The sequence below is a fragment of the Cetorhinus maximus genome, chromosome 13 (genome assembly GCF_964194155.1).
Source record: "Cetorhinus maximus chromosome 13, sCetMax3.hap1.1, whole genome shotgun sequence".
NCBI classification, from domain to species: domain Eukaryota; kingdom Metazoa; phylum Chordata; class Chondrichthyes; order Lamniformes; family Cetorhinidae; genus Cetorhinus; species Cetorhinus maximus.
In genome coordinates this window covers 115242130-115523969 of record NC_135891.1, presented here as the reverse complement: position 1 = coordinate 115523969, position 281840 = coordinate 115242130, and the positions used below count along the sequence as shown (strand labels likewise).

Genomic DNA, 281840 nt, shown 5'->3' with positions numbered 1-281840 from the left:
TCTCTCTCTCTCCTTCTCTCTCTCTCTCTCTCCTTCTCTCTCTCTCTCTCTCCTTCTCTCTCTCTCTCTCTCCTTCTCTCTCTCTCTCTCTCCTTCTCTCTCTCTCTCTCTCCTTCTCTCTCTCTCTCTCTCCTTCTCTCTCTCTCTCTCTCCTCTCTCTCTCTCTCTCCTTCTCTCTCTCTCTCTCTCCTTCTCTCTCTCTCTCTCTCTCTCCTTCTCTCTCTCTCTCTCTCTCTCCTTCTCTCTCTCTCTCTCTCTCTCCTTCTCTCTCTCTCTCTCTCTCCTTCTCTCTCTCTCTCTCTCTCTCCTTCTCTCTCTCTCTCTCTCCTTCTCTCTCTCTCTCTCTCTCCTTCTCTCTCTCTCTCTCTCTCCTTCTCTCTCTCTCTCTCTCTCCTTCTCTCTCTCTCTCCTTCTCCTTCTCTCTCTCTCTCCTTCTCTCTCTCTCTCTCTCTCCTTCTCTCTCTCTCTCTCTCTCCTTCTCTCTCTCTCTCTCTCTCCTTCTCTCTCTCTCTCTCTCTCCTTCTCTCTCTCTCTCTCTCTCCTCTCTCTCTCTCTCTCTCCTTCTCTCTCTCTCTTTCTCTCCTTCTCTCTCTCTCTCTCCTTCTCTCTCTCTCTCTCTCTCCTCTCTCTCTCTCTCTCTCTCCTTCTCTCTCTCTCTCTCTCTCCTTCTCTCTCTCTCTCTCTCCCTCTCTCTCCTTCTCTCTCTCTCTCTCTCCTTCTCTCTCTCTCTCTCTCCTTCTCTCTCTCTCTCTCTCCTTCTCTCTCTCTCTCTCTCCTTCTCTCTCTCTCTCTCCCTCTGATATGTAATTATATATAATTTCAGCTGAATGCAGGAAATGAGTCTGAACCACTCACTGTTTCTCATTCCCATTGACTTCAATCCTACACACATGAAAAGGCATCTTTAAATCTTCAAAAGGATTAGTACTTCCCCACAAGGCCCTGGATAAAGGGATTCAGCTACTTTGAAGACAAGAATTCCTTGCATGTTTCTTTAGTTCCCCCAGTCCAAGAGAACAGTCTTCTCAATGTTCCCCTCCTCCACTCCCCCCAGCAAATGTCTTCCCACTTGCCTTGTGCTTTGTAGAATGATTCAGTGTCTGGTTTAGCTGCTGGCTTTGATTATTTTGCCTTGAATACTGTCAGCTTGGCTCAGTGGGTAGCTCCCTTGCCTCCTGAATCAGAAGGCTGTGGATTCAAGCTCCACTTCAGAGACTTGAGCCCATAATCTAGGCTTGTGCTACAGTGCAGCACTGAAGGTGTACAGCATTAACAACTTTCATTTACATCGAGTCTTTAAAACAGTAAGAATCTCGTTGCTTCACAGGAGCATTATCAGACAACAATTGGCACTGAGTCATGTAGGGAGACATGAGGACAGGTGACCAAAGGATTGGTCATAGGTAGGTTTTAAGAAGTGTCTTAAAAGTGGAGAGGTTTAGGAAGGAATCCCAGAGCTTTGGGCTTGGGCAGCTGAAGGCGTGGCTGCCAGAAGTGGAGCGATTTAAAATAGGGGATGTGCAAGAGGCCAGAATTACAGGAGCACAGGGATCTGGAAAGGTTGAAGAGCTGACGGAGGTTAGCGAGATAGAAACTTTGATCAGAATGTGACATTGAACTGATGCCTTGATGGTTCATTCTGGTGAACATAAGATCCTGTTGCACTAACCCCATGGACGTTTTATACTATGTTAAAGGAGCTATATAAATGCAGGTTCTTGTTTTGAAGAAGAACAGGAGAGTTCTTCTGTGGACGTGACCAGCATTCCCTCGAAAGGTGCCAACAGAAACAGATTGCCTAGCCATTAATATGGGATCTTGCTGTGTGCAAATTCCCTAGCATGTTTGCTGATCTAACAACATTGACCACATCAAAAGGAACTTTGAGAAGTGCTTTGGGATGCTCCAAGGGTGTAATTATATATTTTTTTCCTCTTGAATGCAACTCCAGTTGGGATGCCAGATTTGCTTGAACAATCCAAGTACTGTGGGGCAAGGGGGGAACGAAATCAGCCAGGGTTCATGTTCCAGTTTGTCCAGCAAACTCCTGCTGGGACTGCGGACCTTGAAACAGATCTGGTCAAATGGTGCTGTCTTGTCAGACTGTGTCATGAACAAGGGCCTGCCCCCTCCAGTTAGGAGAAAAGATTCTTAAGGATGAAAGAAAATTGCCAGGAGTTGTACGTGCTGAATTCTGCAGCTTTCTAGAGTGGAGAATGAGGCGTGAAATCCAGTTTGCTTGGATGTGGTTTGTCATTGGCCAAAAGCAATTAATGCTTAGCTCTCTGGCCTCTGATTTTTATGGGGAGAAAAGCTATTCCTTCCTCTTGGATTAGCTCTGAACAGCTAGAAACTTCATCCCATGTTCTCCCTGTTGACTGGGTGTGAGCTGTTATTACAGGGTTTTGTTGAAATGATCACTGTCTGCTTCACATAGCGCTCAGCTCCATTCCTCTGGAATGTTAAGTGTATGGTTTTGTGGGCCATACCCACACCATCCGCAATGTAACCTTTTAATCTGCCAGCTTGTTCTATCTGCTCTTACACTCTAGTGAGTGTACTGCAGATACCGCTCTTCAAACGATCGTCTCTTCCCACGCCCTGCCTCTCGACCTTCCTTTTTCCGATCACCGTGGGTTAGTCTTGGTCTGAACTTTGCCCGTCCAGCAACCCTGCAATTTTCGAATTCTTGCCCCTCTCTATCTCTCGTCCTACAAGAACTTGGCTCCCTCCTAACTCCAGCCTCCTGTGCATCCCTTAACTCATTCACAGTTACACAGGCACAGTTTTAAAAATAAGGGGTCTCCCACAGATGAGAATTTTTTGAGGGTTGACTCTTTGGAGCGCTCCTTCCCCAGAGAGTGCTGGAGGCAGGATCCTTGAATATTTGTAAGGCTGAATTCAGTAGATTCGAGGGAGTCAAAGGGTATAGGGGTGTAGGAAGGAAGATGGAGTTAAGGCCACAGTCGGGGTCAGCCATGATCTTACTGAATGGCGGCATAGGCTTGAGGGGCCATTTGACCCACTCCTGCTCCTAATTCATATGTTCATTCACCTCCCTGCTGGTGGCTGTGCCTTCAGCTGCCTAGAGCTTTGAAATCTCCTCCTTTGGCTCGGTGTCAGTATTTGCATGTAAAGCACCTTGTGAATTTTTTGCTACTTTTTTTGGTTTTCTAAAGGCACTATATAAATGTAAGTTTCCACTCCAAATTCCCCATTTTCCATCCCTATGTCTTCGCTATGTTGAAACTAACATCTCACATTGTCTCCTGGTGGATTTTAGGGGGCTCCTCACCACAAGCCCACAAAACTTAGTACTGGCAAAACACAAGAATCACAGAATGGTTATAGCACAGAAGGAGGCCATTCGGCCCTGTGTGCCCCTGCCAGCTCTCTGCAGACACAATCCAGCATGCCCCTCGCATTCTCCCCATTGCCCTACAATTTTTTTCTCTTCAGGTAATTATCCAATTCCCAATTGAATCTACCTTCCAACTCACTCTCAGGCTGCACATTCCAGACCCTAACCACTTGCCATGCATATAAATAAATAAAAATTGTTTTTCCTCATGTCGCCGTTGGTTCTTTTGCCATTTACCTTTAAATCTGTGTCCTCTTGACAGAACAGTCAAGAGGCAATGGGAAAACAATCCTAGCTTCTCCAATCCATCTGTGTAACTGAATTCTCTCACCCCTGGAACCATCTCCTCTGTTCCCCCTCTAAGACCTTCTAAAGTGCGTTGCCAGAATTGGATACCCTACTCCAGTTGAGGCCTAACCAGTGTTTTATAAACGTTCATCATCACTTCCTTATTTCTGAACACTACACCCCTTTTTAAAGGCCAGGAACATGTAACATTTTTTAATCGATCTGTCCTTCCACCTTCAAGGATTTGTGCACAGCTCCCCTGTGTTCTAGCACCCCTTATAGAACTGTATCCTATAGTTTCTATTGCCTCTTCCCATTCTTCCTACCAAACTGAATCACACATAGTTATCACTCAGTTAAATCTCATCTGCTACACATTCATATGAATGAAATTCAGTTGCAGGATCTATGGGAACCCTGTAGAAATTTACAACTCAGGAGGCCATTCAGCCCATGTTATAGGCTGAAAAGGGCTATCCAACCTAATCCACTTTCCAGCTCTTGGTCTCTAGGTTGCGACACCTCAAATGCAATTGGCCTCAATGTAGCTTAGTCTCACATCAAATTGATTTTTTTTCTTTTGCTTTCATTATCCCACCAGCAACCCCACTCCTGCTCTTGCTCATTCTGTGCCTAAATGTGACTAGGACCCACCAACGCGGTTGACCCTTCACTCTGAGGCAGCCAAATCACTCAGTTGTATCAAATCTCTACATTCGGTGGATCAAAAACAAGGTACATCACCACCTCCTTGGGCAACTAGGGATGGGCAATAAATGCCAGCAATACCAAATCCTGAGAATGAATATAAAAGTATTTACATATTGGGTGCACTTAAATTTGACCCCCTATCCCCAGACAAAACGTTAATGACTGAATGTAGATCCCACCCTGAGCTGAAATGAAGTATTTATGTTTAAATATTGTCCTCTCTCAATTGCTTTTTTTTCCCTTTCACGACTGAAAAGCCCACATTTTTGTAAATAATCGAGGAAATCACAAGCACACTGGTGCGTCTGTGATCTGTGTTTGTGTCAAGTGGGACTCCGCAGTGGAAAGTTTACTTGCTGAAAATTGGCCTTTTTACTGTTCTTGAAAACTTCTCGCATTTCCCAGCAAAAGCACCTTTTAAAGCGAATGACCTTTCCTCACTGATTTTAATGGGATGTGTAAACAGAACGCTCGCTCGATGTATTTTTCATTTGCTCTCAGGATGTGAGTGCCACTGGCTGGGCCAAAATATATTCTCTCCCTATTTGCCCTTGAGAAGGTGGTGGTGAGCTGGCCTGCCTTGAACTGCTGCAGTCCAGGTGGTGTGGGTACACCCACAGTGCTGTTAGGGAGGCAGTTCCTGGATTTTGATCCAACCACAATGAAGGAACGGCGATATATTTCCAAGTCAGGATGGTGTGTGGCTTGGATGGGAACTTCCAGATGATGTTCTCATGCATCAGTTGCCCTTGCTGACCTCCATGGTGGTAGAGGTCATGGGTTTGGAAGGTGCTGTTGAATGATCCTTGGTGAGTTTCTGCAGTGCACCTTGTGTATATAGTACATCCTGCTCCCACCATGCATTGGTGGTGGTGGTGGGAGTGAATGTTTAAGGTAGTGGTGCCAATCAACCGGGCTGCTTTGTTCTAGATGGTGTGGAGCTTTTTGAGTGTTGTTGGAGTTGCACTCATCCAGGCAAGTGAGGAATATTCTATCACACTCCTGACTTGTGCCTTGTAGATGGTGGACAGACTTTGGAAAGTCAGGAGGTGAGTTATTCTAGGATTCCTAGCCTCTGACCTGCTCTTGTATATGGCTAGTTCAGTTCCATTAATGCTAACCCCTAGGATGTTGATGGTGGGAGATTCGTTAATGGCAATGATATAGAATTTCACATGGAGATGGTTAGATTCTCTCTTGTTGATTTATTCTCCATTCTGTATGAGTTTTCTCAAAGTTCACATTTTATGTCTCAACAGCTCTTCACCCAAGATGTCTGTCACCGTTCATGAAAATCGGAAATCGCGCTCCAGCTCTGGGTCGATGAACATCCAGCTGTTCCACAAGCCGTCACATGCCGACAGTCTGCTAACTCACCTTAATCTCCTCCGCAAGCGCCACCTCTTCACAGATGTGACCCTCCACGCGGGAAACCGATCCTTTCACTGCCACCGGGTTGTGCTGGCCTCCTGCAGCCGTTACTTCGAGGCCATGTTTGCCGGTGGGATGAAAGAGAGCCGGGACAGTGAAGTGAACTTCCACAACTCTCTCCACCCCGAGGTCCTGGAGCTGCTCCTCGACTATGCGTACTCCGCCCGCGTACTCATCAACGAGGAAAACGCCGAGTCTCTCTTGGAGGCCAGTGACATGCTGCAGTTCCACGATATCCGGGACGCATCTGCAGAATTCCTGGAGAAAAACCTGCATCCCATGAACTGCCTTGGGATGATGCTCCTCTCCGATGCCCACCAGTGCGAACAGCTCTACGAGCTCTCTTGGCAAACCTGCCTTGCCTACTTTGCGGTGCTGTACAGGACCGAGGACTTCCTGAACCTGCCCAAAGACAAGCTGGTTGAGCTGATCTTGAGCGAAGAGCTGGAGGTTGAGGATGAGAGTCTGGTCTATGAGGCCGTCATGGGTTGGGTGAAGCACGACCTGCGGAGACGCCGGGATGACCTGCCGGAGTTGCTGCGGTGCGTGCGGTTGGCCCTGTTGCCGGAGTCGTACTTGTACAAAAGCGTGCTGGGGGAGGAGCTGGTGGCCAACCACAAGATGGGCAAAGGAGTCGTCGAAGAAGCCATTTGCTGCAAGATGAGGATCCTGCAGAATGATGGGGTGGTGACCCTCCTGTGTGCCAGGCCTCGCAAAGTGAACCATGATGTCCTGCTGCTGGGCGGCCAGACTTTCATGTGTGATAAAGTCTACGCAATCGACCAGAAGGCAAAGACCGTGATCCCCAAGACTGACATCCCCAGCCCGCGTAAGGAGTGCAGTGCTTGTGCGATTGGGTGCAAGGTGTACGTTACTGGTGGCAGGGGTTCTGAAAATGGGGTCTCCAAAGATGTCTGGGTGTACGACACACTCCATGACGAGTGGACGAAGGCTGCCCCGATGTTGCTGGCGAGATATGGGCATGGGTCAGCAGAGCTTGAGCAGAGCCTGTATGCCATTGGCGGGCACACAGCCGTGAGTGTGTCTTTCCCAGCATCTCCCTCGGTGTCCCTGAAGCAGGTTGAACACTATGACCCCCAGTTGAACAAGTGGACCCTCGTCGCCCCGCTCCGTGAAGGGGTCAGCAATGCCGCAGTGGTTGGCACCAAACTGAAACTCTTCGTCTTTGGTGGCACCAGTGTCAATCGGGAGAAGCTGCCCAAGGTCCAGTGCTTTGACCCAAGGGAGAATCGGTGGACGGTGCCCGCAAACTGCCCGCAGCCATGGCGATACACCTCAGCGTCTGTGGTCGGTGACCACATCATCGTCATCGGTGGGGACACGGAATTCTCAGCCAGCTCTGCTTACCGCTTCAACAGCGAGACGTACCAATGGTCAAAGTTTGGCGACATGACGGCAAGGAGGGTCAGCTGCCATTCGGTGGCATCTGGTAACAGGCTCTACGTGGTTGGAGGATACTTTGGTGCCCAGCGATGTAAGACTCTAGACTGTTACGATTCATCAACGGGCACCTGGAGTAACATCACCACCGTCCCATATTCGCTCATTCCAACCGCCTTTGTCAGCACGTGGAAATATCTCTCGGTCTAGCTCCTTGGAAGCCTTGAACGCTACAATCGGAGGTAATTTTTTTTGTGTGTTAATGTAATTGAGGAATAGTTTGTTTTCGTCCCTTGGAAAGTGTTGACACAATGCTTGCCTTTCCAAATCTATCTATCTGTCTGTCTCTTTTTCCCCACCCCACCAACCCAAGATCTTGTCGAGCCAGTTACATAATGGCAATGGCCGATGCTAAGTTCTTCCTGATGGATGACCTCAGTTGGACAGAAGGATCTTCTTGACTTATACTTGACTCATAACCCTCTGCAGACTCTGCTGGTGCCCACAGGGCCTCCCTTCTGGTGGTCATTTCCACATGGGTGAGACCAGTCCAGACAGGAGGAATGATTGCTGCTGACCTCAACCCTGACCTGGCGAAAATCCTTTTTGAGTAGTAGTCAGTTGCTTTTGTGGCCATTAAGAGTCAATTTCTGAGTCGCCAGTAGGCCCAGAGTGGGTAAAGATGATGGGTTCCCTTCCCTGCAGCACATTAATGAAGCGGGCTATTTAATCTAACTGTTTTCAGGATCACTCTCCTCTGCGATCGTCATGGTGGGGCTTGAACCCATGACATCTGTGTGGCTCACCCAGTGACATCATCAATAGGCTACTGTGCCTGTAAACTGAGCGCTCCAGGGTCAGGTTGTGGTGTAGGTTAGGTTTGGAGAAGAGGTCACTCACTGCTGCCCTCCCAAATGTGGTTGTAAAGTCATCTGATATTATATGTTGAGTCATCATTCCCAGACAGGCAGGCGACATTAGGTGGACTTTCCCTAATTCCTGGTTATGTCTCGATGGTGGGTGGTCCCTGTGATCCCAGATTAAATGAAGGGTTACTGTCCTGTGATATCGCTCACTGTGTCTTTGCTTTGTCGTCTCCTGGGAGGGTCAGGGCTCTGATTAGGAGCTGATAAATCACCGCCACAGACACTGGTACTGATAAGTGTCTCTACAACTGTATCTTAAAGCTGCCCAGACAGCTGAGACTTTCAGATTGTGCATTCTTTTACTCTCTCTCTGCAGCTTTGGGCGTGTCTGGTTTGAGAATTCAACAGCAACTATGCTTTCCAACTCACTCCCCTTAACTCGATCCTGTCTCTGCCTGAATTCTGGTGGGTAGCGATGAAGAATAAAAAGTATGTTTGAGATTTCCACTGGGACCGACTGTAATGTTCCCTCTTCCCATTGGAGATCCAAACCTAGTTCCCTGGGGTGTGTCACTCGTGTATAAACTGTCCTGGGTGGGTGAGAGTGAAAGTTAGTCATTTTAACTTTGTTTGGAGGTTGTATGGAGCACACCGAATGAAGTGAGAAGTTGATACGGTTATACCCATGGCTTAGATTCTCCCCCTCGGAATGGGCTTAGGCCAGTGGGGGAACCTCATTATTTTTGTGACGGCCATCAGCTGAACGCCTCTGAGCGATCTGGGCCAAATGGCCTCCTCCTCTGCTGTAATGACTCTGACTCCAGGCTGGTGCAATTACAGGTGATCCAGCCTGAAAGGAGATGCACCTGGAGGGGAGACCCGATCTCTGCAGCAGCCCATGTTGGCTTTGCGAAGTCTAAAGGAACACTCTCTCCCTGCTCCCAGCCCCAAAGAAACAAGGCGGTTCTCCAGCTTTTAGTGATCATCAGCTCTGTCCTGGGACACCAATTGGCATTTTGAGTAGGCCCTCCCATAGCCACTGTTTAGTGGGGCAAGCAATGACTTGGGGACATGGTAACTTACACCCCACCTTTTATGGGGAACTAATACCACCTCTTTCAGGTGTCTCGGGTGAGGGTGCAAAGCTTTTAATGCTTTGACTTATCTCCCTTTAGTAAGGAGATTTACAGTGGGACTAGACTTGAGGCAGATCACCTAGCAGTGAATGGATTCAACCATTCCTATTCTGTGATCAGATGTCAAACCATCTATTAGCTATTCTCTTGTGTATCAGCTCTCACTGGAATTTAAAAATGAGTGTATTATTTTGGTCGTTGCTGTGGAAATCAGAAACCCTCTGGCCTAGTTACCGAATTTAGACCGGGCCCAGTAGAGCATTAAGGAAGACTTCTGAAAACGCATTTAAACCGAACTCTGGGAGAACCAGTGTGCCAAAGACACACAATTCTGCTGTCAGCACATCGTTGGGGTCAAAGATCAAAAGAACGGTGTCCAATTACAAGCATAAACAGCTGTTAATAGCAACAGAGGTCCCGGAAGCAATTGAGCAGGGAATGAAAACAGAAAATGCTGGAAATACTTGGGCAGGCCTGCCGGTACGTGTGGAGAGAGGGAGGGAGGGAGACTGAGTTAATACTTCAGGTCGATGTCCTTTCATCAGAAGCAGAAAAGGTTGGGAGGCAGGGACACAAGGGAGGGGAAGGAAGAGGAGGTTAAATGACAAAACGGAAGATAGTGGAAAGTGAAGTGGACAAATAAACAAAGATGTGTCTAGAGGTGACAATTACCAGAATCTGCTGTCTGGAACAATACTGACAAGAGTTTATAGCCTGCAATTGTTGAGTTCAGATGCTAAGTCTGGAAGGCTGTAACTGTGAAGGGGAAGCTGTTTTGAGTGGTGTCAAATTGACAACGCTGCTTAAAAAGTGCTTTGGCATGTTTTACCAGTTGCTATGTAAATGCATATTGTAACTCTTTTGTTACAAAACAAACTAAATTAACAGTAAATGTGCGTTGTAGTTACAATAGTGACATTTAATGCAAATTGTTGACAGCTGGTGACCTCTCAAACCAGTGAGCCACACATCTAGCCAGGCCAGCATGTTCCCATGACAATAGGCCTTCACAGCTATACCTTGTGTAGCAGTCCAGGACACGAGCTGATTTTAATCTGCCTGCAGTTGTCAACCAGAGAGAAAAGCCAACTGGGCTGGGAGTTGCCCGATTGTTTTAAAATCCCAGCTGCTTCACTAATGCCCTTTAAAAGGACAGTAGGTTTCTTTCCCTACCTGGTTGGGACCTCTGACTCCAGTTCCACACACGGCCCAGCGACTTTTTTAACTACCCTTTATGAAGAGGCTGAGTGAGCCACTCCATTGTATCATTGTTATACTGCAGAGGTTCAAGAGGGTGGCCCACCACCATGCCCAGGGATGGGTAACAAATGGTGGCCTTGCCAACGATGCCCACATTCCAAGACCACCTGACCCATCAGCTACTGCAAACGCTTCACTGGTCCTCCTCCAATGAGAGATTGCCGTACCTGAACAGAATCCCTCCCCCCACTACCCATCCATACAATGTTTTTTCTCTACTCTGTTCAAAATCAGCATTCGAATTATCCAATGATTTGAATATTAACACTTGTTGCAAGTTTGTCGTGCCATTGCTTAATTCAAATTACACCCCGTGCAGCACTCCCTCAGTACTGCACTAGTCTTTCAGCTGAGACATTAAACAAATCTGCCTGCTTGGGTGGATGTAGAAGATCCCATGAAACTATTTTGAAGAGCAGGTGTCCTGACCAATATTTGTCCCTCAATCGACATCGCAAAAAAGCAAATCTAGGCATCATCACATTGCTGTTTGTGGTGTCCTACATTAAAGTATTTCTTTGGCTTGTAAGCACTTTGAGATGTCTAGTGGTCATGAAAGGTGCTATATAAATGCAAGACTTCTATTGGATAATTCCATTTCTTTAATGCAGAAACTAGCTTTGAATTGACAGGAATAGGAGTAGACTGCATTCACAAAGAGCTGGATCTTCAGTCCTTCAGAATCTTCGGGAGTGAGATAATAGTGATCCAGTCAAAAATCTAAGGCCAAATTATTGCCTTTTTTTATTATTTACCGCTTTGTGCATTTTGTTTCTGGCCTCTCTTGGGTCGCCTTGGAAAACTGACAAATTGGGAGGTGGTGGCATAGTAATATTGTTGCTGAACTTGTAATCCGGACACCCAGGGTAATGCTCTGGTGACCTGAATTCAAATCCCATCACTGCAGATGGTGAAATTTGAATTCAATATAAATCTGGAATTAAAAGTTTAATGACCACAAAACCATTGCCGGTTGTCATAAGAACCCGTCTGGTTCACTAATGTCCTTTTTTTAGGGAAGGAAATCTGCCACCCTTACCTGGTCTGGCCTACATGTGATTCCAGCCCCACAACAATTAAAATGTCTTCTGAACAAGGGCACCTGGGGATGGCCAATAAATGCTGACCTAGCCAGCGACACCCCTATTCCCACCCCCTGCTCAGTCAGAGGGATGTAAACGCACACCAAGAACAGTCTACCCTCTAATTTTCCATTTAGCCCTGGATGTGCACAGTGTTATGCGGGAATTCAATTATGCAGAGGTATGGGTCTAAGGAAATAGGAGTGGTGATTGGACAAATCAATCAATCATTTTTAGAGTATTCTTTCATGGGATGTGGGCATCACTGACGAGGTCAGCATTTGTTGCACATCCCTAATTACCCCTGAACTCAGTGGCTTGCTAGGCCATTTGGGAAGGCAATTAAGAGCCAACCACATTGCTGCAGATCTGGAAAGTCACATATAGGCCAGACCAGGTGAAGATGGCAGATTTTCCTTCCCTAAAGGAATTAGTGAATCAGATGAGTTTTTAATGACAGTTTCATGGTGCCATTACTGACACCAGTTTATTTTTTAATTAATCAAATGAATTCAAATTCCGCCAGCCACCATGGTGGGATTTGAACCCATGTCTCCACGGTATTAGTCTGGGCCTCAAGCCAAGCTGATGCAAAATCTTTCTTTTTTTTTCATTTGTGGGTCATGGCCAGCATTCATTGACCTTTTAATTGAGAAGGTGACAATTAGCCACCTTTTTTTTTTGTATATAGCTGGATGGCTTGCTAGGCCATTTCAGTCAACCACATTACTGTGGGTCTGGAGTCACATGTAGGCCAGACCAGATGAGGATGGCAGATTTCTTTCCCTAAAGAACATTAGTGAACCAGGTGGGTTTTTAACAATGATCTGGTGGTTTCACCATTATTGTTTCCCCCCACCCCTCTTAATTAAATTTAAATTCCCCAGCGTGGTGGCATTTGAGCTGATGTCTCCTCCAGGATCATTAATCCAGGCCTCTGGATTATGAGTCAAATAATGTAACCACTATTCTACCATACTTCATAGAATTTCTATCTGCCCACTTAGCTAAATCCAGAAAGCCTAGGAGCAAGTTGGAAGGGTCTGGACTTTGAGTTTGTGCAAGAGGTTATCTGTTGAACTTTAACCAGCTAATACTACCAGTCTACCAATAGAGTTGAACTTCCAGCAGTATCTCTAGTTATTAGTGCCTCACCTGTTTGGGAATCGAAGTGAAGTGGCAGCAATCTCCTCCCAGTTTGTCCCCCTCATTATTGAGCTAACCTGGTTGGTCAGTTTTTTGATGGTGCCCTGATGTACTGTAGACCTGTCAGCTTTGATTACTGAACCTCCATGGAGAGGTGACTTTGTGGCCAATATCCATTCACAGGTGTGTCACCTTGGAAACACCTGACGTCAAGAGGGGCCCCAACTCCCCTCCAACCCAAGAAGAATAGTCACTAGTTAACCATGTAGAAAACTAGTTAGTGTAACTTTGAGCCTTTACCAGGTACTCTAGGGGTTTCTCACCAGTCACTGCTGCCTATAAACCTGTGAGCAGATTGCCATTGAATAGCTGGAGAGGCAGAGTTTCAGCACCAAGCCCTGGATGTGTGAGACTATGTAATATTCAACAAAGGAAAAATGAGAAAATGGGATCTGAGTGGGTAGCCCCTGTATAACTTTCTGCTGTGCTGAAATTCCTATCTGATAAATATACATTATCATACTTTTGTTTTTTGACCTAGGGTTGAAGAATTGCCCGCCACTGTTGAAGGATGGAGAATATTGTGAAGAGCTTCAGATGGCAGTGCCATGTTCACCACCCTTTGTCCTGACGCTGGAAGCTATTGAGCCAGAGAGGATTGAGCGAGCTTTCCACAAGAGGTTGGTGCATGAGGCCAGCACGATTGCTGCCCTTCCAGCAAACCATACAATACGTTTTTGGTTCATAACAGACCCCTTGAGAATTTTAGACTTTGCCTCTATCTCATGTTTATCATTTTTGCCTGTTCCAAAAAAGACACTTGTTATGGTAACTGGTTAAGGATCTGAGTTTCAGTGGCTGATGCCACTATGTCCAGCATACCGGTGTTGGGTTCACTGCAGTAACAGGCGGCAACATCTCCCAAGCCTGTGACCACCGAGGAGGGCAAGGGCAGCAGGCGCCATCAACCCCAAGTCTCTCACTATCATGACTTGCAAATATGTCAGCAGTTGCTTCATGGTGGCTGGGTCACGATTCTGGAACATCCTACCTGGCTGCTTTGTGAGAGTCCGTTCGTTACACAGACTGCATCAGTTCAAGAAGGCCCACCACTTTCTTAACTGGAAACGGACAATTAACCTTGGCCATGCCAGTGCCCACATGCCACGGATTAATATTTTTAAAACTGTAACTAACTCCTTCTTTGTCAGGACCTCTGAACTGTGCGATTCCTTAACTCTTTAGAAGGTTAAGATAATCTACGCTGTCTTCAAACCAAACCCAAGTTTGAGGGGTCACCCAACTGGATGCTAACTCTTGCTTCAATCCTACGCTACGCACTTTGGTCCAGCCACCATCCTCTACAGATTGAGAAGCGCTGGTGCTGGTGAAGACGAACTGGTTGGGTTTCATTTTGTTCACGGTGATTCTGTTGACCCAGATGGGGGAAGGTTTAGTTTCCCCAATCTCTCCATAACCATGTAGATTTGCACCTTGTATTGTAATTAGGTGGTGTGCTTTGTGTATTTATTTTTGTTGGGAGGTTTTCTGCTCAAGTTTTCAAAGGAAATTGAATTGCTCGAGGGAACACCCAGCTTCTTGTTTAGTTTTCTTGCCTGCTATCTAGTTTCTGTTCTGTGACAAACAGCCTGGCTTTCCTCTTGCAACCAAATTGGGGTTTTTTTTAAAAAAAAAAAGAAAAGCCTCTGGTTTTGGTTGACAATTAACCAATTTGTTGATGAGTGCCCTGGCCACCCTCACGGGCCATCTCCAGCTCCCCCAGCGTAATCTTAGAAACCAGCATTTCCGGGGTAAGCGATGCACCCACCGAACTTGCACCGGAAAAGACTCCACGAAATTCACCCCCTTAATTTTCCCAATGGCTCATGGATCTCGAGGCTGTGCATATAATCAAAGTGTGGAACCCTGGGGGCGGGGGGAGGGGTGCGCAAGAGGAAGACACTAAGTTCCCTCCTTCTGTCTGTTCTGGATGTGGCGGGTATGGCACTGACATTGGCTTTCATTGCCTTTTTGGATGGGACTAAGCCAGAATTCCTGTTATCCTACTTTTAAAAAGGAACACATGGGTGTTGGGAAACAACAAGGTCAAGTTTGGTTGGTTGTGATGGCCACTGCAATGCATTAGCTGGCTGTCTACACTCCAGTTCAGTTGTGAAAAATCTGACTTTATGAAGGCTACCTGGCCTCCCTAGTGAACTGTACCCTGTCAAGAGGACAGAGAGTAAAATTGGATGGAACAAAATAGCCGAAAAGCCCATAGAGTGCATTGACTCTGAGTGAACATGACCACCGCTCCGCTTGTTTTTCTGTTGCTTGTGTCTGAGTTTGGATCATCACTGAGGTGATGCGTTTTAACATTTTTTAGTTGAAAACTCTAAACATTCCCTGCATACACTTGACAATTTGCTTTGGTGACAGCTGCCAATGCCCTCAGCTCTGGAATTCCCTCCCTAAATCTCTATACCTCCCCGCCTCTCCCATTCCCGCTTTAAGACGTTACTTTAAAGCCTACCTCTTTGACCAAGCTTTCGGTCGACTGTCCTAATATCCCCTGTGTGGTTCAGTGTCTAATTATATCTGGCACTCATGAAACACTTTGGGGCACTTTACTTCATCAAAAAGTGCTACATAAATGCAAGTTGCTGTTACTTGCCATTGGAAGATGGTTTTGCTATGTCTTTATCTACATTTCTCCCTGGCCCCACCCATTCCCCATTGTGATTAGGGGGCCACGTTCCACTCTACTTCGGCCCCCCTAATTTTGCATGTCCTGTACTAAAATGGGTCTGTATGTTAAGCCCTGGCAGAAGTGAGGTTGTTCCTTTTGCCTTACTGCTCCCGAGCAAATAAAATGGCCGAATGTTAGTGAGGTTTTTCTGATCAGATTCTGCCACTTCTCACTGGTTGCAGTGCGGCAATATTAGGACGCCTGCATAACGAGATCATGTCATTAAAATCCCCACCTTTTTGAATTCAGTGTCTCCTGCCGAAGCAATATAGCTGTCTGCAAATGCACAGTGGTTCATGCAGATGTCACTCTGCACCCAAAACATGGGTTTTGTAGGCAGGAAATGTATGCAGGTCCTAATGTCTTTTAAGTTTTTAAAATATTTTATAACTGCAGATGAATGGCAGAAAAATAATTAAATAATTACACTTCCACTAACAATGTTCAAATAGTACAGGCACCGAACAATAGCTGCACTCTTAATATTTGAATTATATTGAAAAATTGTAAAAGAGGCAAGAAAAATATTGCTGATGTTTCAACTCAAACAGAAAACTCTCTGGAGGCATTCAGCTGCCTGAGTGTTTCCCAAGATTTTCTGTTCATTAGTTTGCTGCTTTAAATTACCGCTTTACTTCTGTATTAAAATGGAGCAAAAGTTTATTTTTTTCCATTTTTGACACTGAATTTCAATCTAGCAGTGTCAGATCTATGAAATCCTGCTCTGCTACCAGCCTGAGATGATGTGCTCATGGCTGTGTGTGTCTGTGAAACAGTGAACATGGCAGAGAAGCAGTAGAACTGCGTGTGTGCGGCATTGGTAGCAAACGCAGCCTTCGGAATTAATCACTTGTGGTCATTTTTGTCACCAAGAATAGGCCCACAATACCAACGGCCGACTCCTGCCCGCCTGCACTGGACCCATTGTCACAACTTGCTGCCTACGAGAGTTGTGGAGCAGAGGCTATCAATGATTTCAAAAAGAAATTGGATGGGTTCTTGGGGAAATAAGCTTGCAGGTCTCTGGAGGATAGAGCAGGGGAGTGGGATTGACTCGATTGCTCTACAGAGACCCAGGATGGACTTGATGGGCTGAATGGCCTCCTATGTCATTATGCCTCTAAGCCCCTGCCGCCATTGCAAACAGTGCAAGAATGTTTGAACTCTTCATGCAGGAGTATTTATATTTTTTTGGTTCTAATCTAAAGACTGTCTGCACCTCTCGTTAGAATGTTTTTGAACTTTAGATGAAGGAAGCAATCCGAAATGTTTTTACTGTGTATGTATAAAAAAAAAAAAATTGCGACTCTATTCTGGGTAGGTTGTTTTGTTTTTATTACAATGAAAGGAAGTCAAGAATGAAGTATTTTCGTCTGCTTCCACCTCTCCCCATTTGATCTGCACAGTTGGAAGCCTCTCTTGTTTTCTGTCTTTGACTGTATTTCTGTGTCCTGTAACTTGTGAATGTTTGATTTTAATTTATAATGTCCTGTCACTTTAATTATGTTGAAGATTTGTTTTTGACAGCCTGGTGCTGGTTGGAAAATTTCAATAAAGAGTCACCAGAATAAAAATCCAGGCTTGTCATTCAATCTGTGCTGTCTCCCTCACTTTCTGTTTGAAGCTACAAGGAAGAGCAGTATTCAAGTTAGATGATTAAATGCTTGCTGAACGCACCACCTCATGCTGTAGACCCTATAGAATCTATCCCCATTAGGATGAGCAACTGATGTATTTTCACTCTCTGTGGGAAAGAAAGTCTAATGTGAAATATAGGAATAGAAAGGGTTTGACTACTGTAAACACAAGTCACTTGTCCTGCTTATCTTGGATGCGACTGCACTTGTTTAATGCCCAACGATGAAGTCCTATGTGAGTGCCCTATTCACTCTGAACTGAAAAGTTATACCTATCAACAAAGATTGAACAAGCTGGGGCTCTTTTCTCTTGAAAAGAAAAGGCTGAGCAGTGACCTGCTAGTGGGTGAGACCAGAACTAGGGGCTGCAAATATAATATAGTCACTAATAAATCCAATAGGGACTTTAGGAGAAACTTCTTTACCTGGAGATTGGAGCTCGCTGCCATGGGGAATGGCTGAGGTGAATAGCATGGATGTATTTAAGGAGAAGTTACATAAGCATCTCTCAAGGCTCCCTTAAATTATTGGGGAAGGAGGTGTAGTGGTGATGTCACTGGGTGAGTAATCCAGGGGGCCAAGCTATTGTTCTGGGGACATGGGTTTGAATCCCACCATGGCTGCTGGTGGAATTTAAGTTCGATTAATAAATCTGGAATTATAAAGTTAGTCTCAGTAATATGAACATAGGAGCAGAAGTAGGCTATTTGGGCCTGCACTGCCATTCAATAAGATCATGGCTGATCTGCTTGTGTTTCAAGTTCCATATTCCCATCTATCCCCGATAACCTTAAGATTCTTGTTAGGCTAAGGGAATCAATTTACCTCTGCTTTAAAAATATTCAGCAACCCCCACCTCCACCGCCTTTGGAGACAGAGAGTTCCAAAGTCGCACAACCCTCTGAGAGAAAACACTACTCTCATCTCTGTCCTATAAAGACGGTCTCTAATTTTAAAACAGTGCCCTCCAGTTCTGACCTCCCCCCACAATAGCAAACACCCTTTCCACATTCAACTTGTCAAGATCAGCATCTTATATACTTTTCAATCAAATCACCCCTCATGTTTCTAAACTTCAGTGGAAACGAGCTCAGCCTGTCCAACCTTTCCTCATAAGACAACCCATTCATTCCAGGTATCAATCTAATAAACCTCCTCTGAACCTCCAATGCATTTACATCCTTCCCTAAATAAGGAGACCAAAACTGCGCATGGTATTTGAGATGCGCTCTCACTAATGCCCTGTATAACTGAAGCATAACATCCTTACTTTTATGTTCAATTCCTCTTGTAATAAAGGATAGCATTCCATTAGCCTTATTGATTACATGCTGTACCTGCATACTAACTTTTTATGACTCATGTACAAGACCACCTAGATCCCTCTGCACCTCAGAATGTTGTTGTCGTTCTTCATTTAAGTAATACTCTGCCCCAGAGTGAACAACTTCACATTTTCCCGCATTATACTCCATCTGCCAGATTTTTGCCCACTCATTCAACTTATCTATATCCGTCTGCAAACTCCTTATGTCTTCTTCACAACATACTTTCCTACCTATACAAAAGCAAAATACTGCGGATGCTGTAAATCTGAAATCAAAACAGAAAATGCTGGAAAAACTCAGCAGGTCTGACAGCATCTGTGGAGAGAGAAACAACGGTTAACGTTTCGAGTCCGTATAACCCCCATTTTCTGCTTTTATTATACTTCCTTACTTTGTGTTGACTGCAAATTTAGCTACCATGCCTTCACTCCCCTCATCTAAGTCATTGATGTAAATTGTAAGAAGTTGAGGCCCCAGCACAGACCCCTGCGAGACTCCACTCATCACATCCTGCCAATCATATAAAGACCCATTTATGCATATTTTCTGTCTTCTGCCAGCCAGCAAATCTTTTGTCCAGGCTAATATGTTACCCCCTACACTGGGAAGCACTGTTCTAGTGGATCAAGCTTTGAAATAAGCATTGATGCTAACCTTCTGCAGCACTGGGGAAACAGGACATTGGATAAAACCAGAAGGTGAATGTGCTGTGAATGATCAGGAGGTTCACTGTTACTATATCTGATCTTGGGCAGGTTATCTGGGAATTGATATACTGAGAGAGGGACAGACTGCCTAGACAGGAGTTTGCTTGTTACTATATCAGACCTTAGACAGTTTCTCTGGGCTATTGTGAATTGATGTACCTTTCAATCAGCATCATATCTGATCATTAGCTGAGTTTCCACCCCATATCCTCTCGATGACCAACAGCACATCCTACCACCTTCATAATATTTCACATTTCCACCACATCTTTAGCTGAACTGCTGTTGATAAATTCATCAATGCCTTAATACCTGTACAATCTACTATTCCATTGCTGACTTCTTGTGTCTCCTACTTTTCCTTCTCTGTAAACTTGAGCTCATTCAGAAATCTGGTTTCCTTCTTCTAACTCACACCTTGTTCTGTTCACATATCAGATGCTTTAAAATAATAAAACATGCTGTAAATACTCAAATCAGTAGGCAACAGTGAGCAACATCCTGGGGATAACATTGACCAGAAACTGAACTGGACATGCCATATAAATGTGGCTACAAAAACAGGCCAGATGCTGGGAATCCTGTGGTGAGTAACCCACCTTCTGGCTCCCCAAAGCCTGTCTGTCGTCTACAGGGCACAAGTCCAGAAGTGTGATGGAATACTCTCCACTTGCCTGAATAAGTGCAGCTCCTACAACACTCAAGAGGCTTGACATCATCCAGGACAAAGCAGCCCACTTGATTGACACCCCATCCATCACCTGAAACATCCTCTCCCTCCACCACCGACACACAGTAGCAGCCGTGTGTACCATCTACAAGATGCACTGCTGCAACTCGCCAAGGCTTCTTCAACAGCACCTTCCACACCTGTGAACCCTATCACCTAGAAGGACAAGGGCAACAGATACGCAGGAACACCACCGCCTCCAAGTTCCCCTCCAAGTCACTCACCATCCTGACTTGGAAATATATCACCGTTCCTCCACTGTCGCTGGGTCAAAACCCTGGAACTCCCTCCCTAACAGCACTGTGGGTGTTCCTGCATCACATGGACAGCAACAGTCCAAGAAGGCGGCTCACCACTATCTTTGGGCAATAAATCCTGGCCAACCAGTGATGAAGATCTCCTGGGAAAGAATTTTTTTTTTAAATTTGCGAAGAGAGAAGGACTGTTTATGTTTCAGATCGATTCCACTTCATCACTTCAGTTCTAATGCAGTCATCAAACCGAAAATGTTTCTCTCTTCACAGATGCTACCTGACCTTGAGTGTTTCCAGTACCTTTTTTTTTACTTCGGGTGTGCTCGCCAATTTCTAACAACTCAGTCTGACAATCTATTGATTACAAATATTCTCACTCTTGTTTTCAGATGCTTCCAATGACCTCACCTCTCCCTATCTCTGTAGCCTCCAGTAGACCTAAAAAACTCAAGAGATCTCTGCATTCGTCCAAACTGACCTCTGTGCATCTCCAAATTTCACTGTTCCACCATTATCCGTCAATTCTTCAGCTTCCCGGGCCCTAAGGTTTGTAAATCCCACCCTGAACCTTTCCAACTCTCAATCCAAGTTCCAAGATTATTGATTTGGGACCCAGGCAAGCTATCTGGGGTACTGTGTGAACTGAGAGAGGGAACAGACTGTGAATAGACAGGAATTAAATTGTTGTTGTTTCAGAACCCAGGCTGGTTATCTGGGATATTACCTGCAGGCTTATAGTCACCTGATCACAGGTAAAGATTACTTTCATTCTGAAGGTGCAGAGGGGCATCAGAGAGATGATTTAAGATAAATACTGTAAATACACAGGCAGCATCTGTGAAGAGAGAAACTGAGTCAATGTTTCAGGCCAATGACACTTCGCCACATCAGGTCTAATATAGAGTCATCGAACTGGAATGTTCTCTCTTCTCTCTTCCTAGACCTTGGCAGACCTGCTGAGTGTTTCCAGCATTTTTTGTTTCTGTTTCAGAGTTTCGACATCCACAGCATTTTGCTCTTATTTCAGTCAATGAATTAAGGTAATACAAGTTGAGATTGAGGGAAGGCTGAAGGGCTTTTATGGATTTTGTTTGGTCAAGAGACTTCAGTATTGAAATGTTTTACTAGAATTCACAACCTTAGAGGTATTTCCTAAATTCACTCCTGAAATGTCTGGCTCGAATCTTTAGACTATACAGCCTAATCCAAACTCCACAACCAGAGGAAATAGTTTCTCTCAATCTACCCTGTCACATTCCTTTAATACCTTGGAAATTTTGATCAAATCGCCTTCATCTTCTAATTTCCAGGGAATGCAAACCTGGTCTGAGGAATCTCCCCTCATAATTAAACCTTAATTAAACATTTTCTTCTGTCTGTTAATTCCCTCTTGGCAACATTCCTGAAAGAGTTCTGGTGAAGAGTCATACTCGACTTGAGACATTAACTCTCTTACTCTCTCCACATATGCTACCAGAGTTCAGGTTCATTCTAGTAAATCTACGCTGTACTCACTCCAAGCCCAATATATCCTTCCTCAAGTGTGCTGTCTGCATGTGGAGCTGCTTGTCCTACTCCAGGGGCCATCTAACCAGGGTTTTGTACAACTGAAGCATAATTTCTACCCCATTGTATTCTGATCCTCTGCGTAAAAGGGTCAGCATTCTATTAAACATTTTGATTATTTTCTGTTCATGACATTTATGTACCTGGATCCCCAAGTATCTTTGGGCCTCCACTGTTTCTAGAGTTTCATCATTCAGAAAGTACCCTGTCCAAGCCTTTTTATAACTGCCCCTGTCAGATCAGCAATAACTCGAGTATTAGACCTCTTGCCCACTTCACCACGTAGTGTCCTGTTAGGGGAGAAAACATTTAAAGTGCATTCCAACTGATCGACCAATAACTGTACCCGCTAATTTCATTTTGGTCTGAGTTTCCTGTAATGCAGGTTTGGGAAAACCTAATTATATTTCAGTTTGTCATTGCGTTTAATAAAAATAAATTAAAAGGGCTATTCTTCGAGTAGAATATGGTTCTGTCTCTCACTGAAATTAGGAAGCTAGTCAATAACTTCCCAGTTACCCTGAACATTGGCCGGGATTTTCCGTGAAATTGGCAAAGTCCGTTAGCGGGCGTGAAAATTGGCGTTTGACCTACCAGCTCTTTCTGCCGCATCGTATGTCCCCAGCTCCAGCAGTTTCTGATCCACAGGTTTCATGCTGTATCGCTGGCTGGGCAGCCTCTGATTCGCCCACCCAGCCATGACCTCAGAGCTCCTCCACTCTGGGTGCCATATTTAAAGGGAGACCATGCACAGTGCTCGCACTCTCTCAGCTTAGGAAAGCTGCAGGAAACCAATGTCTTCCAAATGGAGAAAACATGCCACCCTTGAATTTAGTGACGCCTCTCTGGAGCGCCTGCTAAGTGCAGTGGAGGCCTGCCGTGAAGACCCAAACTCCGCCGTGGCTGACAAGCCTCAAAAGGTGACCAGTCCAGCTTGGGAGGCAGTGGCAGCAGAAGTGAGCACCAGCGACCTGCAAAAGAGGTCAGCCACCCAGGGCAGGAAGAGGATGAATGATCTCCTCGTTCTGCCAGGGTTAGTCACCCTTCTCATCACTCCCAACTCCCTCACTCACTAGCCCGTCACACACTCACAAGGATCTCACTCACTGCCAGATCAAGAGACATCACCACTCACCCTCTCACACATGCCTTCACCTCCTCTGCAAATCACGTCTTCATCCTGTCCATGGCACCACTCACCACCCACACATGCCAGGCAGCCTTCTCATCTGGCCTTGCAAGGGTCTTGCTTATACTCTCTCCATCTGTCTTCATGCAGGACAACCTGGCACAGAATAAAAGGCAGAGGTTGCAGACTGAATGGCGGAACTCAAGGTGCTGAGTGATTTTGAGAATCGCACGATCACACTGGCAGGCGAGGATGTGGACCATGCCTACCCTGACAGGGAGGCCGACGGCGCTCAATCAAGTGAGGATCCTGCACTACAAAATTCATCAGCCAACCATACTGTGAGTGATGTCTCCTGTTTCACAGTCCCCTGCCATGCACTAATTATCTCTCCTTTCTTTCACAGGCACATCTGGGAAGCAGCTGAAGGCAGGCCATTGACTCCAGCCCCAAGGAGACCTCAGATGAAGAACCTGAGGGGACCCATATTGAAGATCCATCACAGCGCTCACCCACACCCTCCACCAGCGCAGGGGCACACATCTTATTGGGGCCTAGTTCTAGAGTAGCCTCGGGGTCACAAAATGGTGAACACAGCACACTATCTCTTCTGCAGCAGGCGGAGGCAGGGACATCCCAGGTTGCCAGCACTTGCAGGACTGCTGGATGCTAGGAATCTGCTGAGTCCGAGTCAGGTTATCAGCCTCTGGACTCGATCCTATCTCAGTCACTGGAGCTGCAAAGGCAAGCTCGGGAACATCAGGAAGGGATGTCCGCTGTACTCCTCAGATTGCAAGGCACCATGGAGGAATCTGTGCACCTTCACTCTGAGGTGATAGCGCAGATATGCCAAAGCATCGAGGCCAACACTGGTAGTATGGCAGCCGCCATTGAGACCTTGGTCCAGGACATCGGTCCTGCACTGCTGCATGAGCTGCGCTCCATTGCTGAGGCCCTTGATGACATCCATCAGGGTCATCATGAGAAGGGGGCAGGGCACCTCAATCTCTCCTCAGCTGCCCTTCTCCTCAAGGAGTCAGCCAGTGGCCCTCAGGCACCCATAGGAAGGAGGGTCAGAAGCTCGACACCACAGGGCCATCCCCCTCGGGTGACTCTGGGAGTGTCTGGCTGACCTGAATCCCCTCCTCGTGTGACCCCATCAGCTCCAGTTCCACTGGTTGAGGAGGGTGCAACTGCCCTACAGCAGGACCCTGAAAGCAGGCTGGGGCCTTCCAGGTCTCGGCCCTCCAGAAGGTGCCCACCAAGGTCTTCACAGACAACAGGGTACAGCAATCAGCAGGTCACTGCCACCTCCACTGTGGATGTCAGGGATGCACCAAGACGTAGTGGAGGGTAAGGAAAGTTAACAAGATATAGTTGCACAACATTGGGCACGGGTGTTAAAGGCTTGTACATAATTTTCACAATTGTAAATACACTCCCAATCATTTCATGCCTCCTTGTCTATGGTTACTTGTTATGATGAGTAGTGTTCATGTCAATCAGGCATGAATCCTTGGTTCGTGCAGAAACTAAAGACAATTGTCAGTGCCCTGGGCCTCTCTTCTGTGCAGTGTGTTACCTCCTGACCACAGTGTGTCCAGTCTCAAAGTCACTCTCCAGATCAGTGATGCCTGCAACTTGATGCAAAGTGTATTTGCTGCAAGAATCTCATACCCAAGTTTTGCAGGTTTTAGTGATGTTCTGTGTGGTCTCAGCACTACTGAGGTGGGGTTGCCCCGCTATCTCAACTGCATTCTTGACAGGAGAAGGTGTGATGGTGAAGGGAATAGGTGATGATGCCTGCAGAAGGATCAAGTACTCTTAAGCTCCATGTGCCTGCTGTTTCTCAACAGGGTTTCCATGATATGAGCCTCTTCAGAGTGTATGTGTGCTGCCCTCAGCCACACAGGTGACAGACCTTCCCAGATGCAATATGATGATCTCAGGAGTGCCCCCACTGCATCCCGTCATCCTCCTCAAGGAACCTTGTGGCAGTGAGGGTCTCACGAGCACATCTGCCTTGTCTGGACAGCGCAATGGCCTCTTCGTCTGCATCTTCACCTTCCAGGACCTCATCACCCTCAGCCCCTTTAATTTCCTCCTCATTGGAGGAGACGTGTAGCTCTTCAATCACCTCATCATCCAGGACCTCCAGCTGTTGCATCACCAGGTTTTGTAGCACACAGCAAGCCGCAATGATGCATGACACCCACTGAGAAGCGTACTGGAGTGCTGCTCCAGATCTGTCAGGGCACGAGAAGCTCATTTTCAGGGTCTCTGTGGTGTTTTCCACCAAAGCCCGGGCTACAGCACGAGCCTCGTTATACCTTCCCTCAGCAGGAGTCTGAGCCGCCACACAAATGTCACCAGCCGTGTCCTTTGTAGGTAGACCTTGTCCACGAGGTGCCAACCCTGCATCGCATGTGGTCCCTGCAAATGTGTCAGGGATCTGAGACCTACTGAGGACGTAGGAATTGTGGATGCTTCCGGGGAATCTTGCACAAACCTGTATGATACGTTTGGTATTGTCTCAGACCAGCTGAACAGTGAGCGAATGGGAGCCTTTGCGGTTGACATACTGGGGCTTCTTGTTGCCAGGGAGATTTTAAAGCCACGTGGGGTGCAGTCGATCGCACCTGTGGGAATCCAGAAATTTCAGCAAATACCAGTGCTCTTGCCCGATCTCTGTCGCAGTTGACAAAACCGCGCCTGATGAACTGATGCTAAACTGTCTCAGCTGTGGCAGCTTCCTCATTTTCCATTTGGGTGGCCTCTTACTTCCCCAACACCCCCTCCCACCACCCCCCAAAACCCACCCCCACCCAATGACGTGTTTGTGTTCAACCTCCCCAGTTCTTCGCTCAGAGTAGTGCCCTTGCCCCGAAGCCCCTTTCCTTTACTCAGTGCTGCCTTGCCCCTCTCAGAATGGAGCCCTTGCCCCGCAGCACAGTAAAAGCCAGCCACAAAGTAACCCCGGTCTGGTCGATGTGGAGACTTGCCTCAGAGATGCCCCTGGTTCCACGGTGCGCGTCCTTCAAATCCTAGCTCTGATCCTCGTGGGGGGGCTGCGCTAAGTTGTGTGAACTCACCTCAGGTCTCCCATCAAAGTGTAGGCCGCCAACAGCAAGTCGTTTAAATGCTACTGTAAAACGCGTCATTCTCCATTCACGCTGACTCGGGATTTAAATTTGACAAACGGGGATGATTCCACCAGGTATGAGATCAGATTGAGGTGCAAATACACACTCATAATGTTCACAACATTCAGCGGTGGGAAATGCGGCCCACTATTGACAGGGGGTGCATACAACTGCCCCTCCCGCATCCACATCGCCAAGAAATGCACCCAGAGCCCTCCCACGAGGCCCTGCGATCTCGTCCGCAATTATGCCTGCCCCGATCAGGATTGGAAAATCCAACCCATTGTCTTTTCCTTAAATTTCATCGTGGATTAATGTTCTATTGTTAAACACATTCTCAGGTGGAATCAAACATTTCCTGAGATCTCATTTTGTGCTGTGGAAGGACAACATTTTAATTTTTCTAATTACTCCAACTCTTCCCCCTACAGTTTAAGGCAGGGCAGAATACTAGGAAAGCAGTTAATCCTTCATATCTGGCTCAAAGATCTGCATTTTCCTTGCGATTACAGAGTGACTATGCCACACATATGTTTGTAATAAGATTCAAGGTCCATCGGGATCCTTTTTTTAACTCATTCATGGGATGTAGGCCTTGTCCTAATTGCCCCTGTGTAATTGCTGGCAAGATCGCAAAATCACGCCAGAAGGCCCTAGGTGCACCACCCCCACCCCCACCACCCCTCCCCAAACGGTGCAAAAGCAGGAAGCAACTGCGCACTCCCCCCGCCAATGGCGGGCCACATCTCCCGTTGCCAAATGCAGCGGGCTGCCTTCTTGAACCATGTGGTGTAGGTACACCCACAGTGCTGTTAGGGAGGGAGTTCCAGGATTTTGACCAAGTGACAGTGAAGGAACGACGATATATTTCCAAGTCAGGATGGTGCGTCACTTGGAGGGGAACTTCTAGGTGTTGGTTTTCCCATCCATCTGCTGCCCTTGTCCTGGTAGCGGTCATGGGTTTGGAAGGTGCTGTCTAAGGAGCCTTGGTGAGTTCCTGCAGTGCATCTTGTAGATGGCACATGTAGCTGCCACTGTATGTTGGTGGTGGAGGGAGTAAATGTTTGTGGATGTGGTGTCAATCAAGTGAGCTGCTTCGTCCTGGATGTTGTCAAGCTTCTTGATTGTTGATGGAGCTGCACTCATCCAGGCAAGCGGAGAGTATTCCATCACACTCCTGACTTGTGCTGATAGGTGTATATGGGGTTTCACAATACATCAAAGTCCTGACAGGTGTGTAACTTCACAAGTGATAGCGATCTGTATGTTTACAGGAAACATCAGAAATCCTACGAGTTGCAATGTTCCAGTGAAGAGCTGTGATGACGTATCCATGTAGCCTTCAATCCAGCTTTCCCAGCCTTCGAAGTTCTAATTCCCAGATTCCGACAATCTCTAAACAAATGGCTACAGTCAAACATCCTGATTCTCACAAATGAAATAAATGGCTTGAAATCTCCATTTCATCATTAACCTTTCAGGTGACTGGGTACTTTGGATGTGTCTTGAGTGATGGTCATATAACCAAATGCGTCAGAGCCAAGTTTCTGGTGACCATGTGACTATCATCGATGGTTGTAAAAACCCATCTGGTTCACTAATGTACTTTTAGGGAAGGAAATCTGCCGTCCTTACCTGGTCTGGCCTACATGTGACTCCAAACCCACAGCAATGTGGTTGACAATTAAACACCCTCTGACATTGCCTAGCAAGCCTCTCCATTCAAGGGCAATTGGAGATGGGTAACAAATGCTGGCTTTGCCAATGACGCCCACATCCCATGAAAGAATAAAAAAAAACTAAAGATCCATTTCGAATATGTTCAACAACTTCCTCCTGCCCTAGAGTTTCCTTTTTTTATTTATTCGTTCATGGGATATGGGCGTTGCTGGCTAGGCCATCATTTAATGTCCATCCCTAATTGCCCTTGTTCAGAGGGCATATAAGAGTCAACCACATTGCTGTGGGTCTGGAGTCACATGTAGGCCAGATCAGGTAAAGACGGGTGATTTCCTTCCCTAAAGGGCATTAGTGAACCAGGTGGGTTTTTTACAACAATTGACAATGGTTTTGTGGTCATCAGATTCCAGATTTTTATTGAATTCAAATTTCACCAGCTGCCGTGGTGAGATTGGAACCCCAGTCTCCAGAGCATTTACTCAAAGGAGATTTATTTTGTTATTTGAGTGGCAAAAATGTTGAAGCAAATTTTATATGTATTTTTAACTAGTGAAGGAAGGACGAAGGCATGATAGGGACTGGCCCTTGGCCCCTTATCCTCCAAGCCTGAACGCCCAGTTTTTCCCTGATGCTGGTACATGTTAGAATATGATGCCTGGGCTGCTGAAGAATGCAGACACTCACCTAATGTGCTTCCTTCCTATTTAAGTCTAGACAACGAGTATTGACTGGCTTATTCAATCTCAAGAGCCTGGAGTAATCCTGCACTCACCACACAAGTCCACACATTGCAATCCTGTAACCCACACTGAACAATCAGCACCAGTGACACGAGCTAACTTTTCCACTCCATGCAGCCCCTGTGGTTGCACTACCAGGGATCAGGAGACCTGCCACAGGCTGGTGACCAGAATTGCTCTCAATGGCCAGTGCGGCACACTGCATTCACAAACTGAAGTATGAAGGTGTTCAAGGAGCACTTTTATACACTATTAAACACCCTCTGAAATTGCCTAGCAAGCCTCTCCGTTCAAGGGCAATTGGGGATGGGTAACAAATGCTGGCTTTGCCAATGATGCCCACAAGGTATGATTTTGAAATATACTTACCTGAATGTGCAGCAGGAGTAATCCTTCCAACTTCAACTCAAAGAGGGTCCCCACATCCAGCCAATGCTACCCCCTGGCCCAATCCCATGTCCTTCCCTGGTTATTGCATCACCCATTACCTGATGGCCGAATTGACTTAAAATAAAGTTGCAATTTCCACGCAATTTCCCATATACATTCAGCCACGTGTCACATGTTCACAGACCACCTGTGGATTTGTGTGAAGTTTGTAAATTCTGCGTGTTGACTATCCTCAATTTCTTAATGTTCATTCTCTGGATGTGAGCATTAAGGCCAGCATTTATTGCCCATCCCTAATTGCCCTTGAGAAACTGGTGATGAGCCATCTTCTTGAATGCAACAGGGTGACTTGCTCGGCCATTTCAGAGGCCAGTTAAGAGTCAACCACATTGCTGTGGGTCTGGAGTCACATATAGTTCAGGTCAGGTAAAAATGGCAGATTTCCTTCCCTAAAGGGCATAACAAACTAGATGGGTTTTTACAACAATTCAATAGTTTCAATGGTCACCATTACTGATAAAAGCTTTTTATTCCAGATTTATTGAATTAACTGATTTAAGATCCACCGCCCCCCACCCCCCACCCCCTATTTTGGTGGGATTTGAAGTCTCATCTCCAGATCATGAGTTCAAGCTCCTGGATTACCAATCCAGTTAGATAACTTCTGGCATGCCTAAATTCATTACTGAAACTCTTTTGTAGATTGGTCTTTGTATCAATGGAAGAAAGACTTGAATTTATATAGCACCTCTTAAAATGTTAGGATGTTCCAAAGTGCTTTACAGCCAATGAAGTACTTTTTGAAGTGTGGAAATCAGTATGTACAAAGCAAGATCCCACAAACAGCTATGTGATATAATGACCATGTCACCTGCTTTAGATGTTGGTTGAGGGTCAAATGCTGGCCAGGAGACCTCCTCTGCTCTTTCTTCAAATGGTCAGGTTGCTGTGGCTTATGATCATCTGATGATTTATCGCTTTGCTGTTTGTGGGAGCTTGCTGTGCATCATTTGGTGCCGCGTTTCCAACATTACAATAGTAATTATTTTTCAAAAGCACTTCATTGGCTGCAGAGTATCTTGGGATGTTCTGAGGTCATGAAAGGTGCTGTATAAATGGAAGATCTTTATAGAATGCATGATATCCTATCAGGCAGAGCAGGCTGGAGGGGCCGAATGGCCTAGTCCTCCTAATTCATATGTATATATTTATATTTAAAAGCTAAATTCTAACATTGTTATGAAATAGGAACAGGAGGAGGCCATTTAGCCACTCAAGCCTATTCCACCATTCACTAAGATCATGGCTGATCTGTGACCTAATATACCTGCCTTCACTCCAATCCTTTAACACAATTGGTTAACAAAAATCTATCAATCTCAGATTTAAAATTAACAATTGAACTGCCATCAATTGCTATTCGCGGAAGGGAGTTCCAAACTTCTAGCACCCTTTTCGTGTGGAAGTGTTTCTTTACTTCACTCCTGTAAGATCTGGCTCTAATTTTTGGCTTTTACCCCCTAATCCTAGACTCCCCAACCAGTGGCAATAGATTTCCTCTATTTACCTTATCTGTTTCCGTTACCATCTTGTAAATCCCGATCCAATCACTCTTAATCTTCTAAATTCCTTACATTTAACCCTTATTAAAAGAGCTTCTCGTGCAACTGTGGATCGGACCTGGTCAGCTGAATCCTGACTTACTCCAGGTCTCAGTGTTGTACAGAAACCCCCCAGCACAATGATTCATTCATTGCTCAGGATTTCAGCCTTCTAACAGGTTTCAAAGAAATTGCCCATCTTGCGTTGGCTACTTCGTCGTCCGCCCACTTCCAATTAGCACCCGTGTGGCAGGAAGCCTGAGGAACATTCCTTTCTGCAGAGGCGATAGCACTTCATCAAAAAGGAATGCACCCACACCGAAGGAGTTCATGAACGAGCCGGGTCACAGACAGCAGGCTCGGGCACCACATTGAGGGCTGAGCAATTGAGGTGGTGAGTCACCGAGGAGACATTTCTCCCCCAGACCTGGGCGAACCTCGCCCTTCACCTGGCAGCCTCGGTGCAAGACAAAAAAACTCCTTTTCGACGAATATCCGATGTACTTTTGGTAAACAGACCGTACTTTTTGGACCGAGGGCCAAGGCGGCATCAAAGAGAGGCAGTTTAGTCAAATCCAGAACCAAAGGCGAGGTGAACTCGGTTTTAAATGCCTGGCATGTCCCAAGGAAAGAGGAGAAACAAACAAAGTAAGGTGTCCCGCAGGCGTGAGATCCCGGAAAAGAAGGGCTTGGAGTAGTAGATAGTGTGAGGATTTTTGACAGAATTGAGATATTAAAGTGGTGTTTGTTTAAAGTATTTCTCCAGCAAGAGAAAACGTAGAGGACCATTTCTATTGCGTTCTGAGAGACATTCTCCCCTTTCTAACGAAGCTGAGGTGCAGCCTCACAGCGAGGTGTGCACCCCAGCCATTCACATTTTAAACGTAAAATCAGAGAACGGTTACAGCACAGGAAGAGGCCATTCGGCCCATTGAGTCTGTGCCGGCTCTCTGCGAAAGCAAACCAGTTAGTCCCACTCCACCACTCTTTTCCCCATCAATCCACAGATTATTTCCTGTTAAGTACTTATCCAATTCCCTTTCGAAAGCCATGGCTGAATCTGCCTCCACCACGCTCCTGGACATTCTGGACCCTCACTACTCGCTGTGTAAAAAGGTTTTACATCGTCTTTGGTGCTTTTGCCAATCACCTTAAATCGGTGTCCTCTGTCACTGACATGAAAGGAAATACCTGCCTTTGTATGCTGTATGAATCCCCCCCAATTGCAATAGCCCTCTCTAACTCACTGGGCGGAACTTTACAGTCCTTCCCGCCAGCGGGATCTCCCGCCGCAGTCAATGGACTTCTGAACAGCTCACCGCATTTCCCGGCCCCGCCCCCACCACGACAAGGCCGTAAAATTCCACCGACCGTCTGAATTGGGACATGAAGGATGACATCTGGGTGAACTACCGTTAGGGATCTGAGAGGAGAGAAGATAATGAGATGCCACAGTGATTCTGTGACCAGTAATCCAAAGGACAAATTCCGCCATGGGAATTTGAATTCGTTTTTATTAAAATCTGTGAATAAAGAGCCGGCAACACTAAACGAGATCATGAGGATAAAACGAAAGCAAAATACTGTGGATGCTAGAGAATGAAAGCAGGAAATGTTGGAAATACTCAGCAGGTCAGCCAGCATCTGTGGAGAGAGAAACAGAGTTAACGTTTCGAGTTCGATACAACTCTTCTTTGGAACAGCCAGACCGTCTTGAGTTTTTCCGGCACTTTCTGTTTTTATTTAAGATCACGAAGCTGTTGGGTGGTCATAAAAACTCAACTCATTCTGAAGAAGAGTCTTACGGACTCGAAACATGTTTCTCTCTCCGCAGATGCTGCCAGACCTGCCGAGCTTTTCCAGCATTTTCTGTTTTTATTTCACTCTGAATGTCCTTTAGAGAAGGAAACCTGTCGTCCTGACCCAGCCTGGCCTACATCTGTGTCAAGCCTCAGTCCTTTGTGATTGACTCCATTGCCCATTGAAGTGGCCTCACAAGCCCCTCAGCGGATGAAAGCCACAATGGACTTTTGGCTGGGTGGGGCTGGAAAATCCCGGCGGATGGCTTTGTGGTGCTTCGAATTCGGCCTGTGGTTCAAGTTGAGGCCCGCACATCTTCAAAATTTACCTCTTCCCCCCGAAAATCTTCTCATTTTTCTCACTGTTTGCGACTCCGCCCCTCGCAGAGTGACAGACAAAAATAAAATCTGAGATGCCGTTTCTGTTCGAATGAATGGGCCGAAGAAATAGTCAGAATGTCACAGTGTGCGGAGACAGCAGATGGTTTATCCAGAAGGGCAGCACTTTAGGGATCCTGAGTGACAGCTGACCAGGAGGCTGAGATCCTTCACATAATCACAGCTCCTCCTGGAAAGGACATAGGCTCCACTTTGTTGCTGAAACTAAAACACAAGTCATAACTGTTGCAAAAATATTCTGCAATTCTCCCCTGATTGTTTAACTGCTCTAAGTAGCTGGTGTAACACAGAGCCACACACCAACCATGGTGACAGAGTTGGGCGTGTGCTCCCCTGCATGAGTTTCCCCTGCCTAGCCCATGACTGCAGATGAACTCAGCACCACTGGATGAGGAGGGGGACAAAGCAAGTTTGAGCTGATGCCCCGATGGTTAAGCAGTGTTGAAGAGTGCATGCACCATGGATGTCAGATGTGTCCAGGATCAGATTAAACTCGGAACCCTCCACAGTCAGAATGAGTGCCAAAACTCTGGCTCACACATGAAGAATGGCCAAACAGGCAACTGCCTGATGATTGTCTGAGCCAGCACAAGTCATGAAGGGTGATTAACCTCTTGTACATAGATGAAAGTGCACACAAAGTACAGAATGGAATCCAGAGCATATCTAGCAGTGGTGTGTTACAGTTTACTCAAGGATTGTGAGTTGCTATGGTAACATGCACTTTAACATGCTATGGGTAGTGATGGTAGAGGCTCCAATTTCTTTCCATTACATATCTGACCAGGAATCTCTCCCACTCTTACCACCAGCCATTAGGATATGTTGGAAGGATTTACAGGCTGATACTCAACCTCTTTGGCCACGTTACGAATGCCATCAAGTCCTGGAGTGGGACTTGAACCTGTAGCTTTTGGCTCAGGGATAGGGACACTACCCACTGTACCGCAAGGCTACCACTAAAGTAGAACCAGAGGATGTTTTTTGCAGAATATACCACGCCCTCTTTGTCCTTGAATAGACTTACTTTCATGTTAAACTTTGATCACACATCAAAGTAAAACAATCCAGCTTCTGAAACATTCAGTCTGCTGGAGTCCCTGGGATGATTGTTTTAATACTGGAGTCAGAACGATTCTACTCCACTGTTTCTCAAACGTTTCCTGCATAAGGGACCTTCTTCCAGTACCCAGAAAATGGCCAGACTGTGGATCTTGTTACCCCAATGGGTGGGTGAGCAAATAACAGAGGTGCATTTAAGAAAAAGCTTGAAAAACACAGGGGAGAAAGGAAGGATATAGTGAAGAGAGACGAGATCATTAATACCAGCATTGGGCCTGTTTGGGACAAAGGGTTTGTTTCTGTGCTGTGAAGCACTTAGTAATGACATGAGTGGGGACCTCCTCAAATTATTCACACTCTCATAGACCACCCAAAATTCTCCATACACTCTCAAAGATGCCCTGAAAGTATTCGCCCATTCTGAAAGACACCACAAATTAATTTAGTCACGGCCAGGGAGCATCATATACACTGACACCCTCTGACAGACCCCCTTTCCTAATTGGGTTGCCAACCCTCCCGGAATTGCCAGGAGTCTACCAGAATCGGCATCAGTCTCCCTGTGGCAAAAGGAAGCAATCCGGGAGACTTTAGAACAATATTTTAAACAAACCAGTCCCATAATTTGACATCAGCGACCACCAAGAAGGGGAAAAGAAACTACGACTGCCATCATTATGAGGCATTGCCATGCGGTGACATAACATCCAGTGCAGCACCATCCAATCAGAAGCGAGATCTCGGAGGAACCTGGTCCCTGTAGGGGTGAACAATATGTCCCTCCTTCCCTGGAGGAGCTAACCTGGAGACATAGGGGTTCTCCTAGAGCCCATGGTTGGCGATTGAGATCAGCGGTCTGAAGCAGTTGATAACGCCCGTTTCCCCCAAAGTTCACAAGTCCATCTCCAGCCCGGAGTCGCGCACTGTCAGGAAACGGCTGGCAGCCAGTGACTTGTCTTGCTTTCCCAGGCGAAAGGCCAGCTAAGTGCGGGTGGCGGAGGGGTCTTCCCCTCCCGGAGGCTGCATTGCTCCAGGTGAGTCTGCAGGCTCTGAGTAATCTGGCAGAGAACAAGGCCTCCAGCCTGCGCTCGGAAGCTCAAAGAGCGGGCTGAGGAGTTGCTGCTGATCAAATACCCCAGAGGTTTGTCCCCCAGACCAAACTGCCAGACTGTCCCAGGGTGGGGGACACCACATGCCCTTGCATTTGGGAAAAATACAACAGGCAGAGCAAACATCCTCCAGGAAGCATCCTAACACTTTATTTTTTATGTTCACACACAATGAAATAACAACGAATTAAAAATATCAACCGATGAAGAAAATGGTTCATTGTTTGCATTAGGCCCTTATTCACCATTAAACAATTTCCCCTGCATATTGCCCAGAGATGTCACCCGTAGAAGCTGCTCGCCAACAGCTTTCCGTGACGTCACTTCTGCTGAGGTCTCCCGGAATCAGTCCAGCCAGAGTTGGCAACCCAAGATGCTAACCTCTGAAAGAAACAGTTGTTGCATTGTCTAAAGAGTCTTGCATCGGTCAGTGTGCAGCCACAGAACGAACGAGACAGCAAGTCAACAATACCGAAAATTGAGCAACTTCACCACACCCCAGGTCACCCTTTGCCTTCCTCTAGGGCCTATGAGCCCCAGTTCCAGCAACGAACACTGAGGCTCCTTAGGTTGAAGAAATTCTCAGTGAAGTAGAAAGCAGTTCAGCAGCGTCATTAGCTCTATTGTTAGGGCACAGCAGCAGAGCTGATTAATCAGAGGCTCTGTTTCATTATGTCTGGGACTCTGAATGGTAATCAGAGAGTGTTGGCTTCAGTTAACCTGACCCTCTAACCTCATATACATACAGCATGTGCGTGAGGTTCAGCATTAAACAGCTGTTCCTTTCTACGCAAAAAACCAGAAGTAATTTGATCAGGTTTAAACAAGAGGCCCCTCTGTGCTGTCTGCAATAACCCTCTGACTTCTGCTGTATTCTTCTTCTCATTTTTATCACTAAAGATATTGAATATCACTTCCCCAGGGCCTATTCTGTTTTTCTCTGTGTCTCTCTCATTTTCTCTTTTCCACTGACCGACGTGGTCTAGTTGGATGGCTTTTTATAATTCATTCATGGGTTGTGGGTGTGGCTGCAGGCCAGCATTTATTGCCCAACTCTAACTGTCCGTGAGAAGATGATGGTGAGCTGCCTTGAACCGCTGCAGTCCATGTGGTGTAGGTACACCCACAGTGCTGTTAGGGAGGGAGATCCAGGATTTTGAGGCAGTGAAGGAACGGCGATGTAGTTTCCAGTGGGATTGCGACTGAGAGGAGAACTTGCAGGTGACAGTATTCCCATGTGTCTGCTACCCTTAATTGTTCTAGGTGGTTGAGGTCACGGGTTTGGAAGCTGCTATCGAAGGAGCCTTGGTGAGTAGCTGCAGTGCATCGTGTAGATGGCACACACACTGCTGCTACTGTGCACCAGGGATGAATGTTTAAGATGGTGGATGGGGTGCTGATCAAACAGGCTGCTTTGTCCTGGATGATGTCGAGATTCTTGAGTGTTGTTGGAACTGCACTCATCCAGGCAAGTGGGGAGTATCCCATCACACTCTTGACTTGTGCCTTGTAGATGATGGAGAGACTTTAGGGAGTCAGGAGGTGAGTTACTCACTGCAGCCTCTGACCTGCCCTCTTGTAGAAACAGTATTTATATGGCGGATTCAGTTTAGTTTCTGGTTTGTATCTGTGCTGTAGATACTACATAATTCAACTGTTGCATAAAGACCTGTTTCTATACTGCAGATAGATTGATGATGTTGCCATCTCTCCAAATCCACCCATAATATATGAGGTTTCAGCCCTGGCCAAGTGGGTAACTCTCTTATGACTGAGTCAGAGGTTGTGGGTTCAAGTCCCAAGGCTTGAGTGCAAAGTCTAGGCTGACATGTCCGTGCAATACTGAATGAGTGCTGCAATTTTGGAGGTTGAGCATTGCTGAAAAGAGACATGTCGAAGCTTTTCATCTGGCACTCATCAGGACACTTTGCAAGAATACCAACATAAGGGGAAAAACAACAATTGATATTGTATGTAAAGACAGTGCTGATTGGTTGGCAAGTGGACTCTGATTGGTAGAGGCATTACCATGAGAATGCACCAATTGATGGTAACTGACAGTTAACTGCCAAGCATTATTTGCCATTTAAACCAGACTGATTGGTCAAGGTATTCTCTACGGAATGAGTCAGGGAATGGCTGTCACTTATTCTGTTTAGCTGAAACAGGCGCAATGTGTGTACACGTTATTTCTGTCTACAAAGAATAGGGTCCTGTGTATTAATATATGTAGCTTCCAGTACATGTAAATTCGCCACATTGAAAGCCCAACTGACAATCTTAAATTGGCTGTCAGCCTAATTCTGAGCACACTGAGCATTATTTAGCAAATGTTGTCCAATCTCAGAATCACATCTAATGTTGGAGACTGTGTGTTGAGTTTTGCAAGCATGGGCTGGTTGGGTACGGTCTGTACCTTGCGAGTTGCAAATAGCAGAAGAGACATGCTGCTTGATATGATCCGCCAGTCTTAGGGATGTTCAGCCTAAATGCCTAGCATCACACTAGCACTGAGATTCATATCCCACATACCTCATGTACCTTGACTACAGCTCCTCACACCCTACTTCCTGTGAGGACTCCATTACACTCTCTCAGTTCCTTCGAACTGTTGCATCTATTCCGATGATGCCACTTTCCAAAATGGCGCTTCAGGCATGTCTTCCTTCTTCCTTAACTGAGGTTTCCCCCCAGTGTGGTAGACAGGGCCCTCAGCCGTGTCCGACCCATCTCCCACGTCCCTGCCCACACACCTTCCCCTCCCTCCCAGAACCATGATAGGGTCCCCCTTGTCCTCACTTTTCACCCCACCAGCCTCCACATTCAAAGGATTATCCTCCGTCATTTCCGCCAACTCCAGCATGATGCCACCACCAAACACATCTTCCCCTCACCACCCACCCACCACCCCCGTCAGCATTCCATAGGGACTGTTCCTTCTGGGACACCTGATCCACTCTTCCATCAACCCTAACATCTCATCCTCCTCCCACGACACCTTCCCATGCAACTGCAGAAGGTGCAACACCTGCCCCTTTACCTCCTCCCTCCTCACCATCCAAGGGTTCAAACACTCCTTTCAGGTGAAGCCGTGCTTCACTTGTACTTCCTTCAATTTGGTCTAAAGCATCCGCTGCTCCCAATGCAGTCTCCTCTACATTGGAGAGACCAAACGCAGACTGGGTGACCGCTTTGCGGAACACCTTCGGTCTGTCCGCAAGCATGACCCAGACCTTCCTGTCGCTTGCCATTTCAACACTCCACCCTGCTCTCATGCCCACATGTCCGTCCTTGGCCTGCTGCAATGTTCCAGTGAAGCTCAACGCAAACTGGAGGAACAGCACCTCATCTTCCAATTAGGCACCTTACAGCCTTCCGGATTGAATATTGAGTTCAACAACTTCAGACCATGAACTCTCTCCTCCAGCCCCACCCCCTTTTTAATCCCTTTCCTTCTACATTAATTTTTATTTTTATCCACTTGTTTTATTTTTATTTTTATTCATTTACCCGTAGTTTTATCCCCTTTTTTATTTCATTTTCTATCCTTTTATCCCCCCTCACCCCATCTGTCACTTGTTCCACGTTATTCTTTCACACAATGCTACCCTTGTTCTGCTATTATCACATTCTGCTTTCTTACCTTTACGCCACTATTAGCACCTTTTTTTAGCACTAGCCACTACCATTAACACTCCCTTCGTTCTTTAGTTCATGACATCTTTCTCAATCCCTCCTTCACCCCCACCTATCGCTGGCCTTCTATCCAGCTCCACCTGCCCCACCCCACCTTAAACAGTATAAATTTCATCACACTTCCACTTCTCTTCAGCTCTGAAGAAGGGTCACATGGACTCGAAACGTTAACTTTGTTTTTCTCTCTCCGCAGATGCTGTCAGACCAGATGAGCTTTTCCAACATTTTCTGTTTTGTTTCATATCCCACATTACTCATTTGTGTGATAGGAAGAACATCTTTTTGGCTAGACAGCAGCATCCTGTTAGTGGCGAATACCACCCGTGTTGCTACTGCATAGCGGCAGCGTGAAACAGCGAGCTTCACCTGTTGCTTTGGAGGTGCTGTTTGTCAGGTGAGATGTTAAGCTGTGGATCTTTCAGGTGGATGTAAAAGATTGTGTGTTCAAAGCAAAGGTCGATAGATTTCTAGATGCCAATGACAACAAGGGATACGGGGATAGTGCGGGAAGATGATATTGAGGTAAGAGATCGGCCATGATCCAGTTAAATGGCGGAGCAAGTTCGAGGGGCCGAACGTCCTACTCCTGCTCCTATGCTCCTATCTCATGGCACTATTTTGAAGAAGAGCTGGGGATTCCTCCCCAATATTTATCCCTCAACAAACATCTGAAGCAATTTTTTAAAGGGTTGTCGAATCTTGCAGGCCGGACCAGGCCGAAGATGGACTGAATCGGTGATGTTGAAGGGAGAGGTTGAGGTGTGCATGTGGCGGCGCATGGTGTTGAGTGCAAATCTCAAGTACGGCGAGAACACTGATTCAAGAAACATTGAATATTCATGAAGATATCCATAATCGTGGGTGGATCTGAATGCAAAGGGTGGAATTTTATTTGGAATCCACATGGAATAATTCGGAACCAGAGCCAGTTGCTGAAGAAGGAGATGTGGCTGTGAAAGTGCAGTTTTGATTGATACCTGATGAAACATGAAAAAGCAATGAAGGTGAACAAGGTAAAGAGACAAACGAAAACCCCATGAGAGAGAAGAACAGATTGACTCAAGGTGTGCATTCCTGGAAAAGTGTGCTGGTGAATCAAACATTGTTGCACATTCTAATGAAGGACGATCGACATGAAACATTTGCGCTGTTTCTCTCTCCACAGATCCTGCCTGACCTGCTGAATATTTTGAACATTTCCAGCATCCTCATTATTTTGCTTTAGCAAATTAAACAAATTCAGTATCAACATCAATTTGCTATTTGTGGGAGCTTGCTGTGCACAATTTGGCTGCCCAGCCACCGCCACCTTCCCAGGGGCAATTAGGGATGGGCAACTAATGCATCCCATGAATGAATAAAAAAAGTTCCTACACCAGTGACTAAATGCTTTAAACAAAAGTTCATCATTGGCGTAAAATACTTTGAGATGTCTAAGTTTGTGAAATACACAATCAACATTCTTTCTTCCCAGGAAGGAAAGACAAAACAACAACAGTCTCGCTGGAATACTACTGCTACAAAGTGGAAAAGAGAGATGATAGACATACTGTAACAAAATCCCTTGCCTCAAGAGGACTGTGGTGTTGTAACAAAGATTAAAAGGCCACATGCCAATACTTTCATGGTCTAATTGGTTAGGTTGATCCCATTGAGGCTTGGTGTGAAAAGCTTGAGGTGAAAATAAGACCATAAGAATCTTAAGCATGAGATGTGCTCATTTGAGGCTTCACACCGGCTGGAGGGGCACTGCTGTTTGCCCCACCCATCATTATCCGCCATCTCCTTACCATTTTTAACCTCCACCAATTATCTCTTCTCTTCAAGGCATTGACTTCTATTCTCAGGTATGGATAAGACACATTAATAACCCAAGCTTATTACTGTATGATAACAAAGCAGCTCCTCGGAAGTCAACCACATCATTTGAGGTGGGAGCTACATGTAAACCAGGGCAGGGTAAGAGAAATAGACAACCTTTCTAACCCAGCAAACAAGTTACCAGATTCATTGAATTCAATTTCACACCTTAGTACGATGGGATTTGAACTCCAAACATCTTGGGGTACTAGTTCAGTATTGTATTCACTATACTACCCTCCCTAACTCGGTACCATTGTAAAAATACTACTCCCTATTCCCTCACTAAAACAGCTATAAGTTATTTATAACCAAAAATCAATCATAGAATAATACTGCACAGCACAGAAGGAAGCCATCGTGCCTGTGTCAACTTTATAATATTCAAACCAATTAGTCCTACTCTTCCCCATTGAAATTGTTTGAAATTGTTCCTTGTTTACCTCCAATTTCCTTTTGAAAGTTGCTATTTAATCTTTAACATGTTTCGGATGAACCTCCATTTAAAAGAGTAAATTCAACCCTATCTTAAAGCATCAACCCGGAAAACATTGACACCGTTACCAGATTGCAAAAGTTGTTCAGCAGAAATTCATACCCTGTCACGTAGGAATGTAAACGGGAAATGGTCAACACTCAAGCAAATAACTTGGGCAGTTTCATTGAAACACAGTCTGTTGCAATGTTGCAATTTATGAAGAAACCCTGTCCCTGTGGGATAAAGTAGAAATTCAACTTGCCAATGTTAAACAGTTAAAAGTACAGAACTTGACCAGCGCTGAAAAGAGAGGCATGTTGCCAAAGCTTTTCATCTTGCTCTCATCAGGACAAATGCAAGACTGTCAAAAATCTCATGGCGGCATTAAGAACCAATATAAAGATAATCAGTCAAGCTCGTAATGTGGTTCACTTATTCTTGCTAGAAGTGACGTACATTTATATGCGTGGACCCATTCTCTGCAAACAAAAGGAATATGTTCAAGAGATGGGCAATAAATGCTGACCTTGCCAGTGACACTCACATCCCATGCAAGAATTTTTTTTAAATGGACGCAGGTGAGGTAATCATCACTCGAATAGTATGTCCAACCTCCAATCCTTGCTACAGTTGGTGAGACAGAGTACCGTGTACAAATTTAATCTCCTTATTTAAGAAAGGATATAAATGCATTAGAAGCAGTCCGGAGAAGGTTTACTTGACTGATTCCTAGAATGGAGGGTTTATCCTACAAGGAAAGATCGGACAGGCTGGGCCTGTATCCATTGGAGTTTTGAAGATTGAGAGGTGATCTTATTGAGACATATACGATCCTGAGGGGACATGACAGGGTGTATGCTGAAAGGGTGTTTCCCCTTGTGGGAGAGACTAGAACTAGGAGACATTTTATTAAAAATAAGGAGTCTCCCATTTAAGATGCAGTTGAGAAGAATTTTTTTCCCTCAGAGGGTCGTGAATCTTTGGAATTCTCTTCCCCAGAGAGTGGTGGAAGAAGGGTTGATAAATAATTTAAAGGCAGTGGTAGATAGATTCTTGGCTAACAAGGGAGTCAAAGATTATCGGGGTAAGTGGAATGTGGAGCTGAGGCCACAATCAGATCAGCCATTATCTTATTGAATGGTGGAGCAGGCTCGAGGGGCTGAATGGCCCACACTTGCTCCTAATTCTTGTGTTCATATATTCTCTCAGAGTGCTGAATTTTCCTAAATTTAAATTAGCGGTCAGGCTAAGAGGGTGCACATGGTATATTCCTGATAGCCAATTGGTGAAGGAAGGAAGCAAAGCCAGCTTTTACTTGGGGTAGATTTACTCATAGGCCAGGATTTTCCCCTTGGCGATTTGGGGGTGGGGCCCGCTCGCTGAGGGGAAAATGACGCGGGATGACGTTGGGAGGAATCCCCGACGTCATCCCGGTCCCTTTAAATTTTTAGGAAGGCGGGCGGACAGCAAAATCAGCTGTCCACCCGCCGACCTGTCAATGGCCAATTAAGGCCATTATCAGAATAATTAACATTATTAAATACCCTGCCTGGCCAAGCTTAAGGCTGGCGGGCAGGCCAGGAGCCCCAGTGGGCTCCAGATTATTAATGAAACTTCATCCACTGGCGGGATGAAGTTTCATGTCCGTTTTTTAAACATTTAATAAATTTTATGTGTTTATTATTAACATGTCCCATCTTGTGTGACATTGTTACATGAGGGGGAACATGTTAATAATTTTAATATCTATTTATTTTTAGAGTTTACTTACCTCTCACGATCTCCCTGAGACAGCACTTAGTCTCAGTGCGCGCACTTTGACAGATGGGGATTCCCTCCCCCCGCCAACCCACAGGAAGTGCATAGCGCTTCCTGTCAGGCAGGCTGCTGGGCGGGCCTTAATTGGCCCGCCCACTCAAAATGGCGGCAGGCCCTGTTTCAGCGGCGGGGTTCATCTGCCCGCCCGCCCATCGAGGTAATAATTCTGCCCATAGAGTGCAATATTACAGTTATATATCTCCTGACACCACTCAACTCTTGTGTCAGTAAGTGTCTCTTTATACGTGCTCAACTAACCATCCAATCAATGTCCTCCACCTGCATGTGCTTAACCTCAATTGATACAATTAACAACACATTCAGAACAAAGTACAGTCCTCATTACCCACACTTACGGAGGACAACTGTCCACAAGAACAGCAGTCACCATTCACACATTCAAACCATTCCACCATCCATGTTAATCATGCCTGATTAATTTTCTGTACCTGCCTTGGTTCTATAGCCATCATAGAAGCCAATTACAAAGGCGATATTTACAACATGTTTAACCTGCGGGTATTTGGGGCACTGTCATGAGCTTTTTCCATTGTTGATATAGTGCGATTGGCTTAATTGCTTAATCCTCTCTGCTTACCACTGTAAAAGCTCCATTGATCTGAGATAAATTGAAGGGTTTAGTAAATGCCTTGGACAGTTAACTATTCACCTGGTGTTAGGAGCTGAGTGCGTGAGTGCTGAATTGCATTGCCTTTTTTGATACCTGGGGAGTATGGCGAAATAGTGACTGAGTGGATTACATGCATTTACTCACTCTAGAGACTGACTGTCCTATTTAGGATGTTGGTGACTCCTGCACGAGCAGGTAGAGCTTGATAACGGTGCCATGGTACACTTTTGGGCCAAATACCAGAACGTGACTGACACTGTCTTTATTTTGCACCTCTCGGTTTATTACCAAGGAAATCACGTTAGCACCAAACGCATTGGCAACTCACGGTGAAGGAACACCCTTCCCCGATCCAGTATCTCAGTTTAGGGTGAGGTGGTGGCGTAATGGTAATGTCACTGGGCTAGTAACCCAAGGGCCCAGACTAATATCCCAGGAAACAAGAGTTCAAATCCCACCATGCTAGCTGGTGAAATTTAGATTCAATTATAAATGGAATTAAAAGTTAGTTGCAGTGTGAAACCATTATTAACACTAAAGTAAGAGCAAAATACTGTGGATGCTGGAGATCTAAATAAAATCAGAATCGGAAAAACTCAGCAGGTCTGACAACATCTGTGGAGAGAGAAACAGAGTTAACGTTTCGTGTCCATATGAACCTTCTTCAGAGCTCTGAGCTTTACTCAAAACGTTAACTCTGTTTCTCTCTCCACAGATGCTGCTAGACCTGCTGAGCTTTTCCAGCATCTTCTGCTTTTGACCAGACAAGTTGGCTGCTCTGTGTATGGGGATTAAAGACTTTGTATACCAGACGCGGCGTTCAGAAACCCAAAACCCTGCCTTATGAACAGTTTGAGTGACAGGATTAAGCTCAATATTTTCTTCTTCTGTGAAGCTTTCTGCTCATCGGTGACTCAGTGTCAGCATCCAGCAACCCTGAATCAGGCTGCTGAGTAAACCCTGTCCAATCTGACCCCAGTAATGAAGAGATCACCCTACCACACGTGTGACATTCCTATTTCCTTCCCAGTCATTGTTATGACATCCGAGAGCGCCTATTAAAATCCTTCCAAATTAGGGGCAGTTTGGAGTCAATCCTACAGAGAACTGGATTGTTCAGAACTCTCTCCGCCCCACAATTGATAGGAGCTCTCTTCTGACCAATTGTGAAATGATTCTGTACTCGCAATTTAGTTCCTAATGACCAGTTGTGAGCCAGTGCGACCCTAATAAAATAACATTACCCATTAAGCAATACTACCTGAATGAAGCAGTGTTACCCGAATGAAGCTAACATTAATAAAGTAATGTTATCCTAATGAGGGGATATAACCTTAGCATGGCTTGTTTCTGTGCTGCAAATTCTATGTAATGAGATAACATTACTGTAATGCAGTGTCATTGTTATCTGTTTCCCTAGACTACTTCTGATAAGCAATTTCTGAAGAAACATGTTTACCATTTCAATATGTTAGTCATTTTCATGGAACTCAGCCATGCTGATCTGGTTTGATCCAAGTACACACTGAGTTCTCTTCCATCGTCTCCAAGTCTGTGTCTATTCCACCGAGTTTCTATATCGTGGAAGTTTGATGGGGTGAAGAGCGAAAGGGTATATCCTCTGGTTGGGGGGACTCAGTGAAAAGGAGCCACCAACTTGTCAGTGAGTGAGAGGAGAGGGGCAAGGAGAAACTTCTTTTGTCGGAGTGTTGTTTGGAAGAAGCCGTTGAGGCAGAGACAAGCATCTTTCATGGAAACATTGGATAAATATTTGAAGCAACAGCAACTTTTGTAATATGCCTTTAAGGGATAGCAGCATGCCATGACCAGAAGGGAAGTGTGTCATGTGACCCAGTCTTAGTTTCACTTTGGCCTGTGAACAGAACACAGCGCACACAGCCCTGCTGCTGATGTCTCCAAGCTTTCTATCCATGCATATGTGCTCTCATGTGCCTGGTTTAAATAAGTGAACCCACAACGTGTTTACACAATCCCTTATGAGTGATTGGTGGCTTTATATTATTATAAAAACATGACATCAACAATTTGTACTTATATAACACCTAAATATAGTAAAATATGCTGAGGCACCTCATAGGAGCATTTTAGTTTCCTTATTTAAGGAAGGATATAAATACATTAAAAGCAGTTCAGAGAAGGTTCACACGACCGATTCCTGGGATGGGGGTGGGGTTATCTTATGAGGAAGGGTTGGACATGTTGGGCCTGTATCCATTAGAATTTTGAAGATTGAGAGGTGACATTATTGAAACATAAAAGATCCTGAGAGGACTTGACGAGGTGGATGCTGAAAGGATCCTTGTGGGAAAGGCTAGATCTAGATGGCACAGTTTAAAAATAAGGGGTCCCCCCATTTAAGACTGAGATGAGGAGACTTTTTTTCTCTCAGAGGGTCATGAATCTTTGGAATTCACTTCCTCAGTGAGCGGTAGAGACAGGGTATTATATATTGCTGTATTATCTGGAAATATCTAGGAACTAGTGCTTAATGTGTAACTGTTCCAAGAGGCCACATTTCACAGTTGCACTAGAGACTGAAATGATGTGTGCATAACCAGTTCAATCTGGTTTTTCTTTTGAACCAGACAGCATGGCAAAATTAAACATAAAGAGTTTCTGATTTTTACAAACATGATTATTAACAACATCTGGGAACCAAAAGATAACAAACACACATAACACAGGGTCGTTGAATAATATTAAGGCAGAGGGAGATAGATTCTTGACTAACAAAGGAGTCAAAGGTTTACCAATAGTCGTTTGGTAGTACAGAACTTGAGTATTGCTGAAAAAAGAGATATGTCAAAGCTTTTCATCTTGCACTTATCAGGACATGTTGCAGGAATACCAATATAAGGGAAACAACAATTTATACTGTATGAGAAGAGAGTACTGATTGGTTGGCAAGTGGACTCTGATTGGTAGAGGCATTACCATGAGAATGCACCAATTGATGGTAACTGACAGTTAACTGCCAGGCATTATTTGCCATTTAAACCAGGCAACTTGACCCTGATTGTTCAAGTCATTGCCCTGAGGAATGAGTCAGCGAATGCCTGACACTTATTTTGTTTAGCTGAAACAGGCACAATGTGTGTATATGTTCTTTCTGTCTGCAAAGAACAGGGCCCTGTGTATTAACATATGTAGCTTCCAGTACATGTAAATGCACCACACTGTAAGCCCGGCTGACAATCCTAAATTGGTTGTATGTGTAATTCTTAGCACATTGAGGATTATTTAGCAAATGTTGTCCAATCGCAGAATCACTTCTAAGATTGGACACTGTGTTTTGAGTTATGAACATACGAACAAAGAAAATAGGAGCAGAAGTAGGCCATTTGGCCCCTCGGCACTGCTCTGCTATTCAATAAGATCATGGCTGATCTGTTTGTGTTTTGAGTTCGACATTTCCATCTACCCCCAATACCCATTGATTCCCTTACCTAACAAGAATCTATCTACCTCTGCCTTATAAATATTTAGTGACCCCGCCTCCACCACCTTCTGAGGCAGAGAGTTCCAAAGTCAAACTACCCCCTGAGAGAAAAAATTTCTCTGCATCTCTGTCCTAAAAGGGCAACCCCTAATTTTAAAACAGTGCCCCCTGATTCTGGACTCACCCACAAGAGGAAACATCCTTTCCACATCCATCTTGTCAAGACCATTCAGGATCTTATATACTTCAATCAAATCACCCCTCACTCTTCTAAACTCCAGTGGAAACAAATCCAGTCTGTCCAACCTTTCCTCATAAGACAACCCGCTCATTCCAGGTATCAATCTAGTAAACCTCCTTTGAACTGCCTCTAATGCATTTACATCCTTCCTTAAATAGGGAGACCAAAACTGCACACAGTATTCGAGGTGTGGTCTCACCAATGCCCTGTATAACTGAAGCATAACATCCTTACTTTTATGTTCAATCCCCCTCATAATAAAGGATTGCATTCCATTTGCCTTCTTGATTACTTGCTGTACCTGTGAACTCACTTTTTGTGACTCATGCACGAGAACACCCAGATCCCTCTGCACCTTGGAATTTTGTAGTCGTTCTCTGTTTAAGTAATGCTCTGCTTTTTTAAGTTTTGCAAGCATAGGCTGTACCTTGCCCATTCTTTTTTCAGCAATACTCGAGTCAAAGGTTATTGGTGGGGGGGGATAGGCAGGAATGTGGCGTTGAGGCCACAGTCAGATCAACCATGATCTTATTGAATGGCAGATCAGGCTCAAGGGGCCCACTGATTCTCCACAAGGCAATCTTCTTCTTGAGTTGTCTGTACAAGGCAGGTCTGACCCACAGTGCCACAACCTCCACTGTGGGCAGGGTAAAGAGGCAAGCCCCAAATCCACCCCAGCCAGAATGGGGATAAAACCCCTTTGCCCTGTGCTGTTGGCACAAACCTGATACACACCAGCCGTCTAGCCAACCAAACCCTCGAGGAGTCCGAGCTGCTGTGACAGCCTACACTTTTACACGTATGTTGCAGCCCGGAGATACAGATAGTGATGGTCGGACTCTAATTTCTTTCTATCACATGGCACACGAGGACTTTCCTCACCTACCATTGGTGTGGGTTGGAAGGATTTGATACTCAACCTGTTTGGCTCTATTAGGAACACATCTTTCTTTGACCATCAAGTCCTGGAGTGGGACTTGAACCTAGACCTTCAGGCTCAAAGGTAGCGACATTACCCACTCCACCACAAGAGGATATTAGGGCACAATGTCATTATGATGCTATAGAAATATATATTGTTGTTATGGGGAAAGGGCAGGAGGATGGGACTAAATGGCCAGCTCATTCAAACAACTGCCACAGGCTTTTTCTAAGCTGTAAATTTCTACCATTATTAAAACATTTTCACCCAATTTAAATACATTTAATTACATTCTTCTTTGGCCCAAATTCCAGAAGTGAGAAATGAAAAATTGCATTAAAATAGGCAAAGTATGGCACAGGCAAGGAATCCTGATTCTCAACAAAATGATGCAGAGTGTCCCTGAGTAAGGGGACAAATGAAGCAGTTCACAGTTTGGCAGAGCTTCCTATAACCCTCTGAAGAATTCTACATCTAATTACATCGCAGAGCCTTTTAAAGGGATGTGCCAAGCCTTTAAGTATCAATTTACTGCCCTCCGAACCTTTCAGCTGTTTTGGCAACACTGACTGCCTCACCACTGCATTGTGTAAGAACAAGTGTCACCATTTTCAGGCTCAATTGTCAACTTTTCTCGGCAGGGCTTTTGTCGTTTGGCTTGTAGCTCCTGCTGCGGTAAAAGTTTGGATGTAAAATGGGTGCACTGATTCCTTTGTTTAGACAAACAGCCTGTGGCAGCAAAGCAAGTGCCAGCAATTTGTGCCAAATATGCTTTTTTTGAAATGCCTCTTCATGGGATGTCAACATCACTGGCTAGGCCAGCATTTACAAAGCAACCACATTGCTGTGGGTCTGGAGTTACATGTAGGCCAGGTAAGGGGACTAGATGGGCTTTTATTGCCAACAATTGGCAATAGCTTCACAGTCAGATTCCCGATTTGTATTGAATTCAAGTTTCACCATCTGCCATGATGGGATTTGAAACCAGGTCCCCAGAGCATTACCCTGAGTCTTTGGAATACCACTATGCCACTACCTCCTCCTGAGACATTAGGACAGATTTCCACTAACCCTTGGGCCTCTTGTTCAGGCACACTGGTCAAGTGTGGGCATGAGAACAGGCCCAGATCAAAATCTACCACAGGGTCTGTTGGCTAACAAGGACATTTGGATAGTTGCCTATTTGTACTCTTGCACTTTAATGATTAGACATTCTCCTTTGTATATGCTCTCTGTTATTTTCTACCAATTGCACTTCAGCTGTGAAAATTCCCCTTGAAGAATATTTCCATTGTGACAACATTTTTCTCAAGTTAAATCTTCATTTTTTTTTTCAATGACCTCATGCAAAGAGATGTAAGAAGTTAAGAAGAGAGTCACTCTTTGTCATCTTATATGGAATCACACGGCCATTCAGCCCACCATGCCTGTGCTGGCTCTTTGAACAAATCCAGCACAGGTTGACTAACCATTTAGTTTCCTTTCCCACAAAAGAGAAAAAAATGCCTCATCTCCATCCTGTGCACCCAGAGTGAAGTTCCCCCTCTTCTATCTTAGTCCCAACCTCAGATGAATGCGCACTACTGGCCATTGGGTAGTATTATACTCTGAGCTTTTCCTGGCTAAGGGCTGGGTTGAGACAAAAAATCATATCACATATAACTAATTTCAATCCCACTTCCTAAAATCTGGACTTGATTATTTATTTAATTTGAGAGGGCCTTTCACCTTTTCTCAATCTTTATTTGCTGTAGTGCTGTATTGGGGTTTACTAAGAGAAGAATATCCTCAACGTGCATCTCAAAGGAATCGAGAAGGAAATAATAAACTTGCATTTATATATCACCTTTCACTACTTCAATGCCCCAAAGCACTTTGCAGCCAATTAAGTACTTTATTTGAAAAGTGAAGTCACTTATAATGTAGGAAACTTAGTGACCAATTTACAACAAGATTCCACAGACAGTAGTGAAATAAAATGACCAGACAATTTGCTTTTGTGATGTTGGTTGAATGGTAAATGTTGCCCAGGACATTGGATGGAACACACCTGCTCATCTTAGTGCCACTTGATCTTTACGTAGACCAGACGAGGGCCTTGGTATAATGGCTCATTTGAAAGATGGCACCTCAGACAATGCAGCACTCCTTTAGAACTGCACTGAAGTGTCAGCTTAGATCCAGCCCATACGGTCAAAATCCTTTCCTGGGGAGGGTAATGTCAATCCTCACTTCTTCTCTAATTAAATATCCAATTGTTACCGACCACAATGTCTACTTTTCTGCGATATAAGTTGTGAAACTCAGCTGAAACGTTTTGCAGTCTGGTGATTGGGGAATGACGATGTGGCCAATCCCACAGAGAAACCCAACGATTCATAGCAAGGTAAGGTGCACAGGAGAGTTCTGAGCCCTGTAGATGATAGTCAGAAGGAAAGATGAGCCACGCATGATCTTATAGATATGTCAACAGTATGGAAAATATAAATGTGAAACATTAGCTCAAACTAAACCACAACAGCAAACCAACAGGATAACAATTCAAAGGCAAGTTTTGGATTGTGCAGGGAAATTCTCCGCACACTGAGGGAGAAATATAAGGAAACACAGAGATAAATGTCTAGGGTTCAATCTGTGAGACAGTCATCCTCATTATAGCTGAAATTGATTACAGCTTCCCAAGTGCTTTGGAAAGTTTTATTACGTTAAAGGTTCTACATAAATCTAAGTTGTTGCATTACTGAGAGACTTGATAGGATAGATGATATTCATACAATTGCTTTGATTTTAATAAAAATATAGTTTTGGCATTCTAAATAACATAGACACACCTACTATTGAAATGGAAGAAAACCATCAAAATACAAAATGGGTCATTTATTAAGTTAAATACAATGTTATTTATAAACCTTTATTTGCCTTAAGCCAATTCAATTCTCAGAATTCGCATCATGTATTAAAAATGATTCACCACATACATTATGTGTTTTATCTAAACTCTGAGGTAAGCTAAGTCCAATTCAGTGAGTCAAACCTGGAGCTGGCCAGTTCACACACCCTCTTGCTGTGTGGAGAGTGCACTCTGCTGAGTGGCTGACAAAGGATCAATGCTGAGGGACACATACGGCCTCAACCGTAGCTTGATGTCACCTTACTGATGCCAGCCCTTTGGCTACTGTTCTGCTAACCGATCTGACCCCAGAGGTTTGTCATCCTAGCAAAGTCTCACTACGGCCATCACCAGTCGAGTTCCTGCCTTCCTCCTCTCATGTTGACACCGATTTGGTGTTTGCCAGTTCCAAAGAAACAAAAGCAGATCAATTTTTCCGGGACCTCAAATCTGTTATCTCTGTAATCCAAGTCTTCTCCCCCTCCAACAAGCTGCGGGCTTTTTAAAAGCAAGCCTGGTATTACTGTCTTGATTCTTCATGTCTTCTTCTCCCTTATTCTTCTTGTCCGCTGATGGTGGCACTATGCCCACGACAACTTTGTGGGGAAAAAGATGCACATTTTTAAAGCACCTTTTGGGACTTCAGGACTTCTTTGAAGGGTAATCCCTGTTGTAATGTAGGCAACATGGCAACCAATTTGTGCACAGCAAGCTCCCACAAACAGCAATGTGACAATGACCAGATTATCTGTTTTAGTGATGTTGGTTGAGAGATGAAGATTGCCCAGGACACTGGGGAGAACTCCCCCCTGCTCTTCTTTAAAATTGTGTCCTAGGGTTTTTTTTTAACATCTACATGACAGGGTCTTGGTCTCATCCGAAAGATGTCTCAGTGAAGAAAAGGTGGACAAACCCCTTCAGCAGCTAACAATGTGGGAAGGTGACCCACACGGACCAAATACAGGTCCCAAGTGAGATCAGTCAACTCAATTCAATCAGTTAACTAATCTTTGCCAGGCCAGCTTCCTCACCCAGCCCTGACACCTTTAAAAATTAGACTGTGGCCAGAAATAAGCTCACTCCCCTGCTTGCGGGTTACTGGTGGTCTACGTGAGTGGCCCTCTTATGAGGACAGGATTGTACACCAGCTGCCGGCACTTTCTGTCTGGGCTCACACATTAGAAGCAGCCAGTTGGTGAGGTAATGGAAAACAGCCAGTGCCCAGGGAACCACAGCCCAGAAAGGATCAGCGCCTTCCGAAGATGGGGAGGGACTGGGAGGGGGAAGGATTGAGGAAAGAATGTATAAAGTTATACCACACAATAATCAGGAAACAGTGGATTTAAACCTTGAGTAATTCATGTTGCAAAGGATTTTACGCAGCCTCTCCAGAAGGGAATGGGTTAAACCAGTAACATTTAAAGGTTCAATATAGGGTCAGTGACCAAGGACACCAGTCTTACTGAGGCTGTCGGAAGAAACAAGGTCATTCACCAATTAGTCCAACTGCAATTTACCATCTGCTAAACACTGGCAACCTGCCAATCCACTCTCCTAATATCTACTTAACGGCAATAAGGAATAGATTCCCAAGACAAATGGGGGGTTTTATTGGACATTTCACAGCAATCTGAGGCCCATTCTTTCTATGTGTCCTCAGGAACCAAACATAATGGCGTTGTTAATTTCCTCCCTGCCCCACCTCTCGCCATCCATTTTACAGGCCTCCTCCAGCCTCTCCCATGATGGAACTGGCTCTCTTTGACTGCAGATACAGCTCTGGCAAAGGATGTGAATGATTCTGGGAACTCAGTTTGAATCCAGTTAAGATTATAACTTCTCTCTCTGTATGGGCCCTAGCTGAAGTGAGTTTGGCTCCACGTGCAGATGGCTTCTTGTAGGCCCAGATCAAGGGCAACAAAACTAATGAGGGCATCACACTTTATTGGCCCTGGAAGGAGTGAAGCACAGATTCACCAGAATGTTACCAGGGCTTCAAGGGTTAGACTATGTGGAGAGATTACATAAACTAGGATTTTATTCCCTGCAATACAGTGAACAGGTGATTTTGTTCAGTCCTTTTAGGATTTTGAAAGGAATTGGTATGGTAGATATCGAGAAACCTTTCCCCCTGGCTGGGGAGCCTAGGACAAGGAGCCATAAGCTAACAAGCAGAGCAGGCCATTCAGGAAAGACGCTTGGAAACACTTCTTCACATGAAGGGCGTTGGAAGTGTAGAACCTTCCACAAAAAACAGTCGATGTTAGTCAAATTAATATTCAAGATTGAGATTGATAGATTTTTATTAGGCAAGGGTGTTAAAGGATATAGCAGACGAATGAAGTGATGCAGGTCAGCCGTGATCTTATTGAATGGTGGGACAGACTCAAAGGGCCGAATGGCCTACTCCCACTTCTATTCCTTGTCTGCTTATGAAATGTATTTTGTGTTGGAATTTGGTGCAGTGATGAGTGCTGTTCACAGCTTGGGGGAAACTTCACTGTGTATCTCACGATGGCCCGTCCAAACCCTCAGTTAATGAGCTCGTGGCCACATTTGAAGAACATGCTGGAGATTTCTCCCCCTGTGTCCCAGCCAATATTTACCCCTCAATCAACATCACCAAAACAGCTTAACTGCTCAACCATGATCACATTGCTGTTTGTGTGACCTTGCTACATGCAAACTTCCTACAAAACAACGGTGACTATGTTTCAGTAAGTATGTGAATGGCTGTAAGGCACTATGGATATGTCCTAACACTGTGAAAGACATAATGCATGCCTTCTTCTCTTTAACATGGAAAAGGTTGACAGTGAAGCTGAGAATGGGTTAAATGGTTTTCTGCGTTCAGAGAGATACCACGCTCTGTCTCTGGAAATGTGCTTATGCCTCTGGATAAACGTTACCATTTGCGATACACCCAGGAATGCAGGAGGAATGTACAGAGGAAGAGAAACATTAATCACTTGGCTGAGTTTGATCAGAAGGAACGCTGAGTTAATTTTATCTGATCCTGCTCTGTACAATATTTACACAACACAAAAATTGGACAAGCATTTCCTTGAAGCAGAAACATTAAATTTATCAAAGGATGTTTGTGTTCTGTCAGCTCTATGCAAAAGCACACCAGTGATGGGAAAATTACAGGAACAATGGTGCCTTCAAACTGAAATGACTGCCCTGGAGTCTGCAAGGTCATGAATCCAAACCCCAAAATTTCCTTACATCAGGACAAGTTTTCGTGGAGCCTGGGTCATAAAAGATTAAATCAAGGTTCGCGTTAATCTTCACATTTTTCTTAAATAAAAGAATGCCAAAGGTTGTGGGGAGTGAGCAGGAGAGTGGGATTAGACAGGGGGGGGGATATTAAAGGATATGGGGAGTGAGGAGAGTGGGATTAGACTGGGGTGATATTAAAGGATATGGGGAGTGAGGAGAGTTGGATTAGACAGGGGGGTGATATTAAAGGATATGGGGAGTGAGGAGAGTTGGATTAGACAGGGGGGATATTAAAGGATATGGGGAGTGAGGAGAGTTGGATTAGACAGGGTGGGATATTAAAGAGTGTGGAGAGTGACCAAGAGCCAGGCTCTTGCTTATCCATAAACGTGGCTCACTCACCAGCACTCTGTACTTGTGCATGATGTACACAGAGGCAAGGGTACACATATGACTCTGTGTTATTACTGAAGCTTGATTGCAATATATAAAATAGGAAGAAGCCAGGATGATGTGAAACAGAGAGAGACAGAGAGAGAGAGAGTGAGAGTGAGAGGGAGAAACAGAGCTAATATTTCAGATCAAAGACCTGTCATCAGGGCTGAGGTGGAAAGTTGTGTGTTCCAGTGTCTAGAAGTTCCCTGAGCCTGGGGAGCCTATAGTTCCCCATTGCTTTCTCAATGGCAACGCCTCAGCCAATCACAATCAATTTGCCTACCAATCAGTACCCTTTCCTCCTGTAGTATAAATTGTTGTGATCATTTGAAATTGGGCATTCTTGCGTTTGTCCTGATGAGTACAAGATGAAAAGCTTTGACAACATGTCTCTCTTTTCAGTAATATTCGAGTTCTGTACTAGCAAGCAATTGTTTGTTTTATAAAGGTTCATCATGACTTCCCTGTTTTTATACTTTATGCCACCATTTATAAAGTCCTTGAGTCCATATGCTTTATTAACTACTTTCTCAACCTACCCTGCCATCCGCAACGATTTGTTTACATATACCCCCAGGTCTCTCTGATCCTGCATCCCCTTTAGAGTTGTACCCTTTATTTTGTTTTACCTCTCCACGTTCTTCCTACCAAAATGAATCACTTCACACTTCCCTGTATTAAATTTATCTGCCACCTGTCTGTCCATTCCACCAGCCTATCTGCGTCCTCTTGAAATTTATCACTCACGGTTCACAATATTTCCAAGTTTTGTGTCATTCACAAGTCTTGAAATTGTGCCCTGTACCCCCAAGTCTTCATAATTAATACATATCAAGAAAAGCAGGGGTCCTAATACTGATCCCCGCAGAACCCCACTGTATACCTTCCTCCGGTCTGAAAAACAACCATTCGCAACTACTTTCTGTATCCACGCTGCTACTGTCCCTTTAATTCCAGAGGCTCTAACCTTCAACAAAGGTGAAGTACCATATAAATATAACCCTTTGAAATACGCAGCTGCTGTCCTAAAAAATAGATAGACTTGCATCTATTCCACAAACATTCACTCCCTCTGCCACCGATGAACAGTAGCAGCAGTGTGTGTACCATCTACAAGATGCACTGCAGGAACTCAGCAAGGCTCCTTAGACAGCATCTTCCAAACCCACGACCACTACCATCTAGAAGGACAAGGGCAACAGACACATGGGAACACCACCACCTGGAAGTTCCCCTCCAAGCCGCTCACCAGCATGATTTGGAAATATATCGCCGTTCCTTCAAAATCCTGGAACTCCCTCCCTAACAGCACTGTGGGTGTACCTACACCACATGGACCGCAGCAATTCAAAAAGGCAGCTCACCATCACCTTCTCAAGGGCAATTAGGGATGGGCAATAAATGCTGGCCTAGCCAGTGACACTCACATCCCATGAATGTATATAAAAAATTATATAGCGCCATTCCTGACCTCAGGATGACCCAAAGCACTTTACAACCAATGAAGTACTTTGAAGTATTATAGAAAATGCAGCAGCCAATTTGTGCACAGCAAGCTCCCATAAACAGCAATGTGATAATGACCAGATAATCTGTTTTTATGATGTTGATTGTGGGATAAATATTGGCCACGCCACCGGGGATAATTCCCATGTTCTTTGGAATAGTGCCATGGTATTTTTTGTATCCACCCAAGAGAGCAGATAGGGTCTCAGTTTAATGACTCATCTGAGAGGCAGCACCTCAGACAATGCAGATTGTCTCAGTACTTTGAGTTCATTTGAGTTCAAGTCTCTGGAGTGGGAATTGAACCCACAATCTTTTGACTCAGGAGTGAGAGTCCTGAAAATCTGACAATACCGAGCGTTATTAATTTTGGCAACCCTTCGTCTCCAACCAAAACGTTAACTGATGTATATCAGGATTTCAGGAAATGCAGATAATTATCTTTTTCTGATCTGCTACCCAATAGCTTGCCCAGCCCAGTGACAAACCATTTCCTTGTCTGTATGTTAACAGTCAGATAGCTTCCTTGGCTTTATATATAGTCGCATTGAGTACTGTACAAAAGCAAGGAAGTCATAGTAAACCTTAACTCACTAGTTAGACCTCAACTAGAGTATTGTGCCCAATTCTGGGCTCCACACTTTAGGGGAAGGATATCAAGGTCTTGGGGAAGGTGCAGAATAAATTTTCTAGAATGGTACCAGGGCTGGGTGGGAGGGGCTTCAGTTAATGTGGAGAGATGAGAAAAGCTGGGATTGTTCTTAGGGCACAGAAGGTAAAGAGGCAATTTAATAAAGGCGTCCCAAAGTTATGAGACATTTTTAAAGAGTAAATAAGAAGAAAGGGTTTCCATTGGCAGGATGGTCGGTAACCAGAGGACATGGATCTAAAATAATTGGTTAAAAGGACCAAGGGGAAATGAGAATTTATTTTATACTTGTTGTGACCTGGAATGCATTGCCTGAAAGGGTGGTGGGAGCTGATTCAATGGCAACTTTCAAACTCTTTCGAGTTATCAACAGTCACAGATTGCAACTCTTTCGAGTTATCAACAGTCACAGATTGCAACTCTTTTGAGTACAATCACAGTTCTTGGTTTCCAGGAGTGGGACATGAACCCACAACCCTCTGATTCAAAGGCGAGGGTGCTATGAACTGAGCCACAGCTGACACCTCCAATGGCAACTTTCAACTCATCAACAGTCACAGATTGTAACTCTTTCGAGTACATTCACAGTTCTTGGTTTCCGGGAGTGGGACATGAACCCACAACCTTCTGATTCAAAGGCGAGGGTGCTATGGATTGAGCCACAGCTGACACCTCCAATGGCAACTTTCAAATTGGACATTTACTCGAAAGGTAATAATTGCAGGGCTATGGGGAAAGAGCAGGGGGAATGGGACTAATTAAATAATGCTTTCAAAGAGTCAGCACAGACATGGTGGGCTGAATGGCTCCTTCTGTGTTGTATAATTCCATTGATTGGTGATTTATTTAAGAAACGACAATTAAGCTGAAGGAGAAACATGTGTAATAGGGCTTAGAGCTTCACATAAGTGTAAAAAGTGATTTGAAATACTTCACAGCTGCTGGTGAGGATTTATAACCCGTCCAACCTGTTTAGAATCTATTACAGTTCTGCTGACAGGAAAGAACATTGGAGTAAATTATATCTTTATAATGACTTCAATTAAAACTTGTTATAAACTTGGCCTAGTCAGCAATATAGGATTGGTTGCCAATTAACCATTTCACTGCTGCAATGAACTGAGGCTCAAAGAAGCAATTTGTTTTATTGTCTACAATCCTTAAATGTGCTAACTCTAGGCAGACCATAGGCGCCAAGCGGTATCAGCCTGTGAAACTACTCAGTGAACCTTGCTGGGCTACTGGAAAACAGGGTGCCTCAAAACCAAGCCTGGTCCTGTCCTCCACCCAACTCTGCATGGACCACTTGAGACCTCAACAGCAATCTGAAGCAGGGACCTTGCTTGATTTCCCCTCTGGCTCAGTTGGTAGCACTCTCACCTCGGAGTCAGAAGGTTGTGGGTCCAAGTCCCACTCCTGAGACATGGACACATGATGTAGACTGATTTTGGAGGTTCACACTGAGAGAGTGCTGCACTGTTTTAGAAAGATGAAACATTGCATCAAGGTGGAGGTAGAAGATTCTATAATGCTATTTGAAGAAAATCAGTGAAGCTCTCCCTGGCATCTTATCCAATATCTATTTTTCACACAACAGCAAAAACATATTAACTGGTCATTCGTTAACTCGCTGCTTGTGGGATCTTACTGTGCATAATTTGCCTGTCACATTTGCCTGCACAGTGACAATGCATTAAAAGTAACTAGCAGGCTGAGGATGTGGAAGGTCCTATATAAACGCAAGCTCTTCTTCCGAGGTTCAAATTGCACATCACGGACCCCCACCCAACCCCTAAACACTGGTACAAACCCTGAAATCCCATGCACTTTATAGAATATGCGACTTATTCAGTTACCAGAAACCAGTGGAGTTTTGAATATAAAGACCAATTGTTTGAAATTAGTGGAATTATTTTGTTTCAATACAGAACAAGCCCAAACCAATGTTCATGGGAACAACGCTGTACAAGACCTGTCAATAAGATTTATAATTGTGCTCATCCCAGCCACACCAACACAAATTTACATTGTCACTTGTTCCAACTTTGGCCTGACATGCTCCTTTAATGTCTGATTGGCTAATTTTACGGCCCTCCTTTATTTCTGATTGGTTAAAGTACCATGGCAACATTGTTGGTATTGGTGAACATCTTCCGATGCAGCTTCATTGCTGGATTATCTTGCTCAGCGATTAACTGCAGTGCTCACTGTTGCTGCCCAGTCTCTTAAAAGGCACAATACCTAACTGATTCAATGTTGGTCCAACTATTATTTTTGCCTTGTGATATGTGTGTGAGTCATAGTTTCATGCTAGATATCAATCCACAGTAGTTTCGTGGTTACTCTGCATTCAATCCCTGTGGCTGTAGCCACTGACATTGCAGTGGGCTGGGGGGAATTTTAATCCCTAAGAAGACCAGTTGAGGGGGGGTTGAAAATAGATGAAATAGCAAATTTACCTCTTCAGTTTTAACGGAAGGTGGTTGGGCCTCAAGAAGCAGCTCCATCCTTAAAATATTTTATTCAGGTTGCTTGCCTCAATTCTAATTTACTTTGCATTTACCTCCCACAGGCATTCCAGACCTCAGGAACCGCAGCAGCTGAAGGGAGGTGGGGCAGATTAATGTCTTTACAGCATTGGTTGCAGGCCAGGAAGAGCAGGGGTGCTTCAGCATCCTGGACCCCTAACTACCTTGTAAACCATCCTGCAATTCAAACCCCTTGATTAACCAACCTTCACGCCCATATCAGACCCCAGATGTTTGCGCCCGCCCCCCCCGCCCCCCCTCCAATATCTATCTCTCTATTCCCCCAATGCCTAATGTCCAAAATCCGTTCACCACCTACCACCCTGCCACCACCCCCCACCCCCCTCCACCACCCCCAGCACCACCTCCACTTGTCAATCTGCACAACCTCTCAATTGAGCTGGTTCCAGTCAGGCAACCAAAATCAAAAAACTCACATCTAGCTCCTGCCCATATTTCTGGTTCTCCCTGTTGTTACATTCCCCTGCCCACCTCCCTGTTATTATTGGGTCTGACCTCACAGATGGCCTGTGGAGGTAGAAGATTCTATAATACTAAGCTCTCCCTGGCGTCTTATCCAATATCTATTTTTCACGCAACAACAAAAACATATTAACTGGTCATTCATTAACTTGCTGCCCGTGGAATCTTACTGAGCATAATTTGCCTGTCATATTTGCCTACACAACCACAGTGACCTTGCATTAGAAGGCATCCAGGGCAACTTGACCTTAAACAGCACCACCAAGAAGAGCACAGCTTCCAAACAGCAAAAAAGCAGCTGATTTTTCAGCTTCTACAGAAAACTGCTCTCCCTCTCATAAAACCATCCCATAGGCTACCCTCTCAGTGCCTGGCAGGCTGCAAAGGTTGCTGAAGGATGTTCTATACCAGGCCCAAACATTCAACCTTCTCAGGTGGGCTCAACTTCCAACACCGATGCCATATACACGTAAAACTACTAGTGCTGCGATACTGGATGATGCATATAAACCAACATGCTGATGTTAGCTGGGCTAACAATGACCCTTTGGTGTTACCATTAATAAGTATTAATCACCAAATTGCACAGGACTATTTTAATGGAAAATAGGGAGGTGAAGATATATACTTATCATGAAATTAATATTTGATTGAAGATCAATATTTCAACACTGATTGAAAGGGAATTTAACTTCCCAAACATGAACCAATACCATAGATAAAAGCAAAAAACTGCGGATGCTGGAAATCCAAAACAAAAATAAAAATAAAAATACCTGGAAAAACTCAGCAGGCCTGGCACCATCTGCGGAGAGGGACACAGTTAACGTTTCGAGTCCGTATGACTCTAGAAGAGTCATACGGACTCGAAACGTTAACTGTGTTCCTCTCCGCAGATGGTGCCAGGCCTGCTGAGTTTTTCCAGGTATTTTTATTTTTATTTTTGTTATGAACCAATACCATGTCACTAAACCACAATTAAAATTATGTGAAGGCTACAGAACTGTGCAATATAAAGAAAGAAATATGTGCATTTAAATAGCATCTTTCACAATGTCCCAAAACGTTTCAAGGCCAATTAAATACTTTTTGAAATGTAGCCACCTTTATAATGTAGAGAATGCAGCGGCCAATTTGCACACAGCAAACTGCCACAAACAGCAATATGAAAGTGACCAGATAATCTGTTTTTGTGATGTTGATTTAGGCATAACAACTGACCAGGACACCAGGGATAACTCCCCTGCTCTTCTTTGACGGAGTGCCCTGTGGACTTTTTACACCGGCCTGAGATGGCCCCTCGATTTGACATCTCACCAAAAGGCAGCAATTCTGACGGTGCGCGGTGCTCCTTCAGCATTGCACTAGAGTGTCAGCTTAGAGTTTTGTGCTTATGTCTCTGAAGTAGGACTAGTCTAAACCCACAGCCTTCTGGCTCTGAAGCAAGAATGCTACCCACTGTGCTACAGCTGGAACAACTTAGATTCATCAACTATTGGAACTGACTCTTGCCTGTAAATCACAAAGCTTGTCAAACATTTGTCATTGTCATTTTGTTGGCAAACATATAAATGATAGAAACCTCTAGGCTTTTGGCAAGGGCAGAGCTCAGATCATAAAGAAGCCAAGTGGATTAACAGATAAGGTTCAACATGATCTTCTGGACTGATTCTGTTCACCTGAGGGGGGTCAGAGTGGAATTTTCCAGAGCTACCCCCTGCCCCCACCCCCCCACCACTTTTTGGCCTGAATTTTATTCTAGTTTTTTTGTTGTCCCTCCCAGAATAGCATAGCTCCGAGAGGGGGCTGGAGAGTCGGATGGGGTCAGCGGAACAGGGTTGGGTGGGGGGCAGTGTGGTTAGGAAATGTTCAGTCATGACGCTCAAACTATTCTGAGTGGGGAACAGTTTCCCTGAACCAGCAGATCATTTGCTGCCCACCATTTCCATCTGTTTTTATTTTAAAAACGGCGGGTTTTTTACTCTGGCAGCTGTGAAATAGTGAAAACCTGTCGGCTTAGTGAGGGGAGAGGGAGGACACTGGAGTCGTGTTGGCAGTCTAAGGGTTAAAACTAATGTCTTAGCTCAATCTCCTCTTATGCAGAACCTCGGGATCGAGGACAAATTGCCTTCACTCCGGTTGGATGGGTTCTGAGATGGCCGGTAAATCCAATGCGCAATCTGCAGGCTCTGCCACATGTGGGGCAGGTGGTGCTTGAAGTGTTGGGTAAGCAGGTCGTTTGGAAGTTTGTTTGCTTGCTCCGATGCCTTTGTTCAATAAGTAACTGTACCCTGGTAACTTCGCTCTAGTCAGAGATTCTAGCACTGGACAATAGATGGATGTTTGGATAACTGAAGCTGGGGCACATATTTCCACCTTCCCATTTGTAACATTTGGGACTGATATTAACTCATGCTGAGGTATAGTTTCAGATTTCATGCTTGTGAATTACTGCGATATCCTGAAAGCATGCTACTTGACACCTCAGGTATAAGCCATTGCTACCTAGAAGGAAAAAGACAGTAAAACTTGGGAAATGATCAGTACTGGTCTTGTATACCTTAAAATGGAACTCCAGTTCGGACCAGTGCCAATCATTTCCGAGTTTTACTGGCTTTTCCCTCTGGGGGCCATTCTGGGCTTTAAGAAAAGATCAAGGGGGAGAGAGAACCTGGAGGTTTTTGACTGGAATGGTCCCAGTGTTTCAGGAAATGGCCAGGCTATGGAATAGGGCTCTGTCTCTTTGCACCACAAGTGGATTGGACCATGGCTCAGCCCCGCCTCATGAGCAGAGAGGCACAAACATGTTTGTGCCAGCGATCGTTCCGACAAAGGTTTTCCATTTCATTGTCCAGTATCAGCAAGGACACAACAATCACAAAGAGGAAGCTTTGAACCACTTGTAACTACATTTTCCTGACCTTTGTGAGAGTGTTTATTGATTGTAAAATGCTAAGTTTCGGTGAGTCATGCCGGTGAGTAAGGTTATTTATGGTTTCTATGGGGTGGACTTCCATTCCCTTTCTTGACCGAGTGGATTTGGTTATCGTAAAATCCATCATTATCACCCGTGATGAATGGGCCGCTGATTGTAAACGCCAGCTGGTTGTGTAACTGGCTTGCTGTTATGGAGCCCTTGCATCCAATTAAATTAGATGTCCGGATAATATTATCATTTAATCTCAATCATGAGCTCTGGAGGAACCTTTCAATAAGCTACATGCAACCAATTGTATTATATCTCCAATTAAAACAAACATTAATAGTTCCCTCACAATGCACCCTCAATACTTTAAATTAATTTATTAAACCCTTCCAGGACCCCTTTGAGAAATATTATGTTTTAGCCATTTCATTCATGTTTTCAGCATACAAGTCACCTGTCCCAATGTTTTGTGCAGATAAGATTGTAAATTCTGGGAGATTGTTGTGTGTTTGCAATACCCATACATCCTTGGCTTGATAAAGGATTTGTATTGCACCTTTCACAGCCTCGGGGCTTCTCAAAGCGCTTTACAGCCAATGAAGTAACTTAATGCAGTGTAGTCACTGTTGTAATGTAGGAAAAGCGGCAACCAATTTATGCACAGCAAGATCCCACAAACAATAATGTCTGATCATCTGATAATCTGTGATGGGGGAGTTTGGGAATAAATATTCATCAGAGGAATGGATTGGAAATCTAAAAGGGAATTAGAGGGGATTGGAAATCTAAAAAGGGAGTTAGATGGGAAAAGAGAGAATATGAGAATTTTTTATTTATTTAGTGAATGCACCTCCCCAAAGCCAAGTGATAACCTCTTCATTTACTGAGTTTAAGATGATTAATCCGCCACTTAGCCTGTAGAGGAGACACTCCTCGGTAATGTTCAGCATTGTTTGTGTCTCTCCACAAGTGCATAAGGTCCCAGCAGCAGAGGTTGGCTGCACAATGGCAAGGACCTCCCTTGCAGTGGTAGTTCCAAGGCTGATGGGGTTTGTCACAAGGAACTTTTTTTTTATTCATTCATGGGATGTTGGCATCGCTGGGCCAGCATTTATTGCCCTTCCCTAACTTCCCCTGTTCAGAGGGCAGTTAAGAGTCAACTACATTCCTGTGGGTCTGGAGTCACATGTAGGGCAGACGAGGTAAGGACAGCAGATTTCCTTCCCTAAAGGGCATTAGTGAACCAGATGGGTTTTTATGCCAATCGACAATGGTTTCATGGCCATCAGTAGTCTTTTAATTCCAGATTTTTATTGAACTCAAATTTCAACATCTGCCATGGTGGGATTTGAACCCGGGTCCCCAGGGCATTACCCTGGGTCTCTGGATTACTAGTCCAGTGACAATACCACCATGCCCCTTGCTAGTGACTTCCCGTGTTTCCCATTCCTTGATCCAGCGGACGCTTGCTATGCTTTAAGATGCATGAGAATTGATTTGTGGTTAAAGTAAATGGGAACCTAAAACTATTTAAAAAGCACATACATAAAGGATAGTCAAAGGAGGGGTGGGGCCAACTAAGGGGCAGGAAGGAGATCTCCCCGGAGGGAGAGGCATGGCTGAGGTACTGAGATATCGCATAGGATTTAAATAGATAAAGAGGAGGTAATTAAAAGGATGGCAGCTGGTGTGGACAGGATAGGATGGGATGTGTTCTAAATTACTGAGTGACTAAGGATGGAAATTGAGAAGAATGGGTTTCATATATGGGTTTCAGGAGGCCATCAGTGGACTGATGAAATGGCTGATACAACATGGCAGATGAAATTTAATACAGAGAAATGTGAAGGAAGAATGAGGAGAGGCAATACGAACAAAATGGTACAATTTTCATGGGTATGCAGGAACAGAGAGATCCAGGGGGGTGTGTACCTAAATCTTTGAAGTTGGCAAGTCAAGGTATGAGAAGGCTGTTACAAAGCAAGTAGGATCCTTGGTAGAAGGATACAGGACAAAAGTAAGGAAGTTGTGCTAAATCTTTATAAAACACTGGTTGGGCCTCAGCTGGAGTATTGCGTATAATCCTGGACATCACACTTCAGGGGAAGGAGGCCAAGACCTTGGAGAGGAGCAGAGGAGATTTATTAGAATGGTCACAGGGATCAGGGACTGCACTTGTGTGAAGAAGCTGGGATTGTTCTCCTTAGAGCAGAGAAGTTTAATAGGAGATTAGATAGAGGTGTCCAAAATCATGAATGGTTATGATAGAATAAATAAGGAGAATTTGCTTCCAATGGTTGAAGCATCGCTAACCAGAAGACACAGATTTCAGGTGATTAGCAAAACGGTGACATGAAGAAACATTTTTTTTACAGAGCAAGTTATTGTGATCTGGAATGCGCTGAATGAAAGGGCAGTGGAAGCAGGTTCAATAGTAACTTTCAAAAGGAAAAACAATTACAGGGATATATGGGAAACAAGCAGGGGAGTGGGACTGGATAACTCTTTCTAAAAGAGACAGCACAGGCATAAAGGGCTGAATAGCCTCCTTCTGTGCTGTATCAATCCATGACTCTACAGCACTGAGGAGGACTCCACTGATTTACTTTGGAATCATGTTGTCAGATCTTTTCTATCTGGTAGAAACAGCAGACTGTCTCATCACACGAGACACCTCATGCGAATGACAGCACCTCTGACAATGCTACCCTCCCTCAGTACTGCACTGGTCTTTGGCATGGGATTTAAACTCACAAGCTTCTGACTCAGAGACAAGATGCCACCAACCAAGCCACAGTTGATGTCTAGTAGCAAGCTCATTACTCCTCTTCTCCCAGGTCACCCCAATGGTTGTGGGTTCAAATCCTGTTTCAGTGACTTGCTCTCAGTGCAGTACTGAGGGAGTGCTGCACTGTCAGAAGTGCTGTCCTTTTGGATAAGACGTTAAACCGAAACCCATCTGCTCTCTCAAGTGGGCATAAAAGTTCCCATTGCCACTATTTCAAAAGAGGGGAAGGAGAAGTGTTCTGGCCAATATCTACCTCTCAATCAACATCACAAAAACCTGTTAATTACCACATTAACTTTTGATATCACAGGCAAATGATTTTCAGGTTTGACATTCGAGACAGGAGTGCTTGATGTTGCTTTCCAAGTTAATGGAGGTTGAGAAAGGAAACTGAAATGGTTAAAACAGGACTTTTGCGAAGGACTTTTGTGATCATGTTTTGAAAATATGCGTTGGCTATTGACATTCTTCGAGCTTCCACTTGATTGGTCCAATCTGTCGGTAGTGTTGCTTTAAATTCTAGTTCCCTCAGTTGTCCTTGACCGTTTCCTTCTCAGACGATGTCTGATACTGGTAGCACCCGTTGATAATTGGTGTTTTATAGCTGTCTGGCAATGACTTGCTAATTTAAACAGCTATTTACTTCAGCAATAAGGCTTGTTTATATTTATACCTTCAGCTGGGGTCGCTCCACTCACACACTGCCGCTGAATGGACTTCAGACTCCAGACACACAGGCGCCTGGGAGAGAAGACACTGGCAATGCCTTTCAGCAAAGCTGGCATCTCTCATCTTCCCCAGAGATAAGCAGTGAAGATCAAAGGTAATCCCTGGTCTTCTTAAGCTTTCTGTTGAAACTTTGCTGATCTGTAAACCACTCCTTAGAAAGACCAAATGAGCCCTCAGATTAAAGGAGGCAAGGCCCCCATCCAGTTTCCCGAAATTGCAGGGTCCTGAGTCATAGCCAGGCTGTTCAAGGCATACGCAGAACAGAGAGGCTAGGAACATTCCTTCAACTGCGTCACAGACACTCCCAGTACAGTACTGAGGGAGTGCTGCACTGTCAGAAGTGCTGCTCTGTGGGTGGGACGTCAAACTGAGGCCCTATCCACTCTCATGGCCACTATTTCAAAAGAGGGGAAGTGTCCTAGCCAATATTTATCTCTCAATCAACATCACAAATACATTGTAATTACCACATTCAGTTTTGTTGGAGTTTGCTGTGTGCAAATTGGCTGCCATGTTTCTTACATTGCAACAGTGACTGTAGTTCAAAAATACTTCGTTGATAAAACTCGTTGCGATGCCGTCTAGCTGTGAAAGGTGCTATATAAATGCAAATCTTTCAGGTAAGGTATATCAGATGACAGGACAGACACTCTAAACTGTTCTCAAACATCTCACCGCAGCTGATCTGATCCCTCGTATGGATCATGATGATCCTAGGGTTTGATCCCTATCAGTGCTGAGCTAGCCAATCACAGCTGAGCAACTGCAGTGGGCAATTCCCCCAGTCCCAGTATCCATGGTTCAGGGAGTGGGTTAAGTCAGTCAGATCATCGGCTCCTGGTATGTGCCAGCGTTGGGTTGTGAGGTGAAGTCTGGATTTATTTCGGGAAATGATGCCTCCTGTAGTCAAACAGCCCACCCACACTCACCATCCGTGCTCAGACTGAAAAAAGTAGCCACTTGGGTTCACACCAGAGCTACAAGATGTTTGAGAAAACTCCAGAGTTTGCCATGTCCTCTCATATTTCTTACCTTCCCTGAAAGTCTTACATTTATATAGCACCTTTCACAGCCCCAAGACAGCCAATGAAGTGCTTTTGAAGTTACAATTGCAATGTAGGGAAAGTGGCAGCCAATTTGCATACAGCAAGATCCCACAAACAGTAATGTGATACTGACCAAATAATCTGTTTCAGTGATGCTGCTTGTAAGGATATCTGCCCTTCCTATCTCTTGAAATAAACTTAATATACGAAACCTGTATCAAACAGTGGTTAGACCACACTTAGAGTACCGCGTGCAGCCCTGGTCGCCATATTCTAAAAGGGATATAGAGATACTGGAGAGGATGCAGAGCAGATTTACAAGGATGATACCCGAAAAGCGTGGATATACAGATCGGGAAAGGATTGACAGGCTGGGTCTCTTTTCTCTTCAAACAAGAAGGCAGAAGGTAGAGGTGATGACCTAATCGAGGTCTTTGAAATTATGAAAGGTTTTGATAGAGTGGATACCGAGAGAATGTTTCCTCTTGTGGGGAAGAGCATAACTAGAGGCCATCAATATACGATAATCAGCAAGAAATCCAATAGGGAATTCAGAAGAAACTTCTTTACCCAAAATGCGGGGAAAATGCGGGACTGACTACCACAGGGAGTGGTTGAAGCAAATAGTATAGATACATTTAAGGGTGTTACATCCCGGATGATGTTACTGCTAGACAAATCAGATCCCAGAGTGAAAGTTGGCTTGATAGATCCTAATTTTTATTTTTTTTAGAAACCGTGACGGGAAGTGACTGAGTAAATTCACAGGAGTCTGCTGATGAACTTCTAACACAAAGGCCAGAATCTTACGATGATCGGGGCGGACGCGCGCCCGACACGAAAGCACGTGAAATTGCGCAAAATGATGTCAGGCGTGCACCCCGACGTCATCGCGCACGCGAACGATATTGATGTTGGCGGACGTGCACGGGAGTCGGAGCTCTGCACGCTGTCAATTAAAGGGCCAATTAAAGCCATTAAAAACCCTATTGTCCACGAGCTTACGTTGCCCATGTGATTTTGCGCTCGTCGCACGGGCAAAACGGACAGGTGGGTAGGCCGTTTTTAACAGAACCTCATCCAAGGGCGGGATGAAATGTCTGGGGTGAAATATAATAAAAAATGATATCCGGGGACTGATGCTTTTTTTGAGTTCTGCTGTCAGGTGCTTGAATGTGCTGCATAGGCACAGTCTGCTGCATTTTTTTCCTTCTCATTTAAGTTTTACAGGTCTGCAGCTTCCTGAGGCAGCTCCGCAACAGCTGTCTGCCTTCAGGGAGCTCGTTAGGAGTGCCCCTCCCACACCCTCACTTCTGTTGGCACCCGCCCTCCTCCCGCCCTCTCCTTGACAGTGCTGAGGCTCCCTCAGCACACATTTCACACTGGCTGCCCGTTAATTGGCCAGCCGGCGTGAAATTGCGTTCGGGGGGGCCGATCGCAGGCGCAAGCGCATTTCACGTCTGCTTCTGGGCCCACCGAATTGACGCACACGGCAAGGGTGAAATTCAGGCCAAAGAATAAGACGTTTATTCAACAAGGAAAATGAACTATAATATGATCTCAATGCAAACACAATGATATGATTCAAATATTCACGATTCCCTCACCCCAGCTATATCTTTACAGACACATGCAAATTTGGAAAGTTAAAACAAATTACCCTATCTGTTTATACTCTAACAGTATACAGTAAGTATACAGTATACATGAACCAACTGGCAAATTGTGATCAGACACACCACTCTCCAAAGTAAATGACAGATGCGATCAAAGCAGATTCCATGGATTTGTCAACAACCCGCCCAGACACTTGTCACACCCGTGAGCCAACCGGTCTCACTGAAACTCTGTCTTTCTCACGAGGGTTTCCAAGCTCCACATTTGAAGAACTTTCATAGAATTCTCTTCAAACGTCAGTCCCACTCAGGCTGCTTCAACCAGGATTCACCTCCAAAGTTTCAATCTCGCCTTCTGAGATTCCTTCCCTCTGGATCTCCGCGTAGACTCAAGCTTCACCTTCCAAGCACATTTTCAGGTCTTTGGCCATGCCAAGCAGAACACCACTGCTCCAAGAGGGTGCTTTTGCCCTTACAGCCCGCAGCACAGAGTCATGAAACCTTTGGCTGACCTCTTGGATCTTCTGGGATTCTCTTGAGCTCATTTCACTTCAAGTCTGCTCCCCGCAGCTCTCTCTGTCTAATTCGGAGCCTATTGCTCTGCTCAACTTTACTTAACAGGACCTGTTTCTGATCTCTGCCTTACCTGGGACTGTCTTCTGAGACCCTTTTCTGTCCTGCTCCCTTGTTTGAGACCTTCCTCTTGGTTTGGGACCTTCTCCCTGTGCCCCTCCCATGTCCTGCTCCCTGGGACACCTTCTCTTGAATGGCGCACCTCTTCGGGTCACCTGACCTGCAGTTTCGCGCTGTTTCACTTTTCCTCTTCTTCTTCCTCTGTGAATGTGAGCAGGGCCGATTCCCGGCCTGAAGACCTGAAAATGGACGTGGCCCTTTCCCGGCCAGTGCCTGTGCCGAAATCCCGAGGCCTGAGAAGAACTGTAGTTCCTGAGCTCCAAACTCTCCAGCCTCCAGCTTTGATTCAAAATTAAGGTAAGTATCTGGAGTTTGTTACAAGGGGATACTAGACAAGCATATGAGGGCAATGGGAATAGAGGGTTACGATGGTAGATTTAGATGGGAAAAGATGGGAGGAGGCTCAAATGAAGCATAAACACCAGCATGGACTGGTTGGGCTGAATGGCCTGTTTCTGTGCCATGCATTCTATATAATCTAATGTAATAGTGCAATAGGATCTCTTAAATCCACTATCAGAGAGCAAATGGGGCCTCGGTTTAACATTTAACACTTCCTGTAGAAGTGAGGGAGTCAACAATATTGGGTAAAAAGGAGATGGGTGAGTAAATAGTTATCACATTGCTCAGGAGGACTGTTAGGGGCTAAGGTTGTCACTGGCTGGGGAGCAAAGGATACAGTAAAAGGGAGGGATCAAACGAGCTCAAAGATAGGGGCTATATTTCCCGAACAGAAACAATATACTTTGAAACACTTGTCCAACCTCCATCCAAATGAAGCACTAAACCAGCAGTCTCTGCTGTAGCAGGTATGGTTTCTCTACACTTGGAGCTGTGTTAACATCAATCATTAATCTAGAGAGTCTACTGATTTTGCTGTTTAAACTGTGTGCCTTGGTTAACCACCGGGCAGCAGAACACCTCCACATCTGTTCTCCCACGGTGATCTCTGTTTATACAGTAATAAATCAGCAATCCAAACTGACAAGAGACAAAGGGGAGATTAAAGAAAAGGTTACTCTGAGCAGAAACAAGAAACAAAGAACTTAACCTCCTGCACATTAGTCTCTGCAACACATTCTGATTAAAAGATCTCCTACATGTTTACAGATGATTACCTCACAAGGATTGCACTGTACCCTCAGAGGATCGGCAATGGTTCAGCTTGGACGGAGGCCATTGCCGATTCTCAGCTGTTCTCCGTGTTGGAGCCTGTCAGTGAGGCTCGGCACTGTTCCATAACCCTAACTTTCATTCTCATGACATAGGCGTTGCTGGAAAGGTCAGCATTTGTTGCCCTGATTTTGATACATCCAAGTGGCTTGCTAGGCCACTCCAGGAGCTTCTTAAGACTCAAACAATACCGTTAGGGACAACTTCAATGGTCACTCTGCCCCTGTGACATCGGGAGCCAGCAGAGGAGCTGGGGAGCCGTGTGGATCATTTCACAGAATCACACAGCACAGAAGGAGGCCATTCAGCCCATCGTGCCTGTGTTGGCTCTTTGAAAGAGCTATCAATAACCCCCACTCCCCACTACTCTTTCCCATAGCCCTGCACTATTTTTTTTTTACTTTTTTGATGTTTATCCAATTCCCTTTTGAAATTAATGAATTTGCTTCCAATGCCCTTTCAGGCAGCGCATTCCAGATCACAACAACTCGCTGTAAATAAATATCTCCATCTGGTTCTTTTGCCAATTATTATAAACATGTGTCCCCTGGGCACTGACTCTCCTTCCTGTGAAAACAATATCTCCTTACTTACTCTATCAAAACCCCTCATAACTTTGAACACGTTCATTAAATTTCCCCTTAACCTTCTCTCCTCTAGGGCAAACAATCCCGGCTTCTCCAGCACAGGAGTCCCTCACCCTGGTACCATTTTAGTAAACCTCCTCCGCACCCTCTCTAAGCTTTTCTAAGTATCATGGGGCCTGCCCATCGATCTTTCATCACATTTGACTCCAGGCTGGGCCCTGTGAAAGGTTTCTTCTCTCCATTGGTGGCGGTAATAGTGATCTGTCCAAGGGCAGGTCCCTCTGCTCATTTCTCCATGCCCCAGGGTCCAGCACTTGTCTCTTCAGTTGCCTTCCATTCTCAATTCCAATGAGCAGCCAAGGACAGTTCAAGGGTGTTAGGCACCCAAGGTGAGCATGCATCCTTGTGCCCCACCCCCCACCCCCACGGCCACTTTCAAAAATGAATATTCTGCTTTGGAATGAATACATTTCTGTGTTTATAATTACAGATCTATTTTACATGAAGAAGGAGAATATTATGATACTGACTGCACTACAGTTTTCACAGTATATGTTCTGTTGAAGGGTCATGAGGACTCAAAACGTCAACTGTAATCTTCTCTGCCGATGCTGCCAGACCTGCTGAGTTTTTCCAGGTATTTCTGTTTCGGTTTTTGTTATGTATTAGAAGAAATGCACTTTATAATGCGCAATATAGCTCACGTGACGCAATGCTTTGTGTTCCTGGAATGATTACTAGATGATTCCATGTGCAACTTACACAATCAATAATTATTCTGATAGTATGGGCTAGATTAAATTAAGTTCTTTGATATTATTTAGTGGTTTGCAGTTTTGGAATAGTCATGCAGAAACACAAATTTGAAACACTGCGGTTTAAACAAAATGAGGAATATCATATGAAATTCTGGGAAAGATTGCAATGTAAATACATGGAAATCTATATGTGTGTCAGTATATGTGGATGTATTTCAGTAGATCTGGATCTTTCATTCCCACAGCTGAAGTCTGTTTGTTTACATATGTAGTTTCATTAATAGGTTATTCAGTTTTTGCGCCACGCCCCCACCAAATTTTTCCGTTCTAGATGATCGCCTAGTTTGACTAGTGGTTGCAGCTGCGAGCAATATGACTCAGGAAAAGCATTCATGAGGTGGTTACCGGTTACCTTCAGCAGGTGTACTTAAAGGAAACAGAAGTCCTCTTCCCAAAGGATCCCCCCCTCTGCCTGTGAACGGCCGTTGTCCCTCAAAGTTCCAGCACTTCCGCCATCACCACTGAAGGTTTATTCTTTCCACCATTGGCCTTGGCTCATAACCCTGAGCATGGGATCCTTACCTGGGCCTGCGCCTATGTGCTAAAGGGCGGGGCTGACCCCTCCCCATGAGGTCTTAAATCACAGAATCACAGAATCTCACAGTGCAGGAGGCCCTTTGGCCCACCGAGTCTGCACCGACACCTGCCCTACCTACCTAATCCCATTTACCAGCACTTGGCCCATAGCCTTGAATGTTATGACGAGCCAAGTGCTCATTCAGGTACTTTTTAAAGGATGTGAGGCAACCCGCCTCCACCACCCTCCCAGGCAGTGCATTCCAGACCGGCACCACCCTCTGGGTAAAAAAGTTTTTCTTCACATCCCCCTAAACCTCCTGCCCCTCACCTTGAACTCGTGACTGACCCTTCAGCTAGGGGGACCGCTGCTCCCTATCCACCCTGTCCATACCCCTCATAATCTTGTACACCTCGATCAGGTTGCCCCTCAGTCTTCTCTGCTCCAAATGATCCTGCTACCCTACCCACTGGTTCAAAGGACCCAATTGAAAATGAGTTTTCCTGTTTTCAGCCTATTTCTGACTTGATGAGGACCCACAACAGAAGGTAACCACAATTTAGTCCACTTTGGCAATCAGAGAGGCTACAAGGTGGCTGGTGGTCACCTTGGGTCACTTGGAGTCAGCCTTTTGAGTTTGGTGAGTGTAAAATGCTGACACTGAGGGAAACCATTTTATTCCCCAATCAGACATCATGTCCTTCAATATGTTTGTAGAAATCATCTCCAAAACGTTCTAAGATGCAACACCTCCTCCTGCTACCATGCCCCAAGGGGCCATTGGTGACCATAGGCTTCCATTGGATTGAACCATGATTATGCTTGGCAAAGTACTGCAGTGGTTTGCCATTGCCCCCAGCAGTATGGCTGGCCAGGAAACTCTCCCGCTCTTCCCGCCTGCCATCGGGCGTACTGGAAGGATTTACGGGCTGATAATCAAACTGTTTGGCCACATTATCAACACACTTTCCAGGACCATCAAATCCTGAAGTGGGACTTGAACCCAGAGCTTCTAGCCCAGAGGACACTACCACTGCAGCACAAGACCGCCAAGACATGATGAGGCTAGTTAAATTTGTACTAAGTGATATAATCTGAGCTGGTGTCAAACCCCCATATCATCAACAGGGAGAATCTGGGAAGGTGAAGTTGAGATAGAAGATCAAACATGATCGTTCTGAATGGCAGAGCAGGCTTGAGGGGCCGAATGGCCAACTCCAGCTCATATTTCTTAAGTTCTTATCAATGGTTTACCTTCCCAAAGTCACTGCTGGATGATGCCTGGCTTTTATCCATACGATCCTTAAGCATTAACCTAGATGATGATGGGTCTAAGGTCACAGATCGTACCCTGCTCGTCCAGTTCTGACTGAGACACCCCTCGTTATCCCCACCTAAGAGGAAGCCCCCCTACAGGTCGAGCACACTTGACCTTGAGGACAGCAGCAAATAGAGCTGATCGCTCATTGAGACTAGTGAAGAGAGAGGTCAGGGAGGAAGGAATTATCTGCAGTGAGTGTATTAGAGACTATGTAAAAGAGTAATTTAATCCCAGTGGCCAGGGGAAGCTTTTTAGTAGTCAACACGATGGTGCAGGGTACGCAATCAGCAGGGCGCTAGTAAGGAAGTTCTTGGTTAGTGGGCAAAGCGTATATTACTTAGGAGCGTCTGTGTAAACTGTGCAGTAAAAGAATACAGCGCCCATCACAACCTCAGGACATCCCACAGCAGCTTACAGCCTCTGGCCAAGTATAGCCATTGTTGTAATACAGGAAAATCCGCAACCAAATAGTGCACAGCAAGATCCCACAAACAACATCATGATAATAACAAAAGCAACACTTATATACTACCTTTAAAGCAGTAAAACATCCTAAGGCAGTTCACAGGAGGGGTAGTGAACAAAATTTGACACTGAGCCACATAAGGAGATAATAGGACAGGCTAACTAAAAACTTGGTAGGCTTTGAGGAATGTCTCAAGGGAGGAAAGAGAGCAATATAGAGAGGTAGAAAGGTTTAGGTAGGGAATTCTAGAGCTTAGGGCCTCCGCACCTGAAGACACAGCCACCCCAGTTGTGGACCGTTTAAACTTGGGGATGCACAAGAGGCCAGAATGAGAGGAGCGCAGATATCTCGGAGGGTTGTAGGGCTGGAGAAGATCACAGATGGGTAGGGCGATGCCATGGATGGATTTGAAAATAAGGATAAGAATTTTAGAGTTGAGGCGTTGTTAGACCAGGAGCCTGTATAAGTTAGCGAGCCCAGGTGTGTTGGGTAGAAAGGACTGAAAATGCAGGCAACAGAGTTTTGGGTAACTTAAAGTTTGTTTCCTTTTTATTCTTTCATGTACGTGGACATCACTGGCAAGGCCAGCATTTGTTGCCCATCCCTAATTGCCCTTGAACTAAGTGGCTTGCTTCTACTTCAAAGGGCAGTTAAGAGTCAACCACATTACTCTGGGTTGTAGGCCAGACCAGGTAAGGACAGCAGATTTCCTTCCTAAAGGACATTAAGTGAACCTGACAGGTTTTTACAACAATGATAGTTGTCAACTAGCTTTATAATTCCAGATGTATTACTTGAATGTAAATTCAATGACATGGTGGAATTTGAACCATGTCCCCAGAGCATTTGCCAGGCCCTCTGGATTACTAGCCCAGTGACATTACCATTATGCCACCATTGCCTCTGGTTATGGAAGTAACCAGATCATAGCTTTTTAATAGTGATGTTGATTGAAGGATAAATATTGCCCAAGACTCCAGGAAAACTCCTCTCCTTTTCTTCAAAATAGTGGCTGTGGGATCCTTCATGTCCACCTGAGACAGCAAATTGGGCCTTTGTTTAATGTCTCATTTGAAAGATGGCATTTCAGCTTTGCCGAACATCACATTCTTCATGTATGCGTTTGAACAATGAGCATCAGGGTAAATCCTAAGATCCCCAGCCCTTTCCTGACGTGATATTCCCATTTTTTGATGAAGCATCACTGAAAAGTCACCAGATCTGTGAAATGTGAAAAAGAAACTTGCATTTATATAGCACCTTTCATAACCACAGAACCTCCCAAAGTAATTTCAGCCAATAAAGTACTTTCTGAAGTTTGGCCAATGTTGTATGTATGAAATGCGGCAGCCAATTCATGCACAGCAAGCTCCCATAAACAACAAGGTGATCATGATCAGATATCTGTTTTTTATTGATATTGATTGAGGGATAAATATTGGCCCAGGACACTGGGGAGAACTTCCCTGTCCTTTGAAGTAGTACCATGGGATCTTTTGCATCCACATTAGATTCAGAATGAGGGGTGGTCTGCCTATCAGCTGACCAATGAGGAGAGCTACCCCAACCTGAATTTAGGATCCTTGTTAGATTGTGTTACCTCTTTGTCTGTCTCATTATTGGCAACATGTCACACAGCAGGAGAAAGGGATGCATTGAGCTAATTTCAATTTTAAACATATCCAAATTATGTTGCTGGGGTGGAAATATAATCTGAGATAACAGGTACTCAGGACTTTTTAAACACCTGTACAGCACTGACTGACATCAAACACCCAATGTTCTGTTTCTTTAAAGGTGATTGTTTTAGTGTAAACCTTTGGTTCTGTTCCTTTTATCTCAGGTTGATCAACAGCATTTTCTTAGGTGTAGATCCAATCAGCTGGAGTCGGCTGCTACGGAGGCATGATTCATTTTTGATCTGCCGTTTGATTTGATTCGATTGCCATCAAGAATGGAGCATGCCAGGAGCTGGGAAGTAATTGAAGTAACTTCTTCCATCTTACTCAATTTGTATCGTTCTTAATGAAGTCAATCGCATCTAATCAAATAGCATCTCAAAAACGAAATGTGTCTCCCTGGCAAATGAACCCAGCCCACCAGGTTCCGCGTCTGAGTAAATACTTACTCCTTGGCCAACACAGAAAAAAAACAGATTTCGCTGCTTGTGGCAGCTTGCTGTGCAGGAATTGGCTGTGGTATTTTCTACCTTTCCAGTAGGGAGTACCGCACTGTCAGAGATGCCATCTTTTGGTTGGGACGTTAAACTGAGGCCCCATTTGCCCTCTCAGGAAGAAGGGCAGGGGAGTTCACCCCTGCTTGGTGTCCTGGTCACTACTTAATCCCATCTAATTCTACACTGGATTATCTGGTCGTTATCACAAGGCTATTTGTGGGAGTTTGCTGTGTGCAAATTGGCTGCTGCATTTCCTACATTATAGCCAAAGTGAGGAGCAGTCACTGTTGTAAAGTGCTTTGGGAAGTCCTGAGACCACGAAAGGTGCTATATGGATGCAAGTCATTCTTTTCCTCCTTTATTTTCTTTGGGAAAGTGCTTGTCCCCCTCAGCAACTATTCCCAGTGTAAGGATTAGGGTCGCCAACTGTGATTAAATGTATCCCTGGAGGCTTCATCACGTGACTTGCCCCCACACTCCAGCCATTAGTTGGCCAACACATCAATCCTTATGACGTACTGTCTTCCTATGTCAATTGGAAAGCAAAAAAACTCATTACCCAATTGGATGATGCTTGAATGTCAAACAAACAGCCTTTCCCCACCCCCCACCCCCCCTTTTCAAGTTTTCCATCTAATAAAGAGAAATGTTCAAAGAAAATGAAGGAAAAAGCTAACTTTTTTAATGTCCCAATGGTTTTTCTCCAAGATTGCACACAGCAGTGTGACCGATCTTCAAATCCTGGTGACTCCAGGCCCATCCTGGAGGGTTGGCACCCCTAGTTAGGATTCAAGTCTGGACGCTGACAGTGTGCAGAATTACAGGCACAGGCCCACATCGCACTCCTTGAAGCATTAGCCCTCGAGCAAAACACTGACTGCGATTGTACCTACAGCTGAACACTGGCCTCGGAGGTAAGCAAACCTCAATAATGAAACCATTCAAAGCAAACAGTCTCCTTCTCATGGTCCAGATTTAATCTGAAAGAGATGAGGGATGTTTTGGGGAAATTGTGTAAACAGTTTTGATTGACTGCATTACCGTTTTTAAAAAATGCTCTGTTCAATTCCTGGGAACAAATGTATGACATAATCAGCATTAACTTCTGCTCCCACGGTCCAGCTTCTCTTTATCTGAACTCCCACCACTCAGCTTGGGTTTAATTGCATCAGGTAAGATTTGGAACTGGTTGATCGAGAGTTTAATCCAAATATTTTTTTTTTAGCCTGGAGCATGAAACACCTGACACATTAGCTATTCTATACCTTTGTGTCTCTTGTGAAATCCTTCCACTAAAAGACTGAGAACAAGACTGTGCAAGCAGCCAAGTCACAGCCACAACCTATCTTTAGAAACAGAGGGGCTGTAAACTTTATTCCAAGGGGGTGTTTCTAGACTGAACAAAACACTGTTGAAAGTGCTGGGCAATGCAACACGTACACATTTGGGAACCTGTTTGGCATCAGGCACTCCCCAGGCCAGGTCTAGCGTGGTCAGGTGCGGAGTAAAGCTCCTCCCATTGTGCCTAACAATACGTCACAATCCAACGCCTTTCCCACCTGCAATTGTATCAATCTGACATTGTGTAACCCCTCTGACTTACATTATCAATTTAGTGCCAAATTAGAACTATGTGCCCATGTCCATTAGGAGTTGGACTAACCAAACTCATTTCATATGGGACTCCCAGAGTAGGCAGATAAAGGAGTGCTTCAGGGAGCTCCGGTTGGGGCTAAAACTGAGTCAAAGGCCAGAGTATAACCCATCTCATCACCCAGTCTTCTACTACTCCTTCATCAAAGCTATCACATTGCAGGTGGAATGATTGTAGGGTTAACAATTCTGATTGAACATATTCCTGGAGGTTTGATTACACGGTACTTGACCACAGCTTGCAATAAGGTAAATGTTATCACATCTACCTTATAAAGGGGTCTCCTGTAATTGAGTATCTCTGCTCGTGGTTTCACACTCGCCACATGAGGAGTTAGGAGAGTGAGGAGGCAAGGAAAGTAGCCAGCCACGACTATGGCTGCCAAATGACAGAGATTCACCTTCCATTCTGGGACACACTGTGCTCCCACTGTCCTGGCCAACAGCGATGGGATGGACAATAAAATGTTGACCTTGCCAGTAATGCTCACAATCCCACGAATGAATAAAAGACAAAAATTGATTCAAGAAAAGCTTCCATTTACACAGCTTTTTCGAGACCTCAGGACGTCCCAAAGCGATTTAGTCACACACTTAGTTTTGAAAAGTAGTCACACTTGTAAAGTAGGAAACCTGGTGGCCAATTTGTGCACAGCAAGATCCCACAAACAGCAATAAGCTCATGACCAATCTCTACATGATTTCACAGTGCCCAGGGAGTGCCAATGCTGCCAACTCCTTTCTGGGTTGATTTTGGAAGGTGCTCGGTAAGACACTAGATGCTCCCCCACCTCCCAACGCCACAAGGTTGAAGGCAGAAATCAGAGGTGGAATGACTTCTAGAGGTGGTCTCCCCCACCTTAGACAGAAGCTTGGAAGCCGGAAGTGCTCCCCCTCTACCTGTTCCCAAATACAAATGTCAGCCATGTCTCAGAGTCAGGAGTTGTAACCACACTGAACAGCAACTAAAATATCCTGAGGTGTTTCACATGGAAATTCTAATTGTTTTATCAAAATAACTCTCGAAACAATATTCAAAGTAGACACACCTTCCCTTAGAGTGACCCAAAATAAAAAAAATGACAAAACCTCAAATAATGTAAACAAATATTTGAAACAATATGCTGGGTAAGTTTCTCATCATGTAACCTGGCCTCGCACTTTTTGCTATGGATACAAGAGTCCAAATCAGACAAGCCAGTTCACAGGACTCTTGTGTTGTTTGGTTGCCTTGAATCCTGTGGCAAATTTTCATTCAGAACGTGGTGAACAGTGAGATCCGGGTGACCACAGTCACATGCTGGGCTGTCCTTGAAAGCCCATTTGCAGAGAAGGTGCGACATCCTTGCACGGAGGCTGCAGATCACGTTGACTGTTTGCAAGAGGTCGAACCCCGTCAGAGGCTCTACTGTCCGATGACTCCCCAGATCTTTGTTAGCGATATTGGTTTCAGCCCAGAGGTTGCACCGTTTATCCTTTTTGTCAAAATCAGCATTACTCAAAACATTCGCAGAGCTCCAGAAAGATTTGTGAGATCTGAGTTGCACATTCAGTTGGTTCGTCATGGACCAGCAGTTCTGGGTCAGCTTCAAAACCATCAAACTATTTCGGCGCTTTTGCCTTCTAGTTCGCATCAGGAGGTGGGATGTTAGACAGGACTGGGAGCCAGGGTACAGCTGTCAACGTGTGGCTTTCCTGCTTGGTTAGCTGTTACAGAGTTGTGGCATGTATTTATTTATTTAACTTATCCATATAACACCCCAACTAGCTCTTGCAGAGTCCAGCGTGCTGAGTTTATTTTTTTTAAATTTGGATATATTAAACGCTGCTTGAGGGCACTCTTCAAAATAAGTTTTTGTCCTTTGCCCACCTTCTCCTCCTTTTCCAAAAGCAGCTGAGGTTTTGGACTGCCGACCACATCAGCTGCAACTTCATCTATCGATGTTCTCAGTCTCACTTCCTTCAATGGATTCAAAAACATCATCCATTTTTCCTCCGTTGCTAAAACAGGCCCAAGAAATCAGTTTATACTTGCAAATCAAAAACTTCCCCCTCAGCAGTTCTTGACTCTGCAAACCCAATTTTTCCACAGACTCCAATACAAGTCTTGGATCATTCTTATACATCAATGGATGGGGTTCATTCCTACACACAAACATCTCTTTCAACCTCTATTTTCCTTGTCCTTAATTTATTATGGTCAACACTACTCTGATCTTTGACTTCCAAATAACTCCCCAACATGATCTTTCACTCCAACTTTTTGTTTTGGTAAAAAAGACTAAATGAATTGTCTCTTACTTTAACACATTCTTTCCCAGGTGCTCAAGATGTTGAAACTCTACCTCAGTCTTTCTACCATCGACTGGCTGCTCAGCCCCAAAGTTTAGAGACACTTACTGAACTATCTTAGTCTTTTAGTTTTGGTGCTGTCCAACATAAATTGGCCTTGAAGCATAGAATCTGAAAGGGCTTGATGAGTTCGATGCTGAAAGGCAGTTTCCCCTGGCTGGAGAGCCTAGGACTGGGGGTGGGGAGGGTGGACACAGGGAAGTCATAGGCTCAGGATAAGGTGTCAGGCGTATAGGACTGAGATAAGGAGAAATTGCTTCACTCAGTGGACTGTGAATCTTTGGAATTCTCAACCCAGGGGCTATGGATGGTCACATTGAGCATGTTCACGATTGAGATAGATTTTCTTTTAGATTCTCTGGGAACCAAGCAGGAAAGGAGTTAAGGTTGAATTTCACCGATAATCTGATTGAATGGTGGAGCAGGTTTGAGGAGCATAATGGCCTACTCTTGCTCCTATTTTTCATGTTCCTACACATGAAACAGCATGAGCGCACACTCCCAGCTCCAACCCACTCACAATGAGCTTACACAGGCAGCACTGAATATAAACAAGGGTTTTTTTATTGCTGGAATCAGATTCGCTCTAGGCAGCTCTTTATTTTGCCATGACACTTAATTAGAATAATAATCCATCATAAAAACAAATTGTTCGACATGCTACAATCTTGTTTACAGTTCATTAAAGACAACTGAGGTGCACAATTCTGACAGAATATCAACAATTCCTTTCCCCTTTAAATTTTACAACATGTAACAAAATTAACTACAAGAACCTGTCAACACCATTAATGGCAGTCAGTGACAGGATAGTTCTTAACTATATACAATCTATACAGTCTAACATGATATATGATCAATAATACTTCCCCCCCCACCCCTTTTCATTAAATGCCATGGTCTAAACAAATGATCAGGTGACTTTACATTATAAACAGCAGTCTGGGACCTGAGTCTTTAATTGTGTTAACTGGGGCAGCAATGCAGGATTAGCAGGGACATCTCAGACTCCACTGCATTGACAGGGGCCCACACTCTCTGTTAATGTTCTCCAAACATCTCCTGAAGACACTAGCACAGCTTGACACTCAACCTTCCCCCAGCCGCCTCATCCCCAAGTGGCCTTTCTTCATGCATGAGCTCAAGACAAGAGAGCTTTAATGGGATAGTCATCCAATGGCCTGTCCACGTGTGCATATTTCAGTAGGGGCTGCTGAACAGTGATCAGCAAGGGAAGTGCTGGCTGCTTCTGCCCCTCCGTAGCCTAGGAACATAGGGTCCAATTATAGCATCCCTATCATGCGAGCAGTGATCAGTGAACACAGGGGGATTGGAGTTACACTGACTGAACTCCAGTAATACTGCTGCCTTGCCATCCTGTGAGATTTAGCATACTAGATAGGTTGAAGTGGTGACAGAATGCATTCGATTTCCTTCATCATGGGTTAGTTCAGTTGAAAGCCTGAGTAGAATTTCTATGTTGGAAGTACTGTAGTGATATAAGGTGTCTCACTCGCTCACTCTCTGCAGTCCTCTTGCACTATAGCTGCAGCTACTCCAAGTTTCATTCTGCAGCCTTTTACACTACATATAGAATCTTGTGATTTTTCTCTCCTCCTACCCTGATTCCTGGTGGAATACAGTTCCATGGGAACAGGTAGCACCCTAGTACCACACCTGAGGGGAGACTAAACAAGTACTGGCTGGGTATTGGAGCCCCCGCCTGTCCCTGGTCGTTTCAGTGGGAGTTATCCGTTGGTCAGGAGTAACAACCCTAGTTCATTTTTCCCCCCCACAGCTAGGGACCACTAAAGCAATTTGTATATTGTAATGCTACTCAGGTGGAGGTCAGCACACAGCACAGACCAGATAACAAGTAGAAAATCTGCTCTGGGTATTGTTTCTGATGATGTCCTAAGTTTTGGGGTAGAAAGTGAAAAGAGGGATGAACTGGATTTCACACTGGCAGCTTTAATGGGTTAATCATGAGAGCGGGTTTTTACTTCAACTGCTGAACTACTTTAAAGGAATCAGTACTCTTGCTGCCTTTGGTAAATTTACACCATTTCTTTTAAAGAAAAGGGAAAAAATACTGGAATATTTACAAGGGGGGGGGCCAGGTTTGAATCCCATCATTACCGAAAATGCCTATTTGAGCTTCTCCCTGGAGAAGATATTGACTAAGCTGTGAGACAGACGGAGGGGGACTTGGCTGGAGAGAGAGTACTTTACTCCAGGTAAGCCGATCTCCTGCTTAACCAGTGTCCAGAAATTAGTAAAATGCAAACTAGACATCCTAAACGTGATTTTAAAAATAGAAAGCCAATTCTATTCACTCCATGGTGTCCTGATGTGTAGCAAATAATGATTAAAGTCCTTAAAAGGATTTTAATCAACAGATTATTGGAACTCAACCTGTAATCCCACCCCTTCCCCTACACCCCCTCTCCCTACTTGTACAAAGTTGTTGAGACGTAGGCACCTTAGCTCAGAGTTCCACACACCACCTGCCAGAGTGACCAACGGAACGTTATCATTGGAGTCTGTGGGGAACCATGATCTGTAAGGACAGTCAGGGGACAGAAGTGCTGGAAATTCTGTTTAGCATGAAATGTCCCCAAGCATTTCCCTCCCACCCACCTTGTCTTTTCCCTTGTCCCTTATGTGAATAAGGAATGAAATCTCTTGCATGGTCCAATAGGCACTGATTTGCTGTTAATATTGGAGACTCAGGTCCCGGGTGGCGCAAAATGTAACAATGAATAGGGCTAAAACCTCACCCTGGAGGAAATGAAGAGTATTGCAAAGATCCAATAACGCAGAGATATGCTTCAGTAATGAAGAACCCTATCACATGACCAAGAGATCATGTGACCAGGCATTAGTCACATGACTGCACCCATTGGTGGAATGTTTCTGGATGCGTTCTTTTGCTTTTTTCATGATTTCCACTTTTCCTCTATCCTAAGACCCAAAGTACAGTAACAATTTATACAGAGTGCAATAAAGTGCTCCATGACTTAAAAAAAAATAACCACTACAAATTCAGGGAGAATAACCAGCTATAAACAAATAGGGAAAAGAAAATTGTGCTTAAGTGCAAATCGATAGAACCCGCTCAAAAAATACAAGTTTAAGATATTTCTAGTGGTTAAATCTAAAATTTAATATCTTAATTTTTTTAACCTGCCTAAAGTAACTTTCTGGAATTAGAATAGGTTGGAATAACCCAAACCATTCAGGGCATGAGGTGGGTATTCTTGTGATCTACAACTCTCCCCAAATTAAGTGTGTTAGTTTATTGACATAATTGGGCTTATTGAGAGGTTTTAAAATGGCAGTGGGAGGGGGTGAAAAATAGAGAAAGAGACGGGTCAAATGTGGTTTCACCTATACTCTTGAGATCCTATCTGTCCCTCTGGTCTACTGTCAGTAATATTCAAAGCCACCACACTCCCTCCTGGCAGAAGTTGGAGATGTTCTCCTGCTCTAGCTACTTTGCCCTTAATCTCCAAAACCTCAACCATGCATTCTGCATGAGAACTTTTTAAATAAATCAGCACCAAGTTCATATCAAACAGAGACTAGTTCATCCTCCACTCTGGAGACCAGCTCAAAAGGTCATCTCTGCTCTCCCCTGACTGTGGAGATTATAAACCACCCTAATAGGATCAAGATCACAACCCATCTACAGCCCTTCTTTGGCTTCCTTAACATCAATCATCGAAAGAAAGCGAATCCCCTAAGCCCAACGAGAATAAACTGATAAAGTGCACTTAGATAGTACATTTCCCGCTTCCTGGAGTAAAAATCAACATGGTGTCCATTTATGTTTAAACATATTAAAGACATCTGTACAAATACATGTACAATCAAGAAGTTAACTTCATTAAGTTTGGATTTTGTCCTTTTTTGATTTACATTCATTGACACCTCGTGAATGGAACACAAGATGGTCTTCACCATCAAACAACACCCTTTCCTACTCTCTCCTGAATAAATCTCAGCCGGGGGGACCTACTGTGTTATGTAGACTGCTCAATGATTGGCCAAGAGAGGGATTTGCAACATTTAATCGCCAGCTGTGCAACAAGGCTGAGTCAGGTGAGTTGTAAGGGTGCGACAACTGGCCTTAGTTCTCCCTATGGAGGGTATAAAAAAAAAAGCTTTACCCATCCTAATCTCCATCTAGTGACCACTGTTGGCCAGTGTGAGGGCTGAAGACAGGATCGTGAAGTCCTCCACAATGGAATGGTCTCTACTGACGCACGCAATCTGGGCTTACACAAGGAGAACGGTCACTTTAGTAAGATGCTGGAAGGGTAACTGGTGGGACCATAACCACAGGAACAGTCAAGAGCTTCTGGACAGGAAGGTGGAACAGGCATGGAACAAAAGGAACATGCGAACTACACAGCGCCCAGAATGCATACAGTCCTTAACTATATACGGAAAGTCTTTAGTGGGCCAAACAACCTTTACCGAAACAAATTTAACTATGCTATTCCCAAACAACAATGTGCTTCACACGTGAGAAATGAGCAAGGGGCTTGAATTGGTTTGGGTATCTGAAGCACTATTGAGCCTTTGTTTTTTTCTACCTGCACCCCCCTTGCTTCTGATTTCTGTACTACCTCTGATTATTCTAGCTTTGTGCCTCCATTTTCTTTCCATTGTGCCAGCCCCCAGTTGCCGAAAGACTAGTGTCTGGTTTTAAATATGACAATTTTGGGCAGTTGGAGGGAGTATCAGTAGCCTTCCAGTTTCGCAAAGGAGCGAGCCTGGTCACTGCTCTCTTAGCAACTCTCATTGGCCCAGTAGACAACGACCAAGATTGGACTTACTATGCTTACATGCCTAGGGCTGATCTGGAGTGCCACCAATGTGACAGCCTCATGTGCCCATGCACGAACTTTCATAAACCATCTGGTTTTTTTTCTCCCCATCTAATGAGTCAAAAGAATTTCTTGCTGTTGACACACAGCCACAATCTCACATCAAAACCTTTACACCCTAGGGCTGAACAGGACTTGCTAATTTTGTTGCAGTATCTGATCTATCACAAAGCCTGTAAATGACTCATGCGAATGCCACAACCTCAAAAGGTGGCAAGAGAGAAGCCCAAACAAAATCAATTATTTCTGGAGCTCGGGCATTGTTAGGTAGTTTGACTAAGCTTCAACATGATGACATAAGATTTTAAAACATACGCCACCTAAACCATTACAATTGTGACCTAGAATAATGTCAGCCTTTCCACTCCCCACAGAGGAATGATACCATCGAAAAAGTCACCATTACATTTTCTTTGATCCTTGGCAAAACCTTGACTAATCGCACGAAACTCATCCTCTAACTACAGCACCACATCTTCCTTCTGGCTGCACTGGTCACATGACAAAGTAACTGCTCACTATGCATGCCCCCAAAATGCCATCAACCTATAACGTTTCTCATCACAGAAAAGGCCACAGAGATTTTATTATGACTCTGGTGAAAGGGTTTCCCCCCCGCACCCCCAAAATCCAAACCTCTCACTCTCTTTTGTCCCCTTGCCACCTTACTCACTCACCAAAAACAGAGATATTCTCCAACCTAAATAGCCGTATTGTTTTCCAACTGGGATGCAAATGCCCTAGTGTTACACGTCAGTACTGTGAAACACACTCCACTGTCGGAAGAACTAAAAACACTTCCAAAAATACAAGTCACAGGTTCATTAAAAGAGCATAAGCACCCTGAAGGCATTCTCAATTCCAGGACATGGAATTAAGGTTCCATTCAGCAGCCCCATCAGTGGAAAAGATGCTTGAATTGTGCTTGCAATCTCTGGGTGGGGAGGGGAAGGGTTAGCAATTTACAGCCTCTGCCCAGATGTCCCCCATCACCACACCCCGACCCACCCCCCCCTAACCCTTTCATATCTTGTAGCCCCATGTGTCCAACCATGATTTGCACTGGCAGGGTGCCTTGAATTACTGAATGCGCCTTCAAATACGAGTGGCAGTAACCTCCAGACTATCTCCTGATAACAGGTGAAAAAACATGCACAACATATTCATGTCAATTTCTAAAAAGGACCCTCCCTTTCAAAAACAGTAGAGGTAAATACAAGTTGCTGCTGGTAATGACACTGCCATGCTTTCCGGGCAGTCAGGTTCTGGTCCCACACTGGCAATGTCTCAACTCTGAGCAGGATTTAAACGCGCTTGTCTGGGACATTATCGGCACATTTCGAGCAGTTCCTGTTCCCATCGTCAGTTCTGACACACTTCCACCCACCTCCCTCCCCCCACCCCCATCCTTTACTTTGGGAATTTCTGGGGTTTCCATGTCTACCAATGACTGCGCTGGACGTTCTGCTGCTGCTCGGGTGTTTCAGAAGAAAATGATCTCAGTGCCAGAGTCGTCCTTCACACTGGGTGGCGTTGGCTGCTGAGTCACTGCAACAATGGGCACACCCTGGGGCTGAGGGCTTCCACTCGGCACTGATGTGCTTACTGCATGCTGTAGTTCATGCTGAATGTCCACGGGGATCGAGGATTCTAGGGTGGCAAAACAAAGTTTAATTAAATCGAGTAAATTGCTTATAAAAAGATACATGAAATGGCCCAATTCTTTTTCTCCCCCACCAAGCCCACACTGATTCAAACTGACCCCAAGTCCAGTTATCCAATTTATGAAGCAGTTTGGGAAGTTTAACCCTTTAGTGGCCATTTGTCTTCTGAAAGGCAGGCACAAGAGTCAGGGCAACAGGAGAGACAATAAGAGAAAGTAGAAAACAGAAAGTTCTGGAAGGATTATTGTTTGTCAGTCCAACATCTGCAATTACAGAGTCTCAGCTTTTAACATTTATAATATACATATCGCTCTGGTGCATTGAAGTCTCACAATCTGCTACCCAATGAATAATTTCTGGGCTTTCTGTAAATAAACACAGCAGCGATTTTGCATGTAGTAGGTAATAGTAATGAGGTTAATTGAGGCCAGAATGTTGGTCAGGGCAGTGCGAGGCAGAATTCCTTTCTTCATACATTGCTAAAAAGAGAGACGTTGCCAAAGCTTTTCATTGTGCACTCATCAGGACAAACACAAGGTGTTCAAATTTCAAATGTTTGAAATTTGGCATTCTTGCATTTGTCCTGATGAGTGCAAGTTGAAAAGCTTCGGCAACACGTCTCTCTTCTCAGCAATATTCTTTTCAAACAGGCTTTTAACGTTCACATCAGCAGACTTACCACAGTCTTCTCAAGTCAAATGCACGCTTATAAAGCACCCCTCTCAAGCTGCTTTACAGTGGGCATGGAAAAATAGAGGCTCATGACGCTGAGCAGGAAGCAGAGAATTTTGGAGAGGTGACTCAAGGCCCGATTAAACAGGAAGGTCCTGGGGGAACTCCTGAAGGCGCCAAAGTAACAAGGGTTTTCCAGAAGAGTTTAGGGACGATTGCAGAGATGTAGTTAGTGGCTGAATAAGGCAGGATGCATTCTCCGACGTAGGGTTGGAGAATATCGTTTGTGGACCACCGATGGGAACTAAACGGCTGCACAGTGACTGTCCTTCAAAGTAAATCATGTAAAACACAATGGGCCATTTCTGAGAGAGACTAAATAAGGCGCTATACAAGTGCAAATTTCAGATCAGGGCTACAGTGAGGCATGGGGGGACTTCAAAATGGGGTGAGAACATTAAAGCCAATGAGCTGGTGATGGAGAGTCAGTGGGGGAATGGGTGAGGATGCACAAGGACAAAGAAAGCCTTGGAAAAGGGGGGCTGTTTCGGGTGCAGGAGATTACTTGGTGATTTAATAGCAATGTTGACAAATATGAAGAGTTAGGGCAGAGAAGATGAAAACATACAATGCCTGTGGCTGAGCGGTATAGACAAGGAAGCACAAGATCAAATGCAAGAAATTTAGGACAGAGAGCATCAAAACTTTTTTTTTTATATACACAGTATATTATAAGCTTTTGGGATACACGTACAAAGTTTATAATTGAAGGAGAGATCAAGGCAACATTTAAGAATGGGATAGATGGGTAGCTAAAATAGAGGGAAATAAAAGGACATAGAAACATTGGGTACATGGGATTAGGAAGCTATTTGTATGGAGGATAAACACCAACATGGACCACTTCAGCCGAACAGCCCATTTCTGGGCCGTAATTTCTATGTAGCTTCCACATTTGTAGTGATTGCTGCATAGTCTCTGTTTCTAACAATAGGTTAAATAAGCAATTGGAAGAATTGAGTATATGAGAACAGGGCAGGCATTTGAGATTAGGACGACAAGATGGATTAGGAGGGCTCAAAGGCATTTTTCCATTTCCCTATAATTGCACGGGCCTTGGTAAGTTTGAGTGCAAACTGAGCAAGAAACTTTGGAGCTTCACCTTGGTGGGAGAAACTTTGGCTGCTCGATATCATTGGGCTCGATGACCTCCTGCCTCTTAATGCCCCATCATCCTTTGCAAAAAACTTCACCGGGTTGTTTTGTCGGAGGTCTCCAGTGACTGATCCTAAATGGAAGGAGAATGCTTGTTTTATTCATGGATGCATTAAGGGAAACAAGTAATAAGAAGAGAGAAAAGGAACAAAGGGCACAGCTAACTGCTTGGTTAAGTGCGGAACTGAATCATATTGACCAAGGACACAGTATTTAGTGCCTTCATCTGTTCTGAGTTAGTGAAATCAGCTAAAACAACAATGGGCCACTGTGATTGCTCTGTGCCCTGGGCTAGGGAGGATAAATATCAGCCAGGGCTCCTGCACGTAACTTCTATCCAGTTGCAGACAAGCCTTTGACGCATTGGGGATATTGTGGTTAAAGCAGATGGTAGAGCTCCCTAGGAGATTGTTTTAGACTTTTGGTAAAGTTCCACATGAAAGACTTCTAATGAAACTAAAAGCCATGGGAGTCGAGAGCTGGATATGGGGTTAGAGAAATAGATGGTTTGAAAGGAAAAAAAAAATGAAAGCAGACAGTGTTATGTAATGGGAGAGTGAGGGGGAAATCCATTGATAGCCAGTGTTGGGATTTGAGGAGGGGAGGGGGGGCGCAGGGTTGGCGGGGGATGGCGCTGACTGGGTCGTACAGGGGAGTGTTGGAATTTGAGTGGGAGTGAGATGGTGTTCAGTGGGTTCCACAAGGGTCACTGGTGTTGAGAGGCATCTGTTTGGAATAACAGAATGGTTACAGCACAGGGTATTAAGTGGTTTTCCAGGAATTAATGCTAGAAGTGGGGAGGCCCGTGAGGGGGCTAGAAAGGGGGAGGCAGTGATGGTGTTGAGTGGGTCCTACAGTTCAGGCTGTAAAGAAGGTAGCGCAAGGACAACGTCACTGAAGTATATGAAATACTAAATGGTGCACAAACTAAATCCAGCATGAACAAGGAAGGTAGTGCCAGAGGTCAGAAATAATGATATCAGATAGTGAGAAAAATATTTGGAACAATTTGCCCACTGGTGTAAAGGAACATCTTTACAAAAATATTAAGGTGTCCAGAATGTCAAAGGTATTGCTGAAAAGAGAGACAGGCTGTCGAAGCTTTTTGTCTTGCACTCATCAGAACAGATGCAAGAATACCGAATTTCAAAGGAAACATCAATTTATAAACACAAGCAAAAACAGTGCTGATTGGTTAGCCAGTCACCTCTGATGGGTCGAGGCATTGCCACGAGAATGCCCTAGGGAGCCATTGTTCCCCATGCTTTTGTTTAATTTAAAAAGATGCAATGCCTGTATACGCTCTTCTGCTTGCAGGGGGCAGAGCCCCATGTATAAATATATGTAGCTTTCTAGCAAGTGTAAGTGAGCTACACTGCGAGCTTGACTGATACTCTTAAATTGGTTGTCAGCGTAATTCTTGGCACACTCAAGATTATTCAGCAAGTGCTTCCCAATCGCAGGATCACATCTAAAGTTAAACATGACATTGAGTTTTGCATGCTTGGGCTGGTTGAATACTCTGATTGGCCAACCGATCAGCACCCTTTTCCCGTGCAGTATAAACTGACGCTTCCTTTGAAATTTGGCATTTTTGCGTTTGTCCTGATGTGTAAGGCAAAAAAGCTTTGACAACACTTTTCTCTCTTCAGCAAACCTCAAGTCTTGTGCTAGCAAATGTCAAAGGTGTTAAACAGGACGAGATGGAGTACAGTGGGATGGTCTTCCAAGAGAAAGTTAGGGTCCCAGAGTGATGGGTTTTGATGAGGGTGTTGTCTTACGAGTGTGGTGGGTTTCGTGGGATGTTTGGGTGCTAGAATAACAGGCTTCAGTGGTAGTTAGGTTAACAGAAGGCTGCGCTTCAAGTGGGAGAGCCAGGGTGTTAGATGGACAATTTGTTGCCCATGAAGGTTCTTCTGCCCTTCGGACCCCTGTTTGAAACTGCAAATGAGAACACAGGATAGATCTTGGTTTTCAATGTCATAGGTAATGTATTAGGGAGCTACAGCCAGTCCTGGGCTAAATCCTAAAAAAGGAGCCAACACTTGCACGCTAAAATGGGTAAACAAAATAACAATTCAAGTTGGAAAAGACCGAGTAAAAAGAGAAGACAGTGAGGCGTACCTGTGCCATGTGATATTGAGAAGGAGGGCATGCCAGAAACGGACTGCCGGTCCTTTCCTTTTCCACCCTTCTCCTTTCCTCCTTTCAAGGTGGCAAGTTTGGTGGGGATTTTCTGCTGGACTCCGGTGTGCTTCATAATCTGATTGGTGGCACTCACGAGGTGGATGGGTACCTCGGTCTTTGGCCCAAGGGACGATCGATTCTCAGTGCGTACAAACATCGAGGCAGTGCTGTTCTCCCTGTGAAGCTGGATTTCAATGGGTCGCTCGCAGAGTTCTGCCACCATGTTCGGCTGTCCATACTTTAGGCTGTGCTGGGCCATTCCCCCCTCATTCAGTGGTAAGGGGTTCACTTCCATTCGGTCCCCGTCAAGGCTCTGTGAGTGAGGAAAGGCTGGGATCTAAGAGGCAAAGATAAACTGCATGAGTCCAAGGCAGTTCAGCTATCAACAGCCTATGTGGACTGGGAAACAAAGGATACTTCATGGCTGCATAAAACAATGACCCTGGGATTAAGAGTCCCATTATCTACCAAGTGAGCTACCAGGGCTGCATAGGAACTTGCTGCACAAAGCCTTAATACACTGCGTCTAGCTTAAGGAGGCAGCACTCATAAAATATCTGACATTTGAGATCTCATCATGGATTGTGAACTGGAATGAATTGCAGTAGTGAAATCAATGCCGTTCACACATATTCCAAACACCAGACACAAACTGGAAAGCGTCATGAACAGAAAATGCTGGAAAAACAGACTCAAAATATTAACTCTGTTTCTCTCTCCACAGATGCTGCTAGGCCTGCTGAATTTTTCCGGCACTTTCTGTTTTTGTTTCAGATTTCCAGCATTCGCAGTATCTTACTTTTAGCTTCACGTGTGCCGGCAGCCACACTGTGGGCTGAGTGTGTATGCACAACTCTTCCAGATGCCTTTCTGGTCGGTGGCAGGAGATATAAACACACAAGCATAAAAGCTAAGGCCATACAGGAATTTTTTAAAAAGTCACGAGCAGGAATAGGTTTCACACCCCCTCAAGCCTGCTCTGCCATTCAACAAGATCTTCCACCTCAGCTCCACTTTTCCACTTTCCTAATTGATATGGCTCGTGTTACCCCAGAGTTATTTAAACATGGTAAACGGTCAGTAGCCAGAGTACACGTTATTCATATTTTGAGCAACATTTAGCTGAAAACCTTACTTCAGTTGGTAGCATTCATACCTATAAGTCAAGAGGCCATGGGTTCAAGTCCCATTCCAGAGACATGAGCATGTTAGAAAGACCGGCACTCCATGGCCCAATTTCGAAGCAGAGGTGGAGAGCACCCAGCCAACATTCATTCCCCTATCAACACGTAAAATGGATAAGTGATCATGAATTTCATAATTTTGCTCCAGTCTGCTGGGTTTACAGTGACTACACGTCAAAACTCATTTTTCCAGTTGCAAAGCTCTTTGCAACTTCCCAAGTCTTAAAAGCCACTATACAAAAGTTCTTTTCGCTCTTACACTGAAGTTATTTTCCTACACGCCTGAGCAAGAGATCAGCTCACTAGTTAGTGACAAGCATGCAGGAGACACAATGGGCACATCCCCAGGCTTCACCTTCTCCGCCAGCAAGAAAAGTGGAAAAGTACTCCATCATGTATAGCGGGGATTACCCAGGTTCAACTTCCTGACCATTTCCACCTTAGCCAATCTGGCTTTCCTGTTAAAAAATAAATAGCCATCTCTTCCCAAATGATGAGCTCCAATTGCACTTATCCGAAGGCTCAATAAACCTCAAGCTTCTTTGCACGATGGCCTTCATAGAGAAATCAGGTCTTGACTGAACCAACGCCCCAGAGCACAAACAGCTGGTGAATAGAGTCCCCATCTTTGGCCCTGTTTCCAAAGACATTTTCACCTTGAGGTTCTGACCCTTTGAGGCAAGCTGCAAAAATGGTTACCGCATTTCTCAAAATAATCGAGACTGTGTCCTGGAATGCAATTCATTATATCAAAGAGCTTTGGAATGTTTGAGGGCTTTTGAACCTGTATATAAGTGTAGGTTCATCCTTTACAGGGGCAGGGGAGGCATGGGGCCCAGATTGGGAAAAGGGAAAAGTCATCCCTCACGTGTAAAGAATGCAAAGATATACTGAAATGCAACTTCAGTCACTGCATTGTTGATAAGCAAAAACATTTTTCCCCATTATTAGTTAGTAGCTTAGTCCCAGTGACAAGCTATCACTTTTACATTGACTGTGACTATTCTTTATTGATGCTGCACTGCACAATTGCTTCACTGAACCAATTACCATGGCTGAATTACCATAGAACAGCAACCTTACAATTATTCTGATCAAAGAGCCACTACTGCCCCCCAGTGGGTCTTTACCTCTATCACAGTATAAACCAATTTGGAAAATGGGTTTGAAAAGGCAAGATCTGGCCATCTACAGCAATAGTTCCAGCTGCTACTTCTCTCCATAACCCAGTTTTCAGCCACGGCTCAGTTGGTAGCACTCTCACCTCTGAGTGAGAAGGTTCCAGGTTCAAGTCCAGGGCTTGAGTACAAAAATCAATCCGGTGCAGTTCTGAGGGAGCGCTGCTCTGTTCAAGTAACTGTCTTTGGATAAGACATTAAACTGAGGCCCCAGCTGCCTGCTCTGGTGGATCTAAAAGATCCCATGACACAATCTTGAAGTTATCTCCCGTATCCTGGCCAATATTTATCCCTCAATCAACATCACAGAAACAGATTATCTGGTCATTATCTAATTTTTTATGGGAGCATGCCATGTGCAAATTGGCTGCCATGTTTCCTACATTAACATCCTACACCTCAAAAGTACTTCACTGGCTGTAGAACGCCTTGAAGTCTTCGGTGGTCATGAAAAGCACTGTGTAAAAGCAAACCTTTCTTTTTGCCATCTTTTTGTAATACAGTGGCTACCTGCAACACCCTCACTGCCTCCCAGCTCAGGTCAATTAACTCATTACAGACCAGATCAGGGGGTAATGCTGGAAGCACTCTGCTCCCCATGGCTCTATACCTCACTGGCTGGTACATTCAGCCACCCAGGAACCACACAGAAGAATCCACAATGCATTTTTACCTGGGCCTTGTTTCTGTGGATTTTGCACCCAGCCTTTTGCTAACCATTAGTGTTTCAATCACGCTTATTCCGCTTGTTACGAAATTAAAACCATGTGACATTTTTGTTAAGCTGGCTCTCCGTGTTCCTTTCATTCCTCAATGCAAGGCCCTGGTGAACTGCCTTATGGCAGCTTTGGGGACCCTTGGTGCCCTGACCAATACTTATCCCCTAACGACCATCGTTAATCACAGATTACTTGGTCATCATCTCATTGCTGGTGTGGAAGCTCCTGCGCGCCGATTGGCTGCCGTGTTTTCTACATGACAACAGTGACTACACTTCAAAAAGTACTTCACTGGTTGTCAAGCGTTTCAGGGCTTTCTGAAGTTGACAGGGGTACTATAAATGCAAATTTTTTTTTTAAAACTAAAAACCAGGTCCAGATACCAACGAAGGCCTGATTTAACTCTGTTGATTCAGTTTGTGCATAGTGCAAGGAGCATCAGCACTGCAGCAACCAGTCAAAGCGCTAGCAGGTTCAGTGGTCCTGATTAGTACAAGGTTTTCAGGGAGATTTCTGCAGTTGATCAACCCACTGGTACCAGAGCTGTATCCAGCCTGATTCAGCATCTTCAGCAGGGAATTGAGAATTAAGATGTAGGAAGAATGGCTTGCATTTATATAGCACCTTTCATGACCTCAGGATGTCGCAAAGTGCTTTATAGCCAATTAAGTACGCTTGAAAATGGTCATTGCTGTATTGTAGGAAATATGGCAACTAAGTTACATACAGAGCACTCCCACAAATAGCAATGTGATAATGATCAGGTAATCTGTTTTTAATGATGGTGGTTGAGGAATAAATATTGACCATTCTCGCCGTGGGAAAATTTTCCTGCTCTCCTTCAATGTAGTGCCATTTGGAATGTTTTACTTTCAAAGTGGGGCTTGGTTTAACATCTCATCTCATCTCAAAGATGGCACCTCAGACAGTGCAGCACTCTTCCAGAACTGTCCTGGAGTATTGGGTCTATATTTTTAAGCTTAAGTGTCCACAGTAGGACTTTGTACCTGCGACCTTTTGACTTAAGCACAATGAGCCATGGCTGACATGTCATCATACAGGTCATTCCAGTGAAGATTAAGCCCAATTCATTACCTGTCCAGCTTCAGTTGGAAACAGGACTGTGTTGTGCTTCAATTGTTTGCGCTGTCGCTGCTCCAGGCGTTCCCTGTCTTTCTCTACCGTCCGCTGGGACTCTCGGAGACGCTCCAGGTCCTGCTGGTAGTCCTGCCGGTGTCGTTCCAACTCCTCCTGGTCCCGAGCTAACCGTTCCTTCAGCTGCTGCAAGTCCTCCTCGCGCTCCTGGAGCCGAGCCTCCTGGGCATCAAGTTCACGCTTCTGGCGTTCTCTTTCCCGCTCCCATTTCTGCTGCTCCTGCCGCACCTGGTTCTGCAGCTTCTGGACGTTGGCCCATTCCTCACGCTGTTTCTCAAAGTTCCGCTGCTTTTCCTGCTCCAGAAGCAGGCTCCCGCGCGAGGCTGGAGGGCGAGACTGCCTATCCCGCTCCCCACTTGCACCTGTGCACCGCTGCATCTCAATGTAGCTGTCCTGTTGGGCAATCAGAACCTGAGGGACACACACAGGGTATAGGCCATGAAAATCCAGAGCTGCTAAATACACAGGCATGGAATATACAGCCCAACAGGAGGTCACTGTGTCTGCCCCATTGCTAGCTCTTCAACTGGAACTATCTACTCTATTCCTGAACCCCCCAATCCCTCTGCTCCTCTACCCCATTCAGACACTTATTTTCCAAGGACTGCGTGGTTTCCTTATTTTTCCTACCAAAAAAATACCATCTTGCACTTATCTTTATTGAGGTTCATTTGCCAATTCTGCAACTTTATTAACATCTCCTTGTACTTTATTGGAGTTCTCCTCTGTATTAACTACATCCTTCAACTTTCTATCAACAAATTGTTTATGTAAATTGTGAACCACAGCACTCCCAGCACTGACCCTTCTAGGAATCATTTCCCACCTTTTGTCAGTCTGAGTAACTCTGGTTTATTTTGTAGCTAGCTTGCTATCTATTATGATACCAGTCCCCTGATTCCACATGTTCTGATGTTAGTTATGAATCTATTTGTAGTACATTATTGAAAGTCTTTTGGAAATCTAAATATATTACATCTACTGAATTACCCTATCAGTTACATTTTCTAAGAATTACACTGTGTCAGACACGCAGGCACTGGCTCAATAAAATGAGCTGATACCATCAAGTCCTTCATACAAAATGGTGACACTTGAATACAGTAGGGGAAACAAACCCCTGAAATTATTTAGTTAGCTCTAGACGCTATGACTGGGGGAGGAATGGGAGGATTATAAATTCTCACTAGATGGGGTGAATTCCCTTAGTCATCTGTGTCCATCTTGTGAACTTGTATTATTAGAATTATTTTAAAACACTCACCTTCAGCTTGTACAGCTGTGATGTCAGTGTCTGCACACTCTGGACCAACTAGAGAGAGAACCAGACAGCTGTTAGAAGGAGAAATTATGCAAATTTCCTACAGCGAGAATGTTAATTTAAATCAGAATCTGTTAAACCTGCTACTTTCCTGTGTATTTGTTGTATTGCTATGGTCAGTACATCTCTCAACATTCCCCTCATGTTTGTCACAAGTTGTAAATGTACAGCCCAAAATGCACTACCTCCTTCCTTCATTTCCCATATTAAGAGATATGGAGCAAGGGCGGTACAGAGAGTCAGGCCATAGGTCAACCATGATCTCATTAAATGGCAGAACAGACTCGAGGAGCTAAGTGGCCTCCTCTTGTTCCTATATGCTAAAAACCAAGTTTAGCATCACCTTATGATTACTGCATTACTGTTACCTCATCTGTTCTCCTGCCTCTTTTCAAGCTTGGTTGGGTCCTCCTACATTATTGAAAATTCATTCTTAAGTTGCAGGCATTATTGCTCATCCCTAATTGCTCTTGGGGAACGTGATGGTGAGCTGCCTACTTGAACCACTGTGGTCCATGTGGTGAAGGTACAACGTACACCCATAGCACTGTTAGGCAAGGAGTTCCAGGATTCTAACTCAACAACAATGAAGGAACAGCCGATAGCTGTCCAAGTCAGGACGGTTGGAGCTTGGTTCTCCTATGCCTCAGCTGCCCATGTCCTTCTAGGTAACTGCAGGTTTGCGGGGTCGGGGGGATGCTGAAGATGCCTTGGTGAGTTGCTGCAGTGCATCCTGCAGACAGTACCACTGCAACTGTGGTGTGTCGGTGTAGAAGTGGGTAAATACTTAGACTTATAGATACCTGTTCTGAACACTTAGGAAAATATCTTTCCTTTTATTATTTTACTTTTGCAGATAACATCGCCTTGTTTTGTCAAAGCCATTTATAAAACAGTAGTAAGAATGACAGAATCTTACCTCTGTATCATGTAGAAAACTGTTACTAATGCTGCACCATCGGGATAGATCACTCTGAAATAAAGCGAATGGAGCCACCAGGTTAAATACTGCTTCAGGGAATGGCCAAACAGACACTTCTGGCACATAGTCAATCCAATAACTGTTCAAACCAGTGCAGTAACAGGATGGGTTGCTGTGAAATCTGGTGGCTAATGCTGCTGCCAAATGCCTGATGTTTAAAGTGTTAATTTCTGCACACAAAGGTGTTTTTTCTTCTGTTCATTAATGCCAGCAGATTAACCATGTTTCTCCATTTTGTATCCATGCTGGCTTTTGCGTGAATTAAAGGAGGAAAATCTTCCCCTTATTTCTATGTCTCAATGTGAGGAATTAATCACAGGATCTTTACAGTACAGGAGGCCGCCATTCAGCCCATCGAGTCTGCACTGGGTAGAATGCGCCGTAGGTATTAGATTAAATGCACAAGATTTAGGACAGAGACGAAGGAGGGCAGTGAAACAAATTAGTGGAGTTTGTGGCTGAAGTAGAGACCAAGTCCACATTTCAGATTTGGGTTAGATGGACGGTTGAAGGAAAAGGTATTAAAGGGATATGGAAACAGAGCAGCCAAGTGGGGTTCAGCATAACGGTCATGTGGAGATTAACAATACAGGCTAATTAGGCCAAACGGCCTGTTGGAGTGTTGTAATTTCTATCTAATTATGATTTCCATTATGTATGGGATAATTATTATTTACACCATTCTATCAGATAGGAAGGGGATTACAATCAATTGCATGTCAAAGGTTAGCATGTTAGATTTTATTATTGAGGAAGTAAAGGGAAATATGGTGGACACTGGACACAGGGATGAAACCTCTACCATTAAAGACTTTTTAGAATTACTGTACCATTCGTCCACTCTCACTGTCACTGCACATGTCCTGCAGCTGAGGTTCAGAACTAGCCCGAGATCCAGCCTTTTCCTTCAACTTCAGCTCGCTGCTGGAAGAGAGTGTGTTTGACTTTTTTTTGATGGAAGCATCTAAAAACGAGAGGTCAAGAGGTAAGTGGAAAACTGCAGACCCGGCAAAAAGACCATTGCAACTTTCACAGAGCCAGCCGCTCCAACTTACCTTTGGTTAGATTAGCGGAACTGCTGTCGTAGCCTCCAAACGTCTCTGCTCGCCGCGGCAACCCTGAGGAGCCCAAGCTGTCGTCCGACTGCCAGCTTATGCTGCTGGGCTGAGCGGCAATTAAGTTTTGAAGGTTTTCAACTGGAACAATAAACAGTCTGCTGTTTATACAGGATTTGATCAGAAAAACCCAAGGGGTCTCGGCACCCTCAATGGCCAATCCCTCTTTCTAAAGAGTGTGTCATTTTATTCTTATGAAAAGAAAGACACTTTTCGCAGATTGGTCACTGGTTTCTTTCTTGTTTTTGTTTGCTTTCCCCGGGAGTGAACATTACTAGTGTTTGGGGAGAAGACTGGTGTGCAAATTGATACCATCAAACGGACAGATGAGTCAGTGGGGACATCAATGATGGTCCTAATGGCCTTCTCTTCCAGGTTGTTTCCTGAAAGGCAGCTGCAACTTCTATAATGAATATGTACAAGTGGGTATCACTGGGAAAGGACGTTGTCCTTTAAACTCTCGTGGGTTGTCACTAGAGTGACAGGCATAGGAGTAGGCCATTCAGTCCCTCTTTCACCATTCAATTAGATCGTGGCCGACATGAATTGGTCTTCAATCCACACACACACACACACATCGGATGTCAGAGAAAGACCAAGAGTTTGTGCCACTTGAAAGTGCAATGGTCTAAAGTCAGGTCCTAGAGATGAGACCCACAATATCGGTGTCCATGAGCTGAGAGGAAGATTTTTTTTTTTTTAAATTCCCAGTTAAGCCAATTTAAAACACATTTGAGAGCTGTTTAAAACAAATCTGAGAGCTGTGCAGGGGATTAATAGTACAGCACGGCAGATTTGTTTTGTTAGATTTAACAGGGAGAGGCGTTTCAACAGTGAAGTTTTCACCTACACCTATTCTAAACATGCAAGAGTTTAAGATTAAAAAATGCAAGCCATTCCACTGCCAGCACTTGGTCAGGTTAAGATCAGGAAGGTCAATGATTAGATGCACAGTCAGTAGTGAGTTAGTTGAACTTAGTCAGGGTGGCAAGAGGGGAGGGTGACAATTGTCTCTGTGCACTGGGCCAAAAAAATGAGGATGGGGGCACAAAATGTCAGGTCTTCTTTCAGTTGTGATGCTTCCATGGTCAAACAGCCTGCTAACACTCATTGTCACAACTTAGCTATGAAGAATGGCCATTGATTGAGGTGCCAAAGAATGGCTGTGCTCAAGTGTCAGTATCTTTAGTGGAGGAAATAAGAAAACCAAGGGAGGAATAAACAAGGACTGTTTTTTTAAAAACATTTGACTTGTTCATTATTATTCAAGTACACAATAGGTGAGTGGGTTCTCGAGAGTAGATACACACTTACCCTGTAACTACATTAACCAAGACATAGAATTTTCATGGCACATCTGCATTCTTAAAATCACTTTGACCCCACCCCCGTCTCACTGCTAGTTCCAAATACACAGCTCTAACTCACTTTCTTTCAGCGCTTCATTAAGTATGACATCTCGCTGAGACTCCAGGGTGTCAGCTCGAAGCAGCACACGTGGTCTTCCGGCATCCAGATACCCATTAACTTCCGCTATATCGCTGTAAATTTCCAACTTCTCAGTCAGGGTCCGCTTGAGCACTTCGTCCTTTGCGCTCAGAGATTCTAGAGACGGGGCAGACAAGAGCAGCGGTGATGCAAAACTGCCGATCACTTCACCAGGTTGCATAACACAGGGCACTGCCACAATCCAAAACTTGACATGCCCAAACTAACCAATTGCAGCTCATCAACTGTGCTGGGGTTAAAGGCACCACCAGATGCAGCACGAAGCCACACAAACCCAAGATCAACAGTAAGGGTGTTAACAATTCAACATCACCCTGGGTTAGAGGGAGCGCAATGTTTCCACTCCTGAGCAATGTCCAGCGAATCTCCTATACCAAGTGCACGCATACTGCTATACTGTGCGAGGACAGAATTTTATTTGGCTGTGAAGCCTTCCATAATCAAATAACTGGCTAACACTCAGTGTTTAGGTTCACAGGTCAAGAGGCAAGGCCTGCTAGTACCTGTGCACCTCCAGCATAGGCCAACACCTACAATTCTGGGTGCCTGAAAAGGACAATGTTCCAAATACCCACAACAACAGACCTCACCTCGATGGGAGTAAAGAAAAAAATGACAATATGGAAAAACAGAATTATTTAGTCTCAAAACCCCAGTAGCAGGTTCTCTGCGATATCATCTTACGCTGGAGCTCTTTGATTCGGGCTGCTCTTCTCTCATCCTGCTGCCGTTCTTCACCTAGGGCTGCCTCTTCCATTGGGTACCTGGGGGAAAGGGAAAGCTGTTTAGATACTGACATGAAATCAGCTGATCTCATCTGCAGGCAGAGCCTCTCAGGTGTGGCAGTTTCTGCCTTGGTAAAGAAATAAAAAAAAAACATTTCTATTGAGCCTTGAACAACCACAGGGCATCTTAAAGTGTTTCATAGCCAACAAAGTAGTTTTTTTAATCACTATTGTAATGCAGGAGACATAACAGCTAATTTGCACACAGCAAACTCCCCATGAACAGCAACATGATAATGGCTAGGTAATCTGTTAGTGATGTTGGTTGTAAGGAACTTATTACAGACCCAACTGGTGATTAAAAGAGGGAAGGGGGTGCAATGGGGGTCAGCAGTTACTGGGCCCAGGTCCTGTGAGGGAATAAGGGGAGGAAGAGCTGTTCAAGGCCAGCTAACAGTCTAAAGATAGTTCTGAATGACAAATGAAGGTAAAAGTCATGTTTTTAAATGTATATGTGTGTCACAGACATGGCGTGGGATTAGCAAGGTTGCTTGGAAAGAGGCATAGACACTCATGGGTTGGCACTGCTCTCCAACTAATGAAGTCACCATAATACACACAACGTTGGCACTTCAGAGAGGAAGCAGGGTTTGCAATGCCACGTTACCTGTCAATTGCATCCCGGATAACAGCCATCCAAGTGTTGCGTTCCTCCTTAGAGTTGGTGTGGATCTCGTACATCTCGGGCCCTTCGTCAGAGGCACTGATGAGGAACATTCCTTTCTCTTCATTGGCCACTTCCCTGACAATCAGCTTGTGCAATGAGATGCCAGCTGGCTTCTGGTCCTGAGAAGTTGGGAAATGTGGAGACCAAATTAGAGTGAGTGTAAAATGACTCAAAACAGCCAGAGCAGCAGTAACAGAAAATTAAAAACACAGAAAGGGAACAAATAATTCCCTTTTCCTCTAACCTTCAGCTCCCTCTGCCAAGCATGTAGGGTTAAAAATCAAGCTTTTACTGACTGGGCCTGTCTGGAGAACTGTCAGTGCCATTGGAACCATACTCCAAGCTGGACTGACTCAACTTCTTCAAGGGGACAAGGCATACAGTACATTAGAAACAAAAACAGAATTACCTGGAAAAACTCAGCAGGTCTGGCAGCATTGGCGGAGAAGAAAAGAGTTGACGTTTCGAGTCCTCATGAGCCTTCAGCAGAGGGTCATGAGGACTCGAAACGTCAACTCTTTTCTTCTGCTGAAGGGTCATGAGGACTTGAAACGTCAACTCTTTTCTTCTCCGTCGATGCTGCCAGACCTGCTGAGTTTTTCCAGGTAATTCTGTTTTTGTTTTGGATTTCCAGCATCCGCAGTAGTTTTTTGTTTTTATACAGTACATTAACACTGATGCCTTGCACCGCCCATGGCTTACATCCTTGGTTCATAAGCATACAGATAAATATGTTCTGTTAATAGACTGTGCTTTTCACCCTGCACTTACCACTGTAGCAAACGAGTATTTCTGGTCCTTTTCCTGAAGTAACAGAATCACATCTGACAAGACGAGGGCTAGAATATCTAAGAAGTGGAACACAAACATAATTAATGAAATATCAATACTCTCTCCCCCAAAAATCAAACACATCTTTGCTGTCTAATTCCCCAAATTTCAGACTGTTACAGCCAGAAATTCTTCAGGGATTTCAAGCTCTCCCCAAACCTTGGTTCCTGAGAATCTCTTCCAACTTTCCCCTTGAAACTTTGTATTCCATCATGGTGCACCTGTTCTAATGAAAGGCCATCAACATGAAATGCTAACTCTTTCTCTCTCCACAGGTGTTGCCGGACCTGCTAAATATTACCAGCATTTTCAGTTTTTATTTCAGATTTTCAATATCTGCAATATTTTGCTTATATATGTGCCTCATTTTTAATTCCACTATGCTGCATATTTTATTAATCTCAATCAACTAAATTTGCCATTGGTCTGCCCAGGTATAAACTGTATTGAGATCTCATTAAGATCTTGACTCCTTTCTTTAGTCCATAGAGCCCTCTTCTTTGCTGTTATCCATCAAGTGTCAGTTCACCATATAAAAAAAATTGTGAGTTATAGTCACACAATGAATTTAACCATAACACTGGCTGGAACTAATTCTGAGAGTGCGCAACGTTATCAGAGGTATTATCTTTCAGATGCAACATTAACCCCAGATTGCCATTTTCCTGTTCAGCTGAACTTTATCAAAAGCCTTCTGGAAGTCCACATTTTTTCATCAACATTATTTAACAACAGCAGTTAGCACTGATGTTAAAATAATGCCAAGCGAAAAATGAGGGTTGCTTACCAGCTCAGACCCAGTCTCCCTCTTGATTCGACTCTTGTTGGTGCGTTGTACAGGCTGCATGTCCTGCAAAGGACACTTCTTACAGTCAGCTGCCTTTTAACACTTCTCCACTTCCGTGAAACAAAGTTGTAAACATAAAGGGATTTCTACCTTTTAATCGTCCGGATGCAGCCTTCCAACAGACGACCCCTTCATGCAAAAGTCTCCTCTTTGCTCTCAGCATGTCTATTTTACGAAAGGTGTTTCTATTCTTGAGCTTGGCTATCGACTTGGGTTCCATCCGATTCGCAATCTCCTTCAAACGCCGAGCTTTCTCGTGCTCGCTCACTTTCTCGTCCACCTCAGTTATTGCGTCCTTTATCAGAAGCAACGCCTTAGTCAGCTCTTCATGATCCTCCGAGCCAGCTTTGAAAGACACAGGAGCACTTATCAAACATACGACTGCATACCATCTGGAACCTCCGCTTGAGGGATGGAAATTCCCAAGTATTTACTTCTCCCAGTGTCGTTCAGCAGCCATAATGCCATCCAGTCTCCTATTTCAGATTTTCTCTGAGGAATGTTGCACCACAGGATAATGCAGTGGGGTCTGTGCCTATAATTTCCCCACACTGTAAGCTTCTGATTTCAAATCAGAGAACAAGCAGCTCTTGGGTGGAAGCCTGCACTTTCACCACAAGGAGAGAGGAAAAAAAAAAAACACTGTAGGACCCTTGGTTCTATTAACTAGTCCCATTTTAATGAAACCTTCTCGCTCAAAAGTATGGAAGCTGCCCCCTAACATCACTCTCTGTGAGCCAGGCAAGGAGAAGGTATAATATTGCAACCCGGCTGGGTCAACATCTCATAGCTGGACAGGCTGTGAGTACAGGGCCAGAGATGATTGGGGCAACAGGATCCTGGAAAAGAATGAGTTAAGGGTAGGAAACAATGTGGTGAATCTTGACATTTCATAATAGAGGAACAGGTGTCAAAAAAAGGGGGGATTTGAAGCTGATGAGGAACAAGGGTGAAAAAAATCTCAGAGCAGCAATGAGCACACTGGTGCTTGTTAGAGAAAGACAAGGAAGGTTGCGATGGAAAAAGAGGGTTTGGATCATCAAAACGTTTTGTGCAAAAACTATATGGTTGACATATCCCAGTTACACAACTAACATCGTTTCATTCTGCTAAATTTTTGAAAAGTGGAGTAAAACAATGCAATCTCGTCGAATAAATGCTTTGACACACTGTAGCATACCTTCAGTATTCTGAATAATCCTCTCCACCAGGACAGGATATTTAGTTATACGTTGGGTGACCAGTAAAATGCATTCCTGCACTCCAAGGCGTCTCACCACAGAGTAATTATTTAATTTCTGGAAAAGAAGAAATGTGACACCGTGAGATTTGCCTTTTTTTTTTAAAAAAAAGGTTACGCTTTTCCTGGATGGGGAATTGGATTGTGCGATGGGTTAGACACTCCTTGCTGCTACTTGTGTTTCCCCGCAGAATACGCACCTTGATTAGGTTCTGGAACTTCTTGTTCTGCTGGTACATTTCTTTGTAATAATTTACTGCCTCGTTGTGCTGACCACAGAAATCCCCATACTGCATCTTCAGTTCCTCTCCATATTCACCTGAAAACTGAGGCAAAATACGTTTGTCAATACCCCAAAAAATTACTTCACAAGATTACACTGTTAACAGCTCTGCTGAAACCTGTTCCTTTTTTTTAACAAATATTGATTTTTGGCAACAAATGACAGTGTTGGATAGTTGGACATTTTTTTTTCCAGGGACTCAGCATAGAATAGATACGGAGTAAAGCTCCCTCTACACTGTCCTCATCAAACACTCCCAGGACAGGTACAGCACGGGGTTAGATACGGAGTAAAGCTCCCTCTACACTGTCCCCATCAAACACTCCCAGGACAGGTACAGCACGGGGTTAGATACGGAGTAAAACTCCCTCTACACTGTCCCCATCAAACACTCCCAGGACAGGTACAGCACGAGGTTAGATACAGAGTAAAGCTCCCTCTACACTGTCCTCATCAAACACTCCCAGGACAGGTACAGCACGGATTAGACATAGTAAAGCTCTCTCTACACTGTCCCCATCAAACATTCCCTGGGTCGGTACAGCAAGTTGTGCTCCTCCTAAAAGACAGTGTGGGACATCCCTATTTCATGCATCAGTCACTGTGGGGCCTTTCCCGAGTGAGAATGAAGATTCAGTGCAACATTAAAGGCTAGTTTCGTGCTCCAAATCCACCTCTGCAAAGAATTAGAAAGAGACTGCCCAAAACTTGTTCCATGCAAGATCTGATACCTTGAAAAAAAATCATTAAACTAACAAGAGGCATGAAACCAAAATGCTAAGAGCTATGATACAGAATTTGTTTTCACAATTTGATCAGCTAAAGGCCCTTTCATGGATCTACTCCCAGGTGTCTAGCGTGTTTTTGTACAAATGGCAGCTTTCACAGATTAATAGCTACCAAATGTGAACACACAACTCAGTATACACCAGATCTCAGTGCAACACCAGGAGGGGCAACACCAGGAGGGTCTGCGACCAACCCACGAGTGGCACACACACGTCTATCTATTGACAGGGTTGAGCTCATTTATTGTTGCCCCAGATCTCCCACGGTCAGTTAGCCTGCCAACATTCACTATCCGGGACATTCCCCAGTGCTGTTTTTTGCTTTACTGTAAATGTCACGTGGCAGGAGATTCTTAAGGTTTGGCTCCTGCCACAATGTTCAGCAATAATAATAGGTCAATTATCTCTACTTGTCAGTATAGAGCTGAACTGAGCCAGACTGATACTCAGCTGTGAGATTAGCAACTGTGCTGCACATAACATTCCTGTAGAACTCCAAAGAGGCTAGCAGCTGCCCAACTAACTTTAAAATACTTTATGACTCAATAAAATGTTATTGTTGTATTAACAGCATTTAACAGTGACAAGGCACTAATTTGCTCTCTTTGAACTCTCTTCACCCACCCCATTTTTCTCCTCTCCTGAAGGCACTGCTTCACACTAGGGTACAGTTGCATGAAGACCAAGAGTTCCCTAGTCCTTTCCTCCAGTAGCTCATTACTATGGTCTGACAGTGATTACCAGCAGGTTACTGAACTATAGGGGGGGGGTTGTGTTATCAGGATCTGACTGACCTGGAGCCTGTGGAAGTTGGGGGAAATGGATAGTGATCAGGAGCATGAAGTCTTGCTAATTTTTTCTCTCCTTAACTCAGGGATGTTGAATTGCATTAAACAATGCCTTTTACAGCCTCAGGGCATCCCAAAGCACTTTACACCTGATCAAGTGTGGTTGCAGTTATAATGGTGAGACCAAATGCAGCACCCACATCATGAGGTCAGCAGACTAAACGCATTCATTAAGTTTTAATATACCGAATGCACCTTGGAAGACACATAGGCAGCAGCTGCCCAACATCATGTAGCAAAAGAAGGTTTCAGCCTCCATTAATTTCTGGTGGTAGGAGTAGTAAATAGCAAAAAGTGGCAAAAAAACAGCTTCCTTTGGAAGTGTCAACAAAAATGTTTATTGAAGTCAGAGTAGTACAAAACAGACATCAATAACTTGGTCCACTTCACTCTGTGGCAAGAGTGAGGAGAGAGGTAATGGCAAGGCACTACATTTATATTATAAAAGACAAGAACACCACTGTAAACTGCTCTAGTTCAGTTCCTCTTTATAACGATAAAAGCATTGTGGTAAAAATTGCCTACATTAAAATCATTTCCAGTTCCCACTATCTCTGTATGTAGAAACTGGAGCCTGCAAAAGATTAAGGTCCTTTAATTATTGTATCAAAATATCAGCCCTCTAACGCCTCATCTAAGCTTCATGCTCGAGTTGGGACAGTGACTGTTGGCAGGGTATTCAACCATAGGAGTCATCTCTGTGGGGTCTGCAGGTGAGGAATTCCTGGGAGAAAATGACAGGTGCGGATTCAGAATCAGCCAGTATACTGAGGCCAACTGTAATGATTCTTTCAGCTCTCTCAGCTAACTCAGTGCAGACTGAACAAACATGGCACACCTTTGCTCCCTACCTGTTGTGAGAGGATATCACCAATTCGCTGGATGAGATAATTCTGTTCACTCCCTTCCTCGAAGGAATCTTTCCGCCGCTCCTTCAGCCGCAAGAAGAAGGCTCTGTGAATTTCCAGAAGCTGGTGTAAGCAGGGAAAGATTCTGTTGACTATGTGCCTGTCACTATACTGAAGCTCCTCCGTTATTCCCCGATTGTACACGTGCAGCATGATTTTCAGAGTTCGAAGGTGATGCATCTCTGTCTGCATTAGCTCTGAAGAAGAAAGTTTTTAAAAACAAAAAGGTCCAAGTTAGGAGGTAGGTAAGTAATTTAGCATAAGACCTTATGAACAATTGTGGAGCCAGCTGTGCAATTTATTTCTGCTGCAGTCAATCTCCAAGTTCTCCACTCGCTGGCGCCTCCATTTTATTCAGCCATGGATTTTAAAGTGTCGACGTCCTTCCCCCCCTCTCTCTGCCCATCTCACCTTCACCGTCAAGAACTCCAAACAGCACCAGGAGAGCAAAGTTGAGAGTCCGCAAGAGAATCTCTAGCGAGTGAAGTGGAAGACTGTGTGTGTTCAATCTGTAGGAGGAACTCTTACTGTAAACTGTGCAGATGTTATGCTGTCGGGTGAAAATTTTAGGGGCTGTGAGAGATCCCATGCATCAGTTCAATATCACAGTTCCAACTTCAATGGTGGCTCATTAAAGCACACTGAAGCCACTGTGGAACTGCACCACGCACACTTGTGAATTCTGGCCAGTTGCTGATCTATGCTGAATTAACTAATCTCAGCGAAGGAAGTGGGGGAGCAGAAGCAGCGGGAAGAGGGGCAACAAAGATGTTAAAATTGGCCTCTGTGCCTTTGAACTGGGGCGAGGGGGCGCATGGGGAGAAGAAACCTCAGCCAGGGTTTCCACTCCTGAAGCCAGTCTAGTGACTCCTGCTGGAAAAGACACGGGGACAGACATTGAGTGAGAAGCAAATGAGTGAGGGCCAAACACGACTATAACCTTGGCTATCAAATTAGCCGATAACATCATTCAAGGTGACACATGAACGCTGGCCAGGTATCTGAAGGTGGGGTGCTTGATATTTGTGGAACTCTATTGCAACAAGAGTCAATGCCTTCATGAGAGCGGGGGAGAAAATAGAAGCAAAGCCACAAACATCAACTGAAAATCTCTCCCGATTACAGAGGCTTATATGAAAGCTCGCACCAAGCTAGAGATGGAAATCACACCGAGCCTCAACTGTAGTCCAGAACAATAAACTATTAGGTGCATGCATGTGAAATCCAGATAAAATGCACCAGTTGGGAGAGGTTTTACGTTGGAAGCAAGAGATAGTTAAACTTAACTCACTGTTAAAATAGTGGTCTCACATCAAGTGTGATACCTCAATTCACCGAGTCACTGTGACCCACAGAAACGAGGCATGCTGGCCTCCCTCAGTGGATTCTGAGCACACTCAAATTCACTGAGTAACAATAAAAGCAAAATACTGCAGATGCTGGCGATCTGAAATAAAAACAAAGTGTTGGAAAAACTCAGCAGGTCTGGCAGCATCTGAGAGTGAGAAACAGAATTAACGTCGAATCCAATATGCCTCTTCTTCAGAACCCCTTCTTCACTGAATAACAAGACTGACTGATGTACAGGGATCGCAGACTAGCAAAGCGGTGATTAATGGGGCATTTTTCTTACCATAAATCACATCCTGCCTTTTGGTTACTTCTTTGCTCTGTTTCTTTGCATATGCCTGGTCCACTGCAAGACTCCATGATTCAGCTTCAAAGTCCTGGCCGTCTGCCTCCAACTCTGCCTTCAGAGAAGCATAAATGGTGTCTGAACCAGGACAGAGGGGGGAAAAAATAGATTAGCCATGACATCACTTTCCCTCTGTCTCAGAATAATTTTACAGAGAACATATTGCTTCCTGGTCTCACCTGGTGTTCTGTAATCAGTCATGAGCGAGAGTGTGAGTGAGAGAGAGAGACGGAGAGAGAGAGAGAGACGGGGAGAGAGAGAGAGAGACGGGGAGAGAGACGGGGAGAGAGAGAGAGAGAGAGAGAGAGAGAGAGAGAGAGAGAGAGAGAGAGAAGGGGAGCGAGCATGAAAGAAAGAGAGAGAGGCGGAGCGCGAGAGAGAAGCTCCCATCATCCAGCTGTGGGGACTGGGATGGGGGTCCCCGGCCTCCCCGCATCACACTGGAGTCAACAATCAGCAGATCCTTCAGTTGCCCTTACTCAAGCCTCACTTTGCCCCATTTTCCAGCTCCTGCCCTTTACCTTTCTGAGCATTGTTTTACATGATTTATGTAATCAAGGCTTTTTTTTAAAGAAGTTCTCTCTCCAAAATGAAATCTCACCCAATGGAAGAGCAGCTCAAAAGGAGCTATAGCTTTCTCCTACCTTTGTGCACTCCATGGTTGGGAGCAGCCTTATAGAATGGTCACTACTGTATCAAACCCCCCTTCATCAGCACTGTGGTCAACGTGTCTCCTTACCCTCTGCCACAAGGGACTCGGCAGATGACGAAGCCAGATTCGGAGTTTCCTCGGCACAAGACTTGCTTTTTGGGATTCCATTCTCCACCTCCTGCTCCATCTCCCCTGAAGTTATTCTAGATCATAAAATACAAGTATGTACACACATTAAAATTCAGATAATGGTTTGGGTGCTACATTAGTCCACAGTCCAAATTTCATCTGATAAAATGCTACATCAAAAGGTTATTGCAGGAAATAAAAGCTCATGGTGTAGGAGATAACATACTAGCATAGGGAGAGGATTGGCTGGTTGGCAGAAAACAGAGTATGCATAAATGAGTCTTTGTCTGTTTGGCAGGATGTGATAAGTGGAGCCTTGCAGGGGCCCTCAACTTTTCACAATTTACATAAATGACTTAGGTGAGGGAAGCAAAGGCATGGTAGCTAAATTTGCAGATGGCATAAAGATGGTTAGGAAAGTATGTAGTGAAGAAAACAAAGGGAAGAATTTCCCCCCTGTCCCGGGGGGTGGGGTTCAGGAGCAGGCGTGTGTGGGCGCCCCTCTAGTCGGCGCCCCGCCATTTTACGTGGGCGGGCCAATTAAGGCCCACCCAGCATGACGTCCACCAGGACAGTGTCACATGAGGGGACATGTCAGGGAAATTTTATTTTTCTATATTTCACATTTTTGAATTTGGCGCCGATCTCCCCGAGGCAGCACTTAGCCTCAGGGAGATGAGTTGGCACATGTCCATCACTTTTAATTAAACTTTTGTTAAATTTTTAAAAGCCTACATGAAACCTCATCCCGCCCGTGGATGAGGCTTCATGCTTTTTCTGAAGCCCGCCAGGGCTCCTGGCCTGCCCGCCAACCTTAAGGTTGGAAGGGCAGTTCCTTTAACTACTTCAATTAGTTTTTAAATGGCCTCAATTGGCCGTTGACAGGTCAGCGGGCGCACAGCTGATTCGACTGCGCCCTCGCCGACCTGAAAATTGAAATGATGCGGGGTGACGTCGGGAGTTCCGCCTGACATCATCCCACGTCATTTTACGCGTCGGCGAGCGGGTCCCGCCGCCCGCTCACCAAACTCAATATCCTGCCCAAGGAGTTTGCAGGTGGATATAGATGAGTAGGTGGGCAAAAATCTGGCAGATGGAACATAATGTGGGAAAATGTGAAGTTGTTCACTTTGGCAGGAAGGATAAAAGAGCAGGGTGTTACTTAAACGGAGAGCGAATGCAGAATTCAGAGGTGCAGGGGGATCAAGGTGTCCTCGTGCATGAGTCACGAAAAGTTAGTACGTAGTTACAGCATGTAATTAAGGCAGCTAACGGAATGCTATCCTTTATTACAAGGGGAGTTGAACACAAAAGTAAGGATGTTATGCTTCAGTTAAACAGGGCATTGGTGAGACCGCATCTCGAATACTATGGCACTTTTGATCTCCTTATTTAAGGAAAGATGTAAATATGTTGGAGGCAGTTCAGAGGGGGTTTACTAGATTGATACCTGGAATGAGTGGGTTGTCTTATGAGGGTAGGTTGGACAGGCTGAGCTTGTTTCCACTGGAATTTAGAAGAGTGAGGGGAAGTATGTAAGACCCTGAACGGTCTTGACAAAGTGAATGTGGGCAAGTCCAAGACTAGGGGACGCTGTTTTAAAATTAGGACAGAGATGAGGAGAAATTTTTTTCTGAGAATTGAGACACTTTGGAACTCTGCCCAAGAAGGTAGTGGAAACAGGGTCACTGAATATTTTTAAGGCAGAAATAGATGGATTCTTGTTAAGCAACACAAACAGATCAGTCACGATCTTATGGAATGGCAGAGCAAGCTCAAGGGGCTGAATAGCCTATTTCTGCTCCTATTTCGTTCACTCGTATGTTTGTATTCACCTCTGGAACCAAATCAGGCCGAATGGTCTCCTGACTCTGCTGGCTAAAAGACCCCGAGTGAAATTTGTTAGGTAGTGTCAATTCAGTGCTTCTTTTTTCAATCAGAAAGGAGTATTTTGGATGCAGATTGCACTGTTACACCACTTTTTGCTGTCGCTGATTAAATTCACTTATCTGCCAAGACTAAATAGATCAGGTTAGATTCTAGCCTGTAAGTTATCCGTTATTCTATGTTTCACCCATCCAAACCTCTCGATTAAATTCCGGCCTGCAATTCACTCTCAGGATCCAATGTCCTCAGCGAGGTGGATTTAAGGACTTAGTTGGTGTCACTGTGTGGTCTCTGGTTTTGAGGTCAAGCTGATGCAGAACAGATGACGTGATAATGAAATGTGGTGCAGAGGCAGTATGAAATGTTGCTCAATAATTTAACTGTATGAGGTTACAGTTTCTGAATCTACAGGAACATCTTAATAAATCAGATACCTGAGGCTTCACCAGTTTATCAACGTGAGCATTTTCTAGCAGTGTATTAAGTTGTGCTAACCCGTGACTAGCGATGCCGTTAGTGCTTGTTGAAGACGGTTGGGAAGGTCGCCTTGGTGGAATGGTCATGCCGATACTCTGCACAGCGCCAGGCGTGCCATCCGTGACCAGCAGTATGCACCGAGGCTGCTCCTTCACTGAAGATACTGAAAGAGAATGTAAGGAGTCAGAAAACAAGTCTAACCCTGCCCCCCTCTGCCTCATCAACTTTTCCCCCTTCCCACCCCTTCAACCTTGCCCCTTTAAACAATCCTTTCTCCAACCTCACTGCACTGATTTCCCTGCCCCCCCCTCGGCCCCACCAAGCCCTGCCCCTGCTCCACCTCCACTTCGTACACAGATTAGAGAAGGCTCTGTTCTGCAGATCAGCTTTTTAGTATTGGACATTCCTTCATGAATGGGGACAGGTGAAAATTAAGAACTGGTCATGTTGCATTGTCTCAGTTAGAAATTAATTACTCCCAGGTTTTTACAGGGCATAGAAAGGCTCATTTCCACAACAACTTATTAGATCGCTCAAAGGCAGAAGTGCTCAAACTGCTTCATCCATAAAGATAAGCAAATCTAGACTGCCTCTCCAACGCAGTGGTGAGGGAGTATTTTTTTTTGGATGGAGTGTTGGACATGTTGCACTTTAGATAACACATTAAAATGAAGTTCCTCCTGCCTGTTTCTGTGGCTTTGATGGACATTAAAGGTCTCAGGGTTTTATTCAAAGAGGAGCAGAGTCTGGGATTCAGTCGATTCCTCCAACATGATCAAGCTTCGTTGTGAAACCATTGGTGATGGAACAGCCCACTGATACTCAATATCCGGGCTTCAACATTAAAAGTGGCCATTTAGCTGGGGCGTTACAGGCAAAAGACATTCATGGAACTGAACCTCAACAGGAAACAGTGCCTTCAAAAGTGGGTGGTGAGGAGGGAGGAGAAACCCTCAGACCCAGTTTCAAACCCAGCCTTAGTATGGAAATGTGCTCTGTCTGTTGACTGCCAAGAATCTTCTTGGCTCAGGTCCTGGTGAGCACAGTTCCATGGTACAAAACTATACCTAAATTTGGCACAAGCCGACAATCTCACTCTGAGGAAACACGATGGATCTTGGGAAATGATGTGGTAGGGAGGTGCTATTCTACAACTGGAGCTGAGACACATTGGACAGAATGAAGAGAGTTTTATTCTACACCTAAAACCCCATGTCTCTATCCGACCTGTGAGTACTTAATGCTACTGAGTGTCTAAAACTGAAGTGTAAACATTATCACCTCAGTGGGCAAAAAAAAATCCTTCCTTACTGTTCCAACCCATTAATCACACAGGGCAGCACAACCTGAGGCTGCCTTGAGTCAAGCTGTAATGTGCTCCTTTAATCAGTACTGCCTGACAGCTGTGAGGCTGCAACCCCGTGTCCATTAATACTGCAGCCTCTATGACTACGTAGAGCAGAGTGACCTGGATTAGACAATCTGGTTTCTGAGGAGCGCGAGTGGTGCATGAAACAGTAAGCAGCCACATTTTGGCAATTTCAAAAACTCAAGCTTAAAACAGCCAGCGTTCTCAATTTAGCACAAAACACAGGATCGTTCAAAACTTTCCCTTCAAATTATCCCACCTCGCCAGTACATCTTCTATTTTGCAACAGTGCATCTCAAACTTGATAAAGTATCTGGGATATTTAGGCAGGAAAGGTGCAGTTAAGTTCAAACACTATAACTTAATAGTGGCTTGCCCATGGCATTGCCCAGAGAGTCAGGGTGAAGTGACCTCCCTCCAAGCCCATTAGTAACACTGTTGGTGCAGCTATCAGGATCTGCAGTTCTAGGAATTACTAAGTTCCATCTTGTGGTCAAGAAGTCGGCAGTGGGAATGATACCACCAATCAAGGAGTTGGTTTTTTTTTATTCTTTCATGGGATGTGGGCATGACTGGCAAGGCCAGCATTTGTTGCCCATCCCTAATTGACCTTGGCTTGCTGGGCCATTGCAGGGGGCATTTAAGAGCCAACCACATTGCTGTGGGTCTGGAGTCACATGTAGGCCGGACCAGGTAAGGATGGGCAGATCTTCCTCCCTAAAGGATATTAGTGAACCAGATGGGTTTTTACAACAATCAATGATCGTTGTTATGGTCACCATTATTGAGACTAGCTTTATAGTCTTGATTAAATGAATGTAAATTCTCACCAGCTGCATTGGTGGTATTTGAACGCATGCCCCTAGAGCACTGTTACAGTGAAGTTTAAAACCTGTAATCTCTTGCTCAAAACAGCTGTATAATGTGGAACATAGGATCACAAAAATCACGATCGTTACAGTGCAGGAGGAGCCTGGCCATTCAGCACTTCGTGTCTGCACCAGCTCTCCAAGTGAATAATTCAGCTAGTCCCACTCCCCCACCTTCTTCCCATAACCCTGCACATTCTTCCTTTTCAGATAACAGACTAATTCCATTTTGAATGCTTCAATTGAATCTGCCTTCCTTACACACTCAGGCAATGCATTCCAGACCCCAACCAATTGCTGCATGAAAAAGATTTTCCTCGTGTAGTTTTTGCTTCTTTTATTAATTTATTTTAAATCTGTGCCCTCTCAGCCCTTTCATGAGTGGGAACAGTTTCGCCCAACCGACTCTGTCCAGGCCCATCCTAATTTTGATTACCTCTGTCAAGTCTCCTCTCTACTCCAAAAGAAAGAGTCCCAACTTCTCCAATCTAACTTCATAACTGAAGTTCCTCATCCCTGGAACCATTCTCGTGCATCTTTTCTGCACTCTCTTTAATGCCTTCACACCTTCCCTAAAGTGTGGTGCCCAGAACTGGGCACAATACTCCAGCTGAGGTCCAACTGATGTCTTATACAAGTTTAACATAACCTCCTTGCTCTTATATTCTACGCCCCTATTAATAAAGCCTAGGATACTGTATGCTTTAATAACCATACTCTCAACCTGCCCTGTTATCCTCAATGACTTATGCACATCCACACCCAGGTCCCTCTGCTCTTGCACCCATTTCAGAGCTGTATCGTTTATTTTATATTGTCTCTCCACGTTCTTCCAACCAAAATGAATTACTTCACATTTCTCCACATTAATCTTCATCTGCCATTTGTCTATCAGAGTCCACCAACTTGTCTATGTCAAATTTACATTCTTTTAAGGCACAAAAAACCATTAAGAAAACTGATCCAACCATGGCTAACAAGAGAAGTTAAAGATTCTATTAGACCAAAGGAAGAGGTATATAAAGTTACCAAAAGAACGTACTAAGGCCTGGGGATTGGGAGCATTTCAAAATTCAAAAGGAGAACCAAGTAATTAATAAAGAAAGAGAAAATAGAATATGAAAGTAAGCTAGCGAGCAACATTAAAAAAGTCTGTAAAAGCTTCTATAAGTATGTAAAAAGGAAAAGGTTAGTAAAGACAAATGTAGGCCCATTACAGGCAGAGAATGGAGAATTTATATTGGGGATAAGGAAATGGAAGAGAAACTAAACAAATATTTTGCGTCTGTCTTAATGGAGGAAGATACAAAAACCTCGCTGAAATATTGGGGAGCCAAGGAACAATTAAGATTGAGGACCTGAAAAAAATTATTAGTAAAAAAGTATTGCTGGAGAAATTAATTGGACTGAAGTTTAATAAATCCCCTGGGCCTGATGATTTTCAACACACCAGGATGTAGGATGTGGCTGAAGAGATAATGGATGCATTGGTGATCATCTTTCAAACTTCTACAAATTCTGAGACAGTGCCTGTAAATTGGAAGACAGCAAATGTAACCCCACTATTTAAGAAAGAGAGGGGGGAGAAAACAGGGAACTAGAAACCTGCTAACCTGGTATCAGTAGTAGGGAAAATGCTAGAATTTGCCACAGAGGTAGTGTAGCGAAGGTTCACCAGGCTGGGATGGCAGGATTGTGGTATGAGGAGAGATTGGGTCAATTAGGCCTATATTCACTGGAGTTTAGAAGAATGAGAGGGGTTCTCATTGAAACGTATAAAATTCTGACAGAACTGGACAAACTGGGTGCAGGGATGATGTTTCCTCTGCCTGGGGGCATCTAGAACAAGGAGTCACAGTCTCAGGATATGGGGTAGGCCATTTAGGACTGAGATGAGGAGAAATTTCTTCACTCAGAGGGTGATGAACCTGTGGAATTCTCTACCACAGAAGGCTGTGGGGGACAAGTAACTGAATATATTTAAGAAAGAAATAAGCAGATTTCTAGGTGCCAAAGGCAGCAAGAGGGATGAGGAGAGAGGGGCGTATAGTGTTAAGGTAGAAGATCAGCCTCGAAAGGACAAATGACCTACCCCTGCTCCTATTTTCTATGCTTCTACGTTTCTAGAATCTATTTCAAAGGATGTGATTACTGGGCACTTAGAAAACAATGGTAGAATTGGGCAGAGTCAACATGGATTTATGAAAGGGAAATCATGTTTGACAAGCATGTTGGATTTTTTTTTTGAGAATGTTACTAGCAGGATAGATAATGGAGAACCAGTGGATGTGGTGTATTTGGATTTTCAGAAGGCTTTCAATAAGGTCACACACAGAGGTTTGTAAGCAAAATTAGAGCACATGGGAATGGGGGTAATATTCTGTTATAGATTGAGGATTGGTTAATGAACAAAAAACAGAATAGGGATAAAAGGACCATTCTCTGGTTGACAGGCTGTGACCAGTGGGGTACCACAAGGATCAGTGCTTAGGCCCCAGCTGTTCACAATTTGTGTCAATGATTTGATGTGGGGCCAAATGTAATATTTCCAAGTTTGCTGATGACACAAAATTTGTTGGGAATGTGAGTTGTGAGGAGGATACAAAGAGGCTTCAAGGGGATTTAGGCAAACTAAGTGGGAGGGCAAGAACATGGCAAATAGAATATAATATGGAAAAACGTTATTCACTTTAGTAGGAAAAACAGAAAGGCAGAGTATTTCTTAAATGGTGAGAGATTGGGAAGTGTTGATTTCCAAAGGGACCTGGGTGTTCTTGTTCATAAGTCACTGAAAACTAACATGTTGGTGCAGCAAGCAATTAGGAAGGCAAATGGTATGTTAACTGTGGAAGCTCAATCATTGAGCACATTCAAGACAGGAATCAATAGATTTCTGGATGTAATGACATCAAGGGATATGGGGGGGAAGATGGCATTGATGTAGACGTTCAGCCATGATCTAGTTAAATGCTGGGAGCAGGTTCGAGGGGCCAAATGGCACACTCCTGCTCCTAAGTTCCGACGTCCTTTTGAAGTTCTACACTATCCTCCTCACAGTTCACAATGCTTCCAAGTTTCGTGCCATCCGCAAATTTTGCAATTGTGCCCTGTGCACCAAGGTCTAGGTCATCAATATAGTTCAGGAAGAGCAAGGATCCCAACACTGACACCTGGGGAATTTCACCACTTAGCTTCCTCCAGCCCGAAAAACATTCATTAACCACTACATCTGTTTCCTGTCGCCCAGCTAATTTTGTATCCATGTTGCTATTGTCCCTTTTATTCCAAGAGCTGTAACCTTTCTGCCCTTGTCCTTCTAGGTGGTAGAGGTCACGGATTTGGAAGGTGCTGTCAAAGCAGCCTTGGCAAGTTGCTGCAACTCATCTTGTAGATGGTACATACTGCAGCCACTGTGCATCGATGGTGGAGGCAGTGAATATTTAAGGTGGTGGATGGGGTGCTCATTAATGGAGTTGCTTTATCCTGGATGGTGTCAAGCTTCTTGAGTGTTATTGGAGCTGCACTCATCTACTCAAGTGGATAGCATTCCATCACACTTGAGCCTTATAGTTGGTGGGCAGGCTTTGGGGAGTCAGGAGGCGAGTTACTCTCTGCAGAATTCCAAACTACCAAGCCACTCATGGTAAAGGACATTGAGGTCCCCCAACCAGAGTACATTCTGCCCTTTGCCACTCAGTGCTTCTTCCAATTCTTCAAATTGGCGCTCAACATGGAGAAGCACTGATTCATTAGCTCAGTTGGAGGGGGCCGGTGAGGGTAGGTGGTAACCAGAAGGAGGTTTCCTTTCTCATGTTTGACCTGATGCCATTAGACTTCATGGAGTGCAGAATCAATGGTGAGGGCTCCCAGAGCAACTCCCTCTTGACTGTGTACCACTGTGCCACCACCTCTGGTGGGTCTGTCCTGCCGATGTGGAAGGGTATACCCAAGGATAGAAACATAGAAAATAGGAGAAGTAGGTCATTTGGCCCTTTGAGCCTGCTCCACCATTCAATATGACCATAGCTGATCCTCTATCTCAATGCCATACCCCGCTCTCTCCCCATACCCCTTGACGTCTTTAAAGTCTAGAAATCTAGAACAAAGAAAAGTACAGGCCTCCAAGCCTGCGCCAAACATATTGCCTGTCAAACTAAAACATTTTTCACTTCTGGGGTCTGTATTCCCATCCTATTCATGTATTTGTCAAGCTGCCTCTTAAACACCACTATCGTACCTGCTTCCACCACCTCCTCTAATTTCCTTCTTAAATATATTCAGTGACCTGGCCTTCACAGCCTTCTTCACAGAACTTCACAGGTTCACCACCCTCTGAGTGAAGAAATTTCTCATCTCAGTCCAAATTGACCTACCCTGTATCCTGAGACTGTGACCCCTTGTTCTAGGCCCCTTGCTAGAGAAACATCATCCCTGCATCCAGTCTGTCAGCCCTGTCAGAATTTTATACTTTTCAATGAGATTCCCTCTCATTTTTCTAAACAAATGAATACAGGCCGAGTTGGCCCAATCTCTCCTCATACGACACTCCTGCCATCCCAGGAATCAGTCTGGTGAACCTTCGCTGTGCTCCCTCTATGGAATGTATATCCTTTCCTAGGTAAGGAGACCAAAACTACACACAATACTCCAGGTGTGGTCTCATCAAGGCCCTGTACAGCTGCAGTGAGACATCCTTGCTCCTGTACTCAAGTCCTTTTGCAATGATGGCTAACATGCCATTTGCCTTCTTAACTGCTTGCTGCGCCTGCATGCTTACTTTCAGTGATTGGTGTACAAGGACATCCAGGTCCCTTTGTACATCAATATTTCCCAATCTATCAGCATTTAAATAATACTCTTGCCATTCTGTTTCCCCTGGGACATTGGCTGTAAGGCATGATCCCATGAGTATGACTATATCAGGCTGTTGCTTGCCTAGTCTGTGGGACCACTCTCCAAATTTTGACACAAGCCCCCAGATGTTAGGAGGGAAGACTCTGCAGGTCAAGAGGACTGGGCTTGCCATTGTCGTTTTCATTGCCTAGCTCATGTGGGTGGTCCATCCAGTTTCATTCCCTTTAGACTTTGTTTGGGTTTGATACAACTGAGTGGCATGCTAGGCCATTTCAGAGGGCAATTAAGAGTCAACCCCGCTGATGTGGATCTGGAGTCACATGCAGGCCAGACCATGTAAGGATGGCAGATTTCCTTCCCTGAAGGGCATTAGTGAACCAGATGGGTTTTAATGACAATCAATAATAGTTGTCATCATCACCTTTACTGAGACTAGCTTTTAACTCAAGATTTATTAATTTAATTTAAATTCCACCTGCTGCAGTATGGTATTTGAACCTGTGGTCCCCAGAGCATTAGCTTGGGCTTCTGGATTACTAATCCAGTGACATTATTACTGCCCCACCGCCTCCCCAAATAATACCTCAGCTATTCCTGCTGCTTCCGTGTGTAAGTCCCCTTTTTGGTCCCTAATCATCCCTACTCCTCCTTTTGCCACCCTTTTACTATTTAAATGCCTATAGATAAGTCTTTGGGATTCTCTTTTCATACATGCTATGAGGCTCGTGAGGAGACAGGAGACTACTCCGGAGTGAGTTGGACACCAAATGAGTAGCGAATTAGGCTCACGTCATAAGTTCTGACAAGGCCTTCTCAGGTTTAACTATAGATTAAGAATTAAGATCTGACATAATTAAGTTCAGCTAGCTTGTTAAGTAGAGAACTGCCTGGACTGGCCATTATCTGTCAATCGCCTGAAAGCAGTTGGTTCAAATGGTGTTAATTACTGTAGCAGGGAGCTAAGCTAGCTAGTGACTTTGAGGGTCTACAAAAGAGACAGGCTTTTCAAACTGCACAGTCAGTAAGGAGCATGCAAGGAGACAGGCAACTACGCTGGAGTGAGATGGGGACCGAGTGAGTAGCAAATTAGGCTCATGTAGGAATTCAGTGCACGGGGGAAAGAGGTATGGTATACAAAGGAATTATTCTAAGTCAGGAACAGGAGCAGTTGAGCAGAAATGGACCTGGGTGTCAACCTCCCCTTCGGAGCTGAGTTTGGGGGAAAAAAAAATCGAACAGTGATATCACAGGAAAACCATAAGTTCATTGGTTAATAAGAAACTGCTGTCAGAGAGTGTTTTTAAATAGCAGAGGGGGGTGGGGGAAGCTTTAAATAGCTGAGGGGGGGTGGGGGAAGCTTTAAATAGCTGAGGGCGGGTGGGGGAAGCTTTAAATAGCTGAGGGGGGTGGGGGAAGCTTTAAATAGCTGAGGGGGGTGGGGGAAGCTTTAAATAGCTGAGGGGGGTGGGGGGAGCTTTAAATAGCTGAGGGGGGTGGGGGAAGCTTTAAATAGCTGAGGGGGGTGGGGGGAGCTTTAAATAGCTGAGGGGGGTGGGGGGAGCTTTAAATAGCTGAGGGGGGTGGGGGGAGCTTTAAATAGCAAAGGGGGGTGGGGGAAGCTTTAAATAGCTGAGGCGGGTGGGGGGAGCTTTAAACTAACTCGGCAGGGTGTGGGAACCAGGAGAGAATATTAGAGAGTAATACCAAAGCACACAAAATACTGGGAGAGACAAATAGTACTAGAATAGAGAATAGAACGTTATTAGGCACAGTCAGAGTAACGGAGAAAGTAATGAAGTCTAAAATCAGGGTTACATTGCATATTATGTGAATGCATGGAGTTTGGTAATAAGATTGGTGAGTTACAGGTGCAGATTGCCATGCAGAATTATGATGTTGGCAATAACAGAGACCTGGCTCAAGGAAGGGCAGGATTGGGTGTTACATATTCCTGGGTACAAGGTGTTCAGTAAATATAGGACAGGAAGAAAAGGAGGAGGGGTGACTGTATTGGTTAAGGAGAGCATTGCAGTGCTGGAGAAAGAGGACGTCCCAGAGGGTTCAAGGACAGAATCAATTTGGCTACAGCTAAGGAACAAAAAGGGTGCAATTACATCACTCAGTGCAGTCTATAGGCCACCAACTAGTGGGAAGGATGTAGGGGAACAAATCTGCAAGGAAATTACAGAGGGGTACAAACATTATAGAGTAATTATAATGGGGGACTTTAATTACCCAAATATAGACTGGGATAGTGGTAGTGTGAAGGGCAGAGAGGGGAAAGTGTTCCTAAAGTGTGTTCAGGAGAATTTTCTACAGCAGGTGTGCAGTCCAATAAGAAAGAAGGAAATGTTATACCTGGTTCTTGGAAATAAGGTGGGCCAAATAGATCAAGTGTCAGTGAGGGAACATTTAGGAGACAGTGATCATTGAAACAAAGTTTAGGATGATGGTAGAAAAGGATAATGGGCAATACAGAGTAAGAATAATTAACTGGGGAAGGGGGCAAGAATGGAGCTGGGCTGGATAGACTGGAGCCAAAGGTTGGCGGGAAAAACTGTAGCTGAACAATGGGCTACCTTCAAAGAAGAAATGGTTCGGGCATAGTCAATTCCCTCCAAAGGGAAAGGTAGGACAAAAAAATCCAAAGCCACCTGGATGATTAGAGAGTTATAAATTAAGATAAAGAAGAAAAAAAGTGTGCTTATGACAGGTATCAAGTAGTAAATACAACTGAGAACTAAATGAATACAGAAGGTTCTGAGGAGAGGTGAAGAAGCAAATAGCGATTATGAGAAAAGACTGGCAGCCAACATAAAGGGGGGTTCCAAAATCTTCTATAGGTACATAAATAGTAAGAGGGTGGCAAAAGGAGGAGTACAGCCAATTAGGGACCAAAAATGGGATTTACACATGGAGGCAGGGGGCATGTCTGAGGTGTTAAATGCATCTGTCTTTACCAAGGAAGCAGATGCTACCCAGGCCAGGTAACAGAGGAGGAAACCCGTCACTAGAAGGGCTCAAAATCGATGAGGAGGTATTGGATGAACTGTCGGTACTTAAAGTTGACAAGGCATCAGGACTGGATGAGGTGCATCCAAGGGTATTGAAGGAAGTAAGAGTGGAAATTGCAGGGGCACTGGCCATAATCTTTCAGTCTTTCCTAGACTCAGGGGAGGTGCCAGAGAACTGGAGAATGGCAAACTTTAAGCCCTTGTTCAAAAAAGGTTGTAAGGATAAGCCCAGCAATTACAGACCAGTTCAACTACAGTGATGGGGAAGCTTCTAGAAACAATTATTCAGGATAGAATTAATAGGCACATGGAAAAACATGGGTTGATTAGGAAGAGCCAGCATGGATTTCTAAAAGTAAAATCGTGTTTAACTAACTTGGGAGTCTTTTGAAGAGGCAACAGCAGGTTGCTGTTGATGTGGTGGACTTCCAAAAGGCATTTGACAGGGTGCCACATAACAGACTTGAGAAAAGTTATAGCTCATGGAATAAAAGGGACAGTGGCAACATGGATATAAAATTGGTCGAGTAATAGGAAGCCGAGTAATGGTTGATGAACAGTGTTCGGGCTGGAAGGTTTGTAGATTTCTTTCCTCCTTTCTGGCTGTATGGTGGCAGCAGCTGCTAAATTATGCTATTGTCCAACCTCAAAATGGGCACTACCAGCCTCAGACCCTTGGCTAACAAGCCACTCAATGCATGCGTCGTATGTTGAACCGAGCCTCAAAGACTGGGAGTCCAATATAAATTCACAGGCAGGGTTGGAGAAGAGGCTGCTACAGAAACGTTTTTGTCTCCAAGAGCTAAGGAGGCTTCTACTAATATTTATCCTTTGACAAAGATCACTAGAAACAAGGTAGATTATTTGACCATTACTGCAGTCCTGTCTGCAGGAGCTTACTGTGTGCAAACTGGCTCCTACATTTCCTATATTACAACAGTGGCTACACTTCAAAAAGTGCTTTATTGGCTGTAAAGTGCATTGGGATGACCAGAGGTTGTACAAGGCGCAATATAAATGCAATTGTTTCTTTTTAGTCCACCTATGAAGATGGAATATCTGGACAACTTACAAGAAGGCACGAGGATTGTGGACCTACATCACATTAGGACAGGATAGAAATTTGGGGACAAAAAAAAAAGTGGCTCTGCAAGCTCAGGGCAGGGGGTGTGGGTTGGAGGGGGCAGGATGCCATTCTTTCCTTGATTTATCCTCTAGTCTCTTCTGATTACACAGGGTTAAACACACTCTCCGCCCACAGCACTCAGTGACTTTGTGCAGTTGTGAAACATGACCAGTCTAGTGAGGCACTGAGGGGCTGCTGGTATCTTTGGAATTACATCCAACACATTGAACTGGGCAAGGGTGTCAGAGGAACTATGCGCAAGTTCTCACACGGCACAAAGATATGGGCTGGTGTAAGGGCCTTAGATGACAAGGCAGATTGCAGGCAGAACTAGATGAAATGGGGAAATGAGGTTGCGTCGTGGTTTTCAAGACAGTTAAGTATTGGGTAATCCCAAGCATGCGTACATCATGCAGCAACATACACTCAACATTGCTGAGTGAAAGAAAGGGTTATAATGCACAAGTCACTGAGGACCAAAGACCACTGCCACGAGACAACAGCAAAAGTAAGGAGTGTTAGGGTGTACCTGTAGGACAATTAAAACACAAAATAAATTAATCTGTATAAGATCTTGGTCAGGCACATTTTGAATACTGGGCCAACACAAAAAAAAATAAAGTACTGCAGATGCTGGCAATCTGAAATTAAAACAAAACAAAAATCTGGAAATGCTCAGCAGGTCAAGCAGCATCTGTTAAGAGAAACAGAGTTAATGTTTTAGGCTAATCTCTCCTGTCCTCCACCCTATCACAGGCTTTCCCTTTTATTCTTCTTGCTCCCTCCCCGCTTCTAGTGGCTTAATTCTCATACATTTCTATATTTCTTCAGTTCTGATGAAAGGTCTTGAAACATTAACTCTGTTCCTCTCCGTAGAAGCTACCGGAGCCGCTGAGTATTTCCAGCACTTTTTTGGCTTATATTTTGAACACCGGATCTGGTTTTGGTCCCCTCGCATTGTGGGCGATATAGAAACGAGCCACTAAATAACTAGTTTAAGAGCCCACAAACTCCATTCACTAACCACTGATTCCATCCCTTTCCCTAACAAGTGCCAGACTTTTAGGAATTAGAGAATAATTTCCTGGGCTTTTTCCCCCTTTAATGCAGCTTCAGTAAGTTGTGTAATTGTTTGGGGAGGATGGGAGGGAGCGGATATTGTTGCAAGTTATCCCCATGCTGGTATAGGACAGGCTCGATGGACCAACTGACCTTCACTTGTCCTTTCTCACAGGTGCGCGAGAAATGTGGGGATAACAGTAGGGGGGTTAAAAACAATCATCTCCCTCATTACATCAACATCAAAGTGATAAAGAACTCACCGGGCTGGGCAGTGCTCTGTGGACTTCTAGTATACTTCTGCTGGGAATCCTTTTGCTGTGGAAACAAAGTATAAACTGTTGACTGTATAACGTATCAACGCATTGGTTCCAACAACATTTGTGTCTGCTGAGTCATTAGATCTCAGTCTTTGTTAACTTTCTAGTTCACCATCACTGTTACTGTAGACTACTGATTGTGCTATTGTGACAAACAACAGTTTTCTATGTATACCTGGCGCACTCTTTTGAAAATTAAATCACAGGTCTATGAGTGTGTTACTGTTTACTGGGAAACTCCAGGAGAGTGCACTTTGTAACATTTACCTGGGATCTCCAGAGAGATGTCAATATTTACTTTATTTTCAACTATTACGAAGAGTGCGCTTCACATAGAAAAGTTTGAAAACATGGTCAAGAAATTTTTAAAGTTATGAAGGAATTTAATAGAATGAAAAGACTTTCCCAATGCTGGCGATTTAGTGATGAAGAGTCAACAAATTGAAACCATCATAGAGAAGGGAGGGTAGTGAATTTCTTTATGCAACGAGTTGCTGGGAGTTGTTAGAATCCTTTGCTGCAGACAATAGTTGAGGCAGAGACCACTGCATTATTTTAAAGAAAATAATTGAAGCAGAAAACAATGAAGTACAAAGCAAAGCAGTAAGATTTGTTCCACATTGCTTTAGCAAAGAGCTGGCACAGGCATGATGGGCTGAATGGACTCTTGTGGAGTAAACTGCAATGGCTGAATAATCTGAGGGGATGTACTAGGGTGACAGCAGTGGCGGGACCTGTGAATAGTGAAACATTCTGCACTGCAATAACTTCCATGATCTCGAAATATCCACACTTTATTAGAACACGGAAAAGTAAATTTAAGGTATCATTTTACAGCTGGTAGGTCTACCTAAATATTGACTTATCCCAAAAGGCTGCAGTTAACAGTACATACAGCATGTGTGCTCACTGTGCCCACAGGCAAAAACAGTAAATAATGTTGCATCCAGTTCTAAATGCTTCAGGTTCAATCCCTGGTCTGTACTTGAGGTAGCTAATCTCAGGCAGAGCAATAGTTGGTTGGGCGGGGGCCAGAGGGCAGTCGCTGTAGTTCCAATGCCCCTCCTGTTCTAGACAGAACAAAAATCAACCACTGATCTTGCAACTGCACACTACTTGATGGGCCAGAGATTAGATAAGAAGCAGTGATGATTGTGATGTACACACCGTGGAACAGCCCAGACTTTCAATGACTAATTTGATGCACGCAGACTGACTAATTTGACAAAGTACAAAGGATTTTTCCCCTCTCTACCCTCACCAAACCACAAAACTGTGATAAAAACAAAAAACTACTGCGGATGCTGGAAATCCAAAACAAAAACAGAATTACCTGGAAAAACTCAGCAGGTCTGGCAGCATCGGTGGAGAAGAAAAGAGTCGACGTTTCGAGTCCACATGACCCTTCAACAGAACTCAACATCGACTCTTTTCTTCTCCACCGATGCTGCCAGACCTGCTGAGTTTTTCCAGGTAATTCTGTTTTTGTTTCACAAAACTGTGCCCCAGTTTGGGTCAGCCTCAGGACAGAAAGTAAGTTTGAAGGAAAGGAGCATAAATGAAACTTCCCTACTTTCCTAGCAGCTGTAAATGAAAATTTCTCCAAAATATTTGTCCAATTTGCCTTGAATATATCTAAACAACTTCCCCCACGCCCCATGCTGTTTTCCTTAATAAGCTGTTCTGAAGACCTACCACTGTCTCAAGTGATTTCTTGCAAGACAGAGGCTATTAAAGTCTCGCTCCAGAGGGTTCTGAACAGAAATTTAGATCAGTCCCAAGCCATATCCCACTGGATTTAAGCCCACACCACAAGCCTCTCTAGAATTCTGCACCCAGTTGGCAGACTCAGAAAGGTTGGTGCAAGAGAGGAATGTTGTCACGCTAGAGTAGGGGCTGCTTCACTGGAGGTTAGGGATAAGGTGTGCCAATGGGAACTTTACTGCGCATTGAACCCATCAGAGGTCCTGACCTGGGAGTGCTTGATGCCATCATGACAAGCATCACAAGTTAACCCAGTTGAATTGGCTTGGAGCTGGGAGTGACCTCTACTGGACTGTGAAAACCACTTCCAACCTCTCAGTACTATGCCAAGCATTTAAGCTTTTGAACATTAACTGTCTTAATCTAAAGCACCAGCTGTGTGTCTGCGGGTGCATAGGTTTATCTGTGTATTTAAGCACAGAGATTGATTGAAGTTGAAAGGGGTGGGGGAGGAAAATCAGATAATGATTGTAATCAGAGTTTTAAGTGCATGTAAATAAACGCACTGTGTTCCAAGTCACTTCTGTAACTCCAGGGCTGTCCTGCAGCATTTTGAAGTCTTTACTGCAGTTGGGCAATCTGAATTATTGAGGCATTATGCTGCCCAGTATTTTCCTTGAAGTGAATGTTTTGTTAACACTTTGGCACTCCTCATTGGACTATACCTTTGGGGAAGGGCCAAAACTCTGGCAGTGCAATGGTTACAGAAATCCACTGGCATACTGAGCTTATGCCATATTTACATTACAATGCTGCCACTAGTGCCAGCCCTGACAATCCAAATGACACAATACAGCTGGAGTGATGTGAAAATTAACGCCTGCTACTGTGGTCACTGCCTGCCACTTCAGTTTTTTTTGTCAACCAGGAAAACCCTGCTCTTCCTGATATAAATTAATGACCAAGGTCTTGGTGTACAGGGTACAAGTTCAAAATTTGCAGATGATACAAAACGTGGAAATACTGTGAACTGTAAGATGAAATTTAATGCAGAGAAGTGTGAAGTGATTCATTTTGGTAAGAAGAATGCAGGGAAACAAAATATAGGGTACAATTCTAAAGAGAGTGCAGGAGCAGAGGGACCAGGATGTATATTGGCATACTCGGGCTGTACAGCTCACAATGAATGTATGCATTGAATACTAGTTGTATTGTAATTGTATTGAAGCACCTCAGAGTGCAACATGATGTATGTTGATAACTCCAATACCATTGTCTGACTGTCTGTAATGACCATATTAAAATGATTGTAATATTCATTGATTGTATTGAAGCACCTCGTGATCCATGTGTAAAAGTTGAATCTAATTGTACGTTTTGTGATGGCGATTTTGAAATGTTTTGTAATGTTCTTCCAGATATTTTATGAATAAAGTATATTTTTCAAAAAAAACATGTGCATAAGTCATTGAAGGTGACAGGACAGGTTGTGAGAACAGTTAATAAAGCATACAGCATCTTGGGCTTTATCAGTGAAGGTAGAGGGTACAAAAGAAAAGGAGTTATGTTAAACCTGCATAAAACACTGGTTCAGCCTCAACTGCAGTATTGCATCCAGTTCTGGGCCTCTCACTTTCAGGGATGATGTGAAGAAATAAGAAAGGATGCAGAAAAGATTCACAAGAATGGTTTCAGGGATGAGGAATTTCAATGACATAGGAAGATTGGAGATGTTGTGACTGTTCTCCTTAGAAAAGGTTGAGCAGAGATTTGATAGAGGTATTCAAAATCATGATGGGTCTAGACAAAGTAGATATGGAGAAACTGTTGCCAAAGGTGGAAGGATCGAGAACCGGAGGGTACAGATTTAAGGTGAATGGCATGAGAAAAAAACTTCTCTTACACAGTGAGTGGTTAGGATCTGGAATGCACTGCCAAAAATATGGAGGAGGCAGATTGCATTGTGGCTTTCAAAAGGGAATTGGATTATTATCTGATAAAGAAAAATTTGCAGGGCTACAGGGAAAGGTAGGGGAATGGCACTGGGTGAATTATTTCTTCAGACAGCCAGCACAGACATGACGAACCATATGGCCTCCTTCTGTGCAGTAACTATTCTATGATTCTCTAGGACATGGGGGATCTTTCCTTAAATGTCAAATACACCTTTCCAAACCATACCAGGGAGACCTGCACCCACTAATGAAAGTCGCAAACTTTCAACACTGAGTTCAATTAAAACCAATTCATAACACACAAGTCGGTCAAATGACACAACATGCGCATTCCAACCTTTGAAGCCTAGACCTTTTGCACCTTTAAGCAGCCCATGAGCCCCAAGTTAGGTCACCCCAAAACAGCTACAGTTGCTGAATTTGGACTTGCGTATCCCTTTAAACAAACAGGATTAGAATATAATAGGCAACACATACTCCAATTCTGAAAATGTGGTGGGCACCAAGCACGAGAACGCAATATCATCAGCTCGTAACTTAAGATTGTACCTTTCAATCATCCAGCACTATTTACAAAGACCTCGCAATAAAGCAAGACAGCAAACAGCCAAATAGTATGTTTGAAAATGTTACTGCATAAAGTTCCATTCTGAATTTCTGCTGTTGCAGATGGTCACAGGGAATGGTGCTGGCAAGCTGCTTGAGATACACCTGGGGACCCTGTATTAATGTTTAATTTAATTCTCAAACTATGATACCTAGTTACAGCGAAGATGATGCCCAAATATTTCAAAAAACATAATTGGTGGTTTGGAACCCACCATTCTGCCTTCATTCTTTCAGCAGGTGAGGACAGGTCTGTCACCATATAACACTGGGGCACAGTCCTGGAGGGTATGGGTCTGTCACTATATAAAACTGAGGTGCAATATTTGTGGAGACCAGTCTGTCGCTGTAAAAACTGGGGTACAGTGCGGGTGGGAACTGGTCTGTCACTGTATAACACTGGGGTACAGGTCTGTCACTGAAGCAGGAACAATTTAAAGGAATTAAAGTCATCATACAAGACGCATATCCAAAATAATAAAGGGTATCAGCTTCAATTAGAATTTCCTGATGTAATTCCTAACTTCAAGTTGGAGAAAGGCCAAGCTCCCAGTGCATGACACAAACAAGGTCGAGAAAAACAAAAAGGGGAATCTTGATAGTCAAGAGGCAACACCAAGCCTGGGTTTGAGAAAGCTGTGGATGATTGGAGGAAAAGAGATACAGGGAAGTGAAGAGCTCCATCAATTCAAGGTCCAGGGAAAGAATTAGTTACACATTGTGAAGTTTCTTGATTTTAACACAACGGTACAATCTGCTAAGTGATATAACCCAGTCAAAGCCATGCAACATAAGGGCACAGAGCACTGGTAAGCTTCATGCTACTTGACTAATTTAGAGCATCCTACAACATTTGAGTGTTAGCTTGAAATGAGAAGTATCCTTCCAGCCTCAGACATGTTCCAGTAATGAGCCAGGCTAGCTGCTCAAGTACTCTGCAGTACTGCAAACCTGTCCAGTTCAGTGCGCCATTGAAAATTGTGTTGGATCTAGGCTCCCATCACCAGGCGCATTACCTCGAAGCCATCTCAACCCCAAAGAGATCCCCCTCCTCAAAACAGGATAGGTCATTATTAAATAATGCAACAACCAACATGCCAGCAATAACAGCACAATAAACACCACCTACACAAACACAGACACACTAACCTTGCCCTTGGAAGTGGAGCATTCAGCTAGAAGTGTCCTGCAATTCTTGTGTACGTTCACTGCACAGTCTGCAAAGAAACACACAACTGTCAACAGAATTGATCTCACCTTAATCAGCTTTTGCACTGATAACAACTACTTCAAGTGGTACTTATGAGCAATTTACTTTAAAGGTAAAACAGTATCAATGAGCATTGACCATAAACTATGCATCACAAAACAGCTCAACTGCAAAGTTAACTCACCACCACCCCCGCCACTTTTCTGAGGTTACTTTAAGGGGAGGGGGTACAGCTCCAGGAAGTCAACAACCTCACATGGCCATTTTTCAGGAGTGAAGTCCAGACAGTGTCAGCAGGCTATTGAAAAGTGGGGTGGGAGAGCACCCACTGCATTGTCCACCAGGAGTGAGGGATAATGAGCAGCAGCAGGAACCAGAGCGATTTTTTTTACTGCCCACTTCCAGCAGCAGAGATGGCAAGTATGGTGCCTGTCCTGCCAGCCTGACTGAGACCAGGGATAAAACCTGCCACTTTCCTGACCTGCATGGCTGTAATCCATGCCCCACCCGCCCTCCCATATGGCACCATTTAGCCAGTCATCAAGCCAGTAGACGAATTTTAAAAGAAAGAACATTTAAAATTTCACATAAATAAAATAATAATGGTCCATTAACACACATTTGGATTCTCCAAGCAAGTGGCCGCAGAGAGCGATAGATACATGCATCTTGCTTACTCATGCAACTCCACCCTTGGATGCTCTACATACCACACAGAGTTACAGGCAGGTGAGAGATGGGAGGGAACATCCTCAAGGAAGCAAGTTAAATGAGCAGCTAGTGCTCCATTCATCTACCAATAAATAATTGGCAATAAACTCCCAACAGCAATCACATACGAAAGAACAAACACTCAGAATTAAAGGTTTAATAAGCGTCACTGAAGCATGGTTAGAGTGAACATAGCACATGATTGCTGAAGGTGTGGAAACATCTCTCAAGTTGGCATTGATATTATTTATATAACATTAAGAAACCTCACTTGTCTGACCGCTTTGTACTGCCCAGGTCACCCCTCACTGCACTACCAGTGGGATTCCCTTTGACGCAGTTAACGATCTCTAACTCTGGGCTTCATCACTATTGCATAGCCCGGAATATACCAACAACTTTTGGTCAGGAGAAACCAAAAATACCTGGGTCTGAAAGCTGTGGTCAAAGTGGAGTTTGCCTCCATGATAAGAGACAAAGTGAAGCCTCAATAGCATTATCAAAAAAACAAATCTGCTTTATAGCTCTGTGGAGAATATCAAAGTAAAAATTACTGCTATAATTTTTTGCAAGGACAACAGTAGTCAGTTTAGGCCAGACAGTCACACGTGGTTATGGATTTAAGCCCCACTTGAGCACAAACTAGGCTGAAACCTCAGTGCAATACAGAGGGAGTACTGCATTTTCAGAGATGCTGCCATTTTGGATTAGACATTAAACCGAAGCCCCAAGCTACCTGTTCAGGTGGATATAAAAAGATCTTATTCAAAGCATTACTCAAAGTGGGGTAGGAAACATTCCCAGTGTCCTGGCCAAAGTTCCTAGCTCATTGACAAATAAACTAGTCACACATCTCCTTCTGTACCTTGCTGTGTGCAAATTGGCTGTGGAAATTTCGGACCAAACAACAGTGAGTGCACTTCGAAAATAATTCACAAGGTGTAAAGGGCTTAGGGAGGAACCTGTATATAAACTAACTAACTTCTCATGCAATCTTAGCAAACTAAAAGTGTACTTTGAGCCTGTATAAAGTGACTTGATGTTGATCCTTCATTTAAATGGCTCATTGCTGATAAATTGTGCTCCAAAGGAGATTTAATGGATCTTAGCACTAAAAGTATCAAGTGTCGCCAAAATCAAAACACAATAATAGAGATAGTAAATATTTAGTTAAATTACTGACTGCTGTTAGCTGTCTCTTCATAGAAAGGTATTCCCAGCTCACACGACAGAAGAGTCTCAATAATCATTATTCTGCCCTAGCACAGTTTGTTTGCAAATAGGGTGACTGTGGTAGCACTGAACTTTAAACTGTGTTTACATGGCACCCCTGTTGAAAAGTTTAAAGGCCAGGATCAGACTTTAGACACAGAGTTAAAGTAGTATCAGAAATGGCAAATATCAGGATCGAACACTGGATTAACAAACTAAAATTCATTGTTTCGTTACAGATGTGAGCATTTCTACCTCTTTCCTCTAACAGTTTTTAAAATTCATTCACGGTACATGGGTGTCGCTGGCTAGGCCAGCATTTATTGCCCATCCCTAATTGCCGTCGAGAAGGTGGCGAGCTGCCTTCTTGAACCACTGCAGCCCAAGTGGTGCAGGTACACCCACAGTGCTGTTAGGAAAGGAGTTCCAGGATTTTGACCCAGCGACAGTGAAGGAACAGTGATATAGCTCCAAGTCAGGATGGTGAGTGACTTGGGGGAAAACCTGCAGGTGATGGTGTTCCTATGCATATGTTGCCCTTGTCCTTCTGGATGGTATAGGTCGCAGGTTTGGAAGGTGCTATCAAACTAGCCTTGGTGACTTGCTGCAGTGCATCTTGTAGATGATACACACCATGCCCACTGTGCGTTGGTGGTGGAGGGAGTGAAAGTTGAAGGTGGTGGATGGGGTGCCGATCAAGCAGACTGCTATGTCCTAGATGGTGTCAAGCTTCTTGAGTGTTGTTGGAGCTGCACTTATGCAGGCAAGTCCAGATATTCCATCACACTCCTGACTTGTAGATGGTCAATCAGCTTAGGGAGTCTGGAGGTGAGTTATTCACTGCTGGGATGTGGTTAGGCTGCAGGCTTCACGGGTTACTAAACAGGATGAGATATCCCGCGGATGCAAGTGAGGGGTATTCTTCCTTGCAGGCACCGTCAAGTTTTGCTCAGTAGGTAACTCTCCTAAGGTTGGGGGTTTAAGTCCTACTCCATGACTTGAGCTCATAACTTAAGTAAACATTCCAATATAAAACTGAGAGCAGTGCTACACTGTCGAGTGTGCAGTCATTCAAATGAGGCATCAAACCAAGGCTCCGTGCTCCACGCAGCTGCATGTTCAGGGTTGAACAGCTGCAACATCTCTCTATACCCCAGGAAATAGAAACCGATGAGTGTATTTAAGGCTGAGATGGACAGACTTTTGGTGTCTCAGGGAATCAAGGATAATGGGTAGCGGGTCGGAAAGTGGAGTTGAGGTAAAAGATCAGCCATGGTTGTACTGAATGGCTAAGCAGGCTCAAGAGGGCTGAACAGCTGACTCTTGCTCCTATTTCTTACATTCTTACGATCATGTGAAGTGTAATGGTAACGTGACATGAAGTGACAATCTTCATGTATAAATGCTTGTGTTACTTAATTTTTTTTAAAAAAGGGTGGATGTTTTAAATCGAGAGAGCACGGATTTGGCACAACTCCAAGCTCTGGGAATCCTGGCAGACAGGATTTTAATATGGGTATGAGCAGAAGAATGATGTGTACAGTAACATAGGACACCCAACAGAAAAGGCATCTGACACAAAGTAACTTGCATGTGACTACTTAAAATACAACAGCAATGTTTTTGCTACAAGCCCACCAACGCTGCAGAGTAATGACATGCGGTTGATTGTCCACTACAGTCGCACACCTGCATTATTTCTGAAACCATATACCAGATATTCCGCTTCAACACTCGAGATGTGGGTGTCCCTGATAAGGCCAGCACTCATTGTGCAACCTCAGTACAACCGAGTGACTTGTTAGACTGCTTTAGAGGGCAGTTAGGGGTCAACTGTTAAGGATTGGAGTCAAATACAGACCCAGTCTTGGCAAGGATAGATTTCCCTCTCTAAAAAGGGCATTAGTGAAGCAGCGGAGTTTTTACAACAGTCCAACAGCTTCATCTTCACTTTTACCAAGACCAGGTTTTTATTTACAGATTTTTTAAAAACTCAAATTTTGCCATGGTGGGATTTGAACTTGCTCTCTGGGTGACAAGTCCAGGCTCCTGGATTACAAAGTCCAGTATCATGGCCACGAAACCATCATAACCATTAGATTCACAGGTGTTAATTTTTTGTTGCCCAGAAAATTTCTCCCCTTCCTGTTCACAACAGCAAGATTTCACTTGTACCCATTCTCCCATCCTTGCTGAGTTAATTAGCTTAGCGACATCACTGGTAATGCAAAGATTCAGACTTCCAAGTGTCAGAAGTGATGCCCCAGAGCAGCGTACCATATGTCTCATCCCAGATATGAGGGGACTCAAAGAGATAAAACCAAAATACTTTCTGCCCACCTCAACCCCTGATGGAGAAACCTGTGAAATGTGAAAGTTCTCAATTAAAACTACTGGGCCCAGGTACATGATTGGAAGTCTGGCCCCTGGGATTCTGCCTGGGTCAATGGCCCTAGGAACACAGAACAGGAGGAGGCCACTCAGCCCCTCAAACCTGTTCCACCATTCAATGAGATCATGGTTGATCTGTGATCGGACTCTACGTACCACCTTTGTCTCATATCCCTTAATATCTTTGATTAACAAAAATCAGTCACAGATTTATAAGTAGCAATTTGTCTAGCATCAACTGCCAATTGCAGAAGACTGCTTCAAACTTCTACCAGGCTTTTGTACTTGGAAGTATTCCCTAATTTCCTAAACTCCTAAAAGGTCTAGCTCTAATTTTTAGATTAAGCCCTTCAGTGCCAACTAGAGGAAACAGTTTCTCTCTACTACTCTACCCATTCACCCTCTTGAAAACTTTGAACAAATCACCCCTTAATCTTCCAAATTCCCAGCTGAAATTTTCCAACTGAACAGAGGCAGCAGATTAATACATTTAATAAATTAACAAAGCAGCCCTCCCAGCTTACACAGCATTCTAACCCCTAATCGTTCTCTCCCCACATTAGACTGAGGATAGTCAAAGAAACATGTACCATTCATCGCTATAGTCTGGGTTACCCCTGTTACAGGCCATACAGTAAAACAACTTAACTACAATTGGGAATCTCTTTTGCATGCAGAACTGTGTGTGAAGTACACTTCAAGCAAGTGACCAAGACGCCATCCTTAAAAGTGTGCAGTCAAGCTCTCAGTACAATGAATACCGGATGAATCAGTGATATATTCCAAATGCTGTTTGCTTAGCCTCCCGAGTATCAGAGAGCTTTTCCTGCGTAAATGAACATTACTCAATAGATTGCGTTCTTCAGTACACCAGACAAATAAAAACTTTCATTAAAAATATGTTTAACTCTGTGCTTAGCAACAAGAGACAGTGACTATATAAATCTGGCAGCACTTGTCACCAGGTTGCTACTAAGATATATGGCTGCGTTCGTGAAATATTCACACTGTGCCCAATTGTACAGTGAAACACATCCAGCAGTACAGTTATAGATTCTGTCCTTCAAAACTCAAGGTGTGTCTGAAGACAGCTGTAATACCAAGTCTGCTGCTGCCAATGGGAGCAGTGAAGTATTTTACACTTGACATTGGCTTGCTTTGAGAAGGACACCCTGCAAATATTAAGACTTTCCAAAAAAAAAACTGATTTAATTCTCCATGATCCCCTACAAATAATGGGGACATTGTGCAAATACTGAGGATCCTGGAGACGTCTGCATGTACTTACACGCTCTCAGGGACAATACCCTGTCCACCTCACTCTCAGGTGCCTCCTGCAGATAACGAAACACTTTCAGGGACTCTCTGTGGAAATTAGAAAGCCTGCTAATATATAGACAACAGTATCAGCTGCCCAAAAGAAAACAGCGCTTTCATTGCTGCTACAGTGCGTTTGAAAAGCAACTAATGCAGAAATCTGATGACTCTCTGGGGTCTCCTCACAGACCATAATTAGTCCTGGGTCCCCAGTTAGAAAACTTAGTGCTCAAGTTTGATCTTTTCCCCTCTTCCAGTATTTGTACTGGAAGATACAGGGTGTGACAAACATAATATTGAAGAACAATCTGGACACATGGTGCACTGAAAATTATTGTTCATGGTTAAATCAGTGAGATCAGTGGCTCCACGGCCACCTCTGTCTGAACTGAACCACGTTTTGCTGCATTCTGTACTGGCAGCAGGCAGCCCAACCCATAGGTACATAGGGGCAGGCCTAGGCCATTTGGCCCTTCTAGCCTGTTCCGCCATTTAATAAGATCATAGCTGATCTGATTGTGGTCTCTGCTCCACTTTTCTGTCGGTCCCCCTAACCCCCGACTCCCTTGACTAACAAAAATCTATCCAACTCAGCGTTGAGTAAATTCAAGACCCAGCCTCCACTACTTTCTGGGGAAGAGAATTCCACATCCCAATAACCCTTTGAGAAAAAAAAAATTCTCCTAATCTGTGTCTTAAAAAGGAGACCTCTTATTTTTAAACTATATCTGCTAGTTTTAGTCTCCCCACAAGAGGAAACATCCTCCAGATATCCACCCTATCAAGTCCTTAACATGTTTCAATAAGATCACCTATCATTCTTCTCAACTCCAATTGGTACAGGCCTAACCTGTTCAACCTTTCATCATAAGGTAAGCCCTTCATCCCAGGAACAAGTCGAGTGAATCTTCTCTGAACTGCTTCTAATGCATTTACATCCTTTTTCAAATGAGACCAAAGCTGTACACAGTACTCCAGATGTGGTCTATCAAGACCCTGTACAGCTGCAGTAAAACTTCTCTACTTTTATATTCCATTCTCTTCACAATAAACACCAACATTCCATTTGCTTTACTAATCACTTACTGTACCTGCATACTAATTTTATGTGATTCACCTGCCAGGACACCTAGATCCCTCTGTACCACTGAATTCTGCAATCTTTCTCCATTTAAATAGTATACTGCTATTCTATTCTTCCTGATGAATGTTTTTAGCTCCGTATCTTTGGTGGAGAGGAGCATTCAAAACATTTCTGGGTTCTGGGAGCTGCTTCTCGAGGCAGCATGATTCAGGGATCCTAATCGTTGGTGCAATGCACAAAACCATCAGGGCAGTGGGACTCAAAACATCACTGCTCTTCACTCAAGTAAAGACAGTGCTGGTGCAGCAGATTGTAGGCTGCATGATATAGGGTCACCCTGGGTGACCAAATGATCAGAATTCAAAAGTCCCTGGAGACTACTCCGGACAATAAAGGTCTTTCGCTATATGCTGCACCCTTCCAGAGCAGCTTCTGAGACTGAAGCAGACAGAATGAAAACACTGTCCCTATAAACAGTTCACAGCATGTCTTTAATCTAGCATCTTAACACTGGGAAAAGAGGCACCAACACTATGAGGCACTGCAAGATGGAACAGCTATTTCTGCCCAGCTCAAGCATCAAAGTGCCATCTGCAAAACCCTCTGAAGTACCGTTGGGGCACCTGCAGCAGTAGTCGCTGTTTAATACCAGATAGTTACTTCTCCAAGTGCCAACACCTGCTACTCAAATCAAACATCAATTAACCAGATGCCTACTGATTGCCCATTATTAGCATTGCTTTATATTATTTGCTACTCCCTCAAAGTCACCATACGGAATGTGATCCCACAGGAGGTTTCCCAATAGATAATGCAATCGCCCTTTGAGAATAAAGACCTGCAGTACTGTCTAATTATCTAGTGTTTACAGTAAAGCTCAGCACTGTGGAAGAGGAGGGTGAGGTGGGTGTAAAAGGGAGAAACTTGGGTTGATAAGGCTGTAAAAAAAGTTAATAGTATTCTGGGGTTTCATCGCAAGAAGTGAAGAAAAACCAATGAACCTACAAATTGTAATAAATTAAAAACTTACATAAAGCTAGAGTGCTGTTTGCACTTTGAGCTCCGTGCTGTAACAAACATATTGAAGGTACAGTGGACATTCACTGTATATGTTTCCTCATATCATATCAATGACAACAACTTGTATTTATATAGCATTTTTAACTTAGTAAAATGTCCCTAGGCACTTCACAGGAGCATTAACAAATACATTTTGACACCAAGCCACATAAGAAGATATTAGGGAGGGTCGTTTTTAACTAACTTGTTTGAGCTTTTTGATGAGGTAACAGCGAGGGCTGAGAAAGGTAATGCTGTTGTGTACATGGACTTCCAAAAGGCATTTGACAAAGTGACACACAACAGACTTGTAAACAAAGTTAGAACTCCTGGAATAAAAGGGATAGTAACAACTTGGATACAAAATTGGCTGAGCGACAGACAATAAACAGTAGTGGTGAACAGCTGTTTTTCAGGCTAGTGGAAGCTTTATAGTGGATCAGTGTTAGGACCCCAGCTCTTGTAGATATATATTAATGACACAGACCTTGGCATACAGGAAACAATTTCAAAATTTACAGATGATATAAAACTTGGAAATATTGTGAACCACGAGGAGGATAGTGTAGAACTTCAAAAGGACGTAGATAGGTTGGCGGACAAGTGGCAGATGAAATTTAATGCAGAGAAGTGTGAAGTGATTCATTTTGGTAGGAAGAATGCAGAGAGACAATATAAAATAAAGGTTACAATTATAAAGTGGGTTCAGAAGCAGAGGGATCTTTGTAATATATGTACATTAATCATTGAAGGTGGCAGGACAGTTGAAAGTGTGGTTAATAAAGTATACAGCATCCTGGGCTTTATAAGTAAGGATGTAGAGTACAAAAGCAAGGAACTATGTTAAACCTGTATAAAACACTGGTTCAGTCGGAATATTGCGTCCAGTGCTGGGTGCCACTCTTTAGGAAGGATGTGAAGGCATTAGAGAAGATACAGAAAAGGATTCACAAGAATGGTTCCAGGGATGAGGAAATTCAGTTACATAGCAAGATTGGAGAAGTTTGGGCTGTTCTCCTTGGAGAAGGTTGAGGAGAGATTTGATAGAGACATTCAAAACGATGGGGATGTCTGGACAGAATAATTAGGGAGAAAACTGTGCCCATTGGTGGAAGGATTGAGAACCAGGCAGCACAGATTTATGGTAATTGACAAAAGCAAGCAATGGCAACATGAGGGAAAACTTTTTCATGCAGCAAAGTGATTAGGATCTCGAATGCACTACCTGAGAGTGTGGTGGAGGCAGGATCAATTGAGGCATTAAAAAGGGTATTGGATCATTATCTGAAAAGGGAAAAAAATGCAGGGCTACTTGGGAAAGGCAGGGGAATGGCACTAGGTGAATTATTTCTTCAGAGGGTCAGGACAGGCAAGAAATCCTTCTGTGCTGTAACCATCGTATGATTCTAAAACCTAAAACTTAGTCAAAGAGGTAGGTTTTAAGGGGAGTCTTAAAAGAAATGAGAGGGGTGCAGGGGTGGATAGGTTTAGGGAGGGAATTCCAGAGCTTAGGGGCTTGACAGCAGAAGGCACAGCTGCCAATGGTGAAGCATTTAAAATCAGAGATACACAAGAGGTCAGAGTTGGAGCAGAACAGATATATGAGGCTTGTAGAGCCAGAGGAGATTTCAAGGATAGGGAAGGGAGAGGCCATGGAAGGATTTGAAAACAGGAATGAGAATTTTTTTTTTTAAAAAAGGCCATACTTAACTAGCGATCAATGTAAGTCAATGAGCATAGGGGTGGTGGGTGGCCAGGGCTTAGTGTAAGTTCATGAAGGGTCGAATGTGGAAAGCCAGCCAGGAGTTCATTCAAATAGTCAACTCTAGAGACAACAAAGGCATTAATGAGGCAGGGGAAGATGTTACGGAGATGGAAGTAGGCAACAGTCTTAGCGTTGGCTGATTTCAGTCGAGGCTGGAGTTGAGGGCTCGACTGAGCGACAACTGGATTCAATGCCAGAGTGTCACAAAATAACCCAAGTTATCAGCTCTTTGAATCAATATTCTGCAGGAAAGTGTGTGGATAGAATCAGGTTGTTGGCATTCATCCCTGGTGCTGGACTGAACCTCAGCAAAAATCAGCATCTTCACAGTGTAAGAGGGAAGACACTCGTGAAGAAACAGAAAAAGAGCAAGATTTTACCTTCAAAGGAAATGGTACATCTAAAATAAAACATCACTCACCTCCTTCCCAAAGCTTGTGACTCATGCTGGGATAGTCTTTCAAGGATGGAAAATAAACAAACAAGAGGTATACAAATGTCAAGCAAGATCTGACAAGAGTAACAGCTCTTTAATGACTTCAGCCAAGAGAACGATATGTACAACTAACCTCCGCCAGCTAAGCCCAGAATAAACCTCAACGGGAATGAATATTTATTCCTGAGCAAGCCTCTTTATGGTTATAAGGAATACTGAAGTGGCCCCAATAACACTTAATATTTTCCTTAATAAATGCATGCTGTATTCTGCCCTGAGGTAACCACTGACATGCAAAGAGCATTGTGAGCAAACTTTGCCAAAATGAGCAGAGTGATCAGCATGAAGGGTTGTGAGGGGTTTAAGTGCTGTGGGGAAGGCAGTGGGAAGGTCAAAATCTTTCACTAGTTTTTTACGGAGGTCTCAATCCACAACTTGCAAGCCTTTCAAGGATGTGATGCCAAAATATGTCTGGGTCGCCTGGACAGTATAGGTTGTATTAACCGCTTGTGCAATACACAGTGGATAGGAAGCAACCTTTAATCTATGGATGTACTGTTGTTTGCCTTAACTAGCAGAATGGGGCTAGAAGAAAACACATTGAAACCTATGCATTGCACGGCTCTGCCCCAGTTTTCATTTGCAATTCTTAATTCATCCAGTCAAATTCTCCCATCACCAGCAACTGACCATGCTGCACCCCCAGTGGCACACAGCAGGAGACCAGTACTGCACCCGCAGTGGTACACAGCGAGAGGCCAGTGCTGCACCCACTGTGGTACACAGTGAGACCAGTACTGCACTCTAATGGGATAGGCCTATTCCCACTAGTACTGTACCCACAGTGCTACACACCTCAGAATGCTCTCTATACACAACATTCATATACTGACAATCCTATGGAACCCCCTGAATATACTAACACAATCCTAGGGACCCCGTGTCGGGGATTGTGTCAGTATTTTCAGGGAAACTAGAGAATCAGCTCCCCAAATCAGCTCCATCAATCTACTTTCAATCAGCAAAGGTCTCATCGACAGTGCTATCAAGCAGCACTTAATCAGCAATAACCTGCTCACTGACGCTCAGTTAGGGGTCTGCCAGAGCCACTCAGCTCCTGACCTCATTACAGCCTTTGTACAAACATGAACAAAAGAGCTGAACTTCAGGGGTGAGGCAGGAGTGACTACCCTTATCATCAAGGGAACATTAAGTGCATGTGATAGAGGAGCCCTAGCAAAATTGAAATCAAAGAAAATCGGGGAAAACTCTCCACTGGTTGGAGTCATACCTAGCACAAAAGGGAGATGGTTGGGGTTGTTGCAGGTCAATCATCTCAGCTCCAGGGCATCACTGCAGGAGTTTCTCAGGGTAGTGTCCTAGGCCCAAGCATCTTCAGCTGCTTCATCAATGACCTTCCTTCCATCATAAGGTCAGAAGTGGAGTTATTCGCTGATGATTGCACAATGTTCAGCACCATTTGTGACTTCTCAAAGTGAAGCAGTCTGTGTTCATATGCAGCAAGACCCGGGCAACGTTCAGGCTCGGACTGTAATATTCTTGCCACACAAGTGCCAGTCAATGACCATTTCCAACAAGATAGAATCCAACTATTCCCCTTGATATTTACTGCCATTAGTGTTGCTGAATCCCCCATCTTCAACACCCTGGGGGTTACCATTGCCCAGAATCTGAACTGGGCCAGCCATACAAATAATATGGCTACAAGACCAGGTCAGATGCTGGGAATTCTGCAGTGAATAACTCATTTTCTGACTCCCTAAAGCCTGTCCACCACCAAAGGCACAAGTCAGGAGCATGATGGAATGCTGTCCACTTGCCTGAAATGAGTGAAAAGTCAAAAACACTCAATAAACACGACACTATCCAGATCAAAGCAGCCCTCTTAATTGGCACCCATCCACTATTGACATACAGTGACAGTGCACCATATGCAAGATACACTTACCAAGCCTCCTTCAACAGCACTTTCCAAACCTACAACCTCTACCACCTGAAAGGACAAGGACAGCAGACACATGGGAACATCAACATCTGCAAGTTCCCCTCCAAGCCACACAGCACCCTGGCTTGGAAATATATCATCATTCCTTCACTGTTGCTGGGTCAAAATCCTGGAACTCCCTAACAGCACTGGACTGAAACGGTTCAGGTGGTGGCTCACCACCTTCCTGACAAGGGCAATTAGGGATGGGCAATAAATGCTGGCCTTACCAGCGATGTCCACATCCCATGAATGCATAAAAGCAAATTAATAAAAGCAGTGCCAATATCAGAAAGAATATTTTATTTGTAAATAGCAGCGGAAATAATGTGCTAAAATACAGGAAAGTACGGAAAGCTAATGGTGTAGGGGACCCCCTGGAGGACACCAATTAGAAAACCTACCATCTAGGGAACAGTAACACGGGGGAAAGAGACTACGGAGAAATCAAAACCTGGTGAGTGGAAGTGAAAACAAGGCACTCAAACCAATAACATCTTCTCAGAACACTGTCCATTTAGCAGAGGAACAGACAGACAATTGTGTGTTTGGCTTTTGATATAATAGGCCCATCCACGGATGAATATTACATAAAAGCAAAAAACTGCGGATGCTGGAAATCCAAAACAAAAATAAAAATACCTGGAAAAACTCAGCAGGTCTGACAGCATCTGCGGAGAGGAACACAGTTAACGTTTTGAGTCCGTATGACTCTTCAACAGAACTCCAACAAAGGAGGAGCCTTTGACTTGAGGTGTTTTGCTTCTCAAATAAACATCCATTCCCCTTTTAAGCTGCTTTTCAGTTGCTGGTGACTCCTCCGCCCCAGGGTCATCGACTCAGTCGACAGCATTGGTGAATCAGGGAGGGCTTTGCTTTCCAAGAAAGGGAATCAGGAACCGATGGCACTGGTCTAGCTAGCCACACAATATAAAGGTGGCTTTGAATGGACCGAATTAAGCCTGCTTCCCCAGGCTTTTTGGAGCAGGACGTTCCGCCATCTCACAATGGATTCGCCCGGCATGACTGCCATGCTCCACGAGACAATACTTCAAGAGCAGTAAACGCTCACAGTCAAAGAATTTCTTTCCTTCACTTTTCCACAAGGAGATTTTCTTTTTGTGATGCTTTGCTTTGCCAGCAGTGAGCTTTTGCATAAACAAGATCCATCAAGTGTTTATACCAACAGCACTAAAGTAAACAGCCAGCTTTAACGGGGACAGTTATTGAAGGAGTTTGCTATCTTGACATGACTGTAGATGTCAACAAAATTTAGCTGCAGTGGAGTCATGTTTTCATTGCTCGAGCATTTGTTCTGTTAGAAGCCAAAATCTAGTCACATGACATTTACTAAAAGGGGTGCAGAAAAAATAGCGATTTTAATCACACTTCTTCAATCACAACAACCAAAATATTACTGTATCCTGAAAGATGCAAAAGCAAACATGATCACAGTAACTATCTCCTGAGTCATCTGTTATTTACATTCCAGAGTTGTCTCCCTTATCAAAGAGAAGCTGCTCAGTCCTATTACTAGAAGACCTCTGCACCAATCTTGTCTGGCGTGTACTTACCAAGCAGGAGTTCATTTATTTCAATTGGCTCATTTCCAGCAGTAGTGAGCACCAAGGAAGTGTGTCCAGAGCCCTGGTTGTTTGCCGCTCATGTTCCAGTGAAGGCTCCGAATCCTTCACTCAGATCCTGTAAATATTTTCACATCAGCAACTGGGCCTCAAATTTTAGGCTTTTGGATGGAGACTCCCTTGTCTAAACATGCTAACCACAGGTGTGCAATGGGCAGGAGCTGCAGACACACCTCAATTTGTGTGATTAGACCAGTTTTAAAAAGAAAATTGCCAAATTGGCCCATCCATCCATCAAGCAGTCAAACTGGTTTCTGTGCAGGCCGCTGAGACACTGCACAAGTCAATCGAAAAGTCTGCTGTACAGTACAACATTGGAGGCGATTCAGATGAGGTTTACTAGATTGATACCTGGAATGAGTGGCTGTCTTATGAGGAAAGGTTGGACAGGCTGGGCTCATTGCCACTGGAGTTTAGAAGAGTGAGGGGTGTCTTGATTGAAGTATATAAGATCCCGAATGGTCTTGACAAGATGGGTGTTGAAAGGATGTTTCCTCTTGTGGGTGAGTCCAGAACTAGGGAGCACTGTTTTGAAATTAGGGGTTGCCCTTATAGGACAGAGATGAGGAGAAATTTTTCCTCTCAGAGGGTTGTGCGACTTTGGAACTCTCTGCCTCAGAAGGTGGTGGAGGCGGGGTCATTGAATATTTTTTAAGGCAGAGGTAGATAGATTCTTGTTAGGTAAGGGAATCAAAGGTGATTGGGGGAGATGGGAATGTGGAAATCGAAACACATGATCTTATTGAATGGCAGAGCAGGCTCAAGGGGCCTAATGGTCTACTCCTGTTTCTATTTATGTTCTTAAGTACACACAGGTTATTCCTTTTCTATCCCATTTTCTCCACTAACCCCTCCCCAATGTGTCATTAAAGGCACTAACTCAGTCTATAGCCTCTACCCTCAGCAATCCTACCGAGCTATTCGACCAAGAGGGGCCGTGCCATCTGCACTTACGAGCGAATAAGCAGTCATTTCCTGCTTTGGAGGCTCTGTTCAACCCTGAGCTCCAAATGCCACAGTCACAGAGGTCACTCCTATCTTCACATTGTTGTCAGCCATATGCCGCAACACTCAACCTCCACCGATGAAAATCTTCGATCAGAGCTGGTAGTGGTCAGAACCAATAGTGTGGAACTCTTCTGTTCCTCCTCTTGTGACTGACAGATCAAATGTGTTCCACTTGCATTTTCTAGTCCTTGCAACTGTTTCGCCCATCGTTCAGTTGTACACACTTCTTGTACCCTCTTATCCTCCATTAGTGCACTTCTTCTGCTCTTTCTGTATTGTCCATTATTTCACTGATGATCTTTTCTCATCATCTGATGAAACTGTAACGTTAACTGTCTCTCTTTCCAATGCCCCTCTCCTCTGTTAAACCTAAGTTTCCAGCATTTTAATTTACATTCTGATTTCCAGCATCTGCAGTATTTTATAACCACCTGACTGCTTTCTATGAAGCAGTTTGCAAGTAAATTGACCCATTAACTATCTCCATGCTTCATGTATCTTTCCCCCCTCTCCTCGCTCAATTTTTCAAAAATTTAACCTGTTAGCCTTCAGCTGGAGGGAGGGGAGGGTGGTTGCATGGCACAGTGGTAGCATCCCTATCTCTGGGCCAAAAGCTCCAGGTTCAAGTCCCACTCTTCAGAACTGGATAGCCTTGGAAGGTGTGTGGATAATCAACCTGTTTGGCCATATTATCAGCCTGTAAATCCTTCCAATACGTGCAATAGCAGGCAGTAAGAGCGGGTGAGTTTCCTGGCCAGCCATACTGCAGAAGGCAATGGCAAACCATTGCAGTACTTTGCCAAGCATAATCACGGACCAATCCAATGGAAGTCCATGGTCACCATTGCCCTCTTAGGGCATGGTACCTGGAGGAGAGGGAGAAGCCTTCAGCTAAAGAAGAAACTGCAGATGCTGGAAATCCACAAGTGGTTGAAAGCACGCAGCAGTGTAGAGAGGCTGTCTGTGCCCTTTGCAGTTGCTAAACTGGTGTTTTCCCAGATTTCCAAAACATGCGCTTTGCTTTTTAGTTCAATACAGGCAATCCTTTTTATATACTTACAAATGTAAAAACACAGCTGGAACTGAAGTTATTGGTGGCAGTCCAGTTCAGTGTCAGCACTCTCTCATTACATACGAATGAGGAGGAGTAGGCCACTCGGCCCTTCGAGCCTACTCTGCCATTCAGTAAGATCATGGCTGACCTGATTGTAACCTCAATTCTACATTCCTGCCTATCCCCAATAACCTTTCACCCCCTTGCTCATCAAGAATCTACTTCTGCCTTAAAAATAGTCAAAGATTCTGTCTCCACCGCCTTTTGAGGAAGAGTGTTCCAAAGACTCAGGACCCTCAGAGAAAAAAAAAGATAGAAGGCTGAAAGTTCAGGTCCAGCCATACAATTAAGCACGTAATCCAGGCTGCTCCTCCAGTGCGAGGTCCCTTGTATATTTCTTTTCTATTGTTTGTAGTTTGTTCAATTCAGTGCAGCGTACCTTTAATTTCTTTTAGGCAGTCGCGCAGGCTTGGTATCTTAAAGGGGACTACTTGTGAATAGCCTGTGCAGTACCTTCCGCATGCAGCTGAGAGGAAACATTAGGGTCGATGAGGCAGAGCAAAGGTTAAACTAGAAGCCTGCTTTACGTTTGGGTGGATGTGAAAGATCCTGCCGCACTATTTGAAGAACAGCAGAATGTCCTCCAAGTGTCTTGGCTAATGTTTTTCCCTCAACCAACACCAAAAGCAGATTAACTGGTCACCTCATTTATAAAATAACAACTTAAGGTACAGTGTATGAGTAATTTGAGATATTGGTGAGTGTAACGTGGCTTGGCAGGAACAGGTACTTTGGGTTCCCAAAGCTCTCCCACCATTAGGAAATTTTCCTTGCCCTCATGTCTGGGTTTGTAGTGGACTAATTGAATGGTGAAATTTATCAACAACTCAATTATCGCTGCATCATGCAGCTACCAGGATGGTGGAAGGAGAACTAGATGGCCCTTGGTCTTTCTTCATCCAGCTCTTCCTATCTCATTGCAACTTTTAGACTTTGTTAGGAAAAAATGGCTACCATGCTCATTCCCAAAATGACAGCAACTGCAATATTACCTTCATTGTATGTGAAGCACAGGATTTCTGAAAGCCGTATTAAGGTTTTATGCAAGTAAAAGCGTTTCTTTACCCAGATTCTAGGGGCTCTGGTCTCTGCAGTTTGTACTGGTTATAGGGGGGTGGGGATGTGAGATTCGTGCTGTCAACTGCCCCCATTGGTCCAGGCTGCAGCACACAACAACAGACATGATAGGAAGTGAGCTGCACTTGGAAACTCTCCCCTCCAGGAAACGAAGCTGTCAGCAGACTGCACAGATTTGCAAGCACCAGTGTTCAGTGATCTGTGGGGTAGAACTTGCCTCTCACGATTGGTCTCTTCAGCCATCAGCAAAAGTGCTGTATATGAAGCTATTTCCGCCCCAACGGATTTGCTGCATTTGTATTATCTTGCATAGGTGGAAGGGTGCCAAAGATGGGGATAGCGAGGTCCAGATCAATGCTGTTCCTTTCAGCTGCGCTCGTTCCTAACTAAATCTTGTTCTGCCTCTTAAAGCGGTGGCGCCTCTCCTATCCCTTAAGCTGCACCAAGATCCTTTGTGCAGTGCCAGCTGACAGCACAATTCTCTCTGCCCCCTATAGTCCCCATTAAAGCTGGCAGCTGGGAAGAACTGCTCATCTCTGCTTCCTTCAAGTAGCCATTCAGCAAGTCTGAACCTAGATCATGAGTACCTGCTGCTATTTACCCATGCAGCATCACAGCCAAGACTAATCCTGTCCTCCCAACATCCACATACATACAGAGAGCACATATTACACAGGAGTATTCACAGCTGGCATACTGCATAGGAGTAGCCGGTGTATATTAGCCAGCAACCCACATTTATACAGTGCCTTTAGCATAGAACATCCCAAAGCACTTCAGGGGGCATAATAAAACATGATCTAGAGTCAGTGTATGATATACAACAGCAATGCTTACAGATCACAGTATGCTATCACCATAATAAAATTAATACATTTTGAAGAAAAAGGCAAGTAAAAAGGCAAAATATTAAAAGTGCAGAAACTGTCAGTCCTGTCAAGATATTGAAAAATTCCTAAGGCATTCACCTGACACACACTAACATTACCACTTTTTGGCACAATAATAATATAAAAGCATCAGCACTGGCTCAGTGAGTAGCACTCCTACCTGAGTCAGAATGTTGTGGGTTTGAGTCACACTTTACAAACGTGGGCACAAAAATCTAGACTGGCTCTCCCAGTGCAGTACTGAGGGAATACTGCATTGTCAGGGGAGCTAGCTTTAAGATTAGACATTAAACTAAGGCTCCAGGAATTTGTAAAAGATCCCACAGCACTATTTTGAAGAGGAGGGGAGTTTTCCCTGGTGTCCTGGCAAATGTCTAACCCCCAACCAACATCATTAAAAACAGATTATCTAGTCATCATCACCTTGTTTGTGGGAGCTTGCTGTGCATAAATTGGCTGCTGTTTCCTACATTATAACAGCGACTACACTTCAAAAGAACTTTTAATTGGCCCCAAAGCATATTAAAAGAATATGACCTGCATTGATATAGCACCTTCCATGACTTGAAAACCATGACTTTGACATCTCAAAGCACTTTACAGCCAATTAAGTCCTTTTGAAGCATAATTACTTTTTTATTCTTTTATGGGCCAGCATTTGTTCTCTCGTTGCCCTTGAACTGAACGGAGTAGTTTGCTCAGCCATTGCAGAGGGCAATTAAGAGTCAACTACACTGCTGTGGGTCTGGAGTCACATGTAGGCCAGACCAGGTAAGGATAGCAGATTTCCTTCCCTAAAGGGCATTAGTGAAGCCAATGGGTTTTACAAGAATCTTTGATAGTTGTCATGGTCACCATTACTGAGACTAGCTTTCAATTCCAGATTTTATTAATTGAATTTAAACTGCCGAGATGGGATTTTGTATCCCCACAGCAATAGCCTGGGCCTCTGGATTACTACTCCAGTGACATTAACACGACACCGCTGACTCCCCAGCATTTTAACACTGAGGTGGCAGCTCCACATGTATCGCCATCCTCAACGATGGGGGAGCCCAGCACATCAGTGCAAAAGACAAGGCTGAAGCATTTTCAACAATCTTCAGCCAGAAGTGCTGAGTGAATGATCCAACTCGGCCTCCTCCTGAGGTCCCCAGCATCACAGATGCCTGTCTTCAGCCAAATGGATTCACACCACGAGATATCAAGGCACTGGATACTGCAAAGGCTAAAGGCCCTGACAACGTTCCAGTAATAGTACTGAAGACTTGAGCTCCAGAACGAGCTACACACTTAGCCAAGCTGTTCCAGGACAGCTATAACACTGGCATCTACCCAGCAATGTGGAAAACTGCCCAGGAATGCCCTATCTACAAAAAGCAGGACAAATCCAAAACAAAAACAGAATTAACTGGAAAAACTCAGCAGGTCTGGCAGCATTATCGCCCCATCAGTCCACTCTCCATCCTCAGCAAAGTGATGGAAGGTGTCACCAAGTGCTATTAAATAGCACTTATTCAACAATAACCTGCTCACTGACACTCAGTTTGGGTTTTGCCAGGACCACTCAGCTCCTGACGTCATTACAGCCTAATCCAAACCTGGACAAAGGAGCTGAACTCCCAAGGTGAGGTGAGAATGACTGTCCTTGACATCAAGGCAGCATTTGACAGGGTGTGACATCAAGAAGCCCTAACAAAACTGGAGTCAATGGGAATCGGGGGAAACTCTCTACTGGTTGGAGTCATATCTAGCACAAAGGAAGATGGTTGTGGTTATTGGAGGTCATTGCAGGAGTTCCTCAGGGTAGTGTCCTAGGCCCAACCATCTTCAGTTGCTTCATCAATGACCTTCCTTCCATTGTAAGGTCAGAAGTGGGAAGGTTCACTAATGATTGCACAGTATTCAGCACTATCACAGCTCCTCAGATACTGAAGCAGTCTGTGCCCATATGCAGCAAGACCTGGACAACATTGAGGCTTGGGCTGACAAGTAACATTGTGTCTAGGGGCATAGTGACAAGTGCCAGACATTGACCATCTCCAACAAAAGAGAATCTAACCATCTACCCTTGACATTCAATGGCATTACCACCGCTGAATCTCCCACTATGAACATCCTGGGGTTACCACTGACCAGAAACTGAACTGGACTAGCCATATAAATACTGAAGCTACAAGAGCAGGTCAGGGGTCGGAAATTCTGTGGTGAGTAACTCACCTCTTGACTCCCCAAAGCCTGTCCACCATCGACAAGGCACAAGTCAGGAGTGTGATGGAATACTCACTGCTTGCCTGGATGAGTGCAGCTCCAACAACACTTAAGAATCATAGAAAGGTTACAGCACAGAAAGAAGCCGCTTGGCCCATCGTGTCTGCACTGGCCGAAAAACAAGCCATCCGGCCTAATGCCACTTTTCAGCATTTAGTCCACAGCCCTGCAGATTACGGCACTTGGGATGCAAATGCAGAGGCCTTTTGAGTTGAGCGTTTCTGCCTCTACTGCCCTTGGGTGAAAACATTTTTTTCCACATTTCCCCTCTACTCCTTCTACCAATCACTTTAAATCTATGCCCCTAGACACTGACCTCTCTGCTAAAGTAAATTGGCCCTTCCCGTCCACTCTATTCAGTCCCCTCGATTTTGTACATCTCAATTAAATCTTCCCTCAGCCTCCTCTGTTCCAAGGGGAACAACCCCAGCCTAACCAAAATAAAAACAGAAAATGCTGGAAAAACTCAGCAGGTCTGACAGCATCTGTGGAGAGAGAAACAGAGTTAACGTTTCAAGTCTGTTAAGGCTCTTCTTCAGAGCCCTCATGGCTGCAATTTTCCAGTCCTGGCAACATCCTCGTAAATCTCCTCTGTATCCCCTCTAACACAATTACATCTTTTCTGTAATGAAATGACCAGAACTGCACACAGTACTCAACTTGTAGCCTAACTAATGTTTTATACAGTTGCAGCATAAACTCTCTGTTCTTATATTCTATGCCTTGGAGAATAAATGAAAGGATTCCATATGGCTTCCTAACCACCTTATCAACCTGTCATACAGACTCGATACGTTAACTCTGTTTCTTTCTCCACAGATACTGTGAGGCCTGCTGAGATTTTCCAGCATTTTCTGTTTCTATTTCAGATTTCCAGCATCGGCAGTATTTTGCTTTTATCCTAGCTTATCCAATCTTTCCTCATGCAATTTTCCGTCTTGGCAACATCCTCGTAAATCTCCTCTGTACCCTCATGAATGCAATTACATCCTTTCTTAATGAGGTGACCAGAACCTCGCACAGTACTCAACTTGTGGCCTAACTAATGTTTTATACAGTTCCAGCATAACCTCCCTACTCTTGTATTCTATGCTCGGCTAATAAATGAAAGGATTCCATATGGCTTCTCAACCACCTTATCAACCTGTCCTGCTACCTTCAGGGATCTGTGGACATTTACTCCAAGGTTTCTCACTTCCTCTACACCTCTCAGTATCCTCCTATTTACTGTAATCCTTCGCCTTGTTTGACATACCCAAATGCATCACCTCACACTTCTCTGGGTTGGATTCCATTTGCCACTTTTCTGCCTTTCTGACCAGTCCATCAATATCTTCCTGCAGTCTACAGCAAGCTTCCTCGCTATCAACCGCACGGCCAAGTCATGAATACATACCGCAAGAAAGCAGGGGGTCTAGTACCAAGCTCTGCGGAATCCTACTGGAAACAGCCTTCCAGCCACAAAAACAGCCATCAACAATTACCCTTTGTTTCCTGGCATTGAGCCAATTTTGTATCCAGTTTGCTACATTCCCCTGAATCCCATGGGCTATTTCTTTTAAACCAGTCTTGTGGAACCTTGTCAAAAGCCTTGCTAAAAGCCATGTAGACCACATCAACGGAACTACCCTCATCAATCCACATTAATTTGATTGCATTTTTTGCAGAAGTAGTCAGACACAACCTTCCCTTAAATCCATGCTGACTGTCCTTGATCAATCCTTGCCTTTCTAAGTGACAGCTTATCCTGTCCCTCAGAATTGATTCCAATAATTTGCCCCACTAACAAGGTCAAACAGACTGGCCTGTAATTATTCAGCGTATCGCTCGCTTTCTTTTTAAACAAAGGTACAACATTAGCTGTTCTTCAATCATCCGACACTCCACCTGTATCCAGTGAGGATTGGAAAATGGTGGTCAGATCCTCCACAATTTCCTCCCTGGCTTCTTTTAACAGCCTAGGGTACATTTCATCTGGCCCTGGTGATTTATCCACTTAGAACCTCAACGTCATCCAGGACAAAGCATTGATTAGCACCCCATCCGACACCTCTAACATCTATTCCCTCCACCACGGACACACAGTGACAATAGTGTGTACCACCTACAAGATCCACTACAAGGAACTCACCAAGGCTCTTTCAACAGTACCTTCCAAATCCCCAACATCCACCACCTGGAAGGACAAGGGCAGCACATGCATGGAAGCATCACCACCTGCAAGTTCCCCTCCAAGCCACTCACCATCCTGACTTGGAAATATATCGCTGTTCCTTCACTGTCGCTGGGTCAAAATCCTGGAACTCCCTCCCTAACGGCACTGTGGGTGTACCTACACCACAAGGACTGCAGCGGTTCAAGAAGGCAGTTCACCTTCTCAAGGGCAATTGGTGATGGACCATAAAAATGCCCTACTAGCCAGCGACACCCACATCCCATGAAGCCATAAAAAAAATAAACACAGCAACCAACACAGTAAACACAGTAAACTCCTACAAACAGCAATGTGATAACTGACCAGATAATCTGGTCTTGCGGTGATGATCAAGGGTTAAATATTGTCCAGCACACTGGGAGAAACCCCCCCCACTCTTCTTCAAAATACTGCTACCAGAGGGGTCAGGCTGGGCCTTAATGTCTCAACTGAAAAATGGCACCTCTGGCAGTGCGGCACTCCCTCAGTAGTGCCCGCAGAGTGTCAACTTGGATTTTTGGACAAGTTCCTGGAAAGGGGATTTAAAAGCAGAACTTTCTGACTCAGTCGAGAGTGCTACTCACTGAGCCACAGCTGCCACTTGGCAACTGGGGCATCCTGAGGCTGTGAAAGGTGATATATAAATGCAAGCAGGTTTGAGTGTTTGTGACAGAGAGGCTGCTCGCTGGCCACAGCTCTTAACTTCCCCTCCCTCCCTCCGGGGTTAAGGACAAAGACAGTAAAAGCTGCCCCTCCGTCCTCTAGAGGTCAGATTTGGGGGGGGGACCGCGAATACAGTTGCACCCACCGCCCTCTAAGCGGAACCAAGTCCCCCGGTTGAAGGGGCACTCGGCGCCCCTGACCCGCGGCCGGGCGGCCCTGAGGCCGAGCGCCGAGCCTGGGTGGACAGCCGGCGCCGCCCTTTCCCTTCTGCTTACCTGGGCGGGAAGCGGGCCTGAGGTTCGGGGAAGCCGAGTGGGACGGTGTCTCTCTCTCGCGCTCTCTCTCTCTCTCTACCCGGCCGGCCGGCCACAGGCCCTGCAGCGGCTCCTGGACTCGGTCCCTCGGCTCCTCCAACAACGGATCCTGCCCCGTGGGATTCTGGGAACCGCGGCTCATTTGCATAACATCTACATATCACAACATTCCATCACTTCCAGGGCTTAAAGGGGCAGTCCACCAGGAAGTGTCAGAAAGGATTTAAAGGGGAAGGCACAGCACAGCAGGTCATTAAGGAGGCAAATGCAAAGTTGGCCTTTATTGCAAGGCGAACTCATTTAATTCAGCACTCTAAGGAAAATCTGTTGAAATTATTTAATTATCAACCATCAACTACATTCATTGTGCACCTCCTGTGAAAATTTCCTGATGGAAGACTGAGGAGTGAAACCTTACCAAGTACCCGGGATAGGGTACAAATTAGGAAAGGCTTACTCCACCTGTACTGTGCGTTGGTGAGACCTCACCTACAGCACTGTCTACAGTTTTGGTCATTTTACTTAAGGAGGGGCATACATGCATTGGAAGCAGTTCAGAGAAGGTTCACTCGGCTGATTCCTGGATGAAGGGGTTCTCTTCTAAGGAAGGGTTGATAGGGTTGCCAACCTTCGAGGACTGGCCTGGAGTCCCCAGCAATTTAAGATCAATCTCCAGGACTGTGTGCAATCCTGGAGAAAAATCATCAAGACATGAAAAAAAGTCTTTTATCATTTTCTTTGAACATTTTTCTTCACCAGATACAAATATATTTAAAATGGGGGAAAAGGCTGTTTGGCTGACAGTCAAGTATCATCCAACTGGGTAATGAATGTTTTTGCTTTCCAATTGGCGTGGGAAGGCAGTACATCACAAGGATGGATGTGTTGGCTGACTAATGGCTAGACCATAGCAGCAAGTCATGAGAAAACCTCCAGGAATACATTTAATCATAGTTGACAACCCTAAGGTTAAGCAGCTGAGCCTATACTCTTTGAAGTTTAGAAGAATGAGAGGCACCCTTATTGAAACATATACGATTCTGAGGAGGCTTGACAGGGCAGATGCTGACAGGATATTTCCTTTGTGGGGGAATCCAGAACTAGACAGAACTGTTTCAAAGTAAGGGATCGCCCATTTAAGACGAAGATGAAGAGGGATTTCATCTCTCAGAGGATCGATGGTGTTTGGAATTCTCTCTCCCAGCAAGCAGTGGAGGCTGGGTCGTTGAATATATTCAAGGCTGAGTTAGATAAATTTTTGATAGACAAGGGAACTGAGGGTTATGGGGACAGACAGGAAAGTGGAGTTGATAGTACAATCAGATCAGCCTTGATCTTATCGAAGGGTAGAGCAGGCTCGAGGGGCCAAAAGGCCTACTCCTGCTCCTGTTTCTCGAATTCTTATGTAACACAGAAAGTGGGGGATGGTGCGGCAGCGGTAATGTCACTAGACTAGTAATGCAGAGGCCACATGTCTGTCCTTGGCTTGCTGCATTGTTCCAGTGAAGCCCAACGCAAACTGGAGGAACAGCACCTCATCTTCCGACTAGGCACTTTACAGCCTTCCGGGCTGAATATTGAATTCAACAACTTTAGATCTTAAACTCCCCCTCCCCCCATCCCCACCCCGTTTCTCCCCCCTCCCTTTTTTTTCAATAATTTATATAGATTCTTCTTTTCCCACCTATTTCCATTATTTTTAAATCTAAAACTAAAACTTTGTCAGTCTTTCCACCCCACCCCCACTAGAGCTGTACCTTGAGTATCCTGCCTTCCATTCTTAATTAGTACTTTTCTTAGATAATATCACCACCTTCAACACCTCTTTGATCCTTTTGTCTGTGACATCTTTTGATTATCTGCTCCTATCACTGCTTGCTTATCTCCACAATCATCCCACCCTCAACTTCTCTCTCCCCCCGCACCCCCCACCTTAGACCAGCTTATATTTCACCTTTCTCCTAACTATACTCAGTTCTGCCGAAGGGTCATGAAGACTCGAAACGTTAACTGATTTCTTCTCCACCGATGCTGCCAGACCTGCTGAGTTTTTCCAGGTAATTCTGTTTTTGTTTTGCAGAGGCCCAGCCTAATGCGTTGGGAACATGGGTTCAAATCTCAGCATGGCAGAATTTAAATTGAGGCCAGAATCTTACGGCTCACGGGCAGGCGCGCGCCCGACCTATCCGGCAACGAAATAGTGTGATATGACGTCAGGCGAACGTCCCAACATCATCGCACACTTGTGCAATATCTCACTCGGCAGGCACATGGGGTAGTCAGAAGTGTGCCCACCGACAATTAAGCAGGCAATTAAGCCCATTAAGGAGGCAATTGAAAGCGATTTTTCGTGGCCCGTCCACTCTGACAGCTGGCGGCTGGGCAAATTGGCCAGGCACAGCATTTACTTTTTAGCTCAAACCTCGGTCCAGGGTGGGATGAAATCTCTGTCGGGAAATAAAATAAAAAGAGATACCTGGGGACTGCTTTTTTTTTAAATGAGGTGTGCTTTCAGATGCTTGATTGTGCTGCATGGACATGTTTTGCAGCATTTTTGTTGTTTCATTTATTCTGTGGAGGTCTGCAGCTCCCCTGGGACAGCTGCCTGCCTTCAGGGAGCTCAGTGGAAGTGCTCACCAGCACCCGGGATGACGCTGGTGTCTGCCCTCCTCCCGGCCCCCACCGGCACTGCTGAGCCTTTCTCAATATGAAATTGCAGTCGGGGTCCCATCGTGGCCAAGGGCCTGTTTCCCATTGACTCCCGGGCCCGCCGATCTCACGTGCCCGACCAGCGAAAAATTCAGGCCTTAGCTACAATACGTTTCCCAAATATACTATCTCCCCACATGTATATTTACAAATTTCCCCAAATGTATTATTTTTCCTCAGTATATTTCAACTTTTCCATGTTTTGGATTTTTGCTGATTAAACAAAACTTAAAAGAAGTCCTTATTTTTAAAATTTCAGATCTCCACCCCTGATTTGTTTTGGGTGTTTAGTTCCAATGATGCCTCACCTAAATTTGAACTTTGCACCAGGGTCACCTGAGTGACGTTTTTCACCCAACCTCTTTCCACCCAGTGGTTCAGTGACCAGTTGTAGTACTGCAAACTGCTACCCCCAGCACTGTTCCCTTAGAACAGGCCACTGATAGTCCCTTGGACCTTCCTGGGCTCTGCTTTCACCAGAAAACGATGGGCATTTTTAATTAACTGTCAAGGCACTAGGGTTGGGGGGGGCAGGTGCGTGGTGGTGCAGAGGAGATTTATCAGAATGGTACCGAAGTTGAGAGACGTCAGTTATGTGTAGAGACTGTAGCGCTGGAATTGTTCTCCATAGAACAGAGAAAGTTGAGGGGAGATTTAATAGAGGTATTCAGAGGGGTTTTGATAAGGCTAAATGAGGAGAAATTGTTTCCAGTGGCAATTAGGTTGGTAAGCAGAGCACTCACATTTAAGATAATTGGTAAAAGAACCAGAGAGGGAGATGAAGAGAAAAGATTTGCTTTATCAAGGCGTTGTGATCTGGAAAGCATGGTGGAAGCAGATTCAATAGTAACTTTCAACAGTGAATTGGATAAACTCTTGAACAGGAAAAAAAGTTGCAGGGCTATGGAGAAAGAACAGGGAGAATGGGACTAATTGAATAGCCCTTTCAAAGAGTCAGCACCAACATGAGAAGCCAAATGGCTGTATTCTGTGCTGTATCATTTTAATGACATTTAAATGTGGCGGGGCAGGAGGAATATACTCAGGAAGCTAACCCAGGTAATATCTAATGTTCTTTGGAATGAAAGTGAATGCAGAGGACAGTAATATCCAATGGCTTACAACCTAATCCTTTGAATGCCAACTCACGGTAATAACCATCTTGTGCCGCAGAATACTGGTCCTTCATCACTTCCGAATACTCGCATATACTGAGCACAGGGGTATAGTGTTGTGTTTCTGGGATGATAATCAAGAAGCCTTGGGACTAATGATCTGGAGGCATGAATTCAGACCCTACCATTCCAGCTGAGGAATTTAAATGCAATTAATTTACATGAAAAGTGCTTTAAATTTTATTAAATAAATCTGGAATAAAAAGCTAGTCTCAGTGATGGTGACTACAAAACTATCATAGATTGTTGTAAAAACCTTTCTGTTTCACGAACATTCTTGAGGGAAGGAAATCTGCCATCCTTACCCGGTCTGGCCTACATATGACTCCAGACCCACAGCAATGTGGTTGACTCTTAACTGCCCTCTGAAATGGCCAAGCAAGCCACTCAGTTGCACCCAACTCTACCTCACCGCAACCTCTCTTGACCTCTCCGTTGCCTGTGTACTGGCAGACTGTTTGTCCAACATTCAGCCACAGATGAACCACAATTCCAGCCAAACCACTCCCTTTGGTCCCAGCCACAGATTACATCCCTTCCCTTGACCACATATCAGGCTGAAACAGAACAGTTTGTAACCTCAGCATCCTATTTGGTCTTGAGCTGAGCTTCAACTCTCTCTATCCCAAAGACCACCCAGTTCCAGCTTTGTATCATCATTGGTTCTTTTCCCATCTCTGTCTTGCTGCTGAAACTTTCCCCAAGGATTTGTAAAATGCAGACTCAAATATTTTCTGGCCATGCTCCCATTCTCCACACTCCGTTATCTTCAGCTCATATAAAACCCTGCTGTGCTTATTCCGTTCCATGCCAAGTTCCACTCATCCATCACCCTTGTTGCCAATGACCTACATTGGCTTCCATCCTCCAGTATTTAATATTCCCAACCTTGTCTTTAAATGCCTCCATGTTTCATCCCTCCCTAACTCTGTAACCTCTTCTACCCTATAATACCTCACCCAACTCTCCATTCCTCTGATCTCTTGTGCACCCCCTCCCTTGTGTCTCCAGCTGCTTTGTTCTGGAATTCACTCCCTTCCACCCCATCCTCCTTTATCCCTCTTCTAAAACATACAAAAATATGAATTAGGAGCAGGAGTAGGCCACTCGGCCCCTCAAGCCTGCTCCGCCATTCAATAAGATCATGGCTGATCTGATTGTAACCTCAACCCCACATTCCTGCCTCCCCCTGATACCCTTTCACCCCCTTGTTAATCAAGAATCTATCCAGCTCTGCCTTAAAAATATTCAAAGACTCTGCTTTCACCACCTTTTGAGGAAGAGAGTTCCAAAGACTCACAACCCTCTGAGAGAAAAAATTCTCCTCATCTCGGTCTTAAATGACCGACCCCTTATTTTTAAACAGTGACCCCTAGTTCTAGTTTCTCCCACAAGAGGAAACATCCTCTCCACATCCACCCTGTCAAGACCCCTCAGGATCTTAAAGGATTCAATTAAGTCACCTCTTACTCTTCTAAATTCCAATGGATACAAGTCTAACCTGTTGAGCCTTTCCTCATAAGACATCCCACCCATTCCTGGTTATTAGTCTAGTAAGCCTTCTCTGAACTGATTCTAACATATTTACATCTTTCCTTAAATAAGGAGACCAATACCATACACAATACTCCAGATGTGGTCTCACCAGTGCCCTGTATAACTGAGGCATAACCTCCCTACATTTGTGTTCAATTCCCCTCTCAATAAATGATAACATTCTATTAGCTTTCCTAATTACCTGCCGTACCTGCATACTAACCTTTTGTGATTCATGCACTAGGACGCCCAGATCCCTCTGAATCTCAGAGCTCTGCAATCTCTCACCATTTAGATAATAAGCTTCTTTTTTATTCTTCCTGCCAAAATGAGCAATTTCACACTTGCCCACATTATACTCCATTTGCCAGATCTTTGTCCACTCACTTAACCTGTCTGTGTCATTTTGTAGCCTCCTTACATACTCTTCACGGTTTACTTTCCTACCTATCTTTGTGTCGTCAGTAAATTTAGCAACCATTCCTTCGGTCCCTTCATCCAAGTCATTTATATAAATTGTAAAAAGTTGAGGCCACAGCACTGATCCCTGTGGCACACTACTTGTTGCATCCCACCAACCAGAAAAAGACCCATTTATGCCAACTCTCTGCTTTCTGTTAGCTAACCAATCTTCTATCCATGCCAATTTGTTACCCCTATACCATGAGCTTTTATTTTCTGCAATAACCTCTGATGTGGCACTTTATCACCTCCTCGAACAAGTCCTCCTACGATGGGCCAAATGGCCTCTTTCTGTGTTGTAAACATTCTAATAACTCCTTCCTTGGTTTGGTGTCCGCTTTCTTTCTGATAGTGCTACTGCGAAACAGCTTACGGCATTTTTGTGATGTTAAATATATTACAATATTGCAAGTTATTATTTTGAAGGTGGAAACAGACAAAGTTTGGGAAGACTTTGACGTCTCAGTGAGTAGGACTAAGATGACTGAAGCCCCTCGAAGAATAGTGGACAGTTGGGGGTTGGGGGAAGTGATGAGGGTGAAGATGAGAACATAAGGCTAGAGGAGACTGCATAGTATGAAGGGGGTAGAAATGGAAGTGAGAGGTCACGAAGGATGATGACATAAGACGAAGGTTCATAGGAAATTCTCTTTAAATGTACTTGTGTTGCGGAATGAGCTGTGCGTTGACTGGCGGCTGGATTTTAAGAAGAATTATGATTTTGTTCCAAGTTGCACTGGGGACATGGTTGGCCTTCTTTTTGAATTGCTTGCTGATTGAATTGCTGGAATACTTCAGAGGGCTGTTCACAGGGAGTTCTTCCCAGTGCCCTGGTCAATATTTATCCCTCAACTGACATCACTAAAACAGGTTATCTGGTCACTGTCACATTGCTATTTGTGGGATCTTGCCATGTACAAATTGGCTGCTGTGCTTCCTACATTAAATCAGTGACTACACTTCAAAAGTGTAAAGCACTTCTTCAAAATAGTTGCCGTGGGATCTTTTACATTCATCAGAGAGGGCAGAGGGAGTCTCGGACTACAACTCCAAGCACAAGGGGGCAGGTAATGTGTTTAATAGATAATGGCATTCACAGTAAATGTTTTAATAATAGGCTTTAAAGGGCTTAATAGCCCGAAAACCTGAAAACTGAAAAGAAGTGAGAAACTGCTACCAAGCATCAGAGCCAGACCTGAAAAACCATTAAGAAAAAATTAGCAGTGAAAAACAATTTTAGAATGAAAGAGATTGAAATCTGTGGTCTGAATATGTTTGGATAAAAGATTGCAGCTGCAGCCCATTTTCAATGAACCTGGCTTTAGTAACAGTACCAGCAGAGGGAGATGCAATCTGTGTGAGCCGTGCCTCTCGTGTCGAAATTTAAATATCTCTAATTCTCAGCAGCCTGGTAATCAAAACACGATTGAGAGCCACTGTCGTTACCTGAGTATCTGCTGTAGCCAACTTGTTCAAAGAGCGGGAGCTGGGAAAAGGGGAGAGGTGAGGCAGGCAGAATGAGAAAAGAGGAGCTGCTCCATAAGTCACAGTGCAGGAAGAATTTGAGGGGCAGGTCATCCATATACTCTCCCATAGACCTCCTTGTAGCTGGCAACAGTGCAGCATTGGCAGAGAACTTCGGTCTGGCCTGTAAGTTTAACTCTCAGTCAGATCAGAGCTTGTAATTCAGGGGCAGGGTTTAAGATAACAACAACAACAACTTGTATTTATAGAGCGCCTTAAACATAACAAAGCATCCCAGTGAGGCAAAACCGGACACTGACCGGACAGTTACAGAAGAGTCAGGGGAAGTGACTGAAGGTAGAATCACACAATCATACAGCACATGTGCCTGTTTGACCCAGTGTGCCTTTGCTATGTAACTTTCTCCTTTTCCAGCTCCCTTTCGAAAGTTACTCTGGAAAGTGCTTCCACTACCCGTTCAGTCAGTGGATTCCAGATCATCATAATTCACTGTGTCCTCCAGTTATTCAGAGTCAAAGAGCTGGGGTTTGAGGAGTCTATTGAAGGAGAGGTGAAAGGTGGTGAGGCAGAGGGAAGTTTAAACAGTGGCTGTGATCAAAATGGGTAGAGATAGACAGGGAGACAGACAGAGAGAGAGAGAGAGAGAGATGGAGAGACAGACACACAGGAAGAGATATTAAGCCCTGGTGAGACCACACCTGGAGTATTGCGTGCAGTTTTGGTCTCCCTACCTAAGAAAGGATATACTTGCCGTGGAGGGAGTGCAGCGAAGGTTCACTAGGCTGATACCGGGGATGGCAGGACTGTCATATGAGGAGAGATTGGTTCAACTGGGCCCTGTATTCACTAGAGTTTAGAAGAATGAGAGGAGACCTGATTGAAACGTATAAAATTCTAACAGGGCTAGACAGACTCGATGCAGGGAGGATGTTTCCCGTGGCATGCGGTAGGGGGTGGTCTAGAACCAGGGGCCACAGTCTCAGGATACAGGGCAAGCCATTTAGGACTGAGATGAGGAAATATTTCTTCACTCAGAGGGTGGTCAACCTGTGGAATTCTCTACCACAGAAGGCTGTGGAGGCCGGGTCACTGAGTATATTCAAGAAAGAAATTGATAATTTTTTGGATATTAGGGGCATCAAGGGGTATGGGGAGAAAGTGGGAATATGGCGTTGAGATAGAGGATCAGCCATGATCATGTTGAATGGTGGAGCAGGCTCGAAGGGCCGAATGGCCTACTCCTGCTCCTAGTTTCTATGGGCAGAATTTTCCCGTCGGCGATTTGGGGGCGGGGCCTGCTCGCCGACAGGAAAATGACGCGGGATGAAGTCAGAAGGAACCCCCGACGTCATCCCAGTCCAGTTAAATATTGAGGAAGGCAAGCGCACAGAGAAATCAGCTGTCTGCCCGTCGACCTGTCAATGGCCAATTAAGGCCATTGACAGGATAATTAAGGTAGTTAAATGCCCTGCCCGGCCAACCTTAAGGCTGGCGGGCAGGCCAGGAGCCCCGGCGGGCTTCTGATAATACATGAAACCTCATCCACTGGCGGGATGAGGTTTCATGTCCGTTTTTAAAAACTTCAATAAAGTTTATGTCGTTTTTATTAACATGTCCCATCTCGTGTGACATTGTCACATGACGGGGACATTTTAATAATTTTAATATTTTTCTATTTTTAAAGATTTTTATACTGTCAGTAATCTCCCTGAGACAGCACTTAGTCTCAGGGAGCAGTGCGCGCAGTTTGACGGATGGGGAATCCCTCCCCCCCGCACAGGAAGCGCATAGCGCTTCCCATCGGGCAGCCCGCTGGGTGGGCCTTAATTGGCCCACCCCCTTAAAATGGCGGCCGGCCCCGTTTCGGCGGCAGAGTTCGGCTGCCCACCCACCGCCGAGCCGGTGGGGCCCGCCCACCCATCAAGGTAAAAATTCTGGCCTATGTTTCTATGTAGACAGAGAGAGAGAGAAAGACACACAGAAAGATAGAGATGGAGAGATAGGCACACAGAGAGAGATAGACAGAGAGAGACACACACACATAGAAAGAGAGAGAGAAGGAGAGATAGGCACTCAGAGAGAGATAGACAGAGAGAGAGAGAGACACAGAGGGAAAGAGAGAGAGAAGGAGAGATAGGCACTCAGAGAGAGATAGACAGAGAGAGAGAGACACACAGAGGGAAAGAGACAGAGAAGGAGAGATAGGCACTCAGAGAGAGATAGACACAGAGAGATAGACACAGAGGGAGAGAAAAAGTGATATGGAGAGATAGACAAAGAGATGGACACAGGGTAAGATATAAATATATTAGAGAGAGAGTTATGGAGTCTAACAATAGAGAGAAAGAGAAGTAGAGAGATACACACACACACACACACACTTTCAACTCGATGAAGGAAAATCCACTCATCAGCTCAGGAAAACGAACCCTTGAATCTGGACAATTTAATCCAGTACCTTGACACCCTGAGAGGACAGGCTGGGCTTGAATGTTTAATGTTGTTGAAATGTCAGCAGGTTCATGGCAGGGACGGGAGCCTATATATCAAAGCCAACTGTTTAACAGCATGTCAACCGCCAATGGAGATGTAAACGTTTTGCACAAGGTTGTGTCTGCTCAATGATAGATGACGAGTCTGGATTTTGTCTCTCACCAGTTTTCTACTAAAGATTTGAGATGTGAATAAACCATTCTCGGGAAAAAGGGTAACAGTAAGTGGCCTGACTGCGGCAGTAATTAGCTGTGGCTCAGTGGGTAGCACGCTCACCTTCCAAGTCGGAGGTACCGTGGTGACACGGCAGCAGGAAATTGGAGGTGCGATGGCAGAAAGGTGGTGAGATGGTGGCATGGCAGCTGAGCATGGAGCCTGTGGAGGGCACGTGCCTCTCATGATGGAAATGAGACTTTGGTGGCTTACTGGGCACGGTGAGCAGCAGACCTGGCCAGACATGCAGTACTTGCTGTGTGAGGATGAACAGTTCTTGAGACACAATCCCAAATTTAAAACTCGGATGCCACATTACTGACTAGATAACGAGGGAAAGAGTAATGTATAAATAAGGCTTCTTCCTCAGTGATGGTAGTAAAAGGCGGTTTAGGAAAAAGCAGTCCCCAAATATGCAAGTCCAGAAAATTGGTAAGGGCCACACATTGTGCCTATCCAGACTCCCTAATCTGAGCTCCCAGGGACTCCCATGGGCAGTGGGTGAACTGTGATAGATTTACTGACCAGAAGATAGATACAGCCGTGGGAGGCCATTCAGCCCATCCAACCAGAAAGGTCTGACTGCCACCCCTCCCAACCATCACAACATCTAGAATTTATTAAACACTGTATTTCCTGCCAGCGCATTGGTGGCGCAAGATGACCACCGATACCAGTCTGCACATGCACACTTGACATCTGTGCGCAGAATCCAAAGACGTCATTTGCAGGAGACACAGATCCACCCACAGAAACGTTTACAGCTTCTTCTTGGCAGCCTTCAAACTTATAACAATGAATCTTATTTCATTGCCCTTGTATCCCCAAAACGATTTATTCCACACACACACAAAAATAACGCAACAAGGTGGGCCATCCCTCTGAACTAATTAAATGGCTGATCTGAAATTTCAATCAATTCCACACTCCCTGAGCCCTGCGGACGGTGGACACTTGGGCCATTTCCCTGTCTCTGTCTCTTCCCCCTTTCTCTCTCTCTCTCTCTCTCTCCCTAGCCATTTCTTTCGATATTTCATCTTTGAATACATTTCTAAAAAGACACCAACGTTGATGTGTCATTTTAATTAAGGGTTGGGGGTGAGGATGGGCGGACGGAGTGGGTCCCTTTCGTCACTTGCTCTTTCCAGCCCTGTCGGTGGGGTTTGGGGTGAGCTGTGGGTGGAAGGGATTGTTAAAAGTGTTAGCCTGACGCTGCCAGCGCTTTAACATTTGCATTTTCAGGGCCAGTGACGACTACGCATGCGATGGGGGTGATGACTCCTATAAAGATGGCGACCACACATACAACTGCACATTGACCCCTATAAAGATGGCGACCACACATACAACTGCACATTGACCCCTATAAAGATGGCGACCACACATACAACTGCACATTGACCCCTATAAAGATGGCGACCACACATACAACTGCACATTGACCCCTATAAAGATGGCGACCACACATACAACTGCACATTGACCCCTATAAAGATGGCGACCACACATACAACTGCACATTGACCCCTATAAAGGTGGCGACCACACATACAACTGCACAGGCACAGCATTGTCGGCAAACGCGGCCTTAATTAAATCATTGCCTCCTCTGTCCTCCTCAAGCAATCGTTCCACATTTTGATCACTCTTTATGTGAAGGAAACAACAAGTTGCATTTATGTAGTGTCTTTAATGTAGGAAAACAATTTCAAGGTGCTTCACACAAATTTTGACACCGAGCCGCATCAGGGCATATTAGGATAGGTGACCAATATCTGGGCTGAAGAGGGAGCTTTGAAGCAGCGTCTTAAAAGGGGAGAGGGAGGTCGAGAGAAGGAGAGATGTAGGGAAGGAATTCGAGGGCCAGAATCTTACGCTCCTGCGCTGGCGGGGTTTTAGGTGGCGGGGTGGGGGAGCATGAAACTGAAGGCAAGGGATTCCTTCCGGGTTCTCGCCCACCCCGATCACACAGCAATTTTACGCTGGGGTGGGCAAGGCTTCGGACAGGAAGCCCACACTCGCTCTAATTTAGGCCCTTAAGTAGCCGACTATTGGCCACATAAGGGTCGTTTCCAGCCCAGCCTCAATGTTTCGGCTGGCGGAAGGACTGGCCTTGCGTAGGGGAAGCCCGAAAATCAACAGACTTAGATCTTGGGCAGGAAGATGGGAGGGCGCTTCCATCAGAAGCCCCCTTCTGAAGTCAGGTGACCCCTGCCCCCACTCCCCCCTCCCCCGCTTAAGGTCCGATGGCCTCCGGACCTCTTCCCCCCCACCCCTCAGCCTCTCCTGAGACCCCAATCGCCCTCTTCGCACCCCCCCCCCCCACCGCTTCACACCCCCCCAATCGTTCCCTACCCTCCCTGCCCTGGGACTCCTTGAACTTACCTAGGCTTCCCATGCCCAGTCTTAGTCTCAGGTGTCCTCATGCAATTCCTCTTCAATCCACTGCAGCTCTTCCTGCTGCAGGGACTGGAGAGCTACCAGCCAATCTGATTGGCCAGCAGCTCTCTAAGGCAGGATTTCCTCCAGGGTGAGGGGTGGAAGCCCCCCCTGCAGCCACTTCACACTCATTTGAGCGTGAAATGGCTGCGGGATAGGCAGTGTCGGCGGGGGTGTGTTCCCGCCAACTCTTCGGGTGGTGGGAAGCGAGACTCCGCCATCCGAAAAATTCAGGCCTAGGGTTTAGGGCCCAGGCAGATGAACGCCGCCCATGGTAACCAACTGAAGTCGGGGATGCTCCAGAAGCCAGGATCGGAGGAGAGCAGAGATCTCAGAAAGTTGGAGAACCAGAGGAGGTTAAAGAAATAGGGAGAGGAGAAGCCAGGGAGGGACCTGAACACGAGGATAAGAAGTGTAAAACCGAGGCACTGCCGAACTAGGAGTCAACGTAGATCAGTGAGCACAAGGGTGATGAGTGAAAGGAATTTGGTGCAAGTTTTAGCATGAACTCAAGTTAATGGAGGGTGGACAGATGCTGGCCAGAAGTGCATTAGAATAGTCATGACTAGAGGTAACAAAGGCAATGATGCAGGTTTCAGCCACAGCTAAACTGAGGCAGGGACAGAGTCCGACAATGTTATGGAGGTGATAGTAGATGGTCTTGATGAAATGGGGTCAGAAGTTCATGTCAGTGTTAAATATCCTATTATTAAGTATGTTAATCATGGGTGACATTAATCTCCATGTAGATTGGGAAAATCAAATTGGCAGAGGTAGCCATGAGCAAGAATCCATAGAGTGTATTCGGGACAGATTCCTAGAACAATGTGTTGTGGATCCAACCAGGGATCAGGGTATTTTGGATCTGGTAATGTGCCATGAGGCAAGTTTAATAAATGACCTCAGAGTAAAAGATCCCCTAGGAAACAGTGACCATAACATGGTGGAATTTAGCATTCAGTTTGAAAGTGAGAAACTTAGTGCGGAAACATCTGTGTTAAACTTACATAAGGGTAATTCCAAAGAAATGAGGGCAGAGTTTAGCAGAAAAGATCGTTGATGACCAATGGCAGACGTTTAAGAAAATAGCTCAGGGGCAGAGTCTTCTGATCGGCGTGCAGGAGCGGGCCCCGCACACCGACGCGTAAAATGACGCGCGGTGATGTCGGGTGTGCGTCGTTTTCAGTTCGGCGGGCACGCACCGGAGTCAGCTGCGCGCCTGCCGAATTGTCGAAGGCCTCTTAAGGCCATTAATTAGCTAATTGTCAGGTACTTGACAGGGCTGCCTGTCCAACCTTAAGGTTTGGCGGGCAGGCGAAGAGCTCAGGCGGCCTTCGCATTTTTCATGGAACGTAGATGAGGTTTCACGAAGGGTTTATTAATTTAATAAAATGTTTCATGAAAACTCATAAACATGTCCCAGCTCGTGTGACAATGTCACATGAGGGGACATGTCTGAATAATTTTATTTTTATTTTTTTCACATCTTTATGACTTTTCTTAATCTCCCTGAGGCACGGACCCTCTTTCACAGGCATGCGCGAAGGAGCACAGGCCCCAACTCTCCCTCCTTCCCCCCCACCCCCACCCCCACCCACCGCACAGGTAGCGTTGAGCACTTCCAGGTGCGCGACACGTTGGGCGGGCCTTAATTGGCCCGCCCACGTAAAATGGTGGCACTCAGCCGATCGCAGGCAGCAATTGGCTGCGCGCCCGCCTGCGCCCGTTCCCGCCCAGCCCGCCCAATGGGGAGAAAATTCTCCCCCCATGACTCACACCAATGATATATCCCAGTGAGGAAGAAGGATTGTAAGAAGGGGATAAACCAACCGTGGTTAACCAAGGAAGTTCAGGATAGTATCAAAGTGAAAGAAAAAACATACAACGTGGCAAAGATTAGTGGTAAGCCAGAGGGTTGGGAAAGTTTTAAAAAGCAACAGAAGATGACCAAAAAAATAATAAAGAGGGAGAAAATAAACTTTGAGGGTAAACTAACAAGTAATATAAAAACGGACAGTAAGAGCTTCTTTAAATATATAAAAAGGAAGAGAGAGGCCAAAGTCAATATAGGCCTCTTAGAGAATGAGGCTGGGGAAATAATAATGGGCAACCAGGAAATGGCAGAGGAGTTGAATAAACACTTTGCATCAGTCTTCACGGTAGAAAACACTAATAGTATACCAAAAATACTAAATAATCGTGGGGCTAAAGGTGGGGAAGGAAATAAATACAATAACTATCACTAGAGAGAAAGTACTAGGGAAACTAATGGGGCTACAGGCTGATAAGTCATCTAGACCTGATGGGTTCCATCCTAGGATATTAAATGAAATAACTGCAGAGATAGTGGATGCACCGGTAGTAATCCTCAGATTCTGGAAAATCCCAGAGGGTTGGAAAACTGCCAATGTAACACCCTTATTCAAAAAGGGAGGTGAGACAAGAAACAGGTAACTATAGGCCAGTTAGCTTAACATCTGTCATTGGGAAAATGTTGGAGTCTATTATAAAGGATGTAATAGCAGAGCATTTAGAAATGCATAATATAATCAAGCAGAGTCAGCATGGCTTCATGAAGGGGAAATCATGCCTGAAAAGTTTATTAGAATTCTTTGAGGAAGTAAGAAGCAGGATAGATAAGAGGGAACCAGTAGATGTAATATATTTAGATTTACAAAAGGCGTTCAATAAGGTACCACACAAAAGGCATAAGGCTACTTAATAAGATAAGAGCCCATGGTGTTGGGGGTAGTATATTAGCATGGAGAGAGAACTGGCTAACTAATAGAAGACAGAGAGTTGGGATATGGGGGGGGCATTTTCAGGATGGCAACCTGTAACTAGTGGAGTGCCACAGGGATCAGTGCTCGGGCCTCGATTATTTACAATATATATTAATGACTTGGATGAGGGAAGTGAATGTACTATCACCAAGTTTGCGGATGACACAAAAAGAGGTGGGAACACAAGTGGTCAGGATGACACAAAGTGTCTACAGAGGGATATAGATGGGTTAAGTGAGTGGGCAAACACTTGGCAGATGGAATATAATGTGAGAAAGTGTGAGGTTATGCATTTTGGCAGGAAGAATAGAGGAACTGAATATTATTTAAATGGAGAAAGACTGAAGAAAGCTGCAGCACAGAGGGATTTTGGGGTCCTCGTGCATGAATCCCAAAAAGCTAACATACAAGTTCAGCCGGTAATAGGTAAGGCAAATGGAATGTTGGCCTTTATTTCAAAGGGAATGGAGTATAAAAATAGGGAAGTCTTGCTAAAACTATACAAGGCACTAGTTAGACCATACCTAGATTATTGTGAACAGTTTTTTAAAATTCATTCATGGGATGTGGGCTTCGCTGGCTGGGCCGGCATTTATTGCCCATCCCTAATTGCCCTTGAGGAGGTGGTGGTGAGCTGCCTTCTTGAACCGCTGCAGTCCATGTGGTGTAGGTACACCCACAGTGCTGTTAGGAAGGGAGTTCAAGGATTTTGACCCAGCGACAGTGAAGGAACAGCAATATATTTCCAAGTCAGGATGGTGAGTGACTTGGAGGGGAACTTCCAGGCAGTGGTGTTCCCATCTATCTGCTGCCGGTGTCCTTCTAGATGGTAGTGGTTGTGGGTTTGGAAGGTGCTGCCTAAGGAGCCTTGGTGAATTCCTGCAGTGCATTTTGTAGATGGTACACACTGCTGCTACTGTGTGTTGGTGGTAGAGGGAGTGAATGTTTGCGGATGTGGTGCCAATCAAGTGGGCTGCTTTGTCCTGGATGGTGTCAAGCTTCTTCAGTGTTGTAGGAGCTGCACTCATCCAGGCAAGTGGGGAGTATTACATCACATTCCTGACTTGTGCCTTGTAGATGGTGGACAGGCTTTGGGGAGTCAGCAGGCGAGTTACTCATCGCACGATTCCTAGCCTCTGACCTGCTCTTGTAGCCACAGTATTTATATGGCTAGTCCAGCTCAGTTTCTGGTCAATGGTAACCCCCAGGATGTTGATAGTGGGGGATTCAGTAATGGCAATGCCATTGAACATCAAAGGGCGATGGTTGGATTCTCTCTTGTTGGAGATAGTCATTGCCTGACACTTGTGTGGCGTGAATGTTACTTGCCACTTGTCAGCCCAAGCCTGGATATCATCCAGGTCTTGCTGCATTTGGACATGGACTGCTTCAGTATCTGAGGAGTCGTGAATGGTGCTGAACATTGTGCAATCATCAGTAAACATCCCCACTTCTGACCTTATCATGGAAGGAAGTTCATTGATAAAGCAGCTGAAGATGGTTGGGCCTAGGACACTACCCTGAAGACCTCCTGCAGTGATGTCCTGGAGCCGAGATGACTGACCTCCAACAACCTCAGCCATCTTCCTTTTGTGCTAGGCATGACTCCAACCAGTGGAGAGTTTTCCCCCTGATTCCAAGTTGGTCCCCTTACTAAGCAAAGATATATTGGCATTGGAGGCAGTCCAGAAAAGGTTCATTAGGTTGATCCCAGGGACGGAGGGATTTTGTTATGAGGAGAGGCTAAGTAGGTTGGACCTGTACTCATTAGAGTTTAGAAGAATGAGAGGCGACCTTATTGAACATATAAGATTTTAGGGGGCTTGGCAGGGTAGATGCTGAGAGTTTGTTTCACCTTGTGGGAGAGTCTAGGACCAGAGTAAGGGGGCACCCACTTAAAACAGAGATGAGGAGGAATTTCTTCCCAGAGGGTAGTGAATCTGTGGAATTCTTTACTGCAGAGGGCTGCAGAGGCTGGGTCGTTAAGTATACTCAAGGCTGAGATAGACAGATTTTTAATCAGTAAGGGAATCAAAGGTAATGGGGAAAAGGCAGGAAAGTGGAGTTGAGGATTATCAGATCAGCCATGATCTCATTGAATGGTGGAGCAGACTCGATGGGCCGAATGGCCTAGTTCTGCTCCTACGTCTTATGGTCTTAAATGCAACTCCAAAGTTGCAATCATTCTAGTTCAAACACAGACAGTTGCCAGAGAGAGACCTCCTTTGAATCTACAGAATCATCAGTGAACGCTATAGAATCCTCCAGGATATTTTGGCAGAAAATCTTACCTTTTCACAATAATTGTGACATCAACTTTTTTTCGATGCCAATTGCAGCATTTATTGTAAGGATTCCCTCTTACACTGTAGGGTCACGAAGACAGTTCTATTTCTTTCTTCCTCGTGTGCTTATCTCGCTTCCCCATGAACGCATCTACAACAGCTCATAGTCTGGAACCCATTCCGCTGCTCCTCCACCATCTCGCGCCCCCACACCCCGCCTCCTCCAACTCCATTTAGGAAGCACCAGGCTAGCTTTGCGCTGCTTCACTGCAAATATTAGCCAGGGGGATAGATTGAAGCGATCGTGCAAAGCAGCGTGATGGGGATACTCACTCATACACTGATAACCGGTTTTACCACTCAGCGGTTTGCTGCACAGGGAACAGCTGGTAGAACTGGAAAACGTTCCTGGCACCAACTGGTGGCCATTGTTATACTTTCTCTTTTCTTTTGGACTTTCCTTTTCTTTCTCTTTGGTCTTAACCTGGGGAAAAGGAAAGATATACAAAAAAAAACGGTTCACTTCAAAGGGTCAAAGGAACAGGATGAGGCCATTCGGCCCCTCTCAAGCCTGCCCCACTATTCAATGCCTGATCTCTACCTTCACTGTATTTACCCACCTGGGTTCTGTAACGCTTAATCCCCAAAATCTTAACTATCTTATTTTTGACATTTTTCGATTAACCCAGCAGCCTCAACAGCTTTGTAGGAGGAAGAGTGTTTCAGATTTCCGCTGTGCTTTTTGTGACAAATTGGTTCCTGACATTGCTCCTGAACAGGCTACTGGCTACCAATAAGTAACCATCTCATGAGGACCTTGGCAGGTATGCATCTCAAATGGGCTTGACTGGCAAAGCACACAATTCAGATGGGTCCTCTTGGCAAGTACAGGTCTCAGGTGAGCTTTCCTTGTAAGTACCCATCTCAGTTTCATCTGGTTAAGTACCGATCTGGAATGGATTCTGGGAGTAAGCACCTATTTCCTATTTAGCAGATTCTTGCTAATATAATGAGAAGCCATCCAATCCACCCCAATTTCAGTACAAGATTGTCAAAGCCTGTAAATCTCTACCCTCCTAACCGTCATTCAGCCACTTCCCTCCTGGTACATTTGACAACAAAATAAGCAACCCTTCTTACCTTATCCTTAAAGGAGCCGGTCACCCTGTTCTTGAGCGAACTTAATGTTCTTTTCACTTTAGTTCCTTTCTCAGGTCTGTCAGATTTCTCAACATCCTCCTTTCTTTAAACGGAAGGAAGAGAAAGTTGCCAAGTTACATAATCATACTTAACAGACAATTTGCTAAGTTGTGTTGGAACGAAAGACAAGCTTCAAAAAAACTGCAAAAACATTGTCCCAAATGTAAGTAAATTTTCCTTAAAGTACTTATTTTTGCTCACTTAATTTTTCTCCCCTTGGTACTGATCTGGGCAATGCATTAGCCCAATAATTCATTGAGCACTGGCTTTAAGCTTGAGTCCCAAGTCCCAGTTTCTCTCCTGAGTGCCATTTTTTGGATGCGATGTTAAACCGAGAACCTCTCAGGTTAATATAAAAGAGCCCCAGAGGAACTATTTTGAATAGTTCTCCCCTGTGCCCGAGCCAACATCTATCTTGCAACCAACATGACTAACACAGATTATCAGGTCATTATCACATTGCTGTTTATGGGAGCTTGCCATGTGCAAATTGGCTCCTGCATTTCCTACACTGCAATAGTGACCACTCTTCAAAAGTACTTCATTTGTTCGGAAGCATTTTGGGACATCCCAAGGTCATGAGAGGTGCTATACAAATGCAATCTGTTTTTTCTTTATTTTATAATTTTATTTTAACCTTTGATAATAAGGTGGAGGGGATGAAGCTGGATCGACCGCCCGTTCTTCACCTCTCCTCGAGTTTCTTTCTAACGGATCATAGGTGGGAATTTTGATCAATTTGTTTCCTCTGCTCTGCTGGGTCCAGGAACGCATTCACTTGAATGGAAGGAAGGTCAGGCAGGTTCTCCTGTTGCCGTGTCAGTCCAACAGCCACTTACACAGCAATGGGAACATCTACCCAAGAAGAGCGGATAAACACACGAGGGTGAAGGAATAGAAGCATCTGCCAATAGGCTGAGATGAAGTAGGGATGGGAAGAGGCTCATGTGGAGGGTAAACAACGGCATGGACCAGAATGGCCTGTTTCAGTGCTAAAGACCCTATGTGACGCTATGTGGCTTTCAAAATCACATAGATCATGTGAAGCAGCAACACAGTTCTAGAAACTTACTCTGCAAGAAATTCCATCCAGGTGAGATTTTGCGGGGAGGCAGAACGAAGCAGCTCGCCAGATCCTGACCCTGTTCTTGCACTGTGGAGAGAATGCCCAATCAGAACAAGGTACACATAATAGACACATGTAACATGATTCCTTTAAAAAAATGCATCCAAATCTCCGCTATTCCACTGCAGGAAGATGCACAAAAAGCTGGTTCCAGAGAAGGATTTGGAAACTCACCACAGCTTCGGATACACGATCTGAGCAACTATGCAGGAGTGGTTTACAGGGAATACTATATGTTATATGGAAGTTCAGTAAATGAATACCAACTGCTCTACATTAGCTCCCTGTACGGGTATACAGACAGGTAATGTAATTAGTCATAGTCCGTGAGGGACCAAAGGCATCTCTTGTCATTAGAGAGAGAGAGAGTGAGAAAGACAAGTGGTTAAATCATTTGAGGGGCCTCATTCCACATCAAGCATGGGGCAAGGCAAGGAGGCAGGCCCCCATGAACCACCAGAGCCAGAAAAGGCACTGAACCTGCACTGTTGGCCACATTCAAAGCCACACACTAACCATCCAACCAACTGAGCTAACCCCACATCAAGCATGGGGCAAGGTGAAGAGGCAGAACTCCATGAAGTACCACAGTCAGGTTAGAATCTGCACATACAAGAGGCGACACTTAGATATACAAAATAGTCAGTCCTTAGTAACCCACTCCCAATACAGAGAGCAACACTATGTATACATGGGGTCAAATGTACACCATGTTGTTCTTTAGTCAACGATTGGCTGAAAAATTAGTAGAGTGGATTTATTAGACTTCCTAATCCTAACTTTCTTCTCTGCTCTCCTGAAGGCACTAACTCATGCTGGGGCAAAATGCTGAAAAAACTCAGTAGGTCTAACAGCATCTGTGGAGAGAAAAACAACAGAGTTAACATTTCGAGCCTTTATGACTCTCCTTCAGAGCTAAAGAGAAATAAAAACGTAATGAAACTTATACTTTTTATGGGGGGTGGAGCACGTGAAGCTGGATAGAGGGCCAGTGATAGGTGGAGGCAAAGGAGAGATTGCCGGAGATGTCTTGGACAAAAGGACAAAGGGGTGTTAATGATAGTGATTCTGGCTAAAGGAGGTGCTGATGGTGGCATTAAGGTAAGGAAGCAGAATGTGATAATAGCAAGACAAGGGTAAGCACTCTGGAAAGAACAACATGAACTAGTGACAGATGGCCCTTGTGGAGGTGGGGTGGGGGAAGGGGACGGTGGTGGGAAAAAAGATTGATAATAGGATAAACGGTGGGGATAAAACAATGAATAAAAATGAAAATAAATAAGAAATAAAAATAAGTGGATAAAAAATAAAAATGAAAAAAATAGAAGTTTAAAAATGAAAATGAATATTGTAAAAAGGGGATAAAAAAGGGGGTGAGGATGGAGGAGACAGTTCATGGTCTGAAGTTGTTGAGTCCGGAAGGCTGTAAAGTGCCTAATCGGAAGATGAGGTGCTGTTCCTCCAGTTTGCGTTGAGCTTCACTGGAACATTGCAGCAGGCCAAGGATGGACATGTGGGCATGAGAGCAGGATGGGGTATTGAAATGACAAGTGACAGGGAGGTCTGGGTCATGCTTGCAGACAGTCTCAAGGTGTTTCGCAAAGTGGTCACCCAGTCTGCGTTTGGTCTCTCCAATGTAGAGGAAACCGCATTGGGAGCAGCGAATGCAGTAGATCAAATTGAAGGAGGTGCAAGTGAAGCGCTGCTTCACCTGCACCTTAAACACTATAAATTTCATTACATTTTTACTTCTCTTTAGCTCTGAAGAAGTCATAAGGACGCGAAACATTAACTTGTTTTTTTTCTCTCTCCACAGACGCTGTTAGACCTGCTGAGTTTTTCCAGCATGTTCTGTTATTGTTTCAGATTTCCTGCATCCGCAGTATTTTGCTTTTGTCACTCAGGGACAAACCTGCTGGGGGTTTGCTTCCTGCTCCTTCAACTTGGACACCTCACCCAAGTAGCCATTCTTTATGTGATTGGCCTTAATACTGAACATCAGAAGAACAGTTTAAGTAAGTGTCAGTCATGGCTCACTGGGTAACATTTTCAAACCTTAGTCAGGAAAGGTTGGGAGTTCAAGTCCCATCCCAGAGACATGAATACAACATTTCAGCTGACACTAGTGCCAAGGGAGTGCTGCACTGCTGCCAGACAAGGTAACAAAGGAAAAACAGAATTACCTGGAAAAACTCAGCAGGTCTGGCAGCATCGGCGGAGAAGAAAAAAGTTGACGTTTCGAGTCCTCATGACCCTTCAACAGAACTGAGTAATATTAGGAGAGGGGTGAAATATAAGCTGGTTTAAGGTGGGGGGGGTGGGGGGAGAGAAGTTGGGGGGGGTTGGTGGCAGTTGGGGGGTGTGAGGGGCCTGTCTACCCTCTTCAGTGGATCCCACAGCCTTATTCTGAAGGAGAGCATGATTCTTCTCCCTGGTGTCTTGGCCAATACTTATCCCACAACCAACACCTAAAGCAGATTATCTAGTTATTGCTATTTGTGGGACTTTGCTGTTGCACTTCCCTGCACAATGCTGATCTCTAAAACAATGCTGAAGTTGTGAAAGGCACTATATAAATGCAAGTCTTTCCTGTCTCAAGGGGGATCCGAAGTCCAATGTGTACATCAGTCCACATTCTGGCATGGGTTACTGGTTGTCGATCAGGACAAGAAGCCCAGCTGAATTCTTGCGCTTATCCTAGGCAGGCCAGTGATTTTAAGACCAACTAGCAGAGCGGCTGCATTCAACCAAATCCAGAGAAACCCAGAAGACTGTTGTGGGGGCGGTGTCAGTAACGTACCAAAAGCTGAACTTTACTCTGAGCCAACAGATCAAATCGCTTGTAAAAATAAAACTTTTAAATGGCTTTAACATTCCTTTAACGGAGAAAAAAAGGCAGAACACTGGCTGAGAAACAGAGCGACCAAGAACAAAACAAGAGCATGTTGGCGTTGGCAGGGAACTGGGTCACAAAGCAACACAAGGAGTGAGATGCACATTGGAACCTGCTCCCTGCATCGTTGCAGTGTCTGGAATGGGGGGCGGGGGGTGGCGCAGGGCTTGTTGGGGGAGGGGGGGGAGATTGGAAACAGAACTATCAATAGACTGAACCATTTTTACAGCAGCTCTGTCCTCCCTCTCTGGGACTTAAAGGGCAAAGACACTGTCACATTAAATCAAACAACTGCTTTATTTATCAATCTAGGCAATGAAATGGAGAAATTGCTGGATAAGAAAAGCCAAGGTCCTAATAGATCAACTTCTCTCATCCTTGTAGCCGCATGATAATGGAGTTGTTGACTAATCAATCAATTATTCCACAAGGGTCCCAGACATGAGGGACATGGTGGAAAGCTTTGGGAACACAGACCACAGTCATCTCTTCTTCCCAAGCTCAGTTCACTCACCACACATCATCTCACATTAATCTTACGTCTGTTACTCATAGTTTGGGGGTGTCAACTGTTGAGTTTATTAAGGTTTCTCAATGACTTTTCATCACCAATGAAGACGGCATAAAAAACATGGATAATAAAAACAGAAAGTGCTGGAAAAATTCAGCAGATCTTGCAGCATCTGTGAAGAGAGAAACAGATTTAACGCTTCAAGTCCAATATGGCCCTTCTTCTCCCCTAGCCTGGCCGCTAGTGAGTTCTGAACATCAGTGTCAGTGTTAAGGAGATGTGCGAGAGGGAAATAGAGAAAGAGAGAAAAAGGGAGCTGGGGGGAAGCAATTCTAGTGAGAATGATACATCCGTATATGGAAGTTTGAGTATCCATTTGAGAAGATGGTCTGGTTTGGCAGGGAGTTGGGGGTGTATCTAATCTTTCTCATGATACCGTGGGAAGGGGTTCCATTGGGAAGGGTGAAGAGAGGGGCGTATTGGGAGGGGGGAGGTATCCATGTGACAGTGTGCAGGGGTGGAAGGAGAGGGGTGTCCAGTCCTACGAATGTGATGACGCCACATGTCTTATGCATTACTACCTTTGGGATCCAATCCTTGACGGTGTTGCTTATCCAAAGAAGTTCATGGGGAGGCAGGGATCTGTGTTCCTAGAAGGACAAGGGAGGTTCCAGCAGCAAATATTGAGTTCACAATTTGCCTTTGAACCATGCTGCACAGGAGGAGGCCATTCGGCCCATCGTACCCGTGCCGGCTCTTTGAAATCGCCATCTAATTCGTCCCAGTTGCTCTCACTTTTCCCCATAGCAAAAGTTTCCTTTTCAAGTTTTTTTTTACTCATTCACAGGATGTGGGCTTCGCTGGCTGGGCCCAGCATTTATTGCCCATCCCTAGTTGCCCTTGAGAAGGTGGTGGTGAGCTGCCTTCTTGAACCACTGCAGTCCATGTGGTGTAGGTACACCCGCAGTGCTGTTAGGGAGGGAGTTCCAGGATTTTGACCCAGCGCCAGCAAAGGAACGGCGATATATTTCCAAGTCAGGATGGTGAGTGGCTTGGAGGTGGTGGTGCTCCCATGAATCCGCTGCCCTTGTCCTTCTAGATGGTAGCGGTCGTGGGTTTGGGAGGTGCTGTCAAAGAAACTTTGGAGAATTCCTGCAGTGCATCTTGTAGATGGTACACACTGCTCCTACTATGTGTCGCTGGTGGAGGGAGTGAATGTTTGTGGATGTGGTGCCAATCAAATGGGTTGTTTTGTCCTGGATGATGTCAAGCCTCTTGAGTGTTGTGGGAGCTGCACTCATCCAGGCAAGTGGAGAGTATTCCATCACATTCCTGACTTGCGCCTTGTAGATGGTGGACAGGTTTTGGGGAGTCAGGAGGTGAGTTACTCGTCGCACAATTCCCAGCCTCTGACTTGCTCTTGTAGCCACAGTATTTACATGGCTAGTCCCGTTCAGTTTCTGGTCAGTGGTAACCCCCAGAATGTTGATGGTGGGGGATTCAGCTATGGTAAAGCCATTGAACATCAAGGAGCGATATTTGGATTCTCTGTATTGCCTGACACTTGTGTGGTGCAAATGTTACTTGTCACATGTCAGCCCAAGCCTGGATATTGTCCAGGTCTTGCTGCATTTGGACATGGGCTGCTATAGATCTAATTTCCCTTTGGATTCAATTTTCTGAATAAATTTTCAAGACTGCTGAATCTTCTTGGAGTCAGGTGTTAAAATGATAAATGAAATATGACTAACCCATGAAAGGCCTTCAGTTCATGCAGCACTTGTTGAACCAGCCTGAAAGACAAGAAAACAGAAACAACTTCACTCAACAACTCTGTTCAATTGACATTAACGGCAACCATGTTGCCTCTGTTGTCAAATGCCCTGACTGTAGCCCCACCTGGAGGCTCAGCTGAATCACACAGATCAGGAAGGTTGCAGGTTCGATCCTCGGTCTAGGCTGATTTAGCAGTCTTCAGACAGGGCAGTAAGAGTTGGGGGGTGGGGAGGCTTGCTACAATTGGCCTCAGAACCCTTGGCACTGCACTCGAGGCGGGTGGCAGTTGGTGTTAGAAACAGGTGATAGAGAACCGCCTACAGTCACCTTCACTATTGCAATGTGATTGGCAGAGTCATTTTCGGAACACCTAACCCAAATTATGGGTCAGCAGAGAGTTAAAAAAAAAAACAAATCCCAATATCGGAGCACACTCGCCCCTTTTTGGCAGGGGTCAGATGGAGAGGAGGGGTGCAGATTGATGGCAAAAAGAGTCTTTTCCATTTAAAAAAAAAGGTATTTGCCACTTTGCTCTGAAAGTTTATACCCAGTCAGCACAATTATCCTCTTGGTCTTTGCCGATTTTCTATTGGTAATGGGATTGACAGGGTTGAGATACCAGATCCATTCTCCTTTCTGCACCAGTAGAAAACCTTTAACATAATTTCCCAAACATGTGCGGGTTACGTAGGACCTGCAGCTGAGGAACAGGCCTGAGGTTGTGAAAGGTGCTAATTGCGTGAAAGCTCTTTCTTCTTTCCATCCTGCAAACTAAAACCTGTCAATAAATGTCAGTGAGAGGGGGGAGAACTGTTAAATCTGAGGTTAACGGAATAGATTCTCACCCACAATCTGGGACTGGAGTCTCTATGAGCAGGTGGTTGTGGGAGAAAGGGGTAGTTGTTGTGATCGTGTGAGGGGTTAAGGAGAGGGACAAAGCAAAGAGCATGGGAACAGGAGGAGGCCATTTAGCCCATCGAGCTTGTTCTGCCGTTCATAAGGTTATAGGATCATTACAGCACAGAAGGAGGCCATTCGGCCCATCAAGTCCAAGCAAGCTCTCTGTAGAGCAATCCAATCAGTCCCATTCCCCCTTAGACCTGTGGGTTTACTTTTCTCAAGTGTCCATCCAATTTCCTTTTGCAATCACTCATCATCTCCGCTTCCAACGCCCTCTAGGCAGTGACTTCCAGGCCATTATCACTCACTGCATAAGAAAGTTTTTCCTCGCACTTCCCCTACATCTCTTGCCCACAACCTTAAATCCGTGTCCCCCAGTCCCTGTATTATCAGCTAATGGGCACATTTTTCTTTGTTCATCTTATCTAAACTTGTCAGAATCTTGTACACCCTCCATCAAATCTATCCTCAGTCTCCTTTGCCATGATCATAAGATCATGGTTGATCTGCGACCTGATTTTATATACCTGCCTTTGCCCCATACCCCTTAAAGAAGCAAGGACTAAACTACCCACACAACCCATACAGTCTCCAAACCACCCTTTTAATAAAATATCTGACTATAGCCAAACCACTGGTCGATTCATTAACACGGAGGCTAAGGTGGCAGGCTCTTCAGTCTGGTCCTTTCATACGTACAAGTGGTTGGGCTCCCGATTTTCCTTTTCCTCTTGAATCTCCAGGGAGGTTTCAGCTTCTGAAGTGGAGGAAAAGAATCAAATTAATACAATTGTAGGGATTCTGGAGTGATTGCTAAAAATTCCAGTTACAGCCCAATAAGACAAACGAAGAGTTGCTCTGAAACTGCAAGAGCAAAAGGAACTCAAAAAAGTGACACACTGAAAAGAAAATTTCAGTCGAAAGAGGGGTCAACCTAGGCTTGGATGGATAGTTATTCATTCCAGAGATGAATAAAACAACAATGCCCACATTCCATAAATGAATTTTAAAAAGTAGGCCATTCGGCCCCTCGAGCCTGCTCCGCCTTTCAACAAGATCATGGCGGATCTGATCGTGGCCCCAACTCTAGATTCCTGCCTAATAGCCTTTGACTCCCTTGTTAGTCAAGAATCTATCTCCCTCTGCCTTAAAAATACTCACTGACTCTGCCTCCACCACTCTCCGGGGAAGAGAGTTCCAAAGACTCACGACCCTCTGATAGAATGTCCGTTATCCAACTACTGGCCCCTTTATGGAATGTGGGTGTCGCTGGCTGGGCCAGCATTTATTGCCCATCCCTAATTGCCCCTGAGAAGGTGGTGGTGAGCTGCCTTCTTAAACTGCTACAGTCCATGTGGTGTAGGTACACCCACAGTGCTGTTAGGGAGGAAGTTCCAGGATTTTGACCCAGCGACAGTGAAGGAGCGGTGATACAGCGCTGAGTTTGCCATAGTCGTTTCCGGGGCTGAGATAGGCCCCAACTCTAGATTCCTGCCTAGGCCAATGCCAGGTGGGCCGTCCAGTTTCATTCCTTTTAGACTTCATAGCTGTTTGATGCAACTGAGTGACTGGCTAGGCCATTTCAGAGGGCATTTAAGAGTCATACGAACAAGGAGCAGGAGTAGGCCAAATGGCCCCTCAAGCCTGCTCCGCCATTTAATAAAATCGTGGGCTGATCTGATAGTAACCTCAAATCTGCTTCCCGCCTACCCCCGATAACCTATCACCCACTTGCTTGCCAAGAATCTATCCACTTCTGCTCTAAAATATTCAAAGGCTCTGCTTCCACCACCTTTTCAGGAAGAGAGTTCCAAAGACTCAAAACCCTCTGAGAGAAAAAATTTCACCTCATCTCCATTTTAAATGGACGACCCCTTATTTTTAAACAGTGACCCCTAGTTTTAGATTCTCCCACAAGAGGAAACATCCTCTCTGCATCCACCCTGTCAAGACCCCTCAAGATCTTATATATTTCAATCAAGTCACCTCTTACGCTACTAAACTTCAGTGGTACAAGCCTAGTCTGTCCAACCTTTCCTCATGAGACAACCTGCCCATTCCAGGTATTAGTCTGGTAAACCTTCTCTGAACTGCTTCCAACATATTTACATCGTCCCTTAAATAAGGTGACCAATACTGTACACAGTACTCCAGATGTGGTCTCACTAGTGCTCTGTATAACCCAAGCATAATCTCCCTACTTTTGTATTCAATTCCCCTCGCAATAAATAATGACATTCTATTAGCTTTCCTAATTACTTGCTGTACCTGCATACTAGCCTTTTGCGAATCATGCACTAAGACACCCAGATCCCTCTGCATCTCAGAGCTCTGCAATCTCTCACCATTTAGATAATATATTTCTCTTTTATTCTTCCTGCCAAAAATGGACAATTTCACATTGAATTCAAATTTCACCATCTGCTATGCTGGGATTTGTGCACAGCATTATGGATTACTAGCCCAGTGACAATACCACTATGCCACTGCCTCCCCCTCCTAGCTTGTATGTACGATATCACAGGGCGGTTGCAGACGAGCTACAGTGGATGTGTGAGGGTGGCGCAAGACAGATGAGCATGACATACCATGACAGCAGATCTCCTGGCAGGAGTAGCTACAAGGAGGAGCAGGAGGACGTGCAGCTGAGAGGAATCTAAAATTGGCCTCTTCATTTCAAAATGTCATTGCAATTAATTTTTTAAAAATTAAACAGCGATCAATTGTATACAGAGATAAGACCAAGTACACAGAGCCAGGGCTCTGGCCCACTGACTTTTATCATGGGATATAGCCATCACTGGCAAGGCCAGCATTCATTGCCCATCCATAATTGCCCTTGAACTGGGTGGTTTGCTAGGCCATTTCAGAGGGCAGTTAAGAGTGCTGTGGGTGTGGAAGCACATAGGTCAGACCAATGAAGGACGGCGGATCTTTCTCACTAAAGAAATTAGTGAACCAGATGGTTCTTACAACAGTCAGTGGTTCCTTGGCCATCACACCAGCTTTTTATTCCACATTTACCGATAAACTGAATTTAAATTCTCCCAGTTGCTTTGTGGAATTTGAACTCACATTCCTGGAGCATTAGTCTAGGCTTCTAGATTACTAGTCCAGGAACATAACCAACGTGCTGCCATACTCCGGAGGGCCTTGACCCAGGTTGAGAAACCTGCCCCACCAAGTTAGGCCTGGTCTCACAAAACGTGGGCCTCAGATTATCCTCACTTTGAAGGCATGGGCAGCAAACATGAGGTCAAATGGGAGGAGAAACAATCCAGACGACAAAGGAATTCAAAATCTGCTTATACTGAACCTCTCTGCAAGTGTGAATAGTTCACATGGTAGGGACTGTTCTTGCTCCCAATTATCCACCTTTTCTCTCCTGGAGGTGCTGTTCCTGGCTGGGGTACAGCATCCCACACCCAGACAGGCTCTGCAGTGTCAGATGAAGTTCAATGCAGAGAGGTGTGAGGTGATCTATTTTGGCAGGAAGCACATGGTGAGACAGTATAAAATAAAGGGAGAGCCTCTAAAGGAGATGCAGGAACAGATGGACCATGGTGTGTATGTACAAACGTACATTGAAGATGGCAGGTCATGTTGCGAGAGCAGTTAATAAAGCATATTGTATTTTAGGCTTTATTAATAGGATCGTTGAGTACAAGAGTGAGGAGGTCATGTTGAACTTGTACAAGACACTAGTTAGGCCTCATCTGGAGTACTGCGTCCAGCTCTGAGCGCCATACTCGAGGAAGGATGTGAAGGCATTAGAGGGAGTACAGAGGAGATTCACAAGAATGATTCATGGGATGAAGAACTGTAGCTATGAGGATAGATTGGAGAGGTTGCGGCTGTTTTCCTTGGAGAAAATGAGGCTGAGAAGAGACTTGATGGAGGTATTCAAGATCCTGAGGGGTATGGACAGGGTAAATAATGAGAAACTGTTCCCACTCAAGAGAACATCAAGAACTAGAGGGCACAGATTCAAAATAATTGGCAAAAGGCATAAATGTGATGTGGGGAATAGTTTTTTCACCCAGATTGTGGTTGGAGTCTGGAACAAACTTCCTGATAGGGTGATGGAGGCAGGTTCGATCGAGGGCTTCAAAAGGGAGTTGGAGTGCTTTCTGAAAAGCAATAACGTGCAAGGTTATGGGGATAAGACAGGAGAGTGGGACTAGGTGGAATGCTCTTTCGGAGAGCCAGTGCAGACTCGATGGGCAGAATGGCCTCCTTCTGGACTGTAAAGATTCTGTGATTCAGTGCTATCTCACCCAACCAACCATTCTTCATGTGTCGGATGAGGCAGTGAGGATCAGCGGGCTTTTTGGTCAGTGCAGGCCTCACCGCTATTTCTAATCCTTTTCTTGGCCTTCACTGTCCAGCTTCATTGGGCAGCCACCAAGTTGGAGAACTGTGGGTTGATTTTGCATCATTTTGTAGCCAATGATGATGAGGCCAATCCTTGGAGAACAAGGACCACCTGTCGTGCAGTCAGCTCCCCACCCCACCACCGGACACCGGCCATTGTGCCAGCTCCCCTTCTCCATCCTGCCTCTGGGTGAAGGTGGAATTGGGGTTGGCAGAGCTACCAGCCCGCACATGGTGACCAGCCACCAGGGCGCATTAAGAGCCTAATTGAGGCCAATTAAAGGAAGCTGACTGGGATGTTCCAGTCGCTTACTCTGCCTGCCTGGCTGCCACAGGCCACCTATTAGAGGGCTCTACCTCCCCCTGCAACCCCACCCCTCACCCACCCCGACCCACCCAGTTGAATCTATTTTGTAATTAAAGATTCAATAGAGTCGGTGAGAGTGAGCCTCCATTTTGAAGCAACTTCTCTCTTAATTACCTTCCACTGCAGCCTGCTGGTCCTTTCAAGCTGGAAGTTCTCTGATTGCACCCCCCCTCCCACCTTCAAGAGTTTGCCCACTGCCCACTGCCCTTAATTAGATGGCAAACCTGTCTCTGGGTCATTAATTGGCCACCAGGGAAATTCACAGGTGAACTTCCCCTGGGCAGTTGTTGGGGAGGTGGGGGGGATGGTGGGGAAGGGGGAGGGGATGGGGTAGGGTGGGTTCAGCCCCCTTCCCAATCTCTATTTCCCACCCCCAGAGGGAAAATCCAGCCCATGGAATTGTTCTACTGGTCAACACCATACCTGGTGGTTTATTCATCCATTGTGAGTGGAGGGGACTCAGAGATGGACCTGTTAGTCTACTGAGTGCTTCACTCACCTGTCTCTCTTGATTGGGATGCAGCCAGACTCCGGGAAGTGCGGCACTGAGCTCCCTTGAAGGAACCAGAATAGCCTGTCTCTAATCGTGGCCGCATCTTTGTACCCGCTTTCACCTGGAGACAACAAGCAAGAACATCATTAACCAAATGGTTAGAATTCACTTTTAGTCACCACTGCTCTCAATGTCCATTAATTGTCCCTCTCAATCACACAGGAACTTATCTCATTGTTCCTTCATTATCATTAGATTCAAGTCCTATTCCAGAGCCTTGAACATAAAAACCCTGGACTGACACTCCAGTGTAGGATTGCTACACTGTTGACAGAGCATTCTTGCAGATGAGACATTAAACTAGGGTCTATTTGCCCTCTCAGGTGGATATAAAAGATCCCACGGCACTATTTTGAAGAAGTCCCCTGGCCAATATTGAAACCTCAATCAGCATCACAAAAAGCAGATTATCTAGTCATTGCCACGTTGCTGTTTGTGGGGTCTTGCTGTGTGCAAATTGGTTGCCGTGTTTCCTACCTTACAACAGTGACGACACCGCTAAAGTATTCCGTTGGCTATTAAGTGCTTTGGGAGGTGAAAGGAGCTATAGAAATGCAAGTGTTTCTTTTTCCTTTCCTGGAACTCCCTAACTTTTAGAACTTCACTTTTGAGGTGTGGGCATCACTGGCAAGGCTGCCATTCAGGGCCCATCCCTGGATCCAGGAGCACATTCACCACTCAGTGGGGGCAGGATAAGAGGAAGACTCAGCAGCATCTTCTCAATGGGGTACAGGAGATGGGCAATGAGTCACAAACCTGGCCAGGGATGGCCACATTCTGAGAAGTAAGTCAACAAAAGAACTCCCGCACTGCAGAGCAAGTGGTGAAAAGATGGCCCCGCGACAGCAACTTACGTTTATCGTAGTTCTTTAAGGTAGCAAAACGTCTTACGGTGTTCCCCAGGAGCAATTTGTCCAAAAAAATTTGACACCAAAAATGAAGAGAGAGACTTGCATTTATTTCGCACTTTTCAAGGCCACCAGCCATGAAGTACTTTTTCAAGTGTAGGACTATGAGGAGATAGCGGGGGACTGGCACTAGGTAAATTTACTCCTATGGAGAGCCAGCACAGATGAAATGGGCAGACTGGCCTCCTTCTGTGCTGTAACAATTCAATTCAATGCTGTAAAAATACAATTCTGCTGAATGTAGGAGACACGGCAGCCAATTTGCACACAGCAAGATCCCATGAACAGCAATGTAAAAATGGCCAGAAAATGTCTTTACTGTGATGTTGATCAAGGGATAAATATTGGCCATGACAGAGGGAATAACTCCCCTGCTCTTCTCCGAAATCGTTCCATAGGATCTTATTCATCCACCCGAGCAGAAAAGGCCTCAGTTTAACGTCTCACCCAAAAGATGACAACTCCAACAGTGCAACGCTTCCCTCAGGAACAAGCCACACAGAAAGAGAAAGTAGGTCAGGTGATTAAAAACTTGGTCAAAGAGGCCGGTTTTAAGGAAGAGAGAGAGGTAAAGGGACAAAAATGGATAGGGAAAGAATTGCAGAGCTTAGGACCTAGGCAGCTGAAGGCATGGCAACCAAGCAATGGAAATTGGGGATGTACAAAAGGCCAGAATTGGAGGAGCACAAATATCTCAAAGGGTTGTAAGGCTGGAGGCAATGACAGTGATAGGGAGCGGCAAGCCCATGGAGACAATAGAAAACAAGGATTTAAAACCAAGGCATTGCCAAACCTGGAGCCAGTACAGGTCAGTGAGCACAGTGAGTGATGGGTGAATGGAATTTGGTGCGAGTTGGCAGCAGAGTTTTGGGTGAGCTCAAGTTTATGGAAGGTAGGAGGACAGGCAGATTCGCCCGGAATGAAGGCCCAGCAGACCTTGCAAGAATTCTCCAAAGGGCTGACAGGCCGGGCTGTACTAGAGTGTCAATGCACACAGGCCTGGTTCCAAGACTACACTTTGAGTGAAAAGGAACCACACCCTGGTGTGGTAAAACTGAGAGAGTTTTAATGCTGCCTGGGGGCCTAACCCTTGCGTTACCGTAAAACAATGTAGTCTTTAACAAATAGCTACACGTTTTGTGTCACCTAGGAACACTGGAGTAGGCCTTTTGGCCCCCCCGAGCCTGCCTAGCCATTTAACTAGATCATGGCTGATCTTAGCACTTCAGTGGGCCAGAGGCAGTTCCAAACAGACAGATTGAAGGGTTCTGTATGCAATTTGAGCACAAGATTGATAACAGATGTGGCAGAAAGATCTAGATTATTGCCATTGTGTGAAATTATCTTTAATATAAAATGCATGTGGGGAATTAAACTTGTTTCCAGCCGGGACGGACCCATTGCTATTAGAGTTTCCTCGTTTCTTCCTTTTTTAAGATGCTTACAACAACATCTTGCATTTATATAGTGCTTTTAGTAATACTTCCAAAGACGCTTCGTACAGGATCATTCTCAAACAAAATTGGACACTGAGCCCGGGGATGGGGGGAGGTGGGGGGGTGGGGACAGGCGACCAAAAGCTTGGTCAAAGAGATTTTTAAGGAGCTTCTTAAATGAGGAGAGAAAGGCTAAGAGGTTTACGGAGGGAAATCAGGGCCCTAGCAGCTGAAGACACAGTGGTGGAGCCAAGGAAATCAGGGATTCTCAGGACAGATTTGGAGAAGCACAGACATCTCAAAGGGTTGTAGCATTGGGGGAGGTTGCAGAGGCAGGGAGGGAGCAGACTATGACCAAATGAGGAAGCAAGGATGAGAATTTTGTGAAAACAAGGTGTTGATCAGCCAATGTAGGACGGTGAATGGAGGAGAAATGGGTGAATAGGACTGGGTGCAAGTTAGGAAGCAGAGTTTGGATGAGCTGAAGTTTACGGTTCAATCAAGAGGTCTAGATTCGAGGCCGGCTCTGTCCTCACTCAACATCCAGAGACACTCAACTTTCAGCAATGAGGGCCGTGAACAAGCCTTAGGAAGGAAAACTCTCCTTCCCCGAACTCAGGAAGACAGAGGCCAGTGGCAAAACCCATGCTCCCATTCCCGATCTTCTAAATGAGATCGACAAACTCTTGCACAGGCAGGGATTGAACCTGGGGGCATCAGTTTCTGATGGGGCAATGCAGAATGATGGAGCAGTTTAGGGAGAAATGGTGGCATAATGGTAATGTCACGAGACTAGTGATCCAGTAGACCCAGGCTAATGCTCTGCGGACACTGGTCCAAATCCTGCCATGGTAGCTGGTGGAATTTAATTTTTTTTTATTAATTCGCGGGATGTGGGCGTCGCTGGCTGGGCCAGCATTTATTGCCCATCCCTAATTGCCCTTGAGAAGGTGATGGTGAGCTACCGCCTTGAACTGCTGCAGTCCATGTGGTGTAGGTACACCCACAGTGCTGTTAGGGAGGGAGTTCCAGGATTTTGACCCAGTGACAGTGAAGGAACGACGATATATTTCCAAGCCAGGATGGTGAGTGACTTGGAGGGGAACTTCCAGGTGGTGGTGTTCCCATCTACCTGCTGCCCTTGTCTTTCTGGATGGTAGTGGTCGTGGGTTTGGAAGGTGCTGTCTAAGGAGCCTTGGTGAATTCCTGCAGTGCATCTTGTAGATGGTACACACACTGCTGCCACTGTGCGTCAGTGGTGGAGGGAGTGAATGTTCGTGGAAGTGGTGCCAATCAAGCGGACTGCTTTGTCCTGGACGGTGTCCAGCTTCTTCAGTGTTGTAGGAGCTGCACTCATCCAGGCAAGTGGGGAGTATTACATCACATTCCTGACTTGTGCCTTGTAGATGGTGGACAGGCTTTGGGGAGTCAGGAGGTGAGTTACTCATCACAGAATTCCCAGCCTCTGACCTGCTCTTGTAGCCACAGTATTTATATGGCTAGTCCAGTTCAGTTTCATTTTTGAGAAAAAAAATCTGGATTTGAAAGCTAGTGTGAGTAATAGTGATCATGAAAGTTTCAGCAATTGTCAATGCCCTTTAGAGAAATAAATATACTGTCTTTACACGGTCTGGCCTAACTCTGAACTGCTCTTGTGGGCAACAAATGCTAGCCTTGCCAGTGATGCCCACAACCCATGAACAAATGAAAATAAATACCCTTCAGCCAATATCTGTCCCTTCAGTCTGGGAATGTTGAATTTCTACTCTCCTTGGGGTGGGCATAAGTGATCAGCTGGGATGGACGGGGTAGTTGGAGGTCAGTGGGCTGGTCAAGAGGTTTGAAGGTAGTGAGAGGCGTTGGCTGGTCGTGAGGGTTGGATGGGTGTGTGGGGTGGTTGGGCTGAACTTCCTCTCACCCACAGGAAATCCCCATGCTCAGGGTTTACCCTCTGCCCACCCCACCCCAGCCCCTCCACCATATGTCCCCGTATCTACCTCCGGTGGGTGTGGGGTGTCTGTGCTTCCTCTAGACAGCCTCTCGCAGCCGAAAGTTGTATTAACGATTCTGCAGAAGGACACCCCTGACTTTTACAAACCAAAACCAAAGGAAGTTTAAACATACACTGAGGACCTGTTGGTCTCTTAACATCTCCCAGCCATAAGGTCTGACCGCAAGATGAGGTGCATCTGGGCCCAAGAGGCGGCACCGTCACCAGTGCCACCCCCTCTGCTGGTTGGGAGGATTTCTGGATGTTTACCATTGCCAATTGTTAACGAGAAACAACAACAAATTGCATTTTTTTAGCGCCTTTAACCCAGTAAAATGTCCCCACAAAGGAGCATTGATCAGACAAAAGACTGTCAGTAAGCCATATATTAGGACAGGTGGTCAAAAGCTTGGTCAATTAGGTAGGTTTTAATTAGCATCTTAAAGGGAGGGAGAGAGAGAGATGGGGAGGTTTAGGGTGGCAGTTGTGGAGCTTAGGGCCTGAGCAACTCAAGGCACGACTGCCAATGGTGGGACAATTAAAATTAGGAATGTTCAAGTGGCCAGAATTGGAGGATCTCACTGGGGTAGGACCTTGACAGTGATTTTGTAGGCTATTCATCCACATGTAGCATCACAGTTCAGCCCAGTGCAATTCTTACATGGGATTGAATTACAGTCGTACTCCAGCAGACGTTACTGGGCAGCGATTATTGGTAAGAAGATTTGCGGAACCACAGCCTGATGCTAAAGAATGGTTCAGAGTGGCAGGGAATCAGGCCCCTTACTGCAGCTGTTGCAGCTACTGGGGGAGTGGGAATAATAGCAAACAACATCCTCGCCTTCCATACAATAAATAAAGCACAAGGCACAAGATAAGCGTGGATGAATAAGACGATTCAATCTATTCTTCTAGAGAAACCTGCAGCACCCTCACCCACTGCCCTTCAAGCAAAACATTGCGGCCAATCTTGCCCCTGTCATGTTTGAGTTCACAAGGTCACCACAGAGAGGATAATTGAACTGGGAGAATTAAAACGTCTTGAATTTAAAAGTCTCATCCATTTATTTCGAACGTTGTCATGGCTTCCTCCCCCCACACCCCACACCCCCCCAACAAGTTCTTGATTGGTAAGGGGATCAAAGGTTACGGGGAGAAGGCGGGAGAATGGGGTTGAGAAACTTATCAGCCATGATTGAATGGCGGAGCAGACTCGATGGGCCAAACGGCCTAATTTCTGCTCCTATGTCTTATGATCTTATGAACACACACAATTTCCTCAGCCCTATAACTCCCTGACATCTCCAGATTCCTCCATTTCCAGCCTCTTGTGCCCTCCTAATTTTCTTCACACCACCATTGTCCCTTCAGTTGCCTAGGCCATAAGCATGAGGCAGACAAACCTCACACGTACCTATTGTCTGTTCCATAAGTAGCTATTTCTAGAACATGTCGGCAGCCTGGAGCTTGAGGCAGGCCACTCCACATCAAGGATGGCTGACCAGGAGACTCTCCCACTCTTACCGCCTGCCGAAGGAGTATCGGAAGGATTTGCAGGTTGATACTTAACTTGCTTGGCCATGTTATGAGCACACGTTCCTTGGCTGTCGATTCATGGGCTGAGACTTGAACCCACAGCTTCTGACTCAGAGACACTACCCATTCCGTCACAAGACCTCCTCTTCCTCCTTTAAGACAATCCTCGAAACCTACCTCTTTGATCAAGCTTTTGGTCACCTATCCTCATTGCATTTTGTGTCAAATGTTGTTTGATAATGTTTCTGCGTGCAGCATCTTGGGGTGTTTTACAGTGTTAAAAGCACCATATAAATGCGAGTCATTGTTGTTACTTGTAAGAAGATTAACAGGAAAAATCCATCTTATTGATTAGTATAGTAGCCCTTAACATAAGATTAATAGCACTCAGTTACAATATAATCCTTGAATAGTCCGTTCCATATCAGGTGATCCCTTTCTCCCTGCACTATCGTCCCTTCTCTCAAAACCCAGGCAGAACCCCCGCAAGTTACCTGCTCGGTCAGTTCGTCCTCAGACATGCTTGAGCTGGCTTTCCCCTGACCTCTGGTTGCCTGCGGATCATTCTCTGTGCTGACTATGGTGGAGCTGAGGGTTTCTGTTAATTCATACGCTGACCGGTCCTGTGACAGGTCCAACTGATCTTCATCCTCTCTATCGCCTTCTCCATCGCTGTCGGTACCTAACATATCGAGGCTGAGCCTGTGTAGACAGAGGGAGACAGGTGATTAGGGCACAGGTCCAAAATAAGTGGCAAAAGGAGGCAAGATGAGAAGTTTTTTTTTAGCGCAAAGGATTTTTAGGACCTGGAATTCACTGAAAAGAGCGGTGGAAGCAAACCCAACAGTAACTTTCAAAAAGGAATGGAAATAATGTATGAAAACTACGTTAAACTGAGGTTCCTTCTGTTCTTAGGTGGATGTAAACGATCCTATGCCACTATTTCAAACAAGAGCAGGTGAGTTCTCCCTGGTGTGCTGATCAATTATATATACCTCAACCAACATCACTAAAAAGATTACCTGGTCATTATTACAACACTGTTTGTGGGAGCTTGCTGTGTGCAAATTGGTTGACACTTATCCTACATTGCAGTGGTAATTACACTTTAAGAGTGCTTCATTGGCCCTATAGTGCTTCGGAACAGCTTGAGGTTGTGAAAGGTGCTATATAAATGCAAGCCTTTCTCTTCTTGTAGCAGGTAGGATTCTACAGTGCTTCTGGGAAAATAAGGAACAAACACTTCCATCCCACTTCAGCCTACCCAGTGAGTACGCAAGTAGATGGACACTGAGTGGGGGAAGAATGGACTGTGATGCCCTTCCTGGATAAATAGCCAGCTGGTGCACACAGCCAAGGCCATTTGGGAAAGGTCCTGTATCCCAGAAATGAAGCAATGCCTTCCAAAGAGGGGGTGATAGAGAGGAAGGAAAATATTCCTCCCAATTCTATTCCAGCCCCTTGTGGGAAAGGGCAATGTTTGTACCTGTACATGAGCTCTTAGTGATTGCTGTACCTGGAAACACCACTTGTCAGATCTGGCCTATCAGAGGACCACTCTTTTTAACACTTACACCCCTTGTTAGATACCTATACACAATGAAAGAAAAGGGAGACTTTTCAGAGCCTATCACAACCTCGGGATGTTCCAAGGCACATTAAAGCCAATGAAGTACTTTTGAAGTGTAGTCACTGTTGTAAAGTGGGAAACATAGCAGCCAATTTGTGCACAGCAAGCTCCCACAAACAGTAAAGTGATAATTTTGTGTCATTGGCCGAGGGATAAATATTGGCCAGACACCTGGGGGAATTGCCCTGCTCTTCTTGGAATAGTGCTGTAGAATCTTTTACTTCCACCTCAGAGAGCAAACGGCCTTGGTTTAACGTCTCGTCCGAAAGACAGAACGTACAACAGTGCGGCACTCTCTCAATACTGCACAGACAAAGAGTGACAAATAAGCCACAAAGGTTGAGAGAGAGATTGAGTGAGTATATATTTCCAGTTGCAGACACATCACCGTCAAATGGATCCAAAAACTGACAAGTCAAAGATCTCAAGTTAGTTAATAACAGATTTTAGCAAAGTTATTTCCACAAATATTTTTGGCGAATTGACCTGTCTTCATCAAGATGAGTTGTGTTGGCACTGAGAGACAGACCTGCAGTGTACACCAGCTAATTCCAGGTCAAATGTAACATAGCTCAATGCACAGCAAACCTTGACTCTTGGACTACCTAAATAAAAAAAGAAACAAAAACGGAAAATGCTGGAAAAACTCAGCAGGTCTAACAGCATCTGTGGAGAGAAAAACAGAGTTAACATTTCGAGTCCGTATGGCTCTCCTTCAGAGCTAAAGAGAAGTAAAAACATGATGAAATTTATATTGTTTAGTGGGGGGGTTGGAGCAGGAGAAGCTGGATAGAAGGCCAGCGATAGGTGGGGGCAAAGGAGAGATTGACAAAGATGTCATGAACAAAAGGAAAAAGGGAATGTTACTGGTAGTGGTACGGACTAAAGGAGGTGAGGATAGTGGCATTAAGGTAAGAAAGCAGAATGTGATAAAAGCAGGGCAAGGGTGAGCACTGTGGAAAGAATAACATGAACTAGTGACAGATGGCCCTTGTGGGGGTGGGGTGGGGGGAGGGGACGGTGGTGGGAAAAAAGATCAAAAATAGGGTAAAAGGTGGGGATAAAACAATGAATAAAAATGAAAATAAATAAAAATAAAAATAAGCGGATAAAAAATAAAAAATGAAAATTAAAAAATAAAAATGAACATTGACAAAAGGGATAAAAAAGGGGGTGGGGATGGAGGAGAGAGTTCATGATCTAAAGTTGTTGAACTCAATGTTCAGTCAGGAAGGCTGTAAAGTGCCTAGTCGGAAGATGAGGTGCTGTTCCTCCAGTTAGCGTTGGGCTTCACTGGAACAATGCAGCAGGCCAAGGACGGACATGTGGGCATGAGAACAGGGTGGTGTGTTGAAATGGTAAGCGACAGGGAGGTCTGGGTCATGCTTGCGGACAGACCGAAGGTGTTCCGCAAAGCGGTCACCCAGTCTGCGTTTGGCAGTGTATAGGAAACCGCATTGGCGGCAGCGAATGCAATAGGACAAATTGATGCTGTAAGACCTGCTGAGTTTTTCCAGCATTTTCTGTTTTTGCTCTGTTCTGCTTAAATGTTTAAAAGAAGTAAAAATTATTGTTCAAGACTTTAACCTTAATTGTGGTTTTATTTTAGCTGATTGAAGGAGTTGATAGGGTAGACAGGGAGAAACCATTTCCTCTGTTGGGGAGACTCCAGAACAAGGAGCAGAACCTTAAAATTAGATCCAGTTGTTGTCGGAGTGATGTCAGGAAACAATGAGTTGTGGAAAACTGGAACTCTTTCCCCTTGAAAAGCTGCTGAGGCTGGGATTGTCAACTGAAAATTTAAAAACCATTGATAGATTTTTGTTAGCTAAAAGGATGAAGGAAAATGAAACCAAGATGTGTAAATGGCACTGAGATACAAAACAGCCATGATCTAATCTTTTTTTAATCATTTATGGAATTTGAGCATAGCTGGCTAGGCCAGCATTTGTTGCCTATTCCTAATTGCCCCTGAGAAGGTTGTGGTGAGCCGCTTCCTCGAACCATAGCAATCCATTTGGTGTAGGTGCACCCACAGTTCTGTTAGGAAGAGAGTTCCAGGATTTTGACCCAGCGACAGTGAAGGAACAGCTATATAGTTCCAAGTCAGGATGTTGTGTGGCTTAGAAGGGAACTTGCAGGCGTCTGCTGCCCTTGTCCTTCGAGGTGGTAGAGGTCGCGGCTTTGGAAGGTGCTTAGGAGGCTTAGTGAGTTGCTGCAGTGCATCTTGTAGATGGTACACACTGCTGACACTGCTGTACCAGGCTTCTTGAGTGTTGTTGGAGCTGCACTCATCTAGGCAAGTGGAGAGTCTGCCACATAAAGGGTTAACTTGGGACTGAGTATAGTACCACCCACACAGTGATGTAAGAAAACACATGACCTGCACCTAGGAGTCAGTGTAATGTTGAACAGAGCCATGTGTAGAAACAAGCATGGAGGCGGCTTCCAGCTTCGACCTTTACTACGAATACCTTAATAAAACCTAATGAACCAGACCCAACACTTTACAACAGAGAGTATTCCATCACACTCCTGACTTGTGCCTTGTAGATGGTGGGCAGGCTTTGTGGAGTCAGGAGATGTGTTACTTGCTGCAGAATTCCTAGCCTCCAACCTGCTCTTGTAGCCACAGTATTTATACAGTTGGTCAGTTTCAGTTTCTGGTTAAAGGTAGCCCCTAGGATGATGATGATGGTGGGGGGTTTAGCAATGCTAATGGACCATCAAAGGGAGATGGTTAGATTCTCTCTTGTTGGAGATGGTCATTGCCTAGGACTTGTGTAGCACAAATGTGACTTGCCACCTACCAGCCCAAGCCTGAATGTTGCCCAGGTCTTGCTGCATGTGGGCACAAACTGTATCTGAGTTACAAACAATATGCAGAATTGTGCAATCATCAGCGAACATCCCCACTTTTGACCTTTTATTTGAATGGCGGAAGAGGTTCAAGCAAGTGAACGGCCTCCTCCTGTCTTTGCGTGGCTAATACAACAAATGATGTTCAAGGGCTAAATTAATTGATCGTAACATTGGGAAGCTGCATTACATTGAAACTTAGAAGGAACAACGGACTGTTGCACATTTCAGAAATTCTGCGATCTGGCATCCAACATTCTCACACAAATTGTCCCCCAGTGTTAATGGCTGTCTATGTTTATTTTGCCAGTCTGGACAGGAAAGTATTGACGCATAGATAATTTTTGCAGAAGGAGGATGCTAAGGTTACATAAAAGTTTCCATCGGTGTGTTTGTGTTCCTGTGGCTGTGCTGATCCATATCTCTGAGCAGGCAGAGTCTGTACCCTCAGTGTGAGACCCAGAACAAATGGTTCAATAACCAAAACAAATGGCCAAGAAACAGCAATATATCCACCAGAAAAGAGTTTAAATCATATTATACAGAAAGTAATCCCTGTGTATATTCTAAAGAATTGCAGGTCTTGTGTCTATTGTAGGGACTAGCAGACCCTGTGTGTGATATATAAAATAACATATCCTATGGATACTATGGAGAATAACAGCTCCTATGTCTATTGTAGGGAATAGTGAATATAACAGGGAATAGGAGATTCTTGAAAGCGAGTCTCCCAACAAAACTAAAAGACTTCCAAGAATTAAACCTCCATTAAACACAATGGTGAGAGGCCAGTATGCACGTAAGCAGGATCTTCATGTACACAAGTTTGGAGATTCCTGTACACAAAATATTATATTCTCCAATAGATACAAAAAAACAGGCCATTGCACTCACCAAAAACCAGGACTTTATACACACATAAAAAGCTACATTCCTTCTTTTATAGTCATCCTCTCCCCCTTTTCATCTTATCTTCTCCCACTTCCCCTCTCATCCTTTCTCTCCAGTACCCCATCCCCTTCCCCAAAAGTGAAAACTCAGAAGTTTTAGCTCTGTAAAATTCCTGTGCCTGGACAACAAATAAAGGCTTTCTCACTGATAGGCTATTATCCACCCATCCTTTTCCTGGGAAGGTTAGAGTTAAAGTCCTCGGCTGCTGAGATTGGCTTCACACCTGGAACTACTGGGCGCTCCATGAGCCATGTCGTGAATGCTGCAGATCCAGCCTGTGCCACAGATACACCTGGTATACAGTATAAGCAGAGACTTTGACATTATATAGCACCTTTCATGGCCTCAGGACATCCCAAAGCACTTTACAGCCAATGAAGCCTTTGTGAAGCGTAGTCACTATTGTAATATAGAAAAAACAACACCCATTTTGCTCACAACAAGATCCCACAAACAGCAATGTGATAGTGACCAAATAATCTGTTGGCCAGCGAATTGCTTATGGGATAAAAGTTGCCCAAGTCGGCATGGAAAACTCCGCTGCTCATCATCCAAAAGACAGCACCTCTGACAATGCAACACTCCGTCAGTGCTGCACTGGAGTGTCTGCTCTAATCACTTGGAGCAGGACCACAACCTTCATGACTCAGAAGTGAGAGTGCTTGCCTCAACGGGCCACAACTACACATTTGGAGCAGCACTTTGAAATGCGAATGTCAAGTGTACTCACTGACACAGCTCTCTCTGTTGAAAGGGCTCAGCCATGAACTGTTGCCATGGGCAGTGCTTCATTGTGCGGGGCTGAACCTGGTGTGATTACGTTGTGGAAAATTCCTGTTTCAGATATTGCAGTTGACATCTCAATCCTGAGAATTCATGACAGCCTGGATTGAATGTCCTTTTACTACGGCTCCATTCACATGTCATGAACATTAAGTCAGAAATAAAGAAGCCAATTTCTTAACACAAGACAATTGAAGGAATGGACTTAAACCCCAACCACAGCTTACAATTGTCTCCCTCGTCTCTTCAAGCTGCTGAACTGCCAGTAAGGTACAGCACCGGTTCCGCTACCTCATCCAACTGGTTGTCTTAAAAATGTAATAAAAACATAAAATGCTGGAAAAAAACGCAGCAGGTCTGACAGCATCTATGGCCAGAGAAAAACAAAGTTAACGTTTCGAGTCTGTATGACCCTTCTTCGGAGATCCAATAGACTTCACAGCTCCGAAGAAGGGTCATACGGATTCAAAATGCTAACTTTGTTTTCCTCTCTCCACAGATGCTGTCAGACCCGCTGCGTTTTCTGTTTTTGTTTCAGATTTCCAGCATCCGCAATATTTTGCTTTTGTCTCAAAAATGTATATTGCTATTCCGCTGCTGAGGCATCAATCTGTCAATCTTCTCCTCACTCAATCTGCACATGTGCCCGCTTTCCAGCAGGAGTTTCGGTGGTGGGGGGTTGGGGTGGCGCTGATTCCGTTACCCCACATCCCCCCCCACCCAACTCCCCCCCCACACCACCCACCCCCACCCAACACACACCCTGCACCCCCTCCCTCCCTACCCCACAGCACTGAGGTGCTGCAACTGAAACCCTGGCTAGGATCGGTCAGCTAGGCCTAGACACGGAGAAAGTGTACCTCACACCTTCCAAACCAATAGCATTTTAACCAAACTTAAAATAAACACTTTTTTTTCACTGGCCTGATTTAAAAAAAAAATCTTCCACTTTGCAAAAATATGACAACATTGGACGGAAAACCACAGACTGCGACTGTAAGTCCCTGAGGTACTCTTGGAGTATATTCTGCAGCTGCCAAAGATGAAAATCTCCCCTAAAGTCATTTTCTCCTGCATCATTTGGCTTCATCTATTAATTTTCATCCTAACACATTTACTATTTAGGACTTGGCACCTTATGATGTACTTGTCCCTTTTGCTTACAATTTCACAATTAGACTGGTTCATGTTACAAAAAAAAAAATCATTTTTTCCCCTCTCTCTCTCCAATTCTGGAAAAGGGGAGGTGGGAGTTGTCAGACACACCACTTGGGCCAGTAACACGCTGGCTATGTTGGATGGAAGACTCAGCTTTTGGCGCCTCCATGCAGAGGCTAATATTTCCCAAGTGGGACATTTGCTCTTTTGCTAATAGATTCCTTAAGTAGAACCATCAAGTGGAAACTCTTCAGCCTGCGACGTTAGAGAGGGGCGGTGTTAGGGCAGTGTTAATCCAGGCTGACTCAGGGAGAGGGCTCTTAAGCAGTGGTAACCGATGAGCCCTGATCTACTGCTCTTTATATTGCCTTGTGCAAACACTGTCCTCTGTTTCCTTCTCGAGGGCAACTAGGGTTGGGCAATAAATACTGGCCCAGCCAATGAGGTCCACATCCTCACAATGACTAGAACAAGCAAGCCTTCTCACAATTGTATGTATGCAATTGGGGGAGGCAGTGGCGTAGTGGTATTGTCACTGGACTGGTAATCCAGAGATGCAGAGCAATGCTCTGGGGACCTGAGTTTGAATCTGGAATTAAAAGTCTAATGCTGGCCATTGTCGATTGCTGTAAAAACCCTTCTGGTTCACTAATGTCCTTTAGGGAAGGAAACCTGTCGTCCTTACCTGGTCTGGCCTACATGTGACTCCAGACCCACAGTAAAATGTCCTCTGAAATGGCCTAGCAATCCACTCAGTTGTATCAAACTGCTAAAAAGTCAATAAAAAGGAATAAAACTGGATGAACCACCCGGCATTGACCTAGGCATCAGAAACAACAATAGCAAACCCAACCCTGTCGACCCTGGGGGCTAGTGCCAAAATTGAGAGAGCTGTCTCACAGACTAGTCAAGCAACAGACATAGTCATGCTCATGGAACAATACCTTATTGATCATGTCCCACACACCACCATCACCATCCCTGTCCCATCGGTAGGACAGACCCAGCAGAGGTGGTAGCACGGTGTTATACAGTCAGGAGGCAGTTGCCCTGGGAGTCCTCAACATCGACTCTGGACCCCATGATGTCTCATGGCATCAGGTCAAACATGGGCAAGGAAACCTCCTATTGATTACCACGTACCACTCCTTCCCCTTCAGTTGATGAATCATTAGTTCTCCATGTTGAACACCGCTTGGAGGACGGACTAGGGTGGCAAGGGTGCAGAATGTACTCTGGGGACCTGAGTTTGAGGGGACTTCAATGTCCATCACCATCAGCTCATTCGCACCACCACAGACAGAGCTGGCCGAGTCCTAAAGGACATAGCTGCTAGACTATGTCTGCAGCAGGTGGTGAGGGAACCAACAAGAGGGAAAAACACACTTGACCTCATCCTCAACAACCTGCCTGCTGCAGGTGCATTTATGATAATATCGGTAGGAGTGACTACCGCACAGTCCTTGTGGAAACATCTTCACATTGAGGATGTCCTCCATCATATTGTGTGGCACTACCACTGTGCTAAATGGAATGTATTTCAAACAAAACAGCAATTCAAGACCAGGCAACCATGAGGTGCTGGGGGCTATCAGCAGCAACAGAACTGCACTCAACCATAATCTGTAACCTCATGGCCCAGCATATCTCCTCTTCTACCATTACCACCAAGCTAGGGGATCAACCCTGGTTCAATGTAAAGCGCAGGAGGGCATGTCATTGGAGTTTAGAAGAATGAGTGGTGACCTTTTTGAAACATAAGATTCTTAGGGGGCTTGACAGGGTAGATGCTGAGAGGTTGTTTCCCCTTGTGGGAGAGTCTAGGACCAGAGGGCATAATCTCAGAGTAAGAGGGCGCCCATTTAAAACAGAGATGAGGAGGAATTTTTTCCCTCAGAGGGTAGTGAATCTGTGGAATTCTTTATTGCAGAGGGCTGTAGAAGCTGGGTTGTTAAGTATATTCAAGGCTGAGATAGACAGATTTTTAATCAGTATGGGAACCAAGGATTATGGGGAAAAGGCAGGAAAGTGGAGTTGAGGATTATCAGATCAACCATTGATCACATTGAATGGCAGAGTAGACTCGATGGACCGAATTGCCTACTTCTGCTCCTATGTCTTACGGTCTTATGGTCAGGAGCAGCACCAGGCATACCTAATAATGAGGTGTCAACCTGGTGAAGCTACAACACAAGACTAGTTGCATGCCAAACAGCATGAGCAGCAAGTAATAGAGCTAAGCAATTCCACAACGGAGTGTAGAGATAGAGTTGGGAGTTGAAAGCACGTGTAGTTACTGCTGAGCATATTGTAAATAAACTTGATGTTTCCACCCAAGAAGTGTCTGCAGATCAATTCTATCATTAATAGCACAACTCAACCACCCTACAACAAACTGGTGATGAGGATAAAACAGGATTGAACAGAAGAAATCAAGTTAGAAAGAAATCGGCACTGTACCTCACCCTGATTGTAAGTAGAGTCTTCCGTTAGACTTGAAGAAGCTAGCTTCTCTCAAAATGCCACAATTTGGGGAAATTTGGGGAAATTGATCCTTTTGAACCTGCAACAGGCCATTGGTCTAAGTACCTAGAATGTCTCACATTCTTTTTTCAAGCGAACGAGATTATGGGGGAAGAGAAGAGGCGAGCAATCCTCTTGAGTACTTGTGGGAGCAAAGCCTACAGTCTGATTCGAAGTTTGATGGCACCCAGTGCCCCAGATTTGAAGAATTTCGATGAGTTGGCGGACCTCATGAAGTGTCACTTTCAACCAAAGCCCTCAGTCATGATGCAGAGGTTCAGTTTTAATTCATGAAATAGAGCATGCTATGTGGCAAATTTGAAGCAGTTAACGGAACACTGTGAGTTCGTTACAACTCTAAATGAAATGCTCAGAGATCATTTAGTATGTGGTGTGTAAGAGGACACTAATTATAAAAGATTATTGTCCAAAGTGAATCTGGATTTCAAGAAGGCGCTAGAGATAGCGCTGGCCATGGAAAGCGCAGTAAGAGATTCAAAAGCAATACAGGGTGCACAAAATGGCACCATCCTCCACAACGGGTGGGAAACCTCAGCTGAAAGAGGTGCAAAATAGTGAGACTCCACCGAGAGGGAGGAGACAGCCCCCGCTAGCCGAAGAATAAAGAAAAGTAACTTAGCAGCGAAATCGAAGGATAATTTTAATAAAGGTGGAAACAATCAGTCTTTTAGCGATAGGCAGTTTAAAAAATCGAATGCTAATATTGTCACAGAAGTGGATGTATAATGAGGCAGTGCAAGGAAAGATTCAAGCAGGCTTGTAAACAAAAGAAGAAGCCCAATGAAATCTACAATGGAGAAGAGCCTGAAACATCAAATTCACACATTTACTCATTGTTTAATCTGAAAGTTAGAAAATCAGAAACAATATTTGTCACAATGAAAGTAAATGGCAAACCTGTTAGAATGGAAATGGACACGGGAACTTCCACCACAGTAATTAGGGAAGATACCGTTGGATATTTGAATAATGGTGAACATCAATTAAGTTTAGAAGAAACAGATACCAAACTCAAAACATATACGGGTGAAGACATTCAAATAAAAGGCATAAGCAGAGTAACTGTCCATTATGGAAGCCAATCAGCAAAGTTACCCTTGATGGTGGTAGCAGGTGAAGGGCCAAGCCTCCTGGGATGAAATTGGTTAAAAGAGATTACGTTAGAATGGTCTGAAATTTTCCAGTTGAGAGCAAGTGGGCTACCAGAGCTACTTAGAAAATACGCCACAGTCTTTAAGGACGCACTGGGGAAAATCCACAGCCTGCAGGCCAAGATTCATGTGAATCCGGACGCAACCCCTTGCTTCATGGGCAAGACCGGTGCCATATACCCCACAAGCTAAAGTCAACATTGAACTGAACAGACTAGAGAAACTGGGCGTCATACAATCTGTTCAGTTCTCGGAATGGGCAGCACCCATAGTCCCCGTCCTTAAACCCGACCAAAACATCCGAATTTATGGAGACTACAAACTGACGGTTAATAAAGTTGCTAAGCTGGACAGGCACCCCATTCCAAAAATTGAAGACCTGTGTACCAAGCTGACAGGGGGGCAACGTACACAAAGCTTGACATGAGTCATGCTTATCAACAACTAGAATTGGATAATGCCTCCTGGGAATTTGTCACAATTAATATCCACAAAGGGTTGTACCAATGCACATGATTGCCTTTCGGTGTCTCCTCAGCTTGTGCCATCTTTCAGACAACAATAGAAAACTTACAGCAGGGACTGCTCCAGGTTAGACAATGTATTGGTGACAAGATTCACTGAAAAAGAGCATTTGGCAAACGTTTCTTGCAAGCTGGAGTGCATTTTTTTGAAAAGTGCATGTTCCAAGCGAAGAAGGTAATCTATTTGGGTCACTGGGTAGATTCACAGGGCCTCCATCTGGTTGAGGAGAAAGTGACAGCCATAAGAGAGGCACCTGACCAAAGAACACCTCAGAGATCAAATCATTCCTAGGAATGATCAACTATTACGGATGGTTCTTACCCAATTTGTCTACAGTGCTGGCCCCCCTGCATTCTCTATTCAAAAAGAACCAACATTGGTCTTGGGAGGTGCCCCAGAAAGAAGCTTTCATAAAGGTGAAACAATTATTGCACTCGTCTACTCTATTAGTGCATTATGACCAGACAAAAGAATTGGTGTTGACATGTGACGCACCTCCCTGTGGAGTGGGGACAGTGCTCTCTCATCGGATGGACAACAGCACAGAACAACCAATAGGTTACATATTAAGAAGACTCACCACAGTGGAAAAGGAATACTCACAGGTAGCAAAAGAAGGCCTATCCATCATCTTTGGTGTCAAGAAATTTCACCAGTACATACACAGCCGCCATTTTACAATCATTTCAGACCATAAACCATTGCTAGGATTGTTTAGTGAGGATAAGGCTACACCACCCATAGCCTCAGCAAGAATACAATGATGGGCCTTAATTCTGACAGCGTACGAATACACTTTCATACATAGGCCTGGCAATCAAATCGCAAACGCTGATGCCATTAGTCGTTTGCCTTTACGAGAAAATGATGGGCATGTCCCAGTTCCACAAGAACTTGTTTTACTGTTAAATTTCTTAGATTCCTCATTGGTGTGTGCTCGACAGATCAGAGGCTGGACAAGTCGGGACCCAGTCCTATCTCAGGTATGAGAACAAGTGCTACATGGTTGGTCCCAGGAGCCCGTACCTGATTAAATGAAACCATACTTCAACAGAAGACATGAAATAACCAGCCAGGATGGTATCTTATTGTGGGGAGCACGAGTGATAGTTCCTCCAAAGGGAAAGGAGACACTTTTAATTGAACTACACAGTGCCCATCCAGGAATTTCCCGAATGAAGATCATAGCACGCAGCTATTTATGGTGGCCTGGGAAGGATGGTGAAATAGAGAGTTTAGTAAGGTACTGTATGCATTGTTAGCAACTGCAAGAGTTGCCAGTGACAGCTCTGTTACACGCATGGGAGTGGCCAGGTAGACCCTGGGTACGATTACACATTGACTACGTTCAACCTTTCCTGGGAACAATATTTCTGCTCATTGTCGATGCCCATTCAAAATGGTTGGATGTATATGAGGTGAAGTCACCAATGTCGGCTGCTACAATTGAGAAACTATGTTGGAATGTTTTGCCATTCATGGACTACCAGAAGTAGTCGTTTCCGATAACGGCACAGCATTTAAGAGTGCTGAGTTTCAACGGCTTATCAGCATCAACAGTATCACTCATGTGAAAACTGCACCGCGCCACCCTTCCTCAAACGGACTGGCCAAAATGGCGGTTCAAACATTCAAGGCTGGAATGAAAACGTTAAATGACAATTGCTTAGCAACCAAGCTAACGCGCTTTCTTTTTCAGTACAGGACTACCCCTCACACAACAACAGATGCCACACCTGCAGAGTTATTGTTGAAACGCCGTCTCAGGATGAGATTGAGCTTAATAATGCCAAATTTAGAGAGGAAGGTGGAAAGGAGTCAGGGAAGCCAGAAAACTGGACACCACTAGCATAGTTCGTGAGAGGAAATTTATGTAAGAGAGCCAGTATCTGTGAAGAACTTCAGGGAAGGACCAAAGTGGTTACCGAATGAAATAAGTGCAGTGACTGGACCTCTACCTTACCATGCGGAGGTGGAAGGCCGGATCATTCATAAACATGTGGACCATTTAAGGAAGAGAGAGAAAAATCACCAAATTTTGATTCCACCAGTGATCATGACCCGGTCTACATTTTCTATTAAAGATACTCCATCCAGGACTGACATGTCTAATGTTCCTGTGAGAGTTGAGGATACAGAACTGCAAGTGCCCATTGAAGAACCTGATGTTCAGGCAACTCTGGAAAAGGAGGTTCCTGACAAAGAATCTGAAGTTGTGGAGATGAGACATTCCACGCGTACCAGGAATCCACCTGAAAGACTGAACTTGTAAATTCCTTACCCAGTGTAAATATTATGTTGTCTTGAAAAATATGTACTTGTAAATAAAATATGTATAGCCAAGTTAAAGGGGGAGGAATGTAGTAATTATTGTTTTATTTAGTGTGCAATGTACCTTTAAGAATAATACTTATTAAGGAAGATCACATGATCTGTAGTAACCAATAGCAGAGTAGTGGAGCTACCTCAGTAGTCAGTGTGGAAATATAGTTGGAGTTGAAAGCACACGTATAGTTGCTGCTGTGTATACTGTAAATAAACTTAAAGTTTCCACCCAAGAAGTGTCTGCAGATCATCTCTATCATTAATAGCACAACTCGGCCACCCTACAACATGGACCATTTACAAGATGCACAGCAGAAACCCACCAAGGTTCCTTAGGCAACACCTTCCAAACCCACAACTGCTACCATCTAGAAGGACAAGGGCAGCAGGCACATGGGAACACCAACACCCTGAGGTTCCCCTGCAAGCCACTCACCATCCTGGCTTGGAAATATATCGCTTTTCCTTCACTACTGCCGGGTCAAAATCCTGGAACTCCATCCCTAACAGTGCTGCGGGTGTACCCACACCATATGGACTGCAGCGGTTCAAGAAGGCAGCTCACCACCACCTTCTCAAGGGAGATTCAGATGGGCAATAAATGTTAGCTTAGCCAGTGATGCCCACATCCCGTAAATAAATAATAATAAAAAAAGTTTACATGGGGATTAAGTAGGTGGTATGCTCTCCAATACAAACTCTGTTCCCCCATCACCAATTCCTTTCCCATCCTGGGGCTCTATCATAGGCTGATTCAGATGGTTTGCAACCTTAGCTTCCTATCTAACCCTAAGCTGAGCTTCCGACCTCGATTCCTTTCCAGCACCAAGACTAACTACTTCCACCTCCAGCCTATTACCCGCCCGCCTCAGCCCATCAGTTTTGGAAAATCTCATCCAAGCTGTTGTAACCTTCGGACTTGAATAATCCAACGCTCATGCCCCATCTTCCACCTTTCAAAAACTTTAGGTCATACAAAACTCTGGTGCCCAAACCTAAATCACGCTAAATCCTGTAAACTCCTGTTCTCACTGAGCCACATTAGCTCCTGGTTGACCAATGCCTCAGATTTAAAGCTCCCATCCTTGCATTCAAATCCTTCTGTTCCTTCCTCCAGCCCTACAACCTCCAAAAATACCCCACATTTCCCCAACTCTGGCTCCTTAATCTCCCATTGCCTGACCATTGCTGGCCGTGCATTCTTTTTGCTTTATTTTATTCATTTTATCCCTAAAACTGTCTATCCCTCTACCTCCTTCTCCCCTCTTTTTAATTCCTCCTTCAAGCCTATCTCATTCATCAAGTTTTTTGTCACCTGCCCTAATATTTCCTTCTGTAGTGTTTCCTATGTTACCGCAGTGACTACCCTTCAAAAGCACGTCATTGGCTATAAAATGCTTTGGGATGTCCTGAGGTCACGGAAGGTGCTATATAAATGCAAATTTGTCTTTTCTTTGACTCACTTAAAATTATGTCTGATCATTTTCCTGTGGTGCACCTTGGGATGCTTTCCTACACTAACAGGCCTATATAAATGTAAGTTGTCCTGTAAGTTTTTTATGTTCATTAGTTTTAGCGGTTTTTTTTGTTATCCAAAACTGACTGGAAAAGGAATAGCTTTATTCAGGTTTCAAAATTGTCCATTGCAGCTCAGCCTTTGCTTGAAAACTCCATCTTACCAAGTCTGAGCTAGTGAGCAAGGTATCAATTGCTTGCCTAATTACAGCATCATCAGGTATTGACCATTGTGAGAACATTGTTAACTTGCTACTGAAAGGTTTGTGGGAAACGGTGATACTGAAAGTAAGGGCAAATCTGGATCATATATCATGATATATCTATGTCATAAATATGTCTACATCATCACAGTCAATTGTCTAGTATTCAATAAGTTTACCTTCTTCTTGTGTCTCCAAGTGCTGAAGGGGATAAAGGTCCTTCCCAGCTGTGCCTTCTGGAGCTGGACATGGACCTGATTAGCAAAGGAAATGAATCTTGATCGCTGTCTGTTGCATTCTCAAGATCAGACGCACTGTTATTCTGATCCTCTCCAGCTCCATCCACCAAACCGCACTCACCAGCTTTTTGCATCAGAGAAAGCCTTTTGACTCCTGTACCTTTTTGTAGAGGACAGTAGCTCACAAGCCGAGCATCAACATTATGTTTCCCAACGTTACTGAGTTGCTCTGGGCAGGTTGGAACAATGTCTGCGCTGGTGATATCTTCTAAACTACTAGTAACTGGGTGCCGAGGAAGCCCGCCAAAGGGTGTTGAACTTAGATGCAGTGATGAATCTAAGGAGGCGATATCCTCTAGACTGCTGGTGGCATCTGTCGCAGAGTCATCATAATCCTGGAAGGGATCATCCTGCAGATAAATCAGTGGAAGAAACAAATCAGAATTGTAGCAGGAATGTTGGCCAGGACACCCACACAAAACGAGGCCATTCAGCCTTTAAAAATGTCTTTGTTAGACCAGAAGGACTTAGTGATTACAACTTACAGCCAAATATCTTTACACTCCACCAACTGGCCTCAGTTTTAGAACACTGTACAATCTAATCCTTGTATAAAACACATGTCGACCATTTATAGCGCGTCAGAGAAAAAGGACCAACATCTGTATTGTATTTTTTATCAATCTCGTATCCAATCTCAATGTTAGATGCAGGAAGCAGTAATGATAGTGAAAACTGCCCTTAGGTAAGATAGACAATCCTTCCATTTTTTCTCATATTTATGTTAAAATATATATTTATAAATATATTGCATTTCTCTTGTTGAAAAGTGCCTATTTGTGCAGAGCTAAATAAATCTGGGCCCAAAAAAAAATAATCTCTGGAGTTCTGTTCCTGGTCTGGCCCAGATCCCGGACAATGCTGGGGCTGTGTTCCTGAACACACCGTATGTTCTGGCAGCTCCCACAGTCTTTTCCTTTTCATAACAATTCACCGCATGCAAACGTGGATAGTTCCTTGGACAGCAGCCCAGCCCCAGACTGAGCTGCACTCTGGAACCGTGTTTATAATGGACCAGCACTCTCCTCAAATCCCTACAAATGGGGAAACCCTTGTGCCCAGGTACAGGAGAAGGTCATTCAGCCCGTCAAGTCTGTTCATTTAGGTGATGGTCGGCCTGTATCTTAAAACTCCATTTTACCCGCCGTGCTTCTTGATGTCACCCCTGAATGGCCCAACTCTAATTTCAAGGTTATGCCCCCTTGTTTCTGGGCTCCTCCTATCACCAGAGATAATAGTTTCTCTTTATCTACCCTATTAACCTCTTCAATCATCTTAAACACAGAGCATTTTTATCTCTCTCCTTCCCAATTTGCCTTCAGAGTCTGCTATTTCGCTGCAGATAATACCAAACCAAAGGCAAGGACACAATGTAAGACTTTGAGGAGAGGTTGTGTCGACTCAACCTATAATCCTTAGAATCTAGTTGATTGAAAGGTGATCCCATCGAAATGTATAAAATTCTTAGAGGGCTTGACAGGGTAGAGGCTGGGAGAATGTTTCCCCTAGCTGGAAAGTCTAGGACCAAGGGTTGCAATCTCAGAATAAGGGGTCATCCATTTAGGACTGAGGTGAGAGAAATTTTTTCACTCAGGTGGTTGTGAATCTTTGGAATTCTCTACCCTAGAGAGCTGTGGATGCTCGGTCATTGAGTATATTCAAGACAGAGGTTGGTATATTTTTGGATACTATGAAAAGGGATGTGGGGATAGGGCAGGAAGGTGGAGTTGGGGTAGAAGATCAGCCATGATCTTATTGAATGTCAGAGCAGGCTTGAAGGGCCGAATGGCCTACTCCTGCTCCTATTTTTTACTTTCTTTTGTTTAACAAGGAGGACTGAATTCTGTTTGTAGACCTGATCCAAATATCCTTCACCCTCTAACTGCACTTAATGTGAAGGCTACACTTGTTCTTTCCTGCCCGTATGCAACTCCATTTTAGGCTACAAAAGTACTGTGCAAAATGGTAAGTGCTAAGCCCTGGCTCAGTGGCTAGCACTGTCACCTCTATGACACAAGGTTGTGGGGTCAAGTCCCAATCCAGAAACATGAGCACACAATTCAGACTAACGCCCCCAGTGCCATACCGAGGGTGTACAGCACCGTCAAACGTGTTGTCACTTGGGTGAAACATTAAACTGAGACCCCACCTTCTCTCTCAATTGGGTGTAAAAAAAATCCCCTGTCAACTGAAGAAGAGCAAGGGAGTTGGCGTCCTAGCCAATATTTATTCCTCAATCAACATCACTAAAAAAAAAGATTTATCTGATTGCTGTTTTCTGAGTGCTTTCTGTGTGAAACTTGGCTGCCTCAATTCCTACATTGCAACATTAAATTTATTCCAAAAGTGAAGTACTTTGGAAAGATTTGATAAAAGATGTTGTACAAATTCAAGTTCTGTCTTTCTTTGCAGCTGTAAACAAATTTGGTAAACAATGATTTTTGTGCATCAAGACTTAGCGTTACTAAGCATTTGGGTGTCCAAGGGTTTAATTACTTGAGTGATACTTGCCTTGCCCTCAGCCATCCTGTTGAAGTACATCTCCTCTATCTCACTCGGCGAGTTTGATCGATTATCAACATTTACACAAGCTGGGAGAGACTGCTCCTTGACTGGGGGAAACTCGTGTGGGCATTGCTTACATTCTGCAGAAAGTGAATTTTAAAAAATAAGATAACATAAACCAAATAAAACATTTGCATTTACAGAGATGGGGCGAATTTATTTACACAATGGCTTCTGGTGATCTGAAAATGCATTGCCCAAAAGGTGGTGGAAGCAGATGCAACAGCAGTTTTCAAAAGGAGAATGGGATAAATATTTGAAAAGAGCTTGCACAGACTTGATGGGCCAGATGGTCTCCTCCTGTGCTGCACTATCCTGTGATTGTATGAAGAGGAATGTTTTGCAAGGCTTTCAGGGAAAGAGTAAGGGAGAGAGATTAATTTTTCAAAGAGTTAGCATAAGCATGGAGAGCCAAGTGGCCTTCTTTGGTGCTGTATAATTCTATGATTCGATCGATTGTCATACAGCTGAACACCCCTAAGAGCCTCACCTGGAAAATTAAACCTTAATCCAGCAAGTAACATGGCTGTCATGTGACAGCTCTCTGCAAGAGTGAATCACTGAGTCCCAAGCTCTACCCCTTTCCCCGTAACACTGCATTTTTTTTTCTCTTCAGGCCCTTATCCCATTTCCTTTTGAAAGCCTTGATTCACTCTCGCTCCACCACCCTGTCAGGGAATGCATTCCATTTCCTAACCACGCGCTGTGTGAAAAGCTTTTTCCTCATGTTGCCATTGCTTCTTTTACCATTCACCTTAAATCCGTGTCCTCTGGTTCTCGACCCTCTGGTTCTCGGCCTTGTCGCCAGTGGGAACAGTTTCTGCCTGTCTGCTTCATTTAGGCCGCTCATGATTTTGAACGCCTCTATCAATTCTCTGCTTAACCTTCTCTTCTCCATGGAAAACAGTCCCAATTTCTCCGATCCATCATGGAACTGAAGCCCCTCATCCCTGGAACCATTCTTGCAAATCTTTACTGCACCTTCTCTAATATGCTTTCACATCCTTCCCAAAGTGTGGTGCCTATAATTCAATACAATACTCCAGTTGAGGGCAGACTAGTATTTTATCAAGGTTCACCATGTTGTCCTTGCTGTTGTACCCTATATCTCTATTTATAAAACTCAAGATCACTTTCTCAATCTGCCATGTCACCTTCAATGATTTGTACACATATATCTCCTGGTCCCTCTAATCCCTGCACTCTTTCCTCTTTCTTCCTACCAAACTGTATCACTTCACACTTCTCTGTATTAAATTTCATCTGGCAATATGTCATCCCAGTTAACTCGCCTTCTTTGAAATAATGTCATGGGATCATTGGCCTGAGAGGGCAGGCAGAGCCTCGAGTTCACCGTCTCATTCAAAAGGCAACAGCTCCAACAATGCAGCATGCCCTCAGTACTGGACTGGAGTGTTAGGCTAAATTTAGCGCTCAATTCTCTTCAGTGGGATTGAAACCCGTAACCCTTCAACATCAGGGGTGAGGGAGGTATCCCAGAGGACACCAGCCGCTCTCTGAGCTCTCGGGGTCTTGACATAATTTTGAAAGAAATCAATCGTTTGTACAACGAATTGTCACAAAACTTTCAACTTACTTTGACCTCTATGTCTGTGTTTCTCTTTGTATAGCTTATTTCTGTTTAATTATTGATAAAAAAGTTGAGGGCTCTGTCCTGGAAGAGTTACCGACCAAGCAGGAATTGAATAGATACAGCCAGGTAAAGATAATAGAGCCCTGTCTTACCGACTGTATCACTACTGATGTTAATCCAGCTCCCTCACACTGTCACTCAGCATCACCTCTCCCTCCCCAGTGTCCTGTGTTACTGACTGTATGTTAATCCAGCTCCCTCACACTGTCACTCAGCATCACCTCTCCTTCCCCAGTGCCCTGTGTTACTGACTGTATGTTAATCCAGCTCCCTCACACTGTCAATCAGTAACCCTTCTCCCCCCAGCACCCTGTGTTACTGACTGTATCTCTACTGATGTTAATCCAGTTCCCTCACACTGTCACTCAGTAACCCCTCTCCCCCCAGCACCCTGTGTTACTGACTGTATCTCTACTGATGGTAATCCAGTTCCCTCACACTGTCACTCAGTAACCCCTCTCCCACCAGCACCCTGTGTTACTGACTGTATCTTTACTGATGTTAATCCAGCTCACACTGTCACTCAGCAACACCTCTCCCTCCCCAGTGTCCTGTGTTACTGACTGTATGTTAATCCAGCTCCCTCACACTGTCACTCAGTAACCTCTCTCCCTCCCCAGTGACCTGTGATATTGACTGTATCTCTACTGATGTTAATCCAGCTCCCTCACGCCGTCACTCAGTAACCCCTCTCCCTCCCCAGCGTCCTGTGTTACTGACTGTATCTCTACTGATGTTAATCCAGCTCCCTCACACTGTCACTCAGTAACCCCTCTCCCTCCCCAGCGTCCTGTGTTACTGACTGTATCTCTACTGATGTTAATTCAGCTCCCTCACACTGTCACTCAGTAACACCTCTCCCTCCCCAGTGCCCTGTGTTACTGACCATATCTCTACTGATGTTAATCCAGCTGTCTTGCTGTTTAAAATATTTTGCTGCAAAATGGAACATTATGTTTCCTGTTTTTATCATTGAAATACTGGAGTGAAGGTCAAAATTTTTGGAGAAGCTAAGGTATGTGAGATCCGGCATGGCTATCACCAATCTTGAGGTTTAAAAGCTTTGGGGACTTTTAGACACTAATGGAATCAAGCAATACGGGGATAGGACAGCCAAGTCGAGAGCAGAGTAGGCTCAAGGGGCCGAATGGTCTTTTTAAAATTCTTTCACAGGATGTGGGTATCGCTGGCTAGGCCAGCATTTATTGTCCATTCCTAATTGCACTTGAGAAGGTGGTGGTGAGCTGCCTTCTTGAACCGCTGCAGTCCATGTGGTGTAGGTGCACCCACAGTGCTGTTAGGGAGGGAGTCCCAGGATTTTGGCCCAGCGACAGTGAAGGAACGGCGATATATTTCCAAGTCAGGATGGTGAGTGGCTTGGAGGGGAACTTGCAGGTGGTGGTGTTCCCATGTGTCTGCTGAACCTTGGCCTTCTAGATAGTAGAAGTCATGGATGTGGAAGGTGCTGTTGAAGGAGCCCCACTGAGTTACTGCAGTGCATCTTATAGATGGTACATACTGCTGTTGCTGTGCATTAGTGGTGGAGGGAGTGAATGTTGAAGGTGGTGGATGGGGTGCCAATCAAGTGGGCTGCTTTGTCCTGGGCGATGTCAAGCTTTTTGAGTGCTGTTGGAGTTGCACTCATCCAGGCAAGTGGAGAGTATTCCATCACACTCCTGACTTGTACCTTGTAGATGGTGGACAGGCTTCGGACGGAGTCTGGAGGTGAGTTATTCTCTGCAGGATTCCCAGTCTCTGACCTGCTCTTGTAGCCTCAGTATTCATATGGCTAGTCCGGTTCAGTTTTTGGTCAATGGTAACCCCCAGGATGTTGATAGGGGGTTCTAGGTTCTATTCTTATTCCTATTCCTTATGTTCTAAATTCCTGTAGGACGAAGGAAGGATTCAGGTTGAGGAGACCCACAGTTTTGAGGTTCTGATGCAAGATCTCGAGGTGGTATGATGGATCTTGATTCCACCACAGTGACGTGTTTGCTTTGAAGTGTTTACAGAATTGCTATTGAAATGTCTTGAAAAGCTTTTAAAAGCCTACTCTTTCCAAATTTAGACTTACAGCAAACAGCAAAGTCATTGCATGTGAGGAACACTGACCAGCGTGTGCGAAAGCAGCTGTCTTTGTGGTTTGCAGCTGTGTCTTGTGTCCATGTGCGCGTGTTGTTGTGTTTCTCGTGTCCGTGTGCTCATGTTGTTGTGTGTCTCGTGTCCGTGTGTGCATATTGTTGTGTGTCTCGTGTCCATGTGCGCATGTTGTTGTGTGTCTTGTGTCCGTGTGGGCATGTTGTTGTGTGTCTGTGTGTATGTGTGTTGGGGGGGAGTGAGTGTGTGTGTGCCTGGTTCCTCATCTGCTGTTGAAATCCACAACTGTGCCTTCGTCACTTCCAGACTGGCTATTGTAACGCACTCCTGGCCGGCCTCCCACATTCTCCAACATCCTCCATAAGTGCGAATTCATCCAGAACTCTGCTGCCGTGTCCTAACTCACACTAAGTCCCGTTTACCCATCACCCCCGTGCTCGCCCACCTACATTGGCTCCTGGTTAAGCAACAAGTGAAACCTTGATCTCAAAATGTTCATCCTTGTTTTCAAATCCCCCACGGCCTCGTCGCTCTCTGCCTCCATAATCCTCCTCCAGCCCTAGAATGCCTCGAGGTTTCTGTGCTCCTCTAATTCTGGCCACTTGGGCATCCTTGATGTTAATTGTTCCACCATTGGTGGCCAGGACTTCAGCAATCTGAATCCTAAACTCTGGACTTCCCTCCCTACACCTCTCATTAAAGCCTACCTCTTTGACCAAGCTATTGATCATCTGCCCTCATATCTCCTTATGCGGCTCAGTGCCATATTTTATGTTATAATGCCCCACCTGGAGCATTTTATTACGTTAAAGGTATTACATAAATACAAATTGTTTTAGTGTGCGTGGGCATGTGGCTGCGTGTATTATGTGTGTATATATACGGACACACAATCCCAGGCAGAATGTCATTTTTCAGTTGGCCTCTACTCAATCTTGCCTGTCTTTATCCCATCTCCCACAATCCCATCTTGCTACAGAAACATGTCTGACTTTTTTTGTAAACCTACTACAATGGTCTTCCCAGTAAACCATTCGATGACATTGGGGACAGGAGGTCAGGACTGCAAACATGTACCCAAAATTTCTTTGGGGTTGCCTCTTTGGTGTGTTTCCACTGAATGTCTGCCAAAGTTACACGGCAGAACAGGAGGAGCAACAAGGAAATTCGGCAGGAGGCTCTTGTTGGATGAATTTACAATGTCAGTACACAGAACAGTCCATCTTCTCTCCTGACATTGAGTCAAAGAGTTACTGAAGAGCTTGATTAATGCTATAGACCCTAGAGTTCTAACAGTCCTATTATTAATCTAGGCCAACATTCTAGTACTGTCAGAGGGTCAGTGCTGAGGGACGGCTGCACTGTTGGAGGGTCAGTACTGGGGGAGGGCTGCACTGTCGGAGGGTCAGTACTGAGGGAGGGCTGCACTGTCGGAGGGTCAGTGCTGAGGAATGCTGCCTGTCAGTGGGGCAGTACTGACGACGTGCTGCACTGTCAGAGGGACGGAACTGATGGAGTGCTGCACTGTCAGAGACACAGTGCTGGGGGAGTGCTTGACTGTCAGTGGGGCAGTACTGAGGGAGTGTTGCACTGTCAGTGGGGCAGTACTGAGGGAGTGTTGCACTGTCAGAGACACAGTACTGAGGGAGTGTTGCACTGTCAGTGGGGCAGTACTGAGGGAGTGTGGCATTGTCAGTGGGGCAGTACTGAGTGAGCGCTGCAATGTCAGAGACATAGGCCTGAATTTTTCGTTCGTCAGGCATGCACAAGCAGCGGGCCCGGAAGCGGACAGGAAATGGCCCTCCGGCCGCAATCAGCCCCCGACCGTGATTTCACCAATTAACGGCCAGTCAGCATGAAACACGCGCTGAGAAATGCTCAGCACTGCCGGTGGGGGCGGGAAGAGGACAGACACAGACGTCACTGCGGGTGCTGGTGAGCATTTCCACTGAGCTCCCTGAAAGCAGGCAGCTGCACCAGGGAGTTATAGACCTTCACAGAATAAAGGAAACGACAGAAATGATGCAAAATATGTCCACGCAGCACAATCGAGCACCTGAAAGCACATCTCATAAAAAAACAGTCCCCAGATATCACTTTTTATTTAATTTCCCCACCGGATCGAGGTTTGAGAAAGAATGTGAATGCTGCCTGGGAGATTGGCCCATCCGCCAACTGTAAAAGTGGACGGGCCACAAAAAATCGCTGTTAATTGCATCATTAATGGGCTTATTTGCCCACTTAATTGTTGGCGGGCACGCTTCCAACTGTCGCACACACCAGCCGAGTGAAATGTTGCACGAGTGCGCGATGACATCAGGATGCTCGCTCGACGACATCTCACGCTATTTCACATCCGTTCAGGTCGGGTGCACGCCTGCCCGAGGGATGTAAAATTCAGGCCACAGTATGACGGGAGTGCTGCACTGTCAGCAGGTCAGTGCTGAGGGAGTGCTGCACTGTCAGCGGGTCAGTGCTGAGGGAGTGCTGCACTGTCAGCGGGTTAGTGCTGAGGGAGTGCTGCACTGTCAGCGGGTCAGTGCTGAGGGAGCGCTACACTGTCAGCGGGTCAGTGCTGAGGGAGTGCTGCACTGTCAGCGGGTCAGTGCTGAGGGAGTGCTGCACTATCAGCGGGTCAGTGCTGAGGGAGCACTACACTGTCAGAGGGTCAATGCTGAGGGAGCACTACAATGTCAGCGGGTCAGTACTGAGGGAGTGCTGCACTGTCAGCGGGTCAGTACTGAGGGAGTGTTGCACTGTCAGCGGGTCAGTACTGAGGGAGTGCTGCACTGTCAGTGGGTCTACTGAGGGAGCGCTGCACTGTCAGCGGGTCAGTGCTGAGGGAGTGCTGCACTGTCAGCAGGTCAGTGCTGAGGGAGCGCTGCACTGTCAGCGGGTCAGTGCTGAGGGAGTGCTGCACTGTCAGCGGGTCAGTACTGAGGGAGTGCTGCACTGTCGACAGGTCAGTGCTGAGGGAGTGCTGCACTGTCAATGGGTCAGTACTGAGGGAGTGCTGCACTGTCAGCGGGTCAGTGCTGAGGGAGCACTGCATTGTCAACGGGTCAGTGCTGAGGGAGCGCTGCACTGTCAGCGGGTCAGTGCTGAGGGAGTGCTGCACTTTCAGCGGGTCAGTGCTGAGGGAGCGCTACACTGTCAGCGGGTCAGTGCTGAGGGAGCGCTGCACTATCAACGGGTCAGTGCTGAGGGAGTGCTGCACTGTCAGCGGGTCAGTGCTGAGGGAGTGCTGCACTGTCAGCGGGTCAGTGCTGAGGGAGTGCTGCACTGTCAGCGGGTCAGTACTGAGGGAGTGCTGCACTGTCAGCGGGTCAGTGCTGAGGGAGCACTACAATGTCAGCGGGTCAGTACTGAGGGAGTGCTGCACTGTCAGCGGGTCAGTACTGAGGGAGCACTACACTGTCAGCGGGTCAATGCTGAGGGAGCACTGCAATGTCAGCGGGTCAGTACTGAGGGAGTGCTGCACTGTCAGTGGGTCAGTGCTGAGGGAGTGCTGCACTGTCAGCGGGTCAGTGCTGAGGGAGTGCTGCACTGTCATCGGGTCAGTACTGAGGGAGTGCTGCACTGTCAGCGGGTCAGTACTGCGGGAGCGCTGCACTGTCGAAGATACAGTCTTGCAGCTGAGACATTCTTCTCAGGTTGATGCAAAAAATCCCACTGCACAACTGGAAGAGTGGCAGGGAAGTTCCCCGAATGGTCTTCGGCCAATATTTATCCCTCAGACAATGTCACTAAAACAGATAATCTGGTCATTATCACATTGCTGTTTGTGGGTCCTTAATGCTAAAATAACGAATAGTCCGACCCCAGGGTTCAGCTTCCGTTCACTCCTCACTAATCACAGATGTATTCTTGATAAGATAAGCTAAACAGAAGAAAGTACGATTCTCAGGTTTCAGAGATGAGAAACTACAATCATGAAAATAGACTGGAGACACTGGAATTACATATTTTCCCTGGAGTCAAGGAGGTTAAGTGGAGGTTTCTAAAATGATGAAGGCTTGTGATAGATTGACTGGGGAAAGATTATGGCCCCTGATTGGAGAGTTGGTGACAAAAAGGCATCAATTTAAAGTTGTCTTAAGGGGTGAGGAGAGGGATGAAGAGAAATGGTTTTTGGGTTGTTGGAGCATGGAATATTTCACTGCAGAGCGTAGATGATGCAGCAATGGCACCATGCATTTATAAAGCATCTATATCATAGCAAACCATCCCGTGGTGCTTCACAAGAGCGGCATTAAACAAAATTTGTCACTGAGCCAGTTGAGGAGACACTATGCTGGTGACCGAAAGCTTGTTCAAACAGGTAGGTTTTGTGTAAAGAGGTTTAAGGAGGGAATTCTCGAGCTCAGGGCCCCCAGGTCTAGCCACTAAATGGTGGAATGATGGAAACTGAGGATGGACAAGAGGCCAGAATTGGAGGAACACAAGGCCTCAGAGTGCTCCAGGACTGGAGGAAATTACAGAGATGGGAAGGGCGAGGCCTTCATTGGAGGATTTGAAAGCAAAAGTGAGAATTTTAAGATCAAGGTATTGCCAGACCAATAAACATCTCAAGTGCGGAAAGCTTGAAGGGAGAGAGTGGCAGAGTTAGATTAGTTTTGGACAGAGGTGACACCGATTTGATGGCCTGAATGGCTGTCTCTCTCTGTGCTGTGGGCTCTCATGACCACTAAGAACACCTGGTGACACTATACACCAGGAGTTGTAAAACGACTGCACTCGATCACTTCTGAAGCTTTTTTTCATTTTATTCATCTGCAACTGAAATGGTTAAAAACTATTTGGGATTAAGTATTTTTGGAGCCAAAACTTTAGCTTTGAGGCTGATGCATTTTGCACAGTGCATTAAAATCTCTTTACAAGGAGCTGCTTCAAGTTGCCTGATTGAAGCAGCCAACAAACCACAGGAGCCAAGTCAGAGTATAGGTCATACAGCAGCATGCGCTGTTGTATCAACTTTCATCTCACATTGGACTGAACACTCCGTTCTTTGAACAAGGTGTCCAGAAATTTCTAAGTCGGACATCACTTAATTTTAAATTATTGATGAATTTTTAAATGTCACCTTTCCGCAGTGAATTCTGCCTAAAAGACTTTCACTGATTTACAATGTCATTCACAACCTTGGCTTGTCCCAAAGCACTCCGTAACCAATGATGTACACTACAGCAGTGCATGCGCAAGAAATGCAGCAGCCAATTTGCACGCAGCAAGCTCGCATAAGAAGCAACGCGATAATGGCCAGATAATCTGTTCTAATGCTACTGGCCAAGGGATCCATATTGGCCCAGAACACTGAGCAGAATTCCCGTTCAACTTAGAAATAGCAGACAGGAGATAGCAAATGAGAGGGCAGCATTTTAATGTCCCAACTGAAAGATGGCACCTCTGACAGTGTAGCACTCCCTCAGTGGGACCGTCAGCCTAGATTTTGCGTTCACTTCTCTGGAGTGGCTTTTGAAACCACAATTTCTGACCCAGAGGTAAATATAGTATTAAACAGAGTCAGGCTATTTGCTTCTTTATTCACTCAGGGGATGTGTGCGTCTCTGACAAGGCCAGCATTTATTGCCCATCCCTAATTGCCCTTGAGAAGGTGGTGAAGATCTGCCTTTTTTGAATACAACTGAGTGGCTTGCCAGGCCCTCTCAGAGGGCATGTAACCACATCGCTGTGGATTTGGAGTCACATGTAGGCCAAACCAGGTCAGGACAGTAGTTTTCCTTTACAATCAGACATCAGTAAATAAAGTGGATTTTAAGTTTCGTGGCCACCATTATTGAGACTAGCTTTTTAATTCCAGACACTTAATTCATTGAATTTAAATTCAAGCTGCTGGTTAGATTTGAACTCATGTCTTCTGGAGCATTAGTCCAGGCCTCTGGATTACTAATCCATTATGCCTCCATACCCCTAACCTAGCTGAGGCTGACGGGGGCATTATTCAAAAAGGACGTCTAGGCTCACAGGCGATACAAAGATAAGAAGCACAAACACTGGATTGTGTTCACCACAGCCACTAGGCCAATCTTAAAACTCAAATCACCTTTTCTTCTTTTCACCTTGCAAAAAGAGTCTTACTCATCTATCAAGAGATTGACAAAGGCAAAGGGCTCCAGCCAGAAATCTCCAAGGAGAATATTGACTCCAACCAGTGATGTTTAAGATGATGTTCTGGAGGGTTGAGTTTTCTGACAGCTTCCATTCTTGGCTAGGGTAAGAAGAGGTCTCCTGACCTCCTGTCAACACCTGGCTACAGAATGTGACACAGCCAGGGAGGAGGGATGATAAATATCCTCACAGCTCATGCTGCTGCATTATCTCACAAGTGACAAACCTAGCACTGCAAAAAACAAACCTTTATATTTATATTTCACTGTTGGTCATGACTTACTCCACTACTTGCTGCACAACTTGAGGCAGAATCTATTTTGCTCGTGATGAACCTTAACTACAGTCCCAAATAGGCACCATTACTATGTCAGCTGTAGTTCAATAGATAGTACATTTGCCTCTGAATAAGAAGGTTGTGAAAGGCCCACTCCAGAGATTTGAAAACAAAATCTAAGCTGACACGCCAGTGCAGTACTGAGAGAGTGCTGCACTGTTGCAGGTGCTGCCTTTGAGATTAGGCATTGAACCTGTCAGATGGACAGGAAAGGTCTCGCGGCACTATTCAAAGAAGAGCAGGAGAGTTCTCGCCAGCGTCCTGGTCAACATTTATCCCTCAACCAACATCACAAAAATAGCTTATCTGGTCATGGGAGCTTACTGCGCACACATTGGCTGCTGTATTTCCCACATTACAACAGTGACTACACTGCAAAAAGAACTTCATTGGTTGCAAAGCACTTTATGGTGCCCTGAGGCTGTGGAAAGTGCAAAATAAATGCAAGTTCTGTTTTTTTCTTTGACACAGCTGTTGAGCACTCAGTGACAACTGAAACAGTGGATGTTTCTTCGAACACCTGACAAGAAGAACACTTCTTGAGGCCAGTAAACAACCTCCTAACCTGCATATGCTTGCACTCTGCTGCCCGTATCCTTGCTTACACCAAGTCCCATTCACCCATCACTGTTACGCTCACTGACCTATATTGGCTCCCATCCAGCAATCCCTCAATTTTAAAATTCCCAACCTCATTTTCAAATTCTAACATGGTCTCCCCCTCCCTATCTCTGTAATCTCCTCCAGTCCCTACAACCCTCCGAGATATCTGTGCTGCTTCAATTCTGGCTTCTTGAACATTTCTGATTTTAATCGCTCCACCATTGGCAGCTTTACCTCCAGCTGCCTTGGCCTAAGCCCTGGAATTCCTTCCCTAAACCTCTCTGTCCCTCTACCTCTCTCCCCTAAGATGTTCCTTAAAATCTACTTCTTAGACCAAAGTTTGGGTCATCTGTCCTAATATCTCCCGTATGTGGCTCGGTGTTATATTCTGTTTACTAACATTCTTGTGAAGCACCTTGGGGTGTTTCACTAGTTTAACGGTACTATATAAATGCAAGTTGTTGTTGTTCTGATGACAATTGGTTGCTCACTGCAACAATGTCATGCCAGGGACACTCAAGTTTTTAAATAATTGTGAACTTATATTGTCACAAGGCACACAAGGGGTGGTATTTACTGGAGGTTGCCTGCTGGCTGGAGAGTCAGCAAGAGGCCTGTACGGCCTCTTTTTGGGAAGGTCCACCTTATTGAGTGTCAGTCGTGCACTTAACTTGGGCAGCTGTGGGTCTTCCCTGGGATCAAGGATCCTGGGAGCAGAAGTTCCACCCGCCAAGCGCTACTGGCCAGTCAGAGACCAGCTGCTCTTCATTGCTATATCTGGGAGGACGATGGATGCTGCTGGTACTACACCCACCTGAGGCTCAGGATTGCCGAGGGACCCACGCCAGAGCTTTATTTTCGGCCTTCCCCCCCACCTCGGCGAGCCCCCCTGCCTGCCGTTGCTTGGATACCAGTGGCAGTGGCATGAGGCCCGAATGTGTGCCCACCCGCTTCAGACTTAACCGGGGCAGAGGTGTGAAGGCAGCAGAGCCCCCACATGCCACCTTCCTGGCTGATTAAACGGCCCCCTCGCCACTAAATTCACTTCAGGGGAGGGCATTAAATTCTGCACAAGGGCTCTGAAACACGAGGACACCAAACCACAAGTCATGCCAGGCACAAGTGCGATGACTCCTAGTCAGGATGTTATGATGCCACTCCTCCTATTCACTGGGGAAATGCTCAAGCCAACTTGTGCACTCGCTTGTGCACCAGGTCCCACTTTGCAGTTGGTTGGCAGGGGACAATAGCCAGGACATTATGAAGATATTAATGCGGAAGGGTGTCACATTTAAATCCCCCTCCCACGAGGCAGGCTGGAATAGAGAAGCAATTTACACACAGATCCTGGGAGTTGAACTCACAACCTTGCAGACGGTGTGGCTCCGTGCCACATTGCATAAGGAATACACTTAGCTAAAAAGGGAGAGCATCGTTCTTTCAAAAGGGAAAATTAAATCACTGCCAGTTTCAAATTACTACAGCAATTGAGCAATTATATTGAAACAAGCTTTCCCCATTACAGGCAGTGTAGCCAGTTGCAGTATTATGTTTGGCCCCCAACATGAGACAGAGTCCAACACGTGACATGCGCCTAATCCCTTCCAAAGCACCAGAAGATTCAGATGTTTTGTCCTGAACGCTAAACGATTCCTCAAATGGAAACATCTCAGGCTTTGTTCTTTCCTGGTTTGTTGCCGTGCTGAGACAATAGGAACAGAGCTCTCGCTGCAGGAAAGTATCAGAGAAATGTTTTTACAGAATCCAGATCTACCAGAAACCCTCAGCAGAGGAGGAATCTGTGATCTGACTACAAGCACAGAATGATGGGCAACCACTCCAGCCTGGAACGCTAGTGCATATAAGGGCAGGATTAGAGAAAAGAGAACAAAGAGATACAGGGGCAAGGTGAGCAAACGGCGGGTGGGAGGAAGACCGTGTGGAGCATAAACACCAACCCAACTGGGCTATTAAGTGCATAAAAAAATAGCAGCATGAGTAAATCAAACAGTCCCTTGAGCCTGCACCAGTATTCAATAAGATCACCGTTGACTTTCGGTCCGTGTATTCAAACTGGGATCTGTGGATTTTTTGGGTACTGAGGAAATCAAGGGATATGGGGGTCAGTGGAGTTAATTTAGAAGATCAGCCATGATCTGCACTGTAGGAGGTGCCGTCTTTTGGATGAGATGATCAACCGAGGCCTCGTCCGGTCCCTTGGGTGGATTTATATTTTAAAACGCCCCATGGCACTATTCCAGAGAAAGGAGGGAGTTCTCCCCATTGTCCTGGCCAATATTTATCTCTCAACCAACATTCTGCCTTTTTACCTCCTCTCCCCTCACCGTCCAAGGCCCAAACGCTCCTTCCAGGTGAAGCGGCGATTTACTTGTTCTTTCAATGTAGTACACTGTATTCACAATTCCTCTACGTTGGGGAGACCAAACACAGACTGGGTGACTGTTTTGCAGAACACCTTCGCTCAGTCTGCAAGCACGATCCCAACTTTCCCGTCGCTTGCCATTTCAATTCACCGTCTTGGTCTCATATTCCCGTTTCTGTCCTTGGGCTGCTACAATGTTCCAGTGAAGCCCAAAACAAGCTGGAGGGACAGCACCTCATCTTACAGTTAGGCACTTTACAGCCTCCTGGAATCAATGTTGAGTTCAGCAACTTCAGACCATAAACTCTGGCCTCTAATCTGATTTTTTTCTCTCTTAACCGCCAGTCTGTATCTTGTTTTCATGCTTTTGCTTTCAGACAGAGCTGCCCTTTTATTCTGCCATTAACACCTACTTTGGATCTATGCTTTGTTTCTTTACTACTACCATTACGACTCCCTGTACCTTTTGTTCCATGAGAACTTTGGTATTTAATCTCTCTGCCTTCCAGCCTATCCCTGACCTTTCCTTTTGTTCCACTTGACCCCCTCTCCTCTTTTCAGCAGCATAAAACCCAACACATTTCTACCCCTCTTCAGTTCCGAAGAAGAGTCATATTGGACTTGAAGCATTAATTCTGTTCCTCTCTCCACAGCTGATGCTGTAGTAGACTGTAGCATAAGGGTCTGGCATATATAGGTTTAATGTGGGACTGAGTAGTGATGAAAGAAGGCACCTGACCCAGACACAGGGTCAGTGTGGTGTTGAGCAGAGACGTGTATAGGCCTAAGTATGGAGACAGCTCCCAGCTTGTACCCTTTACTGTACATGTGTAAATAGTTCGAGTAATTAATAGAGACTTACAATTAACCTACAGAAGACTACAGAGACTTCTTTAAGACATACTGATCTGTAAACAAAACACCCCCCCAACTCAGAACTGCTGAGTTTTTCCAGCAATTTCTGTTCTTATTTTAAAACAGATTATCTGGTCATTATCACATTGCTGCTGTGGGAGCTTGCTGTGTGCAAATTGGCTTCTGTGTTTCTGACGGTACAACTGTGCCTAGACTTCAAAAGTAATTAATTGGCTGTAAAGTGCTTTGGAATGGCTTGAATATGTAAAAAATGCTTTATAAATGTAAGTCTTTCTTTCATCATCAAAGTGATAGGTAAGTGGCTGAAAACATTGCTATAAACATAGGTTCTTTAATTGTAGATATAAATGTTTTTTTGTAATATTATCTGGCAGTTAAGTGATGTTGAGCTCCATACATGTGGTACCCAGGAACTGTGTAGATAACAGTGGACTATCATTTAGCGAAACGATATGTTTCATTTCAGTCCCTTGCTTGTTTCCTTAAACAGTAACAGCATTCAAAATGAAAACTGGTTTTCTCCCAATTTCCCCAGGTCTTTTTGGCAGATTTCTCCCTCCTGTTTCTCTTCATTTTTTTTTTCAAACTGAAAATAAAACCTGGAATTAAAGACTCTTGAAAAAAAAACCCTGATTGTTAAATTGACATTAAGAACTGAACTTAGAGAATCCTGAGGTTCTTCACCTGATCATTTGTTTGAGTAAAACAAAAGGACATTGGATTGTTCCTCCACCTTCAGCCACTGAAATGTATTTTAAGTTGGATTTTTTTTTTTTAAATTAAGAGCCCGTCGAGGAATGTTCCCGACGATGGCATTTCCCCGAAGCCTATAAATCCTTCATGTACAGAGGCCGCAGTTAGAAACCGATACAGTTCAGTATCAGAGTGAGGGGAAGGTTCCTGTTTTACGGGTGCTTCCTGGAACATGGTGATATGTGTCAACGTCTTTCACCATAACTCTCCCAGTCCCTCCACATCCTGTCACTCAGTAAACAGGTGATTTCAACACCAGTCCCCACCCCCGAGATGAACGCATGAGCCCGTTTTTGAGATGTCACGCTGGCTTCTTTCTTTGTTCACTTGTGGGGGGTGTGGGTGTCGCTGGCTAGGTTGGCATTCCATTGCCCATCTTTAATTGCCCCTGAGCTGAGTGACTTGTGAGGCCATTTCAGAGGACGGTTAAGAGTCAGCCACATTGCTGTGGGTCTGGAGTCATGTGTAGGCCAGACCAGGTAGGAATGGCAGACTTCCTTCCCTAAAGGGTCATGAGTGAACCAGATGGGTTTTTACAACATTTTCATGATTACTAATAATAGCGTCATTATTAATGACACTCGCATTTAATTCTTCATGCTGAGATCTGAACTAATGTCCATTAGCCCTGACCTGTGGATTATTAGTCTATTAACATTACCATTAAAGACGTCACCATTGACAGTGCAGCACTCCCTCAATACCACAAGTATCAGCCTAGATTTTTGGGATCGCATCTTTGGGGTTGGAGTTGAGCTCATAATCCAAAGGCAGGAGTGTTACCCACTTTGCCAAAAGCTGGCACAGGTCTACAGCACAGAAACAGGCCATTCTGCCCAACAGGTCTGTACCGGTGTAGTGCTCCATATGGGCCTCCTCCCACCCCTCCTCATCTGACTCCTTCAGATGTGTCACAATAAAACTTTGAAACAAGTCATTTGATCTCCCCTATGTCTTTCCCTCCTTTAGTTGAAGGCCCTGGCTCTTGCTGAAGCCCTGACAGACAGCCTGGACAAGGATCGATTCATGGCCACGGTGAACTTCATCTCAACACCAGCGCTCAGGCGCTAAACCATCCCATCTCCCACCCTCCATTAACTTGAGCTCATCCAAAAACTCTGCTGTGGGAGGTGCTGCAGTGCCATTTTAAAAAATTTAGTCAAACCAAGGCCCTTTCTACCCTGGACGCAAAAGATCACATGATGCTAATTCGAAGTAGAGCAATGAGGTTTTCCCCAGTACCCTGGCCAATATTTATCTGACTGTCAACACCAAAAGTAAACGATCTGGCCAGTATGTCAGTATCTCATTGCTGATTGTGGGATCCTGCTCTGCGCAAATTGGCTGCTGCATTCCCTACATTACAACAGGGACTACACTTCAGAAAGTACTGCATTGGTGGTAAAGCATTTTGGAACTCCCTGAGGTTGTGAAAAGTGCTATATCATTTCTTCCTGTTGTCCCCTGTATTTGAGTTCAACCAGGTCAGCAGTTTTGCATTGGAATAGGGTCGGGTCGGGGTGGGAAGAAAATCAACCGGGTTTCCCACTCCAGGCTGTTCAATGAGTAGGTGAGGTCAGGATCAGGCTTAGCTGTGAAACCTGCTGCAGCTGAATAGCCAGTCAACACTCTCAGTCCAGGTACACATGATGTGTGTTAGGGGCAAGCCCGCCTCCATTTGGCCGGCTCACTCGGCAGCCATCCGGCCATTCATTGGCTTGTGGCGGACTCTCTGCCCCACGTAGAGAAGTCCCAACTCAGCTGCCAACCAATTAAATGGCTGCAGGCAGTCTCCCGGTGGCCTGGACGTTTAAGGCCCTCAACTGGCCCATGGGTGAGAGAGCCACCCGCTGCCTCCGGTAAAATCGCAGTGGGAGGGGTGCGAGAAGGGGCGAGTAGGTGGAGGACACAGAGCCACTACCAGGGCACCCCAATGTTATGGGCCTCCCGCCACCTGCCATTCCATCCCTTGGGAGCCGTAAAATTCCGGCCGAGAGGCGTTTGGCCTGGATGAGGGAGAAGTGGGACTGGGATTCCAGCAAGAGTGCCCTCAGGAATGGAAGGGAATGAAACTGAGGTGGAATTTATGTTGAAATAAGCTCTTATGTGACTGCTTGTGACGGTGTTCCATTTAAGACAAATGGCCAATCAGCCATGATCATGTTGAATAGTGGAGCAGAACAAGGGTCTGAATGGCCGCCACCCGTTCCCATATTTAGAGGTACCATTAGGGTTGCCAACCCTCCAGGATTTGAAGATCAATTTCCAGGACACAGCTGTGTGCAATCCTGGAGAATGATTACTTGTTGTCATTTCCTTTGAACATTTCCCTTTACCAGATATAAAAATATTGAAAATGCGGGGGTGGGGAAAGGCTGCTTGGTTGACAGTCAAGCATCATCCAGTTGAGTAATGAGTCTTTTTGCTTTCCAATTAGCTTAGGGAGGCAGTGCATCACATGGATGGATGTGTTGGCCGACTAATAGCTGGAGTGGGGGGGGCAAGTCATGTGATGAAACCTCCAGGAATCATATGAACACTATTCTCAAAAACCTACATATTTCAGATTGTTGACTACATAGAAGATGCATCTCCTTTTATCACATGGACTGTTCTGCTCCATGTCATAAACTGATAACAGAATCAGTGAGCATAAGAACACAAGAAATAGGAGCAGCAGTAGGCCATTCAGCCCCTTGAGCCTGCTCCACTATTCAATAAGATCATGACTGATCATTTACATACAATCCACTTCCCCCCACGATCTCCATATCCCTCGATTCTCTTAGTATCCAAAAATCTATCAGTCTCACTATTGAATATACTCAATGACTGAGCATCCACAGCTCTCTGGGGTAGACAATTATAAAGATCCACAACCCTCTGAGTGAAGAAATTTCTCCCCCATCAAAAGGCCGACACCTTAGTCTGAGATTGCAATCCTAAATTCTAGACTCCCCAGCCAGGGGAAACAGCCTCTCAGCATCTACCCTGTCAAGGCCTCTATTTATTCATTTCAATGAGATCACCGCTCATTCTTCTTAACTCCAGAGATTTAGGCTCATTCTACTCAATGACATCACCACTGGGAACAGTCCATTTTCTCAAGGGGTGTAACACAAGTTGTAAATTTTGATGATGTGTTTTTTTTGGGATTTTTGTCATAACAACTGGAACTTGCATTTAGTGCCCTTAGAAGAACAAAATATCTCAAGAGGCTTCACGGGGGTATTATCAAACAAAATTTGACACCGAGCCACATGAAGAGATATTAGAGACTAAAAGCTTAGTCAAAGAGGTCGTTTTAAGGAGTGTCTTAAAAAGGGAAAGAGAGGTAGAGAGATAAGCTTTAGAGGGGGATTTTTTTTTATTATTCATTTATGGGATGTGGGCTTCACTGGCCGGGCCAGCATTTATTGCCCATCCCTAATTGCCCTTGAGGTGATGAGCTGCCTTCTTGGACCGCTGCAGCCCCTGTGGTGTAGGTACACGCACAGTGCTGTTAGGGCAGGAGTTCCAGGATTTTGATCCAGTGACAGTGAAGGAACGGCGATATATTTCCAAGTCAGGATGGTGAATGGCTTGGAGGGGAACTTCCAGGTGGTGGTTTTCCCATCTATCTGCTGCCCTTGTCCTCCTAGATGGCAGCGGTCCTGCCTTTGCAAGGTGCTGTCTAAGGAGCCTTGGTGAATTCCTGCAGTGCATCTTGTAGATGGTACACACTGCTGCCATTGTGAGTTGATGGTGGAGGGAGTGAATGTTTGTGGATGGGGTGCCAATCAAACAGGCTACTCTGTCCTGGATGGTGTCAAGGATTGTGTGTTGTTGGAGCTTCACTCATCCAGGCAAGTGGAGAGTATTCCATCACTCAAGCACATGCTGGGGGTGGGGTTTAGGGGGGAGAGGGGGTTGAGGGAAGCGGCCACACATTTGGAAAAGCTTGTCAAAAGTGAGCGTTCTTCTGAAAGTTGAGACCGATCAGCTGGAGTTCCATCGACATGTTTGGAGTCAGGTGTCTCAAGCTTTTCCGCTCACTCAAGCAACACAAAAACATGAAATTGCCACCAAATGCTCCAGAATGGCCTCCTTCTGTGCTGTAAACATCTATGAGCCTATGAGTGCCACCAAATGCCCTCGGGTGCAGACTGCAAATTAACGTGAGTTTTAAGGGCTGCAGAACAATTGGCCGACTGGGCAAGTTGTACAATCCCCTTGTGAAAGGTGGTCATGGTGCAGTCACCGGTGGAGGTGCTCACAGCCCCTTGCAATGTCTTTATTCAGGTTTATACCAGTCTCCCTCATGGTTCAAGCTAACAGTGCAGCCTTGCAGTGTGGGTTAGGAGAATGCCTGTGCCTGAGCTGAGAGCACAGCATGCAGCCCAATGGGCAAAGCTGCCGCCAATTGGTCAAGTGGAGTTGGGTGGAGGTGGGTGGGGTTTCTGACAACCAATGAGCGCACTACACACTGTCCAAGTGGTGGCCAGAACTCTCCTGCATATGTGAAGGGGCCTTCAGACTAAATCAAGAGAGGTTCTTAGTACACCTATGCTAACCCATGCATCTCTCTCTTTGATTCTGTAGGAGGAGAACGTCAGGATCATGGAGCCTGGTGATTTAGCGGGATGCCTCATGGCTTACAGAGACCAGGGAAGATGAAGAAGAGATCGGCAGAGGTGCCTGGCTCAGCAAAGGCAGGAGCACCTCCCTCAAGACAAAGAGGTAGCAGGGCCTGCTCCACACGGAGCTGAAGATCCACAGCGAGCTGTCACTCGCTGGCGCCTCACTAGACCCAGTATCTAAAGACGGCGCCTGTCATCATTGCAGATGACCGAGAACCAGTGTCACCAAAGACTGCACGCATCTAGGGAACTGGTCGCTCACATATGCCACCTGCTGCAGGATTTGGCGCCACAGGGACATGGAGGGCATCCACTGCCAGTGGCCATGAGAGTGACGGTGGTGCTCAGTTTTTACACCAGTGGCTCCTTCCAGGGCTCCACAGGTGACCTGTGTGGGATCTCTCAAGCATGCATGCACAAGTGTATCCAGGAGGTCATGGACACCATCTTTGTGAAGGCACCGAACTTTGTGTATTTCACCCAGGATCAGGAAAGCCAAGAAGCAAGAGCGCTGGGATTTGCGCAGATCTCAGGTTTTCCACAGGAGCAGGGTGCCATTGACTGCCCTCACTTGGCACTTAGATCTCCATGGCAACAAGCAGTCAACGACATCAACCGCAAGGCCTTCCACTCGCTAAATGTTCAGCTGGTCTATGACCACCGCCAACACATCCTGCAGGTCTGCCCATGTTTCCCAGGGTGCGCCCATGCCTCCTACATCCTTAGCAGGTTTCAGATCCCTGATATCTTCCAGGGTCCAGGGAGGCTGCAGGGTTGGCTCCTCGGGGACAAGGGCTACCCACAGAGGACGTGGCTGATGACACCCGTGTGGCAGCCTCAGAGTTTAGCAGAGCGACAGTATATCAAGGCTCATGCTGCAACCCAGACTTTGATGGAGCAAACTATAGGCAAATTGAAAATAAGGTTCTGGTACCTCAACAGTCTGGTGGAGCATTGTAATATAATCCCCAGAGGTGTCGCACATCATTGTCGCTTGCTGTGTGCCCCACAACCTGGCGTTGCAATGGTGGGAGGACTGGTTGCGGAGAAGATGGAGGAGCTGCATGTATCCTCCGATGAGGAGGAGGTCAAAGGGGATGACACTGATGAGATCCTTGAAGGCGAGGATGATGGCAATGAGGCCATCACGCTGGCCAGACAAGGCAGGCGCGCTCGGGAGGCCCTCATAGCCGTAATATTTGTGGAGGATGATGATGAGATGCAGTGAGGACAGTCCTGACATCCTCACCTTGCATCTTTGAATCTTTGACTCCTGTGTGGCTGATACCTCAGTGCTCAGGTTCATGTCATGGAGGCGCAGCGGAGACCCTAATAGTCACTCGATTGCAGGAGGACGATGACGAGGTGCAGTGAGCACACTCCGTAGATCTTCACATAGCCTCTGTGAATGTCTGATTCCTGTCTGGCTGAGGGCAGCTTGTTTGCGCTTTGTGATCAGGGCATATCATGGAGACACAGCTGTGAAACTTTAAATGCATCCAATCCTTTGTTCGCTTTCAGCATCTGTCCCCTTCAGGAGCACACCGTCACTGGTCACAGATGCTAAAGAGTTGGGGGCCAGCCCCACCTCCAAGGTGCTGAGAGCACACAGAGAGAATGATGGAACTCTGTGATGCCCGCCCATGACATTCTGGCAGCAATGACCAGCACCATCGAGGAGCAGGCATCACTGATGTGTCCAGTGAGTGTGAAGCCGGACCATCGCTAATCTGACAGTTTTACACTGCACAGGGAAGAGGCCCTGGCCTGAGACACCTGCCTTTATCTTGTGCAGGAACCAAGGTTTCATATCTGAGTGACACAAACACTGCTCATCATAGCAAGGAGCCATAGGCAAGGAGGCATTCTTGGGATTTATTTACAATAGTGAACATTGTGCACAAGTGATTAACACCCATGTCCAGGCTATGCACCGACATCTTCTTAACCTTCCTAACCCTGCCACTACGTCTTGATGCTCCCCCGACATCCACAGCAGAGGTGGAGGCAGCCTGCTGACTGCTATACCCTGTCTGTGATGACCTTGACGGGCATCCTCTGGAGGGCTGAGACCTGGAAGGCCCCAGCTTGTTTTCGGGGTCCTGCTGTGCGGCAGTAGCACCCTCCTCGGCCTGTGGAGCTGGAGCACATGGGATCACAGGAAGACGGGATTTGGATGGGCCGGACACTCCCGGAGTCACCTGGGTGGATAGTCCCGGGGTTGTGCACCTGCTGATCCTCCTCCCTAAGGGTGCCCAAGGGCCCCTGGCTGACTCCTTGAGGAGAAGGGGAAGTTGGAGTGAGATCGAGCCGGCCCACACCCCTCTCATGTTGACGCTGTTGGAGGTCAAATATGGCATCAGTGATGGAGTTCAGCCCATGCAGCAGTGCAGGAACCGATGTCCTGGGCAAAGGTCTCCATGGCAGCCACCATCCTACCAGCATTGACCTCGATGTGTTGGCATGCCGGCACTATCGCCTCAGCCTGAAGGCATTCGGACTCCTCCATTGTGCCTTGCAATCTTGAGGAGTGCAGCGGACACCCCTTCCTGATATTCCCGAGCTTGCCTTTGCAGCTCCAGCAACTAATGTATGACCAAGACCAGAGCCTCCTCATCTGACTCAGACTCAGCAGATTTCTGGCCTCCAGCAGTCCTCTGAGTGCCGGGAACCCAGGAAGTCCCTGCCACCATCTTCTATGCATCAGACAGTGCGATGTGTTCACCAGATTGTGACCCCAAGGCTACTCTAGAACTGGGTCCCACCAAGGTGTGTATCTCTGCACTGGTGGAGGATGTGGGTGAGTGCTGTGATGGGTCTTCAAATAGAGTGTCATCAGATTCTTTTTCCGAGATGTCTTCAGGGCTTGAGTCAAGGACCTGGCTCATGGACCCCTCAGCTGCTTCCCCGATGTGCCTGCAAAATCAAGGAGAGATAATTAGTGCATGGCAGGGGACTGCAGAACAGGGGAACTCAATCACAGCATGGTTGTCTGATGGATGTTGCATTGCTGGATCCTCACTTGGTTGAGCACCGCAATTTCACCGTCAGCACAGGAACGGTCCTAATCATCACCAGCCAGCCGGATGACTCTATTTTCAAGGTCTGTGAGGACCTTGATGTCAGGCATTCCTCCACCAGTCTGCGACCTCTCCCTCTTGTTGTGTGCCAGCTTGTCCTGCATGAATGCAGATGGAGAGAGTTTAAGCAGGACACCAGCCAGGCCAGATGAGAAGGATGCCAGGTATGTGTGGGTGGTGAGTGGTGCCATGGACAGGATGAGCACACGACGGCAATGCCCCTTGAACTGGCAGTGAGTGAAATCCCTGTGGATGTGTGAAGGGTTTGTGAGTGTGAGAATTCAGGGTGATGAGAAGAGTGACTTACCCTGGCGGAATGGAGAAGATCATTCGTCCTCTTTCGGCACTGGGCGGCTGTCTTCTTCTGCAGTGCGTTGGCGCTGACCACCGCTGCCACCGTCTCCCATGCTGGATTGGTGACTTTGCTTGCTGGTCTTCGTCCAGAGTGAAGGTAGAGAACATCATGGCGAGCCTCTACCGTGCCCAGTAGGCACCTGAGGGAGGCGTCACTAAATTTGGGGTCAGCATGTTTCCTCCCTTTGGCAGTCGTGACTTTGCAGCAGCTTCCGATGCCTTACAGAGAGCTAACTCTGTGCAGGGGCGCCCTTTAAATATGGAGCCCGGATTACTGAAGGCCTGAGGTTACAGCGGGACGGGCAAATCAGAGGCTGGCTCACCAGCGATCCGGTGTGTTTCCCGGGAATGTATTACTAATGAGGCAGGACGCACCAGGAATGGGACAATGTGACGCGAAAACCCACCATTGCAGCCAGCGAGTAAAACATCCTCTTTCCCACCTGTTACTGCATTTTGTGCAAATCTGGACGATTCCACCAGAACGTCTCCACAAGGTGGTCACTCCTACCGATACTGCCATCAACAGATGCATCTGCAGCAGGCAGGTTGGTGAGGATGAGGTCAAATATGTTTTTCCCTCTTGTTGGTTCCCTCACTATGGCCACAGGCCCAGTCTATTAGGTATGTCCTTTAGGACTTTGCTGGCTCGGTCAGTAGTGGTGCTACCGAGCCACTCTTGGTGATGGACATTGACGTCCCCCACTCAGAGTACATTCTCTGCCCTTGCCACCCTCAGTGCTTCCTCCAAGTGGTGTTCAACATGGAGGAACACTCATTCATCAGCAGAGGAGGGAGGGGGTGGTAGGTGGTAATCAGCAAGAGGTTTCCTTACCCATGTTTGGCCTGATGCCATTAGACTTCATGGGGCCCGGAGTCGATGTTGAGGACTCCCAGGGCAACTCCCTCCTAACTGTATCCTACTGTGCTGCCACCTCTAATGGGTCTGTCCTGCTGGTGGGGCAGGACATACCCAGGGATGGTGATGTGGTATCTGGGACATTATCTGTAAGTATGGTTCTGTGAGTATGACTATGTCAGGCTGTTGCTTGACTTGTCTGTGAGACAGCTCTCCCAATTTTGGCACTAGCCCCCAGATGTCAGTAAGGAGGACTTTGACGTTATCGTTTCTGGTGGCTAAATCAATGGTCCGTGTGGTTTTATTTCTTTTAGGCTTTTAGTGGTTTGATACAACTAAGTGACTTGCTGGATCATTTCAAAAGTCAACTACATTGCTGTGGGTCTGGAGTCATGTGTAGGCCAGACCAGATGTGGACCACAGATTTCCTTCCCTAAAGGACATTAGTGAATCAGATGGGTTTTTATGACAATTGACAATGGTTTCATGGTCATCATTAGACTTTTAATGCCAGATTTTTATTTAATTCAAATTCCACGGCAGGATTCGAACCTGGGTTGTCAGAGCATTACCCTCGGTCTAGTCCGGTGATCATACCACTACACCACCGCCTCCCCAATTTCAGAGCTTAGGGTCCAGACAACTGAAGACACAACCACCAATGGTAGACTGATGGGTAGAGTTCCCAACTGTGATTAAATGTATTCCTGGAGGTTTCATCACTTGACTTGCCCACATGCCCCAGCCATTAGTTGGCCAGCACATCCATCCTTGTGACGTACTGCCTTCCTGTGCCAATTGGAAAGCAAAAAGACTCATCATCCAATTGGATGATGCTTGTCTGTCAACCAGGCAGCACTTTTCCCCCCCACCATTTTCAGTATTTTTATATCTGATCAAGAGAAATGTTCAAAGAAAATGACAAAATAACACAGTTTTTTTCATGAGCCGATGATTTTTCTCTAGGTTTGCACACAGCAGTGTCCTGGAGATCGATCTTCAACTCCTGGAATTGGAGGAGTGTAGCGATCTTGGAGAGTTGTAGAGTTGGAGGAGGGGCTGAGGCCATGGAGTGATGTGAAAACAAGGATGGGAGTTTTAAAATTGAAGCCTTGCTTAACTGGGAGCCGATGTAGGTCAGCGAGCACAGGGGAGATAGATGAATGGGATTTAGTGTGAATTAGGAGAAAAAATTTAAACATGATAATTCTAAAAACAGATCCTTTCAGTGTTTGAATAATTTCAGCTGTTGGGTAAGCAGCTTGCAGCTTTACTCAGCTACAAAGAAAAGTGACATCTTCCATTTACACAGTGGTTTCTTAATTTAGCGAAATGCCTGAAAAAGCGTATAATTTTCCACTCTCATGAAAGCTGGTTGAAGCGGCAAATTCCATGTTCCAGGCCATTCCCAAAGGAAAGCAAAAGAAAGACTTGCATTTCTATAGCGCCTTTCGGGGCCTCAGCATGTCCCAAAGTGCTTTACGGCCAATGAAGTATTTTTTGTAACGCAGGAGATTGTGCACAGGCAGATCCCACAAACAGCAATGACATACTGACCACCTCATCTGCTTCTGGTGATGCTGGTTGAGGGATCAATGCTGGCCAAAAAGCCAGAGAGAATGCCCCCCCCACTTCTTTGAAATAGTGACACGGGATATTTTACATCCACCTGAGAGGGCAGGCGGGAGCTCGGGTCTTAAGGCCTCATCCGACAAACAGCATCCTCGGCGGGACAGCACTCTCTCAGCAACGCACTGGAACGGTCATCCTGGATTTTGTTCTCAAGTCTCTGGTCGAAATGAGTGGGAGAGAAGGTGAGGAAAATCAAGAACTAGTCATGAGGTGACTCCAATCTTAGGCTGTAGACCTTGTAGATTACAGGGAGAAGTGAAATGTGAGGGGAGCGAGGAACCCTATGGTTTTGAGGCGTTGGCCAAAGGAATGATTCTTGGGTTTCCACACAGTGAGTAATGTCTGTGTGTTTCTCCTTCCATTTCTAATTCATTTTTGTTTTGTGTTCTCGCTCTTTCTGTTCTTTTCCATCCTAATCTGTCTCTGTTCCACTGTCGTGCTCCTTATCTGGACCATAGGTCGATTTGATACCTTTTTAGGATTCATTGCATCTGGTTAAAGTCCAAGAAGAAACTCTTCCCTCCCACCCCCACCCCAAATCCATTCCTCCCCAGTAAGTGAAATTAAAAGTTAATTTAAATGAGTTCCAAAAAAGAGAGAGAGAGATCACTTGCCAAGTAGTGACTCAACTTTTAAACATGTTTCCAAGCCTTGATCGATCATTTGCCAGAACTTAGAGGGTTTCACTGCTTGAAGTTTGATTCGAGATTAACAGGGACGTCAATGCCAAATCTAAACTGCAAGGTTGAGTGGCACTCAACCCCTTATTCCACACAGCTGTTACACTGACAACTTACAGGCATGAGACACTCTAGAGGGCATTTCCACCCCTCCCTCCAACCACTCCTTTCATGCAACTATATTTCCGTCACTTCATCATTACTCACAACACAGACCCAAGTATATACAGCATGGCTTTGACTGACGTACCTTTAGATGCAACAACAAGACAGCTTCAAAGACCAAGTTCCTCTCAACAGCTTCCAAAGGCCCTTGCTAGATCTGTTGGGGAGACCTGTGGCTTAAACCCAAAGTAGCATCTTTGAACAGGGTCCAGCATGTAAAGAAATTACTATCTATTCCTTCCCTGTTCATTTCGGGGATGGAGTTTGAAGGAAAACACTCGCTCGGATTATACTGCTCTCATTGCAAGGCACCACAAGGCTTCAAAGAAGTTTTCTTGTGAAGGGACTAGTGGCAGTTGAACTGTCGATCAGGCGACTGTGAATGGAGATCAGCTGAGTTAACACAGACCAGGGGATTGAACCTAATCTCTCCCAGCTCACTGTGGGTCAGTTCCATACTATAACAAAACTATTTTCATTTCTGTAGTGCCTTTCAGACCCTCAGGACATCTCAAAGTGTTTTACAGCCAATGAAGTACTATTGGAAGTGTAGTCACTGTAGTCACGTAGGACAGAATTTTCCACTCCTGCCAACAGCAGGAATCATGGCGGGCGGAGGAGTGAGATTTAGCAGGAAGCCAAAAATCAGTTTCCCGGCATCGGGAAATTAGTTTGGAATCTTGTTCTCTCATGGCGGGTTAAAGGTGGGTCAGGTGTCCTGCTGATCGATGTCGGGAACCCTATTTGCATCTCATGAACAATGCAGCCCTTCCTGACTACTGACCTGATATGGCAGCTTAGATTATGGGCCGGATCCATTTTAGGCCTTGAATCTACAACTTTGTGTCTCACATGGGACACATCTGCTATTGCACCAAACTGATGCACTATTGTGTGATTATCTGATTAATTTGTTGGATTGGGAGAACAACAGTTAATAAATACTCTATTATAGATATAACCTCCCTTATTTAGGTGTCAGCGGTGGATCTGTAGCACTCATGAACGCTTATTGAAAGCCCAATACACCGGAATCTTACCCCCCTCCAAATTTGGAGCCTTGCCAGCAGGAATTTAAAACGTTCTGTTTCACATCTGTACATAAGTGGCCTGCGCCCAGCGAGGTCGTCTTCTGGCCGGACTTCCAGGTCAATAGACGCTGCTTTTGGCTTCCTTTCACATGGTCACTGAGAGTTATCAGCTGCCTGTCACACACACTGTGCCAAGGCTGGGCACAGGGGAGGGGTGAGAGTGAGCCAGGGCTGGGGGGTCGGGGAGGGGGAGTCAAGGAGTAGAGTGGAAGGGTGAATGGCTGCCCAGGTGCTGTTCAAATATGGCACCTGGACGTTGGGGCCTATGAGGTGACAGTGGGGTGGGCAGCCCGGCCTGCCACGAAATTCAACATGCTCCTCACGGCTACGTAACTAATGAGCTGAATAGCGCAAGATCTCGTGTGTTCAACGGCCCCGCTCTCCATGGAAGTCACTCCAACATTCACTTCCACTACCGGACTTAGGCTGGGATTTTCCGGCCCCAGCCGGAATGTTGGGCATCGTCGCGGGTGGGACGGGAACATTTGGAGAGCTGTTGACCTGGCTCTCCAAATTTTCTGGTGTCGGGGCTGGAAAATCCCGCCCTTAGTCTCTGGAATGGAAAATTCCATCCATAGGAAATGTGATGGCCAATTTGCACACAGCCAATCCCTACAAACAGCAATATGATAATGATCAAATAACTTGTTTTTTGTGATATTGATTGAGGGATAGATATTGACCAGGGCACCAGGGAGAATGTTCCTTCTCTTTTTTGAAATAGTGGCCATAGGATCTTCTTCTGAGAGGGCAGATGGAGCCTTGGTTTAATGTCTCAAATGACACACCTCCAACAGTGCAGCAGTCCCTCAGCACTGCACCGGGAGTGTCAGCCTAGATTTTGTGCTCAAGTCTCTGGAGTTGGACTTGAACCCTCCAACTTTCTGATACAGAAACATGAGTGCTACAGATCCACCGCTGACACCTAAATAAGGGAGGTTATATCTATAATAGAGTATTTATTAACTGTTGTTCTCCCAATCCAACAAATTAATCAGATAATCACACAATAGTGCATCAGTTTGGTGCAATAGCAGATGTGTCCCATGTGAGACACAAAGTTGTAGATTCAAGGCCTAAAATGGATCCGGCCCATAATCTAAGCTGCCATATCAGGTCAGTAGTCAGGAAGGGCTGCATTGTTGGCGCTGTCGTCTTTTAGATATTAAACCAAGAGCCTGCAACCCGCTCAGTCAGAGATGGATGATCACAGGGATGAAGAGCAGTGAGGCTCTCCCACTGTCCTGGCCAACATTCCTCAATCAGCAATGCCCGAAACAGATTACCTGGTCACTTGGTATTTGTGGGACTTTGCTATTCACAAATGAGCTGCTGCGTTTGATAAATAACATTGGCCACGCTTCTGGGGGCTTGGGATGCCTTGGGGATGTAATAAGGGAATGCACTGAAGACTGGTTCCTGGGGTGAGAGGATTGTCCTATGAGGAGAGATTGAGTGGACTAGGCCTATATTCCCTGGAGTTTAGAAGAACGAGAGCTGGTCTAATTGAGGCACAAAATTCTCAAAAGGTTTGACAGGCTGGATGCTAAGAAAATGTTACCCCTGGCTGGGGAATCTAGAATGGGGTAACAGTCTCAGGATAAGGGGCTGGCCACATAGGACTGAGACGAGGAGAAATTTGTGAACCTTTGGAATTTTCTACCTCAGGGAGAATGCTCAGTCGTTGAGTATATTCAAGTCAGAGGTGAATAAATGTTGGATACTAAAGGAATTAAGGGATATGGGGGGGTGGACGGGAGTGATGCAGGGGGGTGGAAGATCATCCATGATTTTGTTGAATGGCGGAGCAGGCTCGAAGGGCCAAATGACCTAGCCCTGCTCCTATTTCTTATGTTCTCAAATGTGCAAGTTTTATTTTTCTGAAACCAACTGGTGGCCAGAAACTAATGCAAAAGCAAAATACAATGGAAGCAAGAGATCTGAAATCAAAACAAAACAATGCTCAGCAAGTCAGACAGCTTCTGTGGAGAGAGATGCAACCTGACCTGCTGAGCATATCCAGCATTTTCTTCTTATTTAGTAGCCTGACACTAATTACTGCGCTAGTGTTTTCAGACCCTTTGGCCCAACTGGCTTTCTTTGGGTTTATAATAATCACCAGTCTAACTTGCCTTTTATGGTTCCCCTGTCTCTCTAAATCAACGAGCTGGCTCCGTCCGCTGTGGAGCTTAATATACATCACTGGATCGAATTTGTTTGAAACATTGCCCACCCTGAACAGCTGGAAAAATCCTGCTCTGTTCTGCGCCTGCGTCTGACACATGTGCAGCCAGCTGCAGCGTGTCCTATCAGTTTAATTTTCAAACGTTTACATGCAGAATGCGGCCAATTTCAGATTTGTGCTGTGAAAGGGGTCAGCTGTGTAACCGGTCATAAGATAAAGGAGCTTGAGGAGTTTTTCCTGGCTGCTGTGATTAAAGTTGCCAGCCCTCCAGGATTACCCTGGAGTTTACAGACTAAAGATTAATTTCTGGGACGGTGCTGAGAGTGAAAACTTACCGGAGCCTGAAACAAATACGGGTGCATTTTTTTCTCTTCATTTTCCATCAGCATTTTGGTTTATTACTTGTTGGACATGGCAGGTGGACAGGGGCTACTTGACAAAGGTGGACCAGCTGGAGAGAGAGCGAAAAATCTAGGCTGGCATTCCCAGTAGAGTACTGCACAGATTATCTGCTCATTAGAAATCGACACCTTGCTGTGCGCAAATTGGTGACTGCATTTCTTACATTACATCAACGACTACACTTCAAAAAAGCGTGTGATACCTGGATATTTAGAAAGGAATAGTAAAATTGGGCCGAGTCAACATGGATTTATGAAAGGGAAATCATATTTGACAAACTCGTTGGAGTTTTTTTAAGGGTGTTACTTGTAGCATAGAAAAAGGAGAACCAGTGGATTTTCAGAAGGCCTTTGATAAGGTGCCACACAGGAGGTTGGTAAATAAAACTGGGGCACATGGGATTAGGGGAAACATACTAGTATGGATTGAGAATTGGTTATCAGACAGAAAGCAGAGAGTAGGAATAAACAGATCATTCTCAGGGATGGCAGGCTGTTACTAGTGGGATACCGCAAGGACTGTGCTAGGTCCACAGCTGTTCACAATCTTTATAAATGATTTGGATGTAGGCACCAACTGTAATATTTCCAAATTTGCTAATGACATCAAACTGGGTGGGAATGTAAGTCATGAAGTGGATACAAAGGAGCTTCAAGAGGACTTGGACAGGCTAAATGAATGGGTTAGAACATAGCAGATGAAATGTAATGTGAATAAATGTGGTTATTCATTTTGGTAGGAAAACAAGAAGGCAGAGTATTTCATAAATAATGAGAGGCTGGGAGGTGCAAGTGTCCAAAGGGACCTAGATGCCCTCGTTCATGAGTCACTAAAAGCAAGCATGCAGGTGCAGTAAGCGGTAAGGAAGGCAAATGGTTTATTGGCCTTCATCACAAGGAGATTTGAGCACAGGAGTAAAGATATCTTGCTGCAGTTAAATAGAGCCTTGGTGAGAACTCGCCTGGAGTATTGCGCACAGTTTTAGTCCCCTTATCTAAGGAAGGATATACTTGCCATAGGGGGAGTGCAACAGAGGTTCACCAGATTAATCCATGGGACGGCAGGATTGTTGTATGAGGCGAGATTGAGGAGACTGTGCCTGTATTCCCTAGAGTTTCAAAGGATGAAGGGTGACCTCATTGAAACTTACAAAATTCTCACAAGATGTTTCCCCTGGCTAGTGAGTCTAAAACCAAGGTCATAATCTCAGGATAAGGGTTAGGCCATTTAAGACTGAGATAAGGAGGAATTTCCTCACTCAGAGGGTGGTGAATCTTTGGAATTCTCTATCCCAGAGGGCTGTGGAAGCTCAATCATTGAGCATGTTCCAGACAGAAATCAATAGATTTCTGGAGATCAATGACATCAAGGGATATGGGGATAGAGTGGAGAAGTGGAATTGAGGTAGTTGATCAGCCATGATCTAATTGAATGGCAGAGCAGGCTCAACAGGCCCCATGGTCTACTCCTGTTCCTATATTCCTATGTTCCTATAAGCACTCCATTGGATGTAAAGCATTTTGGGACATCCTGAGGTTATGAAAGGCACTGTATAAATGCAAGTCTTTTTTCTTATTGGTTTGGTGGCTAAGGCAAATCTCCAAGCACCGTAACTCTGCTGGCATCTGGGATGGTCACAATTTCTTCACAGTATTTGAGGAATCTCTGGATTGTATGGGGTTCTTCAGGTAATAGAAATATTTTCAATCATGGAGCATCCTCGAACACTGACTCACCCACCCATACCCTCGTCAGTGGTTCTCAAAGTGTGATCCATGAACCGCTGGTGGTCCATGAGACTCCTCGATAGGTGATGCTGTTAACAAACTCTATCTTTTAGTGAACATTATGCTAACTCTTTACAAGGTAGACTAAGCACAAGGCTCTACATAGAACTATCTCTCTCCATGCTCTGTTATCATGTGGTCTTATGTCACTAATGATGTAGACTACTATATATTTAACATTAACCCTTTATGCTACCACCCCTACCACTCGCGTGACATCACACAACCAGACGAGTTCCTATGCACGGCACAGCGCGTCATGAGCACAAGAAACAACAATGTAGTTTTATGGGCAAGAGTTACGTTACTGTTACAACATACAACTGTGAGATCGGATTTTCAACACTTATGGGGCTGGAAGCAAAGAAGAGGATCCAGCTGAACATAGAGTCTGACGTGAGAATGAAGCTCTCTGGCTAGGAACCAGACATCACTCTCTTCAACAGCAGTGTCATTCTTTCCATTAATTCTAATGAGGTTTTTCTCGTGTGGTAAGTAAAAGCGGGTGTGGGGTCAGACCAGTGGGTTGTCCACGGGGTATTGAGGCCCACAAGTTGTCCACAAATGAAAGGCTTTAAGAAATACTGACCTATTGATGACACCCCACATTCCAGTAGCACCCACTGAGTGGTGGGTCAGGAGCAAGAACACCAGCTGCTCTTTCTACCTCCTTAACTAAAGCTTAACCTCCCAGCAGGCCATTCTACCTGACATCAGCTAAAGAAAGAAAGGAAGAACTTGCATTTATATAGCACCTTTCACAAGCTACAGATGTCCCAAAACTTTTAACAGCCAATTAAATTGTTTCTGAAGTGCAGTCACTGGTGTAATATATAGCTAACCCAGGACACATTGCAGAACTGGGGATATCTGCAGCCGTAGATGGTGCCTTTAATAGCCAGAGCTAATCTTTAACTTGTACACACTGCCATTAAAGCCCTCATCAATTCATTTTGTAATCTTGAAAACTTCAATGACGTGGTGCCCAAATCTCTTTCCAAAGTAAACAAGCCCAACTATTCTCATGCTATGGATTCCTGATACATGGAGTCATCTACGTTGCTCCCCTCTCAAGACCAATAATATTCTCCCTGTCATTAGAGGGCTAGAACTTCTGGGCAGAGCAGTTAAAGAACACAAATTCCTGCTACACTAGCAGGGGTCATGATGTGGTCAGCTCTTTCCAAACCAAAAATTTCCTCAAATTAAATATTGGGAAGATGGAAGTAATTGTTGTAATATGGTAGTGGCTGCTGTGGCTCATTGATGAGACAGTGTTGTATGTTTGAACATGAACCATGGTAGTATTTAACTATTTACGGATCCCAGGTTACTGCCTTGCATGCTGCTGCTCACCAAGCGGGCTCGGCAGCTTCCAAATGTTCTCTCTATACAGTTCTCGCTCAGTCTATTACCATGTGATTCTATACATCATACCGTGGGCAGTGCTATTCTCCAGTCCCATGTTAACCCTTGCTCTGCTGAGCACCTTTACATTACAATGGCATGCAGGCACACACAGCATCCGACAACATCCTGCTTTCTTCTCCAAAGAAAACTCTACTTCCTTCCAACGAAGAACTACAATACAATTTTTACTTGCTATCACTTCTCACCCACCTCAAGTCTCTGACTTTATAAGTGCAAATGGCCTTGAGACTTGACAGTTCTGCCACATATCGGCCTGTCACGTTTGAAGGGATGATAGTAGTACTCTGTGTTTCTGGTACTTGATTATCTTCGTTGGGTTCGGTTTTTGTGGTCCTGTAAGTTATGTTTCCCTTTATTAACAACTTGTCTGCTTTTTTTGGACTCTGTGGGTTTGTCCCGATCTTTCCACAGGGAATGTGCACTCTGTTCATTCCTAGAGCGGACTCAAACTTTCTTTTTCCGTGGTGACCACCATGTTTTTGCTGGATGTATATGTTTCGCAAATGGAACCTTCATTTCCACACCACAGAATCACAGAATTATAACAGCACAGAAGGAAGCCATTCAGCCCATCATGTCTGCACTGGTTCTCCAAATAAGCATTCTGACCTAGTGGCATTGCCCTGCCTTTTCCCCGTACCCCTGCACATTGTTTCTATCATCTAATGTCCTCTTGAATGCCTCGATTGAATCTGCCTCCACCACACTTCCAGGCAATGCATTCCAGACCGGAACCACTCGTTGTGTGAAAAAGCTTTTTTTCACATCACATTTGCTTCTTTTGCAAATCACATTAAATCTGTGCCCTCTCATTCTTGATCCTTTCACAAACGGGAACAGCTTCTCCCTATCTACTCTGTCAGCCCCCTCATGATTTTGAATATCGCTTGTCTCACAGCTAAATAACAGTCTTTGGAGATTGTAACATTTAAGGTACAGGATGTTCCAATACTTATTACATTGGTTTCTGCCTGGCAACAAGGGTGGGACCCTCTGGGAGTGTTTTGATAGGTCACCAGATCAGTTCAAGGGTTAGTGAATTTCCCTTCTTGAGCAGTCAGTTTCAGTAAGTCAACCTGCAAGTATCACAGAGACAGGGATGGGAACAGGAACATGCCCCAGTTAAGTTAAGTTAAAGAAAGAGCTGTGGGGAGCAGAATTGAAGTAAAGAGGGCCCTTGGGGCAAAGGTACCCCTTTGGGGCAGTGGTGTTCTGCTTGGCATGGCCTTAGATCTGAAAGTGTGCTTGGGACCCGGTGTTGAGTGTACTCAGGAATCCAGCGAGAAGGATTCTCAGAAGGCAAGTTTGAAACCCTGTGAGGTGGGCCATTGTTAAAGCCGTCCATGTGGGAGTGACCTTTTGAAGAGAATTCCAAGGAGATCCGCAAAGGTGAAGCTGAAAATCCATCATGAGTCAGAGTTTCAATGAGATTGTTTGACTTGATGTTTACTGACATTTGGGTGGGCTCCTGAGAAATCCATGGACTCTGTTTTGGTTGCATCTGTCATTTACTCTGTGGTGTGTGTTCGATCATAGTTCATCTGTTCATTCACGTGTACCTCATACTTACCCTGAGTGTTAAAGTATAAGATACATATTGTAAATTGTTTTATCTTTCTGAATTTGTATAATAAAGTTTATTTTTGTTTGTACAAAACCCATGGAATCTGGTGGCTTTATTCCAAAAGCAGGTGTCTTGAATCTCAGCCTTTATCTACTTTAAACAAAACATTATTTGTCCCTAACCGGATCTCCCCCCAGCCACCACCACCCACCCCCAACCCTCCCACCCTCTACCCCCACACCCCGGGGTCTGGCCAAGGATCATAACACTACCTCTCCCCTCCCCCTTTAAGACTGTCTATAAAACCTACCTCTTACAGCAAGCTTTTGATCACCTGTCCCACTATCTCCGTACGTGGTTTGGTGCTAAATTTTGTTTGATAATGCTTCTGTGAAATGCCGTAGGGCATTTTGTTACAGTAAAGGTGCTACATAAATTCAAGTTGTTGTTGTTACAAAACCAAAATAAAAGCCACATCATCAAAATTTGTAATCAAACCTATGTTACACCCTTACTGAAAGTTAGGTAATTGAGTAAAATGGGCCTATATTCTCTGAGGTTTAGAAGAATGAGAGGTGATCTCATTGAAATGCATAAAATTCTTTGAGGGTTTGACAGGGTAGATGCTGAGAGGCTGTTTACCCTGATTGGACAGTCTAGAATTTAGGATTGTAATCTCAGATTAAGGTGCTGGCCATTTAAGACTGAGATGAGGAGAAATTTCTTCATTCTGAGCGTTGTGAATCTTTGGAATTCTCTACCCCAGAGAGTTTGGATGCTTAGACATTGAATATTCAATAGTCAGATTGATAGATTTTTCGATATTAAGGGAATTGTGGGATTATGTTCAAGATTGAGATCAATGAATCTTTGGACTCTAAGGGAAAAATTTTCCCCCTATCTAGGGGGGATGTGTGGGAGCGGGCGTAGGTGGGCGCGCCTCCGATCGGCGCCCCCAATTCGCGCCACCATTTTATGTGGGCGAGCCAATTAAGGCCCGTGCAGTGCCAGGAAGCGCTATGTGCTCCCTATGCGGGCAGGGTTGGGGGTTCCTTGAGTTGGGCATGTGCGCGAAAGAGTGCACTGATCTCCCTGAGGCTAAGTGCTGCCTCAGGGAGATCGGCTCCGAATTAAAATTTGCACTACAAATGATAGAAAAAGTTCCCTGACATGACCCCTCACATGACACTGTCACATGAGTTGGGACATGTCCATAACTTTTGTTGAAAGCTTTATTAAAAATGTAAAAACCCTCATGAAACCTCATCCCGCCCATGGATGAGGTTTCATGCTTTTTCTGAAGCCCGCCAGGGCTCCCGGCCTGTCCGCCAACCCTAAGGTTGGACGGGCAGGTCCATGAATGATTTTAATTAGTTTCTCAATGGCCTCAATAGGCGGTTGACAGGACGGCGGGCGCGCAGCTGACTCGACTGCGCTCCCCCCGCCAACCTGAAAATGGAAATGACGTGGGGGTGACGTCGGGAGTTTCACCTGATGGGTCATCCCGCATCATTTTATGTGTCGGCAAATGGGCCCCGTCCCCGCTCTCCAACCGGAAGATCCTGCCCTAAGGGAGTCAAAGGGTAAGGGGATAGGGAGGGAAAACAGAGTTCTTACTGCAATTCAGCCGTGACCTAATTGAATGGTGGAGCCAACCTGAGGGGCTGAATGGCCTACTCCTGCTCCTACTTCTTATGTTCTCATGTTCATAGATAGACTGTGCTAACTGTTTACAATCTCTTGAGAATCCTTGATTTTAATCGCTTTATCGCCCCTGGCCACGCCTTCAGCTGCCTGTGCCCTCCCTAAATCTTTCCACCTCTCTACTTCTCTCTCCACTTCTAAGACACTCCTTAAGAGAGTTTGAGGAAATTGGGCCTGTATTCTCTAGAGTTTCGAAGAATGAGAGGTGATCTCATTGAAACTTACAAAGTTCTTACAGGGCGTGACAGGGTAGATGTGGATAGGATGTTTCCCCTGGCTGGTGAGTCTAGCACGAGGGAACACAGTCTCAGAATAAGGGGCAGGCCATTTAGGACTGAAATGAGGAAGAATTTCTTCACTCAGAGGGTGGTGAATCTTTGGAATTCTCTATCCCAGAGGGCTATGGAAGCTCAATCATCGAGCATGCTCAAGACAGAAATCAATGGATTTCTGGTACTAATGACATCAAGGGACAGTGGGGGAAAATGACGTAAGAGGTAGATGATCAGCTGTGATTTGTTTGACTGGCAGAGCAGGCTCGATGGGCCAAATGGCCTCCTTGTTTGGCTAAGTGCCAAATTTTGTTTGATTACTCTTGTAAAGCACCATGGGATGTTTTATTACATTCAAGGTGCTATATAAATGCAAGTTTTTGTTGCTGATATGCATCACCCCGATTCATTTGCTCATGAAGCTTCCCTGACCTAATGGACTGAACAACAACCAGCCAACTCTCTCTCACTGCTAATCCTTAAATGTAATTATTTATGCAGCCATTAAACATTGCTAAGCCAAACCTCTAATCACATCCCACAAAGTGTTCCTGTACTTCTCCCAAACAATGTTTAATGTCTCGGAAAGATTTAGTGAAACTCAGTCCCCTCGAGTTCTTTGAAAGGGGTCGATTTTTTTCGAGCTACTACTCACAAATCTATCATTGAGAGTTCACAATCTGTACCAAAGATGGAACTAGCCCAGATGCTTTAATATAATCCTAAACGCAACACAGTCTGAGAGGATTCCTAGAATCATAAGATGATGCAACAGAGAAGAGGGCCACTCAGCCCATCGTGATTCTGCTGATTGTTCCTGTTTTTTTGCCTGCGTTCTGTTGAATTTATTTTTTTTTTTTGCAATGAGCCTTGTGTTTCGTACCAAGACCAGATTTGCTGGTATTCCTGCTCTGCTCACTGGCCGCTTAGAGCTCCTCTTGAAATGTCTTGAGCATCCCTCAGCTACATTGTCGGCCATCAGTCAACAGCACAAAATTGCTCGTCCACCTGGTGCAGCCCAGAAAATGCTGATCTGACAGGCAGCAGGAAAATGGCAAACGTACTCACCATGAGCTTCGAGTGGAGATGCACAGGACGAGAGGCAGCTCCATTTCATACCTGGGGCTGCCTTTTACCTGCCCCCTTAAAGGCATGTTTTCAGCAGGAGGCTGGGAGTGAGGTGGGAGTGCTGGTGACACGTAAAATAGGGCAGGTGCTCTCCCCACCACCTTCCTGCCCACCCCCAATCTCACCCCCATAATACGGACGTGGGGGGGGGGGGGGGGGGGGGGGGGGGGGGGCCGGGCGGCCGAGTAGCCCCTGTAAGATAGAAACCTCCCCCTCCCCTTTATTCCTACCCGCCTGCTGCATTAAACACACAACACCCACTCTCCCTAACCAGCCCAAACCCTCCCTGCCCAAAGGCTCCAGACTTACCCATCTCCGGGATCCATTGGGCCTTCTCCTTCTCCTTCCCCGTTGCAATCCCAGCAGCGCCCATAAACGCAGTCTTGGCGCTGCTGGGACTGATGGTTCCATCGGCCAATCCGACCGGTGGTGCGGGGGGAGGTCCCACACTGTCCCTAGTTAGCCCGACTGCAGCACACTATGGCTGTGGGACAGGCTGGCGTGGAGGTTTGGCTCTACACCTAATTTGTTTCCTGGGGCAAGCCATCCGCTCCCCCCACCACCACCCCCCGCCCCACCCACCATCTTCTGCACAGTATTGTGCAAAATATTCTGCCCTGAAACTAGACTGCACATGGATCAGGAATATTGGGAACATAGGTACATAGGGAAATCAGGAACAGGAGGAGGCCATTCAAGGTCCCTTGGACCTGCTACACCACTCAATTGGATCGTGGCCGATCTGCAGCTCAACTCCAATTTCCAGCCATGGCTCCATATCCCTTGGTGCCCTTAGCCAACCAAATCTCTTCACCTTAATGGTGCAAGTTCGAATTTATCGCTGGAACCCCACAAACAGAAAAGAGAGCTACAGATTTCCAAATTTCAGGGCTCAGTACTGGGTCCTTTGCTTTTTGTACGTACATCAGTGATTTAGATTGAAATGTAGATTGCATAATTAACGAGTTTGCAGTGGTTACAAAACTTGGCCGTGTAGTCGATTTTGAGGAAGTGAGTTATAGGCTGCAGGGAGATATCAATGAACTGGTCAAGTGGGCAGAAAAGTGGCAAATGAAATTCAATGCGGAGAAGTGTTGGATAATGCATTTTGGGAGGGCAAACAAGGTGAGGGAATAGACAATAAATAGCAGGATACTGAGAAGTGCTGAGGAACAGAGGAATCTTGGAGTGCGTGCCCACAGATCCCTGAAGCTAGCAGGACAGGCAAGTAAGGTGATTGAGAAGGCACACGGAATGCTGTCCTTTATTACAGAGTCACAGAGAATCACAGAATTATTACGGCACAGAAGAAGGCCATTTGGCCCATCGTGTCTGGCTCTGAATGAGCAACTCACTGAGTACCATTCGCCCGCCTTCTCCCCATAACCCGACACATTTTACCTTTTCAAATAACAGTCTAATTCCCTTAATGTTCCAATTGAACCTGCTTCCACTATTCTCTCAGGCAGAGCATTCCAGACCCTAACGACTTGCTCCGTGAAAATGTTTTTCCTCATATCATTATTCCTTCTTTCACTAATTACTTTAAATCTGTGCTCTCTCATTCTTGATTCTTTAAGAAGTGGGTACAGTTTCCCCCTATCTACTCTGCCCAGATGACTCATGATTTTGAATGTCTCTATCAAATCTCCTCTCAGCCTTGCTTTCTCCCAGGAAAACTGACCTAACTTCTCCAATCTATGTTCATAACTGAAGTAAGGCCTAGAGTATAAGAGCAAGAGGTTATGCTGGAACTGGATAAAACACCAGTTAGACTGCAGGTAGACTACTGCATACAGTTCTGGTCACCACTTTACAGGAAGGATGTGATCACATTAGAGAGGATACAAAGGAGATTTACAAGGATGTTGCCAGGGATGGAAAGTTTTAGCTACGTGGAAAGATTGGAAAGGCTGGGGTTGTTTTCTTTGGAATAGAAGAGGCTGAGGGGAGATTTGATTGAAGCATTGAAAATTATGAAGGGTTGAGATAGAGTGGATAGGAAAGACCCCTTCCCCTTACCAGAGAGATCAACAACTAGGGGACATTGGTTAAAAGTAATTGGTGGAAAGATTAGAGGGGAATTGAGGAAATATACTTTCAACCAGAGGTTATTGATCTCTCTGGTAAGGGGAAAGGGGTCTTCCCTATCCACTCTATCTCTGCCCAAAAGGACAGTAGGAGCAGAAATTGCATTAAAAAAGTGTTGCAACTATTGGACTCAGAACCAAGAGCTGGAAAGGGGAATTAGGCTGGACAGCTCTTATTTGGCCAGCAAAGACACAATGGGCTGAATGGCCTCTTTCTGTGCTATAAGTATCTATGAGAAAGGAGCAGCATCATTACCAGGTCAGTAAGTGGGAGCAGAGTGGGCAATCTGACTCTGTTTGCCACTTCACGGAAGTTATGGGCCATTACCTGAAAAGGACAAATGTGCAGGGCCAAAGGGGAAAAGATGGCCCAGTGACACTAGGTGAATTGCTCCTGCAGAGGACCCGCACAGACACGATGGGCTGAATGGCCTCCTTCTGTGCTGTAGCCATTCTATAATTCTAAGTGATTCTATGCTTCCATTCTATGATGCTATATAACATTTTGTGTGAAAAAGTGTTGAATCCTTTTAAAATTTTGAACATCTCAATCAAATCACCTCTCGATCTCCTACACTTAAGGGAATACAAGGCTGACCCTTTACATGCAAAAGAAAGGTTTCATTTTCCACCATTGCCTGACATCCTTCAGCCATAAATATGGTTACATGGTTTATTGCAAGGCTGTCCCATGTTTGAGACAAAAGAAGCTGCTACCGATAACCAAATCCAACCAATGTTATCACCATCCAAAAAAGCAAGTCGAGGCTGGGGGAAGCCATTCAGTATAGGCCAGGGATCATACCAAGGGTTTTCTAGCCTGGGTTACTGTTATAGTGTGGCCTTGTCACCTTGTCGCCTATTTGTAATAGGGTTTGTGGTAAAGTGAGGTACCCTGTCCCTTTAAGAGAATGCAAGTGTACTGATCATGTGACAGCACTGACAAATCACTGCACAGCACGGGCAACTGGGAACTGGAAATCTAATTCTGGAGGTTCCTGAGTGAGCACATATGATCTGGTGTTCTGCCCTATGTCTCAATAAGCCATCACTGTTCTTACATCAGTCTCTCCCCATTACTGACTGCAAGCAGCAATTGAGGAGAATATAGGAAGGCATGCAGCTAGAGTTGGTTGGCCAACAAACTCATTTACATAAGGCATAATAGTGGTTACAAGGATAAAGAAGAAAATATAATCAATTTCCTGATGGGTGTGCAAAGCATTGGAAAGAGCACCTGTACTTAGCTTGTAAAATAGGCGCTATCCGGCAATCAGAGCAAAAAGCAGTGCTGCACTTTAAAATTTTTTAAAAACCTCCAGAAACGCAATCGCGGGGATTCTGCCAAATCTCGAACAGAGCACAACACCCAGCAGAGAAAATCTAACAGCTGCAGGGACAGAATAAGAAAAAACGGCTCTTAAAGTGGCAATGCATTTAAACTGGTAAATGCGTGAAAAATGGCTATGGACAGAAAATTATAGGAGACCCCAGAGAGAGGCCAACTCTGCGGTAAGCCAAACACCTGAACTTGTCATAACCTGGAAAACCGTTGGAAGTGCAGTCCCCTTGCAGTCGTTCACGATGCCGCAGTTCTGGCCTGTCGATCCATTCGGCCCCACTGCAGTTGACTGGTCTCAATATGTCGAACGCCTAATGTTCTTTTTTACCGCTAATGACATCATGGGGGAGGAGAAGAAGAGGGCGATTCTTTTGTCCCCATGTGGGAGCAAAACGTATGGGCTGATCCGCAGCCTCACGTCACCTAGCATCCCAGACTTGAAGACTTTTGACGAGTTAATAAAAATTGTACACAGCCACCTGAGACCTAAGCCCTCAGTTACTATGCAGCGCTTCAAGTTCAATTCAAGGAACAGACTTCCAGGGGAGGCAATAGCTGACTATGTGGCCGTTTTAAAGGCTTTAACTGAGCCTTGCGAATTCGGAACATCCATCAGTGATATGTTGAGAGACCGGCTAATATGCGGGATTGGAGATGATACCATCCAAATGCATTTGCTAGCCGAACCTAGTCTAGACTTCAATAAGGCATTAGAATTAGCTACCGCGATGGAGAGTGCTGTTAGAAATTCCAAAGTTATAAAAGATACATAAAATGGCGCCGTCCATCTGGTCGAGCGGGACAACCCGGCAACAAAAGTTGCGAAAAAGTCAGGTGGGGAATGTTCTCTAGCTCCAGACCATTGAAAAACAACGGTACTGCAGTGAAAATCCACAAAATGAATGAGAGAAATACACCCAGGCCTCCAGTGAGCGAACGACAACTCAAACAAGTCGAGTGCTTTTTCTGCCACCGCTATGGCCACATAAGGCGGCGCTGCAGAGAAAGGTTAAAACAACACTATAAAGGCAGAAGGAAAAATCATGAAATATGCTTCATGGAAGAGCCAGAAGAAATAGAATCAGGCATCCATTCGTTATTTAACCTCAAAGTGGGTAGAACCGAGCCACTCCAAGTAGTCCTTACAGTTAACGGACAACCCACTAAGATGGAAGTTGATACGGGAGTGTCGATGTCCGTCATTGGAGAGCATACATTTAGATATCTGAGGAAAGGAACCCATCCTTTGAAGGTAAAAGTTTCGGACACAAAGCTCAGGACGTACACGAGTGAAGAAATAAATGTGAAAGGGGTATGTCAAGTCAAGGTGCAGTATGAAGAACAGTCTGCAAAATTACCCCTATTTGTAATGTCAAGCAGGGGACCGACTCTCCTCAGAAGGATAAAAACAAAAAACTGCGGATGCTGGAAATCCAAAACAAAAACAGAATTACCTGGAAAAACTCAGCAGGTCTGGCAGCATCGGCGGAGAAGAATAAAGTTGACGTTTTGAGTCCTCATGACCCTTCAACAGAACTGAGGAGAGGGGTGAAATATAAGCTGGTTTAAGGTGGGGGGGCTGGGGGGAGAGAAGTTGGGGGGGTGGGGGGCTGGTTGTAGGGACAAGCAAGCAGTGATAGGTGCAGATAATCAAAAGATGTCACAGACAAAGGAACAAAGAGGTGTTGAAGGTAGTGATATTATCTAAGAGAATGTGCTAATTAAGAATGGATGGCAGGACACACAAGGTACAGCTCTAGTGGGGGTGGGGTGAAATAAGACTAACAGGGCATAAAAGGTATAAATTTAAAAATAATGGAAATAGGTGGGAAAAGAAAAATCTATATAAATTATTGGAAAAAACAAAAGGGAGGGGGAAGAAACGGAAAGGGGGTGGGGATGGAGGAGAGAGTTCAAGATCTAAAGTTGTTGAACTCAATATTCTGTCCGGAAGGCTGTAAAGTGCCTAGTCGGAAGATGAGGTGCTGTTCCTCCAGTTTGCGTTGAGCTTCACTGGAACAATGCAGCAAGCCAAGGACAGACATGTGGGCAAGAGAGCAGGGTGGAGTGTTGAAATGGCAAGCGACAGGGAGATCTGGGTAATGCTTGCAGACAGGGTGGAGTGTTAAAATGGCAAGCAACAGGGAGGTTTGGGTCATTCTTGCGGACAGACTGCAGGTGTTCTGCAAAGTGGTCGCCCAGTTTGCGTTTGGTCTCTCCAATGTAGAGGAGACCGCATTGGGAGCAACGAATGCAGTAGACTAAGTTAGGGGAAATGCAAGGAACTGGCTGAGAGAGATAAAACTTGAGGGCCCGCTAAGTTCCCAATTCGAAACCAGAAGTGTTGCTGGAAGAAAAAATGAGTATGCAAAGTCACAATGGGAGAAGCCTGTAGCAGTGTTACACTGGGACAGAGCTCAAGCTGAAGTCAGCACCCTTCGAAAGGAAACTGAAAATCTATTAAGGGACTTTCGTGCACTACCAAATTCAATCAGCTCCCAATTTGTGCCATGAAAAAGATATGAAGAAGAAAAGGAAGAGTTAAGCCTGTCTCTGGCTGGATTAAGGAATGAATTAGCTGAGAAGGGGCAACGACATGCGATTCTCTAGAAAATTATTAATGCGAATAGGAAAGAATTGGAAGAGCTGAAGCAGCAGCTGCGTAAAAGCCCTGAAGTTTTAAAGCCAGAAGGCTCTGAATTCTCAGAAGAGCTGTCGGAAAACCCAACTACTGAGCTCATTCACGTTCAGCTCACACATGAGTCTAGTCCAGTCAACAGCAAAATTAAAGAGAAGACAGAGACATGGGTCAGTGTTCCTAAGAAAAGGACACGCAGGAAGAAAAAGACAAATTATTGACAGTCGTCGAAAGAAAAACAAAAAGAATTTTTTTTCCTTTTCCTCTTTCCCCTCACACATCATGTAGCTCATCGCTGTTTTGCTTTGTACTTGTTGCCCTTTATCTGTTTCAGCTTGCAGGGGAGGGGCAGCAGGAGTGAACGTGACTGCAAGGGGAAGATGGTGAAATCATTCATTGAGGGACATTGTGGGCAACTGCCCTGATAAGGAGGTCTTGGAAACACCAGCTGGGGTTGTTGGGCTACGATGCTCAATCCGTCAATGAAGGACTCCTGGGAGACTTAACCTGTAAATAGTTATTGTGTAAATAGTTAATATATTTTAAGCTTGTTAGCTGTACTTTTAAATAAAGGGGGAGGGATGTGGTAAAGTGAGGTACCCTGTCCCTATAAGAGAATGCAAGTGTACTGATCATGTGACAGCACTGATGAATCATTGTACAGCACAGACAACTGGGAACTGGAAGTCTAGTTCTGGAGGTTTCTGAGTGAGCATGTATGATTTGGTAATCTGCCCTATGTCTCATTAAACCATCACTGTTTATTCTTACATCAGTCTCTCCCCATTATTGATTGCAAGCAGCAATTGAGGAGAATATAGGAAGGTGTACAGTTCGAGTTTGGTTGGCCAACAAACTTATTTACTCAAGATATAAAAGAGTTGATCTGCAGACAACTTTGGGTTTACTTACGATACAGCCAGCAGCAACTACATGTGTGTATTCAACTCCATCTCTATGTCCACACTGACTGTGGAGGTAGCCTGCGCTGCTAACACATTGGTTTACACAGATCATGTGATCTTACATCACAGGACTATTCTTGAAGATACAGTCCAACATTTATCAAAGCCATAATTACTACATTCCTCCCCCTTTAACTTTGCTGTATATACTGTATTTACAAGTATATTTATCTCATGACGTTATAATATTTACACAGGTCATGAAATTTACAAGTTCCGTCTTTCAGGCGGTTTCCTGATCCGTGTGGAACTTCGCAGCTCCGCAACTTCAGATTCTTTTTCAGGAACCACATTCTCTGGAACTGCATGAACATCAGGTACCTCGGTGGGCACTTGCAGTTCAGTGTTTTCCACTCCAATGGAGATCAGACGTGTCAGTCCTTGGTTGTGCATCTTCAACAGGAAATGTTGGTTCAGTAATGGTTACAGATAGAACCACATCTTATTGTGGTATCTCTCTTTTTCTTAAATAGCCACATGCTCACTGGTGATCCGGCCTTCCACTTCCACATGGTATGATAATGATCTGGTCACTGAGCTTACTTTACCCGGTAACCACTTCAGTCCTTCACCGAAATTCTTCACATATACTGCTTCTCCAACAGTAAATTGTCTCTCACAACTATGCAAGCTTTTTGGTTTCCTTGACTCTTCTCCACCTTCCCCTCCAAATTTGGAAACATTAGGCCCAGTCTTGTCCTAAGACTGCGTCTCATCAACACTTCTGCAGGTGTTGCTCCTGTCGTCGTGTGGGGGGTTGTTCTGTAGTGGAAAGGAAAGCGGGCAAGCTTGATCTCCAATAAGCCACCTGTTGACTTCTTCATATTTGGCTACAGCATCTAGAATTCTTTCCGGATAAGGCCTTGGAAGTAACCTATACCTCTTTGATTTTATCTTCAGCATCATCATCCAGCAAATGATTGTGAGGGACTGGAATAATATCAAAGTAGGCAAAGTTTGATCATTTGTTTAATGCCTCCTTCAAGTGTTTTATAGGTGTTACCAGCCACCATTTTAGTGTCTTTTTTGGAACCTTCTTCCTTTTTGTCTTCTTTCTACCACAGAGTTTAGTCTTGTCCTGGAAACTTGAACATTGATGTGTCTTCTCTGCCAACTGGTTCTTCAGTTTGTTCAGAGAGGTGCTGAACTCTTTCTGTTTCTCTTTGTGCTGTTCCAGAGGCACAAACTTTGACCTGAGGGAATCTCGTCGTGTGTGAAGGTTTTTCAACAGGTTTTCCTTTACCTTGCTAAGGTTACTCACTTCATCTTAAACTCTGTCATTCAGCAGGGTCTCCTGGAGTTTCGTCTGCTGCTCTTCCATGTTTTTGTTTGAGATAGACCGCATTTCTTCAGGCTGAGTCCTTTCACACTCCTTTTTCATCCTGTAGCGGTCCTTGAACTCTCCAAGCTCTTTCTGCCGTACTTTGCCTTGTTCCTTTTTCAAGACATGAACTCTTCCAGCTTCCTGTTGAAATCTCACTGGCCAATCAAGGTTGATTTCCCTTAACCAGTTTCGCCCTAGAAGGCTTGGTCCTCTGCCTCTCAATGCCATCATTGGTATCTGTGCTGACTGGTGTTTATAATGGACAGTTACTCTGCTGATACCTTTTACTTGGATTTCTTCACCTGTGTATGTTTTCAACTTGGCAGATGTTTGTTCCAAATTTAATTGATGTTCATCATTATTTAAATATCTGAAAGTGTATTCTCCAATTACAGTAGTGGAAGCTCCCGTGTCTACTTCCATTTTTACTGGTTTACCATTCACTTGTACCATAACAAATATTGGCTCTGTCTTCCCAGCTTTCATGTCAGAAATTTGTTGTTTCAGGCTCTTCTACACTGTCTTTGTGCTGTCTCATTATATGTCCATTTCTGTGACAAAAGCAACGTTCTACTTTTTTAAACTGTCAATCACTAAAAGACTGATTGTTTCCACATCGCTTAAAGTTGTTCTTCGATTTAGCTGCTAAATTATTTCTTCTTATTTTTCAGTTAGCGGGGGCTGTTTCCTGCTTCGTGGCGGAGTCTCGCTTTTTCGCGCCACATTCAGGTGACTGTTCCCGCCTGATTTGGAGTATGGTGATATTTTGCGCCCCTTGTATTTGCATTTGAATCTCTTAGAGTGCATTCCGTGGCCAGCACTATTTCCAACACCTTCTTAAAATCCAGATTCACTTTAGCCAGCAATCTTCTCTGAATAGTGTCTTCTTTCACACCACACACTAAGCGATCTCTGAGCATGTGGTTCAGAGTCTCAGTGAACTCGTAATGTTCCATTAAGTGCTTCAAATTCACCACATAGCTAACAACTGTCTCACCTGGGGCTCTGTCTCATGAATTGAACCAACAGGTCTGCATCATGACTGAGGTCTTGGGTTGAAAATGTCCCTTCATGAGGTCCACCAATTCTCTGAAATTCTTTGAATCTGGGGCACTGGGTGCCGTCAGACTTTGAATCAAACTGTAGGTTTTGCTCCCACAAGTACTCAAGAGGATTGCTCGCCTCTTCTCATCCCCCATGATTTTGTTTGCTTGAAAGAAGAACAAGAAGAGACATTCTATATACTGAGACCAATCATCTGTGGTTGGCTCAAAGGGATCGATTCTACCAAATTGTGACATTTTGGGTGAGTATATCTTCTGTTATTTTAAATGGACGTTGATACTCACAATCGCTGGGTGAGGTACAGTACTGATTTCGATTTATCTTGATTTATCCCGAGTTATCCTCATTTCCAGTTTGTTGTAGACTGGCCATGTCACCTATTTGTAATAGAGTTGATCTGCAGACAACTTTCTAAGTGGAAACATTAATACAGCCAGCAGCAACTACATGCGTGTGTTCAACTCCATCTCTATCTCTACACTGACAGCGGAGGTAGCCCGCGCTGCTAACACATTGTTTTACACGGATCATGTGACCTTATATCACAGGACTATTCTTAAAGGTACAATCCAATATTTAACAAAACCACAATTACTACAGTTACTCAGCTAAATACTGCCCAATATGTTCGGGCATCAAGGAAACTACTTTGACATCCATCTTTGTCACACATTCTTCAGTCAAGTTGGCTTTTTTGATGAATAAAGCACATTGAATTGAATCTTGATTCATCTGACATGAACAAAACCCTTTCAAAAGTAACAGGCCAGTCATGCTACATTAGCAAGGTACCAAACAACCCTTTCCAAGATCTTAATTGGCGTACCGCATGTGAACCAAATGGATAACAAATACCCCTTGCAATCTTTTGAAAGGTGTACATTTTTCTGCTTTCACTTATGTGTTTAGTTCATCGGATGGGAACATAGACACAGGAAAGACAGACAGTTCAAGTGTTGGGTGATTTCAGCAGAGCAAATAAGGAGAAACTGTTCCCAGTAGGGGGAGGGTCAGTAACCAGAGGACGCAGATTTAAGGTAATTGGCAAAAGATCCAGACAGGGGGGATGAGGAGAATTCTTTGACGTTGTGATTTGTTGTGCTGCCTGCAAGAGCGGGCCCAGAAGGAAAAAAAAACAGTAAAAACTGGGAAGTAAGAATACTGGTCCGAACTGTATTCCTTAAAATGGAACACCAGGAAAGCCGGGAAATAAGGTACTGGTCCAAATTGGGGGGGGGAGGGGCGGAGGCAGAAAGATTTACTAGTAACTTTCAAAAGGGAATTGGATGAAAAGTTGGAAGAGGAAAATTTTCAAGGTTATAGTGAAAGACCAGGGAGAAGGGAAGTGGAATTTGATAGCCCTTTCAAGGAGCGAGTACAGACATGAAGGACCGAATGGCCTCATTCAGTGCTGTTAACATTCAATGATTCACCCAAAGCAAGGGGTAAAAAACAGTTCCCTGTCCCTTCTAAAGCGTTTCCGAAGTTGGCTCATCAATCTACTGAAAAGTCTATTTCTAATTTTAAGGCAATCAATACGTCATAGACAACTCTCCACAGTTCTAATATTTTTAATTCTTTCCTGGCATCCTCCTACCCCCAACGAGTTCCTCATCTGAAAGCACTGACTCATAACTGGAGTGTAGTTTTACAGACTGAATGCCTTTTCAGTGTAATGCTTCTTAAAGTTGCTCAATTTAAATCTCGTCCAGAAGAGCTGCCGGGTAATGCCAAATCTTTCTTGTAAACTCTTCAGGGGTTGCAGGCTAGCAACCCTTGATGAATATGCAATTGCACTTAAGTAATCCTTCCTTAATAGGGGGCCAAAAGATTCCCTTGCAGGGAGGTTTACATATTTGAAACCAAGCCAGGCATTATTTATCCTCTTATAAGTTCGGCGTCCTGGCCTCTCTGTTTTTGCCCCTGAGCCCTTACATCCAAGCCATCTGTACCAAACAGTTGGAAATGTTAAATAAAAACAGAAAAACTCAGCAGGTCTGGCAGCATCTTCAGTTCTGAAGAAGGGTCATACGGACCCAAAACGTTAACTCTGTTTCTCTCTCCACAGATGCTGCCAGACCTGCTGAGTTTTTCCATCATTTTCTGCTTCTATTTCAGATTTCCCGCACCTGCAGTATTTTGCTTTTATCTTAATTAGAAATTTTTCTTTCTCCGGTTTTCTTACGACTCAATTTTCTACTTTCTCTTATTGAATTGGCACCGCGTTATAGGGCTGGATTTTCAACACAGAATCAGGAAGCCAACACCCAGATGAATTCCGGGTTGCCTCCCCATGAACTGAGCTGTGTCACTCTCACAACGTTATATTCAAATGTCGGGAAGGAGACAAGTTTGGTGCCCAGTTAGAGGCGTCAAGCGCTTCCTGGAGGCGGGAGCTGCCCACCTGATGCCAGCGACAAAGCCACAGACGATACACATGTTGAGGACTGATGTTGTCCTGAGAGTTGCCAACCCCTCCAGGATTGGCCTGGGGTCTCCAGGAATTGAAGATCACTTTCCAGGACACTGCTGTGTGCAACCCTGGAGAAAAATCACCGCGACATTAAAAAAGATTTTTTTTTGTCATTTTCTTTGAGCATTTCTCTTTACCAGATATAAAAATATTGAAAATGGAGGGAAAATAGCTCTTTGGCTGACAGCCAAGCATCGTCCAATTGAGTGTTTTTAATTTCCAATTGGCGTAGGAACGCAGTACGTCACAAGAATGGATGTGTTGGCCGACTAATGGCTGGAGGATGGGGGGGTAAGTCATGCGATGAAACCTCCAGGAATACATTTAATGATAGTTGGCAACCCTAGAGCAGGCAGAGTTTATGGAAGTGCCAGGAGGATAAAGATGGCACAGAGTGGCCAGGGATTCAAGTTGAGGTACGACGTCGTTGACCCTTCAAATTTCATTTAAAGCCTAATTGGACGTGAATTTTCTTTTGCCCCATGGTGACCCCCCAACGCCTGCACACTAACATGCACCAGACAGCTCAGGGTGACTGAAATCAGGTTTCAAAACTGCTTTCCCGAACATCCCATGTCCCAGCCCCTTAACGAGCTCCGAAAGGGGCTTAAGCTGCTGTTACTTGGTGGCGAGCTATTTCTCCGCCCCTCCCCTCACCAGCACTTTAAATATTCAAATCTATCCCAGAGGCGGCCTGGGTCCTGCGATGGCCTCCAGGACTGTGACATTTAAATTGCGCCCGCACCCGATCCCAACCCCGCAGCTCTTTGAAAATCCGACCCATAGAGCCATCGCGGCACAGAAGGAGGGCAGTCTGCCCATTGAGCCCATGCTGACTGATATTTTGCCATATTCCAGCAGCCCCCTCAGTGAGGGTCGAGACCATTATTGTCAGTGCTTGACAGTCGGGGATTTTGCAACGAAGCTGGATGCTGTCTTCATTTGATGCCAGAATGCACACTTTCCAACCTCGGCCACCTAATCTAGGGTGGGGACCCTGGCTGAGTCCTCCCAACGCCAAGGTGAGTTGCGGGGCCCGAAAAGCAACTCTTCCAGCTGAGGTCAGATAATTCAGCAATGTCCACCGAACAAACTGGTAAGCTTCCAACCTTCCGTGGCAAATTTCCAGCCCTGTAGCTAACAGGAGATCAGGGAAGCTAATAAAACATTTTGCAAATGTTTACAACTCGTTAGCCCTGTTTACAAGATTGTTGTCTCGAGAAGCTCACTGCTAACTGGCTTTGCTGTTTTAATTGGCTTTCGGTTGTACAATGCAAGACACAGGACAATTTATTCAGCAAGATCAGAGAACCTTGACAACTATTGAATAACCATTGGGCCTTACAGACAGAAATGGAGTTTTGTGTTTGCACAGGTCAATGGACCATGGAGAGAGCTTACTGGACCAGCCATTACTTACTGGAGCAGCCATTTGTTACAAATTTCCAGCTTCATAAAAACACCAGATATTGGCAAATTGAAGAAGAATTTTACCTTCATAATTGTCAGAAAGACCATTGTTGATAAAAAAAAAGCTATTTAATTACTAGACGGTTAATGGTATTTGAACGATTGATTTTTAATGAGTTGACAAACAAACTCAACATCGTCGCTTGGTTATGAGTAGGATCAGTTAGGTTTATAGCTTGATCCTTGAAGGTTGGTAATGCTCTGATCGGGCTGCACTCGGGGCCCAGTTTGGAGTGTCCAAACCAATCCTACACAACCCTGCAGTCAGCCCCCTTTCTCATACCCCTAATGAAGCATCTTCATGGCTAGTGTAGGATTTCAGCATCTCTAATCTCTCCTCGTGGCTCATGTCCTTTATAATTGGGGTCAAGAATCATAGAATAGCGCAGGGAGGCCATTCAGCCCATCAAGTCTGCACCATCGCTTTCCAAGAGCAATCTAGTCAGTCCTAATCACCTGTTCTCTCCCTACATTGTTTTCTCCTGAAAGTATTCATCCAATGCCTTTTTGAAGACTATCAATGAATCTGAATCCACCACACTGTCAGACAGTCAATTCTAAATCTTATTCACTCATCGTATAACAAGGTTTTTTCTTCATGTCACCTCTCATTCTTTTGCCAAGCTCTTTAAATTTGTGCTATCCAGTTATTGACCCTTGAGCAATTGGAAACAATTTCTCATCATTTACTCCATCCTCTCCAATTTTAAGCTTTGACTCTTAATGTACTATTCGCAATTCAGAAGCACATCTTGGGACCAACTTTGTCAATTCCCTCCCTGAAAGCTTAAGTTAAGTTACCCCAGGGTCTCACAGTCTCCGATCTTTTCTTAAAGAGTCTGTCCAGGTGGATAACACCATTGCAACAGTCTATCACATTGCTTCCCAAACCTCTTCCCGATGTGATCCCATTTTAATGCTCCAGACTTTGTGTGACCCCAGAGTGAAAATCCGCGGGGGTGTGAGAGCTGCTTGGGTGGCAGGGGGGGTGGGGGATGTGGGGGTGCGTGGTGTGGAGGCGTGCCTTCATCTACTGAGCCAGGGAGAGGGGCTTCAGCTACTGAGCGGGTGTGGGCCGGAGGGAGGCTGAGCATGGTGGGAAGTGTTTAAATTGCAGGAGGTTCTTTCAAAGGCAAACACCCACCTTTTCACAACCTTTACTGGAGCATGAATCAGGCCTTAAAGACCTGTCCGTTAGGCCAGTTGAAGAGAAATCTGAGGATTTAAAGGGGTCTTGCAGCTGTTGGCGCTCAGTCCGATCTCCACGGCAGGTATTGCTGCTTCGGAGCTCGTGACCTCAAAATCTCACCTCACGATCCCACTGGAGGTCACAATCCACAGTTTGGGAAGCCCTGCCCTAGCAGGCAACGCATTGTCCACAGTTACACTAAACACTGCAGCAATAACTGTACCACAGAGATGTGCAGCAATATTTAGGAACAGGAGGAAGCCATTTATTCCTTCAAGCCTGTTCCACATCCTGACTCCACCACCAGAGGAAATGGTTTTTCTCTATCCTCTCTATTTGTCCCCCTTAATGCTTTGAAAACTTAATTTAAGTTACTCCTTCAGCTTCCAAATTCCAATGAATACAAACCTAGTTTGTCTAATCTCTCCTGATGCTTAACCTTTGCAGACTAGGAATCATTCAGGTAAATCTACACCCCCTCCAAGGCTAATATATCCATCCTAAGGTGTGGGGCCCAGAACTGCTCAAAGTAACTCCAGGTGTGGCCTAACCAGGGCTTTGTATAGCTGAAGTATAACTCTTATATTCAAGTCGTCTAGAAAAGAGAGCCACTATTCCATTAATCTTTTAGATTATTCTCTGTACTTGTTCAAGACATTTTAATGATCTATGTATATGGGCCCCCAAGTCTCTTCCAACCTCCATTGTTTCTGGCTTTTCACCATTTAGAAAGTATTCTGTTCTATCCCTTTTAGATCCAAAGTGGACAAGTTCACATTTGTCACCATTTTGTCCATTCTCTTAATCTACCAATATCTCTTTGCTTCCACCTACACTGCTTACAATGCTGCCTATTTTTGTGTCATCAACAAATTTGGATATGTGGTTATCTTTCCCATCATCTAAGTCATTAATAATTATAGTGAGTAGTTGAGAGCCCAACACAGATCCTTGATGGACACCATTAGTCACGTCCTGCCAATTAGAGTATCTGCCCATTATTTATGATTGCTATTAAATAAATGCTCACACACCATAAAACTGTTAACTAAAACTGGATCATTACTTGCTACTAAATTTAACGTGTCCTGTTGTCTTGTGGTTCTTGGACAAGCTGTTGCAGGAAACCATTCTGAACACACAAGAAATTCATTACCTTTCTGAAAAGTGCTTGTCTGCTTATCTGTATGAATGTTAGAATCTCTCATTCAAACCACTCTGCCTTTGCTACTTGCTTGTCTACTCTCTGCATTTATACAATCTGCCACTTCACAGCTGCTCCTAAGGTGCCCAAACACTGCTCCCACTACAGTCTTAACTCCTTTTCTATTTTTTCTTCTATCTATAAAGCCTCCACTGCCTGCTCCCCTGCAGTTATATCCTCATTATCATTGAAGTGATTTCACCCTTGATCACTAGGACCACTCTTTGCCCTCTAATATTTTCCCTTTCTTTCCTGTAGACTTAATAACCTGATATCTTTCATTCCCAGTCCTGATTGTCTTGCACAGCCATGTCTCAGTCATGGCCGCTACGTCATACCCTCCAAGTTGAATTTGCGGCTGCAATTCATTCAATTTGTTTCTTGTACTCTGCATGTTTTGTATGAAGAAGGTTTAATTGCACCACACAACCTAACCTGTCCTCCTGATCTCGCGTTTTATTCACATGTCTCTGACCTTTCTCTCCTGGTTTAATTACTTTACGCCTTTTAGCTTGCCCTTTACCTGTAGTAGCTGCCTGGTACAATTACAAGCAATTCCATGAGTGGATGGTATGACTTTGTTCTAAGGATTTATTAAAAGTAGTTTTATCTTGTCATGAGAAGTTTAAGATCCTTGTTCTGCTTTTCGAAAAGATCTGGGACTCATGATCTGGTTCTCAGGTGCTGAAGCACTTGCAGGCAGTGACTAGTGGGGTACCGCAGGGATCGGTGCTGGGGCCCCAGTTATTCACAATATATATTAATGATTTAGATGAGGGAACTAAATGTAATATCTCCAAATTTGCAGATGACACAAAGCTGGGTGGGAGGGTGAGCTATGAGGAGGATGCAGAGATGCTTCAGTGTGATTTGGACAAGCTGAGTGAGTGGGCAAATGCATGGCAGATGCAGTATAATGTGGATAAATGTGAGGTTATCCACTTTGCTAGCAAAAACGGGAAGGCAGATTACTATCTGAATGGCTATAAATTGAGAGAGGGGAATGTGCAACGAGACCTAGGTGTCCTTGTACACCAGTCACTGAAGGTAAGCATGCAGGTGCAGCAGGTGGTAAAGAAGGCAAAAGGTATGTTGGAGGATTCGAGTATAGGAACAGGGATGTCTTGCTGCATTGGACAAGACCTTGGTGAGGCCACAACTGGAATATTGTGTGCAGTTTTGGTCTCCTTATCTGAGGAAGGATGTACTTGCTATAGAGAGAGAGCAGCGAAGGTTTATCCGACTGATTCCTGGGATGACGGGACTGACATATGAGGAGAGATTGAGTCAATTAGGATTATATTCGCTGGAGTTCAGAAGAATGAGGGGGGATCTCATAGAAACCTATAAAATTATAACAGGACTAGACAGGGTAGATGCGGGAAGGATGTTCCCGATGGTGGGGGAATCCAGAACCCGGGGTCACAGTCTGAGGATATGGGGTAGACCATTTAGGACTGAGATGAGGAGAAATTTCTTCACCCAAAGAGTGGTGAGCCTATGGAATTCGTTACCACAGAAAGTAGTTGAGACCAAAACATTGTATGTTTTCAAGAAGGAGTTAGATATAGCTCTTGGGGCGAAAGGGATCAAAGGGTATGGGGAGAAAGCGGAAGCAGGGTATTGAGTTGGATGATCAGCCATGATCATAATGAATGGCGGAGCAGGCTCGAAGGGCCGAATGGCCTACTCCTGCTCTTAGTTTTTATGTTTCTATGTTAATGGGGACAATGCAAAGTCTGGTCCACTTTTTAGTCCCATATGAAAATAATTTTGGAAAATGGATTAAACATACCAAATATCATGTGTGTTATTTTACATTTAATTCCTTTTCCACCTGTTGCAGGCGTGACTCGGTGGGTTCACTCTCGCCTCGGAGTCAAGAAGATTGTGGGCTCGTGCCCCACACTAGAAACTTGAGCACGTAAGCCAGACTGACACCCCAGCCCAGTGCTGCACTGTTGGAGGTGCCATCTTTCAGATGAGACCTTAAACCTTGGCCCCCTCAGGTGGACATAAAGGATCCCAGGGCATTGTTTTGAAGAAGAGCAGAGGAGTTCTTCCCAGTGCCCTGACCAATATTTATCCTTCAAACAACACCACAAAAAACAATCATTATAGTTTGTGGGAGCTTGCTGGGCACAAATCAGCTGATGTGTTTCTTACATGCCAACAGCGATTACACTTCAAAAGTACTTCATTGGCTGTAAAACACTTTGGGACACACTGAAAGCTGTTATAGAAATATAAGTCTTTCTTTTTTTCTCTCTCTCATGAAATCACAGCTAACTTTTGGTACGTTAAAGTTGACAAGGCACCTGGACTAGATGAGACACATCCAAGAATATTGAAGGAAGTGATGGTGGAAATTGCAGAGGCACTGGCTATAATGTTCCTTGGAGTAGGGGGGAAGGTGCCGGAGGACTGGAGATTTGCAAACATTATGCCCTTGTTCAAAAAAGGTTGTAAAGATCTGCCCTGCAATTACAGGCCAGTCAGTTTAACTTCTATGGTGAGGAAACTTCTAGAAACAATTTTTCCGGATAGAATTAACAGTCACATGGAAAAATGTGGATTGATTCGGAAGAGTCAGCATGGATTTGTTAAAGGAAAATCGTGCCAAACTAACTTGCTGGAGTTTTTTGAAGAGATAACAGAGGTGGTTGACGAGGGCAAGGCCGTTGATGTGGTGTGTACATACTTCCAAAAGGCGGTCAATACAGTGCCACACAACAGACTTGAGGAAAGCTATACGTCATGGAATAAGAGGGACAGTAGCAACTTGGATACAAAATTGGCTGAGGGAAAGGAAACAGAGAGTAATGGTTAATGGGTATTTTTCGGTCTGGAAGAAGGGGTCGGTATTGGGACCCTTGCTTTTCCTGATATATATATAAATGATCTAGATCTTGCTGTGCAGGGGACAATTTCGAAGTTTGTGGACGATACAAAACTTGGGAGAATTGTAAACTGTGAGGAGGACAGTGTAGAACTTCAAAAGGACATTGACACATTGGTGGAGTGGGCAGATAGGTGGCAGATGAAGTTCAATGTGGAGAAGTGTGAGGTGATGCACTTTGGTACAAAGAACATGGGGAGACAGTATAAAATAAAGGATACTATTCTAAAGGGTGTGCAAGAGCAGACAGACCTAGGTGTATATGTACATAAGTCACTAAAGGTGGCAGGACAAGTAGAGAGAGCTGTTTCTAAGGCATACAGTATTCTAGGCTTCATTAATAGGGGCATGGAATACAAGACCAGGGAGGTTATGATGAACTTATGTCAGACACTGGTTAGACCTCAGCTGGAGTATTGTGTACAGTTCTGGGTGCCACACTATAGGAAGGATGTGAACACATTGGAGCGAGTGCAGAAGAGGTTTACAAGAATGGTTCCAGGGATGAGACACTTCAGTTATGAAGATAGATTGGAGAAGTTGGGACTGTTTTCCTTGGAGAGGAGAAGGCTAAGAGATTTGATAGAAGTTTTCAAAATCATGAGGGGTCTGGACAGAGTAGATAGGGAGAAACTGTTCCCGCTCGTAAATGGATCGAGAACCAGAGGGCACAGTTTTAAAGTGTTTTGCAAATGAAGCAAATGCGAGTTGAGAAAAAAACTTTTTCACACAGCGAGTAGTTAGGGAATGCACAGTCTGGAAGTGTGGTGGAGGCAGGTTCAACTGACCCATTCAAGAAGGCATTGGATGATTATTTAAATAGAAACAATGTGCAGGGTTATGGGGAAAAGGCAGGAGTTTGGCACTAAGTTAAAATGCTCAGAGAGCCTGTGCAGACACGATGGGCCGAATGGCCTCCTCCTACAACCTAACAATTCTGTGATTCTGTGTTCAAGGTTCCACTCCTGACCAGAGTCCCGCTCAGGCATAAGAAACCAGCATTCTTGATTTTTCTGGTCACCTTTTATGAGGGAGGGGAGGGAAGGAGGAGCGGGGAGGGGTGAGGGAGGGAAGGGAGGGAGCGTTCGAGGAGAAAAGGGGAGGGATAGGAAAGGGGAGGGAAGACGATGGGGGATTGAGCTGAAGGAGATGGAGCTGGTCAGTCACACAAGCACTGCACACTGCATTCAAATATGTGAAGCCTTTCAGGAATTGTATTGCAATGTGAGGAATGCAAAGGAGCTTTGTGGATCCTTGTGCATTCTGGCAATTAATTTTTCATTCGGTGTTACAGAATGATTCCAGGCAGCACATTGGATAAGATGGGACTGGAAAGGGTGATAAAGGAGCCTTGTTTGGTCTCTTCAGGCGGATGTAGGGCAGGAAAAGCTCCACTGATCCCTCTACCATGCCCCACAATGGCAGGATCATCATCCCGAGAGACCTTTCTCCCTCAGTACTGCAGTCGTGTACCAGCCTAGGCTCTGGGCTGGCGGAGAAAGGAATTGCAAAGGAAATTATTCAGGGTGGGAATCACTTTGTTGGAGCTGCTTCTCTCCCCTTCCCTGTTTTTGGGTCTGCTCTGTTATCAAACACACCAGACTGTGAGAGCTGGTCAGTAATCTGGGTTCAGATTTCCTAATTAAACCACTGTAAAGCAATGGCAGGCAGGATGTGTAGGCGGTGATACCATAGTGTTAATGTTACTAGATTAATAATCCAGAGGCCTGGATTAATGCTTCATGTGGCATGAGTTCAAATCCTACCAAGGCAACTGGGGGGATTTTAATTTAATTCATTAATTAATCAATTTGGGATATAAAGCTAGTCTCAGTTATGGTGACCATGAAACTATCGTATTGTCGCAAAACCCCAGAGAAGGAAATCTGCCGTCCTTACCTGGTCTGGCCTACATGTGACTCCAGACCCACAGAAATGTGGTTGACTCTTAACTGCCCTCTGAAGCCTAGCAAACCACTCAGTTGTATAAAACTGCTAAAGAAAAGTCAAATAAGAGTGACAAGGCCCTGCATAGTTAGGCAATAAATGCTGGCTTTGCCAATGATGCCCATATCCCACAAATGGATTAAAAAAAAACATGTCTAGACCTTTGGAAAGGGGAAGAGCTTCCTCGGATGTTGGTCTGGTGAGGAAATTCTGTCAGCATTAAAGGGCATGACAACACCATGCCACAATGGTGTTAATTTTACCATTTTTGGTCTTTCAAAAAAATATTTTACTCCAGAGCCCACACGGGAAAGATCGTGAATATGACAGAAGACTCATGCAGATGCAGAATGCTCCAAATTCTAGGAGAACGATTCAAGGCTATTCTAGCAGTCATTTTTGGTTCCTTCACATTGTCAGGCTGAGAAACTCCTCCAACCCACAATCACCAACAGTGTCATCAGCAATAGATGAGAAGACAGAAATCAGCCAGGCAGAAATCAACACAATGGATATTACATGATTAATGATAAAGGGACATTCCCACGCTCGTAGCAGGGCCACCAAGTTGGAAGGAATGTCACTGATGGGCAGCAGCACTCACTGGAGTGATACTCACACAGAGCGTCACTCATAGTAAGCACAGTTCATGCGGAACTTTACTCAGGTGAGCGCTACTTAGGGTTGCCAACTATGATTAAATGTATTCCTGGAGGTTTTATCACATGACCTGCTTCCACACTCCAGCCATTAGTCAACCAACAGAATCACAGAACTGTTATGGGGCAGAAGGAGGCCATTCAGTCCATCATGTCTGCTGGATCTCTAAAGGAGCATTATGACTTAGCGCCATTCTCCTGCCTTTTCCCTGTAACCTTGCACATTGTTTCTATTCAAATGATCATCTACTGCCCTCCTGAATGCCTTGATTGAACCTGCCTCCACCACACTTCCAGGCAGTGCATTCCTGACCTGAATCACTCGCTGTGTGAAAAAGTTTTTCTCACATCACGTGTGCTTCTTTTGCAAATCACTTTAAATCTGTGCCCTCTCATTCTTAATCCTTTTACGAGTGAGAACATTTTCTCCCTACCTACTCTAACCAGCCCCCTCATGATTTTGAACTCCTTTACCAAATCTCTAACACATCCATCCTTGTGACGTACTGCCTTCCTATGCCAAATGGAAATCTAAAAGACTCATCACCCAATTGGATGATGCTTGATTATCAGCCAAACAGCCTTTTTCCCCCATTTTCAATATGTTTGTATCTGATGAAGGGAAATGTTTGACGAAAATGACAAAAAAGGACAATCTTTTTTAATGTCCTGATGATTATTCTCCAGGGTTGCACACAGCAATGTCCTGGAGATTGATCTTCAATTCCTGGAGACTCCAGGCCAATCCTGGAGAGTTGGCAACCCTAGCATTACTCACAAGGAGAATCACTCATAAGGAGCATCAGTCATTAGAAACATGACTTATGGGAAGCACATGAAAGTTAGACATACATTTCACAATCTCACAGCATCCCAAAATGATTGTACAGCCAATAAAGCGTAGTCATTTGTAAGGTATGAACCATGACAGCTAACTTATACATCATAAGCTCTCACAAACAACAATGAATCAAATGATATTACTTGAGGGATAAATATTGGCAAGGACAAAAAAGAAAGAAAGACTTCCATTGATATAGCACCTTTCACAAACTCAGGATGTCCCAAAGCTCTTTATAGCCCATTAAATACTTTTTTAAAGTGTAGTTACTGTTACTATGCAGGAAACACACCTCTATGGAAAAAGCCAGGGAGAATTTGACTGTGCTTTATTGAAATAGTGGCCAGGGGCTCTTTTATGTCCATGCGAGAGGGCAGATGGAGTCTCAGTTTTACATCTCAACCAAAAGCTGGCATCTCTGACAGCGCAGTGTTCCCTGAGTACCACACTGGAGTGTCAGCCTAGACTATGTGCGCAGGTGTCTGGAGTGGGATTGAACCCATGACCTTCTGACCAATAGGTAAGGCTGACAACCTGAAGTCGCTGTGGTACCCAAACAACACCCCGAGGCCAAGGATTCGAATGTTAAACAGCAGAGGGAAGAAAGCCCTGACTGTACATCTCTTTGTTCACTGAATCAAAGAATATAGAAGAAAAGTTAAAGAGTAAGACCAAGGAAACCAGTTTAACGGTTAGATTGCAAATGTCCAATTGTGGTAACAACGGTTGGATGTTTTCCTCAGATAGAAGCTGGAACAAGGGTTAGCCGTTCCAGAAATGAGCTTGCATCCTGTTGTGGTTGTATATGCGAGACACACACATGCACACAGAAACTCTACACACACACATACACACACATATACACATACAGACAGATGCACACACACAGTTACACACACACATATATATATATATGTATATATACACACACACATATACACATACACACTTATACAAGTGCACACACAAACTCCACGCATACATTTGCACACTTACACAAACACACACACAGAAACTCCACCCACTTACACACAGATCTCTGCACACAAACATAAAACACACATGTGAAGAAACTCTACACACAAGCAACAATATATAGCAGATACACACATGTATACACTTATATGTAGACACACGCACAAACACACACAGACACACACACACACACACACACACAAACACACACACACACAGACACACACACAAACACACAGAAATACACACAAACACAGGCACACATAAACAGACCCATTGGGTGGCATGTTACTGCACCTCCTGCCGGTGGGATTTTCCCGTCCCACCAATTTCAATGGGTTTTTGAACGGCTCGCAGCATTTTCTGGCCCCACCCCCATCACGATGGGACCGTAAAATTCTACCCACAGAGAGACACACAGACAGATAGACACAGACACACACACCCACACACTTAGCCACATAAACATATCCATACACAAATGCGTATATCAGTGATCACAGCGTTAAGTGCCAAAGAATGACTTTCATATGAAGCCAACATCAAGTGGTATCCAAACTGATAAACAAAACCTGCCACCACGAATTCTGTGAACTCTCGTCTTCTGTCCTCACTGCTTGACACCATCAGAAACTTGTCTAGACCTAGGAAAGACTGTCAAGAGATTCAAACTAGGGACTCTGAAGTCCTAGCTGCCCCATTGGATCCGTACAGATTCTGGAACCTAGCACATAGAATGACTACTCCTGGTAATAACTCACTGGGCTAAAGCACCACAAACCCTGGAACTAGGGGTAGCGTTCAGGACATAACTGTCAGACTGCTTCACTCAGAGATAAATCACGAGCCGAGGCAAACAACAGGCAATGAGACCTGAACGAAACTTTGAGAGTATTTCGGACAGAACGTATCACAAATAACTAAAAGGCTTGACGCAAAGTGTTAACAGGCTGTTTAGAAAGTAAAACGGTACCTTTTTTAAATGACCAGCGCTTCATCCAGAATCTCGAGAAGGAAGGCCAGGAGTTATTTAACGGAGAATCAGCCATTTAGCAAGATGCAAGTTGCTTGCAAGCAAGCCCCAGAGATTGTGCTACTGTGAAAGCTCAAGCAGGATGAACTAAAAACAGAGCCCAATAACCAGTGTCTAAAGCTTCACTGCTAGGAGGGGGGCGGGTGGAGAGTGCAGTGTGTTGTCATACTCAAGCTGCATGCCAGGATCAGAGGCTGGGGAGAGAAAGCTTGTGCTTTAAGTGCAGTGTGAAAGAGGGCTGGGTAGTGGCTGACGGGGAGAAAGAGTGAGAAAGGAGAAAGCCAGGGAGGAGGGTAAGTAGAAAATCAGGGTGGGGGTGGGGGGTGAGGGAGAAAGAAAGGGGGGAACAAAGAAAGCAGGAGAGAAGGGCAAACAGAAATAGAGGGAGAAAAGGGGGCACTGAGAGGATAGGGGGGAAACAGGGAAAAGGGCAATAGAGAAAAAATGGGGGAGAGAAAGGGGAGGGAGGGCAATAGAGGGGGGAGGGGAACACAGAAAGGGAAGGGGAGTAGAGGGCAAAAAGCTCCCAGGGCAGGTGCAGCACGGGGTTATATACAGAGTAAAGCTCCCTCTACACTGTCCCCATCAAATACTCCCAGGACAGGTACAGCACACGGTTATATACAGAGTAAAGCTCCCTCTACACTGTCCCCATCAAACACTCCCAGGACAGATACAGCACACGGTTATATACAGAGTAAAGTTGCCCCTACACTGTCCCCATCAAACACTCTCAGGACAGGTACAGCACGGGGTTAGATACAGAGTAAAGCTCCCTCTACACTGTCCCCATCAAACACTCCCAAGACAGGTACAGCACGGGGTTAGATACAGAGTAAAGCTCCCTCTGCACTGTCCCCATCAAACACTCCCAGGACAGGTACAGCACGGGGTTAGATACAGAATAAAGCTCCCTCTACACTGTCCCCATCAAACACTCCCAGGACAGATACAGCACACGGTTATATACAGAGTAAAGTTGCCCCTACACTGTCCCCATCAAACACTCTCAGGACAGGTACAGCACACGGTTATATACAGAGTAAAGCTCCCTCTACACTGTCCCCATCAAATACTCCCAGGACAGGTACAGCACACGGTTATATACAGAGTAAAGCTCCCTCTACACTGTCCCCATCAAACACTCCCAGGACAGATACAGCACACGGTTATATACAGAGTAAAGTTGCCCCTACACTGTCCCCATCAAACACTCTCAGGACAGGTACAGCACGGGGTTAGATACAGAGTAAAGCTCCCTCTACACTGTCCCCATCAAACACTCCCAAGACAGGTACAGCACGGGGTTAGATACAGAGTAAAGCTCCCTCTGCACTGTCCCCATCAAACACTCCCAGGACAGGTACAGCACGGGGTTAGATACAGAATAAAGCTCCCTCTACACTGTCCCCATCATACACTCCCAGGACAGGTACGGCACGGGTTAGATACAGAGTAAAGTTCCCTCTACACTGTCCCTATCAAACACTCCCAGGACAGATACAGCACGGGGTTAGATACAGAGTAAATTTCCCTCTACACTGTCCCCATCAAACACTCCCAGGACAGGTACAGCACGGCGTTAGATACAGAATAAAGCTCCCTCTACACTGTCCCCATCAAACACTCCCAGGAGAGGTACAGCACGGGGTTAGATACAGAGTAAAGTTCCCTCTACACTGTCCACATCAAACACTCCCAGGACCGGTACAGCACGGGGTTAGATACAGAATAAAGTTCTTGATGTGCTAAAGGAGTTCCCTGTCGTTGCTGGGCTAACTGGAAGTGCTGAGTTACCTGAGTCAGAGCGAGCTCTGCGTGGATCTGTGCTATACCAGGTGTTATTACGTCAGCTGCCTGCTTGCTTCATAAGACCATAAGACATAGGAGCAGAAATTAGGCCATTCGGCCCATCGAGTCTGCTCCGCCATTTAATCATGGCTGATAAGTTTCTCAACCCCATTCTCCCGCCTTCTCCCCGTAACCTTTGATCCCCTTAACAATCAAGAACCTATCTATCTCGGTCTTAAATACACTCAATGACCTGGCCTCCACAGCCTTCTGTGGCAATGAATTCCACAGATTCACCACTAAAGAAGTTTCTCCTCATCTCTGTTCTAAAAGGTCTTCCCTTTACTCTGAGGCTGTGCCCTCGGGTCCTAGTCTCTCCTACTAATGGAAACATCTTTCCCATGTCCACTCTATCCAGGCCTTTCAGCATTCTGTAAGTTTCAAACAGATCCCCCCTCATCCTTCTAAACTCCATTGAGTATAGACCCAGAGTCCTCAAACGTTCCTCATAAGTTAAGCCTTTCATTCCTGGCATCGTTCTCGTGAACCTCCTCTGGACCCTCTCCAGGGCCAGAACATCCTTCCTGAGATACGGGGCCCAAAATTGCTCACAATATTCTAAATGTGGTCTGACCAGAGCCTTATAAAACCTCAGCAGCACATCCCTGCTTTTATATTCTAGTCCTCTCCAAATAAATGTCAACATTGCATTTGCTTTCCTAACTACCGACTCAACCTGCAAGTTAACCTTAAGAGAATGCTGGACTAGGACTCCCAAGTCCCTTTGCACTCCAGATTTCTGAATTCTCTCCCCATTTAGAAAATAGTCTATGCCTCTATTCTTCCTACCAAAGTGCATGACCTCACACTTCCCCACGTTGTATTCCATCTGCCACTTCTTTGCCCATTCTCCTAACCTGTCCAAATCCTTCTGCAGCCTCCCCGCCTCCTCAATACTACCTGTCCCTCCACATATCTTTGTATCATCTGCAAACTTAGCCAGGATGCCCTCAGTTCCTTCATCTAGATCATTAATGTATAAAGTGAAAAGTTGTGGTCCCAACACTGACCCCTGCGGAACTCCACTAGTCACCGGCCACCAGTGGTAGAACTCTCACCTCCAAGGCAGAAGTAGTGGCTGAAAGCATTTTACCCACTCAGTCATCGGAGAAGTTCGCAGATTAGGCTCCTCAGCCTTTTCTTTAATTGTGATTTTAATGCAGCATGTTTTTAGATTAATACAGACGGTCAGTTGGGAAATGTGACAGTTTTTCCTGTGGAAACTCTCAGTAAATTAATACTGATAACTAACAGCGGCCGGTGGGAAATTTCTTGGAAATCCAAGCCCAATATGGTACCCACAACAACTCAGTAAAATCCACTTCCTATTGAGAATGGGGCAGGGAGAGCTGAGCAAATAAGGAATAGGTTTTACATAACAAGGCTAACCATCCAAATTATGGCTCGATGGATATTCTCTCACCCTGGAGTCAAAACATTGTGGGTTCAAGTTAGAGTCCAGAGTCTTGAACACATGATCCAAGTTGCTGAACTGTCAAAGGTGCCTTCTTTGGGATGAGATATTAAACCAAGGTCCCCAACTACCCTCTCTGATGGATACAGAATGTGTACGGAACCATTTTGAAGAAAATAAGGGGAGTTATCTCTGGCATATCTTGGCCAATATTTATCCCTCATCCACCACCACTAAAACAGATTACTTGTTCATTGTCACGTTGCTGTTTGTGGGATCTTGCTGCACGTTAATTGGCTGCTGCACAACAGCAACACCACATCATTGGCTGTAAAGTGTTTTTGGGACATCCTGAGGTTGCGAAAGCCAACTGGAAAGTGAGTATCCTCATTGTCGTGTTGTTATGCTGATATAAACACCAGTCGGTCATAAGGGATGTGGGTTCATTATTCAGAATAGGTATATGAGAATATTTATACATGGGTAGAAAGCTTGAAAACATCAGCAGCAGAGATGTGCCTGTGTGCGCACTGTTCAAAAGCAAAAGTGAAACTAAGACTGAATCGCATGACACACTTCTCCTCTCGTGATGTCGTGCTGCTATTCCTTAAAGGCATATTACAACACTCCTTACCTGATTGGATAATTCTCCACTGTCAATTAAACAAGCTTTTAGTCCCACGTCTGATATTTTTATAATTAATAAAAGTGTTCAAAGAAAATAAAATGGTATTTTTTAACGATATTTCTCCGGGGTTTGCAGTGGCACTGTGTTTAATTCCAGAAGCCTCCAAGACAATCCTGGAGGGTTGGCACAGCTTGTCTGGTGAAATGGGACATTAAACCTCGAGCCCCCAAAAGCCTCGGTCACCCACGTCAGCAGTCCTATTGCCAACAGGAAGGAGCTCAGCAGCTTTATGGGGGAGGATATGGTGGCATAGTGGTAATGTCACTGGATCCAGGGGCCCGGGTTAATGTTCTGGGGGCACAGGTTCAAATCCCACCACAGCAGCTGGTGGAATTTAAATTCAGTCAATAAAGAAATGGAATTGAAAGCTAATCTCATGACCATGATAATTGTCATTAAAAACCCATCTGGTTCACTAATGGTCTGAAATGGCCTGGCAAGTCGCTCATTCCATAGAGCAAGGGGTGGGCAACAAATGCTGCCCTTGCCAGCAATGCCTGCATCCCATGAATGAACAAACTTTAATCAGGGTGAGGAGGCTGCAGTGTTTTCCAACAGAATAGAAGGAATTTGCCAATTTACACACTATTGAGCTCCATGCACAGCCCCAGAAGCAAATGCCTAGCCTGTGTTGACGGACGAATATATAAGGGCATATGAAACAAGAGCTGGGGATGGCCACCTGACCCTCCAAGCCTGCTCCGTCACTCAACGTCCACATCAACTCTAGCTTCCCGGACTATCCCCATATCCTGAATATTGCTGAAGAGAAGCGTGTTGCTGAAGTGTTTCATCCTGCACTCTCCGCCCACTCACTTGAGTGTAAGGCAAAAAAGTTTTGACAATATGTCTCTCTTCTTTCAGCAATATTCAAGTTCTGTACTCCCAAATCCCCATTTCTCTAAATTCCCTTAGTATCCAAAAACCTGCCTTGAACACACTTTTCAGCTAAGCATCCACAACCCTCTGGGGTGGAGAATTCCAAAGATCCACAACCCTTTGAGTGAAGAAATTTCTCCTCATCTCAGTCTTAAATGATCGGCCCTTTATCCTGAGACTGTGCCCCCGTGTTTTAGATTCGCCAGCCAGGGGAACGTTGCCTTAGGAAAACTGGGGGGACTCCAGACTTTAAGCGCTGTGGAAAAGGCGGACTTGTTTAAAACTTTACCGGAAAGGCAAAGGATATAACAGAATCGCTGGGAAGGTTCAAATGGTGCTAAACGTGAGGAACAGTGAAAAAATGGCGCATTCATTTCACACCTTCTCATTTCTCTGAAAAACTCCTTAAAATAATTCACACGCAACAACTTTGCAGGCAGGTGAGGCAAATCTTAGTGAGGCAAAACCCAACACCCATTCTTGACACAGCAAGACCCCACAAAGATAAGTGAGATGGATGATCTGTTTTGATGCTGTGGGATAACAGCAATAGAGCAGCCTGTCTGGAAACTGCAGAGCCAGGATTTTTAGGTCGGCATGCAGGGGGCAGCGGGACCCGCTCGCCAACGCGTAAAATGACGCGGAATGATGTCGGGCGGAACTCCCCACGTCACCCCGCGTTATTTCAATTTTTCAGGTCAGCGGGGACGCAGCCGAATCAGCTGTGTGCCCGCCAACCTGTCAACGGCCAATTGAGGCCATTTAAAAAGTAATTGACATAATTAATGGACCTGCCCGTCCAACCTTAAAAGGTTGGCGGGCAGGTCGGGAGCCCTGGCGGGTTTCATAAAAAGCATGAAATCCCATCCACGGGCGAGATGAGGTTTCATGAGGGTTTTTAAAAATTTAATAAATGTTTGATTTAAAGTGATGGGCATGTCCCAACTCATGTGGCAGAGTCACATGACACAGTGACACGTCAGGGAAATTATGTTTCATTGTACCATTTTTAAATTTGGCGCCTATCTCCCTGAGGCAGCACTTAGCCTCAGGGAGATGAGTGCGCTCTTTCGCGTGCATGCATGAAAGAGTGCTGAGGGAATCTCCCCATCGCCTGCACAGGGGAGCGCATAGCGCTTCCTGGTGGATGTCACACCGGGCAGGCCTTAATTGGCCCGCCCACGTAAAATGGCGGCGCGCCCCCGATTGGGCACTCCTGCCCGCGCCCGCTCCTGCACTTCCCCCCACCCCGACGGGAAATCCTTCCCCAGGAATTGAGAGACTGATTTACAGATTTATGACATGCGGCACACAGTTTGAACACAGGAACAGATGGACTGGCTGGAACTTTCCGGTCCCGCCGAAGTCAATGGACTTATAGCTGGCTCACCAGCCAGCGGAGAATCCCGCTGTGATGGGGGTCGGAAAATCCCACCCATTGTAACAATGAGTGAGCCTTGAATTTTACCCGGTCTGGTGTCTGTTTTGTATGAGCGGCAGTGACATCCAGTGCCCACATGGCAGTACTGCACCAACAACAACAATCTGTATTGATATAGCATCATTAATGGAGTAAAACATCCCATGGCTCTTCACAGACAAAACTTGATACGGAGCCACATAAGGAGGTATTAAGGCAAGTGACCAAAATCTTGGTCAAAGAGGTAGGTCTTAGGGCGCCTCCTAAAGGAGGAGAGAGAGAGGGAGAGGGGTTTCAGGAGTGAATTCCAGAGCTTAAGGCTGAGGCAACTGAAGGTACATCTGCCAATAATGGAGTGAAGGAAGTCAAGGATCACAAGAGGCCAGGAGTGAAGGATTACAGAGTTCCCAGAGGGTTATGGGGCTGCAGGAAATTGCAGAGATGGTGGGAATTGGAACATAAAGATGAGAGCTTTAAAAATCGAGGTGTTGTGGACTGGGAGTTAATGTGTGCGCAGGGTGAGCGCGGCTGGGGGATGGGTGACCAGACTTAGTGTGTGAGAGGAGAAAGGCAGCAGCGTTTGGGATGAGCTCAAGTTTACAGAGGGTGGTAGGAGGGGGACATTGGAATGGGTGAGTCTGATTATTACCTGAGGGGTAACCAGTGAGGGGCAATGCTAGCCCCAGTGAGTTTGAAATCAGGGAAGACATTGAGTTAATGCGTCATGGGAGCCATCAAAGCCGGGCCCTATCTGCTCTCGCACACGTCTTCACCAAATTTACAATTTCCAACAGGTATCGCCGGATAGGGATCAGCGGCAGGAACTCTGGCTAATTCTCCCTCTGTAACCCAGGGGCGCTGAAACCAGGACACATCTCAATTAACCCAGAGGGCTGGGACTGGGGATGTGGGCGGGGGGAATGGGGAGATGGGACGGAGGCTGGGTCAGGGAGCTGGAAATGAGGCATTGGATGGAGGGATCAGATGGAGGAGAGGGATAGAGGAATTGGATGGAGGGATTGGACAGAGGGCTGGGTCATCCAAGCTAAGACTGTGCGGTGCAGATCTCTCCCTTGCTCAGTGGTGTGCTTGCCCCAGTGGAACCTCAAGCTGTAATTTGTTCGGTTTTGAAAAAGGAGTTGCAATAATGAGGTCGATATCAACAAGGCGCTGTGTTCAGCCTGATTAGTGAGGGACAGGCCCAGTAGACCTCCCAAGAGAGAACCCTCTTTTCTTCTTAAAGCAGTTCCGGAATTGTGAGCTTCATGTGAAACCGTGCAAAATGTTTGCTCGAAATGGAGAGCTGTGAGGCAGAGCAGGAGGCTTAAGCGACATTTGGCCAGCTTCACTCTGGCTAGAAGTCAGTTAATACCGTCCCTCACACTCATCACTCTGGGGTTACAATCTCTCATAGAAACATAGACTTAGAGCAGAGGAGGAGGCCATTCAATCCATCATGTCCATGCTGGTCGAAAAAGGGCCATCTAGTCTAATCCCACTTTCCAGCTCTTGGCTCGTAGTCCAGTAGGTTACAACACCTCAAGCGCATATCCAGGTACTTTTTAAATGCAATTTCTGCCTCCACCACCCTTTCCCCAGTGAGTTCCAGATCTCCAAAACCCTCCATGTGAAAAAATTACTCCTCAACACCCCTCCAAACCTTCCACTTCAAATAAATCCCCCCAGTTATTGACCTCGCTGCTAATGGAAACAGGTCCTCCCTATCCACTCTCTCTAGGCCCCTCAAAATCTTATACACTCAATTAAATCTCCCCTCAGCCTCCTCTGTTCCAAAGAAAACAACCCCAGCGGATCCAATCTTTCCTCATCGCTAAAATTTTCCAGCCATGGCAATATCCTCGAAAATTTCTTCCGTTGCATCTCTGGTGCAATCACTTCCTTCCTGTCATGTGGCGAATGGAACTGCATGCAGTACTCTAGTTGTGGTCTAACTAGTGCTTTTTCCAGTCCTAGCATAACCCCCCTGCTTTTATATTCTAGGCCTCAGCTAATGAAGGAAAATATCTGTCTGCCTTCTTAACCGCCTGTCCTGCTACCTAAAAGGATCTGTGAACATGCACTCCAAGGTCCCTCATTTCTTCTACGCTTCTCAAATTCCTTATCATTTATTCAAAAAGATGACAGTGCAGTACTCCCTCAGCACTGCACAATGAGGCGACAGTGCTATTCACTGAGCCACAGCTGGCAAAATAGTACGAGTTAAGAAGAAAAACTATTAGAAGTATGTAATGAAAAGCAGAAAAAGCTTTCCGTAGACAGCCGATCTGTCAGGGACCAAAAGAAGATTGTTGATGCCTTGTGTGGGGTGTCAAAATCTGGGATGTGACTTGAGCCCACAGCCTCATGCCAACTACATATCGTCAGCTAATTTATTTCCTCGGTCTAAACAAGCTAGAAAATAGAACCTGATAGAGATGGAGACCAAACCCACACTAGCGATCAGACACTCAGGATAAATTGTCAAATCTGTTAGATTGAGATTGTCCAAAACTCCACTCAGGCAGAAGAGATCAGCACATTCTCTTCAATATAGGTCAAGGTGAAATGTGGGTGTGTGTTGCCCATCCCTAACTGCCCAGCTTGCTAAGCCACTTTCAGAGGTCAGTTAAGAGTCAACCACATTCCTGTGACCTGGGGTCAAATGTAGGCCAGACCAGGTAAGGATGGCAGATTTCCTTCAGTGGTGGGTTTTTATGTCAGTCAATGGTTGTTATCACAGTCACAATTACTGAGACCAGCTTTGCAATCCAGATTTTATTAATTGAGTTTAAAGTCCACCAGCTACTGTGGTGGGATTTGAACCCATGCCCCTGAGGATTAGTCTGAGCTGCTAGATTACTAGGCCACTGACATTACTACTATGCTATCATCTCCCTGACTCTGCTACTGAATCTCATTTTCACTGTATTGTGTGCAAACGTGTGTGCAGCCACCAGGTGTGAACAGGATTGGCATTGATCCAGCATGTTCCCAGTCCCGTCAACACCTTGATTTTCAAATCCTCATCCTTGTTTTCAAATCCCTCCATAGTCTTTCCCAATGTTCCCTCTAGTTTCTGTTTGCTGTGTGCCGCCTGCTTATTGCACTACATGGCCCCTTTAAAATTGCCACATGGCTGCATATGCGCTTTTCTTAAAGGGGTACCTTGGGTGTGTGTGTGTGGCCTATTTGTTCCCTGAACAACATATTCTTGATTGGTGCCCTGCCTCGCAACTCTCAATCGCTGTAACCTCCTTCAGCCTGACAACCCTCCAAAACCTCTGTCCTCCTCTAATTCTGGCCTCTTGTGTGCATCCCAATTTTAACCATTCCACCACTGGCAACTGAGCCTTGGGTTGCCTAGTCCCTAAGCTCTGGAACTCCTTCCTATACACCTCTCTGCCTCGCTTTCCTCCTTAAAACCTACCTTTTTGACCAAGCTTTCGATCGCCTGTAACATTGGGGGAGGCAGTGGATTTCTATCAATAGAAATCTGGAATTAAAATTCTGGTGATGACCATCAAATGATTGTCATAAAAACCCACCTGACTCACTAATGTCCATCCTTTCCTGGTCTGGCCTACATGTGACTCCAGATCCACAGCAATGTGGCTGACTCTTAAATGGCCTATCAAGCCTCTTAGTTGTATCAAACTGCTTCTCAAGGGGCAATAAATGCTGGCCTCGCCAATGACACCCACATCGCATGAATGTATAAATAAAATCTCCTTATGTGACCCGGTGTCAAATTTTGATAATATCCCTGTGAAGCAGCTTAAGATGCAGCTTACTCAGTTACAGTCACAATGTGAAGGAACTATTTTTTGGATTAACAAACACAAGGTGGTTCGATAGAGGGAGAACTATCACTGAGAAGCAGCCTATAGTCAGCCATAGAGGGGATCAGAGAGAATTGCACACAGACTTACAGTTAGCAGTGACTGGGTCATTACCAGGAGCAGAAACGTAAACCCTGGGCACCAATGCAGAATTCTTGCACCGCGTCCGACATTTCCCACCCTGTTCCCCCCCATCCCCCATATGTGCCCCTGCTCTCAGTAATATATTTGGGCACAGACAGGTGAGGCCTGACAAGTTACTGGCTTGGCACAGAGCTATGCCAGGCTGGGGTCTCAAGCCATCAGAAGCAGCTCCAGTTGCACTGTTGGAGGGTCAGTACTGAGAGAGTGTTGCACTGTTAGAAGGTCAGTACTGAGAGAGTGCTGCACAGTTGGAGGGTCAGTACTGAGAGAGTGTTGCACTGTTAGAAGGTCAGTACTGAGAGAGTGTTGCACTGTTGGAGGGTCAGTACTGAGAGAGTGTTGCACTGTTAGAAGGTCAGTACTGAGAGAGTGCTGCACAGTTGGAGGGTCAATACTGAGAGAGTGCTGCACTGTCGGAGGGCCAGTGCTGAGGGAACACTGCATTGTTAACTGTGCTGTTTTTCGGGTGAAGTGTTTATTTAATGAATGTAAATACCTGAGGGAACAATCTGAAGAGGTCTTTGGCCTCCGTACACCAGGCAAACTCCTCAAAATTGTTTTGTAAGAGATCTGCATTGAAGCAGCTTAT

General features: G+C 45.1%; 2 protein-coding genes and 1 long non-coding RNA gene across 3 annotated transcripts; 2 read left to right on the top strand and 1 right to left on the bottom strand.

The window, feature by feature from the left end:
• Positions 1-5620: 5620 nt before the first annotated feature.
• Positions 5621-17005, top strand: enc3 (ectodermal-neural cortex 3). The gene is made up of 2 exons (XM_078556076.1): positions 5621-7434; positions 13224-17005. The coding sequence occupies exon 1, from the start codon at positions 5633-5635 to the stop codon at positions 7400-7402; it is 1770 nt and encodes a 589-aa protein (XP_078412202.1). The 5' UTR covers positions 5621-5632; the 3' UTR covers positions 7403-7434; positions 13224-17005.
• Positions 17006-53816: 36811 nt separating this feature from the next.
• On the top strand, positions 53817-67969 carry LOC144689259 (uncharacterized). The gene is made up of 3 exons (XR_013578610.1): positions 53817-53977; positions 61628-61750; positions 67747-67969. It is a non-coding gene; the product is annotated as an uncharacterized LOC144689259 (long non-coding RNA).
• An 18725-nt stretch (positions 67970-86694) lies between these two features.
• On the bottom strand, positions 86695-271105 carry arhgef18b (rho/rac guanine nucleotide exchange factor (GEF) 18b). Its single transcript, XM_078556077.1, has 31 exons — positions 270957-271105; positions 209064-209197; positions 206433-206902; positions 191104-191311; positions 184686-184800; positions 180145-180202; positions 178521-178562; positions 173312-173392; positions 172180-172282; positions 171373-171523; positions 130245-130312; positions 124774-124828; positions 112238-112382; positions 109814-109929; positions 109012-109152; positions 107322-107575; positions 104752-104877; positions 104492-104609; positions 103402-103656; positions 102405-102481; positions 101574-101752; positions 100866-100945; positions 100101-100277; positions 98613-98753; positions 98388-98521; positions 97495-97548; positions 96519-96566; positions 95195-95665; positions 90956-91355; positions 88779-88904; positions 86695-86930 (listed from the first exon to the last, which is right to left on the bottom strand). Exons 1-31 carry the CDS (start codon positions 271030-271032, stop codon positions 86764-86766), a joined length of 4770 nt encoding a protein of 1589 aa, XP_078412203.1. The 5' UTR covers positions 271033-271105; the 3' UTR covers positions 86695-86763.
• Between the last annotated feature and the right edge of the window lie 10735 nt (positions 271106-281840).

Bases quoted from the DNA above. Each gene is read 5' to 3' on its own strand.
- enc3 (XM_078556076.1), top strand. From the start codon at position 5,633: ATGTCTGTCACCGTTCATGAAAATCGGAAATCGCGCTCCAGCTCTGGG.
- arhgef18b (XM_078556077.1), bottom strand. From the start codon at position 271,032: ATGGCTGATTCTCCGTTAAATAACTCCTGGCCTTCCTTCTCGAGATTC. The intron at 184,801-191,103 runs GTAACTTGCGGG...TGTTGTCTCCAG, and splicing joins AGGACGAACTGACCGAGCAG to GTGAAAGCGGGTACAAAGAT. The intron at 104,878-107,321 runs GTAGGGAGCAAA...ATTTTGCCTCAG, and splicing joins GTGATATCCTCTCACAACAG to TTTTCAGGTGAATATGGAGA.